We start from the raw sequence: 286,434 nt of genomic DNA, 5'->3' as shown, positions 1-286,434 counted from the left end.
CTGGTCACCTGCTCTCTGCTGACCACATGTGACCAATGGTCAACAGCCTCTGCCCAAGTGCTCTCATCTTTCCTGTGTTGACTCCCCCAGATAATATTAATTTTATGTTTTTAGATTTCAAAAGTTATCCATGGTCTTTGTATTTTACTCATGCCATTCTCAGCTTTCTGGGTATATTGGACCATTCTTTGCATTGCTGTGAATAAATACTTGAGGCTGGGTAATTTATAAAGGAAAGAGGTTAGAATGGCTCATGGTTCTGCAGGCTGCACAAGCGTGGCACCCACCTCTGCTCGGCTTCTAGGGAGGCCCTCAGGGAGCTTTTCCTCATGGTGGAAGGTGAAGCAGGGGCAAGCACGCCACACGGTGAGAGTGGGAGCAAGGGGTGAGGGGGGGCCGCACACTTGTGAGCAACCAGATCTGAGTGAATACACTCATCACCAAGGGGATGGCACTAAGCCAGTCATGAGGGATCCACCCCCATGATCCAAACACCTTCCTGCAGGCCCCTCCTTCAACACTGGGGATTGCATTACAGCAAGAGATTTGGAGGGGACATCCCAACTATATACCCCTGACCCCTCAATCTCATGTCCTTGCATTGCAAAATAGAATAATCTCTTCCCAATAGTCCTCCCAATGTCTTGACTCATTCCAACATCAAGTTCAACGTCCAAAGTCCAAGTTCCTTCCACCTATGAACCTGTGAAAATCAAAACACATTATTTACTTTCAAGATACAATGAGGGTAGAGGCATTGGGTAAACATTCCCATTCCAAAAGGGAGAAATCAGATGAAAGGAAGGGGCTACAGACCCCATGCATGTCTGCAATCCAGCAGGGCAGCCATTAAATCTTAAAGCTCCAAAATGATCTCCTTGGACTCCCTGTCCCACATCCGGGGTGCACTGGTGTGAGGGGTATACACAGCCTTGGTGTCCTAAAGCCTTGGGCCACTCCACCCTTGTGACTTTGCAGGGTTCGCCCCCCGCAGCTGCTCTCATGGGTTGGAGTTGGGTGCCGGCAGCTTCTCCATGCTCAAGATGCAAGCCGCCAGTGGCTCTACCATTCTGGGGACTGGAGGATGGTGTCCTCCTTCCCACAGCTCAATTAAGCAGTACCCCCATGGGGATCATTTACACAAGTAAATGATCCTTCCCCACCCCTCACCCCTGTGGTGATATCTGTGGCCTTGTTCTTCACAGGGCACCCCACTGGGGTCTGTCCCATGTATCCCGCCTCCAGCCATCCTCCTCTTTCTAGCTTACTTTCTCCAGTGCTTTGATTCCACCAGAACCCTCAGTCTATTGATACAACCACAGCTTCACCGATCCCCAACCTCTCTGATACCTCTTCTTGTTTTGTTAACAGCTTTATTGACGTACCATTCATATACCACACAATTCGCCCATTTCAGGTATACAATTCAATGCTTTTAGCATATTCACAGAGCTGTGCACCCATCACCATAATCAGTTATAGAACATTTCAGAAGCTCCCACCCTTTAGTACCCCCCTTCACTCCCGCACAGGACGGTTCTCCAGGCAGCTTCAGACCAATGCAGTTCTCCCTGTCTCTCACTTGTGGTTCTCAGGTGTGACTGCAGGGGGAGCTGAACAGACATTTTTGAAAGAAGACATACAAATGACCAACGAGAGCTTGAAGAAATTCTCAGCATCATTCATCATCAGGAACATGCAGGTCAAAACCACAACGAGGTGTCCTCTCATCCCACAGAATGGCCGTGATCAAAAAGGCAAAAATAAATCCTTCAGAGGAAGAGAAGAAAGGGAACTCGTATGCTGTTCGTGGGAAGTTGTACAACCAATAAAGAAAACAGTATGGAGTTTCCTCAAAAAGCTAAAAACAGAGCTAACCCAGCAATCCCACTACAGGTGTGTATCCAAAGGACAAGAAATCAGTGTGTTGAAGAGATATCTGCACCCCATGTTTATCGCAGCACTGCTCACAATAGCCACGATATGAAAGCACCCAAGTGTTTATCAACAGATGAATGGAAAACATGGAAAAGTAATGGAAAAGAACAGATGGTGTATACACACAATGGAATTATATTTAACCCTAGAGCAGAACAAAATTCTGCCATATGTGACAACACAGGTGAGCTTGGAAGACATTATGTTAAATGAAATAAACCAGGCACAGAAAGATAAACCGCATGATCTCACAAGTGCAAGCTAAAGAAGTTGATCTCAGGAGAAGAGGGTGGAATGGTGGTTACCACGGGCTGGGGAGGGGTGGGGAAGAGGGAAAGAGGAGAGGCTGGTTCACAGATACAAAACTACAGCCACACAGGGGGAGTAAGTCCTAGTATTCTGTAGCACTGTATGATGACGGGTTAACAATAATTTATTGCACATTTGCAGATAGCTAGAGGAGAAGATATTGAGTGTTCCCAAGACAAAGAAATGATAAATGTTTGAGGAGATGATATACTATTCACCCTGAATGATCTCTGCACATTGTACACATGTATCAAAATATCTCACTGGACCTATAAACGTGTACAATGATCATGCTTCAATTAAAATATTAATAAAAGAACAAAAAGAATAACTACAGAATATGCTGGGAATTCAACATCCTAAGATAGGGAGGGACTGGCCCGAAGAGCCTGGGCTTTGTCCTAGTTCCTAGAAACAGGACGTTCTTTGGTGCCTTAGTGCAGTGAATCCTGCAGCCCTGGGACATAAGACCCAGGGCAGGTAGCTTTCTGGGATCCCTCAGCTGCGGTGTGAGTGGGGCACACATGGATGAGACTCAGCTCACCTGGGAATCTTTGCTGAGGCTAGAGGTCTCCCAGTGAATCGAAGGTTCCTGTTCTCCCTTGCTGCCTGTCTGTAACTAATATACCCACTTCCTGTGACATGTGTGAGTGTCTCACCTGAGTCTGATAAATGGGTAACATTAGTAGTAGCCAGAGACTACTACTAATTTACTTTTTGTCTCTATTTTTCTATTCTTGAAATTTCATACCTGTGAAATTATATGATATGTGGTCTTTTATAATTTCCTTCTTTCACTTAGTGTAATGTTTTGAGGTTCATCCATGTTGCAGCCTGAAACAGTACGTCATTACTTTCTATGATAAATTATTTATAATAATCTTCCTTTGTATGAATACACCATTCATTCCTCAGTTGGCAGACACTGGACTGTTTCCACCTTTTGGCTGTTGTGAGTAATGCTGCTGTGAACATGGGTGTGCCAGTTTTTGCATGGAATGTGCTTTCATTTCCCTTGGGAACATCCCTAGGAGCAGAATTGCTGGGCCCTATGGTAACTCTCTGTTTAACTTTTTGAGGAACTGCAGACTGTTTTCCACAGTGGCTAAACAATTTACATTCCCACAGCAGTGCATGGAGGTTCCAATGTTTCTGCATCCTTGTCAATATTTGTTATTTTATTTTTATTTGTTTATTTATTTTTTAGAGACAGGATTTTACTGTGTTGCCCAAGCTGGAGTGCAGTGTCATGATCATAGCTCACTGCAGCCTCAACCTCCTGGACTCAAGCAATCCTTGTCTCAAACTCCCCAGTAGCTGGGACTACAGTTGTGCCTCATCACACCCAACTAAAGTTTTAATTTTTTGTAGAGACAAGGTCTCGCCGTGATATCTGTACTAGATTCTAACTCCTGGCCCCAAGGGATCTTCCCTTCCAGCCTCCTGAGTCACTGGGATTATAGGCATGAGCACACCCTGCCCCAACACTTGTTATTGTCTGATCCTTTAAATTATATTCATCCTAGTGTTTGTGAAATGATATCTCACTGTGATTTCAATTTGCATCTCCCTGCTGACTCATGATACTCAGAATCTTTTCATATGCTTGTTGTCATCTGGGTGTCTTCTTCAGAAAATGTCTAATTAAGATTCTTTGCCCACGTTGTCTTTTTATTATTGAGTTTCACATCCGGAAGAATAAAACCGGGACACTAACCAGATCACCATATACAAACATTAATTCAAGATGGATTAAAGACTGAAATGTAAGACCTCAAACTATAAAAATCCTAGAAGAAAACCTAGGAAATTCCCTTCTTGATATCAGCCTTGGTAAAAAAAAAAAAAAAAAAAAAAAAAAAATTATGGCTAAGTCCTCACAAGCAATTGCTGCAAAAACAAAAATTGACAAGTGGGACCTAATTAAACTGAAGAGCTTGTGCACAGCAAGAGAAACTATCAAGGAGTCAACACTCAGCCTACAAAATGGGTGAAAATATTCACACACTGTGCATCTGACAAAAGTCTAATATCTGCAGTCTACAAGGAACTTAAACAAATCTACAAGCCAAAAACAAATAACTTCATTAAGAAGTGAGTAAAGCATATGAACAGACAGTTCTCAAAAGAAGACGTGCACATGGCCAACAAATATATGAAAAAATGCTCCACATCACTAACCATTAGAGGAATGTAAATGAAAACCACCATGAGATACCATCTCATATCAGTCAGAGTGGCTTTTGATAAAAATTTTAAAAAATGAAACAAAACAAAACAAAACAAACCTAAACACAGATGCTGGCAAACTTGAGAGAAAAGGAACATTTGTACACTGTTGGTGGGAATGAAAATGATTTCAGCACCATGGAGAGCGATTTGGAGATCTCTCTAAGAGCTAAGAATTGAACTACTATTTGACCCAGCAATCTCATTATTGGGTATATACCAAAAGGAAAATAAATCATTCTACCAAAAAGACACATACATCCATATGTTCATTGCACTGCTATTCACAGAAGCACAGACGTGGAATCAATCCAGGTGCCCATCAATGGTGGATTGGATAATGAAAATGTGGTACATATACACCATGGAACACTACACAGCCATAAAAAAGAATGAAGTCATATCTTTTGCAGCAACCTGGATGCAACTGGAGGCCATTATCCTAAAAGAACTAACGCAGAAGCAGAAAACCAAATCCCACATATTTTCACTTATAAGTGAGAGCTAAACATTGAGTACCCATGGACATAAAGATGAAAACCATAGACACTGGGAAACAAGAGGAAGGAGGAAGGGAGGGGGCAAGGGCTGAAAAATGATTGGGTACTACAGTCACTATTTTGGTGATGGATTCATTCACACTCCAAACCTCAGCATCACACAATATACCCATGTGACAAACTTGCACATGTACCACCTGATTCTAAAATAAAAGTTGAAGAAAAAGTTATTTATATACTCTAGGTTCTAGACGCTTATCAGATATCTGATTTGTAAATCTTTTCTTCCTTTATGTAGATTGTTCTTTCACTTTGTTGATAGTGTCCTTTGATGCAAAAATATTTAACTTTTGATGACATCCAATATATTTGTATTTTTCTTTTGTGGCTGCCGCTTTTGGTGTCCTATCTATGAATCCATGCCGAATCCAGGTCATGTTTTCTTTAAATAGTTTTATAGATTTGACTCTTAAATGTAGGCCTTTGGATCGATTTTGAATCAATTGTTGTGGTGTGAGGTAGGGGTCCAACTCATTCCTGTGCATAAGGATGTCTGGTTTCCCAGCACCATATGTTGAAGTACTGCTCTTCCTCCATTGAACGATCTGGCACCCTGTCAAAAATCAGTTGGTCATCTACATGAGGGTTTGTTTCTGGCTCTCAATTCTATTCCACTGGTTTAATACATCTATTTAACACCAGTACTAAACTGCCTTGATGACTGCAGCTTTGTAGTAAGTTTTCAAATTGTCAAGTGTGAGCCCTCCAACATTGTTCTTCTGGTTTTTTTTTTTTTTTTTTTTTTGGTCGAAGTCTCACTCTGTAGCCCAGGCTGGGGTGCAGTGGTGCAACCTTGGCTCACTGCAAGCTCCTCCTCCCGGGTTCACACCGTTCTTCTGCCTCAGCCTCCTGAATAGCTGGGACTACAGGTACCTGCCACTATGCCTGGCTAATTTTGTTATTTTTAGTGGAGACAGGATTTCACTGTGTTAGCCAGGATGGTCTTCATTTCCTGACCTCGTGATTCGCCCGCCTTGGCCTCCCAAAGTGCTGGGATTACAGGCGTGAGGCACCACACTTGGCCTGTTCTTCTTTTTAACATTGTTTTAGCTATTCAGGGTCCCTTGAGATTCCACATGAACTTTATAATCAGTCTGTGAATTTCTACAAAGAAGCCAGCTGTTTTCCTGATAGAGATTGCATACACTCTGTAGATCAATTTTGGGGTTATTGCCATCTGAAAAATGTTAAGTCTTGGGATACATAAACATCAGTCTGCTTGGGCTGCTATAACAAAATACCACAGATTTGGTGGCTCAAACAACAGGCATTTATTTTCTCGCAATTCTGGAGATCAGAAGTCCAAGATCAGGTGCCAGCAACTTTAGTTTCTGGTGAGGGCTCTCTCCTTGGGTTGCAGATGGCTGCTTTCCCACTCTTTGCTCACGTGGCCTTTCCTTTGTGTATGGAGAGAGAACGAGATGGAGGGAGGAAGAGAGAGAGAGAGAGAGAGAGAGAGAGAGAGAGAGAAGCACATCCTCCCTGGTGTCTCTTCTTATGAAGATAGAAATCCTATGGAAGCCCTTATGACCTTATGTAACCTTAATTTCTTCCTTAGAGAATCCGTCTCCATATTCAGCCACAATGGAAGTGATGGTTTCAACATATGAATTTGAAAGAACATAAATATTCAGTTCACAACAAATCTTGGATGTTTTAGATCTTCTTTAGTTTCTTTCAACAGTGTTTTGTCACTTTCAGAGTTGCAAGTGAGTAGAAATACAATTGATTTCTATATATTGGTCCTGCATTCTGAAAACTTGCTGCATTCATTTATTAGTTCTATAATCTGTAAAACATTGGCTGAACACGATGGCTTATGCCTATAATCCCAGCACTTTGGGAGTTTGAACGAGGCAGATTACATGAGGCCAGGAGTTCGAAACCAGCCAGGCCAACATGGTGAAACCTCATCTCTACTAAAAATACAAAAACTAACTGGGCATGGTGGTGCATGCCTGTAATCACAGCTACTTGGGAAGCTGAGACTGGAGAATTTCTTGAACCCAGGAAGCAGATGTTGCAGTGAGCTGACATTGTGCTACTGCACTCCAGCAACAGAGTGAGAACCTGTCTCAAAATAAAAAATCTATAAAACATTAGTTGCTCTTACAAATTGACAAGTAGAAGACAGACAACCAAGTTTTTAAAAAGACAATTGAGTCTCTGATAAACAAATGGAAATATGCAATTAAAAGTATAAAAAGTAGATCAAACTCACTGGTAGTCAGATACATGGGATATTTTCTGTGGAGTCCTAATTATGGAAAACGAGCCTGGTTGGTTGGATCAAGGGAAAGCAAAAAGAGAAAGCAGATAAGCTGCAAGTCTGCCTTTCTTCATGGTGCAAGACTTAGCCCTCCTGTGTGAATAACTCACATAACTCACAATCTTCCTGCACTCAACTTATGACCTCAGTTGATAGAAAAATGCAAGTTAGCTCACTGAAACCTTGCATTATCAGCGCTGCATGTAACCCTCTCTAGCACAAGCACCATCCTATAAAATCCCCAGCAAGCCTTTGTCTCCTGGCAGCCAGCTCCTCCCTTGCTGACCCACCCTTTCCATTCTTGCAACGTGTTTTCCTACATTCTCTAATAAATCTGCCTTTCCTTACCTACAACTGTCTTGGTAAATTCCTTTACTGTCCATGACAGTGGCCCCAGTTAGTGGCTACCTGCAACATTTTATATCTACTAGACTGGCAAACATTAACAAGAATAATAACACCTATTGCTAGTGAAATTGCAGGGAAAACGTACTCTTATACATTGTTCTGGGGATATAATTTATTATAGTTTTTTTTTTTAAACCGTATCTAATAAAATTAGGTAATATCAATACTATTAGTCTTGAAATTACTGAAAATAAGAGTAAATGTAAACATATTTATGTATACGCATATGTGTATGATACATTGTTTGCAGTGTCAGAAAAAGAATCCTAGCAAATTGAAGATGAATACTAAAAGTAATGCCCACTAAAATATTAGATTGCAGCTGTACCGGTGGACTTGGAGAAATTTCCTCAAGATTCTGGCTAGTGTGAAATGTAGATGCAGGGAAATGAGCACAGTAGGATCTTATTTTAGTAGCAAACAATAAAAATATCTTTTACACATATGTTGAATATGTACCTGGGGGCACATAGGACAGTGGCTGGGTGGAGTGGGGAAGGTGTGTGGGAATCAACAAAAAGAAAATGACAATGAAAAGTGAGTCCAGTATGTGTGATCCTACTTATGGAAAAAATCCATATGTATGAATATGCACGAGCGTAAAGAAACATAGACTTATACCCAGATCTACTTCCTAGGAGAGGCAACCATGATACCGGTTTTAGTGAAAAAAATTAAGTTGCAAAGAAATGTGGATAATAAAATTCTAATTGGTAACAATACCCAATCATATATGTGCATCTATTCTTTTATACATTGTATGTGCAAGGAGGAGGATTGGGTGGGGGTACCTGTGGGGCCTGGCACTGGGGGTTGTTTTCATTATTTTTTATTGTGTATATTTAAGACGTAAAATTGGATTATCTCATATATGTCTACATTGTGAAATAATCACCACAGTCAAGACAATTAAGACATCCACCACTTCACATAGCTCTCTCTCTCTCTCTCTCTTTTCTTGGTGGTGAGAACATTTAGTATCTACCCTCCCAGTACATTTTAAGAACATAATAAACACCGTGTTGTTACCTGTGGTCACTTTGCTGTGCATTGGGTCTCCAAGTCTTATTCATCTTGCAGAAGTGACACTTTGGACCCCTGGACCAGCGCCGCCTCATTTCCCCTTTCCCTGCCTCTGGTTCCCATGCTTCCACTCTGTGCTTCTGTGAGTTTCACTCCTGTAGACTCCATGTGTGAGGGAGAGCGTGTGGTGTCTGTCCTTCTGTGTCTGCCTCCTTTCACCTTGTGTGATGTTCTCCAGATCCATCCATGTTGTTGCAAGTAACCAGATCTCCTTCTTTTGAAAGCTGAAGAATATTCCATATATACATATATAGATGTATGTATATATTTCACATTTTGAAAAAGTCAAATACATAGAAACATAGAATAGAACAGTGGTTATCAGGGTCTGGAGGAAGAAGGAAAGAGGGAGGAAGAGGCCAAGGGCTTGCAGTTATGTAGGAGAGGGAGCCTAGCAGTCCAGTGCACAGTGCAAGAACTACAGGTGACAGGTGCTGTGTGCTGCAGGTGTGCTGAGAGAAGACTCCGGGTGCTGTTACCACACACACATACACACACATACTCACATCATACACACATACTCACCCTCATACACACACATACAAACACCATACACACATACACTCAAATACACACATACAAACACACACTCAGTCCCACACACATATAATTAAAAACACACCTTACACTCATACACACATAATCATACACACACTCATACACATGCATACACACTCATACACACACTTATCCAACACACTCATGCACACACACTCATACACACACATACAAAAGGGAACCATGGAAGGTGTTGGAGATACTAATTTTTTGACGGTAGCCATCATTTCAGTTGTGTATGTGTTTATCACAACACCATGTTTGTCCACCATGAATATATACAATAAAAATAAATGTAAAAAAAGATGTGTCTTGGGAGAGTTCTTCATAATAACACCTGAGAGGCGTCACCTTTCTTGACTTTTTCTGACCACGAAATGCACCTGCCAAGGATGGCAGAAGTAGGCACCTGACCTCCTGGGCCCTCACGTGCCCAGTTATCTTTGGCCCTCTGGACTGGAGCAGTTTGTAGACCCTGGAAGCAGGGCCCCAGCACTGACTGCTTGGCCTCAGGCCTCTGCCCCATCGGTGGTCTGGTGGTGGCCACAAGGGTGCAGGAGCTCAGCCATCCCTGCCTCCTGGAGTGGGCAAGGTTGGCGGCTGGGCAGCCTGCTCCTGCCCCACCCTCGCCTCATGGAACCTGGTAGCGTCACTGGCTCGGCCTTGCTGGGCATGCACAGGCACAGCACCCACTCTGTCCCGGGGGGCTTGCCCTGCTTTTGGCCAAGTTCTGGGTCTGGCCACTGCCATAGAAGACTCGGTCCCTTGCATGATCATCCTGGCTGCTGCTGGGTGCCCACAGCGCCCCTGGTGCCCCTCCGTTTACAGGGCTTGGGTTAGCACCAGGCCAGGACCCTCTGGGACTGGGACGTGTGCCCTGTCTGGGGTCCCTGTCCCACAGGTTGAGACAGAGGCTACTGGCATGCTGCTGGCTGGCCATGACTGTGGGAACGTGACACTCACCCTTCCTTCTGGCAGCCTCCAAGTGACCAGTTTTCCCATGGATATTAATTTCCTGAGGCCAGGAGCCATCTGGGGCTGCAGGGCAGCCTGCCGGGTGCCATCCTGGCCCCTTCCACACCATACTGGCCACTGCCTGTCATGGGGTTGGATGCAGGCGATCCCGTGCAGGGGGTGTCTCTGGACCTGCCTTTTCTCTTGCTCATCACAAGGCCAGGCCAAGCCTGGTGTCAGGGCCCTGGTGGGGTTGCAGGGCCAGGCCTGTCCCATGGGCCTGGGGTGTCCAGGGCACACATAGAGGAAACAGGGGCCCTGCATCCCGGCTCCCCAATGTTCTGTGGAAATCATGGGCCCTCAACATCCAGGTCCGTGGGAGGCATCCACAGGGACTTCCAATGAAGGAACCACTGGACAACTCCTGGTCTCTCCTGAGTTGGGGACAGGCCAGCCACACCCTGAGCCCCTGGGGACCCCCAGAGAGCGGCCCACTGCCTCGGGCTCTGAGGAGGCTCTCTCATTGTAGAACACAGGGAATGTCGTGACCCACTCCTCTCAATTTTGCTGTGAACCTAAAACGGCTCTAAAAAAAAAGTCCATTAAAGGAACCAGCATGAGCTGATGAGGAGGGGATCATTCACCCCTCAGTTGGACACTGTGTGGCTACGAATCCACCCTCAGACCACAGAGTGGGTTTTGGCAGCAACACCACACTCTAGCCTCATCCTGAGCTCGAATTTAACTCAAATAAACAACGTCTTTTTCTATTGTTCTTAGCCACTGTTAAACCAGGTCATTTGATTCGTTCTGTGTTTTTACAATTGGCTTTTAAACAAAAGAGCTGGGTTTGGTGTATATTTCCTTGTCAAATATTTTTTCCGCAATTCTGTAAAAAAACAGACAAACAAATGAATTTTCATGAGGACTGGAATATAAGAACTTGGTGCTTTAGAGTAAAGGGATTATGGGCAACTTTCCCTTACTTTCAAAATTATTTTGTTTATGGCTGTCACGATGTTATTGTGCAAGAAATAAAAACTGGTAGAATGAAAAAATTTTTAAAAAACCCCATAACTACAATCAGAGCACCCTGGGGTGTCGGCATCTTTTATTATGAGCAGCCCTGGCTGGGGATCACACCCACACCTGACTATGGAGGCTGCAAAGCTGTAATGGCAATTAAAACGCACAGCCTTGCAATCAGGTGCTAATTATAAAGTAGGGACACGACTGGCGAGGAGCAGGCATTTGCTGAAACTCTTGGGATGAAATCATCTGGGTGGACACAGGTGAGCCAAAAACTTAGAATCCCCAAATTTCCCTGAACTCTAAGCAGCCTGTCCTGGCTCGCCCTAGTCACCCCCTCACACCCACCCACCCCCAGCTAAGGTGGTCCCATCTCCATTAGAAAGACCCCTTTCAGTGACTTCATCTGAAGCAGCAGCCACTCAAGGCCCCACCATCATCCCCAGGCCCACAAGAGAGGTGGCTCCCAGAACAGCACAAACAGAAACAGGTGAGCTTGTCCGAGAGGAGACAGCCTACACGCCAGCACAGGCACAGGATGCTGCCCATCTCATTGTCCAGAGTGTGGGAAATTGAAACAGGGAAGGATAAGAAATGAGAGAAAGTCAATCTAAGTGTATCTATTCAAGGGCACTCACCAGGGTTAGGGTTTTAGCCCAACGCAGGCTTTGTGTAAAGTGTTATTGCTGGGGCGTTAGTCATTTTGGGGCTGGTTCAGTGGGATACCTTTATGAATTCAGAGTCCTTTCCCGCTATATTCCAATAATTTCTTATCCTTTAGAGGATGAATGACTTCCAGGAATACTCCTACTGTGACAATTTGCCCCAGTATGGTGACACAAAGATGAATGACCAGAGATTGTAGATTGTGTCATGATACCAGGCATCCTCCAGTGGCTGCCTGTGGGCAGAGGAGGAGAAACAAGGTTTGAAACGTACAGAGGCAGAGCTGGTTTTCACAAATGTCTTCCAAATATTATAGCTCATATAGGAAAGCAATCTGATGACATCTCCCCAAATTTGATAACCCTAAAAATTACCATAGTTATTAATAGTGAGCTATGAAATTAAAAACAACCTTTCTAAACTATTGATAACACAAATGTTTAAGAGAGCAGTGCTAGAAGAAGTAATGAATTCTCCCCACCATGCCCCCAACCATTAGAAGTTGTAGGAACCTCTAGCTGATGCCAAGAAGGAAGAGCTTGGCTGCCCTAAAGCTTCTCTTGGCACAACCCATGGGAATGGCAGGAGGCAAGAAAGGGGCTGCAGACACACCCTGGGGGAGAAGCAGGGTGCGCTCCACCAAGGCATGGGGAACACACAAGGCCCTGGGGAGTCCCACGTAGACTCAGGTGGGAAATGCAACCCTCTGCCTACAACGGAGGTTCGGGTCATTGTTATGGGGCCAGTGAAGAGCTCGTGCCTTGGCAAGCAGAACACCATGATGGCCTTGGGTAATAGAGAGGTCATGAGATGCCCGAATACACAAATTACATGGGAGCAACCAAAATGTTAGCACTCTGGAGACTGGGGTTATGGGTAATTTGTTGTCTTCTATAATTGTCTATCATTTTTAACATTAAAACACTAAAATTTAAAGATGATATGGGGATAACATCCAGAACATGAATATATCCATGTACGAATATACCACATTTTGTTTACCCACTCATCAGTTCATGGACATTTAAATGGTTCCACTTGTTGGCAAATGAGAATAAGGCTGCTATGAATATCATCATACAAGTTTTTATGTGATATATGTTTTCAGTTCCCTTCAGTAGTTACCTAAGAGTGGAAGTGCTGAGTCATATGGTATCTCTACATGAAACATTTGAGGAACTATTTTTCAAAATAGTGGTATAATTTTTCATTTTCATCCATTGCACAAGGGCTCCCATTTCTCCACATTCTCATCAGTGCTTCTTATTGTTTTTTTGATAATAGCCATCCCAGAGGATGTGAACTGCTATCTTATTGTGGTTTTGATTTGCATTTCCCTGATTTTCCCTGATGTCTAACAATGTTGAGCTCCTTTTCATGTGCTTATTAACCATTTGTATATCTTCTTTGGAAAATGCCTATTTAAATCCTCTGCTGAGTCTTTAATTGGATTGTGTGTGTGAACAGCAAGAACTCTATATGTATAGATGCAAGTTCTTATCAAATATATGATTTCAAAGTAGTTTCCTCCACTCTGTTGGTGTCTCTTCATTTTCTTCATAGTGCTGTTAGAAGCACAAAAACTATTCGTTTTGATGTAGTTAGTTAATCTAGTTTTTCCTTGTGGTTTTGGTGTCATTATCTAAGAACCATTTCATACTCCAAGGTCATGAAAACTTAACCTGTTTTGCTTCTAGTAATCCTCTAGTTTTGGCTTTTACTATTAGGTCATTTATCTATTTTTTTCTATTTTTTTTTGTTTGTTTGGAATATGGTATGAGGTCAAGATTCAAATTCATTCTTTTGCATGTGGACATCCAGTTGTCTCACCAGCATTGTTTGTTGAAAAAATTCCTTCTTTCCCATGGAATTGTATGGTACCTGTGAAAATCCATTGACCACAATTGTGAGTCTTTATTTCAAAGGCCTCAAACCTACTCCATTGATCCATCTTTCTATCCTTATGCAAGAACCATGCTGTCCTGATTACTGTAGCTTTGCAGCCCATTTAGAAATTGGAAAACACGAGTCCTCAAACTTTGCTTTTATTTTTCAAGATTGTTTTAGCTATTCAGGGTCCCTTGAATGTCCACATGAATTTTAGGATCCACTTGTCAATTTGTGAAAAAATAAATCTGAGATGTTGATCGGAATTGCATTAAATTGGTAGAACAATGGTTTTTCGGAGAGTTTCAATCTTCACAATATTAGGTCTTCCAATACATGAACATGGGATTTTTCCCCCATTACTTTGGTCCTCTTTAACTTCTTCCAGTGGTGTTTTGTAGTGTTAAGTGTCCAAGTCTTGTACTTTTTTGGTTGCATTTGTTGCTAGGAATTTTATTGTTTCCTTACATCCTTTTTGCATTGCTTTTTGCTGTTGTATAGAAACACAGCTGACTACTGTGTGTAGTCTTTGTGTCCTGCACTCTGCTGAGCTCAGCTACTGGCCCTAATAGTTGTGTGTGTGTGTCCCTCAGCATCTTCTGTATACAAAATGAGGTTTTCTATGAATAGAGGTAGTTTTGCTTCCTTTTTTCTTACCTGGATGGCTTTTATTTTCTTTTCCTATCATATTACTCTGGCTATAGCTTCAGTGAAATGTTGCATAGAAGTGGTGGGTGTGGACATTCTTTTCTTGTTCCTGATCTTAGGGGAAAACATCCAGGTTTCCACGGTTAATCACGGTGTTCACTGTGGGTAGATGCCCTTTATCAGACTGAAAGAAGTCCCTTCTGTTCCTCCCTGTGCCAAACCAAAGCTGGGAAGCCTGTGGACACTTGGATTCCCTCCTCACTCTGAGCCCAGAGATGGAGGGTGCACCTCAGCCTGTGTTCAGCCACACCGTCTTGGATCCCTGAAGCAGCACAGTTTCCAGTGTTGTCCTACAGAGCATCTCAGGGACACAGCTGATTCTAGTCTCGCTTCCCCCTCTCCTGGCTTGACCCACAAACTGGGAACTGGTTGGACACAGAGACCACCCATTATACCCCTTCCTAGGCACTGAGGGCAAAGATCTCCTTCTCTCCCAAACATATCCTCCCACGGGGAAGAAGCAGGAGTCCACAATTCCAACCAAGATAGACTGAATCCCACGGAGACGCAGCTGGGGCTCCCTGTGTACTAATGAGAGATCCCCACTCACTCACTCATTCATTCACTCGTTCTTCATTCATTCATACACACTGCTAGTGACTCCTTCATCAATCAGTTCAACAACTGTTTCTGGAATGGGAGCTGGGCCTGGCACACAGTTACAGCAGTGGGAGCAATAAGCTATCAGGGAGGGAGGGGAAGCACATGTGGCCAGTTTGCCAATGAGAGAGAGGCTGGAAGAAAAGTCAGTGAGACCAAGGCTGAGGGTTGTAGAATTTATTTAGTGCTGCACCCAGATCCATTTTGGATTTCCACAGATACATGTGATCACTTGGGTTGCAGGACATCCATCTGCAAATGCCACGGAGCTCCTGGCAGGCACAGGAAAGAAGCGTTGGCAGTCTCCCATGGAATTATCAAGAAGGGGGATTTCAGGCTCTTGTTTGGCATGAGGGCTGCCCCCAGTGCTGTCTGGTTGAGACATATGGGGGCATGCAGGAAGGAGGAGCAAAAGTGCCTGGGTCTTGGGGTATCCTTACAGGGAATGGGCAGGGAGTGGTTCATTCCATTTCCTCAAGGGCTGGAAAAAGGCCCTGAGCCAAGGGAGTCATTTTTCAGATCCGGAAGGGGATGTGCTTCAGGGGTAGTCCCTTGTTGGAAAGCACAGATCTTCAGGAGCTACCTGAGGTTTCCCACTAGAGCCTCAGATCTTGCACTGGCAGCACACGGGGACACAGCAGCTGGACTGGGAGCAGCAGGGTTTGCAGCAGCTGGACTGGCAGCAGGTTGACCCACAGCCTGAGGAGCAGCAGGGCTTACAACAGCTGGACTGGCAGCAGGATGACCCACAGTCTGAGGAGCAGCAGCAGGGCTTACAGCAGCTGGACTGGGAGCAGCAGTAGCTTCTGGGTGCAGCTGGGACTGGCAGATGACCTCCCACAGCCTGAGGAGCAGCAGCAAGGCTACAGCAGCTGGGACTGGGAGCAGCAGGGCTTGGGTGCAGCTGGGACTGGCAGCAGGACACCCACAGCCTGAGTGAGCAGCAGCAGGGCTTACAGCAGCTGGACTGGGAGCAGCAGGGCTTGCAGCAGCTGGACTGGCAGCAGGATGACCCACAGCCTGAGGTGGAACAGCAGGGCTTACAGCAGCTGGACTGGCAGCAGGATGACCCACAGCCCGAAGAGCAACAGCAGGGCTTGCAGCAACTGCATTGGGAGCAGCCACAAGAGCCACAGCCTCCCTTGGAGCTCCTACAGGAGCCACAGCCTCCCTTGGAGCCTCCACAGGAACCACAGCCCCCTTTGGAGCCCCCACAAGAGCCACAACCCCCTTGAGCCCCCCACAGGAGCCACAGCTGGAGCAGGAACAGGCTGGCACACAGCAGCATATGGGCTTGCAGCAGCAGACAGGCACACAGCAGCCGGAACCACAGCCCCCACAGCCAGAGCCAGCCCATTAGCTGGAGCCACAGCCCCCACAACCAGAGCCACAGCCCCACAGCTGGGAACCACAGCCCCCACAGCCGGAGCCGGCCTCCCAGAGCAAATCCGCCACTGTAACAGCCCATAGTTCTGGTGGATTGAGAGTGGAGCAGGTAGAGGAGCAGGTGAGAGGGAGGTGCAGGTGTGGAGCCCCCTGAGCCTGGGCCATTTATATACCTGCCTGAGGGTCCTGCTACACACATGGTCACTTCCTTGTGTCTATTTGTGTTCTTTCTTTCCCCAGGGAAATTGTGTTTCCTTTAAAATAACTCATATGTTGCTTTGCCCATGTGACTCACTTCCTACTTCTACATTGTTTTCCTCTCCAAACCTTCAAGGCCAAACTCTGCTCCATTCTGGGGACGCCTTGCGATGAGTGTGCTTCACATATTCCTTCCCTGTTCAAATCTTCATGTCTTTCTTTGGGGGCTTCAGTGGACTGACCCATGTTTCTGAGCCAGAGTCTGAGAAATTCAGATACTGGTGTGGATGAGTGGGTGATGGTGTTGGGCTTCAGCCTCACTGCTCTCTGAATTTGCAGCTTCAGTGGGCGTGGGGGGCTCTGTGCAGGTGAGTTTCTCTCTCTTAACCCTCCTCCTGCTCTTTGCCTTTTTAGGTCGGAGTTGCCTGCAAAAGAAATTGCTCCAAATTGCTTCATAACACTTGCCTCAGTCTTGCAGTGATGCCACCATTCACAACCTCCTACTTGCTAAAGAGCTCGGGTCTCCAGGGCACTGGGGCCTTCTCTGACATGTAGATGACAACTGTCTATACCTCACGTTTATGTAAAAAATATTTTGTGTATTTCTTAGAGCGCAAAAATATTATGTTTAATGTTAAATAATCTCAGGACACTCACAAGCTCAGAAAGAGCCAGGACACCCGCTGTTTTGCCATTGCAGAGGTAAACACCTTCTTTTAGGATTTGACCCTCCAAACCTTGGGAACTTGATCGTTTTTGCTGTTGAAGAACCCCTGTGGTCCCCATGTCTGCCAGTTCCCCTGGTGCCTGGGAACCGAGGCTGTGTTTAGCCCATGATGAAGGGCTCTGCTCTTCTTTTTGCAGACGAGGGCCTTTCCTATCCTTGATGTGGCTGCACAGAACCTCCTTGACATTGGAGAATGAGCATGAGTCTTGGAACTGACTCCACTGAGTCTGACCAGTATCCCAGTGAAACCACCTTTGTGAAAATTACAACTGAGAAAATTATGATAGCGAAAGGGATCTGACCTAACCAACTCCATCTTGCTTCTAACCTCCAAGCTGCCCTTTTCTTCCTGGGTGTGGGCCAAACTGACTTTGGGAGGAACTTAATTTATACTTTAATTTTGAAACAAAGATGATGACAGCCCCTTCCTGAAATAAACCCTCTTCTTGCCTGGGGACCTATATTAGTCTGTCCTCACACTGTTATAAAGAACTACGTTAGACTGGGTAATTTATAAAGAAAAGAGTTTAATAGACTCAGACTGTACAACAAGCATTGCTGGGGAGGCCTCAGGAAACTTACAATCAAGGTGGAAGGTGAAGGGGAAGCAATGCACATGTTTATCATGACAGAGCAGGAGAGAGAGAGCAAAGGGGAAGTTCCTCACACTTTCAGACCATCAGATCTTGTGTGAACACACTCACGATCATGAGAACCGCAAGGGAGAAATCCGCCCCCATGATCCAATAACTTCCCACCAGGTCCCTCCCCAACACTGGGAATTACAATTCAATGTAAGATTTGGGTGGGAACACAGAGCCAAACCATATCAGGACCAGACTGCCTTTGTAAGACAAACAAATTAGCCACAAGATGAGAAATTATGGCTTAGTAGTGGTGCAGACAGAGTTCACAAAATTCCTGACCTCCCCAATTGCTCGTAGGGATAACATCACTGTTGTAAGACCTAAGATTGGGGCTCTAGTTATTTTTCAGGCCCTGCATTCTGATGCATAAACTGGTGTTATCTAGACCAGAAATCCGGCTCAACCAGTTCTGCAATTCCACCCAGGAACAGAAGACAGCGTGAATAAACCAGTTTGACCCCTTATTATTCCATCTCCAACCCAGCCAATCAGCACCTCCCATCCCTGGCCCCCAGTCAAGTTATTAAAACAAACAAACAAACAAACAAAAAAACACAGTCTCAGAATTTTGGGGGAGATTGTTTTGAGCGATAAAACTCTGGGCTCCTGTTCAACCAGCTCTGCATAAATTGAAACTTTTCTCCATTGCAATTCCCCCATCTTGATCAATCAACTCTGTCTGGGTAGAAGGCAAGGAAAACTCACTGGGCGACTACGCCAACACTTTAAAACCGTATGTCTTGCACAGGCCCTTTGACGCTCAGATTCTTCATGTGCACAGGGCATGCGTCAACTCCTTGCTTGCAGGACTGACCACAGGTTAGAAGTGTGAAGGGGAGTGCCTCCAAGTTGCTAGCTCCCCAACACGGCTGTCGTCTGTGGCGAGGGCTTCTCATCTGTCCGTGAACTCTGTCTCTTGATGTGCCTCTCTCCTCTGAACTCAGACTCCTCAGTGTGGTCCTCCAGGGACCCCTGACCTTGCTCTCTAATTCCTCTGAGCTTCTTTTCCGAGGCTCTCTTGACCTCTGAGAAAAGAGCTATGGTAGGAATATGAGGACTAAACTGTGACCTTTCTTCTCTTGCCCAAATTCCTATCTGGCCTGTGGAGTTGTACCCTACAAACCATAACATCTCATCAGATGGGTTTTTATTAACCCTATATAATGTGACTCACTTTTCAACCTGACTCTGGTGTAACATCACATGACAGGTAGCAGACTCTGGAGGGGAAATCAAAACATTGTATTCCAAAATACATTTCTGTGACATAGTTTGAAATGGCCTTACAAAGCTGTCTTTTGTGGCAAAAATTTGCATCTGTAGAGAATCTCCATTAACAGATCCAGGACTTCTCCCTTCTAGACCTTTCCTGGATCTAGGGGAGGTTAGCTGAGAGCCTGACACCTCTGAGGTCTGACAAGGGACGTTGGCCATCTACTCTGTGAGTGCTGCCTAAGAGGATTCATCTATTTAATAAGAACCACGGTCTCCATAAGCCTGGCCTCTCAGTCTAGGCATTCCTTTCTACTGAATTCAAGCCTTTCGATAACAGCTTAACACTCTCAGCCAACTGTCAACTAAAGAATGCCTAAAACCCATCTATGATTTATAAGCTCCCTTTTTGGGCTGAACCAATGTTTACCTTCCTTACATTGGTTTATGATTTCAGCTGCAATATCTGTCGTAACCTGACCATCTCAAGCACCTTTTCTCAGGACCTCTAGAGATTGTGTAACCCAGCCCAGCCCCTCATATTGGCTCTGAATAAACCTCTTTAAATATATTTTGGGAGAATTTGGATTTTTCTGTTATCAAATGTCGCGACAAAAACAAAACAAAACAAAACAAACACAGAATATCTGTTTGTACCCGAATGATCCACCCAGGTCTGGCAGTGTAGAATGAATGCCTGCTGTGGATAGGCAATGAGAAAACAGATTTCAGGCCAAGGGTTTTGACCCCCCGAGGACACTGGGTTTGGGGCTTCAGCTTCCTGCTGTTTTCTCCAAATGCCGAGGGCTTGTGGAATGTATTTGTATCTGTCCCAGGCTGGCAGGGAGTAGGGGCCACTGCCCTGAGCTCAGAGGAGCCCTCCTCCAAGATAAGTGTAATCTACCAGGACCCCAGCTTTCTTTCTCTCTCTGTGGTGGGTGGGGTAAAGTCTGGGTGCCCTCGACGTTTCAGGAGTCTGCTCCTTGTACAGACAGAGCCAGCAGACCCTTTAGTGTGGCACAGTTTTGGGAGTTGTGAGGGAGGTAGGAGGACACTGAAGCCCCTGCCGCACTCATAGAGCATGTTCTGTGCACTCATAGAGCATGGCCAGACAGGGCTGTGCTGTGGGGAAAGCTTAGCCCTGGGGGCTGGCACAGAGAGGGCAGGTGTGCCCTGGAGAAAGGAAGAAGGGGCATGGGCTGGAGCTGGAGCTGGGGTCTTGAGGGAGCTGCTATGTGTGGATGAGGCTGAGCATGAGAGAGCAATGGGTGGTGGGAGCTTGGCAGAGGTGGGTGGGTCTGATCTCCCATGCAGGAAGTGGGGAGCAGGAGTAGGGTGATAACTCATCATTGAAACCCAGAGACACTTGAAAAAAAAAAAAAAAACTTAAATTTTGAAATTGAGACTCACAGGAAGATGCAGGACAGAGCTTCTGTGTAGCATTCACCCAGTGCCCCCATGATAATGTCTTTTAATTCTGATAAAATATTGATATGGTTTGGCTGTGTCCCCATCCAAATCTCATCTTGAACTGTAGTTGGCATAATCTCCACATGTCATGGGAGGGACCTGGTGGGGGTAATTGAGTCATGGGCATGGTTACCTTCATACTGGTCTCCTGATAGTGAGTTCTCATGAGGTCTGATGGTTATATAATAGGCTTTCTTCCTCCTTCACTCTGCACTTCTCCTTGCTGCCGCCATGTGAAGAAGGACATGTTTGCTTCCTCATCCACCATGATGGTAAGTTTCCTGAGGTCTCCTCAGCCATGTTGAACTGTGAGTTAACTCTTTCCTTTATAAATTACCCAGTCTTGGGTATGCCCTTATAGCAGCATGAGAACAGACTGATATAAATATTCACAACGTAAAAGTTACCATTTTTACCACTTCTAATTGTATGTTCAGATCAGTGACTTCAGTTCCCTACCCATGGTTGTTCAACTGTCACCACCATCCTTCTCCAAAAACTCCTCATCTTCCCAGGCTGACTCGGCCCCAGTAAACACCCACTCTCCACCCTGCACTACAACTGTCATGCACTGTAAAAAATAAGAAACAGGCCTTGGCATGAGGCTGTCAACTCAGTCACAGAACTTACATGGATTTCTCCTGTTTTTATGTGGATCTCTTAATGTCTAGTTCTATGAAATTTTATCACATGAGGATTCAAAGAACCACCATCACAGTGCAGACACTGACTGTTCCATTGCCCTAAAGAAACACCTCACTTACATCCTTCCCTTCACCCCAAGCCCTGGCAGCCACTGATGTGGTCTTCCTGTAGTTTGATCACATCCAGAATGTTGTGGATCTGGGATAGTACATGAGACGCTGCGATCTGACGCTGACTTTTTTTTTTGAGAGAGAGAGAGTCTCGCTGTCACCCAGGCTGGAGTGCAGTGGCATGATCTCAGCTCACTGCAACCTCCGCCTCTTGGGTTCAAGCGATTCTTCTGCCTCAGCCTCCTGAGTAGCTGGGACTATCGGCACACACCACTACACCCAGCTATTTTTTGTTGTTGTTGTTGTATTTTTAGTAGAGATGGGGTTTCACCATATTGGCCAGGCTGGTCTCGAACTCCTGACCTCTTGATCTGCCTGCCTCATCCTCCCAAAGTGCTGTGATTACAGGCGTGAGCCACTGCACCTGATCTGACATTGGCTTTTTTCCCCACTTGGCATAACATCTTTGAGATCCATCCAAGTTGTAACATGGGCCAACAGATCACTTCCTTCTACTGCTGAGTTAAATTTCATTGTGTGGATAGAGGCAGGTTTTCTCCCCTAACACTGAAGACAGGGTGGACGACCTCCTAAAATTTAGTTTGGGAGTCAAGACAATGAAGCCTCCCACCAAGCGTGTGTGACAAGGTTCCTTCCTGACATGGTGCAGTTTTCTGGTGGCAGCAGGGTGGCTGCATGAAGACTTGAAAGTGGCTTCAGAGAGCAGGGAGAGCAGACGGGCTTGGGACCGGGTGGCAGTCAGTCTGGGGCTAGCTTGGGGGTGCCCAGGGATGGGGTGGAGTTCTTGCTGGCACCAAGAAACAAGCACCAGGCTTTCTTGTAAGCTTGTCCTGATGTGGGGCAGAGAGGGAAAGGGAGAAGTGCAGCCTAAAAGCTGTCAGCATCAAACATCAGAAATGAAGCGAATGGCTTTTATCAAAAAGACAAAAAGGAACAAATGCAGGAGAGGATGTGGAGAAGAAAATAACATCTTCCCTACATGTAGCATCCTGGAGCCCAGCTCTTCCCACAATCCAGGTCCCCACCCTGAAAATCTGTGACAGGTCTCAGTTAATTTAGCAAGTTTATTTTGCCAAGGTTGAGGATGCATCCCCATGGCACAGCCTCAGGAGGTCCTGATGACATCTGCCCAAGGTGGTCAGGGAACAGCTTGGTTTTATACATTCTAGGGAGACACGAGACATCAATCAACCTATGTAAGATGAACATTGGTTCGGTTCAGAAAAGATGGGACAACTCAAAGTGGGGAGGGGCTTCCAGGTCGTAGTAGATAAGAGACAAACGGTTGTATTATTTTCAGTGTCTGATGAGCCTCTCCAAAGGAGGCAATCAGATACGCATTTATCTCACTGAGCAGAGGGACAACTTTGAATAGAAAAGGAGGGAGGTTTGCCCTAAGCAGTTCCCAGCTTGACTTTTCTCTTTAGCTTAGTGATTTTGGGGCCCCAAGATTTCCAAGATTTATTTTCCTCTCACATTTCCCCCTGTTTTCTTTTTTAAAATATTTTGGAGAAAGCATTTTAGGAGATAATTAGTCCCTGGTCTCAGAGTTCATCTGATCTCTCAAGGCTAGGATGGTTTCTGCCTAGATAGGTAGGTCCTGGGTTATTAGGAAAGTTCATTTTTAGAAGGTTGTGAAGTCTCAAGTCCTAAGAGGAGAAAATAAGGAGAGGGAGAAAATAGGGAGAGGGAGAAAAACAACAACAAACAAAAGGCCAATCCTGGGACATCAATATAGGCCACGTTACTCTGAAGTCCATACATCAGTAGGCAGATATGAAAGTGGCTTATGTATGTAAATAGGTTGCTGTTATTTTCTTCTGAAGTTTAAGTTTTCCAGCTTCAGTCTGTAGGGCTTTAAGAAAGCACAGCTTAGGTTTCAGCAACACCACATTAAGAAAAGTCAGGGGGAGAAAAAGGAAAAATATTGACAACTTTACTTAGAAGTCTTGTGGCCTAGAAAAATTAGCATCCAGTCCAAACTGCAGAAAAAAATTGAAAAATTGAAAAACATTAGGCAGGACTAGAATCTAATGACGGGTGTACTATAGTTTTTGACACATAGTTTTTCTCTCTCCAGTTTCCTGTTTTTACTAAAGACACATCATGGTAGGATCGATTTGCTTTATTATAGTTAACCAGATTATTTGTGTAAAGTGAAGCAAGAATAATTATTTTCTACATAGGCTTTTAAAATGGGCTTTGATGGAACTTTGTTCCCTAGAAGGAATCTCAAATAATACTTTTTTAAAGCTGAGCCCAGCCATGGATTTGTACAAAGAGAGGGTGAATTCCTCTCTTTTTCAGGTCCCAGGATAACTTGGGACCCTGGGCCTGTCAGAAAGTGACATTCTTTACTTACCACAAGTCAGGAACTCTGTGTAGGGACTGTGTAGACACGTAATGAAGACAATTTCCCCAAGGGGCTTTTATTGGTTTTGTAAGTCAAGTTTGATTCCTTAAAGGAAAGCACACCATTCCTCTCAAAGTCTTGGTAAAATAACTGTTTCTCCAATTGTGTCTTGTTACAAATGAAAACAGATTCTTACTGCACTTATGCAAATAACTATATTGCTATAAGTTAAGAATACTCGCAAATAGGTTCCAAATTCTGGAGAAATCAGGTAGAGAGAAACAAATATGCTCCAAATTTTGTTCATAGATGTATACTCAATTGTTAAAAGCTGTCAGTAGCTCAAAAGGCTCTGAAAAACAAAACAAAGGCTCAGCAACATTTTAAGCAAAAAGTTAAAAACATTACCTAAGTGTTCTATTAGTTCAGTCCATACAGTTAACTCGTGTTCTGCTTGATATTCACGAACATTTCAGTTCTTCATGAGTTCTGAAAAGTTTTTCCTCTATTCTGATGTCACAATCTCCAAAGTTATCAGAAACCTGCATTCAGGAGCACCTGTTAGAGTTTTATAGCTGGTTATAAAATCACCTTCTAAAGAGGACCAAAACAAGAAAACAATTGTTCATGGATGACAGAAAGTTTTAACACAGCCAGAGTCAAAGACACAATTGACAAGGAAATTTGTTACCTCTGTGGCACACAATAACTTAACATAACAATTATAATTATTACTGATAATGTGTATTACATCATATCAGAATTATAGGAGTTTCTCATGATTGTGAAACACATACCAATAACATATTTACACAAATGCAGCCCCCCAAAAAAACCAAACACCATTTTGTATATGACAATGCTTCCTGTATAATTTTTATACCAAATAAGCCAAATTTGTTATTTTTGGACTTTAGGGAATCTAATATCTTAACAGATAAATTACGTCAGAAAAAGACATAACTTATAATTTAATTTTGGGAAGTTTGTCAAACCAAACAGAGGTTTAAAACACTTGATATCACAAAATAAGATCACAGGTCATTGTAAAATAAGTCATTCATTTGAACAAAGTCATAACTCAAGGATTTCAAAAAAAAAGGTAAAAACCTTCATTCTTTGAGAAAAGAGAATTAATTTTCCAAACAATAAGCCCTAATAAAAACAGCATGAAGCTAATTAAATTTGTTTTCCAAAATTTTATAAACAATCTACAAAATTTTAATCTTGACCATAAGATATAACTTTCATAAGACTTTATAACCTTTATTAAGGAGTCAGTTAATGCTTCAAGAAAACCTTGTGTTTTTTTTGTTTTTTTTTTTGTTTTTTTGAGATGGAGTCTCGCGCTGTTGCCCAGGCTGGAGTGCAGTGGCCGGATCTCAGCTCACTGAAAGCTCCACCTCCTGGGTTTACGCCATTCTCCTGCCTCAGCCTCCCGAGTAGCTGGGACTACAGGCGCCCGCCACCTTGCCCGGCTAGTTTTTTTGTATTTTTTAGTAGAGACAGGGTTTCACCGTGTTAGCCAGGATGGTCTCGATCTCCTGACCTCGTGATCCGCCCGTCTCAGCCTCCCAAAGTGCTGGGATTACAGGCTTGAGCTACCGCACCCGGCCAAGAAAACTTTGTTAATCTGACACAGGGCCCACATGCTGGTCTTGCATCAGTGTGCCTTTGACATTAGTGGTTAATTTATAGATAAACTGAACTTATTTTTTCTCTCAAAATCAACCTTTACAATCTCACATGCCCAGCTCTTCCATGATAGTCCCTGGGCCTTGAGGAGCTGAACAGCTTTAATTTCTTACCCTGTGTCTCAGGAGTGCAGTATATTTTGATTGGCATCTTCTGCAGGGCCTGAAAATGAGGCTTGAATTGCTGTCACTTTTTAAGATTTAGCAGAACTTGGTGTCCTTTTTAGACTCTGGAGTCAAAGCCCTGTAACTCAACGTTACTAGGATTTTAAAAGCACATACAGAAAGATATATGTACGTAATAACCTTAATTTTTTTTAAAAAAAATTTAATCTCAGTTTTTTTGTAAGCAAACCAAAATGTAGTAATAATGGCATAGAAATTATTTTGATAAAACGTAAAAATCTGTTAGACCAGTTACCAAAGACAAAAGGAAAGACCTTCTGTAGTACACAGAATAATACTTTGGAAGAAAATATTTCCTTTAGATCTTTTTTTTTTTTTTTTTGAGACTGAGCTTCACTCTTGTTGCCCAGACTGGAGTGCAATGGTGTGATCTCGGCTTACTGCAATCTCCGCCTCCCAGGGTCAAGAGATTCTCCTGTCTCAGCCTCCCAAGTAGCTGGGATTATAGACATGTGCCACCATGCCAGGCTAATTTTGTGTTTTTAGTAGAGACAGAGTTTCTCCATGTTGATCATTGGGAGGCCGAGGTGAGTGGATCATCTGAGGTCAGGAGTTTGAGACCAACCTGGCCAACGTGGTGAAACCCTGTCTCTCCTAAAAGTACAAAAATTATCTGGGCTTGGTGGTGGGTGCCTGTAATCCCAGCTACTTGGGAGGCTGAGACAGGAAAATCACTTGAAACTGGGAGGCAGAGGTTGCAGTCAGAACAGATTATGCTATTGTACTCCAGCTTGGGCAACAAGAGTGAAACTTCATCTCAGGAAAAAAAAAAAAGAAAAGAAAAGAAAAGAAAAAAAACTTTGTTAGCATCAGGCCACAACAAACAAAACTTGAGGGAAAAAACTTAAATGAGCTGAAAATGAGTTGAATGCAAGTATTACTATTTCGTGCCTTTTAAAAGGAAAGAGAAAACTGAAAACAGTGAGATGCAATAAAAGTTCAGCTTTCAGTTAAAAATTTAAAATCTCTTATAATTTATTAAGAATTAATAAATCCCTTAAGAAAATTTTATTGTTCTAACCAATTTTTTAGTGTGTAATTGTTTTTTTTAACATCAGACCCAATCTCTAGAAAGACCATTATGCTTTTCCTTTAATTGTAGACAACCTGATCATATAAAAAGTTTTTTTAAGTAAATCCTCTTATTGTAGCTTACACAGAATGTTCATGACATGCTTGGACTTTCTGGTTTGTTCTGAACATCCCTCTTTCTTGAACAACCAGACATTTTATTCTAGGACTACATTTGCCATACAAGATTATTTCTCATATAAAATTATTTCTCTTTAGGCTTTCTTACCAAAAACTACCTCTTTATTTCTATAACTTTACTTATATCTCTCTTATTTCCTGGTTCCTTTCATCTTGTTTTATACATAACCTTCAGAAAACTTTGAATTAGACAAAAATTGTTCACTTTTTTAAAAAGGACACTTTTTAAAAGAAAGGATGTTTTCCTACAATATATTTTTACTGGAAAATACCCAAATGAGCAATATCTATTATTGAATCTAATATAACTTTAGATTCTAAAGTATGACAACTTTGTCTACAAGTATTTATCACATTACATTTACCCAATTATTTCATTTTGTTTACCTAGGTTATTTCTGAAAACTATAATAGTCATCATTTAAAGTTATGAAACTTGTCTTTGCAAAATTCTAACTGAGATATCAAAAAAGATATGTCCTAATTGACTTCATCTTGCTTCTAACCTCCAAGCTGTCCTTGTTCATTCCTGCACTTTCGGAGGAATGTAGTTTATAGTTCATCTTTGAAACAAAGAAGATGGTCCTTTCCTCAAACAACCGCCTTACTGCCCATGGACTAGACTGTCTAAAGCCACAAGATTAGAAGTTATGGAAATTTTACTAAACAATTCAAGATGTAATTATGTTCATTAAACAAATATTAATGTCTTATTTTTTAAAATTACACAAGCAAAGATTATTCTGTTTGGGGCTGGGTTTATAGTTTTGTGATCCCTATGCCAAATTTTGACACCTTATAGTATTTGGCAGGGATAAGTTTGAAACTGCTTGACTAATAAATGCAAACAAAAATGTATGCTGGAAATTCTTAAAACATTTCTAATACTACTTTACCAATAATTTTAAAGACAACTTATTTATTAAAGATTTTACTTAAGTTACATAAAACTTGAAAAAGCTTTTGACTAGTCTTTTTTTCCTGATAAAATATTAGATTCAAGCCCTTTTATTTTCTTAAGCCAATTAGTTAGAGCTCTTATATATATATATATTTGAGATGGAGTCTTGCTCTGTCACCCAGGCTAGAGTGTAGTGGCGTGATCTCAGCTCACTCCAACCTCTGCCTCCTGGGTTCAAGTGATTCTCCTGCCTCAGCCTCCCGAGTAGCTGGGATTACAGGCATGCATCACTGTGCCTGGCTAATTTTTGTATTTTTAGTAGAGACGGGGTTTCACCATCTTGGGCAGGCTGGTCTTGAACTCCTGATCTCGTGATCCACCTGCCTCAGCCTCCCTAAGTGCTGGGATTACAGGTGTGAGCCACTGCGCCCGGCTTTTATATATCTCAGTAGTACAACATTGTGTACACAACGTATAAATACATATATGTATTAGTCATGCCAATAGGACTACATCTTATAGAGTCATAACTCCCCTTTTTGTTCCCATCTTAGATTTTCAAATTCTTGGTAACCTGCTTCAATAGGTTGTATCAATTCTTGATATCCCTAGGCAGTTGTCAGTTAAATAGTCTTAAATTGGGATATCTGAGGAGGGATGAGGGATTGCCAGGCAGCCAGGGCTAGTGGGGTCACCCTGCCGCATCCCCTGCTCCCCCAACCCTCCAGCACAGTTTATAACCTGTTCTCTGTGGTTTGGGAAGGCTAACAGTTGTGTTAACATGAGCTTACAGTATAACCCAAGAAACTTCTGCATGGCACAGAATGCACTGGGTGACTTTTTGCAAGGTAGACGTTGTGTGTTGTGGGATGAATATGTTGAAGTATCTACTTTAATATAAGTATATACGGAGTATACATTGAAGTCCTAATGCCCAGGACCTGTGAGTGTGATCTTACATGGAAACAGGAACTTCGTGCATGTCATGTTATAATAAGGTCATTAGTATGGGTCCTGGTTCCACATGACTGATGCTGTCACAGGACTTACAGGACAAGAAGCGAGACGCAGACACATGTGGAGAGGAGGCTATGATGGTGCCGGCACAGGTTGGAGCAATGCAGAATGTGGAAAACAAAAACAAAAACAAAAAACTCCCCCAAATCACAAAGCAAAGGGAAACATCAAGCTGGGAACCGCATAGGACAAACCCGCCTCCCATTCTACTCCTAAATAAGATCACTGCAAATATGAAAAAGCTACATCTCTCCCTCACTATTTGCCCACAAAGAAACTCCCTGTGGACAAAGGACAGGCAGAAGTCAAAGTCCTCCCTTGGCTCCCGTGAGACAAATGCATATCCGATGGCTTCTTTTGCCCTATTGTTTCACTAAGTCAGACTAAGGCATGAGTGACTATTCCTGTAAACTGTGTATTCAGGGAAAGGCTAATCAGAAACTCAAAAGAATGCAAGTTTGTCTCTTATCTACCTGTGGCCTGGAAGCCCCCTCCCCACCCGACTTGTCCCACCTTTCCAAGCCAAACCAGTGCACATCTTACATGTATTGATTGATGCCTCATGTCTCCCTAAAATGCATGAAAGCAAAGCTATGTCCCAACCACCTTGGGCATATATCATGAGGACCTCCTGAGGCTGTGTCATGGGTGCATCCTTAACCCTGGCAAAATAAGCTTTCTAAATTGACTGAGGCCTGTCCTAGATACTTTTTGGTTTCTAGGTCACATGCCCCAGGACACCTGGAGCCCCCAGAAGCTGGAAAAGACAGGAGGGCCCTGCCCTGGAGCCTCTGGAGAGAGTGCAGCCCTCCCGACACCTGCATGTCTGACTTCTGGCCTTCAGAACAGTGAAAGACTCTATCTGTATAGCTTTAAGCCCCTCACTTTGTGGCCGTGGGATCCTGTTCCATGGAACTCGTGCTGTTTTCTGTAGCTGCCTGGTTGTCAGATGCTTGGATGAGGCCCTGTACATCATGGAGAGCAAAGTGCTTTACTGAAAGTTGAATGTGAATCTCATTAACAAAATACCTTACCAGCAACACCTCAGTGAGTGTTGGGCAGAACAGCTGGGCACCGCAGCCTGGTCGGGGTGGCATGGGGTCACCATCACAGGGTGCACTCCAGCCCATTGCCAGACCCCGCCAGGTCACCCTGAGGCATGGGTCTGTTACTGGTGTCTCACAGCATTGCTGCCTGAGCAACCAGGCGGGACTGAGTTTGAGGCACCGTCCTGAACTGAGCCTTTGGTTCACACAAGCCCCGGTCTCCCCTGGGTCAGCTGGTTCAGGAGGACAAAGTGCTCCTGAGGGGACCACTCCAGCCCCACACTGATCATGCAGAACATCCCCTGCAGGAGGACCCCTTCTCAGGGTCCCAGGACCTCCCTGGAGAAAAGCAGACATTCCCCACGTTGGGCATTGCAGAGCCGACCTGCAGGAGGACCCCTGCTTAGGCTCCCGGGACCTTCCTGGAAAAGAGCAGACATCCCAGGTGGTCCCAGATCTTTCTCACAAGAAACCTCTCACTCCGGTGGGTACTGGGGTACACACAGACCCTTGGGGAACTGTGGCAATTCCAGATCCAAATTCTATCCAGGAGGACCCAGCACCCACTGCTGACACAAAAGGAGCCCATGCTCAGAAAGAAGCTGGGCTCTGTAGAAAGACATGGCACAGAAAGAACTCAAGGAGACGCAGACTGGTGGAGGGGGGTGGTGTTTATTTAGAGGACTAAGCATCCAGCTGGACTTTAGCAGATAATGAATAACAAAGAGCTTTTCAGTGGGAGGGTGAGGTCCACAGGAGAGGCCACAGATCTGGGCACGGCCGAGTGTCTGCTGCCTCCTGGGCCTCCCTGAGCTCCAGCACTGTCCAGGGTGGAGGGCAGGGGAGGGAAGCTCTCCAAGGAAGAAGGGAAGGGCAGGATGGTTTGGCCCCAGCGAGTGGGGTGAGCTTTGTGATGAGTAGCAGAGGAAACGGCTCACCCCAGGATTCCCAGTGGGGTGATGATGTGGAGCACAGGGTGAGTGGATTTTCAAGGCAAAGACGTGGCATGACCAGCGGAGCTCTGTTTCTGATTCCAGGGACTGTCATATTTCAGAGAGACACAGCTAAAAACTGTGTCACAGGTCTGGGATACAGGACGGCCTTCACCTGACACCTGGGGCCAAGCATCAAATCTTACACTGGCAGCACACGGGGACACAGCAGCTGGACTGGGAGCAGCAGGGCTTGCAGCAGCTGGACTGGCAGCAGGATGACCCACAGCCTGAGGAGCAGCAGGGCTTACAGCAACTGGACTGGCAGCAGCTACAGGAGCCACAGCCCCCCTTGGAGCCCCCACAAGAGCCACAGCTGGAGCAGGAACAGGCTGGCACACAGCAGCACACGGGCTTGCAGCAGCAGACCGGCACACAGCAGCTGGAGCCACAGCCCCCACAGCCAGAGCCACAGCCCCTACAGCCGGAGCCACAGCCCCCACAGCCGGAGCCACAGCCTCCAGAGCAGCCACAGCAGCCCATGGTTCTGGTGTGCTAAGAATGGAGCGGGAGGTAAAGGAGCAGGTGAGAGGCAGGTGCAGATGTGGAGGCCCCTGAGCCTGGGCCCTTTATATCCCTGCCCAGGGTGAGGTGTGAAGCTGGGCACATGGTCACTTCCTGGTTCCTGTTTATGCCGTTTCCCCAGGGAGATTTTGTTTGCTTTCTTGAAACTAGAAACAATCACGTTCTGTTTGCCATGTTTTGCAGTTTTAATTCCGGCTCTGCGTCTCTAATCTGACTGGCGCATGCCACACCCATGTATCATGGAAGGGACTGACTAGGGCCCCCAGGTGCCTGCTGGACCTGCCGCACATCCCCTTCCGCAGTGGTTGTCCTCACGTGACTCCTGGCCATCAGGGGAATGCCTCTGAACAGCCACCATGAGACCCGGAGAGCTTGGCCAGGAGGGGCATGCAGGACCTCGTAGCTTTCACAGCTCTTAGGGCAGGAGGCTGGGATCAACTCCTCCCTCCTGGGGGGCTCCCCAGCTGGGCAGCTGCCAGGAGCTGCTTGCAGGGCCTCACGCCTGAGGCTGCATCAAACCCGAGGCCACGCATGTGCAGGGTGATGGGGCGGAGAGAGGGGCCCGACACACTTGATCAGAAAGGCAGAGCTGGCTGGGTTACTCTTCCGACACTGTTGAGAGAGACCTTCGCAGGATGTCGGAAAAAGAGGGAGCCAGAGGCAGGGGTGAAGCCTGTGTCCTTGTCTAGGAGCTCCAGTGACAAATGACCACAAACTGGGGGCTCAGACAACAGGAATTTGTTCTCTCACAATTACAGAGGACCCACACCTGGGTGTCTGCAGGCTGTGCTCCCGCCAAAGGCTCTCGGGAGGCTCCTTCCTGCCTCTTCCAGCTTCCAGGCTCCGTGTGTCCTCTGGCTGTTCCTTAGCTGTGGACGCATGGCCCAGCCTCTGCCTCCCCAGCCACAGGGCCGTCCCCTGTGCTCCAGGCCTCTCTTCTCCTGCAGTCAGGTTCCTCTGGCTTCCCTCTTACCAGGACACTGAGGTCACACTCAGGGCCCGTCCTGGAGTCTAGGATATCCTTCCCATCCCAGGATCCTAGACACAATTGCGTGTGCCAAGGCCCCTCACATCCACAGGACCCAGGAGCCTGGATTTGGGGGCCAGGAGGGCATCAGTCAGCCAAACACAAGACGCCCTGGAGTCACCCTGGGTGCCCGTCCCTGTACGACAAGATGGGTCCCTTGTGAACAGAGCTTTGGGTCCCAACTGGCCTCCCTGCAGAAACCACTGCCCCTTGGGGGTATTGGGCGAGAGGGGGCAGGCACTTGCTAGGGGTTAGAAACTTTGGGGATTTTGTGGGTCTGCTGGTACCCCACGGTCTGTGAGAGTCAGGCGATGTTCTGTGCAAGCTCTGCGGGGAGAGGCTAGTTACAGTGCAGGCTCCACACTCCCTCGGCACCACAACCTCTCCTCCTGCCCGCAATCCTGCTCCGGTCCCACGAGAGCCCCTATTTCCAAAAGGGAGGCCTCAGGGGACAGGTCCCTCAGCTTCTCTCACATTGATGGTCCTGATGCCAGCGTAAGGGTCCATGCTGGGCCTCTGGGAGCCCAGAAACAAAAGGGAGTTTGTTTTCTAGATCATGGTCCAGCAGGAGGCCATAAACCCCCAGCGGGGAAGTGGGGCCGTAGCTGAGTGGAGATAAAGCAGTGAGTGGCGGTGCTTTCCCCACTGTTCAGGGCAGGGACTGACTAACTCTCGGTTTTTGTTTGTTTTTTGTTTTTGTTGTTTGTTTGTTTTTGTTTGAGACAGAGTCTCGCTCTGTCACCCAGGCTGGAGTGTAGTGGTGAGAACTCGGCTCACTGCAACCTCTGCCTCCTGGGTTCAAGCGATTCTCCTACCTCAGCCTTCTGAGTGACTGGGATTACAGGCGTGTGCCACCACGCCTGGCTGATTTTTGTATTTTTAGTAGAGATGGGGTTTCACCATGTTGCCCAGGCTGGTCTCAAACTCCTGACCTCATGGGATCTGCCCGCCTTGGCCTCCCACAGTGCTGCCATTACAGGCGTGAGGCGCCGCACCCACCCTGACTAACTCTTTCTGTTCAAGGCTGGGGGTTAATATTTTGGGCCATGCAGTCACTGTGACGACTGCTTGACTCTGCCCCAGTGACCAGGGCAGCCGCAGATACAGAACCTCCCACCACAGCTGCGCTCCAGGGAAATTTTAGGGACAAAAGCAGGTGGGGCTGGACCTGGCCCATGGGCTGTAGCTGCCCAGGTGGGTGATGCAGGTGTTCGTGTGTGAAGATGGCGCTGGGGCAGGTCCGCCTCAGCCACCCAGCGCTGTCTAAATTGCAAGACTCTTCCTGACCCGAGAACACGCCTGTAGAACTAAAACAAACAGGTTTCCTCAGAAGGACGTGAGAAGTAGGGGCTTTCCTGGGGTGTCCACAGAGGTCGACCCAGTGAGCTCACGTTGCCTGTGTGACGGGGCCTGCTCTCCCCTCCCATTCGCTTGGGTTCTGGGTGGACGAGCTCCAGGCAGAAATACCTCCATGGGGTTGATTTCGTGCACCACAAGTGCAGGAAGTCCCCAGCCGAGCTGTAGGTGGCGCCACAAGGCATCTGCCTCCTCCCCTCCTGTCCATCGTCCCCAATCCTGGCCTTTGAAGTTCATGTTCACACAGACACACACTTGCACTTAATTGCTCTGAAGCGTCAACTCGTGGCCTGGCAGGATCCCATCATTGGGAATTCCATCTCAGGGGCACGGCCAATGCCACGGCAATCTCCACCCCACAACGCTGCCCCCTGATGACCAACCCTGGACCCAGAATCCAAGAGGACCAGCCTGTTCGCTTTTCTCCACTGGAACCTTCTCAGAGGAGAGCTTTCAGCCCGACTTGGATAACTCGGGAAGTACAGGCTTAGCTGGCCTGGAGATGGCATCCCGGCTGCTGCACAGGCCACAGAGAGCGTTTGTGGAGATTGCCCGTGGTCTCTGCATCTGGTTCACGCTCTCAGCCAGGGTAGCTGCCTCCCCGTGAGGACCACCGTGACGTTCAGCGGCGACAGTTGCTGCAGACTGAGGCAGGCAGCATATGCCAGGATCCCTCACCCCTCACACTTCCACAGTCCTGAGAGGTGGGAACACCCACTTTTCAAGGGCAGGCAGCTCGACCCTACCCACACCCAGGGCAGCCACTCCGGTGTCTAGGCAGGAGCCGTGCAGGTGTCTGCACGAGTCAGCAGAGACCGGGAGGTTTGGGTCAGCAGCTGCCATCAGCACGGGGATGTTATCAGTTTCACATATGAAACAGTCACCCTAGATTCATCCAGAATCTTGAGCCACACTGAAGGTCTTCCTGCCAGCAGCTCCCAGAGTGCTCTGGTCTCTCTCACACAGTGAACATTCTGCAGCCAGTGTGTTAGCCCCTTTGCCCTGACAGCCAGGAAGCTCAAGATGTTGTAGTGAAGAAAACAATGCGCTTCTAACCATTCAACTGTGGTTTTCAATCCTGGCCTCTCCTGCGTGACAACCGCCTCCTAGCTGGGCAGGGTCAGACTCTGGTGCCATCAGACGGCGTGGCCTGGAGGTGGAGTCAGGGGACACTTGGGGCTGCCTCTTGCAGGGCTGTGGGCTGGACAGGAGCCTGGAAGTGGGTGCGAAGCCACGATCTATCCTTCCAGGGCCCCAGGTCCCCTCTTGTGGATCGGGGCTGAGATGAAGTCAGCCGGGCAGTGGGAGCCTGGCCCTCGAGGGTCCCAGGGCATTACTGGTTCTGCACAGGGCAGATCTCCAGGTGATGGTGATCAGACGTTGGCCAGACAGGGCCCGTGGGGTAGGGCTGCAGCAAGCACAGGCTTTTGGGAGAGGTGTTTGCTAGTGGGCCTCAGGCCCAGCGAGGTCTTGAGAGGACAGAGAATGGAAGTGCCTGAGTGAGGGGCCAGAGCGGCCTGGGGCAGGGAGGGCAGGACCTCTCCGAGTGGGGCCCTTGGGGCTGTCTCAGGGCCTCTGTGGCCTGGTTCCAGGTGCATCCTGGCTTGGAAGCACTGGGGGAGGAGGAGGTGTGGGAAGGGGGAGTCTGGCGAGAGGAAGCCAGCTCCTGCTCAGGAGGACCCAGCTCTGTCCAGCAGGGAGCCCTGAGGGCATGGTCTTGGGCCTCAGCAAGGTGTAGGGTGAGGGGAGCTCTGATGGGCTAGGGGGGCTCAGGCTGAAACTGGAGAGGGAACCCCAGGAGTGGGAACCCCAAGAGAGTGCGTAAGGAACAGCGCTTCTCCCTCCTTTCACTCTCGGAAGATGGAAAGTTCACTTCTGGGCCCCAGAACTCTGCTGCCTGCTTCCAGGATCGAACACGCCGCTCACTCCCTGGATAGGCGGCCACTGTGCTGGCACAGAGGAAAGGGCTGTGAGGGTCCCAGCGCCAGCCCCCGCTGCTTCTGGTTTCTGCGTGTTCCTTCCGGGCTCTGGACCTGCACCTCTTGTTCTTCCATCTTAGAGAACACCAGTTTGCTGATGATGACGCCTGTGTGCCTGGGAACACGTATGTGTCATTCACTGTGTTCCTTGTAGCATGATCAGTTCACAATGTGGAAATGAATGAAGGCTGCCCGAACAGGAACGCTTGGAGGCTGTTTACGCGGAGCTGGCTCTGGCAGGGGGTCAGTGGTGCCACCTGCATCGGGAACTGTCGGTTGATACATTCAGTCTCTCAACACTTTATTCGCATATCATTTAAACAAATTTCACCAAATGTTTTGTGTGTATATTTAAAAAGTCAAATAATGCCAAGAGGCTTTTAATAGCTTCGCCTTGCTCAGCCCAGCCTCATGTAGGGGATGGGCATGTGTGTAACAATGCACCTTCTGCTGTTACTGGCCAGGCTCTCCGTAGGTGCTGGTCCCAGCGGCTCTTGGCGTACCATTTTGAGAGCGTAGGTGTTTACTTTCTGTTGTGATGTACGAGGACTCACCTCTCCTGCACATGTCTTTCGTGTCCTCCAAATACGCTCCCTGTGTGTGTTTTGTGAAACCACTCTTTCCATTGTTGGAATGTTTATGTGAACATTGCTCTCTGTGGAGCCACGCTGCCCATGCGGGTGACAGTTCCTTCTGACTCAGCCGCCTTCTTTGGAAGCCTAGGTTGGCTTTGTTTTTTCACTTTTATCATTTGTTCTCCATGAGCCTTGATTCTCCCAGGGTTTCACTGTCTCATCTCTGCCAGGAGAGACACCAGGCACTAAGACTCCTGTCTGGCCCTATGCACAGTGATCACAGGGCTCAGGTGAGAGGTGGCGTGGAGGGGAGGTTTAGCCAATCTGCTTCTTCAGGAGCTCCTGGGTGATGAATCTGTCCCTGAACAGCCTGTTTTCTTGGGACCTCTTTTTTCCAGAGCCCCTGTCCTCCTGATCCAAACTGGGCGGATCTGATTGGACCACACAGAGCTGTCAACCCAGGTCTCGGTCCTCGCCTCTCCTGGGCTGAGCCCCATCCTTCTTAGAGGCTGGGCCTTCTTCCTTCTTGGTTTATGCCTTTAGTTGACAGAGAAACCCCCAACCTTGGACCCCACCCCACGTAGCTTCCTAAGTGAGCCTGGAAAGGTACAGCCAAGTTCTTGCATGCATTACTCTATCCTTTCCGTCTTTGCAGGGACTTAAACTGGGAGACTGAAAACCATGTCCCGTTCCAGCATCCAGCGCTGCTGTTGTGAAATCCAACAGAAATTCTTCCCAGCCTCCTGTCATGTGGGGCCTGTGTTCTCTGTCTGGAAGCTTGGGGCCCTCTCTTCGCTCCTGATGTGTAGACATCTCGCGACGGAGGCTCATTCCATTCACTTTCAGTGATTGCACTGCAGCCCCTCTCGTGTGGAGGCTCGCGACCTTTGCCACTGGGGCTGTTTTTCTTACATAATTTCTTTTTTTTTTTTTTTTTTTGAGACGGAGTCTCACTGTGTCTCCCAGGCTGGAGTGCAGTGGCGTGATCTCGGCTCACTGCAAGCTCCGCCTCCCTGGTTCACGCCATTCTCCCGCCTCAGCCTCCCAAGTAGCTGGGACTACAGGCGCCCGCCACCACGCCCGGCTAATTTTTTTTGTATTTTTAGTAGAGACGGGGTTTCACCATGTTAGCCAGGATAGTCTCGATCTCCTGACCTCGTGATCCACCCGCCTCGGCCTCCCAAAGTGCTGGGATTACAGGCTTGAGCCACCGCGCCCGGCCTTCTTACATAATTTCTTTGATACTCTCCTCTCTTTCATTTTCCAGTTTTTATCCTTCTGTAATCCCCATTAATCTGATGCTGAGCCTCCTTGATCAGGCCCAAGAACTCCCTTTCTTTTTTTTTTTTTTTTTTTTTTTTTTTTTTTTTGGGGGCTTCTTTTTTTTCCCCCGGTGGGGGTTGTGTGGGGGGGTCCTCAGCCCCCCGCCCGCTCTCCCTCCCGGGGTCCCCCCCCTTCTTCTTCTTCAGCCTCCCGAGTAGCTGGGACTACAGGCGCCCGCCACCTCGCCCGGCTAGTTTTTTGTATTTTTTTAGTAGAGACGGGGTTTCACTGTGTTAGCCAGGATGGTCTCGATCTCCTGACCTCGTGATCCGCCCGTCTCGGCCTCCCAAAGTGCTGGGATTACAGGCTTGAGCCACCGCGCCCGGCCCGCCCAAGAACTCCCTTTCATAAGTATGAGTATTTTGTAATTATTTTTTTTTTGAGATAGGGTCTGGCTGTGTTGCCCAGGCTAAAGTGGGCAACACTTTGTCCCACTTTGTCCCGGCTCCATGGGACAAAGCTCCCACACTCAGGATCGTCCTGGACCTCACCCTAGATGCCTCTTCACCTGGGGGTTCATCTGTGTCCTTGATCTCATCCTCTATAATAAACCAGTAAACATAAGCAAGTGTTTTCTGAGTTCTGGGTGCTGTTCTAGCAGATTATCAAACCCAAGGAGGGTGGTGTTGAGTCAAGGAAAATAAAAATCTCAGGACCCCCAAGCTCCTTAGGCCAAAGGGAAAGTTAAGCCCGGAGGCTGAGTGGCACCGCCCTCTCGCAAAAGCAGCCCTGTTCCTCCACAGCCTGTGTATTTCACTCTCCAGGCCAAGGAAACGGCAAAGGCCTCAGGTGTCTCGGGACACTGCCCCCGCAAATCACTCATAAATAAGTGCCAGTGTGCTGGTTGCAAAACTTCTCAAGACGTGTGTCCTGCCATCAACAAGATCGTGCCCGTTGTGACTTCAGGCCTGCAATCCACATCCATCTCCCAAAACGAAAGTCTTCCATTCCAGACCGATCATATAGATTATGAGTTTATCTTCCCAGGAGCAGAACAAAAACAAGATGACCCCAGTCCCTCCTCCACCTACCCGGAGAGGTCTGCACAACTGGCTCTTCCTTTAGTCCCCCTTTCTCCTCAAACGCCCGCCTTAGCTTATGTAAAATGCAGACTTATTGGGCACTAACTAAAGTCTCACAGGAATGCAACCATTGGCCTAACGCTTACCTGCCTCTTCCTACCTGCCTGCTTCCCTTTAAGGAAATGTATAAATACCAAACTTCCCGAAAACCTCTTGGGAAAACAGCCACAGATGTGCCTGGGTCTTGCATTTTTCCCAGATGCGCCTTAAAGCAGGCTTAGTAAACCCTGATGGATAGAGAGCTTTGCCTCAGCCACTCATTTCAGGTATCAGTGTGAACCCTGATTTATAGCCCGTTGGTTAGAGGCTCTGGAGACCTGGACTCGTGATTGGCATCTGTGTTAATCCGTTTTCACACTGCCGATAAAGACATACCTGAGACTGGGCAATTTACAAAATGAAGAGGTTTAATGGACTCACAGTTCTACTGAGGAGGCCTCACAATCATGGTGGAAGGTGAAAGGCACATCTCACATGGCGGCAGACAAGAGAATAGAACTTGTGCAGGGAAACTCCCCTTCATAAAACTATCAGTTCTCGTGAGACTTATTCACTATCACAAGAACAGCACAGGAAACACCCACCCCCATGATTCAATTACCTCCCACTGGGTCCCTCCCACAACACAGGGGAATTGTGGGAGCTACTGTTCAAGATGAGATTTGGGTGGGGACACAGCCAAACCATGTCAACATCTCAAATGAGGACAGTCTTGTGGGACTCAGCCCTTTGCCTGTGGGATCTGAAATGAACTCTGTTTCAGGATGGGAGTGAATCGCAGGACAGTGTCAGAGAATCAGTTGGTGTGGAAAGAAGCAGAAAATTGAGTGGTGTGGGGAAAACCTACACATCAGGAATAAGAGTGTTCTGTGTGAGAGTGTAGAGAAACTACGTTTTTCTCAGATTCATACTGACAACAGAAGCGATACCACAGGTGGAGGAAAACAGAGAGGGTCTCTTTCTGGTCCAGCCATGGGGTGGAGGCCGTTTTTGACTTTCACCTTCCTCTATGGGTTCAGCTCTCTCTTGCTTGTTGGTTCTGAGGATTATTTATTTTTTGAACAGCTCATTGACTTAAAAATATATATGTTTTAAATACAGCACTTTAAGCTTTATTTATTTATTTATTTATTTATTTATTTAGAGACAGAATCTCATTCTGTTGCCCAAGTTGGAGTGCAGTGGTGCAATCTGTGCTCACTGCAGCCTCTGCCTCCCAGGTTCAAGCAATTCTCTTTCCTCAGCCTCCTGAGTAGCTGGGATACAGGCGCCCACCACCATGCCTGGCTCATTTTTGTATTTTTAGCAGCGATGCGGTTTCACCATGTCCTTTTAGAAGTTCCAGGGTTGTGAATTAATGTTGACTTGTTAATTAAGTCAACATTACTTACTAAAACAGAAACTCAGAAGCAATTTCTAAAACTTCTGTGTTGTTGAGTTTTCACTTTCTTGTCACAGTTTCGTCAGGCACTCATTGTCTGCCATCCTATAAGACACTGGCTTCCCAAGCAGCCTCCAGTGCTCTGCTGTTACAGACGCCTGGGTCTGGGGGCTCCAGCCTTGCAGCCCACCTCCTTCTCCACCGGCTCCTGCCTTCCCTCCCCATGAGTCAAACCTGCTGGACTTTGGCCGGGGCCCTCCAGCCTCCAGAACTGGGAGAAATGGTGTCTGTTGTTCAGTCCTCCAGGCTTACTTTGTGGGTTTCATTCTGGCAGCCAGAGCTGACAGAGGCAGCAGGGAAGGGACAGGTGGGTGCCTGAAGCAGAGGTCTGCGTAGGGAAGTGTTACAAGGAGGCAGGAAGGAGATGTCTGTAGGATGTCTTCCAGGAGATGCTGTGGGATTTGGTGACTTGTGGGAGAAAGAAGCCCAAGGGGCCTCCCAATTCTGTGTCCTGGAAGATAGGAAAGATGGTGAGGCCCCCATCCAAGTGGATGCCATGGCTGAGTTATGCCCCCTGGTTCATACGTTGGAGTCCTCACTGCAGTATCTCAGAATGGGACCTTATTTGGAGATAGCTCTTTACAGGGTGATTAGTTAAAACGTGGACCTCATGGATTAGGGTGGGTCCTAATCTAATCTGTGTCCTTATACAAAGAGATGAGGATGCAGACACACACAGAGGGACGAGCACGTGAGGGTACAGGGATGGCAGCATCTGTAAGCCACGGAGAGAGGCCTCAGGAGGACCCGGCCCTGCGGCACCTCGATGGCAGATTCTGGCCTCCAGACTGTGAGACAATCCACTTCTGTTGCTCAAGCCACATGGTTTGTGGGGCAGCCCTAGCAAACTCACATAGCAGGGAACAGGGGGTTCCCAAATGCCTGGGAGTGCAACTCAGTGAAAATTGTATATTTCTCTAATCACACAGAGGCTGAAACGAAAGAATCACAACGCAAACTCGTGAGAGGTACGGATCGTATTTATTTAGAAGATCCAGCCCGGGTACTTACAAGGCGAAGCCTTGGGGCAAAGAAACCAGGCCAGGTCGGAGGTAGAAGAGAAGACTGGGCACCCCTCCTCCTCAGGAGAGGATCCTGGGATCTCTAATAATTCTGAGTCCTCCAGATCAACTCCAAAAGCAATCGGAGCTCTGGCAGCTCAGGCAGGATGAAGACGAAGGGTGGAGGAGACAGGAGGTTGCAGGGACCTGGGAGAGGTGGCAGCAGGTCAGAGGATTCCAGTTTCAGCGTGTTTCCAGCAGGCTCACAGGAGGGGCCCAGGGATGTGGGATCTTGAAGCCCTGAGAAGGCTGAAGTGGTGAGGTCAGGAAAGGAAAAGGGGATTCCGGGAGAATTGATGGGCAGGACCCAGCATGCCGGAAGCCCTCATGACCTCAGAGGCTGAGCGGCTGAGTACTGAGCCCTGAACACTAGGCTGCCTTAGTCCAGAGGAGGACAGGCTCAGAGACATGCTTCAGGAATTCAGGCCACAGCTGCAGTCATTCCTGGAGAGCCCAGATCTGTAGGACCAGCTGAGGTTTGTGGGCAGAGCCTCAGATCTTGCACTGGTAGCACACGGGGACACAGCAGCTGGACTGGGAACAGCAGGGTTTGCAGCAGCTGGACTGGCAGCAGGATGACCCACAGCCTGAAGAGCAGCAGGGCTTGCAGCAGCTGGACTGGGAGCAGCAGGGCTTACAGCAGCTGGACTGGCAGCAGGATGACCCACAGCCTGAGGAGCAGCAGGGCTTGCAGCAACTGTACTGGGAGCAGCCACAAGAATCACAGATCCCCTTAGAGCCACCACAAGAGCCACAGCTAGAGCAGCAGCAGAGGGGCACACAGCAGCTGGGGCCACAGCCCCCACAGCTGGAGCCACAGCTCCCCTTGGAGCCCCCACAGGAGGTACAGCCCCCCTTGGAGCCCCCACAGGAGCCACAGCCCCCCTTGGAGCCCCCACAGGAGCCACAGCCCCCTTTGCAGCTCCCACAAGAGCCACAGCCCCCCTTGGAGCCCCCACAGGAGCCACAACTGGAGCAGGAACAGGCTGGCACACAGCAGCACACGGGCTTGCAGCAGCAGACGGGCACACAGCAGCTGGAACCACAGCCCCCGCAGCTGGAGCCACAGCCTCCGGAGCAGCCACAGCAGCCCATGGTTCTGGTGGATTGAGGGTGGAGCAGGTAGAGGAGCAGGTGAGAGGCAGGTGGCAGGTGCAGGTGTGGAGCTCCCTGAGCCCCGGCTCTTTATATTCCTGCCCAGGTGTTTGTACTGATCACATGAATACTTCTGTTGTTGTTTCTGCTGTTTCACATGCACAAGTGTTATTTTTAATCTCTTCACCGTCCTATGAGCCGCCATCAGCTCAAGCCAAGCTCTACTTTCCTTGGTTTCTAAATTTGGCCTCTTCCTCATAGGCGTTTCCCTTTGTCAGAAGACACTGGGCTCCCTCTCCAGCGGGTGTCCTAGGAGTCTGGGAGGCAGTGGTGGCTTGGCTGGTGGGTGGACCATTGTCCTTGGCGCTCAGGGCTCTCCTCACTGATGCAGACCCTCCACCCCCTGACATTGGTGTTTATGTCAACGGTGGTCATTTTGTAAAAAATAAAATAAAATAAAATAAAATAAAAATTAAAAAAATAAGCTGAAAGAAAAGGCTGTCTATAGGTTCCATCACTTAAAAATTTCCAGTATAAATATTTTGTCAACTTTGTAAAACAAAGTGTCGAAGAGCGTGGATTTTAGTGTGGCCCTGGTTCTCCTTTGTCTTTCTTACCTCTTCCTCCTGTAATCAGCTCACTCCTAATGACACAGATTAGACCCACGTTCCCTTCAGGGAAGCTGGGCTCACAGAGGGAACAGAGGAACGAGACCCTTCCTAATGCTTTCGAGTTTTCCTCAATTAAGTCTTTGTAAAAATTCCACAAATCGACAGATATGCTTCAAATGTACTCTCCTTGAAGGCTACAAAAATTTTGACTAGCCACCCTCTCTAATGCACTTTTATTTTCCAAAAGATTACTTTTAATTTTGTATTGAGGTAAAATTTACATGCAGTGAAATGCTTTTTTTTTTTTTTTTTTCTGCCTGGACAACGAGACTGAGTTTCACTCTGTTGTCCAGGCTGGAGTGCAGCAGCATAATCTCAGCTCACTGCAACCTCTGCCTCCCAAGTTCAAGCGATTCTCCTGCCTCAGCCTCCTGAGTAGCTGGGATTACAGGTGTGTGCCACCATGTCTAACTAATTTTTGTATTTTTAGTAGAAATGGCATTTCACCATGTTGGCCAGGCTGGTCTCGAACACCTGACCTCAAGTGATCCACCTGCCCCGGCCTCCCAAAGTGTTGGGATTACAGGCCTGAGCCACCGCGCCTGCGCTGCATTTTTTTTTTTTTTTTGAGACAGTGTCTCATTCTGTCGCCCAGACTGGAGGGCAGTGGTGAGATCCTGGCTCACTGCAGCCTTGGCCTCCTGGGCTCTGCACGTATTTTGAGTGTGCAGTTCCATGAGTTCCGCTAAACACGTACTTGTGTGCCCATCACCCCAACCATGACCAACTGCTCCACCCCCAGAAGGTTCACTTTCACGGCCTTCCCTTCCCACCCATCACTACAGGCACAGCTCTGCTGACCGGTTCTGCCCGCTGTTGAATGTTGCAGAAATGAAATCATTAAAAATGTACTCTGGTTTCTTTCCCTCACGATGTTATTCTGTGTGTCAATGATTTGCTGCTGCTGCTCTTCTTCTTCTTCTTCTTCTTCTTCTTCTTCTTCTTCTTCTTCTTCTTCTTCTTCTTCTTCTTCTTCTTCTTCTTCTTTCTTCTTCTTTTCTTCTTCTTCTTCTTCCTTCTTCTTCTTCTTCTTCTTCTTCTTCTTCTTCTTCTTCTTCTTCTTCTTCTTCTTCTTCTTCTTCTTCTTCTTCTTCTTCTTCTTCTTCTTTTTTGAAACAAGGTCTTGCTCTGTCACCCAGGCTGGAGTGCAGAGTGGTGCCCTCATGGCTCACTGCAGCCTCGACCTCCTGGGCTCAGGCGATCCACCTGCCTCAGCCTCCCAATGTGCCGGGATTACAGGCATGAGCCACCACGACTAGTCTTATTCTTCTTTTTTATCACTGCGTAGTGTTTCGTGTAAAAATACTCTCCACTGCGTTCCCCCATTCTCACGTTCATAGATATTTGAATTGTTCGCAGTTTGGGGCTATGATGAATGACACATAAACATGCCTTCCAGTCCTTCCGTACTCATGTTTTTAGTTTTAATCTTTTGGTTAAATATTGAGCACTGGCTTTGCTAGACCATAGAGTAGTGTATGTTTAACTTGCTAAGAAACGGACAGCTGTCCAAACGCTCGTGTTGCTTTCCCCTCCCCAGCGATGCCTGGGACTGTCAGCTGCACCAGGCCTGACAGTACCGCCCGGCAGCGTTTCAAATGTGAGGCATCGCATGGGGGTACAATCGCATCTCGTGTGGATTTTGACCTGTGTTTCTCTGATGACTAATGTTCGCAAGGATCCTTTCTTGCACTGGCCATTTTCACATCTTTCTTGTTAAAAGGTCTTGTTAAAATTGTTTGCCCATTTTATCATAGGTTTTTTTTTTTTTTTGTCTTTTTGTTATTGACTTATTGGAACTCTTCATAAATTCGATATCAAGAATATATGAATGAAATGCTTTGCCATATGTATGTATATATACTTACATATGTGTTTTATATACATGTATATATGTGTGAAGGGGGCCAGCCCCTCCACACCTGTGGGTATCTCTCGTCAGGTGAGATGAGACACTGAGAAAAGAAATAAGACACAGAGACAAAGTATAGAGGAAGAACAGTGGGCCCACGGGACCGGCACTCAGCATATGGAGGACCTGCACCGGCACCAGTCTCTGAGTTCCCTCAGTATTTATTGATTACTATTCTCACTATCTCAGCAAGAAGAATGCGGCAGGAGAGCAGGGTGATAGTGGGGAGAAGGTCAGCAAGAAAACATGTGAGCAAAGGAATCTGTGCTGCAAGTAAGTTCAAGGGAAGGTACTGCGCCTGGATGTGCACATGGGCCAGATTTACGCTTCTCTCCACCCAAACATCTCAGTGGAGTAAAGAATAACAGAGCAGCGTTGCTGCCAACATGTCTCGCCTCCCACCACAGGGGGGGTTTTCTCCTATCTCAGAATAGAACAAATGGACAATCAGGTTTTATACCGAGACATTCAGTTCCCAGAGGTGGGCAGGAGACAGTGGCCTTCCTCTATCTCAACTGCAAGAGGCCTTCCTCTTTTACTCATCCTCCTCAGCACAGACCCTTCATGAGTGTCCGGCTGGGGGACGGTCAGGTCTTTCCCATCCCACGAGGCCATATTTCAGACTATCACATGGAGAGAAACCTCGGACAATACCTGGCTTTCCAGGGCAGAGGTCCCTGCAGCTTTCCGCAGTGCATTGCGCCCCTGCTTTATTGAGACTGGAGAATGGCGATGACTTTTCCCAAGCATACTGCCTGTAAACATTTTGTTAACACGGCACATCCTGCACAGCCCTAGATCTCTTAAACCTTGATTCCATACAACACATGTTTTTGTGAGCTCAAGGTTCGGGCAAAATTACAGATTAACAGCATCTCAGGGCAAAGCAATTGTTCAGGGTACAGGTCAAAATGCAGTTTCTTATGTCTTTCTTTTCTATACAGACAAAGTAACAGTCTGATCTCTTTCTTTTCCCTACATATGTGTGTATATAATATATATGTATGTGTAAAATATAATACATAATTTTCCAGTATTTGATTTGCCTTATTATCTGAACTTCTTTTTATAGGGAAACGTTTTTGATTTTGAAGTGCAATTTAACATTTTTTTCTTTGACAGTTAGTGCTTTCTTGTGACCTTTTTGAAAACTCTCTTTCCGCTGGGCATGGTGGCTCACGCCTGTAATCCCAGCACTTTGGGAGGCTGAGGCAGTCGGATCACGAGGTCAGGAGATCGAGACCATCCTGATTAACACAGTGAAACCCCATCTCTACTAAAAATACAAAAAATTACCCAGGCATGGTGGCCTCCAGTCCCAGCTACTCAGGAGGCTGAGGCAGGAGAATGGTGTGAACCCAGGAGGCGGAGCTTGCAGTGAACCGAGATCATGCCGCTGCACTCCAGCCTGGGCGACAGAGTAAGACTCCGTCTCAAAAAAAAAAAAAAAAAAAAAACTCTCTTTCCTAGCTTTTCCTCTAGAAGCATTAGCGTTTTGGTTTCTATATTTAGTTCTATGACGGATCTCAAGCTAATTTTTGTGTGTAATGTGAGGTAGGAGTTGAGATCCATTTTTTCACATTTTCATCCAATTGTTTCAGTAGCATTTGATAAAAAGACCATCGTGGCCAGGCGCAGTGGCTCATGCCTGTAATCTGGGCACTCTGGGAGGCCGAGGAGGGAAGATAATGTGAGGTAAAGAGTTCGAGATCAGCCTGGCCAACGTGGCGAAACCCCATCTCTACTAAAAATACAAAAATTAGCTGGGCATGGTGGTGAACACCTGTAATCCCAGCTACTCAGAAGGCTGAGGCAGGAGGATCGCTTGAACCCAGGAGGCAGAGGTTGCAGTGAGCCAAGATTGTGGCACTGCACTCCAGCTTGGGCGACAAAGCAAGACTCCGTCTCAAAACAAACAAACAAACAAAGATGGTTCTCTTGTAATAGCAGCACTTTGGGAAGCCACGTGAAGTCATGAGTTTGAGACCAGCCTGACCAACATGGAGAAGGCCCTGTCTCTTCTAAAAATACAAAATTAGCTGGGCGTGGTAGCACATGCCTGTAATCCCAGCTACTCAGGAAGCTGAGGCAGGAGAATCGCTTGGACCTGGGAAGTGGAGGTTTCAGCGAGCCGAGATCATGCCATTGCACTCCAGCCTGGGCAACAAGAGCAAAACTCCATCTCAAAAATAAATAAAATAAATAAATAAATAAACAAACAAACAAACCACCCATCCTTATCCCACTGGAATCATGGTGTTTTTAATGAGAATCAGCCGGCACTATGGCAAGTTTTTTCCTGTGTCCTGCTCTGCAGTCTGTATGCTGCTTCCTAATGCAAACACAGCGTCACTGTGACATTATGGGAGATTTTGAAGACAAGTATTGTGAGACTTGAACTTCATTCTTCCTTTTAAAGATTGCTTTCTTTTTTTTCAATTCCTTTGCTTTTCCAACGAAATTTTAGAACCAACTTGATCATCTCAACAACAAAAACGTAGATGGATACGGAGGTACACAGATGATAGATAGATAGATAGATAGATAGATACATACATACATACATAGATGATTCTGAAGAATTGGACTATATAATTACAGAGGCTGAGCAGCTCCACAGTCTGCTGTCCGTGAGCTGAAGGTGTCCCCTGCTTGCTTCAGGACTGAGTCTGGTTCCCCGATCACTCTGACCAGAGATTCCTGCTAAGATGCTCCCTTGGTGGCCACTCCACACACAGCCAGCATCTCTAGGCTCCATGTAGGGTCTCCCTACGCTCATTATCCAAGATTCCTGGGGGGGAAACCATCAGGTTTTGAAAATATTCACTAGCAGCAGTGGTGCATGCCTGTAGTACCAACTACTCGAGAGACTGAGGCAGGAGGATCCCTTGAGCCCAGGAGTTCAAGACCAGCCTGGACAACACAGTGAGACTCTACCTCTGTTGGAAAAAAAAAAAGAGGAAGAAGAAAGAAAAAAAGAAAATAATAATAAACAAGTAAACAAGCTGACTATGTCTTTTATTTATTTATTTGAGACAGGGTCTCACTCTGTCACCCAGGCTGGAGTGTGGTGGTACAATCATAGCTCACTGCAGCCTCAACCTCCCAGGCTCAAGAGATTCTTCCACCTCAGCCTCCCCATTAGCTGGGACTGTAGGTGTGCACCACCATGCTCAGCTAATTTTTTCTATTTTTCTGTAGAGATGGGGTATTGTATGTCACCCAGGCTGATCTTGAACTCCTGAGCTAAAGTGTTCCTACTTCCTTAACCTCCCAAAGAACTGGGATTACAGGAGTGAGCCACCATGCCCAGCCCAGGCTGACCACTTCTGAAAGTGTTCTCCACTCAAGCAGCTCATTTACTCAACAATATCACTTATTCCCATACACCCCCTCCCAGATCTCTTCCATGTCTTTGCAGAACCAGCTCTCCTAAATAAATTTTCCATAGTCGTATTTACAATGCAAATTGTAAGTAAAATTGCAATGCTGGCAAAAAAAAAGAAATGTAGGATTCTGTGATGTCGATGAAAGTGACGTTGGAGAACCTCTGGTGGGAGCCAGGCAAGGCCACCGCAGTGAAGATCAGGTAGTTCACCCTGAAAGAGAAGCTGGTCAAGGAGAAAAGATAGGGGCTTCCCAACGGGGTGGGTTGACCTCAAAGAGAGGCGTTCGTGAAGGATGAGAAGGAGCTCAGTTGTTTTTGCAATGTGACTCCCTTCAGCATCATTCTGTAATGGTCAACTGTGAAATGAAGGATGTTGCAGCAGGCAATCCTATGATTTTATCAAAAATTATGCATGAAATATCCAACGCTCGATTTTCTCTTTGTTGATTTCATGGAGAGTTACAACTGTGTCCTATATCTTGCTAACTATCACGTGTCATCTGTTCATTATTAAGGAAGGTTTCGGTTTTCTTTTGCTTTCTCTTCTACCCCCTACACCCCAAGCACAGACAGCATTGGTTCTGTTGGGCCCATTTCCAATGGACGGCTGGCAGCAGGCTTTTCTCTGGTGCCCATTACTGAGGTAGGGAGGCCGTCTTTGATCTGCAGGTCACTGGGTCCTTCCTGGGCCCAACACCTCCCCTTCTTCCCCAGAGAAATCTCTTCATCACATACCAAGACATGAATTTACCCACGGGAGCCACAGGCCAAGCAAAGAGAACGCCCAGTGAGTCATGGAGGGAGAAGTTTCCGGCATTTTCTTCTGGACCCACTGACCCCACAGCAGCCCCTCCTGCCCCACTGGCCAGGCTGGATGCAGCCACCAACTCCCTACCTGCAGTGTGGTCCGCCCTTATGGAATCTCATCAAAGTGTACCCTTAAAGAGGGTTCCTTTCATTTCAGCTTTAATTGTCCTTTGCTGCTCAAAGGCCTTCTAAGTGTTATCATTTACCAGGCAGAACTGAGAACTCTGTAGCTCCCCAGATTTCTCCAGGTTTTCTAGAACTCTCCTCCTGGCTGGCTAAACCAGCCGGTTCTTTCGAGCTCATCCTGTTCTTGTAATGCTTTGATAAATGCAGCCACAACAACCCACGCAGGAGGGGCCTTGTGTTTTCTGAACTCTTCCCTCAGGGATACACGATCTGGGACAGTCTTACCAAATACATAACAACTACCTTTCTCGCCTCTGATAACTTTCCTTTCCACCCACCTCCTGACCAATAAACCAAGGTCTCAATGCTATGTTTTTGTTCTGGTTGGTTTCTGGGTCAGCCAGGATGGACCAATTATGCTGCCCAAACAAGCCACCCCCACGTTTCAGTGACTTCACATGACACAGGCTTGCTTCTTGTTCACCTCGCAGGCCACTGCACGTCAGCTGGTGACTCTGCTCTGTGCTTCGTCACTCTGGAACTCAGTCGGAAGCAGCAGCCAGTGCTTGGAACATTAGTGGTCATGGTAGGAGAAGAAACAGAGAATTCAGAAAACTGCAGCAGGTGCTTCAAACTTCTTCCCACTGAGGCAAGCAAATCACGTGGTCACACCTGCCTTAGAAAGGGCTCATGGAAGGGCCACTCTACCACCTGCCATCTGACCTGTTCCCAGAAGGAGAGGAGAACCAGGATGCCTATAAAGAGCCCTAATTACCACCCCGTTCTGTGCTCTGTGTGGCAACACTGCCGGTCTTATAGATAGGTTTTTGGCTAAATGAGCTTAAACTTTTATTTTTTACTCTAACATATGCATTTAAGGCTATAAATTTTCCACTGATTTGGCTGCATGCAGTAAATCTGGTAGTCCCATTATTTCATTAGGGGTTACAAAATGCTAAGTTTCTAATTCTATGATTTCTTCTTTATTTATAAACTGGAATACTTCCTCTAATTTTGTTACCATAAGATAAAGTTTGTCTATCAGAGATAGAATAAGTGCCTGATTATTTTCCTTTACTTAGTCATCTTCAAAATAATGCATTGATTCCTAGAATCCTCTACAGGCAACTAAGTTTTATAGTTTGCATAGTATCTGTATTATTATTTTTTGTGTATGATTACTTACTCCTAGTTTAAACATACTTGATGTGTATCAGTCCAGTTAAGAAATTGGTGTTCAGATTGTCCTAAGTCTGTCTACAGAGAGTTTCTCCAGGTTTGCCTCTTATCTTTTTTTTTTTTTTTTTACACAGAGTTTGGCTCTTGCCACTCAGACTGGAGTGCAATGGCACCATCTCAGCTCACTGCAATCTTTGCCTCCCAGGTTCAAAGGATTCTCCTGCCTCAGCCTCCCAAGTAGCTGGGATTGCAGGCATGCACCACCACACCTGGCTAATTTCTTGTATTTAGTAGAGACAGGGTTTCACCATGTTGGTCAGGCTGGTCTCCAACTCCTGACCTCAAGTGATCCACTTGCCTCAGCCCCCCAATGTGCTAGGATTACAGGCGTGAGCCACCTTGCCCAGCTGACTCTTTAGTTCTTTTGATGTAACTGCATTAGTCTTAGTTATCATCTCTGCTTTCTGGGATGACAAGATGTTCTAGATTCATCTTGTTCACTTCCAGCCCATTCACCAGAGAAGCCAGGTTCCAGGGAGATACAATAAACAGCATTTGAAGACAACAGTCTTGGTGCTAGGCGTGTTCACTGCTACAGGATGGCTCATTGTTTCTGAGTCTTTCAGTGGAGGAGGAAACTGTTTTTATTTGGATAAAATACATCATGATTTCATATCGATATGTCTAATTCAAATTCAGGATGACAAGGTTTTTACTTAACCTCATCAGTTCCACACCAAAAATTCCAGTTCTGATACCAACCTAATTAATGCATTTGCTTTTTCCATACAACATTCACAGCAGGATATCAACCATACTACCACTGCCACCATGACTTCTAAAAACAGCTTAGGAATTTTATTTTTGTGTTCTTTCTATGCTTAGGACATATCCCACCAATAAATTGCTGTGTTTCCAAATAACTTGAAATAATTCAATTCTATTAATATTGTCTTTTTTTTTTTTTTTTTAACAGAGTCTTCCTCTGTTGCCCAGAATGGAGTGCAGTGGCGCAGTCTTGACTTACTGCAACCTCCACCTCCCAGGTTCAAGCCATTCTCCTGCCTCAGCCTCCCAAGTAGCTGGGATTACAGGCACATGCCACCACACTCAGCTAATTTTTATATTTTTAGTAGAGACAGTGTTTCACCATGTTGGCCAGGCAGACCTCGAACTCCTAACCTCAAATGATCCACCTGCCTCGGCCTCCCAAAATGCTGGGATTATAGGCGTGAGCTATCACACTCAGCCCTTTCATAATTCTTAAAAGGCAATATCGGCTTGGTGTTAGGACTGTTTATTTACAGAGGTAATGGGCTGTGTAACAACAAAGGCAATCAGAGTAAGTTGGGTACAAAAACTTCCCAAAGGAAGATGGTAGAGGTCTGGACCAGGGAAAGGAGGCAAGTCTGAACCCCCCAGAGGTTTCAGTAGCCTCTTCTGCTTCTGTGGCCCTGGTCTGAGGAACAGTCCTGTCTCCATCAGATCAATAGCTGGAAAGATCTAGGAAGAGAAGGGATCTGAGAAAAGAGGGGTCAGCCGGGAAGGGGATGAGAGGCAGGGGAGACAGCCAGCCCCATCCTAGCACCTTCCACCAACATCACCATCAGACCCACACAGTCCGAAATACAAGAAAAAGAAAACAATAGCTATAGCCATAGTAATGACGCCGAACAACAGAGAAGTCAGCAAGATATGTGTTTCAGTTTGTCGGCATGGTATTTTTATTAGTTCGCAACTTTTCGTTTAAGATAAAGCAGAGTGTTGGACATGCAAAGGGACTCCAAGGAAGCCTCTTAAACACCCACCTTGTTGCAGGTGGGACGCTCATGCCCAGCTGCTTCCAGCTGGAAAAGACAGGACTGCAAGTGGGTTCAGGAGCTCAGGCCTCTGAACAGACAAGCAAAGGCGAGGCTAGCAGGCGAGGGGGGTGATTCAACTGCAGTTGCAGTTGACTTGGGAAGAGAATTTGTTAGGAGAGACAATGGACATTGATTAGGGTGGACTCTCCTTAGGAAAAGGCAGCCAGTATGGCTTCATCTTGTAGTGAGGAATGGACTCTGGGCAGTGGTTTGGGGCTCAACGATGAAGGACAGATCACAGCTTCAGAATATGGGGTTAGCAGGACTCACATGAGGCCTAAGTCCAGAGCCTCAGATCTTGCACTGGCAGCACACGGGGACACAGCAGCTAGACTGGGAGCAGCAGGGTTTGCAGCAGCTGGACTGGCAGCAGGATGACCCACAGCCTGAGGAGCAGCAGGGTTTGCAGCAGCTGGACTGGCAGCAGGATGACCCACAGCCTGAGGAGCAGCAGGGCTTGCAGCAGCTGGACTGGCAGCAGGATGACCCACAGCCTGAGGAGCAGCAGGGCTTGCAGCAGCTGGACTGGCAGCAGGATGACCCACAGCCTGAGGAGCAGCAGCAGGGCTTGCAGCAACTGTGCTGGGAGCAACCACAAGAACCACAGATCCCCTTAGAACCCCCACAAGAGCCACAGCCCCCCTTGGAGCCCCCACAAGAGCCCCCGCACCCCCCAGAGCCACAGCCCCCACAGCCGGAGCCACAGCCCCCACAGCCGGAGCCACAGCCCCCACAGTTGGAGCCACAGCCCCCACAGCCGGAGCCACAGCCCCCACAGCCAGAGCCACAGCCTCCGGAACAGCCACAGCAGCCCATGGTTCTGGTGGATTGAGAGTAGAGAAGGTAGAGGAGCAGGTGAGAGGGAGGTGCAGGTGTGGCGCTCCCTGAGGCTGGGCTCTTTATATACCTGTCCAGAGGTCAGGCATGATACAGGATCCCTTCCTTGTGACTGTTTACACTATTTTTCCAGAGCTCTGTTTTTTCCCTCTTCGCTAGTGACTTCCTCCTGGCTCAGTTGAGCATCTACTTTCCTTGCTTTCTAAATTTGTCTTTTTCCCAATTTGTTTTGGCCCCTACAATGAATACCTCAGCTCCAGGCTATCTGGTGCTTCCCTCAAAGCCCCAGGGTGCTGGTCACCTGCTCTCTGCTGACCACATGTGACCAATGGTCAACAGCCTCTGCCCAAGTGCTCTCATCTTTCCTGTGTTGACTCCCCCAGATAATATTAATTTTACCTTTTTAGATTTCAAAAGTTATCCATGGTCTTTATATTTTAGTCATGCCATTCTCAGTTTTGCATTGTTCTAAAGAAATACTGGAGGCTGGGTAATTTATAAAGGAAAGAGGTTAGAATGGCTCATGGTTCTGCAGACTGCACAAGCGTGGCACCCACCTCTGCTCAGCTTCTGGGGAGGCCCTCAGGAATCTTTTCCTCATGGTGGAAGGCAAAGCAGGAGCAGGCACGCCACATGGTGGGAGTGGGAGCAAGGGGTGAGGAGGGGCCGCACACTTGTGAACAACCAGATCTGAGTGAACCCACTCATCGCCAAGGGGATGATGCTAAGCCCGTCATGAGGGATCCACCCCCATGATCCAAACACCTCCCCGCAGGCCCCTCCTTCAACACTGGGGATTACATTTCGACAAGAGATTTGGAGGGAACATCCCAACTATATCATTATACCCCGACCCCTAAATCTCATGTCCTCGCATTGCAAAATAGAATCATCTCTTCCCAACAGTCCTCCCAATGTCTTGACTGATTCCAACATCGAGTCCAAAGTCCAAGTTCCTTCCACCTATGAACCTGTGAAAACCAAAACACATTATTTACTTTCAAGATACAATGAGGGTAGAGGCACTGGGTAAACATTCCCTTTCCAAAAGGGAGAAATCAGCCAAAAGGAGGGGGCTACAGACCCCATGCATGTCTGCAATCCAGCAGGGCAGCCATTAAATCTTAAAGCTCCAGAGTAATGTCCTTGGACTCCCTGTCCCACATCCAGGGTACACCGGGGTGAGCGGTGGGCTCCTAAGGCCTTGAGGAACTCCACCCTCGTGACTTTGCAGGGTTCACCCCCCGCAGCTGCTCTCATGGGTTGGAGTTGGGTGCCTGCAGCTTCTCCATGCTCAAGATGTAAGCTGCCAGTGGCTGTACCATTCTGGGGCCTGGAGGATGGTGTCCTCCTTCCCACAGCTCAATTAAGCAGTGCCCCAGCGGGGACTCTATGTGGGCCTCCTGCCCCACGTTTCCCCTCTTCAATGCCCTAGTATATATCCTCTGTGTGGGCTCTGCCCCTGCATCAGGCTTTTGCCTGAGTGCCCAGGCTTTCTCATAAATCCTCGGCAATCTAGGTAGAGGATCGCAAGCCTCCTTCACTCTTGCACTCTACACATCTACAGGTTTAACACCACATGGGAGCTACCAAGGCTTATGGCTTGCATCCTCTGAAGCCAGAGTTATCTTTGGGGTCTTTTGAGCTGAGGCTGGAGCTGGAGCAGCCTATGTGTGGGGAGCAGTGCTCCAAGGCTGTGCAGGGCAGTGAGGGCCTGGGCTGAGCCTCTGAAACCATGCAGTCCTCCTAGGTCTCTAGGTCAGTGATGAGAGGGGCTGTCTCAAACACCTTTGAAATGCGTCTGAAGTCTTTTCCCATTGTGTTGGCTATTAGCACTTGGGTTGTGTTTTGTTTGTTTTGAGTCATGGTAATATCTCTAGCAGGTGGTTGCTCTGTAGGCTGCTTGGATTACTCTCCTGATAATGCTTTTTCATTCTCTGCCACATGGCCATGCTGCAGACTTTCCAAACTTTTACACTTTGATTCCCTTTTAAATATAAATTCCAACTTTAATTCATGTATGTGCTCTTGCATGTGAGAGTACGACGTTAGATTCAGTCAGGCCACAACTTGAATGTTGTGCTGCTTAGAAATTTCTTCCACCAGATATCCTAAGTCACCACTCCTAAGTAGAAAGTTTCAGAGCGCCCTAGGGCATGAAACACAATACAGTCAAGCTCGCTGTCAAGTCATAACACATGTGACCTTTGTTTTAGTTTTCTATAAATTCCTCATTTCCCTGAGACCTCATCAGGCTGGACTTCATGGCTCTTATCACTGTAATTATTTCGGACACAACCATTTAACCAGTCTCAAAGGAGTTCCAACCTTTTCCTCATCTTTCTTTCTTCTTCTGAGCCCTCCAAAAGCTTCCAGTCTCTGGCCATTATCCAGTTCCAAAGTCACCTCCACATTTTCAGGTGTCTTTGTAGCAACATCTCACTCCTGGTACAATTTTCTGTATTAGGCTCTTTTTTGTGTTGCTATAAAGAAATACCGGAGACTGGGTAATTTATAAAGAAAAAAGGTTTAATTGGCTCATGGTTCTGCAAGTTGTACAAGCACGGCACCAACATCTGCTCAGCTTCTGGTGAGGCCCTCAGGGGGCTTTTACTCATGGTGGAAGGCAAAGCGGGAGCAGGCATGGCACATGGTGACAGCTGAGAAAGACAGAGCCGGTGGAGGGACAGGTGCCACACATTTGTTTTTTTTTTTTTTTTTGAGATGGAGTCATGCTCTTGTCGTCCAGGCTGGAGTACAATGGCATGCTCTTGGCTCACCACAACCTCTGCTTCCCGGATTCAAGTGATTCTCCTGCCTCAGCCTCCCGAATAGCTGGGATTACAGGCATGTGCCACCACGCCTGGCTAATTTTGGATTTTTAGTAGAGACGGGGTTTCTCCCTATTGGTCAGGTTGGTCTCGAACTCCTGACCTCAGGTGATCTGCTGGCCTCAGCCTCACAAAGCGTTGAGATTACAGGCATAAGCCACCATGCCCGGTGAGTGCCACACATTTTTAAACAACCAGATCTTGCTTAAACTTCCTCATCACCAGGGAGATGGTGCTAAACCATTCATGAAAAATCTATACCCATGATCCAAACACCTCCCAGCAGGCCTCACCAACATAAGATTTGGAGGAAGCATCCAAACTATATTACTGGGGATCACTTTTTTTTTTTAGATAAGTCTTCCTCTGTCACCTGGGCTGGATTGCAGTGACGTGATCACAGCTTACTCCAGCTTCAAACTTCTGGGCTTAAGGAATCTTCCCACCTCGGCCTCCTAGGTAGCTGGGAATATAGGCGTGTGTCACCATACCCAGCTAACTTTTAAACTTTCTGTAGAGATGGGGGTCTTGCCATGTTGCTCTGGCTGGTCTTGAACTCCTGGCCTCTAGTGATCCTCCTGCCTTGGCCTCCCAAAGTGCTGGGATTGCAGGTGTGAGCCAGTGCACCCAGACAATATCCTTTCCTTTCCTATCCAGATAAGAATAATCTATCCTCATCTTGATGTTTGTGGGGAATCTTTTCCCCTACTCAATTATTTCTGAAAATCTCACAAGTCTCTCTGTTGTTGTCTTCTCTCTTCCCCAGACAGAGCGTTCACTCCTCTTAGGCTGCTTCTTCCAGCTTCTCAGTTGGGTTCCTTGCTCAGTTGTACTCCATGTGGGGAAAGAGGTTCCTTTATGCCATGGTCTGCATGTGTTCCCCAAAATTCATGTATTGGAAACTTCACCCCCAATGCAAGAGTGTTGGGAGGTGGGGCCTAACAAAAGGTACTTGGAATGAGTTAGTGCTGCATGCAAGAAGGACTTGAGGGAGGGCCTTCATCCTTTTCTGTGCCATGTGAGGACAGCATATTCATGCTCTCGTGCCCTTCTGCTTTCCAATATGTGAAGACACAGTAAGAAGGCCCATGCCAGACACCAGCACCTTGATCTTGGACTTCCTAGCCTTCGGGACTATGAGAAAGTACATTTCTGTTCTTTATCAATTACCCAGGTCAAGTATTTTCTTATAGCAGCAATAACGCACTGAGGCACTCTAGTCACCAAACCACTGCTCATATGTGGCTGCTTTCTTTGTTTAAGGGATGCATGCTAAACCCCGAGGAGAGCATAAGAGGGGCACATTACTGAAAAGAAACTGAAGTCTGCTTACCAGATGTGTCTGCTCCTCAAATCTCCTGGCCATGCTCTTGGGCATTGTTTCACCAGTGTACTCACCTAAGAACACAGCAGCATGTCCCCCAGCGTACTCGCTCAAGAATACAGCAACATGTCACCAGTGTACACACCCAATACAGCAACATGTCACCAGCATACTCACCCAAGAATACAGCAACATGTCACCAGTGTACTCACCCAAGAATACAGCATCACATCACCAGCGTACTCGCCCAAGAATACAGCAACATGTCACCAGTATACTCACCCAATAATACAGCATCATGTCACCAGCTTACTCACCCAAGCACACAGCAACCTGTCACCAGTGTACTCACCCAAGAATACAGCAACATGTCACCAGCATACTCGACCAAGAATACAGCATCATGTCACCAGTGTACTCACCCAAGAATACAGCATCATGTCACCAGTGTACTCACCCAAGCACACAGCAACTAGTCACCAGTGTACTCACCCAAGAACACAGCATCATGTCACCAACGCATCACCAAGAATACAGCAACTCATACCAGTGTACTTCCCCCAAGGAATACAACATGTCAAATTGTAGTAATTTCACCCAAGAATACAGCATCAGGTCACCAGCTGCACTAATTCTGCAGAAATCCTTGAGGAGATGGTCTACCGAGATAAGAATCAGAACAGCCCTCAAGAGGTGACTGAACTCTGTTGAAAACCGAGGCTGTGGTGTGCAGTTTCCAAGTAGTTCACCTAAGACAAAGTGATAGAGACATGTTGAACATAAAAAGGGTGATGGATAACAGCAAAAAATAAATAAAATAAAATAAAATAAAATAAAATAAAATAAATAGAAAGGAAAAGAAAAGAACAGACAGCAGCAAGTTGGCAGCTGGGATTTAGGGTCAAACACCAAACAGGCCCAGGGCAGTGGCTCATGCCTGCAATCTGAGAGTGCCTGTAATCCAGGGAGGCCAAGGCAGGAGGATCACTTGAGCCCAGGAGTTCAAGACCAGCTTTGGCAACATAGGAAGACATCGTCTCTAGAAAAAAAAAAAATTGTTTTAAATTAGCCAGGCATACTGGCACACACCTGTAGTTGCAGCTACTCAGGAGGCTTAGGTGGGAAACACGTTGAGCCTGGAAAATCGAGTCTGCAGTGAGCCATGAAATAAAAATTAAAACATATCATAAAAATAAAAGAATATGGAGGGAGAGTTAAAGATCTCACTTTCAGAATTGGGGACATCTTTACACACAAAAAATGTAAGGATAGAAAGGAATCGAGTAAGAAAACTGACAAGTCCAAGCGTTCAGTTTGGGAACTGGTCTCAGAAGTTGGATAATGTCTTCCCGTCACCACCAGCCTATCCCACTCCGTCTTCTCCAGAGCCTCCATCTCTGTTTCCGTTATGTGCAGGCTGGTATGCCTTGCCAATCTCTTCCCAATTTCTTCTTGATTTTAGCTTCTGGCTCGTGACTACTTTTTCCAACACAATTTCTAGGTTAATTCTCAGTGATTTCCGCACACAAGTAAATGAACCTTCCCCACTCCTCACCCCTGTGGTGATATCTGTGACCGTGTTCTCAGCAGGGCACCCCACCGGGCTCTGTCCCATGCACCCCGCTTCCAGCCACCATCCTCTTCCTAGCTCTCTTTCTCCAATGCTTCGATCTCACCAGAAGTCTCGGTCTATCAGCACAACATGGCTTCACCGCTCCCCAACCTCTCTGATACCTCTTCTTTTTCTGGTAACAGCTTTGTTGAGATACAATTTATATGCCACACAATTTGCCCACTTAAGGCATACAATTCAATGCTTTTAGTGTATTCACAGTGCTGTGCACCCATCACCAGTTACAGAACGTTTCATCGCCTCAGAAGGAAAGCTCACACCCTTGAGTACCCCCAACTCACTCCCCCCCAGGACGGTTCTCCAGGCGGGTTCAGACCTCGGCAGTTCTCCCGGTGTCTCACTTGTGGTTCTTAGGCCGAGGTCAAGACCCCTGACTTAGTTCCTTCTCCTTGGCTAGTCTGATCCCTGCACTGCCAGCTGTGCCATTCCGGGCAAGTGATTCATACTTAACCCCTCTGTGCCTGTGACACGAAAAACACGCAGCTGCCTTGAGGATGAAATGAGTTAAAGTCAATATCAAGAAGTGCCTTGATATTGTGCCAATATCAACAGGTACAATCCCCTTCTCTGTCACACCCAGTTCCAGCCCACCCCGGCTGCAGTGCTTAGGGGCCCAGGGAATCCTGTGTGACAGGCTAAAGCGTGTGCCCTACCCTGCGTGGAAGGCCTGGTCCCCAGTCCCTCAGGATGGGGCCTGATTTGAAGGTGGGGCCATTGAACAGGTCATTCAGTTTCAGTGAAGTCCTCGGGGTGGGCCTGATCCCCACGCACTGGGGTCCCCATGGGGAGAGGAGACACAGACCCACAGAGGGCGGCCCAGGGTGGGAAGGAGACACCCGCCCCCAGCCCTGGAGGGGCCTGGGAAGGAACCAAACCCTGAGACTCCCTGACCTCAGGCCTCCACCCCCAGAACAGAGGAAACCACCGTCTGTGGCTGAAGCCTTGGAACCGCCCCGTCTGTGCCGCCCTGAGACTGTGGCCCCGAAAGCTCCTCTCCCCGGCCACAGAGCTGAGGGTCCGACAGGGGCCCCAGGAGCCCCCAGAGCCGCGACCCCTCCGTGAGGGGAGGGGAGGGAGTCAGGTCCCGCGGTCTGCCGGGTGCCTGCCCCGCAGCTTCCCCGGGAGGAGGGAGACGAGGCCCCGAGGAGGCTGCAGGCCGGGGCTCCAGGGTGGTGCCCAGGGGTTCCCAGAACGGCCGGGGGGCGGGCGAACAGGCGGAGCCTTCGTGGGTTACCCCCTAAAAACCAGCCCACGCTCCGCTTCTCGGGGACCCTCCCCACGGAAGCAGCCCTGAGATGGGGGGTCCTGCCTTGTGCCAACCCCAAGGGAAGCCCCCAGGAGTGACTCTGATGAGCCGGGTCCATCAGGGGACGCCCCCCACCCCGCCCCCAGACAGATACTGAGACCCAGATGGCCACCCGGTTCCTCATTCATTCATTCACTCATTCATTCCCCGCCAGCGGACCCCAGGGACCGCGCAGTCCCTGGAGATCCAGAGGAAAAGGAGAAACCCAGGCTGCCCGGGGGCCTTCAGGCTGGCATGGGGAGGGGGAGGACGTGGGCCCTGCCCAGGTGGATGCTCCGAGGAACCAACTGCAAGAGGCACCGCCAAGCAGGTAAAGAGGGCAGGGGCGGTTCTGAGAGCCCGGGGGTCTTTCTCTTGCTGCCCCCAGGAGCATCTTCTGTCTCATTCTCTTAAACCTTCTACAGACTCTGCTTCCTGTTTAGTGATTTTCCTGTATAAGGGTCACAGTGAAAATCAGAGTCCTCCTCCTGGCGAGTAAGGGCCTGTGTGGTTCTCACTGCTTGCTGTGCCACTGCTTTTGGGAACGTGCTTGCACCTGCCTATGTTTGAGGAACTCTATGCGACATGTTTTCTAACTTCCCTTTTCGCATTGTGTCTGAGATATGCGAGAGAACTGGTGATGGTGTTTGGTTCAGAAATCCCAGAAGTCCCGTAAACAGATGTTGTGTGTTCCACTTTCTGATTTCAATTCCTACAGAGGTTTCAAATGGGAGTCTGCAGAAATGCATACTCAGTAATTTTCTCTGAACACTAAGCATCTGCCTAAATATAAGATAATCTAGTTATTTTACTTCAAAATGTTATTTTCTTTTAGTGTGAACTGAGGTTGGTCATTGAAACTCTATATTCCCCAATGCCCAACTGTAACACAGTTATAATATTATCATTTTATAATTTTATGTTTTTCAGATAATACATGTTTACATTTACATGTTTATAAAGAAAAGTAGGGCCTGTGGTATTTTTAATGCCGTTTTGCTAATGTACTCAGTATTATTTTATAGATTAGATTAATAAAGTGTATTCATCTGTGTCTAGTAAGTAGGTAAATTTATTTATTTTTTTCAGCTATGTCTTCTCATATCACCCAAGACTTTTTGCCAGAGCAGGGCATACAAGATGCATTCCCAAAATCAATATGGAGAGGATGTGGAAATTGTGGCCTTGACAATTTCCACTGGAGGAAAGACTGGGGTAATATAGATGAGTGTAAATTGCAGAAAGAAGATTACAATAGACTTAAGCAATGTTCATCAACTACCCATAGCAAAATCTTTCGATGTAATAAATGTGTTAAATATTTAACAATTCTTCAAATTTAAATAGATATAATATAATTCATGCTGGACAGAAGCCTTTCAAATGCAAAGAATGTGGTAAATCCTTTCAAATGTTCTCATTCTTAACTGAACATCAGAAATTCACACTGGAAAAAAATTCCACAAAATGTAAAGAATGTGACAAAACCTTTAACCAATGCTCACACTTTACTGAACGTGAGAACATTTGCACTATAGAGAAACCTTACAAATGTCAAGAATGTGACAAGGTTTTTAAAACTTGCTCAGTCCTTCCTAAAAACAGAATTTACACCGCAGGGGAACATTACAAATGTGAAGAATTTGGCAAAGCCTTTAAACAGCTGTCCCACCTTACTGGTCGTAAGGAACACGGTGCTGTGGAAAAATTCCACAAATGTGAAGAGTGCGACAATGTCTTTCTCTCTTGCTCAAGGCTTTCTAATCATCAGATGATTCTTGCTGGAGAGAAGCTCTCCAAATGTGAAAAACTGCACAAGTCCAAGTCTTTCCAAACATCAGAGATGTGAGATTGGAGGGAAACCTTTCAAATGTGAGGAATGTGACAGCATCTTCGAATGGTGCTCAGACCTTACTAAACATAAGAGGATTCACACTGGTGAGAAACCCTACAAATGTGAAGAATGTGGGAAAGCCTATATGCAGTCCTCACACCTCAGTGAACACAGGAGGATTCATACCGGAGAGAAACCCTACCAGTGTGAAGAATGTGGGAAAGTCTTCAGAACTTGCTCAAGCCTTTCTAATCACAAGAGAACTCATTCTGAAGAAAAACCCTACACGTGTGAAGAATGTGGCAACATCTTTAAGCAGTTATCAGACCTCACTAAGCATAAGAAAACCCATACTGGAGAGAAACCCTACAAATGTGACGAATGTGGAAAGAACTTTACCCAGTCCTCAAACCTTATTGTACATAAGAGAATTCATACCGGAGAGAAACCCTACAAATGCGAAGAATGTGGCCGAGTCTTTATGTGGTTCTCAGATATTACCAAACATAAGAAAATCCACACTGGAGAGAAACCCTACAAATGTGAAGAACGTAGAAAGAACTTTACCCAGTCCTCAAACCTTATTGTACATAAGAGAATTCACACTGGAGAGAAACTCTACAAGTGTGAAGAATGTGGCAAAGCCTTCACCCAGTTCTCACACCCGACTGTACATGAAAGCATTCATACTTGAGAAAAAAAGTAAATATAAAAATAGGCAAAGCTGTTAGTATCTGCTTGCATCTTACTTTACATCAGAGTTCAGACTTAATAAAGTTACTATAAATGTAATGACTGTTGAAAGACCTTTCATGAAATATAAGTTTCCAGAGGACTAAAGAGTATTTCTTCTGGAAAAAAAATTAGAAATATGTTTTATACTAGACGGAAGCCTTGCATCAGCTGCTTAAACTTTATTCAAATTCAGAGAATTTGTATTGTAGAGAAATCCTACAAATGTCATAAATGTGGAATAACATTTGTTCAGAAACTGTAGCTTAGAAAACACCAGAGTTCATACTAAAAGATATTTTACAAATGCAGTAAATGGAAAAAATAAGCAAAATCAAGTCTACGGAAACACTGGAGGATTCAAGAGAGAAAGGAATAGGGCACGGACACATTCAGAAAAGATGCTGAATCAGAGCGTTGAGTCTACAGACTCATTTAGACTTAAAACAGATCATTCATTAGCTGGGTGTGCGCACCTGTAATTCCAGCTACTCCAGAGGCTGAGGCGGGAGAACTGCTTGAGCCTGGGAGGTGGAAGGTGCAGTGAGCCAAGATCGTACCACTGCACTCCAGCCTGAGTGACAGAGCTAGACTCTGTCTCCAAAAAAAAAGGAGGATGAGATTGATTTTTAGTAGTTATAATTACATTCTAAATGTACTTTTTTGCATTGAAAGATGTTAAGTATTTTGAAAAGTGAATATTGATGTAATTCAACTCTCAATTGATGCTATGTCTTCATTTCTAGTTCTGATGTGAAAACACATGGTCAATTCTTATTGTTGCATCAGAAAAATGAGAAATTCCTTTACATCAGGTGTGCATCACTGATACACTTGTCCATGAAAGGCGAAAGGCTCTGAAATGTAAGATGCATGAATAACATCTTGATCAAGAGGCTCTTTGTGGTTGTCTTACATACTTGTAAGTGGTTCATGAGGTAGGAAGATTCTTCTGCATTATAGGAAGAGGGAACCATTTTGAATTTTATAAATCATTGGTTTTACCAGTATTTCATGAAGGTAATATACCATAAATTTTTTAATGTTTTATAAGGTTCTGTGTGAACTTGTTTTTAATTAAATACAATTGTGTTAAATGTGTTAAGTTCATGAAATAAAGTTTTATCCTACCAAAAACCAATTCCGTCTTACTCAAGGGTGTTGATAACAGATGGTAACAATATGCTATTGGGTGGCATAGTGGAATAGCATCTCTGGTGATCTCTATTCCCAGTGACTTTTGGACTGCAAGTAATTTGAAGAATATTGTTCCCATAGTTTTTTATACTTTTTTTGTAACTACAGAGTCATTATTCCTATAATAAAGATTATACAGGAGTTTAAATAAAATACATACATTTCTGAGTATTTTAATTTTTTTCCTATATTTTTTGTTGGATGTACAACTATTCTGCCCTGACAAAACACACACAGAGTTTTAGTTTTGATTCACATGGAGTTAAATATACAAATATATTACTGTAAAGATAAACTACGCTGAGCATGGGGATTCACATCTGTAATCCCAGCATTTTGTGAGGCCAAGGTAAGAGGATCACTTGAGCTGAAAAGTTTGGGAACAGTCTGGGCAACATAGTGAGACCTTGTCTCTACTATAGATTTTTAAAAAATTAGCTGGGAGTGGTGCTGCACACTTTCAGTCCCAGCTACTCAGAAGGCTGAGGTGGAAGGACCATGTGAGCCTGGGAGATCAAGGCCGCAGTGAGCTATGATCATGCCACTGCACTCCAGCCAGAGCAGCAAAGCATGCCCTTGTCTCAAAAAAAACAACAACAACAAAAAAAACAAAGCAAACACAATAAAGATGAACTTTAGGTTTAAGAGAATTATGGAGCAAGTAATTGTGTTTGTATGAGTGTTGGTGTCTACCTAGTTTGAAGGTACAGACAACAAAGAAAACAGCAGGATTGGATAAAACAGATGATTTTAATAAACATGATTATTTACTATAGAAAACTATAAACCTCAAAGATATTGAAAGAAATCTCTGTTCTTTCCTCTGTATTGAATTCATTTCTGTAAAATATTCTGGCTCCTGGTTCAGAATCTCCTCATGCAAACCCTCTGTTTTTACTTGCCTCTTGTTCATGCTGGACCTCACATCAAATGTTCCTATCCCATTGTTCATGCAGCATTATTTCCATGCCCTGCCCAGGGATGAGAAGAAGAATTTACATAAACCTTAGTGATGCTCCTCAAATCATTTTCAGATGTGAGCAATTTCACAATGAGTGTATTAAGTAATATTTTATATAACTCGTACATTTTATTTAGTTATTTCATTTAAAGAACTCAATTTAAGCCAATTTTTCTTTAGTTATTGTTCTTTTACTTTTTATAATTGATATCGTTGGGTTTATTTACATTATCGGGCAGTTTGTTCAGGTAAACACTGGGGATGCTTCGTAAGTTATTGGGTTATTTTGATATGTAAAAGAAGTAAACAAATATAGTGCTAGGGTGAATAACATTTTTTATAATTAGAAGTAAATAATTCTGTTGAAGCAAGTTTGTGTTTTCAAGTTAGAGACTGAAAACATCCATGGTGAAGAAATGGTATTAATTTTGCATGTGGAGAGAGGACATCTGCTCCCAGGCTACACAACTGGCCTTCTCTGAACTTATGAAGAGGAATTCGCTTGTTTTGTTTTCTAATAATCTCCAGCTCTCTGCCGTCTCTTTTTGTTCATCCCTAACTATGCATTGATCACAGCCCTTCTTTGCCTGTCTTACGGCTACACCTTTCTCACTGTTTTCCCCACCCCACATCGCTCCACATAGCACTTTGCAGGTTCTGATTTGAGGTTTGGAATTTTCTAATGTGGTGAGAAATGACTTTTCACTGGAGTGTTTGAGGTCATTTATAGCCATGAATACACTTGGATCACTTAATTGGGACAAGAGGCGTGCACTGTCTGCAGGTCAGAAGATTCAATCGGTCAGTTAGCACTGTCTGGATTTATTTGTAAAAGGTAGATGTTATTAAGTCCTAACACAGTGTGGTTACTATAACATTAGTTTGAATAGTAAAAGCATTAATACCAGTGGGTTGTATATGGTAAGCACTGTATTAAGAAATGTCAAATTTTGAAATGTCTTAAGAGAAAATGTATTTTGAAATAATTTTTTAGGAGAGTTTATGGTAACTAAAAAAATTTACATTTTCTGTAAAATACTTACAGCATAATGCATGCTGTCATCAAAATGTATTTGAGTGTAAGTGGAGCAATTAGAGAGTGACCTCTGTGGATTTAAGATTTTGAATGGGCGGGGCGTGGGGGCTCACGCCTGTAATCCCAGCACTTTGGGAAGCTGAGGTGGGCAGATCACCTGAGGTCAGGAGTTCGAGACCAGCCTGGCCAACATGGTGAAACCCTGTCTCTACTAAAAATACAAAAATTAGCTAGGCATGATGGTAAGCTAATTTTTGGAAGCCCAGCCGCTGTGAGATGGGACTCCACTGCACTGAATAACTTGTGTATACATAGCACTTTACACTGTTTTGGTGTTGTGATATTTTTTGTCCATGGTTCCTAGCTGATAACTTCCACAGACTTGGTGAGTCTTTTGTTACTAGTTTGGTGCAAAAATTATTGTAATTACTTTTGCAGCAACCTAATAGACTATTGAATGTTTTAAGCCTCAGGGGCAGCCTCTGGTGTCTTCCTGCTCTCCTTCTACTCTGATGGTCCCTTGCCTTGTTGACTGTGGGTCTTGAGACCCTCCCATGAGACAGTAATCCCTACCTACCCCATGCCCTGGGGGAAGGAATGGTGATGGCACGAAGCTTCCATGAGAACCCAAGAGGGGCCGGGGAATGGTGGCTCACGTTTGTAATCCCAGCACTTTGGAAGGCTGAGGTGGGCGGATCACGAGGTCAGGAGATCCAGACCATCCTGGCTAACACAGTGAAACCCCGTCTTTACCAAAAATACAAAAAATTGGCCAGGCGTGGTGGCACGTGCTTGTAGTCTCAGCTACTAGGGAGGCTGAGGCAGGAGAATTGCTTGAACCCAGGAGGCAGAGGTTGCAGTGAGCCGAGATCGTTCCATTGCACTCCAGCCTGGGCAACAGAGCGACACTCTGTCTCAAAAACAAAAAAAAAAAACAAAAAAGAAAACCCAAGAGGACTGGGTTCAGAGAGCTTTTCTGGGTAGCTGAATGCGGGGAGGGTCCCAGAGGGTGGCGCCTGGGGAGGGCATGGAAGCTCCGCACCCCTCCCCCTGTGCCTCACCGTATGTGGCTCTTCATCTATAGTCTTTGCAATATCCTTTATATACACTGCTAAACACAAGCATTTCCCTGAGTTCTGTGAGCTTAATGAGGGGGTCATGGGAACCCCAACTTGAAGCTGGTAGGTCAGAGGTTCTGGAGGCCCGGACTTGTGACTGTCTTGTGTGTGTGTGTGTGTGGCGGTGGCGGGGTGTGCAGTCTTGGGAACAGAGCTCTCAATGTGTGGGACGTGATGCTTTCTCTGGGTAGATGGTGTCAGAACTGAATTAGAGGATACCCAGCTGGCGTCCACTGCTTAGTGTGAGGGGGAAATAAAACCCATGTTTGGTCACAGAAATCTTGTGTCGATGACTGTTACGGTGGGAGAGTAAAGGAGAAAACACCGTGCCTGCCATACCTCTTCTTGGTTTCACCTCCTGTTACCGGTGGCGAATCCATAGGGGTCTGCGGCGGCCTCAATTCTCGTCTCCTCAGAAGACAGAATTGCACTGAGGGGCATGGGACTGAGGCGAGTTTTAGAGCGGGAGTGGACGTTTATTAAAAAGCTTTAGAGCAGGAACGAAAGGAAGGAAAGTAAATTTGGAAGAGGGCCCAGCAGGCTACTTGAGAGTCAGGTGCGTGGTTTGACCTTTTGACATGGGGTCGGCAAGCTTCCGGGGTCTGGCATTACGGTTCCCGGATTCCTCCCTTGGGGAGGGCTATCCATATGCACAGCGGCTGCGGGCGCTTGGGAGGGGAGCATGCGCAGTGTGTTTACTGGAGTTGTGCGCATGCTCACTTGAGGTGTTCTTCCCTTGCCTGTCTAGCATTCCTAGACAGCACCTGCCGAGTGCCCACCCCCGGCTATCCTCGCTATCCAGACAGCACGTGCCAAGTACTCCTCACTCTCTGCTATCCAGACAGCACCTGCCAAGTGCTCCCCACTCTCTACTATACAAACAGCACCTGCTGAGTGCCCCCCACTTTCTACTATCCCGACAGCACCCGCTGAATGCCCCCCACTTTCTGCTATCCTGACACCTGCCGAGTGCCCCCCACTCTACTATCCAGACAGCACCTACTGAGTGCCCCCCACTTTCTACTATCCCAACGGCACCTGCCGAGTGCCCCCACTCTCTATCCGAACAGCACCTGCTGAGTGCCCCCCACTCTCTACTATCCAGACAGCACCTGCCAAGTGCTCCCTTCTCTCTACTATACAAACAGCACTTGCTGAGTGCCCCCCACTTTCTGCTATCCCGACAGCACCTGCCGAGTGCCCCCCACTTTCTGCTACCACGCCACTTAGTACTGCTATGACCTAGAGACGGTGAGACGAGGATGGACCAAGGAGGCCTCGGGCAGCCACCCCCTGGGCGTCGTCCCCAGTGGCAGCACACTGGGAGGGACAGGGTCTGCTGGGGGCCACCTCGGTACCGGGCACATCACAGTTGGAAGGCTCCCTGGTGGCCCAGGGACAGAGGGAAATCTACAGCCCGGCTTAGGGAAAGCTGGACAGTGAGAGGAGACAGAGCGGGGACGGGGGAAGAAAGACCGCGCAGACCCGCCTCCGAGCGGGGACAGGGGAAGAAAGGCCGCGCAGACCCGCAGAGGCGGCATGGTGGGAGGATCACTTCCTGTACCCCAGCCCAGGGCCCCCAGTGGCTTCCTGGGAAATTCACCCTCGGCTGTGGTCTGTGTCCCAGCCTGGGCCCTGGGTTTGGTGTGGGGCTCTAGGTGAGGCTGGGAAGCAGGAGTGCTCCAGGCAGAGGGGCCGGGCATGGGGGAGAGAGAGGACGGACACCCGGTGGGCAGCACACACCCCAAACCCACTCCACCCTCCTGGAGGCTCTGGCCTGTGCACCCATCTTCATCTCACCTTCACCCTGCAAGGATGGGAGGCTGAGACTCCCTGGGGCTACCCTGGAGAGAGGGTTCCAGGACCAAGGGGAGCTCTGGAGAGGGTGGAAGCGCCGCTCCTCACCCCATGCCATAAAAAGACAAAGGTGCCCAGAATGGCAGGAAGACGAACAGGAAGGGGGACGCACAGGGCCCCGCCCCCTGCCCCGCCCCTGCCCCATGCCCAGATGGGGTGGTTCTCCCACAGGACAGGAGTAAGGCCGACTAGTCCCCAGACTCCCAAGAAGAGAGCTCTGCGGGGACCATCTCCCCAGAACCTTCTGGAACCCAGGACAGGAAGGTGTATATGGGTGGGAGAGGAAGTCTTCTCTCCTTCATTTTCTGCTCATGATACCCCTCCCTGCCCGGGAGCCACCATTCTTGTTCTTGCAGCAAAGATGCCACACAGGGCGGCGGTTGGACCTGTCCTACCCAGGCAGCTTCCGTCAGAGAGTGCCAGAGTTCGCCGGGAAGTGCGCGCTGGCGGGAGGTCAAAACCACATGCATTGGATTCCAGCCTCTTTTTAAGCCCAGGCTTTATTCCAGCCTCTTTTTGATGAATTTGACTGAAAAGTTCCCTCCTTCTCGGCTGATGTGCCGTGCCGTTCTGGGCTCGTACCCTTGGCTCCAGCAATGCTGGTGACGAGGCGCTGGGGTCCCCGAGGAGAGGAGGCCTCCAGGAAGGACCTGGCCTCAGTCCACGCCATCCAGGGACTGTGGCGCTGCCCTCTCGAGCTGTAGCACCTGGAAAGAGAGGCCTGTGACACCACAGCCCTGCGAGGACAGACTGTGGGGCTGTCGAAACACTGGCACACACCAAAAGCGGGTCACAAGTCCCAGAGGTGAAAAAGTAAATTACCAGAGTCTCCACCGGATGCTGGGAGTGTGCGCTGGAAAAGCCTGGAGGGGCGGGCCCAGCACACACACAGCTGTCACCGCAGACGACAGCAGGGCAGTGTCTCCACCTTTACCTGAATCTGTCTCTGATGTTCCTACGTGTGTCACTCTTGTGGCTGCACAGCGTCTGAACCCCCTTCCTGATCTGGGGGAGCTCACCCGAGTGCATCTTGGTGGGAGCCAAGTCCCCACTGCCCACTACAGAGGCCAGAGCTGGGGTAGCTCTCTCTCCTGTCCTGGGTGGCCGAATGGCAGGGCCCATCACCCGAGGCTTGGCCACTCCACTGCCCGGTGACCCAGGGACACTGGGATTCAAGGATGGCAGAGCAGGTTGGCATCCAGCCCAGACAGGGTGTGGCGCATGGGCTCGTCCAGCCACAGCAGGGGATATAGGGCAGCAGCCACCTGGCCTGAGTCCCAGCTTTCCAGACGCTGTGACCCCTGCCCTCCCTTCCACGCTCTAAGTCACTCTTTCAGCAAGTTCCATTCCACAGAAATCAGCCAGACACGGTATCTCTTCCTTACAACCATGCAGCCCCAAACACCTTCCGGCCCCAAACGTCAGCATTCTTCAACCCTGGCACCACCACCATGTGGAACAAAGAATTCTCTGCCAGGCGTGGGGTTGGGATGGGCCCGTCCTGCACGTGCAAGGACATTCAGCAGCATCCCTGGGCTTCACCCACAGGATGCTGGGAGCACAGACCCCAGCCCAGTCGTGATAACCAAAATCATCTCCGGTCATCACCTAACGTCCCTAATATGTGCACACACACAGTGGAGAACTATGCAGCCTTCGGAAAGAAGGAAATTCTGCCATTTGCAGCAATACGGATGAACCTAGACGAACATCTTAAGTGAAATAAGCCAGGCAGAGAAAGACAAATACTGCATGGTCTGAGTCATCTGTGGAATCTCAAAAAGGTGATCTCGTGGAAGCAGAGAGTGCGATGGCGGCTACCAGGGGCTGCTGGGTGGGGAGATGTTGGTCAAAGGCCACAAAAGAAGTAAGTTCAACAGATCCAGTGCACAACATGGTGACTGTAGTTAATATTGGAAAATTACTGAAAGAGTAGATTTTAAGTGCTCTCACCACACACAAATAATAGGCATGTGGGGTAACACATGTACAGTGAAAGAGCTTGACTTAGCCATTCCACCGTGACACACATATCGAAATGTCATGTTGTACACCATCAATATACAGAACTTTTATTTGTCAACATGAGAAAAGTAAATTTAAAAAACACTTTAAACATACTTGTCCCTTTGCAGAAAGGAGGACAGTAAAAAGTCACTGTGTATATAAGAAAGTTTTTCAATCCTTCATGGAAATAACCTCACGTTTCTTCTACAGACACGAAACATGGAGAGAGAAACATTTCTGCTGGATTTACCTGATTTTCTATGCACCGAAACTGCCAAGGCCAGCTCGTGTTGTACAGGAACGGTCGCAGATCAAACCTGTTGTCCTCAGGGCTGTAGTTTTCAGCGTGGTACGCGGGCGTGAGCGTGGTCATCTTGTGTCTGTTTATGGAGTGCTTGGTGAAAAACCACTTCACTTTGTCAGCGACCTGGTTGGCGTGCAACACACGAACTTCATGTTAGCAAAGCTGGAGAGACCCCAGGCTGGAATTCCCATGCTGGACCACACAAGCAAACGGCTAATGGGTTACTCCCTACACAGGACTTTCCCCAGTGGCAGGCATGGGGGATGCCCAGGCTCACACCGGGGGCACTGGCCGAGCTGTGAAACCAGCATCCCCCTAACTCTGATGCTATGAAAACAGGGTCCCCCGCCTCTGACGCTATGAAAACGGGGTCTCCCTGCCTCTGACGCTATGAAAACGGTGTCTCCTGCCTCTGACGCTATGAAAACGGGGTCCTCCTGCCTCTCACGCTATGAAAACGGGGTCCCCCGCCTCTGATGCTATGAAAACGGGGTCCCCTGCCTCTGACGCTATGAAAACAGGGTCCCCCTGCCTCTGACGCTATGAAAACGGGGTCCCCCTGCCTCTGATGCTATGAAAACGGGGTCCTCTGCCTCTGATGCTATGAAACCGGGGCCCTCCTGCCTCTGATGCTATGAAACTGGGGTCCCTCCTGCCTCTGATGCTATGAAAACAGGGTCCCCCTGCCTCTGATGCTATGAAAACAGGGTCTCCCTGCCTCTGATGCTACGAAAACGGGGTCCCCCATCTCTGATGCTATGAAACTGGGGTCCCCCTGTCTCTGATGCTATGAAAATGGGGTCTCCCTGCCTCTGATGCTATGAAAATGGGGTCCCCCGCCTCTGATGCTATGGCATGCTGACTCGGGAGATCTGAGATAAATCCTGCGAAGATTTATTTCACAAGGCTTCCAGAAGGTTCCATGGGACTACCACGCTTGTGGGCTTCAGCCCCGGCAAGACTCACAACTAGCAGAAAAGCAATACTATTCTGACCCTGAAGTTTACATTCTGCCCTCAAAGAAAGGGAGGGCTTGTTTCATGTCGTGTTTACCCGGCTGTGGGTGAGCCTCACACAGATTAACTTTGGGCCAGCAGAAGACCAGAGTTGGTAAAAACAACTGGAGAGTGTTACCGTGTGAGACAGTTTTATTATGTTAGGGTCACACCGTCGTCTACTTGTTCTTGCAGGTCAAACTGGCCTCTGCAAAGGGGACATTACCTAACTGGCCTCCCTCTGTGACACGTCCCACGGGCTTTACCTGTCTCGGGGTGCAGATGTGTCTCCACATGCCGAGGAGTTTGCAGAACATGCTGTAGGGCCCCATCTTGGCCACCTTCCTGAGTTTCCCATAGACCGAGAGCTCCGCGTACGTCATCCCCATATCTTCCTGTGCACGACAAAAATCCGTTCCACAGTGACAGCAAGTCACAGCAGGAGGACAGCCTAAAGTTTCTTTTGGAGTTGGGGACCAGAGACCCAAGGAGGTGAGACTCTCCCAGGGAGGCAGGAGCAGAGGTGGGCTTTACTCCCCATCACTGGTCAGCCAGTAAGGAGGTAGCATTTGGAAAACAGCAACAAAGAACCGGGCATTGGTTTGGAGGATTGCAGTGGGTGACCTGTGGCTCACCAAGAGCGCTCGTGTCTGAAGGCCCAGTTCCTGGGGATGTGACTTTATTTGAAAAAGAGTGTAGGCCGGGCGTGGTGGCTCACACTTGTAATCCCAGCGCTTTGGGAGGCCCAGGTGGGAGGACTGCTTGAGCCCAGGGGTTTAACATGGCAAGACCTTGTCTCTACAAAAGATAAAAAACTAGCTGGGTGTGGTGGTGTGTGCACCTGCAGTCCCAGCTACTTGGGGGGCTGAGGTGGGAGGATCACCTGAGCCCAGGACATCGAGGCTGCAGTGAGCCAAGATTGCGGCTCTGCACTCCAGCCTGAGTGACAGAGCCAGACCCTGTCTCTTAAAAAAAAAAAAAAAAAAAGAAGAAAAGAGAAAAAGATAAGTCTTTGCAGATGTAATTAAGTAAAGAATCTGAAGGTGAGATGACTCTGAATGTGGGGTGGGCCCTGCATCCAATGACATCCCTTATGAGGGCCAGGAGGACACGTGGAGAACGGGAGGAGGCCACAGGAAGAAGGAAGCAAAGGACGGAGTGATGCAACCACAAGCCACGGAACACCTGGAGTCCCCAGAAGACACCAGAGGCAAGAAAGGACCCCCTAGAGCAGTGGTTGCCAATCCCCAGGCCATGGATGGGTACTGGTCCCTGGCCTGTCAGGATCTGGATCGCAGAGCAGGAGATGAGCGGAGGAGTGGGTCTGTAGACCTAGCACTTTGGGAGGCCAAGGCAGGTGCATCACCTGAGGTCAGGAGTTCGAGACCAGCCTGACCAACATGGAGAAACCCCATCTCTACTAAAAATACAAAATTAGCCAGGCGTGGAGGCACATGCCTGTAAATCCCAGCTACTTGGGAGGCTGAGGCAGGAGAACTGCTTCCTTGAACCCGGGAGGCGGAGGTTGCAGTGAGCCGAGATTGTGCCACTGCACTCCAGCCAGCCTGGGCAACAAGAGCAAAACTCCATCTCAAAAACAAAACAAAACAAAAGAAATCAATGGATCATCAAGAAAGATAGGTGCGCATCACTTAATGACAGGGATACAGTCTGAGAAACACACGGCCAGGCCACTGCATCTTGTGAACATCCTCAAGGCACTTACACACATCCAGATAGTCTAGCCTCCTACGCCTATGCTCCATGGTACAGCCTGAGCTCCTTGGCTACACACGGGCACAGCATGTTGCTGTACTGAATACTCTGGGCCAGTCTAACACAAGGCTAAGTATTTATGTATCTAAATGTAGAAAAGGGACAGTAAAAATACAGTAGAAAGGATAAAAGATGGGACACCTGCGTAGGGCACTTCCCAGGACTGGAGCTTGCAGGACTAGAAGCCGCTCTGGGTGAGTCAGGGAGTGAGTGGTGGGCGAATGGGAAGGCCTGGGATGCTACTGTGCTACTGTGGGCTTTCTAAGCACTGTAAACTTAGGCTACAGTCAATTAATACAAATATATTTTTCTTCCCTCAATAATAAATTAACCTTAGCTTATTGTAACCTTTATACCTTATACACTTTTTTGTTTGTTTGTTTTGTTTTGTTTTGCTTGTATTTCTTTGGTATAGATGGGGTTTCACCATGTTGGCCAGGCTGGTCTTGAACACCTGACCTCAGTGATTTGCCCGCCTCAGCCTCCCAAAGTGCTGGGATTACAGGCATGGGCCACCGCGCTCAGCCTTACCTTATAAACTTTTTAATTAAAAAAAAAATGACTCTTATAATAACAGCTTAAAACACAAATACACTGTCAGCTGCCACACACAAAAATTAACTCAACTGGCTCACAGAGCTAAACACAAGGACTTAAACGATAAAACTGTTGGAAGAAATTACAGGAGCAAATCCTTGTGACCTAAGGAAGTTGGAGGGTCATGGATCTAATTGTAAAAATATTTTTTCTTATTCTATAAGCTTCTTTCTATTAAAAAAAGATTTTTTATTTTGCTTTTTAACATTTGTTGTTAAAAACTAGTAACACAAACACATCAATCAGCCTGGGCCTGCCCTGGGTTAGGATCATCAGGCTTGGCAGAAATTCTCTCTAGCTGCGACGGCATGACCCTGTAAGTCGGAATCTTAAGGAGGTTACTAAAAAGCTCTGAGCACTAATACATGAGCTCAACAAGGTGCAGGGTATATGGCCAATATGCAAAAATCAACAGTGTTTCTCTATAAAGTAACAATGAACAACCTACACATGAAATTATTAAAACAACTCCATTCACCAGAGTATCAAAAACGATGAAATATTTTGAAATACATTTGGCAAAAGAAGTGCAACCTTAAATTCTGAAAACTAGAAAAAAACATTGTTGAAAGACATTAGAGGCCGGGCGCAGTGGCTCACTCTTGTAATCCCAGCACTTTGGGAGGCCAAGGTGGGCAGATTACTTGAGGCCAGGAGTTTGAGGCCTCATGCTTCGGCCAACATGGTGTAACCCCATCTCTACTACAAATACAAAATATTAGCAAGGCGTGGTGATGCACATGCATAATCCCAGCTACTCAGGAGGCTGAAGCAGGAGAATTGCTTGGGCCAGGGAGGCGGAGGTTGCAATAAACTGAGATTGTGCCACTGCAACTCCAGCTTGGGCAACAGAGTGAGACACTGTCTAAAAAAAAAAAAAAAGTAGAGACAACTTAAATAAGTAAGACATTCCATGTCCCATGTTCATGGATCAGAAGAGTTCTTATGATTAAGACGGCAGAACTCCCCAAACAGATCAACAGTGTCAATGCAATCTCCACAAAATGCAAGCTTTTTTTTTTCTCCAGAGATTGACAAGCTGATCTCAAAATTCATATGGATATTCAAGAGGCTCAGAGTAGCCAAAATCCTTCCTACAAAGTTATAATAATCAGGACAGTGTGGGACCAGCATAAGGAAAAACAGAAAAAATCTGTGGAACAGAATTGAGTGTCCAGAAATAAATCCTACATTTACAACAAGGATGCCAAGCTAAATCAATGGGGGAAAAAATCATCCTTGCAGCAAATGGTGCTAGGACCACTGGATATTCACATGCAAAGGAATGAAACTGAACCCCTTCCTCACACCACACACAAAAGTAACTCAACTAGATCACAGACCTAAATGTAAGGATGAAAACTAGAAAACGCTTGGAAGAAATTATAGCAGCAAGTCCTTGTGACCTAAGGGGCTAGAGTGTCATGGATCTTATCACAAAAAGCCCACAGCCACTTCTCCCAGCATCCATGAAGCTACAAACCACAGCCTGGACCTCTTCATGAAGGGCCAGTGTGCAGTGGAGGAGTCAAGGGCGATTCTCCTCCTAGGTCACTCTAAAGCACAAGCAGAGACGCCCCTCCTGCCTGCGAGGGACTTGTGTTCCTCCGCCCGCCATATGCTCTCCCTCCCCTCCCACCATGTCATCCCCGTTCTGGGGCCCCAACCATGAGGAAGTAAATTGAAGTGTCAAAGGCCAGCGATGTGACTGACACTGAGCCCTGGGCACCCAGGCCAGGGACCCAGTGACAGTGATGGAGTACAGCTCCTGGGGTCAGGAGGGAGGTAGGAAGAGCCAGCACCACCATGCAGGAGGTGGGGAGGAGGGCAGGAAGCGCCGTGGCAAAGCCACTGCCATTACCTCGTCGGTCTGGGACACCTGTCCATCAGCCAAGGGCTCCAGCTCTGCGGTGGCCGGCGCCGACAGGATGCTGCAGCCAAAACACACAGAGGTGGGTCAGTGCAGTTGCGAGGGTGGTGTGAGCTCTGGGAGAGAATCCCCAAACTAAGTTTCCCGAGTGTGCTGGCCCTGGTCACTCCGTTCACCCTGGGCAGGACATCACCGAGGCTTGCGGTGCTGGGCTTCCCAGCGGGGGTGAGCACCCTGGCCTGAGGAGCGTGGGCACTGCTGTGGCCTCCCGACCCCAGGAGGAGAGGCAGAGGTGGAGGCACAGTGCAGGGCCAGTCCACCAGGCACCGTCCACACCCGGGTCGAGGGGACTCTGCTGTAGGGAATGTCAATGGCCTGTGCACGGCATGATGTTGAGGAGCACCCCTGGCCTCTACCTGCTAATGCCCAGCACACCCCGTGTGGCGAAGCTAACTAAGCATGTCTGCAGACATTGCCTGCTGTCCCCTGGGGGGCACAGTCACCCCAGTGAGAATAAGCAGAGAAGAAAACACATTCCCGTGGCAGGAAACCTTGGCAAAGGCCGAGGAAAGGTCTGGGCACTGATCTGTCTTCTGTCACTTCTTTTTTTTTTTTGAGACGGAGTGTCGCTCTGTCGCCCGGGCTGGAGTGCAGTGGCCGGATCTCAGCTCACTGCAAGCTCCGCCTCCCGGGTTCCCGCCATTCTCCTGCCTCAGCCTCCCGAGTAGCTGGGACTACAGGCTCCCGCCACCTCGCCTGGCTAGTTTTTTGTATTTTTTAGTAGAGATGGGGTTTCACCGTGTTAGCCAGGATGGTCTCGATCTCCTGACCTCGTGATCCACCCGTCTCGGCCTCCCAAAGTGCTGGGATTACAGGCTTGAGCCACCGCGCCCGGCCCCGTCTTCTGTCACTTCTAAAGCACAGGTGCTCTGCTCAGATGTGGCGAGCCTCGGTCCGCCAAGCCTCGGCCTGGGGAAGGGAGGCAGGGCAGGCGGGGAAGGCAGGAGGCCGCAGCTCCGTGATCTGGCTGGAGTCGGGGGGCTGTGGAGGCACCCACAGGAAGAAAGGGAGGCTTGGTCACAGGCCTCAAGTGCCAGCTCAAGGGCAGGACTATTCAGCAGGCAACAGGAGCTATGAAGGAGCCTGAGTGTGGGCCAGGGTGGCCAGGCCTGTGCTGGGAGAGGAGCCCCGTGGCTGTGGAGCCACAGCCCGTGAGCACGCTCACCTCTGCAGGGCAGTAAGCTGGAAGCGCTCGATGCAGAACTGGACGAAGGCTCTCAGGTCTGTCTTGCTGATTCCGCCTATGGGGTTGATGTCTGCACTGGAGCAGTCATACTTGGTCAGGTAGCCCAGAAGACTGCAGGGAGAGGGAGAGAGAGCGCGGGTTCCCGAGGGGCCGCAGACTCCATCAACCCCAGCCGTCCATGGAGTTGCTTCTTCCAGGGGCCCTGAAGCCAGAAGCGTGGCAAATTCAAGCGTCCTGGAGAAGTCCCAGAGCAACCCGCAAAGGTGGCAGAGGCTGCAGATGACCCAGGAGGGCCTTTGAGCATACCAGAGGAGACAACGGGGATGGCAGGCAGGTTTTGGGGGTCACCAGCACGGAGCTGGGAGCAGCCGTCTGAACAGAGCTGAGGGATGGAGGTCTTGGGGTGTCGGGAATGAGCAGGGACTCGACACACGTGGACGGACACTCTGCTGCCCATGCGGCCGGGCCCCTCCCCTGCCTGTCAACTCTGAGGCCTGCGGTCGGCAGAAGAATCCATCCCTCACTAAGATGCCCACGTCCTAATCCTCAGAACCTGTGACTCTGTCACCCCACAGGGCAAAAGGGACTTTGCAGATGGACTCAGGTGGGGACTTGAGATGTGGGGGTGATGCTGGATTGCAGGGTGGGCCCAAAAGGCAATCACAGGGGTCCTTAAAAGAAGGGGGTGAAAATGAGAGTTGAGGGAGCCCTGACTGCAGGGGAAAGGCAGAAATGCAGGGCCGCTGGTGGTGAAGACGGAGGAGGTCGTGAGCCAAAGAAGGCAGGACTCCAGAGCCTGGAAACGGCAGGAAACAGATTCTCTCTGGGGCGTCCAGAAGGAACCCACCCGGTCCACACCTTAACTTGAGCCAGGGGACCCATACTGGACGTGCGTCCCACAGAACTGATGGACCATAAATGTGTGTTGTTGAAGGCACTCACCTAGTGGTACTGGGTTCCAGCCGCCCTTCTCCACCCCACCCCACTGCCACCGCTGGCACAGGCCTCCAGGTTCTCCACGGGACTCCTGGCTGACCACCCATCTCCGCCACACCAAGCCAGGCCAGGCCCTTCCACCGTCTGAATCCTCTCAACGCTGCCCTTGACCTTGCAAGGCCTTCCAGGCTGGCCCCTGCCTACCCCACCAGAGGCTTTTCTCGACACTCTCAAACTCACACCCCCACGCCTTCTCACCCTTCCAGACCCTCACCGTGGAGCAATGTCGGGGGGTGTAAGACCCCCAGGGTCCCCACAGAGGGACAAGTGAGACCCTGCGCTGCCTTCAGTGGGGGCCGTCCCAGTCGCCCCATCACTCCCCGTCCTGTCCCGCCCAAGGGTCCTTTAGCAGGAGCTGGGATATGGGCCAGACGGGCCAGGGGAGATGACAGTCTCCATCTTACCACCTTTTCTCTTCCATCCCCAGTGACTGCCCAGGACTGGGGAAATCCGCCTGGGCTGACTCAGAGAGCACAGCCAGGCGAAATCCCGCAGTGCAGAGCTCAGCTCAACCTGCAGACCCACGGGGCCAGGACGCTGCCTCGCCTTGGCAGAAGGAAACTCCGGCTGGGAGGTCGGGGACCATGGGGATGGGGAGGCACGGTTATAGGGGGAAAATTGAGGCAGACTTTTTCTGGTGAAATCGAGACTGATTTGGTGGATTGGTGAGACTCTGAAGCCAGCAACAGGCGTGGCCATAAATTTCAACACAGGACCACCGAGTTCCAGCAGCTGTCCCCTCCTCCCGCGCTCTGCACGGAGCTTTCCCCCAGGCTGGTCACTTCCAGCAGCCGAAATCATGTTGTTAGATGCCCAGTTTCAACACAGTCTCTCAGCCCTGCATTCCCGTGCTGACCCCAACTTAACCCCGCAGGGCTGGCTTCACTCTCCCCTCCCCTCCTGCTCCCTCTGGAACCTTCTCCTGGGCCTGCCTCTGAACCCACCCCTCCTGCTGCTGGGGATGCGCTGGCCGGGCCCCCAGCAAAGCCACGCTCCTGCTTGGTCACCTGCTCTCATCTCGCCAGTAACATCCCCACTGCTCCGCACCAGCAAGTCCACCCCCTCTCTGTTGGTCTTTTCTTTACAGCATCTTAAGGCAAGAAAACAAATGGAGACCAGTCTGGGCAACAGAGCGGAAAGAAAAAAAAATTAGGTGTGGTGGTGCCTCTACAGTCCCAGCTACTTGGGAGGCTAAGGTGGGAGGATCGCTTGAGCCCAGGAGGTCGAGGCTGCAGTGAGCCGTGACGGTGCCATGGCATTCCAGCCTGGGTGACACAGCAAGACCCTGTCTCTAATAATAAAGCAAACTCCTTTTCCCGTCCCCACTGATCTCGGCAGTGCTTATCCTGCGCCTCCCCTCACCTTCGAAGTGAAATTCCTGGAAACAGCTGTCTCTGGCTTCTCACACCTCCCCCTGCCCCACACTGCACACTTTCCAAAACCAGCTCTGTGGGTCTTCCAGTCCCCGCTCAAGACCAGGCCTTTCAGGGAGACAATGACGGAACCTCAGTCCTGGGGCAGTCACGACTCAGGCCTTCACGGGTTCTTCTCCACCCACCCTCACCTCCCGCAGGCCTTTATGAAACCCACTTCTCAGTAGGGCCCTCCCTGGGTGAGCTGCTTACAAACTCCCAGCTCTCCCTTCCACTGCTTGAGCTCTCTCGGCAGATGTTTCCTACAACACACATGTTATCAGCCGGGTTATCGCTGTCTGCTCCTACTTGCAGAAAACAAGAATTGTTTCTGACTCATTCACACCACCGGGAAGAAAGCCTGATGGGGGACAGGTGTCCAACAGGCCCCTGACGAGCAGACAGGGACGCAACGGAACTAGAATCAGAAGCAATTCAACAACAGAATTACAGGGAAATTTAAAAGAAATCAACAATACACACTTCAGATTCTCGCCAGAACGCAGAGGAGGAGAAGGACTGGCTGTGTCCAGTGAGAAGAAGACAGCAGACGGGGATGCGGCATGTGAAACAGACAGAAGGGCTTTGCTACATCATGAGGGGCGTGTCCGCAGCCACAGAGCCTTCTGTCCCGCAATGAGAAAGGGGCAGCTGAGGGATTACGTTTGCTTATTTTCTCTTTTTTTTTTTTTGAGACAGAGTCTCGCTCTGTCGCCCAGGTTGGAGTGCAGTGGCGCCATCTCGGCTCACTGCCAGCTCCGCCTCCCAGGTTCACGCCATTCTTCTGCCTCCGCCTCCCCAGTAGCTGGGACTACAGGCGCCTGCCACCACGCCCGGCTAATTTTTTGTATTTTTAGTAGAGACGGGGTTTTACCGTGTTAGCCAGGATGGTCTCGATCTCCTGACCTCGTGATCCGCCCGCCTCGGCCTCCCAAAGTGCTGGGATTACAGGCGTGAGTCACCGCATCCGGCCCGTTTGTTTATTTTCTAAATGGCATCTAGAGACCTTCCAGCTCCCAGAACCCAATCCCGCCCTGGAAAAAATACTCGTTTCTTTGTTAACATTTTAAATACTAGAAAATGATGGACAAGAGTTGTGAGGGGAACTGTTATAACACAATTTTATAACAGATCAAATTCTTCCGCATCTACAAAAGCAATGAAAAACCAAACCAAACATCAATCTCCTCAACTACACCAGAGCTCAGAATACACACCAGCCACTCACCCCTCCTGAAAAATCAGTCCCTTACAAAGGCACCAGAGGCACCAGAAAAGCAATGATCAAAACATGCATGAGGAGGATGAGAATGTTTACACAGTATCAGGTGTTAATTTCAGATTTCTGTAATTAGAACAATAAAATAGGATTTAAAAGTAAAAAATCAGTTTTAAAAGAGAACACGTCTGTAGACAGATAAGGATGCAGAGTGATTAAGACACTTATACCCTTTGGGAGGCCGAGGCGGGCGGATCATGAGGTCAGGACATTAAGACTAACACGGTGAAACCCCGTCTCTCATAAAAATACAAAAAAATTAGCCGGGCATGGTGGTGGGCTCCTGTAGTCCCAGCTACTAGGGAGGCGGAGGCAGGAGAATGGTGTGAACCCGGGAGGTGGAGTTGCAGTGAGCCAAGATGGCGCCACTGCACTCCAGCCTGGGCGACAAAGCGAGACTGTCTCAAAAGAAAAAGGCACTCACACCATAGAAAAAAGGGAGGGATAGATGGATGGAAGGAAGGAAATGTGGACAGATGGGTGGATGGATGGACAAAGGGAGAGATGGGCGGATGGATGGGTAAGTGAACAGATGAAATGGTGAATGAATATATGGATAGATGAGTGGACAGATGGACAGATGGGTGGATGGACAGACACATGGGTGGATAAATGGATAGGTGGTTGGGTAGATGAATGTGTGGATGGACAGTTGGGTGGAGGGATGTATGGGTACACGGATGGATGGATGAGTGCACAGACAGATGGGTGAATGAATGGATAGGTGAGTGGGTGGGTGGATGGATGAATAGATAGGTCATAGGTGGGTGGGTGGACAGACAGATGGGTGGGTGGGTGAATGGATGGATGAATGGATGGACAGACAGATGGGTAGATGAATGGACAGGTGAGTGGGTATATGGATGGGTGGATGCATAGATGGATAGATGAATGGACAGATGGATGGATGGGTGGATAGATGGATGGCCCAACTGATGGATGGATAGATGGATGCAGAGACAAACAAATGAATACATGACAAATAGTTTTTGAAATTCCTCAGCTCCTAAGGAGCAACTAAGAATAGCATAGACAAGCTGAGAGGGGCAGAGGCTCACCTAAGGGAAGTGGGGAAACCAAGGCTGGAAAACAATTTCTAGGAGCCTCCACTGCTGGGCTCGAGGGGCAGCTTGAATTTTATCCGGGGAGTATTTTCAGTCCACATAAAAAATGAACTCTGGTTTGGAGGTAAAAACTAGCTGCAAAGGAATGACTGAAGAGGCAGTGGAACAGCCTAGAAGAAAGAGGGGAGCCCGACCATGGCAGAGGGCAGTGGGAAGATGAATTTGAGGCGCAGGAGAGACGAAGAACCACAAGGCTGATGAAAGTGGTGAGCACCCAGAGCCACTGGCAGGTACACAATGCTCATAGCTCTGCCACTCGGGGTGGGTGAAATTCTAGAGGAATGATGTTGTTCCAGGTACCAAACCCGCCATGAGAGGCACAGGAGTCACCCTCAGAGCGTGTCACCCTCAGAGTCCTGAGAGGTTCGGGGGCCCACCACCACGTGCCACTGGACCACACTCACCTCTCATCCACGTTGGCGGATCCCAGCACGAGGAGCCCACCACGGATGCCCCGAGACCAGAGGCTCAGCTGAGCAAACAGATAGGCGAGGACCATTCGTATTCGAGCCTGGACAACACAACAGAGGAAATAACAGGTTCCCTCGCAAAGGAACACACGGGAGATGCGCACCCACAAACTCTTGAAAACAAGAAAATTAAAACAGCTTAGGAGCTCTCTAGTGTTCTGGGAACATCAGAGTCTCAGAGTCCCACAGTGTCCCGAGGCCTTCCTCTCAGGGTTGTCCCAACTCCACAGGGCTCACGCAAGCTCGGTGGGGCTTGTCTTCAAAGATGGGAGCACCCGGAGCCCAGGAGGGCAGAGGGCAGAGGGAGCATCAGTGGCAGCACTGAGCTGTGGGGTCCCTGGGAGAAAGCTTGGCAACTGCATTTCCATCCCTTTACCACTGGCAGGAGGGGAGAGGTCACCAAGGCACAGCAGAAAGGGGACAGGGTGAGATAGGACAGATCCCAGCAGCGGGAGCCCTTGGCCTCTCTTCTCCTCCACCCATCATGGAGCACCCAGTCAAGTGCAGCAGCCCAGGAGGCAGACAGCGTCTGGGCTTTTCCCTGAGGATTAAAAAGACACACACTCACACACAGTCACGTGCACTCTCACATCATGCACACCCACCCACCCGCACGCTCACAGGCATGCTCATGCACTCACTCATGCACACAATTGTGCACTCATGTTTGTGCACACTCACTCGCACATCCACACACACTTGTGCACAAGCACTCACAAGCACACCCACACTTGTGCATACTCACATTCACACACTTGTACTCTCATACACTCATGTAACCTCTCACACTCATGCTCACACCCAGGCTCACACCCTCCTCTTGCACTCATGCTGGTGCACACACTCGTGCATGCACACCCTTACACCCCCGATCTTGCTCTTACACATCACAGGCTCACGCACCAACACACACACAGACCCCCTCCTTGTTAACAAGGCTGCATGACCGACGTCTTCAGTGAGGCACACAGGCTGTGACCCCAGCACTAGTTGTCCCTGAGCTCCCTGTGCCATGACCTTCATGGAGATGATGGCCCAGGCCGGGGCACCGACACATCCTGCAGTGATTGTCCCAGGGCTCCCTGCACCCCCACCCCCACCCCCAGGGGGCGCCGGCCCCGGCAGAGGCACCTGCACATTTTGCAGCGCCAGGTTTTCCCTGCTGCTTCCTCCATGAGCTGCGAACAGAGGGCTCTTCCCCGTCACCAGGCTGAAGATGCCCATGACGGCCTTCACGGCTGGATCAATGTTGAGACTGATGTGGTGGCTGGAGGGAGAAGGGGAGGTGTTGAAGGCAGCATGTGCACGTGTGTGCATGTGTGTGTGCATGTGCGGTGAAGCCCTGATGACCTAAAACTGACCATTGTAACCCGTTTAAAGCGTATGATTTGTAGTGTTTAGCAATCCACAGTGCTGTGCAGCCATCACCACCATCCAGCTCAGAACTTCCCATCACCAGAGAAGGAAACCCCATCCCACTGGCAGTCTGTCCCCACTCCCTCCTCCTCCAGCTCTGACAGCTGTGACACGGACAGATGCAGAGAGTGACAGACTCCCTCTCTCTCTGTGCCGTGGCCTGTTCTGGACATTGTGTGGAAATGGAATGAAACACCATGTGGCCTGGTGTGGCTGGCTCCACTCCTTTCATCCACACCATGTCTTCAAGGTTTCTCCTCACTGTGTCACGTGATTGTGCTCCACTCCTTTTCATGGGTGAATAATATTCCACTGTGTGAATGGACCACAGTTTCTTCCTCCGTTCATCTGAAATGGACCTTGGGTTGTCCCTACCTCTTGGCTTCTGCAAATGGTGCTGCTATGGACTTTCCTGAACAAGTATCTGTTTGGGTCCCTGCTTTTGATTCCTCTGAGTACATATCTAAGAGGAGAATTGTTGGGGGGCAGGGGGACAGCTTTTAGCTGAGCTCAACAAACAGGATGGGGAGCTGTTCATTTTCTCCTAGGAGCCATTACGGATGGAACATTCTAGATGGAAGCCAGTCTCTCTTCTCTGGAAAGGTGCCCTCCCTCCACTGTCCTCAGGTAGAGAACTGCCCGTGGAAGAGGCAGTGAGGGCAGGGTGAAGGGACAGGAGGAGGGGTAGGAGCCAGCCCGCAGCCAACTCCCAGGACCTGCTGTGCACCCTGGTGAGCACATACGACCTGCAGCCTTTACTGGGAATGCACGGAGTGAGGGGACGGAAGGGTGGAAATCGCAGGCACCATCGGAGACTCGGGTGGGTCAGATAGGGAGGACTCACACACAACTTCCCTGAAATCTGTCTCAAACCAAGAGAAAGTGGAGCCCTGTTAAACTCCTAGATGCACGTTTAAGCAATTGCTGATGACTGGAGAAACCAACTGGTCTATCTGTAGACAGTGGAATATTATTCACCCACAAAAAGGGACGGAACACTGACACGTTTGTCCACATCGTGGATGACACGATGTGGAGTGAATGAAGCCAGTCACCAATGTGCTCACAGGCAGAGCTTCCAGCGGCTCTGAGCCCTGTCAGCCGCCTGCCATGCCCAGCACCAGGGGCCAACTCCACCTTCCAATCTGCTGGGCCAACTCTCTGGCCCGGGTGCACGTGTCCTGGGAGGAGTTCTTGCTGGCCATGTAGCAGGTGGTCAGTATGCGTCCACAGAGGTCTCGGGGATCCTGAGGGGTGTAGCTGATCTGGTTCACGATGGTGCGGACATCAGCCAGCACTTCCTGATCTGAAAACCACCAGGACAGAATGGGTGGAAGTCACCTGAGTGTGTGGGGTGTCTACATAGTTCCACCCCAGTCTACAGTTCCCAGATGCCCGTGCAACTCCACCCCGGTCTACACCCCCAGGTGACTGTGCTGCTCCACCCTGGTCTACACCCCCAGGTGCCTGTGTAGCGCCAGCCCACGCTATGGCCCACAGCCCCATCCGACGGGCATCGTCACCCCTGTTCTGCTGCATATGCTAAGATGATGTTCGATACCATATCACACAGGGGAGGATGTGAACCTCCAACGCCTGTGTTCTCTCCACCAGGCCACACCGTGCACAGAGCAGGCAGGTGCAGCTCTGGAGACTCAGCCACATAGGCCCAAAGCTCCAGGAAGCTGCTGATGTCCTTGCTGCCTTGGCTGCAGGACCGGGATGTGACGTTGTGACATTTGTGCGTGGCCACAAAGCCCCTTTCACCCCGATGTCCACGGCATGGGTGTTTCCTCTGCCCCCTCCTGGGTCCCCGACTCAGGTAGCCCAAGGGCTGGACCCTGGAGCCTCCCTCAAGCCAACAGATGTCACCTACTTCCGCTCCTCACAGACTTGCAGACCTGGCAGCACATGGAGTAGACGAGGCAGGCGGTGGCTGCGCTGTCCACCCCGCCACTCAGGGGCAGCAAAAACCCCGCCTGGAATGGACCAACCAAACACAGTGTAAGCAGAGCCTCGGAGAAGCGGCATGCCCACAGACCAGCCAAGCTCCACCCACAGACCTCAAGGAGGCGTCCACAGAAATGCACGTGAGTGTCGGCACTTTCCACAGGGTCAGGACAAATACCCACATGTGGCAGGATTAATGGATTTTTCAGAGGGAAAAGAGACGCTTCGCTGTGGGGCGTGTCTGAGCTGATTCCACTGATGAACTGCAGATACGCGGGATTACAATGCTGGCGAGATGGCGAGCGTGACCCTGGATGCCGACAGGCTGGGTTCCGCCTCCAAAGGTGGAGCCGACCCACCAGCCACTGTGCCCACCTTGCCTCTGGCTAGTGCAGACTAAGTTCACCATGGAGGCAGAGTGATGAAACGATTTTTGTCATTTGCATTAAAAAAAAAAAAAAAAGAAAAAATCCCTCCCCTGCCCCAGAATAAAACCAGACCAACCAGTAGAACAAGCAAAGTGGGCTCACTAGAAACTGGAAGTCTTACCTGTTGGCTTCGTCTTAAAAAGTCCCAGAGCCAGCAGGCAGGTCCAAGGCTGCAGGGCAATCAGAACATGGAGCCCGGAGGCGGACGCCCCGGCCCACAGCCCCCAACAACCCACCCAAGCAGGCCCCAGGAGGCTGCAGTGCCGGAGTCAACGCTGGGCTCTCAGGACGCCCGTCTCTGCTTCACGCACCTCGTGAGAAGGGACGCATGTGATTCCAAAGACAGCCCCGGGACGTGGGTATTATCATCATCCTCATTTTAAAATGGGGACACTGAGCCACAGAAAGGACAGTGCCTTGGGGCCCAAGGTCACAGCCCGGGGAAGGAGTAGGACTGGGGGTCACACCCAGGAGGTCTGGCTCCAGCATCCATGCCCTCAACCCAGGGGAGGCACAGCTGCCTCCTGCCAAGTCTCCACCCAGGCAGGTTCTGAAAACCCACTGCGTGACCTCCAGGAGTCCCCACCCCAGAGGTGTGGCCACGCGGATGCCAGGTCCTTCCCAGGGGTCGGGGCCACACACCTTATCTCCTCCTCAGGGCTGTGGTATTTCCACTCGATGGGCTCAGAGACGGGTGCCAGGAGGTCCTCATGGCACGAGAGGGCAAAGTCCACCTTCACTCGGGGGTAAGGGCTCGCCCTGCTGGCCTGGCAATGGAGATTCAGACAGGATGACTCCCAGCTTCACCGAAACCCTCTGGGTCCCCCGGACCGACAGGCAAGCAGGACTCCATCAGCCATGTCAAAACCACAGCGAGGCCACCCTCACTGCCACAAGGATGGCGAGGAGCAAAACGACCAATGGCAACAGGTGTTGGTGAGGGGTGAGAAACCGGGGTTCTCATACCCGGCTGCCCGGAACCCACCACGGTGCAGCCGTGTGGCAAACGCTCTGGCAGCTCCTCAAAAGGCTCAACAGAGCCAGGGGTGGTGGCTCACACCTGTAATCCCAGCACTTTGGAAGGCCGAGGCAGGTGGATCACCTGAGGCCAGGAGTTCGAGACCAGACAGACCAGTATGATGAAACCCCGTCTCTACTAAAAATACAAAAATTAGCCAGGCATGGTGGTGGGCGCCTGTAATTCCAGCTACTCGGGAGGCTGAGGCAGGAGAATCGCTTGAACCTACGAGGCACAGGTTGTGGTGAGCCAGGATCGCACCGTTGTACTCCAGCCTGGGTGACAAGGGTGAAACTCCGTCTCAAAAAAAAAAAAAAGCAACGAGAAAAAAAAACACAAAAAATGGCTAACAGAGTTATCATAAGACCCAGCCAATTCCACTCCTGGATAGACACACCCAAGAGAAATGAAAACACGTGTTTCCTCCAACAAAAGTACATGTATGTTTGTAGCAGAATTATTCATGATAGAAAGTGGAAGCATTCCTGATGCCCATCAGTGGGTGAGTGAATAAACACAACGTGTCCATCTCCGCTGCAGAACACGCTCTGACCACACAAAGGGATGAACTACAGTCACTCCCTGTATCTGTGGGTTCTACACCCACAGATTCAACCGCACGCAGATAGAAGATACAGTAATCACGGGATCTGAAGCCCATGGATACAGAGGGCCGACTGTTCGTGTCAGTGAGCTCTGCAGGGGGCACTGTGGGACACAGGCATCCCTGCAGGGGATCGGTGGAGGCTGAGGCTCCCAGATCCAACCCCTGTGGATATCGAGGGGTGGCTGCACCCGACACATAGATAAACCTTGAAGACAGCACAGTAAAGTGTGGGAAGCCATACACTATGTGATTTCATCCCAATGAAATGTCGAGAATAGGCAAATTCATGAAGACAGAGAGTAGACTTGTGGTTGTCAGGGGCGGAGGAGGGGAACGGGGTGGAGTTTCTTTTTGGGGTAATGAAAATGCGCTAAGATTGTGGCTGCATAACTCCACGAGAACCCGAAAAAGCACTGAATCGGGTGCTTAAATGGATACATTGGGTGGTATGGCAAATACGACTTAATAAAACTGCTATGAAAACAAAGGCTGGGCATGGTAGTTCACGCCCGTAACTCCAACACTTTGGGAGGCCAAGGTGAGAGGATTGCTTGAGCCCAGGAGTTCAAGACCATCCTGGGCAACATAGTGAGACCCTGTCTCTACAAAAGAAAAAAATTAAAAACTAGTTGGGCATGGTGGCATGTGTCTGTTGTCTCAGCTGCTTGGGAGGCTGAGGTGGGAGGATCACTTGAGTCCCAGAGGTCCAGCCTGCGGTGAGCTGTGATGGTACCACCGCACTCAAGCCTGGGACACAGAATGAGACCCTGTGTCAATCAATCAACAGCAGAAGAGTCCGCTCTGTTACGAGCATCACACTTCTTCAATGTCTGCGAAAATCACTGTCTCAGGACAGCTGCACAGTTGGATATCCTATTTGTGATGACATCCCACAGAAATGCAGAGCTCCAGGCTACCAGCGGCAGGACCTTGGGCTGCAGGAGGGGTGTTACTTGCATCCCAGGGTCTCAGACACAGGCTCGCTTGTGCCTTGGACCTTGCCTCCGACTGCCGAGGTGGGGACCAGCCTTGGCTGCACACTGTGTGCCTGTTCCTACTGCGCTTGCCACCCCCCACCTTGAGGCCTTCCTGGGCTCCAAGGCTGCTTGGGTCTTCCTTGTGTGGCAGCCCCTAGCACACTGACCGTCTCGTCTCGTCAGCCTCTCCGCCTGCCTGTTCCCAGCTCACCCCAGCTCAGGGCCTGGCTCAAGCAGAGGACGATGGGGAAGAGATGGAAGCAGGTTCCGTCTACAGCACCAGCCCTTTCCACACTTGGGAAGTCCGGAACTTCCCGTTGGACTTTTCAGGCACTGCACCCTCATGGCCGCCACCAGGCCCGCACGAATGGGGCCACTTTCCACATCTTTGAGGAGCGTCCCACACAGTTGTCTACTGGAGCACTCACCGCCAGGTTTCGAGATGAAATCTCCGCCCTATAGCTCCGGACGTCCTCCAGATCCAGCGTGGCCGTCAGGACTTCCTGGGGAAGGAAATTTCAAAGAGAACCTGTGATTTCCTGTTTGTTCCACTCCCACGTGTAATGTGGCCGCTGTCAAAGGTGTTGTCACACCTTCTAAAGCAGGGACTGAGACCCCTGAATTCCTGGGGGCCCAGGGATGGGACAGATGACATTGAGGCCAGCCCACAGCTCTTCCCCTCACTGTTGCCACCAGAACCTCCACTGCATTCAGACACTGGCCAAGCTGACCCTAATCGTAGCTGGGGCCACCACCTATAAGACCCCTTGCCCCACTATCAATTACGAGACCCACCCCTGAGTCCAATTAAGACCCCCCGTCAGTAAAGACACCCCATCAATTAAGACCACCCCATCTAGTAAGACCACCCCTATCCATTAGACACCCTATCGATAAGACACCCCGTCAAGACAAGGCTCCCATCAATTAAAGACCCCTGTCAAGACACCCGTCAGTAAGACTTGCCTGTTGGTAAGACCTGCCTCCCTGTCAGTAAGACACCCCCATCAGTAAGACCAACTCCGGCTGTCCAGGGCAGACACCCTGTTATTCAGACTGCCCCCCTGTCAATTAAGACTGTATCAGTAGGGGCACTCCTATAAGACCCTGTCAGTGAGACTAACTCCCTGTCAGTGGGCCTTACGATCAGTAAGACCAGTACACATCAGTAAGACCCTGTCAGTCAGACCCCATATGCAGACACCCTTGTCAGTGGAGACCACTCCCGTCAGTAAGACACCTGTCAGTAAGACCCCGTCAGTGGGCCTAATAAGACCGCCATCCATTCAAGACCTCTACAAATCAGTAAAGACTGCCCTCTATCCAATGGAACCCCATCCATTAAAGACTGTGCCATGAGACACTTATACATCAGTGGAACCTCCTATCAGTAGACACCATCCAGTAGGAACTGCCCCTGTAAGACACCCCACTTACATCAGTAAGACACCCCTGTCAGTAAGACACCCCCGTCAGTAAGACACCCCCCTGTCAATGGAGCCCTGTCAGTAAGCCTCTGCAGGAGACTTCAAAATGTCCCTCTCATCAAAAAGACACACAGGGAGCCAGGCCTTTGCTGCCTCTGCATGTGGCTGTGTGAAGATGGGATGGCTGGAGCTGCTGCAAACATCCATTACCCAGAGGAGGCAGCACAGGACTGAGGCCAGCACAGAGGGAGAGGTGGAGCTGGAAGGGTTAACCTGGGGCTGAGACCAGCACAGGAGGAGCTGGGAGGAACAACCTGAGACAGAGAGCCAACACAGAGGAGAAATCGGGCTGGAGGGAGGACAACCCTGGGACTAGAGGCCCAGCACAGGAGGGAAATTGTGGAGCCACAAGGAGGGGACAACCTGAGACTAAGAGGCCAACACAGAAGGAGAGGCGGGCCCTGGAGGACAGCAGCAGCCCTGGGACTGAGGCCAACACAGAGGAGGGCGGAGCTGGAGGACAACCTGAGACTGAGGCCAACACAGAGGAGGGTGGAGCTGGGGGAGGGCAGAGGCAGAGCCACAGGCCCGGTATCCATGCCAGGGTCCTGGCCCGGATGTGCTGCCTGTGTCACAGGAGGTGACACTGCCTTGCCTTTGAACCTGGCTGTGGTAGGGGTTCTGCCAATTGCAGTATATGCAGAAATGAGATTTTAACTCAGGGGTTATTCCTTCATGAAAAAATACCTTTATCAAATTGTGTTCCTGAGTGTTGCCTTGCTAAACACAAGCGTGGGACAGCGGGAACAGCACCTGCACCACTGTGGTGGTTCACAGAATGGCCGTGGCCACCTTGCGCGCCCCTCACTCCTACTGCTGTAACAGGGGGCCAGACCTGGCTAGAGATGCCCATGAAGACAAGGAGACCGATTCACGCATCCTGTGGTTCTCTGGCTGCTTTCCAAAGTGATGGCACTGCGGCCACCAAGCTTCCATGCAGAAAGCCATGGTAAGTGTGAAGCCATAAAACAATGGAGATGGGGGAGGTGAGGATTGTTCCATGAGAAGGTGGCTCCATCCCACTCTCCCTAAGGCTAGGTTAACAGCCTTCCATATTGCAGCCTGACTCCAGGCACCCAACAAGCCGGAAAGCCCAGGGGATTAGGAAGACCCTAAGAAACATGGGCCCGACGAGGGGGACCGGCAGGTCTGTTGCTCGAGCGGGAGGCAGAAGGGGAGACTCTCAAATGATTCCACGTGTCACAAGACTTCTGTTGACGATTTCAGGTGCACCACGGAGGACCTGGCAGAGGGCGGTGTCCTGAGCCTGAGGACAGCACTGCCACTCTCAATGTAGCAGACCTGTGGCTGTAGCCTAGGACGGAGATCTCGGGCCACATCAGGAATTCTAGAGACAACGGCTCCTGGATTCTAGTGCATGAAACAACTGCCTGGCGCTCACTAAAAATGCAGACCCCCAAAGACTCCGGTTCAGGGGCTTGATGTGGGGCCAGGAACCTGCGGGGGTCCTGGGGCAGGTGATTCCCAACACACCTGCCAATCAACACGACCGCCAGCGTGCCTGTGGCTGTGACGTGGGGAATGGGGAGAGGACCACACTTCCCATCAGCAGGAACTTAATCCTTCTCTTCAAAGCCCTTCCAGCTCTGTCGTGGTTAACGACGAAGAGCAAGGAGGTCTGCAGGGACGCTGTCACGTGGAAAGCAGGGCCTGGAGTTGAGACGGCCACACCCTTGCCTGCCCCCTGTGCAAGAAACCCCTGAAAAGACCGTGGAATTCTTTTTCAGGGTAAAGTTCACTCGGTCCACTTTGAAACTGGTTTGGTTTCGTAACCGCCTCCGTGCTGACCGCACCTATGCTGTGCAGAAAGCACCAGACAGAATCGTGAGGATGGGAACGCAGGGGCAGCAAAGCAACGAAACCGCTCAGACAGCCTCTCAGAGTCGGTGACGCCAGGACACAGACTCACTCTGCTCCTGCAAAACCAGCTGCAGAACTCGTCTCCTGTGCTACTGCCTGCCTCGGTGAATCCGACGCTTTAATGCCCGTCCCCAACAAGAGTAGAATGGAATGCTGTCGGGTCCAAAGATGAGTCCGGCGACGCTGTGTGCGGGAGGGAGCGCTGGGGACCCGCGAGGGGTCTGAGCCCGAGAGTGGGGATGCTCCCACCCACGCCGGCTTGGGACAGAACTAAAAGTTACTTTTTGTTGTATTTGTGCACTTGGGATTGATTTCCATTTTTGGCAATAACAGCCCGTTTTTTCTCGTTTGCTTCAAAAACCGAAAGGGAGGCCAGGTGCGGTGGCTCACACCTGTAATCCCAGCACTTTGGGAGGCCGAGGTGGGTGCATTGCCTGAGCTCAGGAGTTTGCGACCAGCCTGGGCAACACGGTGAAACCCTGTCTCTACTAAGTAAAGTACAAAAAATTAGCCGGGTGTGGCAGCAGGCGCCTGTAGTCCCAGCTCCTCGGGAGGCTGAGGTAGAATTGCTTTAACCCGGGGGGCGGAGGTTGCAGTGAGACAAGATCGTGCCACTGCACTCCAGCCTGGGCAATAGAGCGAGACTCTGTCTCAAAGACAAACAAACAAACAAAAAACTGAAAGGAAGAGTGGCCCAAACCTCTCCCAGGACTTTCTACCTGTGGTCCCTTCTCTGAGGAGGAAGTTCGCGCCCATCGCGGTAACGATCACCTGGGAAGCCCTGCCCCGTGCTAATGCGCATCTTTAGACGCAGAACGTGCAGAGCTTTCATCAGCTTCCCAAAGGAATCTGGGGCTCCAACAAGGTCCTGAACCCCATTCCAAGCGGCAGCTCAGTTGCTGGTGAGGACTGTGCCAGCAGGGTTCTTAGCTTTGTTCTCTGTTATCTCCTTCCTCTGAGCACCCACATATCTGTGTCGCTTCAGGATAGCAATGGCGCTTCCAACCTGTAACTCACAGCTTCCCCAGGGCTGTCCCTCACGCAGCTGGCCACTGTGTGCTCAGAGAGCCCCATAGAACAAAGCCTCGCTGACCAGAGTGTCCTGGGGTCTCCACTCCTGCTTCCCCGGACTCAGGGACAGCGTGGTGTAAGGCCTTAGATGAGTATATGTGGCCTCAACACCCGGGGAAGAATGGCAGGGCCTTGAACGGCCTCACCATGAGCTCCCCTGACGGCTCTGCTCCTGAGGATAAGGCCCCCTCACCAAACGGGGGATCCCTAGACCTGTCTCGGGGGCCATGGAGTCTGCTCCTTTCAAAGGAGCGGCTCTGGTTCCCTGCCAGCCCTTGGAATTCCAACCAACCAACACCACCCTCCCACAGGCGCCAGGCGGCACCCGTCCTCTCGGCACCACAGAGCCTGCCTCCCACCGCGGGCTGTCCCCTTGGTTCCTGAGTGCACTCCCACCTGGCCCTGCGGGGCACGGAGCCCTCCTCCCGCACTGTGGGTACGCAGAACTCGTAAGCTGCCCACAACCTCAACCGTCCAGTACCATGTGCCGTGTGTCGGGGTTCGGCTATCCTCAGACTCGAGGGTGGGAGGTTCCCCCCTCACCAACCAGGTAAATCAGAGGCCATCAGAGCAGGCGGGACCCCCGGGGGCTTCTCCACAGGGGCCCTCACTAAGCACCCGGCTTACAGGAGAGGGCCAGGAGCTCGGCCTCTGCACAGGGAACCCTCCCCCAGTCACGTCCAGGCCCGTTCATTACCACGTCATCCAGAGAAAACTGGGATCCTTGAGCGAAGACGCTTCCGTTCATGGCGATCATGGCGCAGCCGTCGTAGTAGAGGCGGTCCCCGTCACAGCCCTTCTGGTTGGCCAGCAAGTAAATCCCACCGTTCTGGAAAAGGCAGAGCCCACAGCGGAGTGGTCAGCTGTGGTCCACCGCCCTCGCCTGCCACCTGCCCGCGTACAGGAACGTCCCCCCAGTCCCGCGAGGTCATCATGAGCGGCCCCACCACCGCCGAGATAACGCGCAGGTGTAGGGAAGCACAGACCCCTGAAGCTGCCGCGAGCCCGGCCTTGCTAGGCGCCAGGCTCTTCGTAAAACATGTGTTTTTGCTTCATAACAACCCTACAAGGCAGACCCCGTCACCTCTCTGAGGCATGATGAGGTTCAGACAAGCCAAAGAAAGCTCCGTGTGATGAAGCCAAGATTCAAACGCGGCTCAGCTAAACCCACACCTGCAACGTGAGGGACGAACCAGCACCGCCCGCTGCACCTCTCACTGCCCAAGAGCAGGAGCAGCAAACGTGCGGGTGTTCCCTACGCCCCGCCATCATGCCAACGAACAAGGAGCACGTCCTGGTTCCTGGTCACGGCAGGGAGGGTGACGGGGTCGGCTTCCTGGGGTAGCTGCGCAGGTGAGATGGGCTGTGCCAGCGAAGCCCCGGGGGGCGGCAGGGCACACTTGTTGAGTCCAGGCCGTAATTACAAGCCCAGAAGGTCCATCTTGTGTGGGCCCAGCCCTGCAATGATGCAGGAGTGCTTGAGATGCAGTGCCTACCCCGTGGTGCACACTCCCTGACCCAACCCCTACCTTGCTGGTGGCCATAGTCACGAGATCCACCCTGGTGTTGGCTTTGCGCAGCACGTGGTGACTACCCGAGGCATTGGTGATGATCTCCACTCCATCCAGGCCCATGTCGATGTGCGGGCTGCGGGCAGAGGCAGGTGAAGAGAAGAGGCCACCAGACTCCTCCAACCCAGCCTCCCAGGCGGCCCCTCACACTTTCCCATGGCAGCTCCCGGCCGACGGTCATGGCCCCAGGAGGTCTGCAGTCCCAGGTCCTCCCAGCTGGCCCATGTGAGGCGGGCGATCGGACAGCACGGGGCATGGGGCTGACCTGTGGGGTGTCCAGAGCTCCTCACAGATCTCACTTCCAATGCAGGTGTCCCACGTGGCCAGCACCGCATCTCCGAAGGGCGCAGTTTCCTGCCGTCGGAAGAGAAGAGTGCATAAGATTCATTGGTCACGCCCTGTCTGGGCCACAAACACTACCTAGGGCCACACACATCCTGCAGCCACAAGAGCTGGAGTGGGCTCTGGGCTCTCGCACATTCCGAAGAGGTGGGTGCCCTGTGGCTGCACATGGGACACTGGGTGGTGCCAGGAAGAGGAGCCTTTAGGAGCCTATATGTGGAATAAGGGGATGCCTGTACTCTGAGCAGCCAAGGGGCAGAATGTCACGGTCACCAATGGGGTTGCCAATAGGGGTCAGCGGCTTCTGAAGTGACCCTGTTCCGTGATCACACTGAAGCAGCTGCTGCCCTGTGTTGATGAAACTCGGCCCCCGCTCCCAGCCACAGAGCAGCGGCTGAGAGGGGACACCAGGGTGCCTTCCCTTAGAATTCAAAATTGAGAACAGGGCAGTTTGCTGTGGGTCTAGATAACACTTAAATGTAGGAACACAGCCCCTGGGGCGGAGAAGGCTGTCTTCTGCCACGAGGAGGACACCAAGAGGAGGAAGCCAGTGTGAGCAGGGAAAGGGAGAAAAGCAGCCCCAAGGCCAGGAGGAGCCGCCCTGGCTGCTGCCTGGCCCGCAGCCCCCCTCGCTATAGGAACCTGCCTCCTTTGTCTGTTTCAGACCTGTGCGCACTGTGGTGCCTTCCGTTACCTGGATCCCAAAGGGTTCCCGCCCCACCCGGTCCACTGTTGCCTGAGAACAGCGACAGCCGACTGGAAAATGGGCTCCACACCCAGGGACTCGCCTGCTTTGTCAGGTCCTGTATCATCCGAGGCAGAAGGTACTCCTCCGTGTGCCTGGAGAGGAAAACACCAAGGATCTGAGGATGAGCATCTCAGGACAAATGAGGAAGGGCAGCTACATTTAAACAAAACTCAAACTGAACCCTCCGAACTGATGAACTGGCAAAGGAACTGCCAAGTGTTCCCCCAGTGCAATAAACAATTGCATGAAGGTAAAGAGTATGAAGGTGGCTTGAGGAGACTACGTGACATCGTGGTGGGCTGGGCTCTCCGAGCATCAGGCTGTCTCAGTTTCCCCACACGCTCATGGTCATCTTTATGGAGAGATGTGTCACAGGGGATTCGCTGAGAACTGACCACGCTGTCCCATGGAGAAATCCGGGTGGAATTCCTGATTGCTGTTACTGAATCAGAAAAATCATGTGGCATTAACCCGAAACACAATGACAAACCCGTACATCCCTGGAATAAAATGATGCTCTCAATTCGAGAGATGGGGAGGAGGGTTTAATACCAACTTTAGTGCAAGGTGTCCCAAGACGCTCCACCAAGAGGTGGAATCTTCAAAATAGACGGTTCACGTATTTGACTTCCAACAGGCTGTTACAAGATGCGCCACTCAGACTTGCAAGGAACTCTGTTTCCTTTTTGCTTTCTTAGAATTCCCAGGAGCCTTCTGGGCATGGTTTTAGTAGCTCTCTTTACTTAAGAAATGTTAAAAGTTGAGAAACTGAGTCAATGATGTCTTTTCCCCTCATTCACATAGGGAACGGGGACATGAAGATACCCTACAGACCTCCAGGCTGCCTTGCCATCCCATATTGAGCACTCAGTTCACCCTCATAGCCTGTTGATGGCGATGCTGCTGCACCAACATGCATTTTAAACACAGGAACCATCCAAACATCTCTCCCTTCATCTGCACCTTTCCCTCGACTCATGCAAAGACCCCCCGGGCACCAGACAAAAGACCCAGCAGGACGGGCATGCACCCAGCCTTGCCCCTCACTGCAGCTGTGCTCCACGGCCAGCGCACACCTTGAGAATGGCTCTCTGCAGGCAAGGACCAGGCCTTAGTTATGTTTTCCTAAGAGGACCTGGAACCTGGAATGGCACCTTGAGCCTTCCAAGTACTCTTTACTAAAGCAGGGGCATGGTGAACATGACCATTTCTTGTCATCATCTGGCAAAGCTCCCAGAGGATTAGAAACCTCAGCTTTCTCTAAGCGAACCAAAATGTGCAGTTGCTTCTGGTGGGCTCCAGCCTCACCTTCCTGCCACCCCTTCCACAGGGATGAAAGGAATACCATCCCAGAGGGCCCATTGTGACACCTGACACCGAGGTATTCATGAGACAAAAGGGGGAAGGAGGAACAGGAGCCCCACACTTATGCTCTGAAATCCTAGAGACAACATCAACTGATAAAAGGTCTCAACACAAGCACAAATAAATGACAGGAGACAAGTTGACAACTAAGAAAAGATTTTGAAAAGTCTTAAAATGCTTGCAGATTCGAAAAACAAAGCACAGGATAGAGCCCCGTGAAAAGCACTGCAGAGAAGACAAATTCAGGGGAATAAAACTGCCAGAAAAAAATGCAAATACATGAAGACAGTGATGGTTAGAAAGAAGATGAAAGATAAGGCAGGCAGACACAGACATGTCACTTGCCAGTCATCAAGGTTCCTGAAGAACAGAACGGAAGCAAAAGAACAAAAGCCTTTGGAAGCAGAAAATAGGTCAACTTTCCCGAAATAAGAAGACCTGAATGTGAAGTCGAAAAACCTTACAGCCTTACAGGGTATAATAACAAATGATGAGAACCCCCAAGCCATTTGCTGGAGCTACTGAACCTCCAGAGTCGTAGAGACATCCCACAGGCACCTCGGCAGGAAAAGCTGGTTCCTGCAGAAGCAGCGCTAAAATCTGGTTGGCCACAGACTTCCTTTATGGATTCGTTTTATTGCAAAATATGTTACGCAAAAGAGTACAAAGGCACACATGTGTAATTAAAGGATATTAAAATAAGTCCAGTGCATGCAGTACCCAGGTGAAGGAGCAGAGCATCGCCTGGACCTCCGAGCCCCCAGCGTGTGATGCTCTCTTCTTGGAAGTGCTCCCTGCAACAAATCTCGCCTATCTTTGTACTTCAACCCAGGTGCGCTGATATGGTCTGGCTGTGTCCCCACCCAAATCTCACCTTGAATCATAGCTCCTGTAATTCCCACATGCTGTGGGAGGGACCTGGTGGGAGATAAATTAACCACAGGATGGTTTCCCCCATACTGTTCTCATGGTAGTGAGTCTCAGGAGAGCTGAGGCTTTTATAATGGGTTTTCCTTTTTGCTTGGGTCTCGTTCTCTCTTGTCTGCCGCTATGTAGGATGTGCCTTTCGCCTTCTGCTGTGATTGTGAGGCCTCCCCAGCCACATGGAACTGCGAGTGTATTAAAGCTCTTTTTCTTTATAAATTACCCAGTCTTGGGTATGTCTTTAGCAGCAGCATGCAAACGGATGAACAGGGTCTCATTCTGTCATCTGGGCTAGAGAGTAGTGGCACGATCAGGGTTTGCTGCAGGCTCAGTCTCATAGGCTCAAGTGATCCTCCCACTTCAGCATCTCAGGTAGCTGGTGTTGGGAACAGGCCCCCAGATCTGACCATAAACAAAATCTCTGCAGCACTGTGACATGCTCGTGATGGCTATGACGCCCAGGCTGAAGGCTGTGGGTTTACCAGAATGAGGGCAAGGAACACCTGGCCCACCCAGGGCGCAAAACCACTTAAGGCGGTCCGGAACCACAAACAGTAGCATGAGCGATCTGTGCCTTAAGGACATGTTCCTGCTGCAGATAAGTAACCAGAGCCCATTCCTTTGTTTCCTGTTTTAGTTAATCTATAATCTATAGACACAATGCTTATCACTGGCTTGCTGTCAATAAATATGTGGGTAACACTCATTCGTGGCTCTCCACTCTGAAGGCTGTCAGCCCCAACTCCCACTCCACACTCTATATTTCTGTGTGTGTGTGTCTTTAATTCCTCTAGTGCCACTGGGTTAGGGTCTCTACAACCCAGCTGATTGTGACAGCTGGGACCACAGGTGCACACCGCAACGCCCAGCTGATTTTTGTATTTTCTTTGGTAGAAAGGGGGTTTCACCATGTTGCCCAGACTGGTCTCGAACTTCTGAGCTGGTCTCGAATCCTGAACTTCTGACTGCCTTAGCCTCCCAAAGTGCTGGGATTATAGGCATGAGCCACCACGCCTGGCCTTTCTTTTGGTCTTCATGAGTATCTTAGCTATTCGTGGCCTTTTGCTCTTCCATGGAAATATTGGAGCTGGTTTATTGAATTTCCTGTTCAGATTCTTATGGAAACTACACTGAATCCATAGATCAACTTAGGGGAGATGAATGCTTTTCACACTGTGCCTTCCTTTTCACATATGCAGGCAATCTCCATTTAGCTCAGTAGTTGTTAATGCCCTCCCATAAAATTTTATCACTTTTTCCCATACGGGGCTTACACATCTCTGGTTATAGTTATCCATAAGCACTTTGGCTGCTGGAATAAACGGTATCTTCCTTAAAGTTCTGACTGAATGTTGCTGGTAAATGAAAGGAACCTGACTTTTGATTGGTTTTATCATCCAGCAAATTTGCCAAAATGTATTGTTAATTACAATACGGTTCCAGTCTATTCCTGGATTTTCATTTGATCCAGAATAATGACCTCTGTTCTTTAATCAAATTATTGTGTCCATTTTTATTTGTAGTGATTACTGACAGATTTATTCTGTCTTATGTGCTATCTCTGAGTCCCACTTTTTCTACTGGACTTTTAAAGAACTCACTTCCTTTTATGCTTCATTTGGAATTATTTCATTTTTTCCTTTTCATTCTTCTTTTCTTCTGCCTGCTACTTTGACAATCATATGTTCTGTATCTTTCCTTTTAGTGGTTACCCTAGAAACTTTATGTGTATTTCACCTAAAGTCAAAAATTGATCAGTATCTTTATCCTCCTACAGAGCATTGCCCTAATTAACATGCACGGTTATGCAGCGATTTAGGGCTGGCCTATTTTCTACTACATATTAGACATTATGTTTCGTACAGTCCCGTTTGTTTACACATATATACAAATTTATCAATATCCTTTTTCACCAATCCTTTTGAAATTTCGAGGCTTCTGCTAGAATAATTTTCCTTCTGCCTAATGTACACGTTCAGAATTTCCATTGAGTCTTTTAACGATAAACAGTTTTTGCCTGTGTAAAAATGTCTTGATTTTTGTCCTTGTTCTTAAAGGATGCATTTGCTGATTCTAACATTCCTGGCTGCCGGTGACTCCCTCCTTGGATTTTTTCCAGCCACCGTCTCCTGGCTCCAGGCTTCGCCACGACGAAGCAGGAGTTGCTCCAGCTGCTCAATCTTTGTGGGTGATTTCTTTTCCCCCTCTGGCTACTTTCGAGAATTTCTGTGTCTTTAGTGTTCTGTGGTTTCACAAGAATGTTTCTAGATGTGAATTTGTTTGTTTATCCTGTTGAGATCTGTTGCAGTTAGTGTATCTGAGAACAGCATCTTTTAAATATTGTGTGGATGTTTCCATCTTCTTTCAAATACCGCCTCTTCTCCGTAACCTCCGTTATCTCCTTCTGAGACAGGGATTCCACCCTTGTTATCCACTTTCACTCTTTGCTCATGTTTCTTAATGTCTCTTAGGTTTGCATCAGATTTTCTTTAAGGCTTAAATTCTGGATAACTGGGAGAGGTCTATCCTTCAGTTCCCTACCTCTCTATTCAACTATGTTTAACTTACGTGTTATTCATCCACATTATTATTTGGCTCTTTTTCTAACTCTGATTGTCTGTTTCTTACCTTTTGAGCTTCTCATTGATTTATTTCAGTGTATTAGGAACACTTATTTTCTATTCTGTGTCGAGCTTTCACATCTGCGTCTACTGTATTTTTTTGCTGGTTCTTACTCGTTGTGCCTTATTTCCTTGTACATTTTATGATTTTGGACTGTGAGTTTCTCATTTTCTATAAATGTCACGTCTAGAAATTCTGAGCAGCCTGGATTGAAGGTGAATTTCTCCAGAGAGACGTCTGTTTGCCTGTGCCTAGTGTCTGCGGGCGCTACAGTAACTTCTGGAAGGTCTATTGCCTGGAGACTGGACGCTGCCTGAACTCATCTTGGGTGCATATGGAATTAACTTCTTCTCCTGAGTCTTATTATACTACACAGGTAGGGAGGTTTCCAGCACAAAGGCTGTCAATTTCTAGGCAACATTTCTCCCCCTCCACCAAGCACCAGGTTGAGGAAGGCATGTGTTCAGCCTTCTCTCTCTGTGCAGTGGGCTTATGTCTCAGTCACGGTTTCAATGTGAGCCGACTATAGCGACAGCATACGGGGGTGTCTCCTACTGGATCTCCTGCCCATCCCCCCACCTCCACTTCCATGGAATTATCATCAATAAAGCTCAAGGTCTCCAGGCGTAGGAAAACCCTTGGGGCAAAAGCCAGCTTTGTGCCCAGGGTCTTACCCTTGTTTCCCAGGGTCTCTGGTTTCACTGTTTTTAGGCTTAATATATTCTGTACTTTCCTGCCAGCTCAGTGGTGCACATTTGAAAATGAGACATAAATGCAGACACACTGTATCCGGCATATTAATGGCTTCGGTCGTGAGGGTCATTCCGGTTCCGGAACTGCCCTGGAGTCAGAAACGGCAAAGCAGCAAAGGAGTGAGTGGCAGACAAGAGCAGTCAACGATTCCACCTGCAAGACAGAAAGTGAACTGCGAGGGGGCAGACATCTCTCCGCCTCTGCTGGCAGAGAGGATGAAATTACAGCCTTGGAGCCTGCAGAAGAGAGTGGCCATGAGAAGCAAAGCCGTCCGCCCACGGAGACCTTGCAGCCCGTGCCTGGCAGCACCAGGCTCTAGAGGGCGGGGTGAGACAGAGCCGGAAGCAGAGGATACCTGGACCATCTCCTGGGCCCAGCACATCATCCCACTGGGGACCAGACTGCGCCACATACTGGGCACCAGAACACTAGGCTCGGGAGACAGGGGACAGGGAAAGGGGTGGTCTTGAGGTCTAGAGGCTGAGGATGGGGGCGCGTGGTAAGTGAAAGTCCAGGTGGCTGAGTGTAGGTGCTCAGCCTAGGAGATCAAAAGACGGTTTTTTTTTTTTTTTCTGGAGAATTTAGAAAACAAAGATTTACTTTATCTTCACCTCAACATATGCTAGAAAGACATGGGATAAACTCAACATCCATTCTCAATTTTTAAAAATCTGAAGTAAAACTAGCTATAGATAGATATAAGCCCCAATCAAATGCAGAAACATTAAGAACTTTCCAAGGAAAGTCGGGAAAAAGATGAAACTGCCCCTTAGCAACGAATTCTGCTCCAGAAATGATCTAGTATACTGTTCTAGAAATGCTGGCCAACAAAAGTTAAGAAAATGAACCAAGAGGTGTAAATACTGGAAAGGAAAAGGAAAATTCGTTGCATATTATATAAGTGTAACTTAAAAGAAAAACTACAAAAATCAACAGACTAACCAACAGACACAACAGAATTTAATGAGGTGGTCAATTACAAAAGCAACATAAAAATCAAGTTTTCCTGTATAAAAATATTAACCACTTAAAAATATAATATTAAAGAGTTCATTTACAATAACAACAATAAAAAATAGAAATAACTGTAGTAAAAATAGAAAGTAGAATTTCTCAACTGTGGCAATTTTGCCCCCCGGGGGACATCTGGTAATGTCTGGGGACATTTTTGGTTGTCACAACTGGGAGTATCTGTGGGGAGACCAGCTATGGCAGTAAATGCCTGAGGATGCACGTGGCAGACGCCCCATGGCGAAGAATGACCCAAAGGTCAACTGGGTGAAGATGTGAAACCTGACATTCAGTATCATTCGAGATGGAAGTGACACTTCACGTAACATGACTGGCATCCCTGACTGATGTGAGTTCCACGTGATCTGCGCTGAACCTAGCTACAATTTAATCAGCAGCATCGAATCAGGCATATAAGGGACTGGCACCAGGGGGTGGAGACCCTAGTCCATGTTTCTGTGCATCCTCTGCTTGCAGAGACCTGATCAGATGAGGAAGCCATGAGTAGGGAGCCCCAGATGTGGAGAACAACAAACAATTGTTCTGAGGCCACGATGACCTCCACAGGCACAATGACCTCCTTCCGCAGTGGCTCCCACAGTTCTACCTCATCCCCAATGTAGCCCCCTCCAGCACAACCCTATAACACCTCCCTCCAGCCCCCGCCTCTCTGCAGACAGCCCCTTCTCTGCTGTGCTGCCTGTTGCAATCTTGCAAAATATTTTCCTACTTTCTCTAATCAATCTGCCTGTCTTCGCCTACAACCGTCTTGGTAAATCCCTTCACCGCCTGCACCATCGGCCCCAGCTAGTCCATATCCCTGGCACTGCTGAGGTGGAATAGGGTCTGGGGGCAGGGAACCTGAGCACTTCCTAGAACTAAATCAAAGGAAAAACCCCAGCTTTCTAAGACCAAGTAAATAACTTTGTAACTAATTCAGACAGGAAACACCTCTTTATTTGCATAGTGTGTACACCAAGTAAATAACCTTGTCACTTCACTTCAGCCTCTTTATTGACATGGGGCCCACACCAAGTAACCAATGGGAAGCCTCTAGAGGATATTTAAACCCCAGAACATTGCGTAACCGGCCCGTGAGCCGCTTGCTGGGGCCGCTCCCGCCCTGTGGAGTGGGCTTTTATTTTCATTCAGTCTCTGCTTTGGTTGCTTCATTCTTTGTTTGCTTTGTTTGTGCTTTTTGTCCAATCCTTTGTTCAAAATGTCAAGAACCTGGACACCCTCCACCAGTAACACCCCCATGATCCAGACCCAAGGCTACACACAGCGAAGGTGCTTAACACACATCCCAGGAGCGGTCCGGCACCCGACTCACCGACTCCTCGACCACGGGGTGAACCAGCGTAGCTCGCGGTAGTTGCCTTCGTTGGCCAAGGCCATCTTGGGTCTGATGAGCAGGATCTTCCTGCAGGCAGAGGAACAAAGCCGTGCACACCGGGCTCCTGAGACAAACATGTCACTGGTGGTGGCCACTGCCACCGGGGGACAAGGTGATGCCGTGTACAGTTGGCTCAAGAATGGGGCCCCGAGCAAATCTCTCTCCTTCTCTGGGCTTCCACTTTCTCTCTCTGACTCAGGTCTCCACGGCTGCATCCGTTCCTGACCCTCACAGTGAAGCAACTAAGCCCCAGCAGGTGTGCACCTCACCAGCAGCTGGTGACCAGGCGCTCCAGGGAACTCGCTCAGCAGGACTGGCTTCCAGGCCACAAGGACCTGTGTCCCCACACCCCCACCCTCTGTGTCTCTCTCTTTCTGATACCTGATGATGCCTGTCTCGGTGGTGGCTGAGACCCAGAGAAGCAAAGGCACCTGGGTCACCTGCCTGGTGCATCGGCCCTGACTAACCCGGGCACTTCCAGAAGCAGCCTACCAGTAATGGGTCCCCAGGGCAGCACCTTCGGCTGAGAGCCAGGGAGAGGCCCCAGTCACCCTCCCGGGGGCGGGAGCAGGGAGCCTACCTGTTGAGGAATATCACTCTGCAGTTGTAGCGGACGTTTCGGTGCATTACAGGCCTGCAGGAGAGAGGGGAGGTACACGCATGTCTGCCCAGTTATGAAAACACAGAGCATGCGGAGGCAGTGGCTGGCTGCAGCTCTGGAATCATGCATTTTACTTTAATATGAAGCTTCCTCCGATCCCTTCACAGAACTGCAAGGCTCTTCTGTTGGCACCCTCAAATCAAAGCTAAAATGAGCCGAGATGGTTCTGCCACCCAGGCAGCACCGACTCTAAGCCTAGAGGAGCTTCTTCTCAATGAACAGCAACTTCTTTCCACCACAGGGTTCTTCCCTCTCCTCCTGAAATGTTCCAGCCTCTGCTGCCTCCTCCCCTTCCCCCTCCAAATTGCCTTGTGCTAACCTGAGGTATCCACTTTCCAGCACTTGTCCGCCCTGAGCTCATTTCCACCCACCACCTGGGACATGTGGAACCCTTGCATTCGCCATTTGGGGCCGGCCCTTTCTCAGGACTGGGCCTTGGCTTCACACTCCTATCACCTCGCTGACACCCTGTCATCTCCCACTGCAGATGAGGGGACCACAGCAGGAGAGGGCGACCTGGCTGGGGATACTCGCACGGGTACCAGAGTGACCTGACAAGAGGCTCTGGCCAGAGCAGGGCAGCACAAGGGAAAAGATGACCCGGACAGGAGCGCTGAGAGGACGCAGTGTCGGAGAGAAGCACAGGCGCCTGCCGGGGGTGTGATCCGACCGCAAAAGTGTTTCGGGGGAAGAAAAAACCAAATGTGGATGGTGTGGAGTTCCGATTCCAGCCTTGCCACTGGCTAAGTGACCGGTGTGAACCCAAAAGTATCTGAGACAGGTCTCAGTCTACTTAGAACATTTATTTTGCCAAGGTGAAGGACGCACACCTGACACAGCCCGAGGAGGTCCTAACCACACGTGCCCGCGGTGGTCGGGGCACAGCCTGCTTGTACACATTTCAGGGAGAGAGAAGATGTCACTCAATACATGCTGGATGGGCACTGCTCGAACTGGAAAGGCAGGACCAACTCGAGGGGGCCGGGGATGGGCTTCCAGGGCATAGGTGGATTTAAATGGTTCTGATCGGCAATTGGTTGAGTTATTATCAATAGAAAGGAACGTCTGGGTTATGACAGTGGGTTGTGAAGACCAAAGTTTTATGATGTAGATGAAACCTCCGAGTAGCGGGCTTCAGAGGGAACAGACTGTAAATGTTTCCTATGAGACTTAAAGTCTGTGTTGATGTTCATGCTGGTCAGCTCTTCCAAAAGGAAGGAGGGGAAATGAGGCCTGTCTGATCCCCGATCACCACCGACTCCCCGTCATGGCCTGAACCAGGCTTTCAGGTTAACCCTGGAGGGTCCCTCTGAGAGAAGCAGTTCATTCAGAGGGTTGGGAGGACCTTAGGATTTTATTTCTGGTTGATGTGGGGAAAAGAAAGAGATCAGCCTGTTACTGTGTCTATATAGAAAGGAGTAGACATAAGAGACTCCCTTTTGTTCTGTATTTGAGATGCTGTTAATCTGTGACCCTACCCCCAACCTTGTCCTTGCAAGAGACATGTGCTGTGGTAACTCAAGGTTTAATGGATTTTGGGCGTGCAGGGTGTGTCTTTGTTCCTAGAAAAGCTAGGTATTGTCCAAGGTTTATCCCCATGTGATAGGATGAAACAATGTTGCTAAAAGGTTTATCTCAAGGCACAGGATTTTCCTTTAAACTTATTCATGTCACAGAGATCCTTGTTCTTATGTCTTACTGCTAATTTCCTCCCTAAAAACGATCCTATTGTCCTGCCACTCCCTTATCTTTAAGATGGTAAAGATAATTATCTATAAATACTAAGGGAACTCAGAGGCCGGTGCCGGCGTGGGTCCTCTGTAAGCTGAGCACCGGTCCCCTGGACCCCCGCTTTTCTTTCTCTATACTTTGTCTCTGTGTCTTATTTCTTTTCTCAAGTCTCTCGTTCCACCTAACGAGAAACACCCACAGGTGTGGAGGGGCAGGCCACCCCTTCAGGTTGACACCAGCCTCGACTCTTCCTCCCAAAAATGGGGATGAAAGGGTAAGATGCATGCAGGGGCACCACTGCCCGTCCCTGTCCTGGCTGCGGCCCCCGTCCTGGCTGTGGCCACCATCCTGGCTGTGGCCACCATGAGCGACTCACTCCATCATGGCTTCTGTTCCTCTCCGACGTGTTCTAGATCCAGGACCCCACCAGATCTCATGTCCATCTGTAATCCCCAGCATTGGAGGGGGGGCCTGGTGTGGGTGGAGTTCTCATGCATGGCTTGGCACCATCCCCTCCGTGCTGTTCTTCTGACAGGGAGTGAGTGGGTTCTCGTGAGATCTGGTCATTTTAAGAGTGTGTAGCAACTGGGTGCAGTAGCTCACGCCTGTAATCCCAGCACTTTGGGAGGCTGAGGCAGGCGGATTACAAGATCAGGAGTTCAAGACCAGCTTGACCAATCTGATGAAACCCTGTCTCTACTAAAAACACAAAAATTAGCCTGGTGTGGTGGCGTGCACCTGTAGTCCCAGCTACTTGGGAGGCTGGGGCAGGAGGATCGCTTGAACCCGGAAGGCAGAGGTTGCAGTGAGCCAAGATCGCACCACTGCACTCCAGCCTGCGTGACAGAGTGAGACTCTGTCTCAAAAAGAAATAAATAAATAAAAATTAAAAAGTGAGTAGCGCCTCGCCCCTCTCTCTCTTGCTCTTGTTCTTGCCACAGAAGATGCCTGACGAACACAAACTTGTTTTCACTTAGACAAAGTGTGCCCAGAGTGTGAGGGAAATAGATGTTTTCAATAAAATACGAGCCCTCCGTGAATATCTGATCTCTAAGTGGAGTAAGTCACCAGGACAAACTCAGAAACAAACTAAAGCAGATCAGGGCGGCGCTTTCACCACGTGAACGTTTTACCACCGGACACAAAGTTACACACCAAACGACGCACCGGGAGAAGGATTTTTACCTTACGTGGGAAGGGACTGACATGTTTCACATGTCAAGGACTCAAAATAAATGAGACACAAGCAGTTGTAGGCAAAAAAGCAGGTAACTCTCGAAGAGTGTTACAAACAGCCAACCAACAAACAAAAAAAGTTCAACTCCGTAAGTGAGCAAAGCAAATAAATAAGACAGTCGTTTTTAAAAAAGTATTCACCACTCTGTTTCTTTATTTTGTTTATAAAGGCGAACCCCTTGTAGGGCAGAACTAAGGATGGTGTAGCCGCAACCACAGAGGGCGGGAACCCAAATCAGCACCCTCTGCCTGGAGGACCATTTGAAGAAACAGTGCAAGATGGAAGTTATCAATAACATTATGATAAAACTCTTGTTTTGTTCATTGGAGCCTCCAATCCAGAAAAACGCTAGATTTCAAAAGAAAAAAATACCTTCAAATATGATGGTTACAATTTTTAAGTGTAAAAAGTAGAAAAATGAAAAGAGGATTATAAACTCAAAGTCAGCAGAGGAAAAGTTTGAGCAAAAATGAACCAACAAAAGACAAAACCCAAAAAGAACCAGCCTGGGCAACATAGCGAGACCCTGTCTCTAGGAAAAATTAAAAAAAAAACAAAAACAAAAACAAAACACCAGCCAGGTGTGCTAGCGTGCACCTGTAGTCCCAGGTACTCAGGAGGCTGAGGCGGACGGATCACTTGAGCCCAGGAGGTCGAGGCTGCAGTGAGCCAGGATTGCACCACAGCACTCCAGCCTGGACAACAGAGTGAGAAGCTGTCTCAAACAAACAAACAAAAACAAAAAAAAGAAAACCTAATGAGTAGAAAACTTGGTGAAGTGACGAGAGTAAGTCCCTGTGGTCGGCTGACTCTCAGTCCCTCAAAGATGTCCCCATCCTAACTGCTGGAGCCTGCGACTGTGTTTTGTTACTTGAGACGTTGCAGGGGTGATGAGGTGACAGGCCTTGAGATGGGAGATGATTCTGGACAATCTGGGCCAGCTAGCATAATGGCAAGGGTCCCCATAAGAGGGAGGGTCAGAGGAGGAGCTGTGACAACAGAAGCAGGGGTCGGGGCGACGTCACAGCTGGAAGAGGCCACAGGCCAGGGAAGCTAGAGAAGGCAGGGACACAGATCCTCCTGGAGAGTCTCCAGAAGGAACCAGGCTTGCTGCTGACCCACTGACCCCTTGGCTTCTGACCTTCAGAACCATTAGATAAAAGACTGGTGTTGCTTGTGTGTTTTGTGTCCATGGTAATTCACCAGAGCAGCAAAAGGAAACTAAGAGAGACCACAGGACCAATTAGCATCATCCATGTGAACAGAGCCTAAAATTCCCATCCGTGTGCTGCTTAGAAGAGGCCCCACTCCATAAATGTCATGGTGAGGGTTGGATGCGAGTGGCGGGAGAATATGCGCCAGATAGATGCCAAGAAAGAAGCGAGCCAAGGTGTCACCTCCATGCCAGATGAGGCGGGGCTGAAGGAGATGTAAAGGACTCGATGCAAGGCCCAGTGACGGGGGACAGCAATGCAGAGCACGGCAGACACCAACAGAGCATGTGCAGAGGCCTCCACAGGGGACAGCTATGCAGACTGCGGCACAGACCCCAGCACAGTGAGTGCAGAGGCCTCCATAGGGGACCAGCTGTACAGAGTGTGGCACAGACCCCAGCACAGCGCACACAGAGGCCTCCACAGGGGACAGCTATGCAGACTGCGGCACAGACACCAGCAAAGCGCGTGCAGAGGCCTCCATAGGGGACGGTTATGCAGGGCACAGTACAGACACCATACAGCATCCTCCATAGGGGACAGCTATGTAGAGTGCACCACAGACACCAGTACAGTGCACACAGAAGCCTTCACAGAAGCAGCTATGTAGAGCACAGCACAGACACCAGCATGGGGCATGCAGAGGCCTCCACAGGGTACCAGCTATGCAGAGTGCAGCACAGACACCAGTACAGTGAGTGCAGAGGCCTCCACAGGGGACCAGCTGTACAGAGTGTGGCACAGACACCAGTACAGTGAGTGCAGAGGCCTCCACAGGGGACCAGCTGTACAGAGTGTGGCACAGACACCAGCAGAGCACGTGCAGAGGCCTCCATAGGGACTGGCTATGCAGGGCACAGCACAGACACCAGCATGGGGCATGCAGAGGCCTCCATAGGGTACTAGCTATGCAGAGTGCAGCACAGACACCAGTACAGCACACTCCATAGGGAACCCGCTATGCAAAGCAGGGCTCAGACACTAGCACAGCATGTGCAGAGGCCTCCATAGGGACCAGCTATGCAGGGCACAGCACAGACACCAGCATGGGGCGTGCAGAGGCCTTCGTTGTGGAGCTACACATATGCAGCCTAGGCCATGGGAACCACGTGGCGACACGTGGACATGGAATGAGCCCCGGGGCTCCCCATGATGGGAGTCAAGCTCTCTGCATGCAATGGGGTGAACGCTGCATTCCCCTTTGTGTGGAGTCTGCTGATGTGTGCACAGGACTTTCCGGAAGAACTGACACATCCTACTTCCAGGAGCTACCTCCTTGCAGGGGAAATGAGGTGGCTTCCGGGGCTGAGATAGGAACAAAACCCACTTTTCAAGCATAAGGCCTTTGGTATCCCTGGACACGTGGACATTCCACACCCTGGATGGAGGCTGGTTGGGTGGGTCATGCCCTTGAGCTTGCCTTTGTCCCGGGCTTGCCCTTCCACACTCACACTGGCACTTACATCCCCACGTCGCAGATGATGTCCTGAGTGACGGGAGACTCCAGAAGGGCCGCCAGGACTTGAAACGAGTGCAAGAGGGTGTCCGACTCGTAATAATGATCCCAGCATCCGTAGCCGCTGCAGAGAGAGTGAGAAGGTGAGCTCCAGAAACAATTCAGGTGAGCGGGCTGGGGCAGGGCCTGTGGGCCCGTCCAGTCTGAACGTGTCTGGGGGCCGGGGCTCAGGTGTTTTCTCAAAGCCTTCCAGGTGATTCCAGTGAGCATCCAGCATAAGACCCACCGCCCCAGCACGACGTGCTTTACTGAAAGTGAAGAGCATGGCCCCTGCTTCTCTCTCTGAGTTTTAAGTTACTACAAAAAATCTCTCATATCAGGAAGCGCCTGTCCTTGGGTTTCCTTTTAACCATTAATGTGGCCCAAATGACACTGATCGACAAGAGAAGAACCCCAAAGAAACAAAGCTGGACCCACAGAAATCCATTCTTTGGCAAAGATCACTAATGACCATTCAGAAAAACCACCCCCAAAGCTACCCAAGTTTCTTGCTATAGATGCTTGTAGTCGGCTGAATGAAGGACCCCAAAAAGGTCTGCCCACATCCCAACCTTAGAAACCTGCAAATGTGACCTTATTTTAGAAAAAGAGTCTGCTGATGTAACGAAATTAAGTATCCCAAGATGAGATCACCCTGGCTTTTGCAGGTGGGCCTAAGTCCAATGACAAGTGTCCTTGTAAGAGAAAGGAAAGGAGAGACAGGGAGAACAGGAGGAGGCAACGTGAGGACGGAGGCAGAGATGGGAGCACGGAGGCCACAAGCCAAGGAGCACCTGGAACCACTAGGAGCTGGGAAAGGCAGGAGGGACCCTCCCCAAGAGCCTTTGGAGGGAGGCAGGCCCTGCTGCCATCCTGATTTTGGACTTCTGGCTTCCTGAACTATGAGAGAATACATTTCTGTTGCTTTAAGTCTCTAGTTTGTTTCTATTTCGGCATCTGCAGGAATTCAATAATCCGTGGTGTCATTAAATGTGAAGGCTGGGTTGCTTACTATTGGGGTTCCCATAATACAATATAGAGCATTTGTAGAACACTTATAACTCTTCAAGAAGTTCTCCTTTCTACTACGCCATCAGCCTGGAAGGCACACTTTAAATGCCCAGCAAACCTCACACACGCTCGCATAAACCCCAGAACCGGCAATTATGATTTTTAGTATCTGGGAAAGCACTGCTGTCTGCCCTGGCTCTGCTAAGAGGAAAAGCCCAGTTCTCAGATAGAAAAGGTATCCAGGAGATGCCCCAGTAGGGAACGGAGTCCTGAGATGTCCGTTCTCCTCCAACGGATCCCTGTTTCGTAGGTTTTCATGCCCTGTTGGTGTCCTGGCCCACATGTGAAACCACATAACATTATAACACCACACGTCCCTCTGCATGGCGTCCAGCAACCAGAGGCCTCTCACCCCTTCGACGGGCCAGCAGCTGGAGGAGCAGTTTATCGCAGGGGCTGGTCAATCTGTGCCCGGGGCTATTTGGGTGGCAGCCATCCCTTTCCAAAGCCTCCAGCACCGACTCGAAACAGCTGACCTTTCCAGGTGAGAGGGTCTCTGGTCCAGGAGTCAGCCTGCTCTAGGGCCACTGGGCCCTCCCTGTGTATCAGGTGCTGGACCCCTAACCAGTAAGAACAAGAGGCGGTGTGCTCAGTGAAGTGATGTCCCTCCTCTCCTGCCTCGGTTTCCTCTTTGTAAACTGTTGGAATATTTCATAGAAACCTGCTCAGCAGGTTGTGAGCTATGTAGAGCCCTGCTCAGCTGGGCCCCTGTCCCTGCTGGATGCAAATATTCCATCCCAGGGGCCTTTAGTTAGACATCCTCCCATTTTCAAAATGAAACAGGTCCATATTTGGAGGAAAGAGAGAGGTGGATGTAACTTTTATAGAAGAGAGAGACTAAAACGAAGAAAGAAAAGAAGACTTAAACTCTAAGCATCTGGGCCACATCAGGCCAGGGGGACTGGGCTGTCACCACTGCAGCTCTTCCAGGGCAAGCAACAGACAGGACATGAGGATCACGCTCCTGGACCAGCCCAGGAGAGGTCAGGCTCACGAGATGATCAGGCCTTGAGTCCGGCCCAGGAGAGGATCCGGCCACAGGGCCAGGAGAGGATCGAATTTTTGTGACCTCAGACTACCCAGAATCCTAGATCCCTTGGCACTTAGGTGAAGAATTTCTTAAAGAATCAATCAAATGAAGACAAATTAAAGAACAAAGTAAACATTCTTGGATATTATGGGAGAAACAGCCCTATTTGAAGGTGGGATTCTAAGGAGAGAAATCGACCTAATAAAGGAAAGGAACTTGGAAGGACTTAGAGAAAGATGCCTCTGGACTCACACAAAACCTCCTAAGAGAAGACAGTTCCTGCTTACTCTAAGTCCAGAAGCAAGAACACACACTAAGGCAGGAGACAAAGACTGAAGAGGGACTTCCAGATTCCACAACGGGTCAGGGGCCTAAAGACCAACGGGAAACTAGCTGAGCACAGATGGCAGCTGACATCCAAAATGAGCAAGGACTATCGCTTACAAGAGACCTACAATGTGGCTACTCATTGTTTTTTGTTTTTGTTTTTGTTTTTAAAGAAGGGACAAGAAGGGAAATAAGCAATCAGTTTTCCTGATTTTTACAAAAAGGCATATAAGAAATGATGACTTATGCTTGTTTTGAGATCATGGAATGATAAACCAAAGATATCTTGGTCCTCAGGCTGTTATAACAAAACACCTTGGACTGGGTAATTTATAAGCAACAGAAATGTATTGCCTACAGCTCTGGAGGCTGGGAAGCCCATGATCAAGGTGCTGGCAGATTTGGTACCTGGTGAGGGCTGGTTCTCTCCTTCTGTGTCCTCACGTGGTAGAAGCGGCCAACGAGCTCCTTTGGGCCTCTCTTATAAGGGCACTAATCCCATTCATGAAGGTTCCACCCTCATGACCCAATCACCTGCCAAAGGCTTCATCTCTTAATACCATCACCTGGGGGTTAGGTTTCAACATATGAGTTTTGGGGGGACACAAACATTCAGACCACAGCAAAAAGGCAGTGGTAACACAGAAGCAGCCCAACTTTGAAATTGGCCTTAATCCGGTAAAAGTCAGTTCCTTTAATTACTCAACATGGGAATCTAGACTTACTCAGCCTCCCTGGGCCTGCTCTTGCTCAGGTATTCAATGGCATTAACCAGGCCCAACAGCAGGTGTGGCATGTCCACAGCTCTCAGGACTGTCCCTGCTCCTTCCTTGCCTTCTCAGCTGGGGAGAGCTGATGCAGGCATCGCTAGCTGACCACCCCAGGGTGTCTGTGTCTGTTCTCACCATATTTCCAGCTCTGGTCCAAGCCTGTATCTTGCTCCTCTGTTTTTGGCAATTTCAATACCTGTAAGTACAGACAGAAAAAGAAAATGGGGCAATTTCAGCACCTATACATTCAAAGACAGATGAAATAACCTGCTGCAGTAGGTAGGATAAAAACAAAATACAAACAACAAACAAAAATGCTCTGTGCCTTCCCAGACCGGATGCAGTCAGGCTTCCTGTTGACAGCCTGGCAGCAGAGGGCAGCATACACCTGTATACACCTGCACCTGCCTATACTTGCATATGCCTGCTTATACCTGCAGAAAATGAGAAACAGGGTTTGCGGGCCTGACCCTTAGTACCACGGAGGAGGCAGAGGAAGAGGAAGAAGTCACACCCTGGTAGTTTATTAACAAGGAAATGCCCAACACCACCTAGAGGAAAAAGGACTTGAAGGATTACGATCCAGCAGTGGTGCCACTGTCAGGCACCATCAGCTTACTGGTCTGGGGCAGCAGCTTCCAACAAGCATCTAGGGAGGAGAGGCTGGCAGAGTATAGACTTAGCTCTAGTCACCCAGCCTCCTTCAGTCCAACTGGATTTGCTCTGAGCAAATGAGGTGAAAGCAGGTTGCTATTAAAAAAAAAAAAAAAAAAAAAAAAAAAAAACCACTGGCTGCGGTGGCTCATGCCTGGAATCCCAGCACTTTGGGAGGCCAAGGCAGGTGGATCACTTGAGGACAGGAGTTCGAGACCGGACTGGCCAACATGGTGAAACCTCGTCTCTACTAAAAATACAGAAATTGGCCATGCATGGTGGCGGACGCCTGTAATCCCAGCTACTCAGGAGGCTGAGGCAGGAGAATTGCTTGAGTCCAGGAGGCAGAGACTGCAGTGAGCCAAGATGGCACCACTGCACTCCAGCCTGGGCAACAGAGTGAGAGTCCATGTCCAAAATAATAATGATAATAACAATAATAATCCAGGGTACATGCTGATAAGATGCCAGCTCTTGACACATTCTGTTTCTATTGCTCCTGGCAAAGGCTCTTGCAGTCAGCAGACCAGTGCAAGATGACCTGCAACCTGACTACACCTGCAGGCTTGCCCATTTAGGTGCAGGTGTAATAGTTTAACTTTTCATCCTCCACGGTGAGTCCATATGAACGAAAACTAGATGGTGACCTTTCAACAACCACACCCTATCTTCGAGGCCACCATGCCCGGCTGATTTTTGTATTTTAGTAGAGGCGGGGTTTCACCGTGTTGGCCAGGCTGGTCTTGAACTCCTGACCTCAGGTGATTCCCTGCCCCCTCCCCGCCCAAAGTGCTGAGATGACAGGCGTCTTTTTCTACTTCCCTTTCTGGGACGCCTTCTCCCAGTGCCCACCCACCAGGAAGGTCCACGGGGACCCAGACCGTCAATCTCTGGTCCCTGCACACCATACCCGCCAGGGGGCAGCCATTCCGTCCAACTTACATATCTCCGAGGATGGGCAGCTCAGCCCCAGCCACTGGACCCCAGAGATATCAGAACACGGGTCCATCCCCAGGCCTCCCGCCTAAACCGCCAGACTTTTCTTAACCGTGCCTTGTATATCGCTTGTCCCCACGAACTATAAACACTCACTTCCCGAGGAGGACCTGAGCACGTACCACTGGCGGGGTCATTACCCATTATCTCACCTGATCCCATGCCCAGGGCCGCGAGTTGCCCAGGGCAAGGCTGTGAGCGCGCCACGGGCAAGCCTGGGCCTAGCCACAGTGCCCCCGCCGCCCCAGACTCACTCTTTAAAATCCTTTGCAAATTGCCCTCGAAGTCCAGGGCCCACTGGTTGAGTGCGCAGGTGGCCACGGTCACCTTCCGGCCCATCCTGGCTGCAGTCGCCCGGGCAAGAGGCCAGCGGGGAACAGCAAGACCCGAGTCCCAGCGAGACAGGGTGCTCGGGCGCCGGACCTTCCGGGTTCCCCGGCCCCGCCCCCTCCCCGCCCATCCGTTGAGGCTCCGGCCAAGCAGAACTGCGGCGTCAGGCCCTGCCTACGGATCGCTCCGCCCCGTCTGCGGCGCTCACGACCGCGCCTGCGCAGCGAGGTGGCCGCCGAGTTCGTTGCCCCGTGAAGGGCCCCGCCCCCGCCCCGGCTCCACCCCTGCCCCGGGCCCCGGCCCCGCCCCCGCCCTCGCGGGCAAACCTGTCCAGTCGCACAGGTGCGGGGGAGCTCACCGCCCAGCTGCAGCTCCCCTCCATTTTATCCCAGACCGCCACCCCACAACCAGCTTAGCCATGTTTTATTTTAATACGGCGTGAAACGTTCCAAATACACCAACACTAGAGAGTACGGTAGGAGCGCTCCATCGTGCCCGCGGGACGGCAGACCGCAGCAATCGTTTCTCCGTACTGGGAATCCCGCCTCCCTGGGCAGATGGCGTTGAATTCCTGGGAACCCTCTCCTGCCCCTTTCACTCCTGTACCACGTGTGTAAGCAGCGCAGGTAGCGCGCTGCTTGTCTTTTCTGAAACTACACGAACTGCACTTTAATGTGCTTCTGCAACTTGATTTTTTCCCCTGTAACATGAGATACGTTCTTTTAATTATTTTTCTGCAGTTTGGTATTCCACTGTAGGAATAAAGCAGGTTTATTCAATAGCGGATGGGCATTGAAGTTGTTAGCAGCGTTTTGCCAACAGACGCACGCACACCCGCACTGCTGCAATTTCCTTTCCCGCAAGGTTTCCTTAGTGGCCTCTTTCCGCCAGTTCCTGCAGCAGCGTTGCGGAGTAGTAGGGTTCGTGCTGTTGGACTTTCCTAAATATTGCCAAGGCTCTTCTCCAGGGCGCTTGCACCGATTCACTATCAGCAGTTTCTCACTTTTTATTTTTTCACATTTCCTCTTTAGTCCACCCAGGGTAGAATCCATTTTTCCCCCATATAAATAACTGCCTCACCATCCTTGTTCTAAGAGGCCATCCTTCCTTCTGTCATTCATGTTAGTTTAAAAACACACAATTTACAAATTTGGAAAAAGAGGAGGCTTTATTTGTTGTAAAGGGTTGTAGCCTGCAAGGTGGCGGCGCCAGGAATCTGTCTCCAGCCAAGGCCAGAGACAGGCACTTCCAAGGAGGAGGGTTTGGGGCAGGAGCTCTATGCTGAAGGGATTGACTAAACATACATATTTAACAGGTTAGAGGAGGAGCTATGAATATTCATGAAGGTGGTCCTGACACATGCCCTGTTTTTGAGCAAAGCATGTAATATATGACCCATGTTCACTTTGGGGTGGAGACTTAACATTTACATGTCTTACAATTAGGGCCTTTATGGCAAAAGATCTTTTCAGGACACAAAGGCATGCAGTGCATCATCTCTATAAACGGGTCAGCTGGTCGGCAGGGTCAGCTGGTCGGCGGTCTCTTATCAGGAGAAAGTCACTGAAATCAGTCTCTTGTCCAATCACAGCTGTTATGGCTGGTGAAACAGGGTGAGTTAGTCAGCACATGGAGCTGCAATTGTTTTAATATTGCCTATCCCAAGGCCAGTGTTTGGCTAATAGAGACACAGAAAGCCTTGTGGCCGTTAGAACATTGTTTATCCTCTAAGTGTGGGGTGCCTGACTTACCCTTGCCTAGCATGGCTTCAGGTCCTGTTTATAATTTGGTATCATATTGCCACAGAGTCCGTTCTATCAGTCTTACGATCTCTGTTTTAACATGAATGCTGGCCAGTTGTGCTGTCCAAACTCTAAAACCGGGGGCTATTACCAGGCACGTCTGACCTCCCATCCTGTCATGTCTGGGAACTCAGTGTTAAGGTTTTTCTAGTGTCCCCTTGGTCAAGAGAAGGTCCCTTTGGTCAATGGGGGGCTTAGGATTTTATTTTTAGCTTATGTACATATACCCGTTTTCACATTTTTAATCACTTTTTCACTGCCTATAGAGTAATGCTTGTTCATGACAATTTGGAAACTCCACAAAAGCACAAGAATGTTATAAACTCTAACTTATTTAATCCTCACAGTAGTTTTCATGCCTCTGAAATCCACACAATCTGCTCAAATGATCTCCTGCCAACAATGGCTGACACCAGGCCTGGGCAGAGAAGGGGAGGATCCTTGAATATCTGGTTGTCCCAGAAAATAAGTAAGTACTCAAAGGATGGTAGGGACATGTCATTTGAAAAAAGAAGCCAATTTGAAGGGGCTCCCATTAGCCAAAGACAGGACAATACAGTAAGGATCATAACTCAGCCAGTTAAATCCATTAGGGCATACTGAGAAAAAAAAAAAATTAAGGAGGAAATCTCTACAGAAGAATGCTTGCTAATAAATAATTTGTTAATCAATGTTGAGGGAATGATAAAATTAGAAAATTAACACTTTGTCCCAAGAAATAAGGGATTCAGGCAAGAGTCCTCATTAAATGCTAGGGTGAAAGGTAATTTGGGAATAGCATATTTACAGTCTCAAAGTATCACTGCTCCAATTACTCATAAATAACAAAAGGAAAAATGGAGACTTCTGGCAGTAACCACTGAACCCCACTATCAATCATGGAGCACAGTGATATGTTGTCTTAAAAAAGAAAAGTTTAGGACTCTCGAAATTTATTATGTCACCCTGGGCAACAGAGCAAGATCTTGTCTTTAAATAAATAAAAATAAATAAATTTATTATGTCAAGAGGGAAGTCCTAGAAACTGAGTCACGTAGCATGTCTGTAATTTTGTCTTTTAGATTAGAGACTAATGTTTTTCTTTATCATTTATGTTTTATAAATGACTAGGAGAGACCACAGACCAGGCCTCCTCCTCTTTTAATTACTGATCTTTATTATATTGTCTCTTATTATCCCATACTTAACTCAGACCAGACTCCTACATCTTCAGTGTAAAATGTTAAATATACCTTCTCTCCAAAAAATACCACCTCAATTTGTCAGATTATAACTTTATGCATAAAAAAGTTAAAATTCTGTTAAACTTCCCTAAAATTTGTCTACATAAATGATCCCAAACATCTACACTTTGAAACACTGATTTCCATTCTTTAAAATCTGTGCTTCCCAGGCAGCCTGTCCTCAAACTTTATACACTTAAATAAACTGTCTTTAAGCTAAATTCTGACCCGTTTGGTTATTTCAGGTTGACAGCCTTCTGACAAGATAAAACATGCTCTAGTATATTATCCTGCCAAAAAAAAGTGCATAGCCTGAATGCACAGTGTGGCTCCCTGATTAGATCCTAGGGTTTAAAAAAGGACTGTAGGGCAGGGCTTCACACCTGTTGTCCCAGGATTGTGGGAGGCCAAGATGGGCGGATCGCTTGAGCCCAGGAGTTCGAGACCAGCTTGGGTAACATAGCGAGACCCACGTCTTTACCAAAAAAAAAAAAAAAGTGTGCCCCTGTAGTCCCAGCTACTCAGGAGGGTGAGGGAAGAGAATCGCTTGAGCCCAGCAGTTCAAGGCTGCAGTGAGCTGCGATTGATCGTGCCACTACACTCCAGCCTGTGTGACAGAGACCCCGTCTCAAAAAAGCAAAACAAAACAACAATAACAAAAGGGCTGTAAAGGGCATTATTGGGACAACCGGGGGAAACTGGAGATGGAGAATAGATAATAGCATTGAACTGATGTGGTCACTGTATTTTGGTAATATAGGAGAAAGTTCTCATTCTTACAGAGTTGGATACCGAAGTATTTGGGAGGGGGGTATCATGGTATCTGCAGCGAACGGTGGGAACTGAGTGGGGAGAAAAAAGAAAAATACACATATATAAAGAGAGAAGGAGAGACATGAAACGTGGCCACCTGCTCACCCCTGGTGAATCCAGGAATCTGCGTGTTCACTTTACGTTCAACTTGTTTGTATGCTGAACATTTTTCAAAACAAAAAGGTGCAGGTTAAAAATAAAACATGATGTATCTCTGAGGGCCACAGAGACGTGGTAACCAGATCGCTTTGCCCGTAAGTAAGGTCTGTTACCCGAACTGTTGGGTGTGGGGTCAGCAGACACCTTCAGCTGCCCCCACCTCCAGGTCTGCCTCGCCCCAGGTCATGCCCTCGCAACGTGGCCCGTACGTCCGGCTCGCACCGTGGCTCAGCTTCTCCCTTTGCCCAGTTCTGCTGCTCCCTCCCCTCCCGTTCTAGCACGGGTGTGCCCCCTAATAAGCAGACCACCCAGACTCCATCTCGGGTCATTTTGGCGGTCTCCCAGCGGCGAGCCTTCCCTGACATCCATGTGTTTACCTGATTTACGGAGGATCCTCTTCGCCCCGGGACGTAAGCCCTAGGAGCAGGGGCTGTTCTATTTCGCTCCTTGCGGTGCACCGGCGCCTGGACATACGCTCCATCAATGTGCGTCGCGAGCCGCTGAAGCCCCATTTGCCGAGGAGGAAACTGAGGCACGATCATCCAGGTGATGAGCCTGGCACGTTCTCCGCGCGGCCCACGTGGCCTCCCCGCCCCGCCCCACACCCGGCTGGTCCTAGCGGTTCCAGACCAAGCGCGGGAAGCTGCGCTCACTCGCGGGGGCCGGGGAGGGGCGGCGGGGCGGCGGGGCGGGGCCTGGGCCGTCAATCTCGAGTCTGGCCGCTGCCGAGTGGCGGGCGCGGTGGGCCCGGAGTCAGCTCAGGCGTCTCGGCCAATCGCGGGGCGCGGGACCGACGGGCGTCCGGGGTTCGCCTCCGATTGGCGGGCAATCGCTGACGTCATCCGGGGGCGGGCACCCCTGCCCTGCCGGTGACTCCGGCCCCTGGCTAGAGGGTAGGCGGCGAGGAGCAGCGCGAGCCGGCTAAGGGGCGCGTGCGCAGGTGAGGCCAGGGGAAGGTGGTCGCAGGTGAGGGGCCGAGGTGTGCGCAGGTGAGGGGCCGAGGTGTGCGCAAGTGAGACCAGGGAAAGGTGTGCGCAGTGGGGGGCGCGTGCCCAGGTGAGCAGGTGCCCACTCACAGGGCGAGGGTGGGGTCAGGGGCAGGGGGCGTGCGCGCAGGTGGGGACGGGGACCTGCGCGCGCTAGTGGGGACAGGGTCCGGCTCACAGGCTAGGGGCAACTGGGACTCCGGGAAGGCGGGGCGGAGGCGTGGATAGTCTCCCCTCCCCCACGAGCCGACCCCTGAGGGATGCTCCGTCCCCGCGCGGTCTGGAGCTTCCCCAGGCGAAGGCTGCCTGGCTCCGGGGTCGGCTCCTGGCCCCGTGCCGCGCTCCGCAGCGGCGCTTTCTCCTGCCCCACCTGTTGTTCGCCTCCCTCTTTGTCAGTGCTGAGCCAGGCACAGCAGCTCTGCGATGGAACTGGCTTGTCCGCCGCCCTACCTGGCATGCGGCTGTTGAAGCCCTGAGCGCTGACCTTGTGCCTCTTGCTTGACTCCAACTGTGGACCTTGAGCGTCTGCCCTCTCCTGAAATGTCACCTCCCTGGGGTCTTATTCGTCTTTGTGTTCCCTGCAGGACTTTAGCCGGTTGAGAAGGATCAAGCAGGCATTTGGAGCACAGGTGTCTAGAAACTTTTAAGGGACCAGTTCAAGAAGGAAAACTTCCCTTCTGCTGTGAAACTATTTGGCAAGAGGCTGGAGGTAAGTGTGTCTCAGTGCCCTGGATCCTGGGCGCAGGCTATGGCTTCACAGCGTTGAAAGTACAGACAGACTGGTCCACCAGCTCTCGAGTGCCAATGACTGTCTGTGCCTCTTATGAGTAAAGTACAACGTATCAGGGCACCTCCCCTTTGTCTGTTCCCAGCCATCTATTGGGAAGGATATTACTTAGATATTTATTGCAAAACTCAATGCTTATGACTAAAGAGCTGACTCCTGGGTGACTGAACTCTGCAGTAAGCTAAAAGTACTTCTTAGGTCTTGTTTTAATTCCTTTTGACAACATTCTCCCAGTGGCTTTTTCACACTTTGGTTCTGAGGTTACACATCCTCTGACCCTTTGCAATTTTCTGGTATTTTACATAATTGATAATGTTGGTACCAGGCATTGTTCCCTCGTAGCTTATCCATGACTTGGGGCAGGAAGAATGCCACCCCATTCTACTTAGCCTTCCTGTAAGGCAAGTGTGCATGTGGTTGGTCTGGATTAACACTAGTCAATGTGGAAACTAGGGATCGGAGGGAGTGGGGGCACTGAGCTGGTAAGTTTTGGTTGGGAAGAAACTAAACTTGTATCTTACCTTGATGAGAGCCTGTGGGAGAGGAACTGTCTAAAACAAGCTGGCTTGTCCGGGTGGCTGTGATCTTGAGATCAGACTCACTAGCGTGTCAGTTTTTCTCAGAAGCAGTTTTCTTTCATCCACTTTGATTTTACAGATATAAGGAGAGTGACTGGCACTCACCAGGCTCTGTATTCAGTATTTGGGGCCGTAGAGAGACACGGTCTCTTCCCATCAAGAACTCTTCGTCCTGCTTTGTACATCATAGGAACTTCAGAAGCTAACTTGTGTAAATTGAATTAAGTGCTGCTACTGCAATTCTCACACTGCATAAGGAAAATATCTTTCATAATTGAAAATTTTTAAATGAGTGTAAATGTTTATTAAAATAGTTCATGCTCACATTTTTTTAAAAATCAGGGTTAAAAGGCTTCCAAAGAAATAGTCTCTACTGCATCCCACATCGACAGTCTTGCTTGCCAGCAGCAAACACTTTTCATTCTTTTAGCTACTTTTGTGTTGTTGTATGTACCTACTTATTTCTAAGTAGTTTGCTTTTAGCAACCCTAACTTTGCAAATTTCCTTCTGCACGTACAATAATCAATAGAGAATACATTGTTATGACAAAGTTACCATTATTCATTGTTGAGCCAAGTAAGATCCTATAATAATGGTTTGGTTTCTTCTTTTCCTCCCTTGTATGACTTTTTATTTTTCCTGGAGTTAACAGTTGCCTTGCTTTTTAAAAAATTTGGTAAGGTTTCTATGCATCTATCATTCATTTTTTTTTTCTGGATGCTGTAACTGAGCTGTCACACATATCAATAATTTTCCTACACATTTGGATGCAACAGAATTCATCATTTTCATTTCCTCTCTTTCTTAGCCATTCGTCTTATACCAATGTGGTCTGGTTTCTGGCTAGTCCTGCTGCATAGCTGTCCTCTTGGGACTTGCCCATGCCTTTTTGTGGACATCGCTTCATCAGCTCTCTTGGGTCTCCAGTTTCCTGGATCCTTTGTTGTTGTCCTTGAGTAATAGTTCTCATAGGAATAGAATTCTAGGTTGCAAAAAAGTTTTCCTCAGAATTTTGAAACTTTTCATCATTGTCTTCTAGAATCCAGCTTACTGTTGAGAAATCTAAGGCTACCATGATTTTTATTCCTGGTTTTTCTCCAAAAGCTTTCAAGAGCATCTTTTTAAAAAATCTCTGATATTTTAAAGTTTCACAGTTATGAACTTGTTCTGGAAGTGGGGATGTCACTGCTTCCTCCAAATTATAACCATGTAGAGCAGCTGTGGGTACCTAGAGACATTCTTTGTTCTCTCCGCCTTTTTTTGTAGGGTGATTATTGAGGGCCTCATATGGGCCGCTGTTCTAGGCCCTGGTAGTAGAACAATGAGGAGGACACACAATTCCGGCCCTTGGGAAACTTACACTCTAGTGAGGGGAGACAGACAATACACACACACAAATGAATACTTCTAGGCGATGGGGAGAGTTACTAAGAAAATTAAGTACCCAGTGGAGGGCCTTGGCAGGGAACCTGGGGAGCAGCTGCTTCAGATTGGCTGGGAGAGAAGATCTCCCAAGGAGGGGACATTTTACATGAGCCCTAAACAAGGACACCTGCAAATGTGCTCTAAGCAGAGGAAGTCAGTGCCACAGGCAACTTAAACTGTGTTAAAGGATGAGTGAAGACCCCTGTGTTCCTGGAGCCAAGGAGAATAGGAGAGAGTGGTATGTAGGAGGGAGGTGGGAGCCAATTTGTGCTGTAAGAGGGAGGGGCATTCTGCCATGTTTGGAGAGTGAACTGAGACTAGCAGGAGCAGCCGTAGGAAGGTCAGGTGGGAGGTGATTGCAGGGTCCAGAGGAGAGAGTCTAAGACAAGATGATCTCTTCCCTGCATGGAATCTGCTGTCAGGGACAAGGTACCGGGAAGGTGTGCACAGGAGGCCAGCCCTGCCAGGCCCAGGAGCAGTGGGGGATGCAACAGGGAAAGGTGGTGTCTGTTATTTGAGGGACAATGTTAGCAAGGTTCTCCTTCTTGCAGGGCCCAATGGCTGCAAAATCGCAACCCAACGTTCCCAAAGCCAAGAGTATAGACAGCGTCACCAATGACAGAACTGCATCTCAAGGGCAGTGGGGCCGTGCCTGGTAAGGATCTTGCCTGTTCTCCCAGCTAGAAAGTAAAGTGGGGTCTCAGAGCTTTCCAGCCTTTGGAATTGTATGGACCCAAAGGAATGAAACACCTATTTAAAAGAAAAAAAATTTTTTTTTTTTGTCAAGACTAATGAAAGGTAAGCAGTTTCCCACTTTATAAAGTAAGGAATTAGAAGAAGAAACTAGAAATCATGACCAGTCAACATTGTGGAAAAAAAGATATGGGCTTAAAGAGCAGCTGGGGCCTTCTCACCACCCTGGAGTATGACCTGTTGTCACAGCTCCCATTTTGCCATGGAGCCATGGGGACTTTGTGTGGGGCGAGTGTCCTCTCTGGCCTGGAACTGGGGAAACGACTGACCTTGGTGGTTGTGAAAAACCTACCTGCACTCATGTTCTGAGCTCCGGGCCTTCCATGGGGGCCAGTTAATCAACCGCAGTAAAGCAGGCATGTTGAGTGGCTTCCTTGCCCACAAGGAGGGCCTGTGCTAGGAGCTGATGCCTTCTCTCATGGGGTGCTGGTGGGTTTGAGCAACAGGTCCTCCACACAAGAGCCTCTTAGGGTCCTGGTGGGGCCCAGGGCGGATGGGCCCCCGTGTGACTGCCTGCATCCGTCCTCGCAGGGAGGTGGACTGGTTTTCACTGGGGAGCATCATCTTCCTACTGCTGTGTGCACCCTTCATCGTCTACTACTTCATCATGGCGTGTGACCAGTACAGCTGCGCCCTGACCGGCCCCGTGGTGGACATCGCCACCGGGCGTGCTCGGCTGTCAGACATCTGGGCCAAGACTCCACCTATAACGAGGAAAGCTGCCCAGCTCTATACCTTGTGGGTCACCTTCCAGGTCAGCAGCCCCTGCCCTGGGGTCGGGGCACAGCAGGTGGGGAGTGTGCCCTCCTGCTGGGGTAGTCCTTCCATTTGTCTGGGACATGGGATCCTGACTCAGGTTGACATCTGGGTTCCCGGGACCCAGTAGGGCGTTCCTTGGTGTGTTCAGATTCATCCTCAGATGTCAGGCAGAAGGCACCTGTCACATCAGTGTTCAATACACCTTCACGGCCTGCCTGCCTGCAGTTGCTGGGCACGCCCAGCTCTGGAGGGACAAGCTGAGGATAGGAGCAAAACCTGGTGGGAGGGCAGGGCTGGCCCGAGGAAGCCCCATAGTCGGCAGGAGTCATGCTTTGCACCAGGTCTGGAAAGGAGCATCTCAGTCCCCAAAGGGACGCCCTCAGTCATGAGATGCCACTCACGAGGCAGGGCTGTGTTTCCCCACAGGCAGTCGAGATCCAGGATGTTCTCGGCTCTGTGGTGTCCCCACCGGCTTCCCGGTCCAGAGGGAGTTCCGGGAAGGGGTTGTTGTAAACCTGGCACACACAGGGGTGGTGCTGATTGCCTGAACCCAGGAAAAGGTTTCCAGGGAAACGGTGCTAGAAAGAGACAGGCCTGGGTTTTCCTTCCTGCGAGGGAGGAAGGCTCAGATCCTGATTAGCTGTTTCTCCGCAGGGTCCAAGCTTTTGGGCTCCAGAATACTTCTCAGTTCCGATCTCTTGGTCCCTTTGAGTGAACAGGGGCAGTGTGAATCACAAATAGACACAAAGCAGGAACCCACCTGTCCATCAGTAGATGAATAGACACACAGAACAGAACACTGTGCCCACTGTGGGACACTATTTGGCAGTGGAAGGGAATGAAGCTCTGATGCCACTAGGCAGATGACCCTTGAAGACACCGCTGAGTGAGAGAAGCCAGTCACAGAGGCCACATACCGTGCGGTTCCATTTATACGCAATGCCCAGCACAGGCAAATCCACAGAGGCAGAAAGCTCAGTGGCAGCCAGGGGTGGCAGGGCCAGGGAATTCAGACTGACTGTGGATGGGAACAATATTTTTCTTTTATGGTGATGAAAAGTTCTGGAATTAGCAGTGATGGGTGTACAACCAGTGATGTAAATGTGCTAACTGCCACTGAATTGTGCACTTTAAAAGGGTGAATTTTAGCAGGGTGTGGTGGTGCACACCTATAATCCTGGCTACTTGGGAGGCTGAGGTGGAAGGATCACTTGAGCTCAGGAGGTCAGCACTGCAGTGAGCTATGACAGCACCACTGGTGCTGTCTGGGTGGTGGAGCAAGACGTCATCTCAAAAAATAGATTTATGTATCAAAAAAGGTGAATTTTGTGGGATTCTCCATTTTTAAAGGTGACTGGGAGGGACTTATGCCTTCTCCTGAGGGGCGAATGGAGCCCTGGGGGAGAACGCGTTGGCACCTTCCCTGGTTGATGAGTTTGTTGTCTCAGAACCCCCTTCAAAACCCACAGCCCAGCAGTTTGAGCTTCCAGGAGCCATAAGTGCTTTGGGAAGAAAAAGGCTATGATTGTGATTCTCATGTTCCTGCTATGCGTCCCCCTTTGCAGGTGCCCTCCAGGTGGGGGTGATCAAGCGGCTTGTGTGTTTCAGGTGCTTCTGTACACGTCTCTCCCTGACTTCTGCCATAAGTTTCTACCCGGCTACGTAGGAGGCATCCAGGAGGGGGCCGTGACCCCTGCAGGTAGCCCCCTCCCCTTCACCCTCCCCAGGCTTCCGTTCCTGGCCCTTCCTCTCAGGGGCCTGTCCTTCCCCACACTGCTTCATCCCTGAGACTTGTCACAGGACAGAAATCCATTTTGCTTGGATTTTTCACAGCACCAGTCCTCAAAACCATTGAGGGCAGCTGGGGCCATCCCACACCCAGGTTAGAAATCACTTTCCTGGGTAAGGAGGGAATGGATGGGTCCAGCTTCTTCCCAGCCCCATAGCAGGGGATGCACTGGGCCCATGGAGCTTCCTGCAGAGACCACCGTGCCTTCCTCTGGGCTGTCCATGGGAAACCTTGTCTGTTCATTCCTCGCCATCACTGAGAACCCACGAGGAGTCTGGCTTCATGCCTCGCACATGGGTGCAGACTGGAACCTCACCCCAACTCTGCCCTGAGAGACTCCCTGTTTTTGGGGTGGGGGGTGGGCTGAGGCACTCCCCAACAATTACAGATGGGACCAGGGACACCACAGGGGCATCCTCACTTGCTTCTGCCCCTCTGCCCTGACCTCCCTGTCAGACTGCGCACCTGTCACTCAGCCTATGGCCAGTGAGCACGATGCAGAACCGAAGGATGGACTCAGCCTCCTCTCCCTCTTCCCAGGAATTAGGAGGAGCAGGCAGTTCCTTGGCCAAGGGTGTAGGGGCCTCAGAGATGGTGCCTGGGGCCCCGGACGAGGGTCTGCAGCAGCAGAGGCCCAGAAAGTGACCAGAGCCCCCGCCAGGCACGCTTCAGCCCAGCCAAGCTCCTCACTACAGGCTGGGAAAGCACCTTGATTTCTGAATCCTTCATCTGCAGGGGTTGTGAACAAGTATCAGATCAACGGCCTGCAAGCCTGGCTCCTCACGCATCTGCTCTGGTTTGCAAATGCTCATCTCCTGTCCTGGTTCTCGCCCACCATCATCTTCGACAACTGGATTCCATTGCTGTGGTGCGCCAACATCCTTGGCTATGCCGTCTCCACCTTCGCCATGGTCAAGGGCTACTTCTTCCCCACCAGCGCCAGAGACTGGTACGTTCTTAGCAGCGGGTCCAGCCTGATGTGGAAAGTGGAAACTTCCACCCCTGGCCTTTCTTGCTGCCTGGGGCAGGTAGTTGTAAAGCCCTGAGCACTGAGAATCCATGGAAGAGGAGGAGGGGATGGACCTTGCTTCACCCTGGGGAACATCCTTTCTGAATGTTTGCTGGCTTCTCCAGCCTTGGCAAGAATGCAGCTGAAGAGGGCCAGGTCAGATGTGGTGGCCAAGTCATTGTCTTTAGGGCTGGTGTAGGGGTAGGGAAGTCAGGAAGAACTTCTGGCTTGGGGCACTGGCAGCCCATTGCCTCTTTGGATTAGCCAGTGAGGCCCAAAACAAGCTTCGTGAAGAGTCTTGTTGTCCCTGTGGCTTTAATGTAACAGCTTCCCAGGAGAGCCCTGCTGGCTTGTACCCATTCTCATGGAAGCCTTGGCTGGACAGCGGTCAGCCAGTCATCTGTCTGTCCACTCATCCATTCACCTGCCCATCTCCCCACCCACCCGTTCACCTACATCCTCACCCGTCATCCACCCACCCACTCACCCATCCATCTACCCATCACCCTATCCCATTCACCTGCCTACCAGTGCATCATCCAGCCACCCGTCATCCATCCACCTATCCATCACCCACAACCACCCACCCATCATCCATCCATCTACCCTCCCATCGTCCATTCATCCATCTGCCCATCCACCTACCCACCCACCTACATGTCTAGCCACCCACCCGTCCACCTGCCCATCTCCCCATCCATCCACCTACCCACCCAACCGTCCATCATCCATCTCATCCACCTGCCCATCCACCCTCCACCCCATCCGTCTACCCACCCGTCATCCATTTGTCCATCCACCTACCCACCCACCTACACATCTAGCCACCCACCCATCCACCTGCCCGTCATCCATCCACCTACCCGTCCATCCACTCTATCAGGGCCTGTAATGGCGTGTGCTGAGGGGAAGGGATGCATTCATCCCATCCAGGTCAACCTCCTGCCTGAGCAATGTCCGCAGCTCCTGACCGGCCTCCCTTACCATCTCAGGCCCTCCTAGCTGGCTCCCTCCGGTTCCCTGGGTGACGCTTCTGAACACACCTGATCCCTGCTACCATGCACCCCAGCTCAACCCTGCCTATCATTTATCCATCCACCTGCTCCTCTCCCCATCCCATTCATCCATCCTTCCACCCACTCACCCTCTTACCTATCCATCCATCCATCCATCCATCCATCCATCCATCCATCCATCCATCATAAACCAATGTTTGGTGGGATTCTCTTGTGGACACTTGTAGGCAGTGGGACTTACAGTTCAGTTTGGGGGATCCAAAAAACCCAGTGTGGTTTACACCTAGGCTTTTGGGAAGTGTTTCTGGAGGGTGACACTTTGTAGCTTGTGTGTTACCAGATAATGAGCCTGGCCTTCAATGTCTCCTTTAGATCATCCTTGCCACCTTATAGTCATGTCAGTGGCTGTGGACTTTGTGTGTTTTGCTTTTTGCTACTTACCCTACCTGAGGGAACTGGACATGAAAATAGGATTTTCTAGTTAACACAGAAATTGCTGTGTGTCCGCAGCCAGCTAGACCGAGCCAGGGTCTCCACAGGGGTTATCTCAGCTGATGCTCTGGCCCTCCAGGGATTGGGGGATTCAGGTAACTGGTCAAAGAACTTGTCCTGCACATGCTGGAAGCCGGGCCCAGGGTGCATTTGTCATTCTCTACGCTGGCGTGATTTATAATGTCACTCACCCATGAGGACCCACATGCCCCGAGTCTACTTCAAACCACGTGCTTGGGCCCCAGAACGTAATCTCAGTGCAGTTGAGCCAGTTCTTCGGCTTACCTGTGCCATGCATCAAGGGCATCTGGAGAAGGGCAGAGAGAAACCCAGGTACCAGCCCAGGGCCAGTCTCCCACCCTCCTGGGCACGGAGCAGGTGCCCAGGGGCTTCTGCCAAGGATGCCTCTGCTGAGCAGCAACTGAACACAAAGGAGAATGAATGAGGGTGCCAGGAACCAGCAACTGAAGCATTCCAGCCGTGGGGGTCCCGGCGGCTCATGGCCAGCCTCTGCCTGCGCCGTCTCACGTTACTCTTTAGGACCCTGGACCAGTGCTGGGCTCCCACTAAGCAAGGTGGCCCCATCTTCCACTAAATGTATCTTTTATTTATATTTTCAAGCAAATTCACAGGCAATTTCTTTTACAACTACATGATGGGCGTCGAGTTTAACCCTCGGATCGGGAAGTGGTTTGACTTCAAGCTGTTCTTCAACGGGCGCCCCGGGATCGTCGCCTGGACGCTCATCAACCTGTCCTTCGCAGCAAAGCAGCGGGAGCTCCACGGCCACGTGACCAACGCCATGGTCCTGGTCAATGTCCTGCAGGTGCCTGTCATGGCTGGAGAGGGTGGAACGCCGATACCGGTGGGCTCTAGGGAAACCCAAGAGCCAGAGCATGTTTCCATGACCTTAATCTACCGCTTGTAAAAGAGAGTCAGCCGCCCTCCCCAGGTGTCACCAGGAAGCGGCCGGAGAGCATGTGGTGAAGGAAGCCATTCTTGGGTGCCTGTCTCTGCCAGCCCTGGGAGGGGAGGAGGCAGGTTCTATGCAGCCAGACATGGTCCGGGAAGGTCTCCCTTGGGGATTACACCTGGGTAGAATCTGGGGATGCGTGGGAGTTAACCTGGTAGAGTGGAGGCAAGACGGCGTGCTCCAGACACCCCCTGTACGGCGAGAGGGTGGCAAGTCTGGGACACTCAGGAACGTCCCGCAGCCTGTGCAGAGAGCGTTCAGGAGCTCGGAGGCAGGTGAGGCTGGAGGCCTTATGGAAGTCGTCATCTTTATCTTAAAAGCAGCAAGACCGGGAAAGTGTGTGCTGAGCTGGGGTGCAGGGTGGCAGGGATCGGGTGTGTTCAGAAGCGTCACCCAGCGAGCCGGTGGGAGCTGGCTAGGAGGGCCCGAGAGGGTGAAGGAGGCCGGTCAGGAGCTGCTGACATTGCTCAGGCAGGAGGTTGACCTGGTTGGGATGAATGTATCCCTTCCCCTCGGCATGCGCCAGTGCAGGCCCTGAGAACCTGGGCTGGAAGAGACACCAGGGCCATGGGCTTGGGGTGGCTCTGAGGACAAGGACACCCTTACCCCTGCCCATGTGCCAGGCAGGAACAGCCCCAGCTGCACAGTGAGGAAGCTGCTGAGCCGCTCCCCAAGCGCCCCCTCCTGCGTCCACGCTGAGTGTGATTTCCCCGAGGCCCGTCTGGGCCCCAGGAGGGCCGGGGACAGTCAGCGACTGCTTCTGTCTTGCAGGCCATCTACGTGATTGACTTCTTCTGGAATGAAACCTGGTACCTGAAGACCATTGACATCTGCCATGACCACTTCGGGTGGTACCTGGGCTGGGGTGACTGTGTCTGGCTGCCTTACCTTTACACGCTGCAGGTGAGGAGGTGGGCAGGGCGGGGGCCGGCCCAGCGGGGCATTTGGCAGACACATGCTAAGCTTTCTCCTTGCAGAAGCATCTGTCCTTGGGGGCGCCAAAGCTGCTTTCTGTTTCTAGGAAGAAGGGAAGGCCTCGTGTATTACCCAGGTTGGCCGCCTTGGGCCACCAGCCAGGGAGGTGACCTTGAGCATGTCCCCAACATCTGCAAAGTAGGGCAGATGCCGGCTTAGGGCTAGATGGGGCAGTTGAGGTGGAGGTGGGTCAGTGCGGGTGCTGGCAGCAGGTGTCCTCTTTATTCCTGCCTCCTAGGATGTGCTGGGCACTGGGGCAGGGCTGTCCTGGGAGTTCCAAAACAGTGGGGGACAGCGAGTGGTCTTGTCATTGGCATCAAGCCCCCCACTTCGCTCCCAGCTCAACAAGAGCAGCCCTGCTCTGATTTGGGGGAAATGCTGGGCTCCCAGGTAAGGGATACCAGGTGGCATCTGGTCCCGCATCCTATGCAGGATGCCATCTGCCCATTTCAAGAGCAAGGAGCCCCTGGGGACAGAAATAACTCACCCCGGGGCACTTGCTTAGCAGCACGGTAGGGTGGCCTGCCCCAGGAGGCTGTGCACAAGTGGAGAGAACCAACGTGGAGAGGCTGTCACCTGTTCAGGATGTGACAGGCCCGGCCTCACCCGTGACAGCCAGTCCTGTGGGATGGAGGCGTGGGTGTCCTGGAGACGCTCACAGCAGAGAGGGCCAGTACCAGGTGGAGGGTGCAGAGCCCCAGCTGGCCCCACGCTCACACCAGGTCCTTGGAGCCTCCGCATGGCCCACCCGGCCCCATTTCTCCATATGGCTGGCTGCAGGCCTGCTGGTTCCCTGGTTTTATAAACTCTGTTTTCCAGGAATGTGAAAATGTAGCAATAGGTCCCACTATATAATAGTTCTTACTTGCTTTAGCCTCTGTATGTGTCTTGAGATGTATGTACATTTTTTATACGACATTTGTATTAGTCTTCTCCGGAGAAACAGAATTAATGGAAGGGTGGAGGGTATACGTGTAAGAAAGAGATGTATTTTTCAACTCATGTGATTGAAGGGTGGCTTCAGGGCAGCCTGGAGGCCCAGGGAAGAGTTGATGCTATACTTAAATAGAAGGCCACTTTTTTTTTTTTTGAAACGGAGTCTTGTTCTGTCACCCAGGCTAGAGTGCAGTGGTGTGATCTTGGCTCACTGCAACCTCCACCTCCTGGGTTCAAGCGATTCTCCTGCCTCAGCCTCCCAAGTAGCTGGGATTACAGGTGCACGCCACCACGCGCGGCTAATTTTTGTATTTTTAGTAGAGATGGGGTTTTACCACGTTAGTGAGGCTGGTCTCAAACTCCTGACCTTGTGATCCGCCTGCCTCAGCCTCCCAAAGTGCTGGGATTACAGGCATGAGCCACTGTGTGTGGCCACAGTGAGCCACTGTGTGAGGTCAGAAGGCCACTTTTTAGCAGATTCCCTCTTCTTTGGGGAAGGTGGGTCTTCTGTCTCTTAAGGCCTTCAACTGATTGGATGAGGCCCACCCCCATTGTGAAGGGTCATCCGCTCTGCCTGGTCGACTGATTCATGAATCTCATCTGAAAAATGCCTTTACAACCAGACTAGTGTTTGGTGAAATATCTGGGAACAGTGGCCTGGCCAAGTGGACACATTAAATTGACCATCACAATATTAAATTCAGATTATATTTTTAATACTGTTACGTATTTGATATTTATACTATATGTCATATATAGGGGGTGTATATACACACACACATACACACATAGACAGGTAGAATGCGGGTGGAGTTACTCATTTAATACCCACAATAGCCCTTGAGGTAAGTGCTTTTATTCACAGAAGAGAACACTGAGGCAAGGCGTGTCAGAGGCAGAGCTGCGGTTCGACCCCAGGCCACCGGGCCCCCGAGCCCACACTCCTGTCCTCTCCCTGGGCAAAGCACCGCTTGACCCCTTCCCCCTCGTCCCCCAGGGTCTGTACTTGGTGTACCACCCCGTACAGCTGTCCACCCCACATGCCGTGGGCGTCCTGCTGCTGGGCCTGGTGGGTTACTACATCTTCCGGGTGGCCAACCACCAGAAGGACCTCTTCCGCCGCACGGATGGGCGCTGCCTCATCTGGGGCAAGAAGCCAAAGGTCATCGAGTGCTCCTACACGTCCGCAGACGGGCAGAGGCACCACAGCAAGCTGCTGGTGTCAGGCTTCTGGGGCGTGGCCCGCCACTTCAACTACGTCGGCGACCTGATGGGCAGCCTGGCCTACTGCCTGGCCTGCGGCGGCGGCCACCTGCTGCCCTACTTCTACATCATCTACATGGCCATCCTGCTGACCCATCGCTGCCTCCGGGATGAGCACCGCTGCGCCAGCAAGTACGGCCGGGACTGGGAGCGTTACACCGCCGCGGTGCCTTACCGCCTGCTGCCTGGAATCTTCTAAGGGAGCGCCCTAGGGAGAAGCCCTGCAGGGCTGTCAAAAGCATGTTCTGCCAGGTCCATGGGGGCTGGCATCCCAGCTGCAACTGTAGGAGCCTCAGTTTCCTCATCTGTAAACTGGAGAGAGCCCGGCACTTGGCAGGTGTGCAGTACATAATAATGCTCTGTTCCTTGCTGTTGCCTTCAAGGGAATTCTGAGTGTCCACCACTGCCATATTGCCAGCACAGACGGATTTTCCCTCATCAGTGTCCCTGGGGCAGGAGGATTACCCGGTCACCTTTACTAGTCCTTTGGAGACAATTTACCTGTATTAGGAGCCCAGGCCACGCTACACTCTGCCCACACTGGTGTCTGCTGCTGAGCAGGTCTTCCCATGCCCTGTCATTAGGCTGCATTTATTCTTGCTAAATAAAAGTGGGAGTGGGGTGTGTGGGTTATCCATGTATTGCCTTTCAGCTGCAGATCCCCCCTCCCCTGCCTGCTCTGCAGTCGTGGGCGGGGCCTGTGCTGTGTTTCTCCTTGGTAGCTTGCATGGTGTTGAACTGGGGCGCTGGGGAGAAAGGGGCTTTCATGTCGTTTCCTTCTTGCTCCTGCTGCACAGCTGCCAGGGGTGCTCGGCAGACATCCAGGGGCACTCTGCCTGGAGTGTGCAGACCTCAGAGAGGTCCCAGCACCGACTGTGGCCTTTCAGGTGTAGGTGAGTGGGCTCTGCTCCCCGATTCCCTGTGAGCGCCCACCTTCTCGAGAGAATTTTCTGCTTGCCCGGTGACTGTGCACGGACTCTGGCTTGAGCAACCCGGGGAACTTCACCCTCGGGGGCCTCCCACGCCTTCTCCAGCGAGGAGGTCTCAGTCCCGGCCTCGGCAGGGCCCCTCTTTTTCTGTGCTTTGTTACCTGGGGCATTCTCCCTCATCCCTAGGGTGTTGTGTAAAGCTCTTTTTAAACTTTATGCTCTGAGTAGAGTTCATCTTTATATTAAACTTTCCCTGTTCGAATAAATGGCTGTGTGGTGTCTGACTCGTGAATGGGCCTGACCGCAGGTCTGACTGGTATATGCGGGCTCTGTTTCCGGTATGAGAAGGGGTGTCCGAGAGAGACGCTTGGGTGCAGCATCAAAGCGTTGGGTGCCCATGGGTGCATGGCGCCACCCTGCCCCTCTCCCTCCCGCGTCAGCCCTTTGCTGGGGCTGTTTTCAGGTTGGATGTGGAGAGTGTTCCGTTCCCCAAGGAGATGAAACCAGGCTTGGACCCCTGTCCCCAGCAAGTGAACGGAGAAGCCAGAAAGAAAGTGCCATGTTTGTCTTGCACCTGGAGAAACAAGGGAGTTTCACACAGGCAGCCCAGTGCCCACGCCAGGGCAGAGGGCCAGGCTCAGAGTGGTTTCATTGCTTCGCATGAGAACTGGTCCCACAGCCAGGCAGCCTCGCAGACAGCCTGGAGGGTATCGGAACTGTGACCCGGGCTGACTGCGGAGCCCCAGTGTTTGTGCACCAGGCCCACTGCTACCTGTTTGAGGATATGGGCCTCAGGGGTCCCGGGCATCTGTGCTGGACACACATCACGAGAGTGACTCAAATGCCAGGGAGATGGGAGCACACTGCCCTGTGTGGCTCTGAGCGGAGTAGACCCTGCCTTTTTTCCCCAGAGATTGAGTAAATTCATTTCACAGAGGCTGGGGTGTGGTTGCTGTGAGCTCAGATTTGGGCTTCCTTGCCCGCGTTGGAATCCTGGCCCCAGCATTTAAAAACTGCATGACCTTGAGTGGACCTACCCTCTCTGTGTCTCAGCTTCCTCTTTTGAAAGATGAGGGTCATTATTATCTTCCTGCCTTGATGTGAGAAGGGCTTCCCAGGCCAATTTGGCGGGAGAGCTCTTGGTTCAGATGTGGACCTGCCTGTCTCAATCGGCCGAGGGTTGCTTTTGGTTTGGTTTCTGTTGGAGCAGCTTTGCGCCGGGCTGCAGGTTCCTCTTCCATACGCCGTGTGTTTGCACAGTGGGTTCTGCAGATGCAAGGCTGTCGCCCGGGCTCTGTCCCACCAGACACGTCTGCCCTCACTCGTCCTCAGATGGAGCCCGCTTCTCTCTGGGCAAGAACAGGGTGACCCAAGAGCTCAGATTAGATAGTGCCAGCCTCTACCATTCTCCAGGTACAGAGTGCATTCTGTTCCCAGTGAAGCCACAGTGCCTGCTCCCTGGGAAGCTGGGCTGGCTTTTGCCCCCTTCCAGAGTGAAGGGCAGCTCAGATCAATTGCCAGGGCCATCTGACCTGTGCTGTACGGGGCATGGCACTGCCCTCTGATAAGGGGCAGGTATCCGGTACCCCAGGACAGGGTCAGTGCAGGAATCCAGTGGGCACATTCAGCGAGGCTGTTTTCCCTTGAGTAGATTCAGTCCTGACACACCCCACCCTCCCCCACCTCAGCCTTGGAAAGCGAGGCGAGGCTTTTGTCAGAAACCACCCTGCTTGCTGTTGGCTCCAGCAGATCTGCTTTCTGGTCCCTGTTTAACAATCTTAACAAACTCAGCACATATCTCTGTCCTGGGAGGAGCTGGGCAGACTGCGGGCACTGTCTTTGATGGCAGAGCTGACTTCTTGGGAAACTGAGGCCTGGGGTTTGAAGCAACTCACCCCAAATGACAGAAGTAGCAACTGGTAGAGGCCAAATTTAAACCTCAGGCGGAGACGTAAAGGGGCAGTGTAGGTCACAGGGTACAAAGTTTGGGTTAGACAGGAGGGTAAGTTTCTGTAATCTGTGGCACAGCATGGTGAGTGACCATAGTTAGGAATGTGTTATATATTTCAAAATTGCTAAGAATAAACTTTCAGGGTTCTCCCCACACCCACAAAAACACACAGGTGATGTTATAGATATGTTAATTAGCTTGATTGATTCATTCTACAATTCACACAGGTATCAAAACATCACATTGTACCTCATACATATAAACAATTATTGTCAATTGATAATACCATTAAAAAATAGAAATGACCAATGAAGATCTGAAAAGCTGTTCAATTTCCCTAGCAATTAGAGAGAGGAAAATTCACATCATGTGATCCTTTGGCAAACTTTATCACATTGGCAAACTTTATCGCAACAGTAGCTCCCGGCATCACCGAGGTCAACAAGAAGCCAGTGTTCTCCTAAACAGCACGTAGGAGTTCTGTGACCCATTCATTCAGGTCAAGAAATTTACCCTGAAGAAATCAAGGGAGGAGGAATATGTTTCGATAACAATGTTCGTGCAAGTATGGTTGATAATAAAGTTTTCTGCTGGGCGCAGTGGTTCACGCCTGTAATCCCAGCACTTTGGGAGGCCAACGTGGGCCGATCACTTGAGTTTCAGGAGTTTGAAACCATCCTGGGCAACATGGCAAAAACCTATCTCTGCAAAAACAATGAAAACATTAGTTGGGCATGGTGACACATGCTTGTAGTCCCAGCTATTCAGGAGGCCAAGGCGGGAGGATCATCTGAGCTTGGGGAGGTTGAGGCTGTAGCGGGCCGTGATTGTGCCATCACACTCCAGCCTGGGCAACAGAGCAACAGAGCAAGACCCTGTCTCAAAAAAAATTAATAAAGTTTTCATATGAAATATACACATAAAAGGATATAGACCAAAACATAAACATTAACGCTATTCATAATTGCACGGTGGAGGTGATCGTGTTTTTGTTTCTGTATTTTTGATAAATGTTATTTTTCAGTAACACTTCTGCAGGATTATAGTAGAGATGAGGAAGGCTGCTTGCACCTGGACAGATACGATGCGTTTGTTTTGAATAAACTAGAGCTTCCTGCCCTAAGCAGGCCGAGGAGGAGGAGGAGGAGGAGGACTTCTGACCAGGAGGGGTGTTTCCTCGCAGGCACTGGTGCCACTGAGAGCCGCGGACTGGGCTTGGCTTCACCGCGTTGCCTGCAGGGAGCGCTGTTTCCGGAGCAGGAGTCAGCTGTGTGCAATTCGCTTCTGCTCAGAGCTCTGTCTGGAGGACTGTCAGAGGCGGATGTCAGTGATAGCGACAGGAGGCAGCCAAATGCCCAGCAGACAGAGGCGGGTTCCCGGTGAAGCCCCACCTCCAAACCGAAGACAGTTTAAGGCCTGAAAGCCAAGTTATCCTTGGACCGGACTGAGAAGTTGTCTTGCTGTTTGGTGTACTTGCCTCTGATGGATCCCCACCCTTCACCTGTTTTACATATACCTACCCTTTCCTAATTGGTTTTCTACACTGTCGTGTCCACCTTGGAGTGGCATCTTTGCTTTAACCATTTTTGTTTGTTTGTTTGTTTGTTGTTGAGACAGTCTTGCTCTATCACCCAGACTGGAGTGCAGTGGTGCAATCTCAGCTCACTGCAACCTCCGCCTCCTGGGTTCAAATGATTCTCCTGCCTCAGCCTCCCGTGTAGCTGGGATTATAGGTGCCCGCCACCATGCCCAGCTAATTTTTGTATTTTTAGTAGAGACTGGGTTTCTCCATGTTGGTCAGGCTGGTCTTGAACTCCTAACCTCAGGTGATCTGCCCACCTTGGCCTCCCGAAGTGCTGGGATTATAGGCGTGAGCCACCACGCCCAGTCTAGTTTTAATCTTTTTTTTGCATACTCACAAACCAATCAGCATGCACTCCCCATCCTGTGCCTATAAAGACTCCAGACTCAGACAGTAGAGGGGAGAGGGCCTGACTTTGGGGAAGACGACCTGCCCTTCCCGGCCCCCCTCCAGCTCCCCTTTCCACTGAGAGCTGTTTTCGTTGCTCAATAAAATTCTCAGCCGTCACCATCCTTCAATTGTCCATGTGACTTCATTCTTCTTGGACGCTGGGCAAGAGTGGCACCCACCTAGTGTGAGTACCCAGAAAGGCTGTCACACTGGCCCTTTGCCCTTGCCAGTGGAGGGCAGCCACACCATGTGACAAGGCAGGGGGACAAGTGAGCTGCTAACACACCTCCATCCACAAACGGCAGAACTAAAGGGGCACTGTAACGCTGCCTCTGGGGCTTTGGGGTCACAGGCACCCTCACCTGGGTGCTGCAACACGCCTAGTCTGGCCGCAGGTCCTGCATGGAGCCTGCTCCTGTGTCTGCACCCAGAGTGGCCGGCCAGATCCCGCACTCACTCGCTCACGTGCTCCCTCCTGCAAGGGGTTGAGCACAAAGAGCTGAGTAGACGAGGCACCCCTTCTGTGAGTCCCATGAAAGGACCAAGAAAAACCTTGCATTATTAGGAGAGGGAACGCCAGGCCATGGCCTGGCCAGATTTTCTGGTCAAGAGGCCTCACGTCCATGCAGACTTGAGGTCTAAATCCCCTCTGTGTGTTTTTTTCATCAGGATGGGCAGATTATTCTCCCTGAGTGCCTCCTCAGTTCACCGATCCACTCTTGCCCCTTTACCAAACCTTGGTCTCCAAATCTCTTAGGAAATCTGGATGTTACCTGGGAAAACCAAGACCGCAGTGACTGGGAGCTGGGGACGGGATGGGTCTGGCTTTTGGAAACTCAATGCCCACATTCAGCAATGACCCACAGACGTGGGCCAGCTCTTTGTTGTCCCAGGAAGTGGGCAGGGGTGGGGGTTTGCACAGGGTCAGTGTTGTCACCTGGACACACAGGGAAGCTGCAAGATGGCTGTTAGCAAGAGGTAACAGGCGAGCCCACCTGGCTGATAGCTTTAAACACCTCCACAACTCGGTGACTCCAAGGTTCCATCTCCAGCCACATCTTTGTCCTGAACTCTGCTCATGAGTCCACACGCCCCTTCTGCACCTCACTCAGCATCTGAAAGGTGACTTGACTTCACATCTCAATCAGTCCTGACCTTTCCCCATAAATGTCAGTTGCTCTAACCCAAAACCTGGTATCATCCTTGACTCCCCTCTCTCACCCCACATTCCATCAGAGGGCAAGCCTGTGGCTGTGCCTGTAAAATGTCCAGGATCTGACCGCTTTCCATCTACCAGGTGCCCCCATCCCAGCCTCTCTCGGCCCCCAGCACATGTCTCCCCGCCTCCTGCCCCCTGCCCCCAGTCTGTTCTTGGCTCAACCGCCAGACTATCCCATCAAAACGTGAGTCAAGTCCTGTCACTCCACTACTCAGAACTTTCCAAGGTCTTCTAGTGTTGCTCAGAATAAAAGCCAGGGTCGTTCTGAGGGCCTCAGCAGCCCTGTGGACTCTCAGACCTCTCCTGCTGCTTCCTCCCACATTGACACAGCGACAGCCACGCCCGCCACCTCCCTGGGCCTCCGGCACTGCTCTGCCCCAGTCAAAGCCCAGTTAGAATTATGGATGCAAATCCCCATGGCCAAGACCATTAAGACATGGACCGCCAAGCTTTCTGGCCAGGGATTTCAGCTGCAGAACTGTTTGCAACACTTAGCTGCAATGGAAGTGCCAATTCTGGAACTGGTTTCTGTGTTGTTGGCTCACTTCTTCTTACCCCTGAGCACACTTGGAAGGCTACAGACTTAGATAAGTGAGGAGGAGGCGGGAGTCTTTTGAATTACATGGTTATTATTTTTTTCTTTAACTGGGAGTGAACTCCGCTCTGTCTTGAGAAAGAATTCATTCTTGACTTGCCTTGCAGATGAGAAATGCTGCTGTGGGGGCTGAGTAGAGGCAGGAACAGCTGCCTTCCCTTTAAGACTTGGAGATGACCCTGAGGAGGGCAGCAAAGGCGTCTGCAGAACCATCTTGGCTGTTCCTCCCTGGACAGGAATGCAGGGAGCTGCAGGGAGGGTCACCATGGACCTCTGTACCTCGGAATACACTAAGATCTCCAGGGTGTGGTGGATCCTGGTGTGATGGGTGCAGATGCCCACGTATCCCACTGTTAGGAGTGTCCTCACAGTTGTATCCTGCCATGTGCAAAATGGCTGCAAGTTCAGGGCTGTGCATTGCAGTGTCCTGTGCAAAAAACTGTGAAAAGATTGGGAACGAGTTATGCAAATCAATAGGTGATTGGTTTATTAAGTGCATCCACATGGCAGAATATTATGAAGCTCTCAAAAAGAACAGGGCAGTCAACTGATGATGAATCACATTAACTTAATAAGGAAGAAAAACCATTTTATTAAATCAAATAGATGGAGAAAAAAAGGACACTAATTCATGATAAAAACTCTCATAGATAGGGAATCAAACTTTCTTAATCTGATCAAAGACATCCATAGAAAACCTACAGCTCGCTTCATACTTAATGGTGAGATATTGGATTCTCTCCCCATAAGATCAAGAACATGGCAAGAATGTTCACTGTCAATTCTTCCAAATGATATTAGAGATCATAGAGATTGCAATAAGGCAAGAAAAAAATTTAAAAAGACATAGATTATGAATAAATAAGTAAATTAGTACAACTTACAAGATTGTTATGTAGGAAAGAGTTAACACAACAGGCCCTAACTACTCTGCTAGGAAAGGTCTGCCTTCAAGGTAGGCCCTTAGGTAGCATCTGGGAATTTAGATGTGGGTAGGGTTCTCACCACTGTGATTGACACGAGTAGCTCACTGTGCCTAGACTGTTGATACAAACAGTATGCCTTTTGGTTCACTTGCTTTCCTTCTGGAACTCTGGAATTTTGACCATGCCAAGCAGAGGCTGGATATGGTATAAGGCCAGCACTCCTGAAAAGTCCTGGCTGCTTAATCCCAAATGAGCTTCCCTCATTGATAACATGTCACACGTATTGTCACAACTTGTTGCTGGGAAAATTAAGCATGTCCTGCATGACCCCACTGGGAGAGACCCTTTGAAGCTTATGCCTGGTCTCCCCCAGACTCCACTCGCATGCACCCTTTCCCTCTGCTGATGTCGACTTTTGTTCTTTCCCTGGAAGCTGCAGTTTTCTGAGCCTTCTTAGGGAATCATCAGACCTGAGGGTGGTCTTGACAGTCCCCCACAATAGTTGTGCAGAAAATCCTAAGAAGTCTACAAAAAAGCTACTAGAACTAATAAGTGAATTTAGTGAGGTTGCAGGATACAAGGTCCATATCAAAAATCTAGTTTATTTCTATTCTTGCAAAAAAGGAATCATATCAATTTTTCGATAACATTTACTGTGTCGAAAACACAGCGGACTTAGAATGAAATTTTAATTAAAAATATGGAAGACTTACTGTATTTTGGAAACCACAAATTATTTCTGAGAGAAATTAAAGAAGAGCTAAATAAATAAATGGGTGTGCCACATTTACATATTGGTGATGTGTTTACATACTGGTTACATATCAGACTGGTGATACAGCACCATTTCATCCAAGTGAGAAATGAAGAATATTTTCAATGAAAAAATTAGCAGTTAAAAAACCAATAAAAATTTTTGAGTCATATAGATACCCAAATGGAGAAAAATGCATTTTGACTCCAACTCGTATCATTTACAAAACTGAAATGGATTATTAATCTAAATGGAAAAAGCAAACCCATAAAATCTTTAAAAATATATGTAAGAAAAGGATCTGGGTTAGGCAAAGATTTTTAAACAGGATGATAAAAAGCACTAACCACAAAAGAAAAGGAAAAAAAGTGGACATTGATGAAATTAGAACTTCTCTTCATCAAAAGAAAATGCTACGAGAATGAAAAGGCAATTCACCAAGAGGGGGAAGTTATTTGCAATGACACTTCCGTGCTCTGGAGGACTCACATCCACATTATATTATGATGGTGCAAAAGTAATTGCGGCTTTTGCTATTTCAGTGACAAAAACTGCAGCTACTTTGTCACCAACTTAATATAAGAGGTTCTGGCCGGGCGCGGTGGCTCAAGCCTGTAATCCCAGCACTTTGGGAGGCTGAGACGGGCGGATCACGAGGTCAGGAGATCGAGACCATCCTGGCGAACACGGTGAAACCCCGTCTCTACTAAAAAATACAAAAAACTAGCCGGGCGAGGTGGTGGGCGCCTGTAGTCCCAGCTATTTGGGAGGCTGAGGCAGGAGAATGGCGTGAACCTGGGAAGCGGAGCTTTCAGTGAGCTGAGATCCGGCCACTGCACTCCAGCCTGGGCGACAGAGCGAGACTCCATCTCAAAGAAAAAAAAAAAAAAAATATATATATATATATATATATATATATATGAGGTTCTTACAAATCATGGAGAAAATGACTGGCACGCTGATGCTTTTAAGATGAGAAAGAGGCTTTGACAAAACGACCAATGTAAGTGAAAACACGCTCAACATCATTAGTTATCGGGTAAATGCTAATTAAAACCACCAGGAGCTACTGCATCTTCACGAGAATGGCAAAGAAAAAGGCTGAGAAGCCTACCTGTTGTAGAGATGTGTTCTCCGGTTGCCGATGGGGTGCACATGGGAACAACCCCTTGGGGAGATTGTGTGGCAGCGTCTCTTACAGCCGAGTGTTCATGTACCCTGTGAGCCAACAACCCTACTCCTGGGAGTGTTCCCAGGGATGCAACCTTCGTGCTCGCCAGAAGACACATGCAAGAACGTTCACAGTGGCATTATTTGTAAATAGTTTAAAAAAGAAACAGTTGGCAACAGCCCGAATATCAATCAGCAGTAGAATGAATAATCTGAAGTACAGCCACACAATGGAAAAACGCATGGCAACTGAAAGAAACCAAGAAAGCAGCAATGGCTACGTCCAGCAGCATGGCTGAGTCTGCACACGGGACGTTGAGTGAAGGAAGCAGACCCGAGACTGTGCGCCATGTGAGTCCCTCTATATGGTGGCCAAGGGCAGGAAGGACTTACTATTATAATTAAAGACAGAGGCATGGTTACCTCCAGGGACCATGGAGCTGGGTGGGATAACCTAGCTGGAAGGGAACAGGGTGCTGCCTTGAGGACACACGAAATATTCCAGGCTTTGGTCCAGTTACTCAGGAGTAGGCAAATGTGAGTCATCCCTCTGCACCTGAAATGAATGCATTTCATGTCTGTAGATGATATCTTTTCACTAGGAAGGGAAGAAAGCCAGGCAGCTCATGCAAATGCACCTGCAGAGGATGAGGCTGGGCTGGGACCAGAAACACAGGTGTGGACAGGGGCCTGCAACAGGAAAGCTGGAAGGGGGTCTCCTGGAGGGAGGTGCTGTTGGGAGGGCAGTGGCTGCAGTGGCTTTTTATAGAGACCCTGCAGATGCAGAAGGAGCTGATGGGGGACAGAGCCCCTGAGCAAACGACAAAAGTGGGAGCTTGGAAACCCAGGCCCCTGCTGATGACCAGCATTTACTGCCCCCTGACCAAGGGCAAGGCCCTCATCTCAGTCCTTGCTGTACAGTGACTCAGACTCCCTGAGCTAGGTAGGCGTCACGCTTGACATTGCTCCCACTTAACAAGGGGGGAATAGCAGTGCCAGGTCTCAATTTTGTCCAGTTCACAGCAAGTGCAGAGCCAATATCCTTATTGCCCAGCACTAGGGTCCTCATGCTTAAGCACGAAGCTGTAAGTTCTGTCTCCCACCACACTCTTTCCTTTCTTTTTTTTATTTTTGAGACGGAGTCTTAGTCTGTCACCCAGGCTGGAGTGCAATGGCATGATCTTGGCTCACTGCAACCTCCACCTCCCTGGTTCAGGTGATTCTCCTGCCTCAGCCTCCCGAGTAGCTGGGACTACAGGTGCATGCCACCACACCAGGTTATTTTTTTTATTTTTATTTTTTAGTAGAGATGGAGTTTCTCCATGTTGGCCAGGCTGGTCTTGAACTCCTGACCTCAGGTAATCTGCCCGCCTCAGCCTTGGCCTCAAACTCCTGGGCTCAAGGGATCCTCCTGCCTCAGCCTCCTGAGTAGCTTGGACTATAGGTGTGTGCCACCACACTCAGATAACTTTTTAATTTTTTGTAGAATCAGGGTTTTGCTATATTGCCCAGGCTGGTTTTGAATTCCTGGCTTCAAGGGATTCTCCTGCCTTGGCCTCCCAAAGTGCTGGGATTACAGAAGTGAACCACAGCACCTGGCCCACACTCGTGCTTATAGCCTTCTGTCTCTTTTTTTTCTGATAGAATTCTAACAGTCCCAAAGCTCTGTCCTCCAGACCCTTAGAATCTAGAGCAGCAAATTTGGAGGAAAAAGAGGGTTTCCCAGTTAAGTCCGGGTGATAACAGTCAACATCTGGTTGGCCATTACGTGATGTTTATGGAGGTGGCATTAGGAACTGGCCCCTGACATATGGAAGTGAGGATGTTAAAGTCCACTACTCCAGCAGGGTGTGGTGGCAGGCACCCATCGGCCCAGCTACTGGGGAGGCTGAGGCAGGAGGATCGCTTGAGGCCAGGAGTTTGTGTACGGCCTGGGCAACGTAGCAAAATTTCATCTCAAATTTGTTTTCACGTGAGCGACTCCACGGAGGCCCCCTGCGTTCACCTCCCAACTGGCAGAGACAGTGCCATCATGCCTGTCAGTCGGGCTTCAGCAGTCCTGACTACCTTCTGTTTGCACAGCCTCAATCCTCTCGTTGAAATGCGCAGCATCTCCACGCTGAGCTGCCCCGTGTCCTTCCACAGCTGCCTGGTACTATCGTTTCAGCCCAGGTGAATGTCCCGCCCACATAGGTGAGCTGCACCTTCCTCTGCCCTTACCTTGTCCCAGCCAGAGGACCTGGACCCTCCTGCCTGCTCCACGTGTGCGGCTACGGCTCCTGTATCCCCAAGAGACCTCCCAGGCCTCCCCTGCTCAGAGCTGAGGGCAGGGATGCCCCATACTTTGAGCTCTCTCTTCAGCCTCCCAGTTTCTCAACCATCCCGGCAAAAGTCTTAGGGCCTCTGTTGTCCTTGGCAGGACAGATCCCTGGAAGGTCACACACTCCAAAACAACCAAAACGACGGATATAGATAAAGTAGAAACACGAGCATAAAAGCAAAAAGGTAATATTCTGGGGCCACCGCTGCCAGGGGCTGATGCCCGCACAGGGCGGGGCCCCTGAGGTCATGGCTGTGTTGCAGCACAGAGCCATTATTGTGCATGATGATGGCCTGAGCCACCCAGAAGAGGCCACCTGACACCCAGCATCCCTGCTCAGGAAGGCAGGAAGGTTTGTAACGCCCTTTAGAGATCTTGGTGCATTTACAAACATCCTGCTCGGCCAGGTGCGGTGGCTCAAGCCTGTAATCCCAGCACTTTGGGAGGCCGAGGCGGGCGGATCATGAGGTCAGGAGATCGAGACCATCCTGGCTGACATGGTCAAACCCTGGCTCTACTAAAAATACAAAAAAAAAAAAAAAAAAAAAAAAAGCTGGGTGTGGTAGCAGGCGCCTGTAGTCCGAGCTACTCGGTAGCCTGAGGCAGGAGAATGGCGTGAACCCGGGAGGCGGAGCTTGCAGCGAGCTGAGATCGCGCTACCGCACTCCAGCCTGGGCGACAAAGCAAGACTCCACCGTCTCAACAAACAAACAAGCAAACATCCTGCTCTACCTAGTTTTTTTGTTAACCGGATTATTCAGTTATATGGAACAATCCATTCTCTAATGAAAAGAGCAGAAGGGTTGTGGGTGGGTTGCATTATAGATGATTTTCAAACAGTTCTTTGTTTCAGTAGCTCTGGTTTGGCCTGGATGTTTTCACTGTTCAAGTCTTTCAGAATTTTTTTTTTTTTTTTAATTTTTAAATAGGAAGTGAGAACATCCCCGAGCAAGACCAACAATTGCTGAATAAACACAAACCCCCTTGAGAATCACTCCGACAGGTGCTGCCTCTTCACCTGGGGATTGCAAAGGTGAGAGGGGAGGTGAGTGCCTCCCGGTGTTTGGAGACTCATATGAGCGTGTGCTCTGGGAGCTTTAAGTTTCTCGTGAGTGAAAGTTCGCGGTTTTAGGTTTTCTCTTGATGCTACTTTTTACCTCTTCCTCCGTCTACTAAGAAGGGTTTCCTTGTAGGTGAAAATGGAACTAAATTAGTTCTGTGATCTTGTTCCATTCTAAAAGCACCTGGAATTCAGTAATTTCTGTGAGCTTGTGCTGAAAAGCAGGCTGCAAAGTCCTGGAGTCAGGGGTCCTGGCAGAACCCTCAGGAGAGAGCTGGGTTTCTGTAACGTGGCTAACACAGACCAGCAAGGCCACATTTAAACCAAGGTTGTTTTTTTTTTTAATTTTAATTTTTATTTTAAGCTCCTGGGCACGTGTGCAGGACGTGCAGGTTTGTTACCTAGGGAAACGTGTGCCGTGGCGGTTTGTTGCACCTATCAACCCATCACCTTGTTATTAAGCCCACGTGCATTAGCTATTTGTCCTGATGCTCTCCCTTCCCCCACCCCACCCCCTGATAGGCACCAATGTGTGATGTTCCCCTCCTTGTATCCCTGTGTTCTCGTTGTTCAGCTCCCACTGATAAGTGAGAACACATAGTGTTTGGTTTTCTGTTCCTGTGTTAGTTTGCTGAGGATAATGGCTTCCAGCTCCATCAAAGTCCCTGCAAAGGACGTGATCTCATTCCTTTTTGTGGCTGCGTAGTACTCCATGGTGTATATGTACCACATTTTCTTTATCTGGGTATGTTTATTAAGGGGAAGACCCAACCATGCACTGTGTGTGGCCACCCGGTAAATGAAAAGTAGGTTGGGATTTTCTTCCAAATATATATATGGGTATGTATATGTGTGTGTATATATATGTGTGTGTGTGTATATATTTGTGTGTATATATATGTACATGGGTAAATTGCATGTCGCAGGGGCTTGGGGTACAGATTTTTCCATCATCCGGGTAATAAGCGTAGTACTCAATCGGTAGTTTTTTGAGCCTCACCCTCCTCCCATCCTCCACCCTCAAGGGGGCCCCATCCTCTATTGTTCTCCTTTGTGTCCGTGTGTACTCAGTGCTTAGCTCCCACTTATGAGTGAGAACATGTGGTATTTGACTTTCTCTTCCTGCACACACACACACACACACACACACACACACACACGTTTCAGTAGCTCTGGTTTGGCCTGGATGTTTTCACTGTTTAAGTCTTTCAGAATCTTTTTTAAATTTTTAAATAGGAAGTGAGAACATCCCCGAGCAAGACCAACAATTGCTGAATAAACACAAACCCCCTTGAGAATCACTCCGACAGGTGCTGGCTCTTCACCTGGGGATTGCAAAGGTAAGAAGGGAGGCAAGTGCCTCCCCAGTGATTGGAGAATCATATGGGGGTGTGCTCCCTTTATAATTTATAATAATAAAAATATATATTTTTCCAAATATATGTATTTCGAATATATTTCAAAATATATTTCAAAAATGTTTGAAATATATATATTTGAAAAAATATATTTATATATTTTAATTATATATTATATATTTTAATAAAAATATATATAAATAAAAATATATATATATACTTGAAATTCACAAACATTTGCATTTCTCACCAGCTGGTTACCACTGCTGGAAGTGAGGTGGTCTCCAGTCAAGGTCTAGGGACTTGACCTGGCTTGATCTGGCTCCACTCCCACTGCTCGATTTAGACTCTGCCCAGACAAACAGCGAGAGTGTAGCCAGATCCAGATCTTACCAGAAGCTCCTTGCTCCCCCGTCCTACCAGGCTGGAATTCACTGTCAATATCCTCCATAGAAGACACAGTTGGCTTCCAACAGCATCAGGGGATGCAGGCAAAGGGGGTGATGGGGCCTGAGATAAGTTTCAGTTCAGCATAGAGGGGGCATCTGTGCCCAAATGACCAACTGGTCGTTGGTAACTGGTATGACTTACTGTTCTCACTGAAAATACTACAGCTCCCCAAGTTTGAAAATAACGTCAAGAATCTTTTCTGGCCAGAATGATGTCTGGCACATAGTAGGTATGCAACCGTTTTAGGATGGATGGAAAATCAAATCCTAAGAGGAAGCTTCCTTCCAGGCTGGTCGTACGTCCTTGTCATAGGTGTCTCCATTGAAACGCTCACCCAGGAGTGGGCAAACTGATTCTGGAAAGGGCCAGGGAGTAAATATTTGGGGCTTTGTAGGCCATGAGGTCTCTGCTGTGATTACTCACCTCTGCCATTGCGGCGAGAAAGCAGCCACAGACAATAAACACAGAATCAAATCAGCATGTTCCAACACAACTTTATTTACTAAAGCAGTCGGTGGGCAGATTTGGCCTGCGGGCCACGGTTTGCCAACCCCTGTGCTACACACGCTCACCGTTCCTACAGGACAGAGACTGCGTCCCCCATCCCCTTAGGATCCAGAACTAGATGTTTTAAGTACATATGTATTAAAACTGCCTCTCCCTTTTACGATTCTGTTTTAAGAACTTTAAAAAATGTTGCAGGATTGTTAGGTATTATGTGAGGAGTAGGTTGAAAGGCTGAAAGTACCAACCTTGCTTCAGAGGGAATAGTGTGTGAAGCCATTTCCTTCCTGAAACTTGGGTTTGGGACTGAGAGGCGTGAGAATTGTGCTCTAGGGAACAGCCACCAGGGGGAGCGCAATGCACACAGAAGTAACTTGCTTTGCACCAAGAAACCAGGGGTGAAATCTGGAGGCTCAAAGGTGCAGGCTATTCCTGGGATATGCTGCGTGCTCACTTGGGGTACGGGAGCTGGGATTCTGGGTGCAAACGAGGGAGCAAGACACTGTTTTCTCACACTCTACCCTTCCAAAGGTTTCGTGGTTTTGATTTGTGCACGTATTACTCCTGCAAATATATGCGTAAGTATTGTACGTGTGATGTCATCAGGACTAGACCAAGACACATGGCACCCAGGGGAACAAGCTTCAGCCCAAATTACTTACATAACTGACTGATCTGTGTTTAGGGAAGGGGCTGAGTGCTATGAGGGGGAGCAGAGGGAGTTCAACTTCACCTGGATCCCCCGAAATTCAGTTCAGGCTCCACCTGCAAGCCCTCCAGGCAAAGCATGGTATCATCCACACAGGACCGTTTTCCAGCTTTCTGTTGCTATTCAAACATATCCCTTGGCCCAAATGACCACATTTTCATCCAGTGGAACCAGGAATACTATACAGCAGGGAAAAACAAGCCACAGCTACACACATCAACATGGGGGCACCACCAGAGGACGAATACAATAAACAGGCCACAGGAAAAAACATACGAGGTGGTTACTTTATTTGCAGAAAGCCCCAAATCAGGCAAAACCAATATCTTCTCTGGGGATATATCCAGGTGTGGCGAAAGTGCTAAAAACAGCAAGAGAATCATTAAGCAAAACGTTAGGGTGCTGGATATCTTTGGGAGGAAGAACTAAACAAGAAGTGTGGAGAATACATGATGTCTTATGCTGGGTAGCAGGTTATTAACTTATTTGTTAAAACAAGGCCAGGTGAGGTGGCTCACACCTATAATCCCAGCATTTGGGAGGCTGAGGTGGGAGGTTAGCTTGAGGCCAGCAGTTCAGGACCAGCCTGGGTAACATAGCAAGTCCCTGTCTCTACAAAAAAAAAAAAAAAAAAAAAAAAAAAAACTGCACCTGTAGTCTCAGCTACTCGGGAGGTGAAATGGGAGGATCATGTGAGCCCCCAGGATGTGGAAGCTGCAGTGGGCTATGATCATGCCATTGCAGTCTAGTCCAGCCTAGTGACAGAGCAAGGCTCTATCTTGTTAGAAAAAAAAAAAAAGGCCAGGTACGATGGCTCAGACCTGTAATCCCAGCACTGTGGGAAGCTAAGGCTGAGGTTTGAGACCAGCTGGGGCAACATGGCAAAATCCTGTTTCTACTAAAAATACAAAATATTAGCCAGATGTGCAAGTGCATGCTTGTAGTTCCAGCTACTCAGGACGCTAAGGTGGGAGGATCACTGAGCCCAGAAGTTCGAGGCTACGGTGAGCTATGCTGGTTCCACTGCACTCCAGCCTGGGCAACAGAGCCAGACGCTGTCTCAAAAAAAAAACAACAAAAAAGTCATCCCTAACGTGTATTACATTACATATACCTTGTTTTACAATATATCATAATAACACAGTATAAAACAAAACTAGAAATAATCCCTTCTGCATGTGTATCTCAGGGTGCAGCCCTGGGGAGACCGAGAAGCTTAGATCTGGGGAAGCTTGCATTTGGCCGTTAGGGTTTGCAGTGGCTTTCTAGAAGCTGTAAGGTTGAATGAACTGCAGATGCTCAGCTCAACCCAGAGAACTGCAGCTGGTGTGGAAATCAGGCTTCGTAGTAGAGTGGGAGGCATGACAAGCTGTAGTGAGAGACGTCGGGTCTGGAACACAGTGACTCAAGGCAGAGGACTGTCCCAGGGCACGGGATCCAGGCTGATGCCCAGGTGCCACTGCACCGCTGGCTCAGATGCCCCCGTGACCCCTGCAGCTCCCGGGGCTCCTGGGAATGCCACTGGCGGTGCCCCACACTGGGTGGTAGCTGCCTTTGTATTTACCCAGCCATGCCTTGGCTCCCTGAGCACTGGGTTGCTTCCAGCTCTGCGTTCCAGCACCTGTAGGACGCATCTGTGGATGCTGGTGGGTGGGATCAGCCGCCATATTACCTGCTCTTTGCAGGAAAGCCTGGCCTTTTAAGTCCCGGGCCTAGGACCTGTCCCAGTTTGACCGGGACTGAGAAGTTTTGGGGGGACATGGTTTCTCTCAATGTTGAAACTGGAAAAAACCAAACCAGGATGAGTTGGTTATTTCACCCAGACTTTGGTACTCAAATATAAGGGCTTGGTTTGGCTAGGACTGCTTTTGTGTCGCAGGAGCTCTCCACGTATCCTGTACGCCTTCTGGAAACCCTCCATTTATTTTGGAAGGAATAGTCATCCCGCATCTCCCACTGGCAGCTCCTGGGGGCTGCCAGCGTTTTACTGAGTGACTCTCAGCTGCCTCCAATCTCGCTAAGGGCAGCTTAAACTAGTAAAATGAGGCTTGAGAGCAATTATTCCTCCCTGAAAGGCTGGAGTGAGGACACAAGAACATGCTTTTCAGACTGGGGAGTCAACAATCACAGCAGATTTCTGTAACTGAAGGTGGTGGTTTTCTTGTCTTATCTTCGACTGGCAGGCATCAGACTCACCTGGGGGTCTTCTTAGACTGAGATTGCGGGGCCCCCACCTAGCGTTTCTCATTCAGGGGATCTGGGATGAGGACTGAGGACTGCATTTCTCACAAATGAAGCTAATTCTGATGGTCTGGGGTCCACGCTTTGAGAACTGTTGTCACAGTGTTAAGGGATAAAGTCTGGATGAGGGGTTATCAGACTTTTATCTATAAGGGGGTCACGTAAGAAATATTTTAGGCTTTGTGGGTGATATGGTTTGGATCTGTGTCCCCACCCAAATCTCATGTGGAATTGTAATCCCCAATGTTGGAGGTGGGGCCTGCTGGGAGGTGATTGGATCCTGGGGGTGGAATTCTCCCCTTTGTTGCTATTCCTGATAGAGTTCTCAGGAGATCTGGTTGTTTAAAAGTGTGTGGCATCTCCTTCCTCTCTCTCCCTCCTGTTCTGGCCATGTAGGATGATCCTGCTTCCCCTTCGCCTTCTACCATGATTGTAACTTTCCTGTGGCCTACCTGGAAGCCAGCACCACACTTCCTGTACAGCCCACAGAACCGCAAACCAATTAAACCTCTTTTCTTTTCTTTTCTTTCTTTTTTTTTTTGAGACAGTCTCAGTCGCCCAGGCTGGAGTGTGATGGTGCAATCTCGGCTCACTGCAACCTCCATTTTCAGGCTTCAGGCAATTTTTTTGCCTCAGCCTCCTAAGTAGCTGGGACTACAGGCGCGTGCCATCATATCTGGCTAATTTTTGGTATTTTTAGTAGAGATGGAGTTTCACCATGTTAGTCAGGATGGTCTTGGTCTTCTGACTTCGTGATCCGCCCACCTCGGCCTCCCAAAGTGCTGGGATTACAGGCATGAGCCACTGCACCTGGCCCTAAACCTCTTTTCTTTATAAATTACCCAGCCTGAGGCATTTCTTTATTGCAGTGCAAGAACAGACTAGTCCAGTGGGCCACATGTTCTCAACTACTCAACTCTGTCGTGGTAACCCAAGAGCAGCTAGAGTGCAAATGAGCGTGACTGAGTTCCAATAAAACTTTATTTACAAAGACAGTCAGTGGGCCAGAATTAGCCTCTGGGCTTTGGTTTGCCAGCCTCTGGTTCAGACCATTACAGTGTGATTTTCAATGATCTCCTTAGCTTCTCTGTGTTTTCCATCTTTGTATTGGTGTGTGGATGACTTTGAGCCAGTTGAAAGCAGACCATGGAAGTCTGGGAAGGACCGTTTGTTTAGAGTATAGATGCAGGGCAGTGTAGCACAGCCATACCAAGGCTTTATAGCTTTCAACAACCATCATGTTATACTCACCGGTCTGTGGGTCAGCTGGGGGTTCTTCTGGTCTGAGCTGGTTTGGCTGGTCTCTCTGAGCTGTCTTGTGCACCTGGGGGTGGGGTCACCTCACAGGTCATCTGATGGTGGATTATCCAAGGTGGCCTCAGCCACATGTCTAGCAGGTGGTTGGCTGTTGGCTGGGCACCTTGGTTCTCTTCCACGTGGCTTCTCCTCCTCCAAGAGGCTAACTCCAGCTCCCACACCAGGGGTCTGAACATAGCAAGGGAGGAAGCTGCACCTCCTCTGATGACTATGTTTGGAGCTCACACAATGTCACTTTCATCACACCGTATCCATCAAAGGAGTCACAAGGCCAGTCCAGATTTAAGCATGGGAAAATAGGCTCCACCTTGTAACAAGAGCAGCTGCAAGGAATCTTTGGCTGTTTGTGATTTACCACTCAGATGGAATGAAAGGATAGGGAATGAAGCTGCTTGGCATTGAATTTTAACTCCAGCTCTCATAGCTGGAGGTCTCACTTCATCCCCCTGAGCCTGATCCGCTCCTGCCCCCAACAAAAAAAAATGAGACTGATGCTACCCAGCCTCAGAAGGTTGCTGATAGGCTAGCTGGATTAATCTAGAAGAGTGTCTGGCACAAGCAAGTCCTCTCCGTGTGGCTGCTGTTATTAATGTCTCAGTGAACCCCTACAGATGTGACAGCACTGGGGGCGTAAAGAATTGAGGACACCCAAGACCATTGGAATGTCCCTTCACATACGTACCCAAGGACTCCCTGCCCAGCTCTGGGCTTTTTCCTTATCTGTTTCCCTGCCTAGAATCTGTTCAAGCCTTCAAAGGTCAACTCACCTTGTAGCCTCTTTTTACAGCCCTTGTTGCATTGAATAATTTCTTTTTTACAAATATCTTTCTCCTATGAGCTGGGAGCTTCTTGAGAGCAGAAACAGGGTCTTGCCCAGAGCCCGTGGTTGTGCCTTAGGGAACATCCTATCCCAGCCCCTTTAAATCATCTGGGGTTTGCTTCACCCTATTTTCCATCAGAAACGTTGGAAGCCAGCCAGCACTTCTCAAGAGAGGAAGGATGTAAGCAGTACACATTCTGCTCCCTTGCAGGTCTATCTTCTGGGACATTGCCATATGGATCTTAGAATAATTTGCTTAAGAAAAACACAGTAGCCAAATTCTGTCAATCCTATCTGTTTCCCATGAGAAGAACAGATCTCATCCTCAGGGCATCAGGGATGTTCAGGCTTTTTGAGAAGAGAGGACAAAGGTGGGCCCCCCAAGGGCATCTCTGTGCACTTGGAGAGATCCAAGAACTTGCTAAAGTAATGTAATAAGTTAGTATTCAATGCACACTTGTAGGGTTGAACTATGCTTTGTTATAAAGGGATGCCAAGATAGTAGAAAGTTTGTGTAGGGAGTAGACAGATACATCATTTCTCCTTCTATAAGGCCTGTTTTGAAAGATTTCTTTCTAACAGATGGACTAGGTGAAGACACGGCTGTCTGAACTTAGAGAGGTATAAGAGATGCAAGGATCGAAATGACTACATTATGTATCCATCCATCCATCCATGGACTTACCACCCATCCTCTCATCCATCCATCCACCCACCCATCCCTCCATCTATCCACCCACCCATTCACCCATCCATCCACCCACCCACCCACCCATCCATCCATCCATTCATCCATTCATCTATCCATCCGTTCAACTCATTCATTCATTCATCTACCCACCCATCCATCCACTCATCTATCCATCCATCCTGGAGCTCACACAATGCTTTGCAAATACTTCAGTCTACCAACTTATTTTCCAATTCTAACCCTCTCCAACACTCCAACATCCCCTTCTCACAATCTCTCTTTCTCTCTCTCTATCTCTCTCTCTTTCTCTGTCCCTCCCCAACTACCCCCTTTTGGGAAATTCAAATTGCCCAAAATGTAATAATATAATAGAGATAACTCCTTGATGTTATTACTGTGATCACCCCTTAGGTACGTACAGCACTTTACAGTTTTACCAAACACAAGTCTTCACATCAGTCCTCTTCTCTGCAGCCACATAACTCAAGCAGTGACAGGACCCATCGGGAACACCAGAGTCATGAGCAGGAAGAATGTCTCCTGTTGCAGCCATGGGGTGCGTCAGGCATGACATGCCCGATGGTGCAGCAGGACACGATGATGTCAGGGCTGCCCCGGATATATTGAACTTTCTGATTTTTGTCTTCTTGTGATGGAAGAAATGATTTTGGATGAAGATGGAGAGAAACAATGATAGGATCAGATCTGTTGTGATGGTTTCTCTGGTGAGGAAATTATTTCATAAGCTTGGAAAATCTGATTCTAACTGGTTCACCCCTTGGAATTGTCTTCCCACTTGGCTTCCACAGGTCTGCATCATGAAGGCCCTTCCCTTTCAGCCAGGACTGTTTTGTCCACCTCCCACTCCCTCTGCAGGCACGCTTGGCAGAGCCTGGACATTTTGGGTTGTCATAACTTGAAAGGTGCTACGGGGATCTAGTGGGTGGAAGCTGGGGGATGGCTACACATCCTACAAGGCACAGGACAGCCCACAGCAGAAAACGATCAAGACCAACATCTCCAGAGGACCATGGGTGTGTGGCTTGGTGACGCGTGGCCTTCCAAACAGAGCTGGTGGGCCCTGACCCACTTTGGCCCAGAAGTTTCTGGCACCTCCCCCCGTCTATGTGACTGCTATTCTGTGACATTTGCACACTGCAGTTATAGCTCAGTGCTCCAGGCAGGACAAGTGACATCACAAGACATGCACAGGCAGCCTCGATGGCACTGATCACAATTGAAAAATTATTAATGACTTTTTAATTTAAAAATAAATTCTGGGCCAGGTGCAGTGGCTCATGCGTGTAATCCCAGCACTTTGGGAGGCCAAGGCAGGTGGATCACCTGAGGTCAGGAGTTCAAGACTAGGTTGGCCAACGTGGTGAAACCCTGTCTCTACTAAAAATACAAAAATTAGCTGGGCGTAGTGGTGCATGCCCATAATCCCAGCTACTCAGGAAGCTGAGGCAGGAGAATTGCTTGAACCCAGGAGGTGGAGGTTGCAGTGAGGTGAGATGGCACCATTGCACTCTGGACTGGGTGACAAGAGCGAAACTCAATCTCGGATAAATAAATAAATAAATTCCATATAATATCTGGCTTCCCAGGCTTCCCCAGGACCAGCATGCCCATGGGGAAAGAAATTTGTCTGAATCCTCCTCACTGTCTCCTCACTCTAGAACAGCACCGTGCCCCTGGGAGGCAGCTGGTAAATATTTGCCGAATTAATACTGATAACCCTCTGAGTGAATCTACCTTAAGCTAAATCTACAAGAGCATTTTCAGAGGATAATCGTGTAGCTCTAATTTTCAATGATTTTCTGGGCATTCCATCCAATGAAGCTCTAATGCCCAGGACCAAGGAAGCCCAATTGCTAAAAATTGGTCAGGACTGTCTTGGTTGCAAGTGACAGAAACCCAACTCAGACCCATTTGGCAGGAAAAAATTCTGTTGGCTCCCTGCGCTAAACAGTGCAGGATAGGCTGAGGTTTGTGCTCCAATGATATCGTAAAAATTCTGTTCCTCATGTCTCTCCTTTGCTTCCCGCGGACTGACTTCCTCCTCAGGGAAGCTCTGGTTGTGGGGCTGCAAGGGCAGCTGCAGGGCAACTCCAGGCTCACTTCAGGTTCTCCCAGATCCTGAATCCAAGGGAAGAGAGTATCCTTCCTGAGAGTTGACCAAGATCCCAGGAAGAAACCATGGCTGACATCACATGCCCACCCTGGTCAAGGGTAGCCGTCACAAATCAACGCAAACTTTGACCTAAGACAATTGAAATGTATTCTGACAGTTTGGAGGTCAGAAATCTGAAATGGGTTTCACTGGGCCAAAATCAAGGTGTCTGCAGGGCCATTTTACCTCGGGGGGGCTCTGGGAACTGGGAGAACCTATTTCTTTGCTCTTTCTAGCTCCTGGAGGTGCTTACATGCCTTGACTCGCTGCCACTTCTCCGTCTTCCAAGCCAGGAGTGTATAATCTTCCAATCTCTCTGACTCTGACCTCCCGCTTCCTCTTATAAGGACCCTCGTGATTATCTGGTGTGCAGCCAGATGATCCAGGGCAATCTCCTCATCTCAAGATCTATAACTTAACTATACCTGCAAAGTCCCTTTTGCCATGGAAGGTCACATATACACAGGTTCTGGACACTAGGATGTGGCAGGAGGACAGGGACCATTATTTAGCCAACTGAAGTAGCCAAGGAGTGGAATAATCTTAATGGTCAGCATGGGTCCTGTGAGCCCTCAGGGCCTACCTCATCCAAATCTTAAGACTGGAGCAGGATTAGAGTGGAAAGAGACGTAGAGACTCTAGGAGGCTGCTGGGCCAGCTTCCAGAAGCCCAACTAGGTCAAGAGGCCATGACATCTACTAGGCACCTCATAGTGGCATCATGCAGAACAGTGACACAGAGGGACCCTGCCTGGACTATGGGTGGGCTCCACCTCTTACCTCTCTGCACCTGTTTGTCACCAGTTCTCTCCCTGATATTAGTTATGTGCCCAGGACAGCACCTAAAACAGGGCAATGCCTTCTTTCCCTTCCTTTTGCATGTCAGTGATGTGAACCAACAGTTTCTGTTCTCAGTAGTTGAACAGTCTTTTCTGGTTTCTTTTTCTTTCTTTCTTTTTTTTTTTAGAGACAGGGTTTTGCTCTGTTGCCCAGGCTGGAGTGCAGTGGTGCGATGTTGGCTCACAGCAGCCTCGAACTGTGCTCGAGCAATCCTCCTGCCTCTGCCTCTCAAGTAGCTGGGACTACAGATGTGTGCCACCACCATGCCTGACTAATTTTTAAATTTTTTGTAGACATGGGGTCTTTCTATGTTGCCCAGGCTGGTTTCGAACTCCTGGGCTCAGGCAATCCTCCTGCCTTGGCCTCCTGAAGTGCTAGAATTATAGGTGTGAGCCACTGCAGCTGGCCTCTCCCAATTTCTGTTATGCTTTCTTCAGATTTTTACTTCTGTGCATTGATAGTCAATATGTGGATTCACAAGTAAGTTTCAGAGCAATGAGGATTTGGAGTAAAGTAGAAACATGCTGCTTGGTTGGCCACATCATTCTGGGGCAAGCTCAGGGATTCAGCCCGTTGGAGGCAAAAGCCTTCCCTGCGCTGAACCAGTTTTTATTCCACTCAACACACCCCAGATGAAAATATTTTGGCTCAGGAGAGCAGTGCAATTACTCATGGCCTCATTTCCCTCCTTCTGTGGGAGTGGAAGCCAACATCAGATGATTTAAAACAAAGCAAAGGGAAAACCACGTTTTTGACATCAGGGCTAATTTCCCTGAATGTAAATGCTATTGTACCAAAGAAAAAATGAAAACAGCTTGACCAGCCCTGGAATTAATTTATTTCTGTGTCCCAAATGCATAGCACTTGGTAGAAAGAGCAAGGTATTTGGATGTCTGCTCCCACAGTGGCTATTTGCTGATTTACGTGGGGGAAATGCCTTGCATATCAAGACAATCCATCATCATCGTCATCGTCACTGTCATTGTTATTATTATCATTATCAGTGTCATCATCATTGTCATCATTGTCATTATCATCAATGTCATCATTGTCATCATCATTGTCATTGTCATCATTCTCAATGTCATCATTGTCATCATTGTCATAGTCATCATCATAATTGTCATTGTTATTTTCATCATCATTGTCATTGTTGTCATTACTGTTATTGACATCATCATTGTTATTGTCATCATTGTCAATGTCATCATCACCATCATTGTCATAGTCATCATTGTCATTGTTATCATTTTTTCATCATCATCATTGTCATTGCTGTCATTACTGTTATCATCATTGACATCATCATCGTTGTCATCATTGTCAATGTCATCATCATCATTGTCATAGTCATCATCATCATTGTCATCATTGTCATTATGCCATCATCATCATCGCCATTGTTGTCATCATCATTGTCATAGCCATCGTCATCATTGTCATCATCATCACTATCTATCATCAATGTCATTGAGGCCATCACACCTGTCACCGCAGTGAGGGTCAGGCCAGAAAATGCACCCAAGGGTTTCCTGTGCTGTCAAGTGCCCCTCATGTCTCAGGCTCTGTTGCAAATTAGAAAGTAAAAAGTCAAATTATTCTTATTTGCAGACCATATGATCTTATATATAGAAAATCCTAAAGATGCTACCAAAAATCTTTTAGAATTGATGAATGAATTTAGTAAAGATAAAAAATTAACATATAAGATCAGTAGCGTTGCTATACATGAACAATGAAATAGCTAAAAGGGAAATCAAGAAGATAATGCCATTTATAATAGCTACAGAAAATGAAATACCTAGGAATAAATTTAAGAAGTGACTGACAAAAAACTGAAGAGGAGAAAAACAAATGGAATGACATCCCATACTCATGGATCCAAAAATATTGTTAAAATGATCATAGTACCTAAAGTAATCTACAGATTAAACACAACCCCTACCAAAATACCAAGGACATTCTTCACTGAATTACAAAAATGTTTAACTTTGTACAGAACCAGAAAAAACTCTGAATAGCCAAAACAATCCTGAGCAAAAGCACAAAGCTGGCATTATAACACTTCAAAATATACTACAAAACTGTAGTAACCAAAGCCTCTTCCATCCCTGCATGTCGAGGATGAACAGAAATGAATAGGCAGCCGATGCCTGGCCTTCCAGAAGTAACAGGCTGGCTGCAGATACGCAGTCAGCATGCAGACAGACGGGACACCAGCAGATATTCCAGAGAGGAAGGTTATGAAGCCCCCCACATGAGAGACCAGGTGGGTTCAAAAGCCATCCAGCCGTATCAGCTGAGCATGCGGTACTCAGAGGGGGAGTGTGGGCCTGATGTGGAGAAGTGGGACAGGGGCCTGCAGAGATGACAGCAGCTCCATGTGACGAGGGCCTGACGTGGCTGCGGCAAACTGACCGATGCTTCTGGACAGCAATTTGGCAAAATGTTTAAGGAGCCTTTAAAAATTCTTGCTCTTCCAACTAGTCATTCGAAGGAGGTGATGGAAAGGGGCTGATCCAAAATGCAGGAAAAAGAGGGATGATGAAGGAGATTATCCCAGGGTTGCTGATGGTGCCAAAAAAAAAAAATAGGACCTACAGGCTCCACAGAGGATTCATAGCAGGTGTGGCAGATGACATTAGAAGGAAAACATTTCCATCGAATACTCCATAACACGCAAATGGCTATAAGGTTCCACTGAAAAGTCTAACACAAAACCACATATACTGTAATATATGTAAGTGTGTATACCTTAGCAACTTAGTGAGAGGCGCCCTGGTGCCCCACTGAGTTGCGCCTCATACAGCTGTTCACAGAGGCACTAGATGAAGGGAGACCCCTCTGTTTTCTGTGCCGACTATCAGGGTAGATAGCTGATTATTGACAAAGGTTACCCCTGATTAGCAGGATTTGGAGAGGGTTTTTACTTCACGGTTTTCTCTTCACGGTTTTCTCTTATTTTCTACAATGAACCTGTATTCTTTCTTTATTGAAAAAAGATCCAAAAGTCACTTATAAAATGAAGAAAACATTTGTCATGACAAATAGTTAGTGACAATGCAATATTCAAAAAAGAAAATTGACTCATTCATTTTTGAGGGTAGTCGATTTTTTAAAAACCTATACACTGCATAAAAGTAGGTTGAAAACAGGCTGGGCACAGTGACTCACGCCTGTAATCCTGGAACTTTGGGAGGCCGAGGTGGGTGGATCACCTGAGGTCAGGAGTTTGAGACCAGGCTGGTCAACATGGTGAAACCCTGTCTCTACTAAAAATACAAAAAATTGTCCCAGTGTGGTGGCTCACACTTGTAATCCCAGCTACTCAGGAGGCTGAGGCAGGAGAATCCCTTAAACTTGAGAGGCAGAGGTTACAGTGAGCCAAGATCATGCCACTGCACTCCAGCCTGGGTGACAGAGTGAGACTTTGTCTAAGAAAAAGTAGGTTGAAAACAGAAATGCCAAAATATCAGAGGGGTGACCACGGGCGGGGACCTCAGGTGATTCTGATGTTCTGTATCTTTCTGCATGTTTTCTAAACTTGCAAAAACATGGAAAATGTTCTCTGGAAGCAAAGCAGAGGGAGAGAATGGTTTCAACCAGGGCCGGAGGCCAGTGAAGCCTCCCGGATGAGGTGGCGTTGAAGCTGGAAGTCAGGAATCTGGCTGGGACCACAGCTTGCAGACCACCCAGGGCCCAGCTCCTCTTGGGGTCTCCCCTCCCACGAAGGGGAGAAGGGCTGCTTCAGATAAGTGGCTGCGAAACAGGTGTCAGAATTTGCTAGAAACAGGTGGAGGCCAAAGCCTTAGTGCAGGGCCCCCCTAATCCTCCCTTCTCCAGGGCAGCCATGTGCAAATGGTCATCGGAAAGGATCCCCTTCCAGCAAACTGCACACAGCATCCTGGAAGTGGCTCTTGCCTGCCCAGGGCCCAGCTCTGAGTGTAGGGGGCCACCCACACTGCCCTGGGCTCCCAGGCGCTATGAACCCTGATCCTAACGCCCAGCACAGCGCCTGCCCCAGGGACCAGTGCCATGCAGTGGCGTGGGTAACCGTGTGTTCTCTCCCACAGCCTCACCGCCATGGACAGTGTGCCCCTCATCTGTGACTATGGCTCTGGCTTCAGCAAGGTGGGATTCGCAGGAATGGAAAGCCCAATGGGTGTGTTCCCCACTGTCCTCGGGAAACTTCGGCACGATGTGAGTGATGTCAGGGTCTCCTCCCTCTGGGGTGCTGCTCATCCAGAGGTGGCCTGCCGGCCCGGTCAGTCCCATCGCCTCTCCCACAGGGTGACCAAGGCAATCCCCTGAGCAGGGCGTGGTGGGCGCAAACGTGCCTCCACGAATCCAAGTCGGGAGCACCAGGCTTGGTACCACACAGATGGCCGGGCCACCTAGAGTCTCTGCCTCAGCCGGTCTGGGGTTGGGGATGGGGTGGGAAAGGCCTTGCCCCTCTCACGACTCCCAGCATGCGGCCCGCTCTGAGAACCACAGGCTTAGAGGGAGCAGTGATGTGTAAATCAGTAAAGTGGACACGTTGTGAAAAGTCAGTCTTACTGCCCGTCTCCCATCTCTGGCTCTTCCCACCTTCGGAGAGGTATGGACGCAGGGAAGGAGCAATTCGCCTTTAGGATAAATGGGAGTCCATTAGGGTAAGCGGCAGCGGACACTCAGCCTCTGTGACAGGAAGGCAGTAGGAGGGCGGGTGGGGACCGGGGCACAGGCCCTCCAAGAGGTCCGTCTCTGACATGCCAGCAAGTGGACCCCACATTGCCAGATCTTCCTGCGTTTCAAGGGAATTTAGAAACGCAGGCATTTCTATTGTGGTAAAGTATATACAATGTAAAGATGTGTTAACTGCACAGTTCAGTGGCATCAAGAACATTCACCACCATCTATCTCCAGAACGTTCTCATCCTCCCAAACAGAAGCTCTGGCCCCATTAAAAACCAGCTGCTCATCCCCTGCCCCGGACAACACAGTCGCATCGTAAACGAAACTCGGCGAGCGGGCCTGGGCCCGGCCACATTCCCGATAAACGAAACTCGGCGAGCGGGCCTGAGCCTGGCCACATTCCCGGTAGGGAGGGAGATGCCCCTTCTCCCCGAAGAGGAACCGCCTGCTCCGAGAGGTGACTTCACGAATCCACGTGGTGACAAAGTGGTGGTGACAAGACCCCCAGTGCACCTGCGTTCCCAGCCCATGCTCTGGATCGTGGAGCTCATCCTCTGGAAGTTCCAGTCATCTGTGGCAGGGAGCAGCGTCGTGACACGGAAGATCTCAGGTGTCACAGGACCTCATGGCGATCACTCTTGTGTTTTGCAGTGCTTGGAGCAAATTATTGGCAATGTTTTTAATTATCCAAGATACACTGGCTCCCAGAGCTGTGACAGAGGAGAAAATCCCGTCTCCCTCTCTAAGAGGATGAAATGCACATGGCTCCTGGGAACCAGTGGATTTCCTCCTCGCTGTCCAAGTGGCAGGCATCATAGCAGGGACCGCCCTGGCAAATCGCAGGCGCCTGCACTCGAGCTAGACAACCAGCTTACCGCTTGGAGATTGTGGTGCTCAGTGGTTAAGAGCTGGGGCTGCAGGGCTGGGGAGACTGAGGCTCCAATCTCAGTCCTGTCCTCAGCACATGCATGACTCAGGGCAAGGGTGCTGCTGTGGCAGAGGCATCTCCTTTACATAATATGATTGTCCTCATAGATGTAGCTCATAGATTCAGCCTGAAGGTTAAGTGAGATGAGTGAATGCATGTTTGGTGCAGTTTCTGGCCCATGGGGAAGATTTAGCAATGACAACGATGGCAGTGATGATAATAATGACTAGCATGTTCGTGTATTTGCTTAGAACAACAGAAATGTAGCCAGGCACAGTGGGTCACGCCTGTAATCCCAGCACTTTGGGAGGCTGAGGTGGGTGGATCACCTGAGGTCAGGAGTTTGAGACCAGCCTGGCCAACATGGCAAAACCCTGTCTCTACTAAAAATATAAAAATTAGCTGGGCGTGGTGGTGTGCACCTGTAATTCCAGCTACTCTGGAGGCTGAGGCAGGAGAATCGCTTGAACCCGGGAGGCAGAGGCTGCAGTGAGCTGAGATCACACCACTGCACTCCAGCCTGGGTGGCAGAGTGAGAATTCATCTAAAAAAAAAAAAAAGAAAGAAAAACAGAAATGTATTTTCTTATAGTTCTGGGACCTGGAGTCTGAAAGCAAGGTGTCAGTAGGGCTGGCTTCCTCCCAAGGCTGTAGTGGGGGGATCTTTCCTGCCTCTTCCAGCTCCTGGGGGCTCCAGGCATCCCTTGGCTGCCTCTGTCTTCACATGGCCTCCTTCTCTTTTTCCTTTTCTGTCTCAAATCTCCTCCTGCCTCTCTCTTGGAAGGACACTTGTCGTTGGATTTGGGGCCCATCCAGGTAATCCAAGGTGATGCTCATCTTGAGATTCTTAACTATCACTTCTGCAAAGACACTTTATCCAGATAAGGTCACCTGAGACTCCAGGTGGACATAATGGTGGCGGGGGCGGGGGGGCATCATTCAACCCACTGCAGTTACAATGTGGAATTTCATCTCAGCTCTCAGCCCCTGCTCCAGGGAAGGGGCCTTATCCTTGGAGTATGATTGACTTAGAGGGGGTGCATTAGGGAGCGTCTGCTGAGAGCGAGGCTCTCCCCTCTGAATCCACCCCAGCTAGGCTGTAGGCACAGTCATTGTCTCCCATCACCCCCAGATGAGACTGTCCTAGTTGCAGGAAAACAGGCTCAGGGATCCCACTGATTCTATGTTGTGGTGAGTTATATAATTATTTCATTATATGTTACAATGTAATAATAGTAGAAATAAAGCACACAATAAATGTAATACACTTGAATCATCCCAAAACCATCCCCTGCCCTGCTCAGTGCAAAAATTGTCTTCCATGAAACTGGTCCCTGGTGCCAAAAAGGTTGGGGAACGCTGACCTAGATGGCGAAACACAAGATCACAGCAAGAGGAAAATTCTTCGCCAAAACAGAATGAGTGACCAAGATGAATTATGGAGCAGCAGACTCTTCTGCGGAACCACAGCAGATTGGCTCTTGATCTGGATTTATTTTCACGGGCATATGGGAGTAAGTTTCTATCTCTGAGAGAGGTCACCTTTTGTCCTAGATGTAAGCTCCATGGCCCTTCCCACAAGCTCGACGCAGTGCCCTTAACTCCCAAGTCAAGAAGTCACAGCCACGGAGACCCAGGGTGTCCCTCGGGGCTCCCCCAACCCCACGCCCCTTCCAGGGCTTGAGTCTGGCAGCCAAGACGGCAGTGAGACCCCTCCTAGGAGGACTTGTGAGAACAGAGAGGCAGGATGAAGGCGTTGCCCAAAGTCATTGGGTCCCTTCTGAGTAGAGCAGCCGCTCTGACCACAGGCCTCCTGACGAAAGGACACCAGGCCCAGCACTGTCCATCTTTTTTATTTCAAACAGCAACTTCGAACCGGAAAAAACATTGTTCCTTCTGCACACCCATGACTTTGTCCACCACCCACCCACCGCACTTAGACGTGGTGGCTGAGAAACGTTCGAGGAGATGGCCGCAGTGACAGTCCCTCCTACCATGAAGCCAGCTTATGAAACGCATTCCTGCTGGTGGGCTTAATCGACTTGATCCTCCAGCAGCGCCATGGCGAGGTGTGAGGAAGAGAGGTCATTGTTCCCATTGGACAGAGAAGAAGTTGGAGGCTCAGAGAAGGAGATAGAGGCTCAGAGAAGGAGATGGAAGCTCAGAGAAGGAGATGGAGGCTCTGAGAAGGAGATGGAGGCTTAGAGAAGGAGATAGAGGCTCAGAGAAGGAGATGGAGGCTCCGAGAAGGAGATGGAGGCTCAGAGAAGGGACACAACTTTCCCCAGGTCTCATAGCTGGTGATTCTCATCCCAAGTCCAAACCTCTTCTGCGGAAGAGACAAACTCCTAAGATAGAAAAGCTCTGTGCAGGTGAGCTGTGGCAGCCTGGAGAGGGGGCCTCACTCTGAAATCACTGCTCCATTGCATCTCTGCACCATTGCACTCTTGCACCCGGCATCATGGCACCACTGACCCACTGCACCATGGCATGGTTCCACCGCATGCACCATTGCACCGTGGCACCATGAGGTCATTGCAGCATGGCACCATTATGTCACTGTGGCACAGCACCATTGCACTAAGGCCATCCTTCCTACTTGCTGCTCCCAGCCAACAACGGAGGATGGCAGTGACACCAAGGCAAGTCAAGCCCATTTCTGGGAAACCCAGCACTCCTGTGATAAATGAGCCTGGCTCAAGGACTCTCCAACAACCTTGCAAAGCCTTCCCTTAGACACCGTGGTGGCTAAGGTCACCGACCCAATCTGCTTCCCTGTTTCCTGCACCCAGGCTCAGACTTGGACAGCAGCCTGTTGTCTTGTCGATCTTCATCCTGCTCTCACCCCACTGTCCCCCTTGTGTGCGCATTCCCTAATCACATCCTTGCACCTTTCATTCCATCCTGGTGTCTGTTTCTCAGTGGACCCAGACGAACACATGGGCCATCAGGTAAAATCACCTCTGAATGATGGAATGGATAGCTTAATCTGCCATGAAAGTAGCCAGGTTTATCTTCCTAAAAAATAACAGCAGTTGAATTACATCACAGACCCTTTCCCGGTCAACCTTCCAAAGCAAATATGGAAGCAGTGACGATCCCTCCTACCACGATGTCAGCTTATGAAATGCATTCCTGCCAGTGGGCTTCATCGACTTGACCCTCCAGCAGTACCGTGGCATTCCTGGTGCATCTCCCCACACCTCTCCTTCCTCAGCAGCCTCTCTCCTTGCTGTCCCCAGTTTCCTCATCTACAAATTGGACAGGATGAAGTTCCTAGGAACGACTCCCCGGGTGCACTCTTACCTTGCAGGTACTTTGCTAAAACCTCTTAGCGGCCATTTCTGAAACAGCTGACAGGGCTTGGGGAGGTCGTGGATGCCGGTGCTATGACTTGGAGTCTCCCACGAAGGCCACTGTGGCCTCCCAGCCACGGCTCACTGGGTCTCCACAAACGAAAGCCAGCTGCAGGGGAGTCCAACCCCAGTCACCCCTAGAAGCTGACCTGTCCTTGCCTATGTCTTTCAGAACGTATTGGTGGGGATGGAAGAGGAAGACTGGTTCATTGGAGAGGAGGTTCAGAAAAATCGAGGGAAACTCATCCTGCAATATCCCATTTCTCGAGCAACGATGACCAACTGGGACAACATGGAGAAGGTGGGCACAGCTTCTGCCAGGCAGGACGTGTTCATAGGCCTCCCTTCCATGTCCAGCTATGAGACGGGGGTGCAGGCCTTCCTGACCCAGACTCTGCTCTGAGGGCTGAGGGGGATGATGGATAAAAAGTCCTCAGTCCTGGCTGGGCGCGATGGCTCGTGGCTGTAATCCCAGCACTTTAGGAGGCCGAGGCAGGTGGACCGCTTGAGTGCAGGAGTTTGAGTCCAACCTGGGAAACAGAGCGAGAACTCATGTCTGCAAAAAATTAAAAAAATAATCTGGCTGTGGTGGTGTGCCGCTGTGATCCCAGCTACTGGGGAGGCTGAGGTGGGAGGATTGCTCGAGCCTGGGAGGTGGAGGCTGCAGTGAGCTGTGACTGCACCCCTGTGCTCCAGCCTGGGCGATGGAAGAAGACCCTGTCTCAAAGCAGACAGACAAAAAGCAAAAGAGTCTTCAGTCCCAACAGGAAAGAGTGGTAAGTATGGTGAACTTGCAGCTCCCTCACTTAGTAACAGGTTCTGGCTAGGGCCTCCATGTGCATTTGGACAGGCCGTGCCCTGCCGTAGAGGATGTACCTGTTAGTTACTGTGTCCCTGTTCCAGCCACAGACAAGGCAGCTTCAACAGCAGGAATTCATTGCCCCACCATCCTGGAGGCTGGAAGTCTAAGGTCAAGGCGTGGGCCAAGCTGGTTCCTTGCAGGGCCGTGCATGTCCTGGCCTCCCCGCTGGTGACTGTCAGTCTTTGGCACCCCTTGGCTCACAGATGTGTCACCCCGATGTCTGCCTTCAGGTTCACGTGGCGTTCTCCGTGTCTGTGTCCACATTTCCTCCTTCCTCCACCCTCCTCTTAACTGATGGCATCTGCAACAACCCTGTTTCCAAATAAGGTCCCATTCAGACGTACGGGGGCTAAGACTTCAAACGATGAGTTTTGGTGCGACACAGTTCAACTCATCACAATGTTCTAATGCTGCCTTCACACATTTAGCCCCAAATGTGGAGTCTCAAAATGCCAGTGGTCATTTCTCTCAGTTTTGTGGGTCAGGAATCTGGGAGTGACTCCTCAGGCTGGTTCGGGCTCGGGGTCTCCAGTGGCTGCCACAGCTCAGGGGCTGTGTCGGCTGCAGGCTTGACTGGGGCTGGAGGAGCCCCTTCCAAGGCGGCAGTATCAGGTGGCCGCGGGGTGCTTCCTCTGCACGGGGGTCACCCTCCAGGGCTGCTCGATGGCCTGCCAGCCTGGCGGTTGGTTTCCCCCATGGGAAACTATGGAAAAGGCCAAGGTGGAGGCACCAGGTCACTGTTACTTCTGCCACATTCTGTTGGTCACAGAAGCCAGTCCTGATTCCATGTGGGAAAGGTGTGCACAGGGCATGACTTCCAGGGGCTGAGGGCCTTGGGGCCATCTTGGCGGGGGCAGTGGGAGCACTGTTCACAAGTGTTTTCTCCTGCACAGCTGTGGCTGTGGCCCAGTGTGACAGGGAATGCAGAAACACGGGCCGTGTAGACAGGTCTTAGAGAGCACAGCTTCAGCTATGGGCCCCAGTGGCCCCCCACCCTCTGCTGCCTTGGGTGGGGCTCACCTGCCTGAGGGAGCCCAAGGCACTGACTTCTGTGTGGCTTCAGGGGTCCTGGCTCCTGGCTTCACCATCTTCCCTGAATTGCCAGTGTCATGCAGTGACCCTCTGCTGTGCCCACGCCTCCCACCTCCTCCCTCTCATCACCTCGCCCCATCTTCAGGAGACTCTTCCAAGCTCATGTCTGGCTGTGTCCCTTTCCTGCCTCAGGCCGGTCATCTGCGGATGGGCCACACCTGCCGCTGACACCTGGCTCTTGCTCTTTCATAGGGATCGTAGCCTCATGCTTCCGGGTTCTGTGCCTGCCTGCAGGAGGCTGCCCCTCCACACTGTCCTCCCCCAGGGGCACGTCCCCGTACGGGGACAGGCAGCAGACTCACACCTGGTAACCAACCATGGTGTACTGAGCCCCTACTGTACCGGATATGAGGGGCTGGACCTACTGTACCGGATGTGAGGGGCTGGACCTACTGTACTGGATGTGAGGGGCTGAGCCTACTGTACCGGATGTGAGGGGCTGAACTGTGTCCCCAACGTTTACATGTGAAACGCTAGCCTCCAGTGCCTCGGAGTGTGACCGTGCTTGGAGATAGCAGCTTTAAAGCGGCAACTAGGTTAAGAAGAGATCATTAGGGTGGGCTCTAATCCAATGTAATTGAGGCCTCATCAGAAGAGGAGGTTAGATGCAGACACACAGCGGGGGACCCTGTGAGGACGCCGCCAGGAGAAGACAGTGCCTGCTGCAAGCCAAGGAGCGAGGCCTGGGGAGGAACCAGCCCTGCAGCGCCTTCATCTGGGACTCCAGCCTCCAGAATGGGAGACAGTGAGTGTCTGCAGTGCGAGGCACCCCGTCTCTGGAGCTTTGTGATGGCAACTGTGGGACATGAATGCTCCAGGCTTCTCGGCGAGGTCACGATTTCACTGTTACACTCGTCTGTGAGGCAGGGAACATTTCCTGTTTGGAGCATGAGGAATGAGGTTCACAGAGTCAGGTCACTTGTCCAGGGCTGGCCTGGTGCGTGGTGGAGCTTCCGTGCGTGCTGGGCTCACACCTGCACTCTCTCCCCGTGCGGCATCCACCCATCTGAGTCCCAGTCTGTGTCACACCCTTGAAGTCCTGGTGGTGGTATCTGTCCTCATCAGACCACATGATGCTCTAGCCAATCTCCGGGCCTCACTGGTCTCAGCCCCACGTCCTAGCCCCAGGCCCGGTGACTGAGCGGAGGTTCTGCGTCTTGCTGAAGCTGTCTCCCTGCTGCTCCCTCAGATCAGGTTGACCTCGCTGTCACTCAGCTGTCACGAGTGCTATTTAAAATGCTGCTTTGACGGCCGGGCGCAGTGGCTCACACCTGTAATCCCAGCACTTTGGGAGGCCGAGGTGGGTGGATCACCTGAGGTCAGGAGCTCAAGACCAGCCTGGCCAACATGGCAAAACTCTGTCTCTACCGTAAACACAACAATTAGCCGGGCGTGGTGGCGGGCGCCTGTAGTCCCAGCTACTCGGGAGGCTGAGGCAGGAGAATCACTGCAACCTGGGAGGTGGAGGTTGCAGTGAGCCGAGATTGCACCACTGCACTCCAGCCTGGACGACAGAGCAAGACACTGTCTCAAAAAATAGAAATAATGAAATAAAAATAAAACACTGCTTTGTCAAACAAATAACATAACATAAAATAACAAAACATGAAGCCCTGCCCGGTCCTGCAGCCGTGCCCTGCCCCGTTTGCAGAAGCCTGGCCTTGGCCCCAGGAAGCCGCTGACTGCATCCTGTCTCCTCCTAGATTTGGCATCACTCCTTCTACCAGGTGCTCCACGTCGCCCCAGAGCAGCACCCCGTGTTGGTGACAGAGCCACCTTTGAACCCAACACCCAGCAAACAGAAAGTCACACAGGTACCGGAGTCAGTGGCGGTGGGGGCCTCAGCGGGGTCGGTGGCGGTGAGGGCCTGGGCGGGGCCGGTGGCGGTGGGGGCCTCAGGGCGGGGTCAGCGTTTGGTCTCCCCCGAGCTGGGGGCAACCTCAGCCTCACCTGCCCCTTGCTTGGCAAGAGGGGGACACTGGGCAGGAGACGCCCCCTCAACACTCATGCCAAGCACGCTGGCCTTCGCCGGGGCGCTGGCTAGGGGCCAGGCACTGCATACACGTGACTTCATGCAGGCCTTCCAACCAGCCATGGGGCAGTTGACCATCCTCCCCTTTGTACATACGAAGAGCCTGCGGCAGCAGGGAGCTTAAGCAATTTGGCTAAGGTCATGCGGAGTGTCGCTGGTGGGCTTACTAGACCCCGGGGGTCTTGCCCTGCAACTCCACTCTCAGCCACAATTCAATTGTCCTATGTGCAGGTCTGACTCCGGCCTCTGATTCTGGTTTAAAACCTCCCAGGTCTCTTCTCTGAGCTTCCTCTTGGGCCTGCCCACCAGAGAGGAGGCGCTGGTGTGTGCTGACAGGGTGGCCCTGATGGGACTGGGCTGTGGGGCCCGGCAGGGGCCTGGGCTAGAGAAGAGAGGAAGGTGTGGCACTCTCCTTAAGGCTGGGGTGGGGGCTGCAGGGCCGCCACTGGCCACCATGCTCCCATCACGTCATTAGCTGCTCCTAATGAGGACATCGGTGAGCTCATTAAGCGAGCAGTATGGTTCCACCACCTGGCCCAGAGTCCCTGGAGCCCAGCGGTTTCTCCCGAGGTGAGCCGTGACCCACGGACAGGGCCGGGGCTCGCGGCACCACCTGCTCGCTGCAGAGGCGCACATGGCGGCCCAGAAACGGCAGCTCCATCTGTCACGGTGCAGGCATGAGCTGCTGCCTCATTTAAGCCAAAGCCCTGAGCAGACCCTTGAGTCCTCCTTAGCTTGTGGACAGGTGGATCACAGGAGTGGGCCACAGCTGGGCTGCATGGACGGGGTGCAGCAGGCTCCCGCTTTCAGACTGTCGAGTGCCCATGAAGCGGTGGGGAGCTGGAGGAGCGGGGACAGCCCCCTCCGCCGGGGGCATCTCGCTTCCTGGCGGGGGCGGCAGAATTCTCCGGAGACACAGAACAGTGGGATGAGCGTAGGCATGGAGAGGGGTTCAGGATGAGGGCCTGGTTCACACAGTGACAGAGGCCGGCGAGTTCCAGGCTCTGCCGTTGGGAAGCTGGAGCCCCAGGAGGGCCCATGCTGTGGCTCCAGTCCGGAGGCTGGCGGGCTCTAGTCCCAGGAAGAGCCAACGTTCACTCCCAGTCTGAAGGCAGGAAAGGGTTGGCGTGTGGGTGCAGGCAGTCAGGCCAGAGGGGCTACCTCTTACTCCGTCCTTTTGAGCGAATCAAGTCTGCAACTGATTGGATGAGACCCACCCACACCCAGGGAGGGCCGTCTGCTTTACGCAGCCCCTGATCCACGTGTTGGTCTCACTCAGAGACACCCCACAGACACACACTGAAGAACACTTGGCCAAAGCCCAGGTGCCCTGCGGCCCAGTTCAGTTGGCCCGTGAGATGAGCCAGGGCTCCAGCTGTGGGTTTGGACTCCAGCCTGCCTCCGCGGCTTCCTACCCGCTGGGTGCACTGCGTGCCTTTCTGCCCTGGTCCTCTCCAAATTCACCCTCTAACTGTATCAGGGACCCAGCAGGAAGTCAAAGGTACACTCACATGGGGCATATTTAGTGGGAGTGGCATAAAGGGATTATACACAAAGGTGAGCGTGAGTGTTAGAACAAAGTCCCATGAGGGGCTGCAGTATCCGGGGGTGTCCCAGGGCAGCTGCTACCACACCTTTGCCTGAAAGAGCAGTGGATGGTTATCAGTTCCCAGGGAGGGCTGTCGCCCAGGCACTGTGGCCTTCAGAGGAGGGACCCAGCAGGGAGGGAGCTGGGACGTCAGCAAGCCCTTCTCCTCCCCTCCCTGGGTCTCCTTCTGGAGCCCTATGGGCAGAACCTGATGGGCGACCCCAGAAAGAGGAGCCCAGGACAGACAAGGAAGGCGGGGGCTTCTGCAGGCCACAGGCAACCGCCAGCCCACCTGTGTGGGGTTTCTCCTCACTGTTGGCAAAGGGAATACTTCCACATCTGTGGGCTCTACTTTGACCTCTCCATCCCGCACCCAGCCCCAGCAGACCTCAAAAAATCCCCACAAAGACAAAAGTTGGCCTTGGCTCCCACTGGCCTGCTGTGGGGCCATAAGGTTACAGAGCTTGCATGGTCTTCAGGGTCCTTCCCTGTAGTCCACTTCCCATTTTGCAGATGAGAAAACTGAGGCCTGGGACCAGCAAGTGATGGCATTTGCGAAATGCCCAGTATACACTAAGCACTATGGCACGGGCGTTACGGGTGTTAACTCATGTTGTCCTCAGCACCATCCCCAGGGAGGTACCACTATTATCCTTCTGATGAAGAAACTGAGGCACAACGAGAAGCAGTCATCTCCCAAGGTCACACATGCTGGAAGAGCCGGGCCTAGAACCCAGGGTTCCTGATGCCAGACCAGGCCCTTCCCTGAACTCTGGGCTGCTCTCAGTGTCCACACCCCAGCACTTCACACCCTGGGGCCACTGTGCACCTGTCCTAATCCACCCTGAGCCAGATACCAGGCATCAACGGACAGCCCCTATGCCCAGGAGCCCATCCGTAGGGAGTCCACCATCTAATCCAAGTCTCCCCACAGTCCTAAGAGATGTCTGGGATGGATGTGAGCCCATTTTACAGACTGGGAAACTGAGTGTCCCGGAGCTCATTGGAGCAAAGCTGGGATAAGGAGGAACGTGTTTCTGTGCCCGTGGTCTGGCTCTCTCTTGGGTGGTGTGGGGAACCAAGTGCCTCTTGCAGGCGGGACTCATGTTGCCTGAGTAGTTAGGGAGAAGCCCACCTCCTCCTCATCTGTGGGCCTGGCTGCCAGCGGTGGTTGATGTTTCTCCCTAGGTGCTGTTTGAGACTTTCAACATACCTGCCCTGTATTTAGCTAACCAAGGAGTCCTTTCTCTGTACGCCTCTGGCCAGACCTCTGGTGAGTGGCCCTGTGGGAGCCCCCCACACCCTCCCCATCCCTCTGGCTGAGACGCTCACCACTGTGCACAGCCCACTCTCCCTGACCGGTAATGAAAAACAAAGACCCACACAGCTCGCGCTCTCCAGCCCCTTTCATCCCTCCTGGTTAAACGATTCACTCCCAGGTTTTAACAGTTTGCTCACTTTTTTTTCTTAATAGCTTTCTTGAGGTGTAATTGATATACAATAAACTGCACATGTTTAAAGTTTTTTTAATTTGCTAAGTTTTGACACATGGGTCCAGTCTTGAAGGCTTCAGAACCAGATAATGAACGTATCTGTCACTCCAATCCTTTCCCTGGCACCGCACACTCTGCCCCTCCAGTCTGTCCCCAGATAGCCACCAGCTGCCTTGGGGTTTGCATTTTTTAGAATTTTGTGTGAATGGACCGGGAGGGCGGCACTCTTTTTTGGGATTCTTTTTTTTTTTTTCCACGCAGCATAATTACTTGAAGATTTATCCTTGTGTGTGGGTTGAGAGTTCATGTCTTCCCATTGCTGGATAGTAGCCCATCATATGAATACATTGTACTTTATCCACTTGTGAATGAATGTTTGAGTAGTCAGTTTGGGGCTATTGTAAATAAAGCTGCTATGGGCTGGGCGCGGTGGCTCACGCCTATAATCCCAGCACTTCAGGAGGCCGAGGCAGATAGATCATGAGGTCAGGAGATCGAGACCATCCTGGCTAACACGGTGAAACCCCATCTCTACTAAAAATACAAAAAATTAGCCGGGCGTGGTGGCGGGCGCCTGTAGTCCCAGCTACTTGGGAGGCTGAGGCAGGAGAATGGCGTGAACCCAGGAGGCGGAGCTTGCAGTGAGCCGAGATCGCACCACTGCACTCCAGCCTGGGCAACAGAGCGAGACTCCGTCTCAGGAAAAAAAAAAAAAAAAAGCTGCTATTTGTGTACAGTACAAACACTGTACAAGTATTATTTGTCAATTAAAACAATAAAAGGAAAAAAATCCTGGTATAATTTTTCCTCTTTTACCTTTTGGAGCACTACTGTGAAACCTGCCTATGTGGTGTCATAAGAAAACTTGTGGGCTGCTGTCCAAAACAGCCAGTCCTTTTCTTCCTCCCTGGGCACTTCCCTTTGGGGGAAGAAAGCTGGCTCCTGAGAATCTTTGTCTTCTCCTCCATTAGCTCCCCTCTGCCTTCTCTCCCTGCAGATACAACAATTATAAGGGATGTCATTGGCCCTTCATTATGATGCCAGCATGTTCTCTTGTCTAGGCTTGACTGTTGAATCTGGAGAAGGAATGACACACTTTGTGCCCATCGCTGATGGCTGCCCTTTGCATCTGTCAACCTTCCAGCTGGACATAGCGGGCCAGGACCTAACCTTGCACCTCCTGCAACTGTTGAAAGACAATGGGCAATTATTGTTGGGCACAGGTAGGAAACTGCTATTCTTGGCTGGGTAAACTAGTCTCTGGGGGTGTAATAGCCTTCTTTGCTAGCTCATCCTATGGCCCTCAGTATGTAAAGCTAAGACTTCATGACCATCATTGAAGTTCTAAAAAACAACCTTATCTATATTTAGGGACATTTAGTGGATTGATGATGATGATAAGGGCAATGATAATGATGATAATGATTATGGTGGTGGTGATGATGGTGATAGTGATGGAGATGATGGTGATGCTGATGATGGTGATGGTGATGGTCATATGGTGATTGATGGTGATAATGGTGATGGTGGCGATGGTGATGATGGTGATGGTCATATAGTGATTGGTGGTGATGGCGATGATGATGGTGGTGATGATGGTGATGGTGACGATGACGGTGATGGTGATGATGACGGTGATAGTAATGGTACCAATGATTGTGATGATGGTGGTGGTAGTAATGATGGTGATGGTGATGATAGTTATGATTGACAGTTGTTATGATGATGGTGAGCTAAGCTTTATACAGAATTTATCCTGTGCAAAGCACTGGGCCAAGTAAACATTTTACATGCATTTTCTCATTGCTTCTCACTGTAACCCCATGAGAGGGAACAATTATTTCCATTACAAGAGGACAATGCAGCTGGGTACAATGTTTCATGTCCGTAATCCCAGCAATCTGGGAGGCTGGGGTGGGAGGACCACTTGAGTCTAGGAGTTTGCGATCAGCCTGGGCAACATGGCAAGACCCAGTCTCTACACAAAAATTAAAAAATTAGCAGGGTGTGGTGATAAGCAACCTGTAGTCCCAGCTACTTAGGAGGCTGAGGCAAGAGGACTACTTGAACCCGGAAGTTAGAGGTTATAGTGAGCTATGATGGCACTACTGCATGCCAGCCTGAGTAACAGAGTAAAGCAACACCTTGTCTCTTAAAAAAAAAAATAGGAAGAGGCTTAGGAAGGTTATTAGAAGATTTGCCCAACACTCCATAAATGATAAATGGCATAGCAGCTGGGATATGAACCCAAGGCTCCAGGCAAGGTGTCTGTCCCTCTCTGCACCAGTTCCTGGACTAGATTCCCAGCCTGTATAACCTGCATGACACCCACTCCCAGTGAGCCTACAATCCTGCATCTCAGGGTCTTCCTTGTGGACCAAGAGGTCTGTGTCAAAAGCGATACAAAGCATGGAACCCTAAAGAATAACAGCAGTTAGAGGGAAAGTGAGAAGGATTGCAGGGCAAAGTCATACCATGTTATTGACGCCTCACACTTGGTGAGCTCTTGGTGAGCATCGTTGCCTCTCGTCCTTCCAACAGTCCTGCGAGTGACCATTAATCCCATTCTTGCAGATAAGGAAAGGGAAGGTTTAAGAGGTTGATGAAGTTGCCTAAAGCCAGGCGTTGGGTCAATGGCAGAGATGGGATTCGAACCCAAATTTGCCTCACCAAAGCCCCAACTACATGAAGAAAGGAACAAATATTAGGAGAGTGCAGCATCCCAGGAGCTGAGGAAAGAGAAGGGAGTTATTAACAGCCTCAGCTGCTGAGGAAAAGAGGGCAGGAAAGAATCAAAGCGTGTCCTCAGGTTTTCAGACCTAGGAGTACAGAACAGACCCAGGCAAGAGCAGGTTAGGTGGAGTGAGTGAAGGTAGAAGGCAGATATCAGGGGGCTGAAGAGCAAGTGAGATTTCCAGGTGGGTGGTGCAGAGTTCCCCTGATCCAACTCAAAAGCAGTGATAGACAAAGCATAAAACCGTAACACAAGAAGACGCAGCTGTGTTTAAAACCTGTCGTCTGCCATCCAAAAAGAGAAGGAATGTATGTAAGCTTCCAGATATTTCTGGGTGCGGACTTTGTTCCACTGTGGGCAGTTCTCCAGAGAAGAGGGCAGCTGTGAGCAGGTGGCAACGGTGAGCAGGTGGCAGCTGGGGGATGGGGCACCAACAGCACCACTCATAGCAGTAGATAAGAAAGTTGGGTTTGGTTTTCCAGCTCCTCCCACCCTCTCCCAAACATACACCATATATAGAAGGATCTCAACTTCTCAAAAGCTGAAATTTCCTAACCCCTTTCATCTTAGTTCAAGACATACTTATTCTACACTTCCACAAACTCAGGCTCAATGCGCGGCACAAACAAGAGCACCTGAGGGGTGAGATGGAAATGGAAATGGCAGCTCCAGTGGTGCAGCCTCAACCTCACCAAAGGCGCTTCTGTGAACTCATCTCCTTTTCATGCCTTTTTCTGTTTGGCACTTTTCCTTTGTCCCACAGGGGATCGAGAGTACATCCGGGACGTGAAGGAGAAATGCTGCTATGTGGCTTTGGACTTTGACAAGGAAAAGAAAACCGATTCACCTTCCCACCATCGGAAATATCAGCTGCCTGACGGCCAAGAGATCACCGTTGGGCAGGAGAGCTTCTTCTGCCCCGAGGCGCTCTTCCAGACAAAACTCATAGGTGAATCCGCTAAATCCAGTGTCATTTAGAAATTAGCCTGGACATGAGCAAGTGAGCACCCTGTAAGAAAGAAGGGGCCAGGCGTGGTGGCTCACGCCTGTAATCCCAGCACTTTGGGAAGCTGATGTGGGTGGATCACCTGAGCTCAGGAGTTTGAAACAAGCCTGGCCAACATGGTGAAACCCCATCTCTACTGAAAATACAAAAATTAGCCAGGCAGGGTGGCCCATTGCCTGTAGTCCCAGCTACTCTGGAGGCTGAGGCAGGGGAATTGCTTGAACCTGGAGGTGGGGGTTGCAGTGGGCTGAGATCACACCGCTGCACTCCAGCCTGGGTGACAGAGTGAGACTCCATCTGAAAAAAGAAAGAAAGAAAAGAAAGAAGGGAGGGAGGAAGGGAGGGAGGGAGGGAGGGAGGGAGGGAGGAAGGAAGGAAGGAAGAAGGAAGGAAGGAAGGAAGGAAGGAAAGAAGGAAGGAACTAGGGCTGCCAGGAGGGAGTCTGGTTTGAGTAGCAAACAAGCACATTGTTTCAAAAGCTCCTCCAACTCCAGCTAACACTTAGTCTGCCTGTCGCTTCGCTGACCATCGCATGTGTTATATCCTTGAATCTACCCCCAAATCTGCCTCTGTAAAATTATCCCAATTTACAGAGAAGGAAACTCACCGAAGAGGCCTTCTCTTTAATAATGTACTGTTTGTATTCTGCCTACTTACAAAATAATCTGAAATATAAAAATCAAGACAATTTAAGACAGACATGTAATCACCCTGGATTTGGAGGGAGCTTTTTACAAATGTGGCTGATCTAGAGACTTTGAGTGAGCATGGAGCTGCCTAAATGCTCCGGCCAGTACATTTGTCCTGGTGGAACGGCAAAAACGATGGAGGGTGAAATCCCTACTGATGGGAAAGATGGAATCTCCAGGGTCGACATGGAAAAGCACGTGTTCCCCTGAGTCCAATTCTTCGTTACCTTCATAAAGGACAAAGGGGAATTAAAGGTGGGGAAGTAACCATTTCCCCGGGATGAGGACCCAGTGAGTACCTGGCACTTAGAATCCCCTGTAAGTTAGTTGGTTTGTCTCTGTGTTCCCCTGTTAGACTGTGCAGGGGATGGCGTGGTCACGTGCCCCACCAATGTGACGTGGAGAAGCAATTGAGATTCTTCACCCACCGTGGGGAGGTTCTCCCCGGGGTCTGGCTGGGTCCCTGTGAACGGGAGCACCACCCCAGAACGGTGAAGCTAGCAGGGCCTTCCTGCCGGGCCCCTCTTAAATGCCCCCTGAGATTAGTCTTTTTTCATGGGTCCAAGGTTATTCGGCAGCTTTTCCTCCCAGGCAAGGGACACGAGGCATGGACGGCACCACCTAGCCCTCCCAGGGGCTCACAATATTGAACAGAAAATATCAGGTTGGTGCACAAGTAATCGGTTACATTTGCACCAACCTAGTAATACAAGGCACACATCTCTTCAGGGCGGTTCCCATTATATTGGAGTTTATTCATGTGGCCAAATGATGAGCCAAGAAAGGAGGGATCCGTGTCATTTCTCAAAGGCTGCCAGAAGGAGGATGCTGCCTCGACAGGAATCTTTTTATACACTTGATACCAGAGCGTTACATATTAATAACTGTCAGTAACAGTTGAATATAAATTCTCCTGGAGGAGAGCGGAGAATTGCTATGTATTTCCTCAACCAGGAGCAGCTGAGTCCTGTCGTCTGGTCGGGTGGCTCCCTGCATTCCCTGGTGGGAGTCCAGCTAAGCTAAGGTTTGCCTGCCACACTGGGAGCTAACTAAGGCTCAGGGAGGTTTCCAGCACCCAAGGCCTTCCGCTGGGAGGCAGGGGCCCAGGTGCGCAGCTGCCGAGCCTCTGGCTTCCAACATTCTTTCCCCCTCTGCCTGTCCTGACAGGGAGAGACACCCCTGGCATCCACACGATGGCCATCCAGAGCATCACTTCCTGCAGCCCCGACCTCCAGAATGTCCTCTTCGGCCACATGCTGCTGTCGGGAGGGACGGGCTCCTGCCCCGGCTTGAGATTCCGGATGCAGAGAGAAATATCTGAGCTGGTGTCCCCTACAGTTCATGTGAAGGTGAGGCTTCCCCAACCCATCCCCTCTGGGAGCGCCTCCAATTCATTCCACAGATGTATCTGGAGTGCCTCAGATATGCTGGGCATGGCTCCTGGCACCTGGGAAGTCCTTGGAGCTTTCACTCTAGTTGGCGGAGGTGGGCGAGGCAGTAAACGTCGTGAATAAACATGAAGGGGACATGAGTGGCATGTCAGGAAAATGCAGCAAAGGACGGGGTGGGAGGGAGTGCGGGCAGGGCCGGGGGTGCTGAATACAGGGTGGGCCAGAGTGGGCCTCCTTAAGAAGGGGACACTGGGTAAGCACTTGAGGTAAGGGTGAGCCATGTGGGTATCTGGGGAACAGCGTTCAGCCAGGGGGGAACAGTCCATGCAGCAGCTCAGAGGCTTGCTTCCTGGAGGAAGGGCAAAGAAGGGTTGGCCGGGGCCGAGTGAGCAAAGGCAATGGGAAAGCGAGGTCAGAGATGCCACAGAAGGACATCCACTCCAAGAGGGGCTGCAAACCCCCTGGCGGGTTCAGCCGAGGAGAGACATTGTCCAAATAGGCTCTGGAGAACTGATCAGGCTCCTGTGCAGAGAGCAGACGTCACAGGGACACAAGGTGTGGACAATCAGGACATTAGGACTGTTGGGATGTCGGGACTATCAGGACATTGAGACTGTTGGAATGTTGGGACTGCCAGGATTTGGGGACTGCTGAGACGTCAGGACTGTCAGGATGTCGGGACTGTTGGGATGTTGGGACTATTGGAATGTTGGGACTGTTGGGATGTCGGGACTGTTGGGATGTCGGATGTCAGGACTGTTGTGATGTCGGGACTGTTGGGATGTTGGGACTGTTGGGATGTCGGGACTGTTGGGATGTTGGGACTATTGGAATGTTGGGACTGTTGGGATGTTGGGACTGTTGGGATGTCGGGACTGTTGGAATGTCGGGACTGTTGTGATGTCGGGACTGTTGGGATGTTGGGACTGTTGGGATGTTGGGACTATTGGAATGTTGGGACTATTGGAATGTTGGGACTGTTGGGATGTTGGGACTGTTGGAATGTTGGGACTATTGGAATGTTGGGACTGTTGGGATGTTGGGAATGTTGGGATGTTGGGACTGTCAGGATGTTGGGAATGTTGGGATGTGGGACTGTCAGGATGTCGGGACTGCAGGGATGTGGGACACACCTGGCCTGGCTGGGGCAGGAGGGGCAAGGTCACTCAGTCACTTCCAGCTGGGCTCAGCAGCTGCCCCATGAATGCAGCCTCCTTTGGTTAAATGAAAGCACTCTTCCCCCGTGGGTGCCCCACCCAGGGTTGTCCCCAGTGGACACTTTCTCTGGCTTCCTTTGTGTCTGCGTCTGGCCTCACAGCCTCTGCTGTGGGGTCTCTGGGAGCTGTCACTGCAAGGCGTCCCTATCGAGCTGGCCCTGAATCCTTCCCATATCACCAGCTGGCCCTGGAGCTGGCTGCAAATCCCACTGGCCAACCATAGGGAACTCTGTGATGGGGTCTCCTGCAGGTGCACAAGAGACTTTCACCAGAGCGATACCCCCACCCAACTCGCGCCTGCCATCAGGGTTCATGGCCACCCTTTGTATGCTCTGTGGGGGTGGGGCAGGGGCGGGATCTTTCAGACACCAGGGTGGGCAGGGGCGTGAGTGGCCATCTCAACACTTCTTGTCCTCCCTAGACCTATCTTTCTGCCTTTGTCCCCTCTGCTGCAGCCGCCAGCTTTGAAACAGGACACTGCAAGGTGACTTCCTCCAGAGTCTGCAGGCAGGAGGCATGGACTTACTCCCTTTTGCCCACAGTCCCCCAAACTTTTCTGGAGGATTCTATCACCCTATCACCCATTGCCCTCACCCCCAACCCTAGGGGCCTCAGGTCTGGTTGCAGGCAGATGCACTGAGAGGGAAGGGTCTGGCATGTGTCCTCAGCATCTTTGGCTGCCTCTGAGGTGTTCCCTGCACCCTTCCTGTCCTTGCTCTGTAGACCAAGGTGAGATTTGAAAGAGAATGCACAGCAGTGATGCCTGTCCCAGGTGGTCCCTATCCTTCCTCCGTAGCAACAGAGAAGCATCAGGAATTACAAATGCATCAGCCAGGATTACACAAAAATATCTTCCCACTGCCTTGTCACTTCCCAAGTCTTCAGCCCTCTTCCTATAGGCCATAAACATTCATGGGATGCTGTAAAACTGTTATTGGTTTCCTTCCTCCCTAAGTCTGCAGCTCTCGTTAGACCATCTTATGTTAGATCATAGGCATTTACATTCTGTTAAAACCATCACCCCTCCCACCTTCTCACTCCAAAGCCGTAGGCTCTCACTTCATAGCCTCTTTCTGGTCTCCCTCCTCTCAGCTTTCTGGACCACTCCAGGCTCGTGTGTAATTAACTTTGACTGAATCAGAACAGAAGGCTACTGCTTAGCCCAGCATGGAAAACACATTAAAATTGAATGTCATACTTTTGTAACTTTCTTTTTTTCTCTTTCCTTTTTTTTTTTTTTTTTTTTTTAAATAAGACAAGGTCTCACTGTCACCCAGGTTGGAGTACAGTGGTATGGTCACGGCTCACTGCAGGCTCAGGTGACCTCCCACTCAGCCTCCCAAGTTGCTGGGACTACAGGCATGTGCCTCCACGCCCGGCTCTTTTTTTTGGTTCAGGTCTTGGACTCCGGGCTCAAGTGATCCACTTACCTCATCCTCCCACAGTGCTGTTATTGTAAGTGTGAGCCACCACGCCTGGCATACATTTATAGGTTTCTTGACCACATTTGCAAAGGGGATCTTTGGGCCATCTCTGTCCTGCCAGCAGGTGGCTGGGCTGCATTTGGTCCAAGCCCTTTCATCTTTCTGAGTCCTCAAGGTGTCCTCCACAGCCTCCTCCCGCCCAAAACTCTCCATGAAGCTTGATGATGACATTGCCCATTTCCCATTACTTGGCTGTGATTTAGCTCTTCTCTGCCTAATTTCTCTCCTGTCTGAGCCATCTCTGAAAGAGGTACCGTGGTAGCTTCTCCTGTAATCATCCATAAAGCTCCTCACATTGTTGCCTAAAGAAAATGCTCTCCCTGAAATGAGCTCATCATCCTCCTTGAGAGAACAGCTAGTTTCCATGGGGCCAACTTTTCAAATAATTGTTTCTCCCAGCAACCTAAATCTGCTGTCATGAATGTTCTTAGGCTAAAACTCTGCCCAGTATTTCCCCTCATTTCTTCAGAATGTTGTCATACCCTTAGATCCATTTCTAGATGTGGATTTCGGAGTCAGAATCATGCACAACTCGAGGTTTTTTGAATGGATGACCCAATTGCCCACAGAAACACTGAGCCTCCCATCTGTCCCGGCGAGGGCTGAGCCAGCTCTGGACCACGTCCACGCCAGCACAGGGTCCTTTGTTCTCAAAACCCCTGGGCACCTGGGCAGATGGAGAAGAAATGTTTGTTGTTCTTTTCTCTGTTTTTTTTTTTTTTTTTTAATTTTTTAAAACATATTTCTCGTAATTGTTCAATCCAATCCTTTGGCCATCTTCTGTTAGTGATTTGCTATCTTCTTCTTTTCTTTTCTTTTTATTTATTTATTTTTTTGAGACAGAGTCTCACTCTGCCTCCCAGGCTGGAGTACAGTGGTGCAATCTCGGCTCACTGCAACACTTCCCAGTTCAAGCGATTCTCCCTGCTTCAGCCTCCCGAGTTGCAGGGATTATAGGCACCCACCACCACGCCCAGCTAATCTTTGTATTTTTGGTAGAGATGGAGTTTCGCCATGTGGGCCAGGCTGGTCTAGAACTCCTGACCTCAGGTGATCCACCTGCCTCAGCCTCCCAAAGTGTTGGGATTATAGGCATGAGCCACTGATCGATTTACTTTCTTCTTAACACACACACCATCCCAGTCTCCGTTTGGTTTTGTGTGTTTGTTTAGATAAGACACAGATGAGGTCACCAACTGATCAAGGTGACATCCCCTCCGTGGCATCCGTGGAAGAGGCTCCTGGGTACCTGGCGTCAGCCCTTTCTCTGCCTGATGCCCTGATCCTAACCATGCTTTTTTTTTTTTTTTTTTTTCCCCCTCCTGACTCTTCCTTTTTATTTTTATTTTTTTAGCTATGATAAATCTTTTCTTAACCAATGCCAGCAAGTGGTTTCCAAGCCAAGGGCCGTTCTGTGGTGCGACAGAGCCAGGAGACACTGGGCAGCTGAGTCGGGGAACCCCTCTTCCCTCCCTCTCACCGACGCCTTGGGTTTCCCAAATCTCCGTTCAGCGCTTCCTGACTGCAGATCCCCGCAGCGAGGCATTTGCTCCCTGTGTCTTAGAATCCTAAGCATGTCCTGTTATTATCTACCTAAGTGACTTAAGGAAAGTTACTGAATGTGTGAAAATGACAAGTGTCTGACCTGGAGCAAGTGACCTTAACCTTCCTAAGCCCCAGGGCCCTCTTTTTAGTTATTATTTATTTATTTATTTATTTATTTATTTATTTATTTATTTTGAGATGGAGTTTCACTCTTGTCACCCAGGCTGGAGTGCAATGGTGCCATCTCGGCTCACTGCAACCTCCACCTCCAGGCTCAAGGCATTCTCCTGCCTCAGCCTCCCAAGTAGCTGGGACTACAAGCACGCACCACCATGCCTGGCTAATTTTTTGTATTTTTAGTAGAGACGGGGTTTCACCATGTTGGCCAGGGTGGTCTCAAACTCCCGACCTCAGGTGATCTGCCCGCCTCAGCTTCCCAAAGTGCTGGGATTACAGGCGTGAGCCACCATGCCTGGCCTTTATTTTCATTTTTTGAGACAGGTTCTTACTCTGTTGCCCAGGCTGGAGTACAGTGGCACAATCACAGTTCACTGTAGCCTTGACCTCCCAGGATCAAGCAATCCTCCAGCCTCAGCCTCTCAAGAAGCTGGGTCCACGGGTGCACACCACCATGCCTAGCCCCCTGCATCAGGCAGAGAAAGGGCCAACACCAGGCACCCGGGAGCCTCTTCCACTGAAGGGCTGTCACCTGGATCAGTGACAAATGGCTGTAGAGACCTTCACTTCCTCCCAGCCCAGAGGTGACCTGACTGGGTATAAGAAACATTACTCTCTCTCCTAAAACAGAAATGGAAAGAAATATACGCTTTATAGGTGTTGCCATGAAAAGAGGAGCCTAGCAAGAGTGAGAGGAAGTCTTGAAAGCTCCCCATCGCAATCTAGAAGGAATTTCTCTAGGGGGTTCGATGACTGGTGATGGGTTGATTTTGCTTATCTGTATTTTCCAATTTTTTTCTACAAAATACCTATGCCTTAGGCACCGTCATTCTATATGGACAAAATGTGTTACATGTTTTAAAATGCCAAGGGCACGAGTCCTCTGTGCTCTTATTCATTTTATCTAATAGTTTAAAGCTACAGGCCGGGCATGGTGGCTCACACCTGTAATCTCAGCATTTTGGGAGGCCGAGGCAGGAGGATCACTTGAGGCCATGAATTTGAGGCCAGCATGGGCAACATAGCAAGACCTCATCTCTACAAAAAAAAAATTAAAATATTAGCCAGACATGTTACTGTGCACCTGTGGACCCAGCTACTTGGGAGGCTGAGGCTGGAAGATTGCTTGATCCTGGGAGGTCAAGGTTGCAGTGAACTGTGATTGTGCTACTGTACTCCAACCTGGGCAACAAGTGAGACCCTGTCTCAAATAAAAATAAAAAATAAAGCTACAGGAAGTAGGCATGGAGCGTTCGATATCCTTAATGGCAAATCATAGATTGTATTTGCCAGGAGAGAGAGACGACTGTCCATGAAGTTCTCTCAGGGGCGGACGTTTTGTGTCCCCACTTTAGAGTAACATTTTGATTTTGCTTTCTTCTCTTTTCTCCTGCCCTCTCCCTACCTCCCCTTCCCTCCTCTGCCCTCCACTCTCCTCTGCCTCCTTAACCCCATCCAGGTGGCCACCTGTCCATATTCCGTCTATGGAGCTTGGGTAGGTGGCTCCATCTTGTGCTCACTCTCCACGTTCAAGGACATGTGGGTCACCGGCAAGGAGTACAAGGAGATGGGCTCTTCCATCGTCAGTAGAAAAAGCTTCTGATATATGGCTTTCAGGTGCCTTCGACACCAACTGCAGGATGAGCCTTGTTGTGGCTGAATTGATCCGAGCTCAGAACCAGCTCAAGGGCAAAGGCACTTCCTCCCCCAGACTTCAATAAAGAATGTCAATAAAGGATGGACTCTGTCTTTTTGTCTAGGCTGGGCTGGCAGCAGCACAGGACACTCACTAGGCAGTGTCACAGGACACCAGCTGCATGAATGCAGAGTAGTTGAGGTGAGGGAAATCCTGGCTCTTCCTGTGTATCAGTCAGGATGGTGACACTGTGCTGCAGTAACAAGCATCCCCCAAATCTCAGTGCCATGAAACAAAAGTCAGTATCTCACTCATGCATGTCCACTGAAGGTCAACAGGGGCTGCCTCCTACATCATCCTCACTCAGAATCCAGTGACAGAGCAGAGCATCAGAGACATTGTCATTCATTGTGGATGAGCAGAAGAGTGTGCTGCTGGGTCTTACATTGGCAACTAAATCCATCAATTCAGAAAAATCACGGGGTACACAGTCATGATTAATTAACCACAACAAGTCACATGGCCCTACCCAACCACAAGAGGCAGGAAGTGTCATCCTACCAGACCTGATGTACCCACATGAGCAGAACAGCATGGATGCTCTTGCCTCGTGAAGGCACGATTGGGGCAGTACCCATAGCACTCACCATGCAAGGGACATTACATCCACTGATGAACTTAATCCTCATGGCGTTGCTGTGAGGTTGGTTTCATTAAAGTTGATTTCATGAAGCAGAAACTGGTGCTAAGAGGTGAATTAACTAGATCAAGATTATTTAGGTAGTAACAGGCAGTTTAAATCAGCAAATAGCATCTAGTAAGAGCATCAGGGGAGAACAGAGAGAACTAAGGAGAGGAAGAAACCAACCAAACAAATAGAAGACATATGTTTTCAGTGTAGAGGGGCCATGGAGGGCTGCACAGACCCAAGGAAGGGTCCTGAATGCAGACACTAGTGGAATTTCAGAATATCAAAAATAATGACATTTAGAGGCTTTGAGAAAAATAAACAAATGCAGGTTAACTTAAAGTAAGGTGACTGGAAAAAAACCCAGGTTACCCAGTTAAATTTTGAATTTCAGAAATGTAACAAATTTTTAGTATAAGCACGTCCCAAATGTTGTGTATTATCTCTACTTGCTAAATCTGGTACCACCATCACAAGGGAAAGTGACTCCAGTTATTATTATCAGAGTTCTTGACTGTAAATTGTTGTAGAAGATAAGAGAAGAAAACCATCAAGTGAAGAGGAAGGATTATTTTGAACCTAACGTCTCATACCTTTTCCAATAGGTGGAAATGATAAAAAGTAACGTGGGGACAGGCAAATACTCTGAAAATTTACCACCTATATGCTCTCTCTAAAAACAGAATCAAAGATTATCTACAAGATGGATAAACCAATAAACCAAGAAAAAGAAACAGTGGTGAGTTAAGAAAGCAGACCAAACTTAGAGTTAAATCTAAATAATTATTATTATAGATTTTAAAAAAATTAATAACAGTATGGAACAAAAATCTAAGATCTCAAAATGAGGGGTGAGGTGATAGAGGAGGGAATGAGGCAGAAAGTGAAATTGTGGAAAATATGTGTGTTACATGGGTGTTCATTAACTCTGGAGATTGATAGGAGAGATTAAATTTAGGCATGTATGTTTCTAATTTGAGAACAGCAGGAGACTGCACACACAGACCTAGTCCACATCTTCCAGGTTCATTTACTGTCCTCAGCATGTATTGTTGGCCTGTACAGTCCTCCCCCAACCCTCTACCTGGCCCAGGTGATTTGAGTAGGCGAAAGATACAATTCTGGCAGCTCTGGCTGTATTTAAAAGTAACATTTTAATCAATGGGTTGTCATTTCAGACGTCAAACATTGGGATTGTTTTCCTTCCGTTATCAGATAGTTCTAACTTTTTTCTGGCCTGAGAACAAGGATTTTTATTCCAATACATTTGGAAAAGTTGGTTGCTTGCCATTGTCTTTACATTGGCAACATGGTATGATGCAGCCAGCAAGCAGAGGCACCCATGGATCTGCAGGCTGAAACCCATGTAGACATGCAGCTTCTGGAGGTATAGTCTCACCCTGGGTGGGCATTGGTCCATTGGTCCATTCTCACACTGCTATTAAGAACTTCCCTGAGACTGGGTAATTTATAACAGAAAGAGGTTTAATTGAATCATAGTTCCACATGTCTGGGGAGGCCTCAGGAAACTTATAATCATGACAGAAGGACAACCAGGCACCTTCTTCACAAGGTGGCAGGAGAGAGAGCGTGTGAAGGCGGAATGGTCAAACACTTACAGAATCATCAGATCTCATGAGAACTCATTCACTATCATGAGAACAGCATGGGGGAAACCACCCCCATGATCCAATCACCTTTTTCCCTTGACACTTTGGGGATTACAGGTACCTCCTTCAACACATGGGAATTACAATTCAAGATGAGATTTGGGTGGGGACACAGAGCCAATCTGTATCAGGGTGGCAGTAGTCAAATATGTAAATCAGGATTATTTTAAGGTAGTAAACCTCTAATGCTTTCATTACTGTCTTAGTCTGTTTGTGTGGCTATAAAGGAATACCTGAGACTGGGTAATTTATAAGGAAAAGAGGTTTATTTGGCTTACAGTTCTGCAGGCTGTACAAGAAGCATGACACCAGCATCTGCTGCTGGGGAGGGCCTCGGGAAGCTCCTACTTATGGAAGAAGGTGAAGGAGAGCCAGTGTGTGCCGAGATCCCATGGAGAGAGGGGGCAATGTGCAGTGGAGGCGTCAGGCTCTTTTGAACAGCCAGCTCCAGCAGGAATTTAATAGAGTGAGAACTCACTCATTACCACAAGGATGGCATCAAACCATTCATAAGGGATCCATCCCCAGGATGCAAATACCTCCCATCAGACCACACCTCCAACATTGGGATCAGATTTCAACATGAGGTATGACAAACATCCAAACTATAGCAATTACTTATAAGCGGGCATTGAAATTTAAATTAGAGGAGCCTAATCTAAAGAGTTAATATTCTGAGTTTTGTCCTACATGCATTGAACTTTAAGTAATTTTTTAAGAATAACTTAAGGAGGCCAGGCATGGTGGCTCATGCCTGTAATCCCAGCACTATGGGAGGCTAAGGCAGGAGGATTGCTTGAGCCCAGGAATTTGAGACTAGCCTGGGAAACACAGTGAGGGCCCATCTGTACAAAAAAAATTAAAATTAGCTGAGTGTGGTGGTGCACACCTATAATCCCAGCTACTCTGAAGGTTGAGGTGGGAAGATCACTTGAGCCCAGGAATTTGAGGTGGCTGTGAGCTATGATTGTGCTACTGCACTCCAGCCTGGGTGACAAAGTGAGACCCCATCTCTAAAGAATTTTTTTTTTTTTTTAAATAACTTAAAGATAACTGCACTAGTCTGTTTTCACAGTGCTGTAAAGAACTACCTGAGACTTGGTAATTTATGAAGAAAAGCGGTTTAATTGACTCACAGTTCTGCAGGCTGTACAGGAAGCATGGCTGGGTGGGCCTCAGGAAACTTACAATCATGGCGGAAGGCAAAGGGGAAGCAAGTGCCTTCTTCACATGGCAGCAGGAAAGAGAATGAAAGGGGAGGTGCCATACACTTTTAAGCCATTAGATATCATGAGAACTCACTCAGTATCATGAGAACAGCAAGGGGGAAATCACCCCCCATGATCTGATCACCTCCCACCAGGCCCCTCCTCCAACACTGGGGATCACAATTCAACATGAGATCTGGGTGAGGACCCAGATCCAAACCATACCAGTAACCAATGGGAAAAAAGCAGTAAGTGGGACATATATAAAGTGAAATTAGAAAGCAAAGTTTGACACAAAGTAGCAGAAGAGGATATGCCAGAAAAACAAGAACAAAAATAAGTAGATGTGACATAAATAAGAATCAAAGCAAAAAAGTTAAAATGAGAGAGATTCATTTACCAAGGGGAGGTGACAACCATCAAGAATGTGTCAAATCTTTTTACCTCTTTAAGGTGCATCTCGCTTCCAAACATATCAGCAAAGGGTATAATATATAGAACATACCAGGAACTCCTTCAAGTCTGGGTGAACATGCCCAAATCAAACTCTTCCTGTGGGCCCCTCCCACAAGCACTCACCTACTTTCTCAGTACAGGGCAAGGCCACTCACTCCATTGCTCAGCCAAAATCCTGAAGGTGATTCTTGACCCTCTACTTCATGGCCCACATACAATTTTAGCAAATCTGATGGAATATACCTTCAAACTACATCCAGAATCCAGCTACCTGTCTCCAAGTGACTGCCATCCCCTGGGCAATGGCACCACTGCCTGCCTCTGGATTTTGCAGCAGCACTTCTCAGCTCAATTTCCAGTGGTGATACTAGAATCGTTTAGGGGTTGTAGTGGGGTAGCGGGAGGTATTTTCCCCAGCAGTGTCTAGACAATGACTCTATGTTTATAGTGGGCAGGAGTTGGGGGTCTCAGGGCCTGAACTGAGGTGATTGAGGGGGAAAGGAGCTAAGTTCCAGGCTGCTGGACTACCATGGGCAGGGGGCTCCAGGAAAGACTAAGACCTCCCCCACCCCACCCTCCCTGACTCCAGCTGGGCATGGGGTCACCCACTCAGGAGAGCGGTGTAGGAGAGGAGAGGCCAACCTCCCCTTTCACCCCCAGGGACAGGGAGCGCTTCCCCTCCCTGAAGCCAGGGACCCTTGCACCCTCAAACCATACATGATTTGGAGGTGTCATTTTGTTTCTCTAGTTGGATGTCACTTGGAACAAGGGGTGATGGAATGTGGAGTCTCATAAGGGACCTCTGGGTCCCAGGGGAGCTGCCTGGCAAGGAGCTCTTGAGGGTGGGGGCTCAGAGAAGTCACACCTGCCCACATGCAGGCCCCAGACCACAGCAGCAAGGACGACCAAGGAAAGGATGGCGTCCTCACTCTAGACAGTCAGGTGAGGAGCTGTCTTTTCTTCTCTTTCCTCCCTACCAACACTGGAGCACCCAGTGAAGGGAAGAGGGAGGGACCCAAGATGAACAGGCACTCCAGCACTCCTCACTCAGCTGCAGGAGTCAGGGCTGGGGCAGTAGGAGGGAAATAGAAAGAAAGAAAGACCTTTCATCAAATACAAAATTTATTCATCTATCCAACCACCCACCCATCTACTCATTCAACAATCCATTCATCCATCCATCTACTCATCCACCCATCACCCATCCACCCTCTCCTCCATCCATCCAAGCATCTCTCCACCCATCCATTCTTCCTTCCATCCACCCACCCACACACTCATCCATCCATCCGTTCCTCACTTTTCCAGAGCAGAAGTCAAGGCTGGAGCAGTGGTGGTCGGGGGAAGCGTAGAGGGAGAAAGTCCTTGAATAAAATATGACATTAACATTTTAAAACGAATAGGACCAAGCTGTAGAAAATGTTAATGAGACTGCCCCACCCCTAGTAAAAGCACAACTTGCCTTACACCAGCCCTGTTCTAAGTGGTGTGCATAGGTTACCTACCTCAGTCCTCACCACAAGGATGGTGGAAGTAGGGGCTATGGTTATCCCCATTCTAGAGAACACAAGTGGAAGCACCCATCATTACACAGTTAAGAAACTGGGGGGGCCGGGCGCGGTGGCTCACGCCTGTAATCCCAGCACTTTGGGAGGCCGAGGCGGGCGGATCACAAGGTCAGGAGATCGAGACCATGGTGAAACCCCGTCTCTACTAAAAATAGAAAAAATTAGCCGCGCGCAGTGGCGGGCGCCTGTAGTCCCAGCTACTCGGGAGGCTGAGGCAGGAGAATGGCGTGAACCTGGGAGGCGGAGCTTGCAGTGAGCCGAGATTGCGCCACTGCACTCCAACCTGGGCGACAGAGCGAGACTCCGTCTCAAAAAAAAAAAAAAAAAAAAAAAGAAACTGGGGGGCTGGGTCTCAACCCCAGGCAGGTATAGACCTTAGCCCGCTTCCCAGTAGAACCAGAAATCTGTAAACAGTGACAGAATCAGAGTGAACCATCAGCTATCGCTCAGGTTGCCTGCTGCCTGAGGAGAAGAGCAGGGGTGAGAGAAGGGGTCAGCACAGCTGAAAGCAATTGAGAAAAAAATCCATGTTTATATCCCAGTAAATCAAGAGTACTCAATAACTGGGGCCCACACACATGCATGCAGAAACCTGGCTTGCCTGGTTTCTCCAAAGGAGTGTAATTACCAGCATTCAGCAAGTGATTTATACTAACTACTCCAGAGTGAGTTTCTCCTATTAAAAACACAACAATTAGTGATCCTAATAGTCCACTACACTTAATCTGATGCTGAAAATTGCTTCATTAAAAGCCAGTTGAGAGACTGGGGTAAATAACTGTAAACCCAGCCCCCAGATGATCTCTCTGTTCCTGGAGAGTTGGTTCTTACCCTTGGCTGAGTTTCAATCCCAGTCCAAGGTATAGCAGCCTACGGGCAGCTCAGACCTCAGGGATAATCATTCCTCAAGAGGCCATTTTGTTCTCATGTCTCAAATTATGGGACTCATTATCCCCCAACCCTACACAACAGCAGTAGAGGGGGTGGTAAAAGGGTCAGCTGGGGCCATTCTGTCATCCCCAGGTCAATCCTGCAAGTGTTGGTTCAACTGCAGCAATCCTCTCCAACCTACACAGGATGCAGCTCTGGGTACAACCCCTTGTGCCATCCCAGCCTGTATCCATGCACTTCAGTGCTGGCTGCTGAGGAACATAGAGGCCAGGCTCGAGATGACTCAAGTGTACTGCTTTCTGTTCTTTATTTTTACCATTCATCCATGTCCATCCCTCCATTTGCCTAGCCCACCATCATTCATCCATCCATCGCCCTATCCATCCTTCCATCATCTCTCCAACTATTCATCCAACTATACATACAACTCTACAACTATACATCCATCCAACCATACATATAAACATCCATCCATTCAGCTATCCATCCATCCATCCATCCATCCATCCATCCATCCATCCATCCATCCATCCGTCCGTCCGTCCATCCACCAACCCACCCACCCATCCACCTATTCATGCATCCATCCATCCATCCAACCAACCAACAATTCACTCATTCATCCATTCCTCACTCATTCATTAAATACCGAGGTTATACTGCATAAGTGAACAGGTTCTTTTTAGTCAAATCATCTGTACTTGAAGTCTAGTTCTACTATTAATTAACTGTGTGTGACCTCCAGCAAGTTTCTTTTTAAAAAAATTTATTTTTAAAGACAAAAAGGTTTATTTGGCTCACAGTTCTACACATGTACAGAAAACATGGCAGGGGAGGCCTCAGGAAACTTAAACCATGGCAGAAGGTGAAGGGAAAGTAAGTACATCTTACATGGCTGAAGCAGTGGGGAGGGAGAGAGAGGGGAGGTGCTACACACTTTTAAACAACCATATCTCGTGAGAACTGCATCACGAGAGCAACACTAGAGGGATTGTGCTAAACCATTAGAAACCTCCCCCATGATCCAATCACTTCCTACCAAGCCCCATCTCCAACATAGGGGATTACAATTGAACATGAGATTTGGGTGGGAACACAGATCCAAAGCATATCAGGGTGTTTATTTGCAAATATGTTGTTCTCTAGTTCTGTAGTGCTCTGTTGTCTGCTATAAATGCCTGCTGTGAAGGTGACACTGGCATTGTTTTTCCTGGCAATTGTGTGGTACATGGAATAATGGAGTCCAGTGCTGACTAAATTGAGTTGGAAGGGTCAGTATGGAAGACACACAATTAAACTCTCATGCATGACATGTTTACGTAAACAATAATCCATTGTTCTTGTTGAAGCTCTACGAATGTGATTTCAACCCATTTGATTTCAAATGTATTGCCTTAAAACACTAAGGGCATTGAAAGTTTAAAAGGGATTGGCCCAGTGTTTGAGCAACTGAAGCAAGTTTCTTACATTTCTATATGGTGCAGTTTCCTCATCTATAAAATGAGGGGGAATAACAATAATCTGTAAAATGGGGGAGTCAAAGAGTTAATCCCTGTAAGGGGCTTAGAAAAATGGTTTGGGAATAATAAGTGCTTAACAAATGTTAACTGTTACCATTATAATTATTAAAATTCACCAAGATTTACTGTCAGCCAGGATGGTATAGTTTTAAAGAAATATGTAGAAAAAGTTCTGGAATTCAGAGAAGCTACTGGGGAAAGTGTCAAGGAGCTGGCAGCATGTTCAGGGATCATACAATACTAAATTATTTTTTCAGATTTCAGGAGAAGAGGAGCTTAACTTTGGAACCTGGTAATTAAACATTTCCAGAGGAACCTTTCTTAAAATACTACTTAAAAATAACGACAATACTGTGATCTTACCCATATATTTAATTTCTGTTCAAGTCATTGCTTAGACTTGGTAATTTTTTTAAACAAAGCATGGCACAATGTTAAACTAAAGAAGTCTTAAATAAGAAGACCGGTTGAACATACTGAAAGCTTCAATACGAAACCTATTGATTTCCTGAAAGTTAGTGAACAACCCAACTCTCAATTTTTATGTCTCCAAAAAGAATCAGTCCAGATAATCTTCAAGATGGCTTCCAACTCTGGCCAAAGTTATTCTGCATGCACATCTTTCCAGTATCAGAGCTTGCTTATGTATAGAAGATTATTGAATCCATGACTGAATCCACTGTGTGCGTTCTTTAGAAAGAGGGACATAGCTTAAGAGGAAAAATGATCATTTACAAATTAAAATGATCCAATGTATTGGGTGAACTGACTTAGTATTATTGAAGCCCTCAAGTTTGTTGTCTGCCAACCCACATGGTTGGCTCTGGCCATGGAACTCAGCAGGCAGAAGACAGGAGGAGAGGGAAGTGCTGGTCCACCCTGAGCAGGGAGCAGCCAGTCATCACAGTCATGGTGGAAGTTATGATCTCAGGCTCATGGCAGCCACTTTGCTGCACTCATTGTGGGATGGAAGCCTGTATTTTCATTTAAAATTCTGTATAACACAGAGAAGCCATTGGCTTAATCCTCCTTTCAAACAATCTCTATCTTCCTGAGGTTGAAATAATGGGGAAAGGGGAACTGCCAGTCCTGGCTCATTATGTGATGTGTGATTTCAGGCAGGTCGCACCACCACTCTGAGACCCCCTCTGCTTATCAGTCATGAGGTAACAATTTGCTCTCTATCCCTATCCCTATCCCTATCCCAGTCTCTATCTCTATATCCACTCCTATCTCTATATCTATCTCGAACCCTATTCCTATTTCTATCTTTATTCCTGTTGTGGTTTGAATGCCCTTGCTAAAATTCATGCTGAAATGTAATTTCCATTGTAATAGTAGCATTAAGAGGTGGAGCCTTTAAGAAGTGATTAGGTCATCAGGGCTCTGTCCTCATGAATGGATTAATGCTGTTATCTTGGAAGTGGGTTAGTTATTGTGGGAGTAGGCTCCTGATACAGGATAAGTTCATCCCCCATTTGCTCTCTCTGTTTTGTGTGCTTGTTTCCTCCCTTCACTCTTACACCATGGGATGACACGAGATGCAAGTGTCATGCTCTCGGACTGCTCAGCCTCCAGAACCATGAGCCAAATAAACCTTTGTTCTTCATATAATAAATTACCAAGTCTGCAGTATTCTGTTATAGCAGCAGAAAATGGACGAAGATAATCCCTATCCCTATTTCTATCTTATCCCTAACTCTATCCTCATTTCATTCCTCTACCCATCACTAACCCTATCCCTCTCCCTGTCTCTGTCCATATCCTTACCTCTATCTCTATCTCTATCTCTATCTCTACCTCTCTCTATCTCTATCTCTCTCTATCTCTATCCTTATCTCAATTTCTATCAGCAGGGCTGTTATACATATGAGCATAAAACAGCAAACACAAGACACTTTGTAAGCAGTAAAGTTCTCAGCAAACTCAGGGAGGGGGGTGTTGGCATAAACCAATGGTTCCCAAACTTAATATGCATCAGAATCACCTGGAGGGTGATTGAAAGCAGTTGGCTGGGCCCCACCCCAGCATTTCTCAATCAGCAAGAATTTCATTTCTAACAAGCTCTCAGGTGTTGGTGCCACTGCTGATCAGGGGACCAGCATTTCTTGTGGATCTCTAAGGTGTTCTTTATAGGTTATACTGGGACAGGCAAATACTTTCTGGTAGTCTCCACCACAAAAGTAGGATATATTTTGTTAAGACTTACAGATTTTAAAAAAATATGTTTATTAATCATCATGATTATGCTATGAAAAAGGTACTGTATTTATTTAACCGATGGACCTAACCTGAGTAAAAATATTTTTAAGGTGCTCAGAGATAGGGTAGAAAGTTCTAGAACTGCCTTCCTCCAACCTGGTCTTTCCCAAGAACTGACCCAAACCAGGGGCTCCCTTGGGAGCATGTCCTATCTCTGTTTGAACCCTAGCACAGCGATCCTTGGCCAACGGCAAGCCTTGGCAAGTCCCTGTTTGCAAAAGCCCTGTGGCTGCACCCTGATTAGTATCCCTGGCACTTGTCTGAAAGTGGGCCCTCATTCCGTCTCTTCCTCCTGCCTCCCTCCTCCTGGGTAAATTTGGACAAATACTGGCATCTGCTATAATTCACATTGTATGCCATGTTCTCCACCAAGGCTGTGAACAGGAGCCCAGGCATCTGCAGGAGGGGACTCTATGGAAAGATAAGTAACTGGAACTTGTTTCTCAAAACAAACAAACAACAAAAATCATAATCCTGACTCCATTCTCTTTAATGTACTATCAAGTTCTGTAATTCAGAATAAATGATCATATTCTCACTATACTGCCTGTTTTTCTCTAAGAAAATATTTCAAATTGATTTTTAACCCATAAGAACTAATGAAGTTGTCGACTTGGCAAAAGAAGTCTGCACTCCCACACTCATTGCTCCACTGTTCACAGTAGCCAAATTATGAAGTAAACATCAGTGTCAATCAACAGATGAATGTGGTATAGACATAAATAATGGAGTACTATTCAGCCCTAAGAAAGAAGTCTTGTCATTTGCAACAACATGACCAAACCTGAATGACACTATATTCAGTGAAATAAACCAGGCACAGAAAGCCAAATACTGGATGTGATATCGAAAATTGTCAAACTCATCGAAATAGAGACGAAAATGGTAGTTACCAGCGGCGAGGGTAGGGGAGGAGGATTCGGGAGACGTTGGTCAAAGGACGCGTTTCAGTTGGGAGGAATGAGTTCAAGAGATCTACTGTACAACACAATGACTATAGTTAATAACAATGTCTTATACACTTGAATATTGCTAACAGAGTAGATTTTAAATGTTCTCACTAGGAATACATAAGTATTTGAAAAAATTATTTTTCTGCCACATATCTAAAACTAAAAGTTGTTAACTTGGGGTTCATGAAGGGAATACCACGTACTGTAGTGGATAGTGGGGGGCCGAGATTGGGAAATTGTGGGTGAGCGAGGGTGGAGATCAGGGGACTCACCCTCTATCCTAATCTTCCCAGTGTCTCCCTGTTCTGCATTTCCCAGAATCCCTTGCAGCAAGCTCCTAACGGAAGCACCTGCATCGAATTGAACGCTCCTGCAAGACAGAGGCTCCACCAGCACTGCCTGGCATTCCTGCAGGCAAGCCCCTGCACAGAGGTGTTGACCCTTCCTCCAGCAGCTTCCCTATCTGGGTGGCGTCTGCAGTGGCTGTCTCCTGACTCTCATGGCGGCCTGACTCTGGAGCTGAAGGAGGAGCTACAGCTTCCCAGTTGAGCAGGTGGCTTCCCGTTGTCAAAGGAAGCAGCTCCTTTGCTGGCTCAGTTTTGTTTTCAAAGTCGTTCCTGAATATTCAGCTCCACATCCATTTCTTCAGCCTCTCCAATGATTCTATTTGCCCTGCTGTATCCTGGAACTAATTCCTTCCTGGCTAAACTAGCTGCAGTGCATCCTGTTCTCTGAGATTGAGCCCCAGTGATATAGGGCAGGTAAGCATTTTCTAGGGAGATGCTCCATCATTCCCACCAGCTTCCTGAAAGGGTGAATATCCAAGAGAGGCTAAGAACCTCACCCACTTGTGATCCACAGGAAGTTCTGGTGGGCTCGCGCAGGTGTCCTAGAATACTTGAGGGGAATCACATCACGCTGAACTTGTGGTACCGATAGTGCTTCTAAAAAGCTCTGCTAATTTGCATTCTGCCCATCTGGAGTTTCAGATCCTGGGTCTAATTAACACATTGCTCACCTGAAGCCATTTTCACTTTATATTCAATTCAACAAATTCAATGACTTGTTCAATAAACTTTCACTGAGTAAGCATTCACCAGATCCTAGGCTAGGAGATTGGGAAAGAGATACACCTGCTGTAATTCCTGCCTGGGGCAGCTCAGTCGCTGCATAAGGAGGAGAAAGCCTAGAAATAAAACCTCTGCATTTTAAGCCTGTTATGGCCACAGCAGCAGTTATGTATTAGGTGGTGAGAGGGGAGAGAGAATGAGGCAACAATGTCCTAGGAAACATCCGTGAGCACCAACTGTGGCGACTGCAAAAAGGGCCACAGATTCTTCCCCTTCCATCAGGAACTGGAGACTGCTTCTTCATCCCTAGAATATGGGTTGGTCATGTGACTAGCTTTAGTCAATGGGACATTAGCAAGCATGATGCAATGTTCCATGGACGAAGGGGTAAAAAGTAACTGTGCATTGGGATTCCTCTCTTGCTGTTCTTGGAAATTCTGCAGCCACCACCATGCAAACTGGTGGATGTACTTGGGGTCATGAAAGACACATGCCCCAGTAACCCCCATTAACTCTATCTGACCCCTCAACCAATCAGCAGCCAACTGCCAAATGCAGGTGTGAAACTACCTGACCACCAGCTGCCCACAGATGAATGAATGAACCCAGCCAAAATGAGCAGAGGGACCAGCGAGGTCCAGCCCAAGTCACTGGGCCACAGAATCATTACCTGATAAATAATTGTTCTTTAAGCCACCAACTGGTGGGATTGATACACCTACTCTGTGGCTAGATTTCTACTAGGCCTCCAGGCAGAGTTTCAGGAGAAATAGAAGAAATATTCCCTGTTTTCAAGGAACTAAGGCATCACATCTGACATGTGCCTTTGGCATAGGGGACTGACTACGACATGGTATCAGTCTTCAGGGTCTGCCTTCTCAGTCCAGAAGAGGTCAGTAGTTGCTAATGCTCCAAGTGCTTTTGGTTTAAAAATCCATTCTCCAAAGGAGGTTGAGAATCGACTTTTCCATCATGGTCAAGGAATGAGGATGGTGGTCAGAGAATATGGCAATGAGGCAGGTATGCTGGTAGCAACGATCCCCATTGTCCTTGCCAGTGTGGCCCAGAGGCTGGGGATTGAAAGGACGCTGGCTATTTGTTAGGTAGCCCGGGTGTGAATTTCAACTCCACTCAGTGTGGACAAGTTCTTAGGCAAATCACTTCACCCTCCACGGCCTGTTTCCTCTTCAGCCACATGGGCTGACAACACCAAATCTCAGGGTGCTGGAGGAGCAGATGCGTAGACATGAGTGGAGGGTTCAGCACGTGCACACCCACTTCCTCTGCTCTCTCACTGACCCTGCAAAAGGGCAGGGAAGTGGCCCAGACTCCTCATAACCCCAGCGGTCATCTATGCCACAGACAGCCCTGGTAACTGGAAGGTTCAGTCAGAATGGATCGTTTGGTGCCTGCGAGGCCTGGCTCTCTCCCCATCAGGCTCCAACCTCCCTCCTCTTGATTCCCCAGGTCTCCTCGTAGACTCCTCTCATCCTCCTTCATTTGTGCCTGTCTTCATTGCTTCTGGGGAGAATGTCCTGCTCGCCTGGGGCCCTGGGCCTCCTTGCAATGCCACACTCTCGTCCCAGCCCCCACCGAATCTAGCGGGGCCCCTCTAGTAGGGTTGGGACAGAACTGGCCAAATGAGGCCAGTGAAGGCCAGAGCTCTGGGGCAAGCAGCTTCCCTCTCTTACAAGCTGATGGTTGCAGGATGGGGCTCAGCCTACTGGAAACAGCTGGATCTCCCTCGGGTGAAGCAGCAAACTCAGGGGGGATGGGAAGCTCTGCAAAGCCACCCCTAATGAGGCCAGCAGGGTAGTGCAAGGTATAGGACAGAGAACCAGGAACCAAGAGGCCCGAATTCTGTACCCAGCTTGCTGGTGCTGGGCCATTCTAGGACCCACACTCACACTGGGGACGCAGCTCCTGCTGTTCCATGAGCTGCCCTATGGGGTCAGGACACAAATGGCAGAGCGGGAGGCCTTGCTCCCCTCCATGGGATCTGAGAGCAGAGAGCACAAAGCAGCTGCTACAGCTTAGACGTGTCTTTTAGATCTCTGGTCCTCTCTTTAAAATGTGTGCAGGTTGATACTCCTCTCCACAGCAGAGCTGTTGGTTTTATGGTTAAATGTTTTAAGTTACTTACCGATTAAATTATCTAACTCTTCCTCTAAAAGAAAAGTTGGAGGAAATTGACATATGGGCAGCTGTGCCCCAGTGTCCTGCAAGTTCAGGCCCCTGCCCAGTGTCCCCAGGTCAGAGGTCTTCCATCTCAGAGCAGCAGGAGAGCAGCGTCCCCGAATGGCCCATCCAACTCGGACACACAATGGCTGCGTCTAAGTTGTGTTGAGTGTATGTTTTTCAAAACCGATGTCAGGCAGAGAGTTTTGTGCTGGTGCAGGTATCGGAGAGAGACTGGGTGACGTCTCTGGAATTGTAGGAATTTTTTGTTTGTTTGGGCAGAGGATTGGAAACGTGAATGGTCTGGAGTGTGGGGAGGGTGTTTTTCATGGTCGCTGTGTTTCTTCTCACTTCTCTTCTCGTCTGAGAATGTGGCTGGGCTCGGGAAGCAGGCTCGCCCCTACTGCATGGTTGGAGAAAGTGAGGAAAACACACGTTGTCAAGGTCATGTTTTTGGAGGCCTGCGATTGATTTGAATGCAGCAGGTGGCTCTCCTTGGAAGGACAAAGTGGCCACTCAGAGGCCTTGTGTGCAGGTTCTGTCTCACCAGCTGGCACCCGTGCCAGGGCTGAGTGCGAGCTGACTGCTGGCCGACAGACCCAGCTGGAGATATTTTCCTTTTCCCTTTTGCAAGAGGCTGATTCGACCCTGAAGGAGGGTGCAGCGGCCTCCCAGAGAAGCTGATGCAAAATTCAGGTGCATCATATCAAGGGGATTGGTTGCAGACCACCAGCTTGTTTTCCCCCTCCGTGCTTTTCCTTGATTTTTCTGTGAGATGGAAACTTCTTCCTCCTCCAGCCAGGGCTGGGGGCTGCCGAGTGAGTGGGGAGACTGGGCAGTGAGACCTGCAAAACACATAAGTGAACCTGGAGGACACTGGCAAGATGGGGAACCCCTCTGGGGAGCAGCAGACCAGGAAGCACCAGGCAGGAAGCACTGTGCAAAGAGCACCAGACAGGGAGCACTGGGCTAAGGAATATCAGGCCAGGGCCATCAATACAGGGAGCACCACGCTAGAGGCACTTACTGTTCCCGGGAGCACCAGGTGAAGAGTGCCGGGCCAGGAGCACTCTGCCAAGGAGTACTGAGCCAAGGAGTACTGAGCCAAAAAGTACTGTGCCAAAGAGTACTGTGCCAAGGAGTACTGAACCAAGGAGTACTGAGCCAAGGAGTACTGTGCCAAGGAGTACTGAGCCAAGAAGTACTGCACTAAGGAGTACTGAGCCAAGGAGCACTGTGCTGGAGTACACCTAGGGTTGTCTGCGAGGTCGGGGCTCTGCCCAGCAGACCCTCTTGCAGCCAGGCCTGCTGCTTCACCTTGCAGTGCTTGGTCTGGGTCTCCTCAGCCATTTTTGGGCCTGAGCCCACCATCAGAGAGGCTAGTAAGCAGCCTAGGAAGCTCTGGTCCTGCTGGAAGCTGCAGCTCCAGCTGAGGCAGATGCCCCGGTCCAGGCTGGCTAGCGATGAGAGGCTGATAGTGTTTCCCACCCTGCTCTGCACCGCTGTGGCTCCTGCAAAGGCACAGCTCCACAGGCCCCTCCGTCTGTGCTGCTGCCACTGTCTTTTGTTTTCAGAGTGCAGGGTTAAGAGCAGATACAGTGGAGAGACTGCTGGTATCCCATACCGGTCCGTCCTGGCTATGGGCGGTATTGCTACATAACAAATTGCCCCAAATCTTAGCAGCTTAAGACAACAAACATATATTAGTCCCAGTTCTGGCCCAGGGTCTCTCCTGAACAGATTCCCAGCCCTGAAGGCTAGAGGCACCGGTGGACAGAACTCAAATCGTCACTCGGAAGACAGTCAGCTGGCATCAGATTGGACATGACAGAGAAATGCATCTGAGAATCGAGACTTGGGGATTGTGTGTTCCAGCAGTGGACCTGCCTAGATCGCAGACATGCTCATGCTCCCCTCCCCCAGGAAGCCTCCTGGGAGTACCCCACACCAGGGCAGTTCAGGGGAGTCCTCTGTCTTCACCCTCAGTGCCTGCAACAGGCACCACGTGGTCGCTGCCTGGCTGTGGCCTCACTGTAGCCCTTCAGGAGCCAGCTCTGGTGTAGACCACAAACAACCCAGCACCTGGTCCAGGCTCTGAAGGGCTGGTTTCCACTCCTGGCTCTGCCTCATGCTTGTCCTCTGAACCTCACCTTCCCCATCTGTAAAGTGGGCAGGAGGGTCCCTTTGGTAAGGGCCCGTGCAGCAGCGGATGTGAGAGGCTAGTTGTTGCCTGTACACCACGGTGGATGCAGGGGTAGATGAGCAGAGTGCATGTCAACTCCCGCCTCTGGCTGCTGTGGCATCACCCAGGTGTGCTCTCTGGCACCTGTGCCCTTGCAGGGATCTGATCCCACAGCAGGAGCCTCCCCTGGGGGCCACTTTTACAGTTGGGCCCTCCTGCTCAAGCAAGAACGCTGAGGAATGTGGTTGTGAATTCTTTCACACCACAGAGGGCGCCGGGCACCCACCCTGCTCCCTGGCCTCTGTGGGGACACTTTTCGGTCAGTGCATCCATGGCGCTTGGCTGTGGAAGACCCCCTGCCTCGGACATCAGGAAAGGCTGTGTTACAGCTCCTGCTGAAACACCTGCTTGCCAGACGCCCCGCTTAACCTTAAGGATGAGCCCTGGAGCAGCAGCCTGCCGCCAGGGCTTCCCCCGCCAAGCCGCATCAGCCAAAGCTCTTGGCTGCCCTGCCACTCTTCATTCACAAGAATTCAAAGAGTGGCCGCCACATGCTGCCCCGGGAGTTTGCACTCCATGGTGGTCTCACTGCGGTCCCCAGCTCTGGGGGTGGTTAGGTGAGGTCTACAGAGCACAGGCTTTGGTGCCCACAGATCTGAATTCGGAGCTCCCACTGCGTACCTATCGGGACTGGAATGGCGGGTGTATTCCATGCCTCCCACTCTTCACTTTCAGACAATGAAACAGGGCTCTGAGGCCTGCTGCTTGGGATGCTGTGAAGGTTGAACCAGCTGGGGCTGCACCTGGGACCACTCTCCTTCCCGGCGGCACTCCCACCCAACCCGCAGCTCCCGTGCTGTCCACAGCCCTGCAGACACTGTGTGGCCTCCTGTTGTGGTCCCTGTCCCTAGACCTGTGCCTGGCTCTGAGTGGTCTCCAAGCAAATCTTCATGCTTGGTGAATGTCCATTGAGGTCAGCAGGGAGTTCCAGGCCAGCAGTATCAACGTCCCCTGGGATTGTCAGAAAGGTAGATTCTTGGCCCCATGCTCACCCTGCCACTGGGGACTCCTTGGGAGGGGCTGGGATGCGTCATGATCAGCCTCAGGGACCCTGCTCACCCTTGGCACCATTGGGGAGAGTTCCTGTTTTCTGGTGCTGACCAGTAGATGTTGCCCTGGTGCAGGTGGCGGACCAGGCTCCTCATCCTGGCTGCACAGCTGGAGAAGGGTGGCAGGTGTGCTTGGCTGCCTGCCTGGGGGTCAGCCGGTCCTGAGTGGGAAGAGGGTGGGTCTCTGTGTGTTTGAGCATTTAGGGCAAATGGAGCTACTCAAGGCCATCCCCGACGAACGTCCTGAGGTCAGAGAGGGCAGGAGAGGGCCACTGAGAGGAGCGAGTGCTGAGCTAGGATTTCTAAGACAGACTCAGCACACGTTGTGACCTGGGCTGCTAGCCACGTGCTTGGATGGGAGGCACCGCCCTGTTAATGCCTGGTTTCCTCACCTCACCCGGACAGGGGCTGTGGCCCCATCACAGCGCCATGCGGACCAGCTGGGAAGGATGCATTGGAGCGTTGGCATCGCCCTGGGGAGCCTGGGTGGTGCTCACGAATTCTGGTGGTTCTGCTGCTGCTGGCATCTGACATTCAGCAAACTTCAGTGAGCACCTCTGAAGCTCCAGGCTCTCTGTGGGGTCCAGAGTTGGAGACTGACGCTGGCCCTGGTGTGGAGCGTGGGTGGAGCAGGGAAGAGGCTCAGTGCAGCAGCAGGGAAGCAAGAGGCTGGGGCGGCAACTTGGGGGCTCTGGGAAGGCACTCCAGACTCCAGGGGCTCAGACTTTACCCGATACCCGCTGGCGTGGTGACAGCAAGCCCCGTCAGCAGTCCTGGCTGTTTCTCCAGCCTCGTGCCCTGCTCAGAGTCTTCCTGCTGCGAGTGTGGGTGTGAATTATTTTACCCCACAGAGGGTGTAAGAATTCACACCCACACTCCTTACAGGAGGGTGAACCATTTCAGGGTCAATTCTGTTCCCTTTGAGGGCCCTGAGAGAGGTGGCAGGTGCAATTGTCTAATTTGCACTTTAGAACAATTTCCCCAGCAGCAACAGTTTGGAGGATGTGTTGCGGGCACGACGGAGGTCAGAAAACAAGGGTCTAGAGACGGGTACAGCAAGCTGGGCAGCCGCCCTGAGCAGTACAGGGCCTGGGCAGAAGCCCTGGTGTGTTTGTCCCACTTTGTGGGTCTGGTCAACATTTTTTTTTTTTTTTTTTTGAGATGGAGTTTTGCTCTTGTTGCTCAAGCTGGAGTGCAACGGTGTGATCTCAGCTCACTGCAACCTCTGCCTTCTGCCTCAGCCTCCTGAGTAGCTGGGATTACAGGCATGCACCACCATGCCTGGCTATTTTTTTGTATTTTTAGTAGAAACGGGGTTTCACCATGTTGACCAGCCTGGTCTCCCTCTGTTGCCCAGGCTGGAGTGCAGTGGCATGATCTTGGCTCACTGTAACCTCTGCCTCTCAAGTTCAAGGGATTCTCCTGCCTCAGCCTCCCGAGTAGCTGGGATTACAAGTGTGAGCCACCACACCCGGTCAATTTTTTGTATTTTTAGTAGAGATGAGGTTTTGCCATGTTGACCAGCCTGGTCTCGAACTCCTGACCTCAGGTGATCCGACCGCCTCGGCCTCCCAAAGTGCTGGGATGACAGGTGTGAGCCACCGCGCCTGGTCTGGTCAACATTTTTAGAACCCAGGAAGGAAACACACCAGCAAGCTCAGCATCTTTTGCTGCCTAGAATGTTCCTGCAGCTCAGAGTCTCTCCCTAAAGCAAGCAGAGGTCAGTTGCTTGTTCACCAATTGCTTGACATAATTCATTTTCTAATAGGAAATCCCAAGACAGCCAGGGACCTCAGGAACAGGTGTGCCCCTACACCACACACCCTTCTGCCGGCCCTGGCCCTGCTGCGGGCCTCTCACCTCTACCTCACAGAAGCTGCCCTGGACTCAGCAGCTGGTTGCTCTCTTGGGAGCCCTGGCCATCGTGGTGCAAGGAGCCAGGCACTACAGCCAGGAGGGCTCACCCTTGCCCAGCAAGAAAGGCTGAGCTCTGAAGCATCTGGGAGCCAGGTCTGGCCATCCAGTGACAAAGCCTGGGTCACTCTGCAGCCTGGAGCACAGACACTTCCAGTCCGATGCAACAATCCAAAGTCAAGAGCCCTTTCCAAATAGAGGAAGCATGTTTTCTGTCATGGGCAGGAGAAGCAGAGGCCTTGAACCCAGCTCCCTGCATTTGATTCATGGCCTGCTGTGCTGAGGGCCAGGTACTCAGGCACCTGAGCCTTGAAAGGGCTCAGTGTCCTCATCTGCAAGTTGGGGACAGTGTCTAGAAATCAAGGCTCTCAAATGACCAGCAGGGCATCTGGTCCTGAGGACAGGTCAAGCCCTTGCCATTAAGAACACTAGCCCCGCTGGGCACGGTGGCATGTGCCTATAGTCCCAGCACTCTGGGAGGCTGAGGCAGGAGGGTCGCTTGAGCCTGGGAGGCCGAGGCTGCAGTGAGCTGTGATTGCACCACTGCACTCCAGCCTGGGTGACAGAGTGAGACCCTGTCTCTTCTATTTTATTTTATTTTATTTTATTTTATTTTGTTTTATTTTATTTTTATTTTTTGCCTTTTTCCACATGTTCTAAGAGACCCTGTCTAGAAAACTTTTTAAATTAAAAAATAAAATGTAAAAAAGGACACAAGCCCTATTCAGTGAGGGCTGGCGAAGAGCATAGGAACGCAGGGCAGATGAGACCTATGGAGGCGAAACCATGGTTATCTTAAATATTTAGCAGATGGATGGATGAATGAATGAATGAGACAATGTGACTAAAGCAGCTCTTGGCAGGGAAACAGAATCTGCAGTGAGATGAAGGCAGGATAAGGTGACACCACTCACATTAGAAAGTGGTACCCTTGAAGATGCTGGACTCCTGCCTACTGGGACACGCTCCTCATCAAAGCCAGGTGACAGTAGTGCCCATGTGCATTGCACAGACTGCATGTCTATCTTTAAGCAGCCTCCTCCTCCCTGAGCCGTACTCAAGTTCTGCTTTTTCCAGGGAGAAAAACCAGGAAGGCTGGAGTAAACCAGGAAGGCTGGAGTGAGGAAGGGACAGGGCCCCTGGGGAAGGACCGGGGCCGGGCCACATCCCCTTGGCTGGTTCGGCCGAGGCCTGCGAGATGCCAGGCAACTGCCCTCAGCTTACAGCTGGGCCTCACTCAGGACATCAGAGGCCAAGGCTCCTTCCTATTCCCTGGGCTGACAGCCAGAGCAGCCCCTCTGGGCTGAGATGGACAGACCCAGGGCCTACAAGAGCCCCTTCCTGGACCACTGAGCCTGGCTGGAAGGTGAAGAGCTTTGGGTCTCCCAGGACTGGAGGACTTGAGCCAGTGAGGAACCCAGATTGGGGAGGAGGCTGAGGCTCAAGAAAGGCAGGTGGGTGGGCATCAGGTCAAGCATCACAGAGTGACGTTGGCTCCAAAGCAGCACTCAGCCCTGCCACCTCCACACTGAGCTTCTCCACCTGTGTCCTAACTCATTAGTGAGGGACATTGGGGACAAAAGGATACTCTGCTGGGCTGCTGGGAATGAGGGACACAGGCAGAGTACATGCCATGGTGGCCTCAGCTGCAGTAGCTACCATTGTTATGGGACATGGGGGCGGGTCACAGGCCCAGCAACATGATGACAGCTGGGCCTTCCTCCCAACCTTGTGCACCTCTGCTCTGCTCAACCAGGCCTGAAGCCCATTGATCCTCCCTGCCCACTCTCGCTGCCCCTGCCAGGGCTGGGCCAGAGCAGGAAGTGACACCTCCCAAGGGCTCACTCTGCTGGGATCTGCCACAAGGATCTGGGTATCAGAGGTCCCAAGACCACTCAGCTACTAAGAACGTGGGGGCACAAGGGGCCTCCTGAGTCTGGTCCAAGCCTCTCCTCCTGGCCAGTGGCTGGCTGTGGCTGAGAGCAGAGGGTGCTCTGTGCTCCTAAACAAATAAATGAGGTCAGGGTACCCAGCGAGAGGGTTGGCAGTGAGCACCATCTGTCCCTCTCCATCTGTGGGGAAGCTTCAGAGCAGCCAGCAAGGCAGGGCTGTCTGGTTGTTTCTCCCTCTCAGGGGATTCCCTCAACATCAGCCTGAGAAAGCCAGCACCCTGGAGAATTTTCCAAATGGCTCCAACAGCTGCCATGGGGCCTCTGGGAGACCTCAGGCCTGGGACTGATCTTTGTTTTAAAAGACAAATATTCTGTTTATTGAAAAAGGGCTCACACACCTCCACCTCCCCAGCCTGCCTCCTCCCCCAAGCCACTGAACTGGTTTCAGGTCAAGCCTCAGCTGAGTGGCATCTCAGGTTGGGCTCTGCAGTCTCTGAGGCCTTGGTGACCTTAGAACGGCCCCCTACAGTGACTGGCTCAGGCAGTTCCTCTCCTTGGCAGGTGATGCAGGCACAAGAGTGGAAAGAGAGGCAGAGGGACAATCTCCTGTAAAGCCCACTCAGTGGGTTCGTCATCAAGGGTCAGCGTCCAAACCTGCCCACAGAAGCAGGTTCCTTTTCATTCTCTGGGTTTGACTTAGATAACCCATGAGAACCACACTTCTAAGGCTCCCTGAGCACACTTTTCTGGGAACAGCAGCTTAGGGTGTGTTTATATCCCCTTCATTAAGGTCACTATTCTTTACAGGTCCAGACATCAGGGTCTCCACCTGCCTGGGCAAGTGGCCTCACTTTTTACTCTATGACCCTCTTCCAAGTAAATGTAGAGACACCTGGGCCACATAGGGTATGATTCCATGAAATATACAGAGAAGGGTGATCCACAGAGACAGGAAGTAGTTTAGTGGTTGGTTAGGTCTGGGGAGTGAAAGGGTGATAGCTAAAGGGTAGGGGGATTCCTTCTGAGGTGATGAAGTGGTTCTAAAATTAATTGTGCTGTGTCAGCCTCCCGAGTAGCTGGGACTACAGGTGCCCACCACCATGCCCGGCTAATTTTTTTGTATTTTTAGTAGAGACGGGGTTTCACCACGTTAGCCAGGATGGTTTCGATCTCCTGCCCTCGTGATCCTCCCGCCTTGGCCTCCCAAAGTGCTGGGATTACAGGCCTGAGGCAGGAAAATGGTGTGAACCCGGGAGGTGGAGCTTGCAGTGAGCCAAGATCGCGCCACTGCACTTGAGCCTGGGCGACAGAGCGAGACTCTGTCTCAAAAAAAAAAAAAAAAAAAAAAAAAAAAAAAAAAAAAAAAATTAATTGTGGAGATGGTCACTCATATCTGTGAATTATACAGTGTTTGAATTATATACTAATAAAGCTGTTTTTAAAATGCTGTGGACTCATCTGAAAAATGTGGTCTATTCATTCATTCCCTCTTCCTCTTTCCCCTGGCCTGGAGTACAGACCTGATGGCTGGAGCTCCAGCAGCTCTGAGGGCCAGTGAGAGTAGAAGCCAATGCTAGAGAAGACAGAAATATTCTGGATCCCAGATGACCATGGAACCACCAGTCTAGTTCTGCCTGTCTGTTTGCTGAATTATTTTTCATGAGAGAGAAATAAAATCTCATGCAGTTCAAACCATTGGTATTTTAGTTTTTCTATTGACAAAGTCAAAGCTTATCCTACATTAAGCAATAGCATTCATTGATGGCCTATTTTGTGCCAGGCACTGTTCTAAGAAATTGACGTGTAGTGACTCTTGTAGTCTTTGTCAATATTATTTTTTAACATCTAACTTATTTTAATATATTTATACCCATTTTAAAGATGAAAAAGTTGAGGCCCAGGGAGATTAAGAAACTTGCCCAAGATCACACAGTGGCAGAGCCTAGGCTCCCAACCACGACATTAAAACAAGCTGCTCAGAAGCTAGAGACTTCTCTTTTTTAAATCTTCTTATCGCTGTTCTCTTTTGATTACAAACACATTACTATGAGGCCTTGCAATAAAACTTATATGGGGAACTTATATAAAAATCATAACGTCTGGCTGATACTTCTGAAAGCACTATTTTTTCTTTGTTCTTAACCCACTTAAATTTTCTCTTTAAAGACCCTGGATTGGCCGGGTGCGGTGGCTCAAGCCTGTAATCCCAGCACTTTGGGAGGCCGAGACAGGCAGATCACAAGATCAGGAGATCGAGACCATCCTGGCTAACACGGTGAAACCCTGTCTCTACTAAAAAATACAAAAAACCAGCCGGGCGAGGTGGTGGGCACCTGTAGTCCCAGCTACTCAGGAGGCTGAGGCAGGGGAATGGCGTAAACCCGGGAGGCGGAGCTTGCAGTGAGCTGAGATCTGGCCATTGCACCGGGGCAGAGCAAGACTCCGTCTCATTGCACTGGGGCCAGCCTGGGGCAGAGCAAGACTCCGTCTCAAAAAACAAACAAACAAACAAACAAACAAACAAACAAAAAAAACCCTGGATTGATCTCCTTTTATCCTGGAGTTTGCAATGCATGGAGCAGGCCCCAGGCTCTTACCTCAAGAGAACCTCCAAACCTCAAGGTCAGGAAACACCTTAAGGTCAGGAAGCACCCACTCTCCCAAAGCCCACTCAGGGCCTGAGCGCTCTTGATGGTGTATCCAAATGTCCCAGCCCAGTTTCACCTGAGCTGCACTGGCACCCCACCAGCCTTTCTCCTGCATGGAGAAGCTGACTGCTAGGAAATTCCTCCACCAGGAACACCAGGAAGGGGCAATTTGAAATGCATGCACAACAGTGTCGGTGGCCAAGCATGAGTGTTGCACAACCTTTATTTAAAGCAACTGAGCCCTTCTTGTTCTCACACCACCACCTTGCTGGTAACTAAGGAGAGCTCCATCCTATCAACTAATCTGTTGCCTACAGATTAGTGGTCCTGAGAGTTGGCACTACTGTTCAGGGTCAGAAAATGGGAGGGGCCTCCTCAAAGTCACATGGGCTTGGGGGACACAAGTGATGAGGATCTAGTTTCAGCACTTAGGACTTGCAACCCTACTACATGCTCATGTGCACAGGCAGGTGTGCTCAAACGGTGGTCAGCAACTTCACCCAAGGAGGAAGAGTGAGGCCAACCCTGGCTACAGAGGTCAGTGGCCATGTATACCCTCCCTGGGCCTCACTGGAACAAGGCAGAGTTGAGGTCGGGTAGAAAGGGGACATATGATTCATACATGAGAAATTTGGTAGTGTTAGAGAGTTGGTAATTAGTAGAGAGACAGATAGGTAGATAGATAGATGATGGATAGAGAGATGGATAGATAACTGGATAGACGGATGGATGGATAGATCATTGAATGGTAGATGATGGATAGATGAATGGATGAATAAATAGAAAGATAGATAATGGATGGACAGGTGGATGGATAGTTAAACAGATGATAGGTAGATGATGGGTAGATGAATGGATAGACAGAGGATAGATGGATGGATGAGCGATGGATCGATGGATGGATAGAAGGATAGAGAGAAGGTAGATGACAGATAATAGATGGATGAGAGAAGATAGATAACAGATAGATAGATGGATGGGTGAATAGAGAGATGATGGATGGATGGATGGATATATAGATAGACAGATATTGAGATATTGGATGGACAGATGGATGGGTGGGTAAATAGGTAATAGATCAATGATAGGTAGATAGATGATAGATAGATAGACAGATAGATAGATTAGATAGATAGATGATGGATAGATGGATGGATGGATGGATGAATAGATAGTAGATGGACAGATGGGTAGGTGGATAAATAGATTAATAGATAGACAGATAGATATAGATAGACAGACAGATGGGCAGATGAATGCTGTGGAGGGGACCGTCCTAGACCCAGACACCCTGCTCACCACAGCCTTTACTGCAGACTCAGGACATTCTTGCCGTTTCCCCAGTGCAGAGCTTCTCGAGGCCCCCTTGGTGGGCATTAACAGCAGGGAAACTGTGCTCACGAATGATCCACTCCTTCATGCCCATGCTGGGAGCTCACAATACCAGCAGCTAAGCACACAAGTTCCACTGCCAGGAGGTCCCCTGCACCTGCTGCCCTGCCCAGAGTCCAGGCTGACCAGGGCGGGATTGGAGACAGAGCACACAAGGATGGCAGCTGCCGGCTGCGTTCATCCCGGCTCTGCTGCTGACCAGCTGTGTGGCCTGGGGCTGATGTCAACCTCTCTGAGCCTTGGCCCTCCTTCCCATCCCAGTGCTGGACATCACTGTGTGCTGCGTCAGTATACTGTCGGGAGCAGAGGGAGCCAAGTGCTCTGTAATTGTACAGCGTTTGATGAGTTAAGGGATATTTGTGATTACCCTGGTCCTGTATTGGTGATTGTCCTGCCTCCCCAGACCAGTTATAAGAACCATGACGATGATGATGATGATGATGGTGATAATGAAGGCGATGACAATATCAGTGGCATCAGTAGTACCTCTCCCGCTTATAGATGGTGCCAAACTGGTGAGGTGCTGAGCCGAGTGCCTGCTGTGCATTATTTTATTTCATCTGCACAGTATCCCCATGGGTAGCTACCAAAACTCTCCCATAATGCAGATGGGAAGTCAGGCCTCTGGCGGGTGTTCCTTGATGCAGAGTGTACATATCAGAGCTGGAATTTAACCTCAGGGTCTGCTGGTCTCCAGAACCTGGGTCTTTTTTCATCACTGCCCCTATCTTTCTACTGGTCCCAAAAGCCCCAGGTCCTTGCAGCAACCTGCAGTCCACTGCAGGATTCCCACCATCACCTTCCAGCCAAGCCTGGTGGGCCCTGAAATCCCATCCCACCTTTGGGATCCACTGCCTCTCCCTGGAGAACCAGCACAGGCTGCAGGGTGTGGCCCACTGTCCTGGGTGTGACCCTGGAGCATTTCTCTCCAGCATCTTGGGGCTGTGGGTGATGGTCCTGGCTCTGTCCTCCTCTTCCAGCCCAGGACTCCTTGTTCAGGAGGGATGAGTCCATCTCTCAGGTTTGAACTCCCCCTCCCAGACGCGGGAGTCCAGACCTCTGCACGGGCCAGGGTTGGGTAGCCACACCTGGAGTGGGAGCGGTTCCACCTGGGTGGGACTCGGAAGCAGAGAGCAGATGAGGCTGGGTCCGTGGGTGGGGACAGAGCTGGTGGAGAGGCCCCCAGGGAGGGCGTGAAGGAAGGGAGCCATTCACCGAGCCCTGTGGGGGTGAGCAGGGAAGGAGGATCACTGAGACCACATGTTCATGTCCCTCCCTCACAGGGAGCTTAGTTCCCATCCATGACAGGGCATCCTCCTGTCCTCTGACTTTTCCAGCACCTGAGGAAAGCCTTCCCCTTCACCACCGACTGCCCTACATCAGCCCTTGCTTGGCGCCTCATGCAGAAAGCTCCCTGCCTGCCATTCATTTCCTTCTCCCTGAGGGCCTGGCATCACCACTGCCCAGGCCAGCTGGCCACTCTGGCCTTGGGACAGCCCTGGCCTCTGGGCTGCTGCTGCGCATGCTCACTAGGAGCCAGACCAGCGAAGGCCATTCTGAGATGGAGAGGCAGGTGTGACGGGGAAGAATACAGCGTGGTGGCCTGAGGGCAGGTGGCCGTCCTAGTGTGCTGATCCTGGTGGTCCTCAAGTTAGCATCCCACCAAGTACAGCCTCAGCTCCATGACCCTGGCCATGCCTCCCCAACATTGGCCTCTCGATGGGGACCAGCCCCAGCCTTGAGCCTCAGGACGATTTCTGTGCCTGACTCCCTGCCTCCTCCAGCTCCAGAAGGGGTAGCCCTCCACAGTTATTCAGGCTCTCCTGGGGGCGTCCTGTTTCGATTCCCAAAGACCAGAGGGTGCAGTAGACAGAAGCCCTGTCCTTCCTGCCCAGGTCCAGAATGCTGCCTTTGAGAGGGAAGCAGAAGGGGCCAGACTCAGCTCTCAAGGCCCAGTTCCAGCTACCTGGCCTCAGCCTGTAGGACCGACCCCATGCCCACCCCCACCCTGCTGGGCGAGGCCTGTGCATCGTGAGCCTGGATGGCACCTGGCTTTGTGGGTTGCCTCCCTCTATTTGAAGACAGAGGAAGGGGAGTCACTAAGCGAGATCACCATGATTAATTGATGAACACAGCTCGTCCCAGATTTGGAGAGGAAATGGGTCACTGTCAGAGGCCCTGGCCAAGAGCATGCACGTCACCTCTGAGTCTGCACATGTCACCAGTCAATGGGGAGAGGCTTCTGGAAGGTGTCGGGAAGCAGGTGGCTGAGTGAGAGTCAGCCCAAGACCAGAGAATGGGGATGGATGGCAGACAAAACCTCCAGGCATCACTAGAAGTAGCCTTAGGGACAAAGTTAAAATATTCACTTTTGTTTGCTGTGCACAAGCACCCAAGTGTTGAATAAGATTTGGGTTAGTCTAAACATACAGTTGACTTTTGATGACACAGGGGTTAGGGGAAACCACACCCCACTCCCCTGCACAGTTGAAAATCTTCATATAACTTCTGACTCCCCCAAAACTTCACTACTAATAGCTCACTGTTGACCAGAAGCCTTACATACATTAACAGTTGATTAACACATACTTTGTATGTTGTATGTGTTCTATACTGTATTCTTCCCATAGATAAGCTAGAGAAAAGAACATGTTACTAAGAAAATGGTGAGGAAGAGGGAAGACAGTCATTAGGTGGAAGTGGATCCTCATAAAGGTCTTCATCCTTGTCATCTTCATGCTGAGTGGTGTGATGGTTAATACTGAGTGTCAACTTGATTGGATTGAAGGATGCAACGTATTGATCCCAGGTATGTCTGTGAGGGTGTGGCCAAAGGAGATCAACATTTGAGTCAGTGGGCTGGGCAAGGTAGACCCACCCTTAATGTGATGGGCACAATCTGATCAACTTCCAGTGAATATAAAGCAGGCAGAAAACCGTGAAAAGGCGAGACTGGTCTAGCCTTCCAGCCTACATCTTTCTGTGTGCTGGATGCTTCCTGCCCTCAAACATCCGACTCCAAGATCTTCAGTTTTGAGACTCAGACTGGCTCTCCTTCGCTCCTTCCCTCTTTCTCTTTCTCTCTTTCTTTCTTTCTTTCTTTCTTTCTTTCTTTCTTTCTTTCTTTCTTTCTTTCTTTTTCTTTCTTTTTCTTTTTCTTTTTTCTTTCTCTATTCCTTCTTTCCTTGCTCTTTCTTTCTTTTCTTCTTTCTTTCTTCTTTCTTTCTCTCTTTCTCCTTTCTTTCTCTTTCTTTCTTTCTTTCTTTCTTTCTTTCTTTCTTTCTTTCTTTCTTTCTTTCTTTCTTTCTTTCGCTCTCTCTCCTTCGCTTTCCTTCCTTCCTTCCTTCCTTCCTTTCTTCTCTTTCTTTCTTTCTTTCTTTCTTTCTTTCTTTCTTTCTTTCTTTCTTTCTTTCTTTCTTTCTTTCTTTCTTCTTTCTTTCTTTCTCATGATACATTCAACACCAGGGAAGAAGGCACTTTATATTTTTCTGAGCATACCTATAAATTTATAAGGAAATTCTGCACTTCTATTTTATTCATTGACTCAAGGAGAGAAGCCAACCAGTCTCCTTTGAAGATTCTGGGAGGAGGCCTTTAAACTTGAGTCTGGCCCTATGAAACCTGGTGAACGCTGAAGGCACCCTGGGCCCCTTGCAAGCCTTTGAACAAAGTGTTAGTCAAGTTGAGAGTTGTGGCAGGTGCAGTCACATATCCAAGGGCCCCGGCGGGTGATCTGAGCCAGTGAGTTGGCTCACACATGGCCTATTTTGGGAAATGGGGACGTCAGAAATGGAAAGGCCCCAGTTCCACAGCCCAAAGCCTCATCTAGAGAGCGGGTGAGGCACTAAGACATTTACATAATGGACTCTTTCTTTTTTTCAAGTCAAAATCTTTGAGAAAAAAATAAACTTGGCTAAATTGTCTTTTAACAACACAACAGAAGCTACCAGCAGCCTTGGGGCAGAATGGACTGACAAAGCTGTAAAGGACGGCCCTGTTTACCTGCCTTGCAAGGCAGGCCTGTATTAGTCTGAGGGAGAGGGAGTCCTGTGCCCTCACCTGACGGGGCAGCCCATACAATCGCCAGCAGGAAAAAAAGAGGCAGTTTAGGAAAATTCTGGTAGGAATGATGAAAGCTAGCTATGTCTCTACCAATGCTCGATCAATAACGCCCTAAACCCTGGCAGACTCCCTTGCTTATGAGAAGCAGTAAATAAAATAATAACAATAATAAAAAACCAGATGGTTTACCAGTTCTATAACTCAAGATGTTTTTGTGATTGCTTTCCTTCATTGAGGACTTTTCCTGGCAGACGTGGTTTTGACCAAGTCTAAATGGACACAGAGTGAATAATGGCCCAAGTGAAAGATGTTTGCCAAAATCTACACATGTGAGGGAGTTCTTTTTCCTTTTCTTGATATCTAAGAACACTAAGGGTGTGGTTGGTTCTGAAGATCACACACATGGCACACTGGAAGGATGTCAATCTTTTTTCATGAAAGTGTGTATCAAGTATGGGCTCTGGGCAAAGAATTGTGATGCATGCTGCCTGGGCCTGGGCAGTTCACATTCCAGGAGGGGAAATGGTTGTAAAACTCTATCAAGCCTTATGCAGTGGTGGTAAAAACAACCAAGAAGGCAGCAGCTCAAAAGAAAGATCCTGGACCAGGCATGGTGGTTCACGCCTGTAATCCCAGCACTTTGGTGGGGGAATTGCTGGAGGCCAGGAGTTTGAGACCAGCCTGGGTAACATGGTGAAACCAAAAAATTAGCTAGGCATGGTGGTGTGTGCCTGTGGTCCCAGTTACTTGGGAGGCTGAGGTGTGAGGATCCCTTGAGCCCAGGAGGTCAAGGCTGCAGTGAGCCATGATTGCACCACTGCACTCCAGCCCAGGCGACACTGAGAGATTCTGTCTCAAAAAACAAATAATCAAAACAAAGTTCCTATCTCCAAATACAGTCACATGCTGAGGTGCTGGGGGTTAGGATATCAACATAGGAATATTAGGGAGACACATCTCAGCCCATGGGGATCAGTCGCAGCTTGAACTTGAGCTCTGACGTGGCTGTGGTTGGAGGACTCTGCATTCCTCCAGCTCTGAGATGTGACGTAATCACATTACCCAACCCACTTCTCACGTTCTCCACTGGGAAGCCTCATGAGCACCCTGAGACCTGAGGAGTCACCCTTGACTCTCCCGGGACTTATTGGCGCTCCCTTCAATGCAGACCTCCTGCCCAAGCCCCTGGTTTCTTGCTTGGACGACTGTGAGCCCCTCACTGGTTTCCTGGGCACCCCCAGCTCTACTCCCTTCCGTTTTCCTCCTTGCAACATTTTTGAAATGCAGACTGGACCATGTCACTCCCTTCCTCAAAGCCTTCAGTGCTGCCCTGTTGCTCTTTGGACAATGTTTCACAGCCTGGCCTGCAGGGTGCTGCCAGCATAGACCTCTCAGCCACATTTTGAGTGGCCAGCCATGTAACCCATGCCATGTCCATATTGGTCATCTTTCCATTTTTTGAACGTCCCAAGCTATTTCCCTCACCTGAGATTTGGCCAGAGCTGTTGCCGCCTCCCAAGATGTCATCCCTGACTCGTCACCTCGCTAGCTCCTCCCACCTGTGGGAGTCCACCTAGGAGCCACCCCATCCCAGCGCGTCTGTGCTCCCACCTCGGCTTGCCCATGTACATCTGCCCACTGTCCACCTGCTCCTTGCTAGACAGTGCTGTAGGAGTTGGGATGGAGCATGCATGAGACAAACAGGCTCTAGCAGGGCAAGGCGGAGAGCAGGCAGATGGGTAAGGAAAATAAACGAATGGCAGGCCAATGGCAGGTGAAGAGTGAGGTCTCCTTTTGGAGGTCGTGGTCTTTAGTGGAGACCCACATGACAGGAAGGGACCAGGGAAGAGCACCCCAGGTGGAAGGAACAATTGGCGCCCAGGCCCTGAGGTAGGGATGGGCGTGGGGTGTCTGTGGAAGAGAAGAAAGGACCATCGCTGGAACCCGTGGAAAGAGGCAGCACGAATGCCTGGGGAGGCTGTGAACTGAAGCCTGCAGGGTTTGCAAGTCCAGGTGAGGGGTCTGGATCTTATGCTGCTAGAGAGTTTTCAGTAAAGATGGGACATGATCTGGTTTATGTAGTCAAAGGATCACGCTGGGCCGGGCGCGGTAGCCCACGCCTGTAATTCCAGCACTTTGGGAGGCCAAGGTGGGTGGATCACCTGAGGTCAGGAGTTCAAGACCAGCCTGTCTAACATGGTGAACCCAACTCTACTAAAAATACAAAAATTAGCCGGGTGTATTGGCTTGTGCCTGTAGTCCCAGCTGCTCGTGAGGCTGAGGTGGGAGAAACCCTTGAACCCAGGAGGCAGAAGTTGCAGTGAACCGAGATTGTGCCACTGCACTCCAGCCTGGGCCACAGAGTGAGACCCTATCTCAAAAAACCCCACAAAAAACACAACATCACTCTGGCCATTCCAAGAAGACAGTATCAACAGGGAAGGGACACGCAAGGAGACCCCTTAGGAGGTTACTACAGAAGCCCAGGAGAGAGTTACCAGTGACCAGGGCGAGGGCAATGGAGTAAAGCTAGAGAAATGTGCACAGACTAGTCTACGCTTTCGAAGTAGATTTAAGAGAACTTGCTTAGGGTCAATAAAGGTGGCAAGAGAAGAGGAAGCAAGGCAGATGCTGGAATTTTGACCTAAGCATAGACAGACCACCCCCTGAGAGTGTAAATCCCAGGGCACAGCAGACTGTGATGGTGGCCTTTCCGATACCACCCTTTCCTTCTTCCTATGACAGTGGCCCGGTGAGGCTGAGGCAGGTATTCAGCCTGGCTAAAGAACTGCATTCTCAGCCTGCGCCACTGCTAGGTGTCATCATGCAGGGGTGGGGGACACAGGGAGGAGGACCAGGATTGGGGCAGAAGCTGGGAAAGACAGAGTGTGAGTCTGTGGCCAGGTGGAGTTGGAGCTGCCCCCCCTGCACCCCCCACTTCCGCCGCCTGCTGTGCAGCCCCCTGAGGCTTGCTCACCGTGGAGTTGACCATTTCCACGGCATGCAGGTTGAACTCTGTCTCAGGAGCACTCCTCACCGCACCGTGACCTGCAGGACGTGGGCCTCCCTATCTCACCCTCCATCACTGCAGAGGCCCCGCACCCTGCCCAGAAGCCTCGGTGCACGGTGAATGTACCGTTAGTGTCGCTGGAATGAATCGGTGACGGAGGGAGGAACGCAGACACGAAAGGACCGTTGTGCTCTGTCCAGAAAGGACATCAGCAGCCCTTTGGCAGCTTGGTTCCCCAGCTTCCCCTGAAGCGCCTTTAAAATCAACTACAGTAAGAACTCATCTTTGGAATGGCCATCCACGTATTTTATGACTAATCCTGAGAAATCAGCAGCACGGAGCCCACTAGGCAATAACAGTGACTATGGTAATTAACCCAAATCGCCCTCCTCTTTAAAGACCAGCACCAGCGAAGCACAGGAGATGCATCCCCAGGGAGTGCAAGGGATCAAGATGATTTCTTTAAGCTCCTGATATCTGTTCCACGGACGTGTAAAATCACAGCTTTGAATTCCTAGTTGAGTTGCCAGCTCTCTGGGCTCCAGAGAGAGCACACACAGGTAGCCGCTGACTCACCTAGACCTCAGCCCTGGGTATCCTCCTGGTTACAGGCAGCCATACGGCAACCACCAGGCTCTGTCCTCTGCCTGCTGTGTTTGGGAGGTACGGCTTGTGCTGGGAAGCACAGTTCCCGAAATGGTCTCCTTTGGCCTCCCAGGGCGATGCATTAGAAGTAAGGAGAAGCTTCCATGTCTGTCTGGGTCGGGAGACCAGCAGGCCTAGACTTGCGAAGCAAATGTGTTTCCTCTTTGGAAAATGACTGTCCCTGGCAGCTCCCTGCCTGGACAGCGTCGGGTGCATAATGGACCTTGACTGTGCATGGGTGTGAGGAGCGAGAGGGCCAGAGGCGGGCGTGGGGGCCAGACGACCCAGAAGCATGTGCTTTTGAAAGTGAAAATGAACCATAATGACCCAGAAGGGTGTTGATGCCTCATATTGGACTCCCAGTGGTGGAATACGTGAGAATGCTTTCAATTTTGTCGTTGAGACACTGTTGATTCTGGGGCATGGCTGTGCGTGCGTGCTCTTCGTCGTGGTGGAAATGGCTTGTCTTAATAAGCTCTGGAGCAAATGCAGGAGGCTTTCAGAGCCATGCTGCAAAAAGGGCATTGGGCGGTCTGCAGAGTTCCCCCAAAGCAAAGCAAATGCAGGACGTGGCAGTCAAGAGAAAAAAATCCTGGGGGAGGCGACCAGGGTATGAGGGGGCAAGATTTAGCAAACAAAAGTAACAGTGTGCATAGTTACATAGGAATCCCAGACACACAATATTTTTCTTTTTTTTACATATAAGTATGCCCAAATATTGCATGAGACATACTTACACTAAAATAAATAAGAACCCATTGCTTATCTCACATGTTATCTGGCAGCCCTGTGCAGCCAGGGAAGCTCTGCCTGCAGCACCTTAAATGGGTTTGACTTGTCGTCATTTCTGAAGGTTGAGTTTTTGTTTCTGAACATTTTAACCCCTTGACAGAAAAGAGGAGATTAGCTTGGCAAGTACTTTAATGGGTAGTTCACACGCTGCTGTTTGCCACAGTAGGCTTCTCTGTCAGGCCATTCTTGCATTGCTGTAAAGAAATACCCGAGGCTGGGTAATGTATAAAGAAAAGAGGTTTCATTTTGTCTCATGAACAGGAAGCATGGTGCCAGCATCTGCTTCTGGTGAAGACTCGGGAAGCTTCTGATCGTGGTGAAAGGTGACAGGGAACCAGCGTGTCACAGGGTGAGAGATGGAGCAAGAGAGTGACGGAGAAGGGGCCACACACATTTAAACAATTAGATCTCGCACAAACTACCCGAGCAAGAACTCACTCATTGAAGGAAGTAATGTATACAGTGGCCCATTTCCAAGACAAAGTGCCTTAAATTGGCTTAGGTCAGCAAACTACAGAAGAAACAGGATATACTAGGCCCCTGCTTGGATAGCCAAGGCCTGCTTGTCAAGCCCCCAACCCCCTTGGTTGCCCTCACCCGAAGTGAAGAAGTTTAGTCTAAGATGAACGTTTACAGGCCGGGTGCTGTGGCTCATGCCTGTAATCCCAGCACTTTGGGAGGCCAAGGCGGGTGGATTACTTGAGGTCAGGAGTTTGAGACCAGCCTGGCCAATATGGTGTAACCCCATCTCTACTAAAAATACAAAAATTAGCCAGGCGTGGTGATGCGCGCCTGTAGTCCCAGATACTCGGGAGGCTGAGGCAGAAGAATCACTTGAACCCGGGAGGTGGAGGTTGCAGTGAGCCGAGACTGTGGCACTGCACTCCAGCCTGGGAGACACAGCGAGACTCAGTCTCAAAAAAAAAAAAAAAAAAAAAAAAAAAAAAAAAAAAAAAAAAAAAAAGAAAGAAAAAGAAAAAGGAAAAAAAAAGATGAAAGTTTACTAGCCTGCAAAATAGCTCACTTTTTCTGTTCTTATCAGCCTGCCCAGCTACTTAGGTCATAAGTCAAATACTTGAAGAGCCCCTGAGCTGACTAGGATTGCAATGCATTATGGGCTGCAACAAAATGCGGCAAAACAACCCCCAAAAATAAAACACCTAAAGTCGCTGCCTAACAATCAATGGGCAAAGTCTGGGAAGATTGTGACCCCACAGTACTCAGCCTGTGGGGAACCGGGGGAGGGACCTGTGCACTGGGGGATAAACTGCTTATTGAAACCGTGCTGGGTGTGCCTGCCCATCAGACACCTGATCTTACAAGACCATCATTAAAAGTCTCATGTTCGCCATTCTGCAGGTGTCTGAGTCTGTTCTTCGGGTTTGGATGGGTGAGTTTGTTTCTCACATCATCACCAAGGGGAGAGTGCTAAGCCACTCACGAAGGAGCCACCCCCATGATCCAATCATCTCCCACCAGGCCCACACCTCCAACACTGGAGATTGCAGTTCAGCATGAGTTTTGGAGGAGACAAACATCAAAACCATCACAGCTCCTTTTACCCTCCGTTCAGGCTGCACCCACAGCTGCTCCAGAGCTATGTGGCTGGATGCAGTGCTCTGCAGAAAGCATGCTCCTTCATCTTTAACAAACCCTGCAGGGTAGGGATCTTTGTTCCATTTTAAAGATAACTGTGTAAGGCTCAGAGAATGGCAAGAACTGCCCGAGCTCATACAGCACACTAGCCGGGGCTCTTTAGTTGTAAGCAAGAGAAAAACAGGTTCTGTCTAGCGTAAGCAGAACAGAAATGTATTAGAAAAATAAAGGGCAGCACAAACATGGCCAGAAGAAGGGGAAAATGCTGCGGAACTGATGACAGGAGGTATCTGTGGACACACGCCCTGCCGGCCTCGGACACGGGCTACTGGACCACACTGGCCTCTCCCAGTCTCTGTCTCCTTTTCCCATGGTTCCTATGCACAGTTCAGGGCAGACATCTGATTGGACACAATTTACAGTGGCTGCATCTGACTGTCCCTGTTTAGATCAGGTGCATCTGATTGGGCAAGACGTTCAGGGAAAGCGCACCTGATTGGACAGATGACCCAGGGCAGGCTCATCTGATTGGCTGAGTCAGTCCACATTCCCGTGCCCAGCTTCCAGGCAGGCTGGAAAGCAGAAGGGACCCTTGCTTTTAGAGTGTGTCCTAGAAGGGCAGGTTATCCTTACCAAGACCTGAGGAGGCAGGTCCTGGAGAAACACAGCACCAACAACCAATTATCTGTTGCTCAGCTACAAAGCCATGGGGAGGGAAACTAAAGGGAACCTGGGCGGGTCCAGTCCCAAAGCCCTTGTTCTTTCCATTTTCCATGCTGCCTCTGGGCAAGCCTGGCCCATAGGTGGGCTCACAAGCCATGGGATACCCCTCTCTGTAAGCCTGTCCAGCACCAACTTTCAGAGCTTAAAAAACAGAGCACATCTCCAGAGGACACTGCCTATGGGACAAATAAGTGAGCTACAAAAATGGCTTGGCACTGATTCTGGTGCTGCTCTAAGCCACAAAACCTTTCTCATCAAATATCTCATTATCCCTGCAAATCAGCTGATTGCACAGATAAGGGAGGCAGCCATATGGTCCGGCTTGCCAGGACAATCCCTGTTGTACACCTGTTGCCCTGGTGGAATTACTGATGGCACTAGCACTCGTTCTCAGAACTGTGCAATGTGGATGACGGATGTAGTCCCCTACAGGTGAGGAGGAATGCTGAACTAAAGATGGGCTTGGCACGTCCTGGTGCGATTTCACCACCGTGCACCTGGATGTGGTCTTCCTTGTAATTTTTTTCTGCTCATTTGCACCTCTAGCATTTCCTTTGTTATTCTTGCCAGAAACATAAATTGAGATGAAATAAAAAACACATTGTAGCCTCTGGCTCCCAGGATCACATCTTCTCAGCTGCACTCTTGGAACACAGTAAAGGTCAGGGTGATTTCTCTGCAGGGCTCCACAGAGCAACACCTTCCAGTCAACTGCACTTGGCCGAAGCACAGGAGGCAGCTCCATCATTCTAATGGCTAATGAGGAAGTTTTTCTGCAGGTGAGCACAGAGCCACCTCCAGAGCCCAGAAGTTTCCAGGGCTGTCTTCCAACTTCTGGATTCTCTCTCAGGTCTGCAACATCGAGGCTTTGCAGTGTCTACTCTGTTAACATCAGCCCTCCCTCCCAGAGGCTTTGGGCTTGCAGCTTCCCTGATGAACAGCCACTCTGCTCACCGTGCCCAGTCCCAGGGCAGCCACAATGCCAAATGCATCTCCCTGGCCTCATCTGTCTCCTGTCCTCTCCGACCCAGGCCAGGAGTCCCTGCTCAGACTAAGCTCTGCCCAAACCAAGCGGGAGAGCTGGCTGACCAAGGTGGAGGTCTTGGGCCAAGCAAAGGCCCTGGGTTCAGAAGGACCGAAGGGTGAGAAAAGTAGCCACACAGCCCAGAGGCCAGCTGGCAGAAGCCAGTGCCCAGCAGTCACCCTAGATCCACACCTCTGTGGAGGGCGAGTTGTCCTCCTCCTTGTGCAAGCGTGGTGGACTGCAAACTCTGGGCCATCCATCACCGCACCAGGCTGCCCCAGACCTGGGCTGCATTAACAGGAGTATTATGTCCAGGACAAGGAGGTGAGAACCCAGCTGGGCTCTGGGATCACAACCCCAAACACTGTGGAGTACAGCGTTTGCTTCCTAGCAGTAGACTCTGGAAGGGGATGGATCCCCTTCAGAATGAATCCAGAAGAAATGGTCCCAGGAGCAACCAAAGGCAGGAAGCCCTGCAGCCTGGAGGGGTCGATGTCTGGGAGAGAGCAAGCTGCTTTCTCCTGTGGAAATCGTTCCCCATGAAGAGTGGAGACCTGGCCTGCACACCCCAAAAGTTGAGCTATAGGCTGGAGGTCAGTTCAGCATGACAACAACTCCTGTGCCCTGAGCACTTACCCTGTGCCTGGATCTGAGAGGATGTTGTGCATACACTCTCTTTTGAAGGCTGGAGACCTCCCTGCACTGGCAGTCCCGCAATGCTCCCACCAACCCTAGAAACTCAGGGAGCTTCTGTAACTTGCCCACATCATACAGCCAGAGCCTGAAGTCCCATCGGGCTCAGGTCTCGTCTGTGCTCTGAACCACAAATGCTTCTCCACATACAGAACCTTCTAGTACAGTCATGTATTCACACTGTTATGGTCCCTGGGGTGACAGAGGAGGTGACCGGCCCTGTCCCTGCTTCCTGAAGCTTCCAGGTTGTCCACAGAGTAAGGGTCTTGGGAAGTAGCGAGTCCCTGGATGAGGATCATTCCCACAGACACAGACGGCAGGGACTGGAGATGTGGATTCATGCACCCTGCAGGGCTTTGATGCAGGCAGCTTCTCAGAGCCACTTTCATGTGGAAACCCTCTGAGAAGCTTCTGGAGAACTGCAACGAGCTCCCATCCTCCAGCCAAGGACAGGCCCCTAGGGGTGCACTGCAGCATGACCCTGTTAGACCTCTCTGTGGTTTTCCTCTAACCAGCAAAGCCTGGGGAGGCTGGAGGACTGCAGCTGGGGAGGACTTGCTAATGGGCACGGCAGGTGCAGAGAGGGGGCCAGTGGGAAGGAGCCAGGCAACGGGCTCTCCATGTGCACAGCCCAGCGGGGGCCTGGAAATGGCTGTCCTCCCAACTCAGCCCAGCTGGGCAGAGACCTGTGGGGTGCTGGGGAAATGCAGGAGCCAGTCCTCCTCCCTCCATCTCCTGGGCCCAGCCTGAGCTCTGCCCCTCCCCTAGTGCACGTCTGCCCTGCTGGGAGGGCTTTTAGTGCTCAGGGTCCAAGTACCGCTTCACAAATGAGGAGACCACAAGGAAGATGCTTTCTCAAGACACAGCACTGCCAGGTAACTCTGAAAGACCTAACCCCCGGGGTGTGATTCCAGGACCAGTCTGTCCAGTACCACGGTGACCACTCCCCAAACCCCCATCCTTGTTTTCCTCCATAACCACCATGGCCTGTGTCTACTGAGCACTTACTGCCTGCTAGGAACTGAGTGAGATGCTGTACACATCATATTTTTGGGTTTTCCCAATAGCCCTCTGTATTTCCCAATAGCCCTCTGTCTTAATCCCACCCCCATCATAGCAGAAGGAACTAAAGTTTGGGAAAATTCTGTAACATGCCTCAGGCAGCAGAGCTAGGAAGGGGTGGAGCCCAGGAGAGAGCCCAAGTCTGAGTGCAGAACCCAGCTCTCCATCACTCTGAACTGGGTTGCTCCTGTATCTGAGAGCAATCATTATGCAAGGAAACACCAGTCACTGAAGTGCAATGAGCTGGGAAGAGGAACTGAGTCAGCCCCTTCATCGGCCAGCAGTGCCCATCTGGTCAGGTGTAATTGGCCTGGTGAGTGGGCCCTCGGCCATCCAACCCCTTCTGGGGGGGCTTTCCGTATTGCAGATGCCAGAAATCTAAAAACTACATTTCCCAGGTGCCCTTGCAACTTGGGCCCTGTATGCAAATTAGGCATCATATGCAAATGAGTTTCCTCCAATTATACACTGTGTGAGTCACAGCTGCTCTCAGCTTCTGTGATGGGCACCACCACAGGGATGTTGAGCTTTTAGCCTGTGGCCACTTTCTTTATTGGTGCCAAGAGGCAGCTGTGCAGGTGGCAGCAGCTGACCCCTGCATCATAGCCCTATGGAACATTCTGGAAGTCAGTATTTCCAAGGGCAGCCTTCTTCTCCCCATTTTCTTGCCTAAGACTTTCCTGGATATCCACTCTGGCCAGTCCACTCTTCTTGTCTTAAACTCTCAATCTAGACTGTGTTTGTTTCCTGCAGCTGAAGCTTGACTGATGACTCTGGTGATTTTCATTAAAGGCAGAAGGGAGAAAAATGTTTAAAAATTGTGCCTATTTTACAGATTAGGGTGCTGAGACACAGAGGGGATAATCAACCGAGAGTCTTGCCAGAGTCGTTCCTGGTGCTAAGACTACTCCCTGGACTCTTAGCTCTGGGCAAGAAAGGGATGGGGTGCAGACACAGTGAAGCCTACTGTGCTAGTCTTTGGATCCCTGCCCACCTTGAATCCCAAAGTATTTCCTTCCCAAAGGAGCTTTGGCATCAACTCTTCATCCAGTCATCAGCACAAATCCACTGTAGAACTATGAGTAATAGGATCCATGCCATTTGTGCAAAACAAATTTTAAAATGCAGGAAACAAAAACCGATTGTTTTGAGTTGGTTATGCAACATATGATCCATTGTAATAGATGCATATGATATGCAGATTTATGCACACGCTTTGGAATGTGAAATTGCATAATCTTCTACCTTGCCCTTCTAAATCTCTGGCAAAAGGCGGGGTTTGCATCGGGGTGCGTTTGAACACCAAATTGAGCTTGAATAAAGGGATTAGAGAAAAGGGAAAGGCTGGCCCATCACTTTCCATCTCATTTCAGCTACAGTTTTATGGATCTATCTTCATGATCAAGCTGCAATGCTTTTAATGTCCCTCATGCAGGCCAAGCATCTGGGGAAGTGCTGGATGGTCCCACCTGCCTCTGTGGCTGTGGCTACAGCTGTGGCCTCTATGGCCAGTGCCCAGGGTGCCCATCAGGCCTGACTCCTGCCCAAACACCCTCAAGGCAATGAGCCCTGAAAAGGTGGGAGGCCCTTTGTCCTGTGGCTTGGGCAGGTTTGCAATGTGTGGGGAGAGGAGTAGGGTGGAGATGCTTAGCCTGAGGCTGGAGGTGGCCCCAGGATTTGCACTGAATCAAGTGTCTGCCTGGTCCTCCCAGGATATGGGCTGGGAAGAGAAGAGGCTGTTTTCTCTGCTCTGGTGTCTCCAGGCTGAGCCGAAATTCAGAAGCAGGAGGGAAGCTGGACTGGCCATCTGCTGACAGCCCAGCCCCAACCTCATACCCCCAGGTCTATGAGGGCAGCCCTGGAGACCCACCTGTAGTCCCTTGTCATGAAAGGGCTCCCAGCAAGGCTATTATAGGAAAGAGGAGGAGTCTACTCCCATTCTCCTTCTACAGGAGGGGAACCCCATCAGAGAGGGGCAGCGGCCGAGGCATGCAAGGTCACCCTAGAAGCTGGCCCCTGATTCTGAACTCATGCTCCATTGCTGCTGCCACCCTGCCTGTTCCTTCACAGAGATTTGAGTTCTCTGCCCTACCCCCACCTCAGGTGCCCTAAGCATTGGTGGCCAACCTTCTCTGCAGTGCTGGGTGGCTGGTCCTGGCACCCTTGCTGTTTGCTCTTCCCATTCTGGCCAAACCCCAGCTCTTTCCTGAATGCCCCTATCCAGGGAACACCAGCAGGAATGCCCCTTGGTCCTAAGAGACCTGCCCTAGCCTCAGATCTAGAAGGCTTTTTTGTTTTCCCAGTCTGCCGGCCCTGGGTGAGTCTGTAGGCACCCCCAGGCCTCAGTGTTTTCCCCTTTAATGCTGAGAGATTCATTCCCACATACAAGAGATGACATTAGAGAAATGTCATAGCTCCTGCCCAGCACATAGCTGGTGTTCATGAAATAAATGGTGGGAGCAGCTTTTCTCTCCAGTTAGATCAGTGGTGTGAACATTTCAAGGGTTATGAAAATGTTAAGAATCTGATGAAGGGAACTGACCTTCCTCCCAGGAAAACACACATGTGCATTTGTAGAAAAATTGGATGGAACGTCATGGGTTCCTCAGTCATCTCCATCAATCTTTGTTTAAGGAGTGAGGACCCCGTCACAGCCCGGTCCATCGGAGCCTCCAGGCCACTGCGCGTACTCCCCAGAGACTCTGACCCACGTGGGAAGGAGGGGCTGGATCCAGGAGTGAGCGGCACAGGGAAGGAAGAAGCCTTCAGAGAGCAGAGCACCTGGTCCACCCACCTCACCTGCCCCAGCTCCCTCTCCAGGGAGATGCCACAGGTGCTTCTTAGGAGCAGGGAGGGGTAATCCTTCTATTCTCTCCATCTGAGGGGCCTTGTGTGGCTAGATCGAGGTAACGGGAGCTACTCTGCAAAACTTGCCTCTTTGTGGGACCTCTCCCAGCACAGTTTAAATATCCAGAACTGGACATCATCAGACTTCCCAAGAAACACACAAGAAAGCCCACCCTTGCCTACTCACTTATTTTTAATGCTGTGATGCTCTGCCTCACAATCAGATATTCCATTTTGTTTACCAATGCATTATTTCCTTGGCCATTGGTGGCTGTGTTGAGAATTAGATTTCTCATGAGTGTTTCTCAGATTGAAAAATGCTTCGTGATGAAGTAAAGCATGCCTGGAACCTAGAGGTATGTGCCTGGTCATGAGACGTCCTTGTCAGCTCTTTGTCCTCTGCTGACTGTGGAGGCCTCTGACTCCACGTTCGCGTGGGCACCTGGCTCTGTCCTCTCCAACCTTCTGCGTGGAGGTGGGGAAGGGGCACCAAGTGGGAGCTGAGCCAAGGCGGCAGCAGGTTGGCCTCACAAAAGAGGTCGGGGGAGGAGGACAGGCCCCCGGACCTCACTGTGACGCTGCAGAATGGAGTGGCTGGCCCACCTCTGGCCGTCATTTTAGAATTCTGTTTCTTCAGTGTGTACAGAGGCCGGCAGAAATGCACAGGCCTGGTCACACAGGAAGTCACCTCTCCCACATGTGCTTTACCCAACAAACATCCAGTTAGCCCCAGTCCATGTCAGGCATTTTTCTAGGCGTTTGGAGCCTGGCTGAGTTCAAGGGGACCAATTCCTGCCCTAACAATACGTCTGATGGAGAACAGCCCCTGGAGAACAGGTCAGTTACCTAATGAATAGGTCACTGTCAAAGGGTGGTAACGTGGAGAAGGAAGGAAAGTGGCAATCGGGGACCTAGGATGAGTGTTGGGTGCAGACGGCATGCTCACATAGAGTGGTCTGGGACGGCCACCTTGAGAAGGTGATGTATGAGCCAAGGCCAGGAGATGGCGTGGGGAAGAACATTTCAGACACAGGAATGGCCCGTGCAAGGACTGCAGGGCGGATGGGTGCACAGGTGGGGAGTTTGGGGAAGGGCAAGGAAGACTGTGGGGCTGGAGCTGAGCAAGTGGTGGGGAGAGAAGGAGACAAGATCAGGCAGGGAATACAAGGAGCAGGGTTTCTGCAGTTGGTGCAGGCCTAGTGGGCCTTTGCAAGGGCTTTGGCTTTTATTCAAGGAGAAACGGAGAGCCCTCCAGGGTTTTGAACAGAGTCACATGCTGTGACCCACCCTCTAAAGCAGGGGTAATGGTCTGTGGCCTGTTAGGAACCTGGCTGCACAGCAGGAGGTGAGCAGCAGGCAAATGAGCATTCCGGCCTGAGCTCCGCCTCTGGTCAGATCAGCTGCAGCATTAGATTCTCATAGGAGCACAAACCCTATTGTGAACTGTGCCTACGGGGGATCTGGGTGCTCCTTATGAGAATCTAATGCCTGACGATCTGTCACCATCTCCCATCACCCCCCAGAGGAGGTCATCTAGTTGCAGGAAAACAAGCTCACGGCACCCACTGATTCTACATGATGGTGAGTTTTATAATTTCATTATAGCACAATAATAATAACAAAAATAAAGTGCACAATAAACGTAATGTGCTCGAATCATCCCAAAACCTTACCCCCTACACCCCCGCCCTCCAAGTCTGTGGAAAAATTGTCTTCCATGAAACCAGTCCCTGGTGTCACAAAGGTTGGGGGGCCACTGCTCTAGAGGATCACACCAGGATCTGTGCCGCACAGAGCCTCTAAGCACTCAAGGGTGGAAGCAGGCGGACTGGAGAAGATGCCACTGCACCAATCCAAGCACAATGCCACAGTCACTCAGCCCGGGAGGTGGCAGTGCAGAGGCTGTGAAGTGTTCATGCTGGGATTTAGCTTCAAAGCAGAATTAACAGAATCGACTTTTATTTAATTAATTAATTTATTTATTTATTTATTTTGACAAGGTCTTGCTCTGTCACCCAGGCTGGAGTGCAGTGGTGCAATCATAGCTCACTGCAGCCTTGACCTCCCAGGCTCAAAGGGTCCTCCCACCTCAGCCTCCCCAGTAACGAGGACCATAGGCCTGTGCCCACATGCCCGGCTTGTTGACGCGTTTGATCTGGGTGTGAGACAGTGAGGGAGGCTGGTTTTAAACTGAACAACCAACCCAAAGGTTGGAGGTGCTACCACCCAGGATGTAGCAGGTTCCAGTGTGGCACCTTTGGCAGGGACAGTTAGGAACTGGGCTGAAGACACTGGCAGACATACATGCAGCGATGAGCTTTCGGGCCTACACAGCTGGAGTGCAGGAAGGTCTGGGCTGGGAGCTGTGGGCACCTGGGTGGAATGAGAGACACGCCTGGAGCAGAGCAGCAAGGAAGGGACTGCAGGCAGAGAAAGGACACATCCAGCTGGGCTGTTCCAGCCTTAAGAGGAAGAGAGGAACGAGGCGCAGTGGCTCACGCCTGTAATCCCAGCACTTTGAGAGGCCAAGGCAGGTGGATCATGAGGTCAGGAGATCGAGATCATCCTGGCTAACACAGTAAAACCTTGTTTCTACTAAAAATACTACTACTACTACTACTACTAATAATAATAGCCGGGCATGGTGGCACATGCCTGTAATCCCAGCTACTCAGGAGGCAGGGGCAGGAGAATCGCTTGAACCAGGGAGGCAGAGGTTGCAGTGAGCCAAGATAGTGCCAGTGCATTCCGGCCTGGGCGACAGAGCAAGATTCCATCTCAAAGAAAATAAATAAATAAAAATAAAATTAAAAAAAAAAATTGAGCTGGGCATCGTGGTACACACCTGAGGTTCCAGTTACTCAGGAGGCTGAGTTTGGAGGATCAGTCGAATCCAGGAATTCAAGGCTGCTGTAAGCCGTGATTGCACCACTGCACTCCAACCTGGGTAACAAAGAAAGACCCCATTGTTTACAAAAAAAAATAAAAACTAGCTGGGTATGGTGGTACACACCTGAGGTTCCAGTTACTCAGGAGGCTGAGACGGAAGAATCGCCTGAGCCCAGGGGTTTGAGGCTGCTGTGACCACGCCACTGCACGCTAGCCTGGGCAACAGAGCCCTGGAAGCCAACACCGCCGAGGGAGGAGGCAGCGCTGTCCACACATTCCTGAGGCCAACACGATGGGCACTGAGGACTGACCGTGCTTGGGCAACGCAGTGGCCACTCATGAGTGACCCTAACGAAAGCACTTTGGATGGGTTCCTCGGGTCCTCAAAGCCACCATGTGAGCAGGGGCCATCGCTACCAACATCTTACAGATGAGGAAACAGAAAGGCTCAGAAACGCAGCCCAGGTCCCACAGCCAGGAGTATAGGCAGGCGGGGTCTGCAGTGGATGCCTGCTCATGAGATGGGGTTCAGGGCCCGCGTCCTGGGCAGTTCCTCATACACCGTGGTCAAGATGTACAGCCAAGTCCCGGGCAGTCCTCAGCATCTTGGTGCAGAGACTAAGTCCACCAGGCAGACTCAAAAGCAAAGTCAGGCTAATGACAGGGGCTGGGCCCAGGGTAAGGTGCTGGGAGCCTGGGCTGGACCAGAAGTCAGGCAGCTCGGCATGAACAGGGATGCAAAGCTCGTCTGTTCGCTGGGGTGCAGACGTGCAGCCTGGGAGTGGGGACGGGGGGACATCGGTGCAGTGCTATGAGGTGTCACCTGCACCAGGTGGAAGGGAGTGTTCATGCCAAGCCTCCTGAAGGACAGGGAGGAGGCCTTAGAGGCCACTGCCGGCTTCCTGTCTGCAATTGCTCTTGTCTGGGGACGGGAGAAACTGAACCATCCAGGGAAACGGGGCTCAGGGCCTGGACTGAGGCCTGCTACGTTTGGAAGCCAGAGGCTGGAAAAACAGACCCAGACAATTGTGCAGATGGGTCCTCAGATGTTTTCTGTGTTTCTCTGCATCACACAGACCACAGCAGAAACGAGGGGCTTGGATGACAGGAGACCCTGTGCCCATCTGCACTTGGCCCCTGTCCTTGAGGCGGACCCCATGCCTCCGCCCGGTGCGGTAGTTTGAGTGAGGAAAGTAGCCTGCCAGCGTCGTGTGGCCCGAGCACCCAAACATGCACATCTGCATTGACCCCATGAACACCGGAGCTGCACAGGCCCCGAGAGGGCGTCACGCCTGCAGCCCACGCTTCCCCAAGCCTCAGGACGTTATTGAAGTCACCGGCCTACAAGTAGGATGGCTGCCTGATTCACCTCCTGGCCTCCCCGGGGTTGCTCCTTGGATGCCACACATACATAGTCCACCGACTGGCCAGAGGAGGGCCGGGCAAAAGTGCAGCCACCTGTCCGCTGGACATCCCAGGAAGAGGACAGTCATGGCCTTTAATACCCCAGACCAGCGAATCGGCAGTAAGTGACAGCTCTTTCTCCGTGGGGTTGGTGTTGGAGATGCCGAGAGGCGTGGAATTTGGCTGTGGCTGGCTCCTCCGTGGCTCTGGGTTGACCAAGGAGAACCCGCCTCTGGAGTGGCAGTGAATCCAGGAGTGGGCTGTGCTGTGGACACGCTGGAAGGGTCCCCTGGGGCCTGACCAACCGTCGCTGATTTGTAATTGAATGGCGCTGAAACTGAAGATCCTTGCACTCATCAGGGAAACACCTCCTTCCTGGCCCTTCAAGCACCATGAACTCAATTTGCCAAGCTTTGTCCTGAAGCAGCAGTGATGCTTCCTACCGAGTTGGACCTGGTGCAAACCTGTGGCCACCCGCAGGGTCTGTGGAGGCTCTGAAGGAAGAGGTCACCAGGACCAGGCTTGTTCCGGGGACAGATGAGGATGTGCCTAGCCCTGAAAGACTGAACATTGCTTCCCACGGTACATGACCTCAGGGCACTCTACCTAGTCCAGTAGGATCCAGGCCCAGGCTGGCTTCCCTCCGTCCCTGGGGAAATGGAATTTGTGCAATACCGCCTGCATTCCTTTGCTGGGGCTGCCTTAACAAAGCCCCACAGACATATGGCTTAAGCAACAGACACTTACTGTCTCACAGTCCTGGTGGCTGGAAGGCCGAGATCAACGTGCGGCAGGCCCGGCTCCTCCTGAGGCCTCTCTTCCTGGCTTGCAGACACCACCTTCCCCTGAGTCCTCACACGGTCATCCCTCTGTGTATGCCTGTGTCCTCACCCCGTCTTCTGATAAGCACCAGGGTCAGATGGGATCGGGGCCCACCCTCGTGAGCAGAGCGGGCCCATGTGGTTCTGCAGTCCTACCTTGGCTGTGTCGTCTCCACCCGGCCTTCATTTCCCCACCTCCCTGGAGGGCCATGTTCATGTCTGTGGCTGCTGTATACAACAAATGACCACAATCAGGATGGCTGAAAACAGCACGGATTTATTCTTTCACAATTCTGCAGACTAGAAGTCTGAGACCAGGGCGTCAGCTCGGCTGTGCCCCCACTGAAGGCTCTAGAGGGACCCTTCCAGCTTCCAGGGCCCAGGGGTCTCGTTGCTGGTGACCCCTCCACTCCAGTCCCTGCCTTGCCTTCACAGGGCCTCCTCCACTTCTCTCTGTGTCTCGACCCCCTCTCTGTTCTCTTCTAAGGTCACTTGTCACTGGGTTTAGGGCCCATCTAGAAATCCAAGATGCACGTGGTTCAAAGCTTTAACTTAATCACATCTTGCAAAGACCCTTTTTCCAAAGAAGGTCACATTCCCAGGTGGTGCGAGTTGGGACAGGGACACGTCTCTCTGGCAGACTCTTTTCAGCCCCTGCAGGTGCCGTGCTGGCATCCCAGGCACAGGCCTCCTCCCTTGGTTGTCTTCTCCATGTCACTGGCCATCCATCTCCAACCCAAACCCCTGTGCTGCGTGTCCAGGTGTGTGTCTCCACCATTCTGCTCGATATCTCCACGTGTGGGTCTTGCAGGCGTCTCTACCTATTGTTCCCAAAATGGAACCTGATGTTCCCTCCCCACTGCTGCGTGCTTTTTCCTCTCCCAGTGGGCTCAGGCCGTGGCCTCACCACCCTCCCATCGCTCCTGCTGGCCACCTTCCTCAACCCTCCTCTCTTCCTTCCTCCTTGCTCCCATGAAGCCCCAAAGCCACAGATGGGTCCAATTCTCTCCCTTTCCTCGGCCACCACCGTCTGCCTCCTGGACTTTGGACAGAGCCTCCTGGGGGGCTCCTGCTTCACTCTTACTCCCCACAGTGCACTCTCTACAGAATGGATGCTGTAATCTTTTTTTTTTTTTTTTTTTTTTTTTTGAGACGGAATCTTGCTCCCTCTGTCACTCAGGCTGGAGTACAGTGGTGTGCTCTTGGCTCACTGCAACCTCCACTTCCCAGATTCAAGTTATTGTCCTGCCAACGCCTCCCGAGTAGCTGGGATTACAGGCACACGCCACCATGCCTAGCTAAATTTTATATTTTTGGTAGAGATGGGGTTTCACCATGTTGGCCAGGCTGGCCTGGAACTCCTGACCTCAAGTAATCTGCCAGCCTTGGCCTCAGTGCTGGGATTACAGGCGTGAGCCACTGTGTCTAGTGCCATAATCTTTTAAAATACAAATTATATTGTTAGTTCCCATCTTAAAATCTTCCAGAAAAATCTCACCACTCTTAGAATATGGTCCAATTCCCTACTAGGCCCACAGGGCCCTGCAGGGCCAGAGGCTTCCTGCCTCCTCATCTGGAACTCCCCTCCGGTGGTGCCTCATGCTGACCAGCCTCAGGGCCTTTGCACAGACCTCCTGCCTGGAATGCCACCGCCACTCTCTATACCGGCTCCTCATCACTCAGGCCCCCACTTAGAGGCCATCTCACCAGAGTCCCTGTCCCTGCACCTGTGCCTGTCCTGCACAGCAATCATGGCAGGTTGTAGCAACATGTTTCTTGGTATCTTCACAGTGTCACCTGTCAACTTCCAGTTCCATGGAGGCAATAGAATAGGCGCCGGTGTGCATGGCGAGTGATGGGAATAATGAACAGCCCAGGGAAGGGACACAGGGACGGGATGCCCTGTGCAGATCCAGGGTGCGGACCAGTGTGGGTGAGACTGAGACAGCTCCCTAGAGACACGACGGTACCTCCTGGGTGCCAGGACCTCGAATGGGAAGGGGCTAAGGCAGCCTCCCGCATAGTCAAGGGGCTGCCCTGTGACATCGTCTCTGAGTTATTATAGAAAGCCATTGCTTCTGAAAACCAAACTCAGTATGGGATCTACATGTTCAAGTATTTACGGAGCCCCCATTAAGCACTGGGCACTGCCCTGGGGGCTGGAGACACAGCCCTGGACAGGTGTGGCCCCTGCCCTCCTGGACACTGTCCTCCTGAGCAGTGCCCCGTCAACAAGCAGACACACAGGGCGTCCTTGTAGATTCTGATGGGGCTTAGAAAGTCTCTCCCTGCACGGTCAATGTGGGCTCGGGAATATGGATTTACCACTGTGGCTGAGCATCCCTCCATCCCCCAGGCTTCTCCGACCCCTCCTTCCTCAGGGCTCCATCTGCCCTCAGGCTTCCTATGGCAGCCGGTGGCCCTGACTCTGACCCTGGCCCTTTGGATGGAGCCTTCTGGCACAGGTTTCCTCGCCAGGTTCTCCCAGAACCAGCTTCTCTCCAGCTCTCCCACCTCTGTCCTTGGCTCTGGCGTCCCCAGCATTTACCTTCCTGGGCCTGGGCGCTGGCTGTGTGCCTCAGTCTCTGGGAACAGCAGCCTCCTCTTTGACCACCTACACAGACACTTAAGGCACAGAGTCCAAGAGTGGGTTGGGGTGACCACCTCCGCCGAATACCACGGTACTGTCACCAGCAGAAGGCCAGGGAGACATTGGACTAGCAGAAAACAACAACTGTTCATGCAGGTATGTTGGGGGAAGCCCTTGAGGGTCGCAAGACGGGAGACAGGCACAGCTCTGCAGCCTAGGAAGAAGTTAGGGGTCAGGGGACCCAGAATGGTTCAATCCTCCATTTGGGACCTCCCAAAGCAGGGAAGATCCCCAGGACCTGCTGGGAGCATCTTAAAAACACAGCGGGGACCAGAGCACCCCAGACCTGGTGGGACCAGGGAGAGGCGGTGGCTGGGAAAAAACTGTCTTGACAGTGACTGAGATTGCATCGTCCCTCAGCACCTCGGATAGGAGATGAGGCTTGAGTTTGGGTTGATTTAAAGTGAATTAAGGAGTGCAATCTTCTTCATGCTTGGGGGTTAAGATTCAGGTTTGTTGTAAGTGGATGGAGGGATAGAGGCCAAAACAAAGAACATCTCCGCTTCTCAGCCTGCCCTGACAGTGTCTGACAAAGGCTAACCCAGGCGTGGAAGCGAGCAGTCCTGATTTAAAATACTCAACAGAAGAATCCAAGCTTATGCTCCACTCTGGAGCTTTGAGGAGTCTTTCCTGGGAGGTGGCTTTGGGTGGTCCTGCCACAGAGGCCTTGCCTTAGGGAACTGGGAATGGGCATCTTCTCCCTGAATGGGTACCCAGGCCTCAGGGCATGGGGGCATCTGGGTGGGGCCCAGCTATGTTTGGATCCAGAGGGTTGGGGCAGAGACAGAACTCTGAGAGCGGCCCCAGCAGCCGGTCTTCCCAACCAAGGAATACTCCTGTCCAGCAGGAGGGAGTTGGGTGAGCCAAGCCAAGGAGCTAATTAAGCTCAGAAGCAAACGTATACTCCCAGATTGATCAGCCAATTCCACAGCAGTCACCCACATCGGACGTGTCCAATCTGTGTGGCTTGGCTCACATGAAAACCAATTAGAAGCCTGGCAACCTTGGGGTCACTGCCTTGCTTCTAGCCCTGTCGCCATGACGAGTTTGCATATTAGACTTGTAATTTCTGCCAGAGCTGTTGTAATTTTTTACAGCCAACAGCACGCAGGAAGGAAGGGGGAGAAATGACGTTCTGCAGGGTACTGGGGCCAAAGACTCACCAGAAGTTGTCAACACAAAAGGTGGAAGGATGGCCCCGGTCACCCCCTGGTGGTCACTGGGATGACCACACGAGAGTCACCATGTCCTGGGCTCCCTGCACATGTGATCTGCCCTTGCCTGATGCTACCTCTGGCTCTCAGGATGCCCCATGAGCTCAGTATCAGTACATGTCCAAAGAATAGTTTATGAAAGGCACATCCTGGTTCACAGCATGTCCTGTAATTTCTCCTTTGAAGATAGGGAAACTGAGGCAGAGAGGATAAGTGACTTTCCCCAGGTCAGGTGGAGAGCAGTGGCATGTGAACTTCAAACACTGCAGCTAGGACAAAGCATGAGGCAGGTGGGAGGTGATGGTCAGAGGGACCTGGACTGTGGACCTCCTTCCCGCCTCAGGGCTATTAGAGAAGGAAGCCTCAGCCCTAATCCTCCTTTCCTAGTGGGTAAAAGTGCAGGGCTCTGGATCAAAGCCCAACTCACCACTTACTGTGTGACCTTGAATAAGTCAGTGGGTGGGACCACCGGGGGATGACCTGTGCCATCCTTCTGCCCTTTGTGTTGACAAGTTCTGGTGAGTCTTTGACCCCAGCACCTTGCAGAATGTCATTTCTCCCCCTTCTTACCTGTGTGTCGATGGCTGTAGCAAATTACCACCACTCTGGCAGAAATTACAAGTCTTAATATGCAAACTGATCACGGTGACAGGGCTAGAAGCAAGGCAGTGACCCCAAGGTTACCAGGCTTTTAATTGGTTTTTCATGTGAGCCAAGCCACACAGATTGGACAGGTCTGATGTGGGCGGCTGCTGTGGAATTAGGTGATTGATTCAGGATGATACGTTTGCTTCTCAGTGTAATACAAGTTACACTGAGACACCCAGCTAGTACCATCTGCACATTTGCCAAGCCAGCAACCATTCCCTTTGAGTTTACTGGAGACAGCAGCAATGACATAAAACTCATTCTCCTGGAAGCAGAAGGGAACTGGCGTTTTTCAAATTTGTTGGCTTATTTTCAGATTTACTAGAAAGCAAAACAGAATAAAGCATGTCAGTGGTCTGTCTGGTCAGGAGTCTTGTCCCTCCCTCCTAGAATACAAGCCTAAGGTCTCAAGCAGGTGTGGGCTGGTAAACCAATTCTCTAAATGAGAGCGGCAGAGAGCATTGGCTCAGAGGCAAGGAAAAAATGTGGTCTGCAGAGACAAAGCAATCATCGGAGCAAAACTGAAATGTGACACAGGTGTTAGAATGATCAGACAGGGAACTTAAAATTACTATGATTATTATGTTAAAGGATCTAATAGAAAAAGTAGACAACATGCAAAAACAGATGGGTAATGTAAGCAGAGAGATAGGAACTCTAAGAGCCAGTAAAAAAAAAATGCTAGATGAAAAACTCAGTAAGAAGAATGCCCCCGAAGGGCTCATCAGTGCCTCAACACAACCTGGAAAGGGTCTGAGCATCTGGACAGTGGAATGAAAACCTCTTAGAATGAAATCCGAAGAGAAAGAATTGAGCAGAGAATATAACACACAGGAACTATGGGGTCATCCCAAGGATTCAACAGAGGCCAGGTGTGGTGGCTCATGCCTGTTATCCAAGCATTTTGGGAGGCCAAGGCAGGAGGATTACTTGAAGGCAGGAGTTCAAAACCAGCCTGGGCAACATAGTGAGATGTCATTTCTACAAAAAGTGAAAAAAATTAGCTAGGCACAGTGGTGTGTGCCTCTCATTCCAGCCACTGGAGAGGCTGAGGAGGGAAGATTACTTGAGCCCAAGAGTTCAAGGCAGCAGTGAGCTATGATCATGTCCCTGTACTTCAGCCTGGATCACAGGGTGAGACCCTGTCTCAAACAGAAACAAAAACAAAGATGCAACATACATGTAATTGGAATACTGGAAGAAGAAGAAAAGATAGAGGAGAGAAATATTTAAAGTAATAATGGGAAAGGTCTTTCCAGAATTAATGAGAGACAATAAGTACACATGCAGAAAGCTTGGAGAACACTGAACATGATAAACATCAAACACACCCCCCCAGGCATATTGTATTAAAACTGCCGAAACCAGAGACAAAGAAAAATTCTTGAAAGAAGGCAAAGGAATACAACATCTGATACATAGGGGAACAATGGTGAACATTACAGTGGGTTTCTCATTGGAAACCATGCCAGCAAGAAGAGAGTGGCATAAAATACTTCATGTTGAAATTTAAAACAAAACAAAACAAAATAAAAAAACAAGGCAGAGCATGGTAGCTCCTTGGGAGGCCAAGATGGGAGGGTGGCTTGAGGCCAGGAATTTTAGAACAGCATAGGAAAAATAGTGAGACTATGTCTCTACAAAAAATAAAAATAAAAAATTAGCCAAGCATGTTGGCACACACCTGTAGTCCCAGCTACTTGGGTGGCTGAGGCAGGACAATCACTTAAGTCCAGGAGTTCAAGGTTATAGTGAGCTATGATTGTGCCACTGCACTCCAGCCTGGGTAAGAGAGTGAGACTCTGTCTCTACAAATAAAAAATATATGAAAAAGTTAAAACCAACAAGAATTCTATATCTAGAAAAATTATCCATCAAAAGTGAAAAATAAAGAAATACTTTCTCAGAGGAAACAAATGAAAATCCTGAAGGAATTCATCATCTAAAGACCAGCCCTGTTAGAAATGTTTCAAAGAAGCTCTTCATGCAGAAAGAAAATAGTATAGGTCTAGATACCTATCTACACAAAGAAAGGAAGAGTATCAAAGAAGAAATAAGTGAAAGTAAAATAAAATCATTTATTTTTCTTAGTGAACCTAAAAGATAACTTTTTTCATAAGCAATAATAGTAACAATGTATTGGGTTACACATATTGGATTATAGCATATGGATGAGTGATATTAATAACAGCAATGTCACAAGGAACAGGAAAGAGGAGTGGAGAGTACTCTTGTAAGTTATTTCTACCACACACATAAAGTAGTATAGTGTATTTGTGGGTGAATTTAGATTAGTTAAAATATATATTGTAAACTCTAGGACAATGACAAGAAAATGCATACAAGACATATAATTTCAAAACCAGAAAAGGCAGAAAAGGGAGGGAGAAATGAAAAACTAATGCAACAAATAGAAAACAAATATATCAATCACCATGTTACATGTGGATGGTCTAACTACACCAATTAAAAAAATAAAGATTGCCAATGTAGACTGAAAACAAGATTCAACTATATACCGTCTACAGAAACCCGCTTTAAATATAAAGACCCAGCTAGGATAGAAGTTAAAAGATAGAGAAAAATAGACCACGCTGACAGCAATCAAAAGAAAGCTGGAGTAGCTCTCTTTGACTTCAGAGCATGAATATTAGTCAGGAACAAAGAGAGGCATTAGATAATGATAAAGGGATCAACTTTCAAAAAAAAAGATAACAATCTTAAATATTTATACGTAACCAAAGAGCTTAAAAGTAAAGCAAAAACAGACTGGGCGCAGTGGCTCACACCTGTAATCCCAGCACTTTGGGAGGCCAAGGCGGGTGGATCACCTGAGGTCAGGTGATCGAGACCAGCCTGCCCAACATGGCGAAAACCTGTCTCTACTACAAATATGAAAAATTAGCCGGGCATGGTGGCAGGCACCTGTAATCCCACTTACTCAGGAGGCTGAGACGGGAGGATCCCTTGAACCCAGGAGGTAGAGGTTGCAGTGACCCAAGATTGTGCCATTGCACTCCAGCCTGGGCAACAAGAGTGAAACTCCATCTCAAAAATAAAAATAATAAGGCAAAAACTGGCAACACTGAAGTGGGAAATAGCCAAATGTACTATTAGAGTTGGAGTTTTTAATATTCCTCTATCAGTAATTGATAGATCAAGCAAGCAGAAAATCAGTAGAGATATCCATGACCTGAATAGCACTAGCAACCAACTTGATCTAATTGACATTTACAGAGTACTCCATCAACAGAACACACATTCTTCTCAAGCTCACATGGAACACTCACCAAAACAAACCACATTCTGAGTCATAAAACATGCCTTAAAATATTTAAAATAATAGAAGCCATACAAAGTATGATCTCAGATTTCAGTGCAATTAATCTAGCAACCAAAGCAGAAAGATAACTAGAAAATTCTGTAATATTTGAAAAATAAGCAACACTTCTAAGTAACTTGTGTGTCAAAAAAGAAGTTTCAATGGAAGTTTTAAATATTTTGAACTAGCAAAAATGAAAATACAACTTATCAAAATGTGTGGGATGCACTAAAGTAGTGCTTAATGGTAAATATACAGCCTTAAATGAATATATTTAAAAGAAAAAAGCTCTAAAATCAATAATCTTGATTTCCACCTTAGGAAAGTAAAGGAAAAAGGGCAAAATAAGTCCAAAGCAAATGAAAGAATAAAAATTAGAAATCAATGAAATTGAAAATAGGAAAATAATAGAGCAAACCAATGAGACCAAAAAAAAAAAAAATCCAGTTCTTAAAAAATATCAATCAATTTAATAAACCTCTAGCAAGGTTAACCAAGAAAAAAGAGAAGACACAAATTACTAGTGTCAGAAATGAAAAAGTTTCATCATTATTGATCCCTTGGACATTAAAAGGACAATAACAGAATACTACAAATAACTATGCCCCAAAATTTGATGGCTTAGATGAAAGGAACCAATTTCTTGAAAGACACATATCATCAAAACTCACACAAGGAGAAATAAATAACTCGAACAGACCTATATATTTGAATAGCAAACATGATACTGAAGAACAAAGTTGAAGAACTTATACTATTCCATTTTAAGATTGATTAAAAGCTACATTAATTAAGCCACTGTGGTATTGGTGACAGAATAAATTCATAGGTCAATGGAATGGAAGAGAGAGCCCTGAAATAGACTTGCAGAAATACCGTCAACTGATTTTTGACAACGGCCAAAGACAATTCTGCAGAAAGAATCTAGACAAAAATTATTACAGAAAAATTAACTCAAATGGATTATAGACCCAAATGGATTACATTTAATACTATAAAATGTACTATAAAACTTCTAGAAGAATACATAAACAAAATCTACATGCCCTGGGTTTGGAGATGAGTTTTTAGACACAGCACCAAAAGCATCATCCAAGAAAACAATAGATAAGTTGAATTTTATTAAGAACAAAAATCTTTGCTCTGTGAAAGAATGAAAAGACAAGGCCAAGCTAGGAAAAAACAATTTGCAAAACACATTATATCTGATAATGGACCTGTATCCTAAATATACAAAGAATTTAAAAAATACAACTATAAGAAAAAAGGACAACTCTATTTTAAAATGGGCACAGGATCTGAAAATATATCTCATCGAAAAAGATATATAGTCCAGGCACAGTGGCTCACACCTGTAATCCCAGCACTTTGAGAGGCAGAGGCTTGAGTGAAGCATCTACAAGCCAAGAAATGCCAAGGATCGCCAGCCACCACCAGAATGAGGGAGGGACGAGGGAGGGAGGCATGAGACGGATTCTCTCTCTGAGCTCCCAAGAAGGAACCAACTCTCGACTGTGGACTGCTGGCCTCCAGAATGGTGAAAGGGTCCACTTCCATTGTTTTAAGTCACTCCGTCTGTGTCAGAAAGCCCCAGAAAACTCATACTGCGGTCTTGGCCTTTTGGTTTCAGATCCTCAAAAGGAAACTGTCCAGGTTACCATGAATTCCAACACATTAACAAGAATTTTTGACCCGGGATTCCAGGTCCCAAATCACAGAGCCTTTCTGGCTGCTTTCTAGGGGTATGAGTGCAGCAGCTGGAAGAAATTAGGGGTCTGCAGGTGCACCAAGAAGGGTGATCGATGTTCGACATCCGTTGGTATCAGCGTGCAGAAGAAGGCCTTCCTGGGGAGCTGAAACAGGTTGTTTACAGTGTGAAAAAAAAGGGCTGTTTTATGAAGTGCCTTTTTCTGCTCATTTGGACAATCACAGCAGTGATCTGATGATGAAGATATGTTTATATATATATATATTTTTTGAGACAGAGTCTCACTCTGTCGCCCAGGCTGGAGTGCAATGGCATGATCTTGGCTCACTGCAACCTCCGCCTCGCGGGTTCAAGCGATTCTCCTGCCTCAGCCTCCTGAGTAGCTGGGACTACAGGCACGGGCCACCACGCCCAGTTAATTTTTGTATTTTTAGTAGAGACAGGGTTTTACTACGTTTGCCATGGCTCCCCTTCTGGACACGAGGTTTCTTAGACCCAGGACAATGCTTACCGTCACACGGGGCCCGTGCTTAGAACAGTGCCAGCTTTGGTTTAATGTTCTGCTGCCACTGTCTTATCACTTTTAGTAGTCTATCCTTGAACATGTGTCTTGTAACTGAAGTCTAATGGGACAGTGGAGCGTGTCTGTGGCAGGAGGCCTGAGCTGGGTGTGGGTTCACCAGCCTCACACAGTTCTCCCATCGTGTCACTAAGCAGGACTCCAAGAGAGTGGAAGTCCACGGTGTGAGGTCCGCAAATGCCTCAATGCGGTACAGCCCCAGAGGATGCCATTTCCATGTAAGTCAGAGTCTGCTTCAGATGCAGAAAGATGGCCCTCGAAGAAAAGGAACAGGCCAGGCATGGCAGTTCACTCCTATAATCCGAGCACTCTGGGAGGCTGGGGGAGGATCGCTTGAGCCCAGGAATTCCAGACCAGTCTGGGTAACATAGCAAGACCCCATCTCTATTTTTTATTTTTATTAAGAAAAAAAGATGAAAAATAAATAAATAAGAACAAGAACAACTGAGGAGTCCGTGTTAGTCAGTGTGTGCTGCTGTAACAAAATACCGCTGGCTGGGGGGCTCGAACAACAGATACTTTTTCTCTCACGGTTGTAGAGAGTGGAAGTTGAGATCAAAGTGTCTCCGGGCTAGTTCCTCCTGAGGCCTCTCTCCTTGGCTTGTAGATGCCACCTTCTCCCTACGTCTTCACAGGGTCAACCTTCTGTGTGTGTCTGAGTCCTCCTCTTCTCTTCTTATAAGGACACAGTCATCTGGGAATAGGACCCACTCTGAAGACCCCTCAATTTAACTTATTTGCCTCTTTAAAGACTCAAATGTGGTCACATCCTCAGGCACTGGGTAATAGGGCTTCAACAGATGAATTGGTGGTGGAGGGGAACAACCCATCATATTCTTTTGTTTTTTTGAGACAGGGTCTCACTCTGTTACCCAGGCTGGAATGCAGTGGCACCATCACATCTCACTGCAGCCTCGACCTCCCAGGTTCAAGTGATCCTCCCACCTCAGCCTCCCACATAGCTAGGACCGCAGGCACACACCACCATACCCAGCTAATTTTTTATTATTTGTAGAGACAAGGTCTCACTCTGTTGCCCAGGCTGGTCTCAAACTCCTGGACTCAAGCAATCCTCCTGCATCAGACTCCCAAAGTGCAGGGATTAGAGGCATGAGGCACCATGCCAGACCTCGTTATATTCTTTCTTACTCATGTGACTTCCGTGTTATAGCCAACCATTTATGCTGAGAATTATGACACAGAAGGAGAGAAAAAGTTCCCTCACCTTTCACTTCTTCCTTACCCACCAGTAAGTGGTAAGTGGAGAGTGCAGAATGTGTGCATCTGGAAGAGTAAAACAAAAGCTGCTGTTTTGTCTTACAAGAACACAATACATGTGTAGGTGTGAGCCACAAATGACAAATGGTACAATTTCTACAATTCCACACACAAGTTCAGTGATCTTATACATGAGCTAAAAACCAATTTATATGAATAATTTAAATTTTAAATTTTTCTTTATTTAGAATGATATTCATTGCAAATCTAAAAATAGGACATCAAGAGAGAAATGGAGGAAATCAGTGACAAGTTTATCTTACAATAGCTTTAATAACACGTTATTCCTGAGTTTTGAACAAAGGCTCTTCATTTTCATTTGAACTGGGGAAAATGATGCACCAAATTTTTGCAGCCAACCTTGCAGGAGCACAAAGGTCCCCCATCCCCAAACATTGTACCAAATTCTTAGGTCCACCCTGATTATCTACCAATGGATTGCTGCACCGGAGAGGACAGGTCTGTGTGCTGATTGGCTTAGGTCTGAGTCACATGCCCTGCACTGACCAATCACAGTGGTGATCCCCATCAGCACCCACCCTGAGTTGGGGGCAGGGTCCGTCCCTCCCAATCCCAGGTCTACCCTGAGTTCTCACTGTGCGTGGATCAGCTGTGGAGAAGTCACTGGCACCCAGTTAGCACCCCTTCTGTATTCTCTATTAAATTCTGGCTGCCGAAGTACCCATGTTGTTTCTGTCTCCTGACGGCCTCTTAGCAGCATGCCAAGTGCTGTGATGGGGCCATAAGCCGTGTGTTCTGGAAGAACTGTGGAAGAAGCAGTTCACTCTAACGGGGTCCCCAGAGGAGGGGCTTTCACGACACACCAGGGAAAGAGGGGCTGTTCGAGGTAGGCGGTTCATCCTGCCGTCCCTCCTTAACACATAGGTCAGACCAGCACTGCCCTTCTGTAGCCAGGTTGCCCTGGAAGTTTCCTAGTTGGGCCCCTGCAAGGGTGGTGCTGTGTCCTGAGCTGCCAAAGCAACCCAGCCTGGCTAACAGGGTGAGGAGACTGGCCCGGCCCAGGTCTCCAGGGACAGGGGACCTCCAGTCACCCTCCAACTCCACTCTGGCCCTACGATTTCAGACTCCCATCATCCCCTTTCCTATGCACCCTGCTAAACAGCGGAGTCCTGAGGACACCATCTGAAGCTGCCTGCGGAGATGGGACAAGCGCTTGCTGTGACAAATGCAGTCATTCTCAGAAGCTGAGAGCAGAGGACTGGCAAGCTTTCTATCAGACCAGGCAAAATTGTGAAATATAGAACATTGTTAAGTATTTTTATCTGTGCTGTGTGGCCACTTCTCCCTTTCGTTCTTTGGTTTTCCAGTTGTGATAAACAGAACGCACATTTTTATTCTTTGGTCTGTTCTCTAGAAATGGCTCTTGGCTTGTAGCAATCAGGGCTAATTCGTAGTGAGGGCCTCCTGTGCGTAGGAACTTTTCATGCTTGTTTTCTTTTTCCTCTCCGAAGCTTGTTTTAGTTTCTTAGAGTTGCCAGAACAAATGGGACCACAAACTGGGGGGCTTGAAACAACAGAAATTTATTAGTGTCACAGTTCTGGAGGCCAGTTTTTTGTTTGTTTGTTTGTCTGAAATGGAGTCTCACTCTGTCACCCAGGCTGGAGTGCAGTGACACGATCTTGGCTCACTGCAACCTCTGCCTCCCAGGTTCAATCAATTCTGCTTCAGCCTCCTGAGTAGCTGGGATTACAGGCGTGTGCCACCATATCCGGTTAATTTTTGTATTTTTAGTAGAGATGAGGTTTCATCACGTTGGCCAGGCTGGTCTCGAACTCCTGACCACAAGTGATCCGCCTGCCTCGGCCTCCCGAACTGCTGGGATTGCAGGTGTGAGTCACCACACCTGGCTGGAGGCCAGAAGTTGAAAGTCAAGGTGTGACAGGGTTGGTTCCTCTGGAGGCTCTAGGGGAGGGTCCTTCCTGGTCTCTTCCAGGCTCTCGTAGCTGCTGGTGATCCGCAATGCTCCTGGGAGGGTAGACGTGTCACCCAGTGTTTGCTCTGCGTTCCCGTCACATCCCCTCCGTATCCTCTGCCCTTCCCTTCTCTTCTCTCATGAGGACGCTGGAGGTACAGCCGCTCCCATGCAGAATAACCTCAGCATTTCCTTAATCACATCTGCAAAGATCCTTTTTCCAAACAAGGCTGTACGCACAGGTCCTGGGTGGCTGTACCTTCTGCGGGAAGTCACCACGCAAACCACCACACGGCCCTTTGAAGCAGATTCTATGGCCACCTCACTGAACTGATAACAAACAGAATAAGCACGTTTAGGGAGGTCGAGTGACGGGCTGGTGAGCGGCCATGCTGGCATTTGAGGCTGGGCACCTCCAGGCTGACGTGACTCATTCCTGGTGCTCCCTCTGGCTGGAGTTCCCGCTGGAGCTTCATACTTCCTCCGTGTCACGTCCCCCAGTGTTGGTCTGGGCTCTGAGCTCTGGACCAGCCTGGCTGCTGTGGCGGAACAAGCCACACTTTACCCACATCGGCTTAAACGTCACCTTGTCAGGCAGGACTTTCCTGTCCCCTGTCCCTGCACTAACATTAGAATTTACTTCCTGACCTCATGTAGGAGTCCCCGGGGATGCTGTAACAAAGGATCACAAACTTAGTAGCTTCACACAAGACATTTATTCTGTAGCAATTCTGAAAGTCTGGAGTCTCACTGGGCTAAAATCAAGGGGTCATCAGGGTTGGGTTCTGCTGGAGGCTCTGGGGAGAACTTGTGTCCTTGCCTTGTCTGGCTTCTAGCGACCGCCTGTGGTCCTTGGCTCAGCTCATGGCCCCTTCCTCTTAGGCCAAGCTAGGCAGCGTAGTGTCTTCCAGTCTCTGTCCGATGCTGAATAGACTTCCGCTTGTGTTGCCGCATCTCCTACCAGCAGGGATCCCCGTCTCCCTATCCTAAGGACCCTGCGATGACACCGTGCCCATCTGAATAATCCAGGATCATCTCCCTGCCTCAAGGCCCTGGTCACATCTACACGGTCCCTTTTTCCACATCAAGTAAGATATTCGCAGGCTCCTGGGATTGGACGCGTCACTGGGAGGCCGTACCCTGCCTACCGCACCCCGCTTTCTTTACATCCCTGGTGGTGCCTGGCATGTTGATTATTTACTTCTATGGCTGATCTCTCCCCACTGGAAGGTCAGCTCCCTGAGGGCAGGGGTGTGGTTAGTTTCCTGCTGCATCTTCAGACTGTGTCTGGCACACAGCAGGCACTCAGTAAATACTTGCTTAATTAATGAAATGGCATAAGACTCCTACTAAAATGTGAGTCTCACTGAGTGACTTAGAAGATGCTCTGTTCTGAATTGGAGCCACTGTAGGCTCAAAGAAACTTTTTTAAAGGCTGAATCTGAAAGCAATTATATCATGGGATTCTAAAAATGCCTACTTTAAATTGTTGACATAATGCCCACGGCCAAAACCTCAGTGCCCCTGAGAACATTAGCAGGTGCCAAAAGGGCATCTGAAATGCTGTAATTTGGGACAGCTGGTCCATAAAGCCTGGCCTGTGGGCTGCCCCTACAGCCATGCCTGTGGTGCCCACACCAGACCAGGGGATGCTGTCACAGGACCAGGGAATGCCGTCCATTTCTAAGCAAGGTGTGACTGGGTCCTTGGATGGGGAAACACAGCAGACCTGCCTATTTCTGAGACTGTTTTAAGCAAAGCCCAAGGCTCCGGCCTCCTCCTTGTATACAACAGAGACCTGCACCTTGCATCTGGGAGAGGAAGCAGAGGCAGTCAAGTGGCCACATCCTTCCTCAGAGCCAGAAACCACTGGTCCAACCCCTCTGGCCCCTGGTTCACTAAGAAACAACACCCACTTCTCTGAGTTTTCTGACTCTTCTTACATCTCTCTCTATAGTAAGCTTGCCAGAAAAAAAAATTTTTAAGATAAGTATATCCCAAATATAGCATGGGATATACTTATACTAAAACATTTATCCATTGCTTACTTGAAATTCATATTGCCTGTGAATCCTGCATTAAAAAAAATCATCTACAGCTCATCCTTGTTTTAAGAGCAGTTTTATGTGCACAGCCAAATTGAGCAGAAAGGAAAGAGACTTCCCATATACCCCCTGCCTCCACACATGTACAGCCTCCCCCATTGCCAACATTCCTACCAGAGTGGTGCATTGGTTACAACTGATGAACCTACATGAACACATCGTCACTTAAAGTCCATAGTTTATGTTAGGGATAACTCTCAGGGTTGTATGTTTTGTGGGTTTGGACAAACATTACAATGACATGTCTCTACCATTACAGTATTAAACAGAATTATTTCCTGACCTACAGATCTCCTGAAGCCAAGCTCAGTGGCTCATGCATGTAATTCCAGCACTTTGAGAGACTGAGGAGGGAGGATCACTTGAGCCCAGGAGTTCAAGAACAACCTGGGCAACATAGTGAGACCCCATCTCTACCCCCAAAAAAGCAGATTCTATGGCCACTCTGGGGAGGTATAATGCAGTGACTGTGGGACTTTGCATTGGAAGTCCATGCTGTGCTGTCACAGCAGAAAGCAACACATGGCAGAACTCAGCTGGTGCCCATGGAGGGAGCATTTAGACCAATCTTAGCTGGGGGGAACCACCCATCTCAGTGGTCAAAATCTGAGTTCCAGCAAGCCCTGACACCATGAACTAAAGTGCTCTGGGGTTCTAAATACACTCGAAGGAAGTCTAGGCCACCATGACTGTAATTCCTGGGCAAGTCCTGGTGCTGTGCTCAGAGCCAGTGGACTTGGGCTGCACATGACCTAGTGAGACACCAGTCGGGGCAGCTGTGGGAGTGCTTGCCACACCCACCCTCCAATCCCAGGCAGTGCAGCTCACAGCTCCAGGAGAGACTCTTTCCGTCTGCTTGGCATAGTCCTGAGGCCGCTATTCCCGGCCCTATCTCCTGGCTGACATTTCTAGACACACCCTGGACCAGGAGGAAACCTGCTCCCTTGAAGAGAAGGACCCAGTCCTAGCAGGATGCATCACCACCTGACTAAAGAGCCCCTGAATCCTGAATAATCAGCAGCAGTATCCAGGCAGTACTTGTTGCAGGCCTTGGGTGAGGCTCAGAGACGTGCTGGCTTCAGACATGACCCAGGACATTCCCAGATGTGGTGGCTACGGGGAGAGAGACTCCTTCTCCTTCAGGAAAGTAGAGAGAGGAGAAAGGAGGACTTCGTCTTGCAGCTTGGGTACCAGGTCAGCCACAGTGGAGTATGGCACCAAGTGGGCCGTTGATGGCCCCACTTGCAGGCCTTGGCTCTTGGCCAGCATTTCTGTATCTGTCCTGGGCCAGAGGGGGAGCCCACTGCCTTGAAGGGAGAGACACAGGCCTGGAAGCGTTGACCACGGCTGATTGAAGAGCTCATGAGCATTGAGTGAACACTAGCACTAGCCAGGCAGTACTCACCACAGGGCTGGGGCAGTGGTGGCCGTGGAAAGAGACTCCTCTGCTTGAGCAAAGGAGAGGGAAGAGTGGGCAGTGAGAAGGACTTTGTTTTTCAGCTTGAGTGCCAGCTGAGCCACGGTAGAACAGAGCACCAGGTATCTTCCTAAGGTTGTTGACTCCAGATTCTGGTTCCCAGATGCCATCTTTGGAACCCCCCGCAGCCAGTGGGAACCTGTTACCCTGAAGGGAAGGACACAAGCCTGCCTGGATTCACCACCTGCTGACTGTAGAGCCCTTGGGCCTTGAGTAAACATAAGCAGTAGCCAGGCAGTGGTCACCGTGGGCCTTGGGTAAGACTCAGTGCTGTGCTGGCTTAGGGTCTGAACCAGCATAGTCCCAGTGTTGGTGGCCACAGGGGTGCTTGTATCACTCCTCCCCCAGCTCCAGGCAGCTCAGCACAGAGAGAGAGACTCTGTTTGTTTGGCGGACAGTAAGGGAAGGCAACAAGTCTGTACCTAGTAATCCAGGAAATTCTCCCCAATCTTACTGAAGACTACCAAGGCATTACCTCTACAAGTCTGTAAGAGCCACAGTGTTAGGCTTGGGGTGCCGCCAATGCAGATATGGCTGCAGTGACCAAAGACTTGGATCACTCAAGTCCCTTCAAATACTTGGAAGGCCTTCCTAAGAAGGATGAGTACAAACAAGCCCAGTGATATGATTTGGATTTGTGTCCCCACCCCAAATCTCATGTTGAATTATAATCCCCAGTGTCAGAGGTGGAGGTCTGGTGAAAGGTGATTAGATCATGGTGGCAGATTTACCCATTGGTGATATTTTTGTGATAGCGAGTGAGTTCTGATGAGATCTGGTCATTTTAAAATGTATGGCACCTCCTCCCCTCTCTCTTTCTCCTGCTCCAATCATGTGAAGTACCTTGTTCCCGCTTTCCCTTCTTCTGTGATAGGAAGCTTCCAGAGGCTCCCCAAGAAGGAGAAACCACTATGCTTCCTATAAAGCCTGCAGAAACATGAGCCAATTAAACCTCTTTTCTTTATAAGTTATCCAATCTCAGGTATATTTTTATAGCAATGCAAGAACTGACTAATACACCCAGACTATAAGGTACAATAAATATCTAACTCTTCAATGCTCAGACACAAATAAACATTCACAAGTATCAGGATCATCCAGGAAAACATGACCTCACCAAATGAATTAAGGTCACCAGTGAACAATCTTGGTGTATGGTATGTAACCATATACCAGGATGTAAAGGTATGTATGTAAAGGTATGCAACCTTTCGCACAGAAAATTCAAAATAGCTATTTACAGGATGCTCGTTGAAATTCAAGATAACACAGAGAAGGAATTCAGAATCTTATCAGATAAATTTAACAAAGAGATTGAAATAATTTAAAAGAATCATGCAGAAGCCAAGAAATGCAATTCACATATTGAATTCATCAGAGGCTCAATAGCAGAACTGATCAAATAGAAGAAATAATTAGTGAGCTTGAAGAAAGGCTATTTTAAAATACACAGTCAGAGGAGACAAAATAAAAAAATAAAAAAGAATAAAGCATGCCTACAAGATCTAGAAAATAGTCTCAAAACAGCAAATCTAAGCAATATTGGCCTTAAAGAGGAGGTAGAGAGAGAGAGATCAGGGTAAAAAGTTTATTCAAAGGGATAATAACAGGGAACTTTACAAACTTAGAGACAGATATCAACATTCAAGTGTAAGATGGTTGTAGGATACCACGCAGATTTAACCCCAATAAGACTACCTCAAAACATTTAATAATCAAACTCCAAAGGTCAACGGTAGAGAAAGGACCCTAAAAGCAGCAAGAAAAAAGAAACAAATAACACACAATGGAACTCCAATATATCTGGCAGTAGACTTCTCAGTGGAAACCTTACAAGCCAGGAGGGAGTGGCATGACATATTTAATATGTGGGAAAAAACCCTTTTATCCTAGAATAGTATATCCAGCAAAAATATCCTTCAGACATGAAGGCGAGATAAAGACTTTCCCAGACAAACAAAAACTGAGATTTCATCAACATCAGACCTGTCCTACAAGAAATACTAAAGGCAGTTCTTCAATCTGAAAGAAAAGGACATTAATAAGCAGTAAGAAATCATGTGAATGTACAAAACTCATTGGTAATAGTAAGTACACAGAAAAGCACGGAATATTATAACACTGTAATTATTGTATGTAAACTATTCATATTGTGGGTAGAAAGACTACAAGATTAACATATCAAAATAATAACTACAACAACTTTTCAAGATATAGTAAAACATAGAGACAACACAAAGTTCAAAAACAGGGAGATAAAGTGTAGAGTTTTTGTTAGTTTTCTCTTTGCTTGTTTGTAGTTTACTTATGTAATCTGTGTTAAGTTCTCACAAGTTTAGAATAATGAGTTATAAGAAGATATTATTTGTAAGCCTCATAGTAACCTCAAATCAAAAAACATACAACAGAGATATACAAAAATAAAAAGCTAAACATTAAAACATACTACCAGAAAAAAAAATCACCTTCACTGAAAAGAAGATGGAAGGAAAGAAAGAAGGAAGAAAAGATCACAAAACAATCAGAAAACAACAAATTGGCAGGAGTAAGTCCTTATTTTTCAATGATAACATTGAATGTAAATACACTAAACTCTTCTATCAAAAGGCATAAGCATGGCTGAATGGATAGAAAAACAAGACCTAACAACCTGTTGCCTACAAGAAACACACTTCACCTATAAAGACACACAGTGACTGAAAATCAAGGGATAAAAAAGATGTTCTATGCCAATGAAAACCAAAAAAGAGCAGGTGTAGCTACGCTTAGATCAGACCTAATAGATTTCAAGATAAAAACTATAAGAGACAAAGAAAGTTGTTGTATAATGATAAACAGGTCAATTCAGCCAGAAGATATAACAATTATATATGTGCCCAACACTGGAGCACCCAGATATATAAAGAAAATATTATTAGAGCTAAAAGAGAGATAGACCCCAATACAATAATAGCTGGAGACTTCAACACCCCACCTTCAGCATTGGACAGATCATCCAGGCAGAAAATCAACAAAGAAACATCAGTCTTAATCTACACTATAGACCAAATGGAATGAATAGATATTTACAGAACTTTTCACCCAACAGTTGCAGAATACACATTCTTCTCTTTAGCACATGGATTGTTCTCAAGGATAGAGCATATGTTAGGCCACAAACCAAATCTTTGAAAATTCAAAAACATGAAATTAAACCAAGTATCTTCTCTGACCACACTGTATTAAACTAGAAATCAATAATGAGAGGAATTTTGGAAACTATACAAACACATGGAAATTAAACAGTATGTTCTTGAATGACCAGTGGGTCAATGAAGGAATTAAGAAAAAGTTAAAAAATTTCTCAAAACAAATTACAGGGAAACCACAACATACCAAAACCTATTGGATACAATGAAAGCAGTACTAAGAAGAAAGTTTATAGCAATAAATGCCTATATCAAAAAAGTAGAAAAATTTGACAAAACTTGACAAGAAAGTTAAAAGAATTTTGACAAAAGAATTAAAAAATTCAACAAACCTTTAGCCAGACTGACTAAGAGAGAAGACCCAATAAATAAGAATGGAGATGAAAAAGGAGACATTACAACAGATACCACAGAAATGCAAAGGATCATTAGCAGCACCTATGAGCAGCTATATGCCAATAAATTTGAAAGCCTAAAAGAAATGGATAAATTTCTAGACACATACAATCTACAAAGATTAAACCATGAAGAAATCCAAAACCTTAACAGACCAATAACAAGTAATAAAATCGAGGCCATAATAAAAAGCCTCCCAGCAAAGAAAAGCCCAAGACCCAAATGTCTTCACTGCTAAATTTTACCACAATATTTAAAGAAGAACTAATACCAATGTTACTCAAACCATTCAGAAAAATAGAGGAGGAAATACTTCTGTATTCATTCTACAAAGACAGTGTTACCCTGATACCAAAACCAGACAAAGACACATCAAAAAGAAAAAGAAAACTACAGGCCAATGTCCCTGATGAACATTGAGGCAAAAGTCCTCAAAAATTACTTGAAAACCAAATTCAACAACATTTAAAAAGATAATTCATCATGACCAAGTAGGATTTATCCCAGGGACGCAAGGATGGTCCAATATATGCAAATCGATCAATGTGATACATCATATCAACAGAATTAAAACCATATAAGCATTTCAATTGGACTGAAAAAGCATTTGATAAAATTCAACATCACTTCATGATAAAAACTCTCAAAGAACTGGGTATGGGAGGAACATACCTCAACACAACAAATGTTATATATGATGGACCCACAGCCGGTGTCACACTGAACAAGAAAATCTAAAAACCTTACTTCTAAGATCTGGAACAAGACAGGGATGCCTCCTTTCACCACTGTTATTCAACACGGTACTGTAAATCCTAGCTAGAGTAATGAGACAAAAGATAAAAATAAACAGCATCCAAATTGGAAAGGAAGAAGTCAAATTAACCATGTTTACAGATAATATGATCCAATATTTGGAGAAACCTGAAGACTCCACCAGAAATCTCTTTGAACCAATAAAAAATTTCAATAGTTACAGAATACAAAATCAATACACAAAAATCAGGAGCATTTCTCTATGCCAACAACAAATAATCTTTCTGAAAAAATTCCAGAAAGTAATCTCATTTACAATAGCTGCAAATATAATAAAATACCTAGGAATAAACTTAACCAAGGAAGTAAAATATCTTTACAATGAAAACTATAACATATTGATGCAAGCAATCAAAATTGAAGAGAACAGAAAAAATGGAAAGATATTCTGTGTTCATGGATTGGAAGAATCGATACTGTTAAAATGTCTGTACTACCCAAAGCAATCTACAAATTCAATGCAATTCCTATCAAAATACCAAGGACATTCTTCACAGAAATAGAAAAAATAATTCCAAAATTTATTTGGAACCACAAAAGACCCAAAACAGCCAAAGCTATCCTGAGCAAAAGGAACAAAACTGGAGGAATCACATTAGCTGAGTTCAAATTATACTACCGAGCTATAGTAACAAAAACAGTATGGTACTGGCATAAACACAGATACATAGATCAATGGAAAAGAATAAAGAACCCAGAAATATATCCCTACATCTGCAGTGAAATCATTTTTGACAAAGGTGCCAAGAACATATATACTGGGAAAAGGACAGTCACTTCAATAAATGGTGCTGGGAGAACTGGATATCCATATGCAGAAGAAGAAAACTAGACCCCTCTCTCTCACCATATAAAAAAATCAAATCAAACTGGATTAAAGACTTAAATCTAAGACCTCACACTAAGAAATTACTAAAAGAAAACACTGGGGAAGCTCTCCAGGACATTGGACTGGGCAAAGATTTCCTGAGTAATACCCTACAAGCACAGGCAACCAAAGCAAAAATGGACAAATGGGACCACATCAAGTTAAAAACCTTCTGCACAGCAAAGGAAACAATCAACAAAGTAAAGAGCCACCCCACAGAGTGGGAGAAAATATTTGTAAACTACCCATCTGACAAGGGATTAATAACCAGAATACATAAGGTGCTCAAACAACTTAACAGGAAAAAATTCAATAGTCTGATTAAAAAATGGACAAAACATTGGAATAGACATTTCTCAAAAAAAAAAAGACATACAAATGGCAAACAGGCATATGAAAAGATGTTCAACGTCACTGATTATCAGAGAAATGCAAATCAAAACCACAATAAGACACCATCTCACCCCAATTAAAATGTTTTTTTTTATCCAAAAGACAGGCAATAACGAACGCTGGTGAGGATGTGAAGAATAGGCAACCCTCGTACACTATTGGTGGAAATGTAAATCAGTACAGTCACCATGAAGAACAGTTTGGTGGGTTCTCAAAAAAACAAAAATTAGAGCTGCTATATGATCCAGCAGTCCCATTGCTAGGTATAAGCCCCAAAGAATGGATATTAGTATATTAAAAAGATATCTGTACTGCCATGTTTATTGCAACATTGTTCACAAAAGCCAAGATTTGGGAGCAACCTAAGAGGATGGATAGAGGAATGGATAAAGAAAATGCAGTGCGTATACACAGTGGAGTACCAGTCAGTCACAAAAATAATGAGATCCTGCCATCTGCAACAGCATGGATGGAACTGGAGGTCATTATGTTAAGCAAAATAGGTCAGGCACAGAAAGACAAACTTCACATGTTCTCACTTATTTATGGGAGCTAAAAATTAAAACAATTGAACTCATGGAGATAGAGAGTAGAATGATGGTTACCAGATGCCGCAAAGGGTAGTTGCAGGGTGGGAAGGAGAGAAAGGGGATGGCTAATGGGTACAAAAATGTAATTAGAATGAATAAGATCTAGCATTTGATAGCACAACAGGGTGACTAGAGTCAACAAAAATTTATTGTACATATAAAAATAGCTAAAAGAGTATAATTGGATTGTGTGTAACACACACAAAAAAGACAAATGCTTGAGGCGATGGATAGCAAAACAAACAACTCAATCTTGAATCCACTTGTGGCATCATCTGTCATGGACAACAGCCCTTCCTGCCAGTCCCCAAATGCCTGAACAGCAGCCAACATCCTTCTCTCTGGCACCCTCTTGCTTGTCAACGATTAAAAGCACACTGGGCTGGCCACCGAGGGAGTGTTGAAAGAACATGTGGAGTCTCAGGCTTGCAGCTCTACCAGAGCAATGAAGCAGAGAGTCCAGTAATTGGATGCAGGGGCCGGAGACAGCTGTGTCCCTTAGCAGAATGCCCAGCCCGTGAACTCCTTTCTGTGGCTGCGTTCTCAAGGCAGGGTGCCAAGCTCACCGTGTCGCACAACAGTGACCAAAGAGAGAGTATGCACGAAGACGGGCAGGGCTGGACCTGACCTTCCTGTGCATGTAAAACTCCCCTGCTGCCATGAGCCTGATTTTAATTAAAAGTAACCAAGTTTGCTCCTGTTTAAGTTGACAGAAAGCCAACCCCAACAGACAACTCCCAGAAGGGAAAGTGCAAATGACACACACGTCAATGAAGAGCTGCTCAAACCCACAGGAATCAGAGAAATGCAAAGTAAAATGCAGGAATTCCCTTTACGCCCATCAGATTGGTGAAAGCTAGAGGGTTGACTAACGCCAAGTGCTGGCAAATTGGTGCAAAGCAGAGCCTTCCAGGACTGCCGTGGGAGGGAGACCTGGCACATGGCAGCCTGGGAAGCACTCAGGCTGGGCTGTGTAGTGGGCTGCGACCTTGCAGTCAGGCTGAGGAATGCTTGTCTGAGAGAGGCTCTCACTGCGTCTTCCCCAGAAGGGCTTGCATGGATATCCATCAACACTGTTTGTGGAAGTGAGGGATGGAGCAGCCCAGAGTCCAGTGGTCAGCGACTGAGTTAGCAACACGTCGTGGAGCAGCAGATGGAACTGTGCCGGCGTCACCCCGCCTGCATTAGGCGTGCACCGACATGCCCTCAGCTGCATGGAGACAAGTGAAAATAACACACAGCACCACCTCACACTCCTCAGGATGGCTCCTGTCAACGAGGTGGAGAATAACAAGTGTCGGCGAGGCCATGGAGAAACTGGAACCCTTGCACACTGTGGGTGGGGATGTAAAACGGTGCAGCCCCTGTGGAAAATGGGATGGCGGCCAGGCGTGGTGGCTCAAGCCTCTAATCCCAGCACTTTTGGAGCCCGAGACGGGCGGATCACGAGGTCAGGAGATCAAGACCATCCTGGCTAACATGGTGAAACCCCGTCTCTACTAAAAAATACAAAAAACTAGCCGGGCGAGGTGGCGGGTGCCTGTAGTCCCAGCTACTTGGGAGGCTGAGGCAGGAGAATGGCGTGAACCCGGGAGGCGGAGCTTGCAGTGAGCTGAGATCCGGCCACTGCACTCCAGCCTGGGCGACAGAGCGAGACTCCGTCTCAAAAAAAAAAAAAAAAAAATGGGATGGCTGTTTCTCCAAAAATTAAACATGGAATTAGCACGTGATCCAGCAATGCCACTTCTGGGTCTGTCTCCAAAAGAACCAAATGCAGAGTTTCAAAGAGGTATTTGTACACCCGTGTTCTGAGCAGCTTTTTTCACACTAGCCGAAAAGTAGAAATGGACCAAACGTCCATTGACAGGTGAATGGATAAACAGAGTGTGGTCCATCCACACAATGGAATATCACTCAGCCTTGGAAATAAGGAGATTCTGACACAGGCGACAACATGGATGAAGTTTAAGGATGTCATGCTGAGTGAAATAAATCAGTCACAGAAAGGTGAAGGCTGTAGGGCTCAACTTAAATGACGTCCCTAGAATGGTCAAACCCATAGAGACAGAAAGTAGAACGGTGGTTGCCAGGGGCTGGGGGAGGAGGAAACACAGAACGGGGGTTTAATGCGAACAGAGTTTCAATTTGGGAAAATGAAAAGTTCTGGAGATGGATAGTGGTGACAGCTGCACAACAGTGTGAATGAATGTAATGAATGCCACTGAACGACACAGTCAGAAATGGTTAAAATGGGCTGGGTGCAGTAGCTCATGCCTGTAATCCCAGCACTCTGGGAGGCTGAGGCAGGCAAATCACCTGAGGTCAGGAGTTCGAGACCAGCCTGGCCAACATGGTGAAACTTCGTCTCTACTAAAAATACAAAAATTAGCCTGGCGTGGTAGCGTGTGCCTGTAATCCCAGCTACTCAGGAGGCTGAGGCAGGAGGATCGTTTGAACCTGGGAGGCGGAGGCTGCAGTGAGCCGAGATTCTGCCACTGCACTCCAGCCTGGGAGACAGAGCAAGACTCCATCTCAAAAAAAAAAAAAAAAACCCAGCAGGTTAAAATGGTCAGTTTTAGGTTATATGTATTTTACCAAATTTTTTTTAACTTGATGACAACAAACAAGAACAGCGTTGAGTGAAACTGAGTAGGATCCAGGGCACAGTGGCATTTACAATGTGAAGCGCTCACCAGAAGCCCCACGCCGTGTTCTGCAGGGAGGCACGTGCATTGTGTGCGTGCATTGAACCTGCTGAATGGGAAAGCGATCAGCGTGAGATGGGGAATGAGTGCGGGGGCCGTAAGCGGAACATAGGAGAGGAAAATGAACACGTCATCCCCTGCACCCTCGTCCCCGACGATGAAGAACAAAGAGTCAGGCACCTGTCAGATGACGGGAGGACGGGGAACGACTCAAGGACGGGGTGGGCCCACTCCAGGCTGAGCCCTCCCTGCCCCGAGCAGCCCCTGCTGTCACTTTTTAAGGATCACGCGTTCACTGTCTTGTCTTGGTTCTCATAAATTTTAGCCCTGCACTTCCTAGCCTGGGCTCAGAACACACAAGTGCATGGCAGGCCTCTGTTAGCTTGGGCTGCCTGAAATCCTTTCTCCTTTTTCTAGAAAGAGTGCAGCAGTTCCTCCTAGAGAATCAGGCTGCCCCAATCCCTGCACTTATGGTTCCCATAAGGGAGGCTGACCCCTCCCTTGCAGCAGAAGTAGGCAAGTGGCCCTAGCTTGGCCCCACAGAACATCCCAGCATCCTAGGAGAGATGGTCACAGATGGGCTGGAACCAAGCCAGCCGTGGTCCAGGGCTCCAGGAGTGCACATTCTGGAATCCTGCCAAAAGCATTGGCCAGGGGAGGTGCTCTTTCTGCTGAGTCTAAGTCCAAAGGCAGGAGAAGACCTATGGTTCCACCTTGAAGACAGGCAGAAGCAAATAATTATCTCCTCGTCTTTTTATTCTATTCAGGCCCCTGATGGATGGGGTGAGGCCCACCTTCTGCGGGGAGGACACTCTGCTTGCCTCGGCCTACAGATTCGAATGCTAGTCCCATCCAGAAACATCCTCGCAAACACAGAGGCTTGGCCAAATGTCTGGGCACCCCCATGGTCCCATCAAGGCGACACATAAAATTCACCATCACGCACGGCGAGACCATCAGCCACGGGGCTGGAAAGAAATGCCCCCGGTCGGCTTGCTCTCTGCCAGAGCTAGCACCCAGTGCCACCCAGTCCTTAACCTGTCCTGCGTCCTCACCCGCAGGCCCCATTCCTCTCTGTGTTTCCCAGGCTCCGTGCATTCCTGCACAGACCTCTCAGACCAGTGGGGTCTTTCTCATGGCTGCCATCCGGCATCTCCGAACAATCCCGCCTTCTGTTTTATTGTTTGTTGGGTAAACGAGCTGGATTATGAACAAGCTCCCTCTTCCTGATTCTCCCACACACAACCAACCCAACCAGCCTGGCCTGTTCTGAACCCAGGCAGCTGGCACTCAACAGCGTCAGCAGGGCCCTCCTCCCAATACGAGCCTCAGAGGCTGAAGGGCAAGGAGGCGCTGAGAAGCTGACCTCTCCCCGCTCTGAAAGCAGCTGAGCCTTCCATTCTGCTCCCCTTGTTTCTGCTTGGTGTTTGATATAGAAAAATCATGTATTGGGAGGCCGAGGCGGGCAGATCATGAAGTCAGGAGATCGAGACCATCCTGGCTAACACAGTGAAACCTTGTCTCTACTAAAAATACAAAACATTAGCCGGGCTCAGTAGCGGGCACCTGTAGTCCCAGCTACTCAGGAGGCTGAGGCAGGAGAATGGCGTGAACCTGGGAGGCGGAGCTTGCAGTGAGCCGAGATCGCGCCACTGCACTCCAGCCTGGGCGACAGAGCGAGACTCCGCCTCAAAAAAAAAAAAAAAAAAATCACTTAGGGGCCAGGCGCGGTGGCTCATGCCTGTAATCCCAGCACTTTGGGAGGCCAAGGTGGGCGGATCACCTGAGGTTAGAAGTTTGAGACCAGCCTGGCCAACGTGATGAAACCCCATCTCTACTAAAAATGCGAAAATTAGCTGGGTGTGTAATCCCAGCTACTCGGGAGGCTGAGGTAGGAGAATTGCTTGAACCCAGAAGGTGGAGGTTGCGGTGAGCCAAGATCATGCCACTGTACTAGTCTGGGTGACAAAAGCAAAACTCCATCTCAAAAAAACAAAAAAACAAAAAAAAAAAAAAAGGGAAAAAGAAAAATCACTTAGGAAAGCCACATTGTTCACCCTCTATGGAGCACGTTTATTCAACACACATCGGTTATATTAGGCACTGAGCCTGGTGCCGGGGATTCAAAAATGATGAAGGCAGGGCTCCTCTCATAATCTAATTGCAGGGAGACCCCTGCCAGACAAGGCCAGCACCCAAAGTCAACGCCGTGGTGGGGGAAACGGGAGCTATGTGGAGCCCGGGGGATGAGTTTGTCATCCAGCCTTAGGAATGAGGAGGTATCACTTGGTGGAACACCGTCCTGGAAGAGCCCTGAGGACTCTGCAGGGTTGGACTTGCCCGGAGACTGGGAACAGCACCCTCAGCAGAGGGAACGCCATCGGTAAAGACAGGATGCCCCAGGGCGCATGTGGTTCCCCGGGAGCATAGAGCACAAACCATGGGGTGTCCCAAGCTTGAGGAGGGCCAAGCTGACAGCCTTCCCTGCCAACCCGAGGCCCATGGGGTTCACTCTGCAGCAGAGAAGTGTCCTCGCGGGGTGGGTACAAGGCATGGTCAGAAGTGAGGCCCCACACAGCCCTTCATTCCTGGGCACCACAGTCCGGGGCATCCTAGACTTCCCTGGAATCCACCCCCACCCCTGCTGTCTTCTCCACCTGCTCTCTGGCGCTGCTGCCATCATTTGGGAAAAAGCCATTAAATGAACGAGACCAGAAGCTGCATGTACGTTTCCCGCTGTGCCCCGGCAATGCTCTGACTGTGCCCCAGCTATGCCCCAGCTGTGCCCCAGCAATGCCCCGGCTGTCTCTTAGCTAACCCTGGGACCCAAGGGTGCCTGGAGATGCTCCAGGCTGCTCCAGTGGGGAAGAATCCACCTTCCTCAGCCACTGGATTCCAAAAGGCCCTGGAGCCATGCGTGAGACAAAGGTGGTGTGTTCCTGCTGCCAGTTACTCTCTCTGTCTCGCCCAGTGGTCAGAGCGAACAAAGAGGTGATTGAGGACTCTCATTCCTGTTTCCTAAGCTGCTCTCCTATTTATCTTCCTCAAGGTGCAATTGAATGAAGAGGGGGACGGGGACGGGCCCCAGCGAGGATAATGCCATGATTACTGGGTCTCCAGCTAAATTGCAAAAATGTGCACCATTCATAATCCTCCAAATGGCCTCACCAGGCACCAAGCCCAAACTTGAGGGTGGCCTGGAAGAGGTGGGCTCTGATTTAAGAACTTCGAGTCTCTTCAATTTTCCTGAGTGTTTTTGTGGCTGAAACCCAGTGAATGATAACCTTGGCAAAATAATAATAATGATGATGTATGAATATTTTGTATTTTTAAATAAATCATATGAGAGTCATATTTCCTGTTGGGGTCAGGCTGAAAGCCAGGCCTCAAGGTCACTCCAAGGTCCCTGTTCCCCACAGGCAAAGTGAGTTCCAGCCTCTGTCCAATGTTTCCTTTCCTGCCCCACGGGCCTGGCACTGTTACCTAAAATCCAGGGGCCATTCTACTCAGTCTTCTGCTGTCTCTAAGGACTTGCATTCTGCATTCGGTCTAAATGTATTTTCCATGGATGGTGTTACCAAGTGGCTCACCTGACAGCTGAAGTCAGTTCCAACGGCCGCAGAGGGAACCAGAAGTGCATCTAGACATCAATGCATATTCTTATTTACCTAGTATTTGGCTCACATCTCAGGATCTCACTGAATGTTCAGAAGCTCTGGGAAAGAAACGTTATTACCCACTCCTTCATATTTTCAGAGTGGAAACAGGCCAAGAGAGGGGACGTGAGTTACCCAATGTCACGCATCCAGCAAATGGCAAGGCTGAGATTTCACTGATTTTACAATTTTATTGATGTATAATTGACGTACAGTAATCTGCCCATGTTTTAAGCATGCAATTCTGGGCCAGTCGCAGTGGCTCACGCCTGTAAACCCAACACTTTGGGAGGCCGAGGTGGGTGGATCCCCTGAGGTCAGGAGTTCGAGACCAGCCTGGCCAACATAGCGAAACCCTGTCTCTACTGAAAATACAAAATTAGGCGGGACATGGTGGCACATGCCTGTGGTCCCAGCTACTTGCGAGGCTGAGGCAGAAGGATCACTTGAACCCAGAGGCCGCAGGTTTCAGTGAGCCAAGATTGCACCACTACACTCCAGCCTTGGTGACAGACCAAGACTCTGTCTCAAAATAAATAAATAAATAAATAAATAAATAAATAAATAAATAAATAAATAGTGTACAACTATGTAAGTTGTGAAACATGTATACACCCAGGTTTTTCAGCCTCAGCCCCACTGGCATTTGGGGTTAATTATTTTTGGGGGATGGGGGATGTCTTGTCGACTGTAGGATATTTAGCCTCATCCCTGGCCTCTATCCACTAGATGCCAGGGGTCTAATTAGTCTGTGAGGGGCAAAATCATCCCTGATTGAGGACCCATCGTGTCCCCCAATGAAGCCACCACCACCATCAAGTGATGAAGGACCCCTCACCCCCAATTCCTTCACGCTCCTTTGTGTTCCCACCTTCCCCAGGCAACAGCCCATCTGTTTCCTGTCACTGAGGATTCGGCTTACATTTTCTTTTCTTTTCTTTCTTTCTTTTTCTTTTTTTTTTTTTTTTTTTGAGACAGAGTTTCACTCTTGTTGCCCAAGCTAGAGTGCAGTGGTGCGATCTCGGCTCACTGCAACCTCTACCTCCCTGGTTCAAGCGATTCTCCTGCCTCAGCCTCCGGAGTAGCTGGGATGACAGGCGTGCATCACCACGCCTGGCTAATTTTGTATATTTAGTAGAGCCAGGATTTCTCCATGTTGGTCAGGCTGGTCTCAAACTCCTGACCTCAGATGATCCACCCGCCTCGGCCTCCCAAAGTGCTGGGATTACAGGTGTGAGCCACCGCGCCCGGCCTCGGCTTACATTTTCTAGGCTTTTGTATATCTATCTGGAATCGCACAGCAGGTACCTTGGAGCGGTCTGGGCTTCACTAAGCCGTGTTATTTTGAGGCTGCCCCGGATAGTGCGTGTGTCCGCAGTGATTCCTGTGGGGCCCTGAGTTGCCTCCTGTGGTGTGGACATTCTGTGCCTGGCTTCACCATCCGCCTATTGACGGATTTTCAGGTTGTTTCCAGTTTGGGACTGTGACAAGCAAAGCTCTTACAGACATTCATGCCTGACACCTTTTGTGGACACGAGCTTTCATTCCTCCAGGGTAAGAACCTAGCAGTGGAGGGGCTGGATCGGAGGGCAGGGGTGTGTTTACCTTTTCAGGAAATGGCCACGCTGTTTTCCAAAGTGGCCCACAGCTTCTGACTCCTGGGTCAGTTCTCTAGGTTCTCGCTCACTGGCTTCTCAGATCCAGATACAGCGGGGAGGAGCAAAGGCAGATGAGGGTGGGTGGAATTCCCTGGTTAAATGGAGGCCAGAGAGAGATTTTGAATCATTTAGAAAACACCAGGAAAAGGAGGCACGATAGGAGGGTTCAGAGACTCCACTCACTCCACAGGGGCCCTCGCAGACCCCAGCCAGGACGTGGCTACCCGAGCCAGACCCCCACACCTCACTCCACACTTCTCACCTTTCACATCCCGGATGCTAAAATCTCATTCCTGGGAACCCAGGGCTTCCCTTGGCCCCAGGATGGGTCACATTCCACAGAAATAGTAATCAGTTTTGATTACCTTAATTCTTTTAAACCAGGAGAGAACCTTCACTAGAAAAAAAGTACGTCTTTTGGGGGAAACTTTCTCTTTGTCATCGGTTTTCACAGGACTGCTTCCTATGTGGATTGCTGCAGAGTCAAATTCTGTGTAACTTTTTCCCCTTGACTGTACCCACAAATAACATATTTGCATCATAGAAATGAACCCACCGTAAACTTCCAGAAAAGCTACTATGCTAATTTATTTGCTGTCCATTCACATGGCTTCAGATCTTCACTGCCAATTCTGCTGACATGGAAGAATTCTGAATCTACAGGGTAGGTCTGGAGAACTGACCCAGAATCTTGATGAAATTTTTTCCTTTCTTTGAAATCCTTTCATAAAGACTTAAAGAGTGATCTCATGACATTGTATATAATCCCAAATTCTTGCATTAAGTAAGATTTCTCTTTCAAAGCTAAATATACACCTTTCAACTAGGTAAACAAATAAGAGTACAAAGAATGTATTTTCCTGTTTCTAAAAGTGTGAGGATTAAATTTTAATCCATAATTTTAATGAGAAACAGATTAGCCCTGTATAACACAGGAAGAATCTGTGCTGGGTAGAATATTATTTTAGATCATTATTTTTTTTTTTTTACTCAGAGATTTGATAAACCTTAGTTCCATAGTTAGTTGGTGAACTGGAATTACTTGAAAAGACAGGCCAGACACGGTGGCTCATGCCTGTAATCCCAGCACTTTGGGAGGCCAAGATGGGCGGATCGCTTGAGGTCAGGAGTTCAAGACCAGCCTGGCCGACATGTTAAAACCCCATCTGTACTAAAAATACAAAAATTAGCCAGGCGTGGTGGTGGGCACCTATAATCCCAGCTACTCAGGAGGCTGAGGCAGGAGAATCACTTGAACCTGGGAGGCAGAAGTTGTAGTGAGACAAGATCATGCCACTGCTCTCTAGCCTGGGCAACACAGTGAGACTCTGTCTCAGGAAAAAAAAAAAAAAAAAGAAAGAAAAGGAAAGAAAAGAAAATATGGCTACAGAGAGAACATTTCTAGAACTATACCAAGAAAATATTGTCCCCAAAGAGTGAGAATGGGGGTTAGAACGGGAGAATGACTTTTTTTCATTGGGCATTTGACTTTTGATATTTGGGGTTCTTTTATCATCTGTGGAATAATGTCATAGTTTTAAAAGAATTCAAAACAGTATTTGTGGATAATCACCCATAATGCCCAGTACTAAGAGGCAAATAGTGTTAACTTCTTTTTTTTTTTTTTTTGAGACAGAGTCTCGCTCAGTGGCCCAGGCTGGGGTGCAGTGGCCGGATCTCAGCTCACTGCAAGCTCCGCCTCCCGGGTTCACGCCATTCTCCTGCCTCAGCCCCCCGTGTAGCTGGGACTACAGGCGCCCGCCACCGCGCCCAGCTAAGTTTTGTATTTTTAGTAGAGACAGGGTTTCACCGTGTTAGTCAGGATGGTCTCGATCTCCTGACCTCGTGATCCGCCCATCTCGGCCTCCCAAAGTGCTGGGATTACAGGCGTGAGCCACAGCGCCCGGCCAACTTCTTAAAGTATATATTCACAGGTGAGTTTTTTTTTTGTGTGTGTACACATGTATGTATGCATGCACGTCATTATGAATAAATATACATTAGCAAAAATATTTTCCAACTAACCACTTTTCAATCTACAACCTATTGGAGATATCTCTGCGTTAGCAACACACGGGCGTACCACGGAGATGTTGTGGGTCTGCTTCCGGCCCACCACAATAAAGCAAGTATTGCAATAATGTAAATCACACAAATTTTTTGGTGCCCCGTTGCATATAAAAGTTATATTTACAGCTGGGCATGGTGGCTCATGCCTGCGATCCCAGCACTTTGAGAGGCAGAGGTGGGAGGATCACTTGAGGTCAAGAGTTTGAGACTGGCCTGGCCAACTTGGTAAAACCCCGTCTATACTAAAAATACAAAAATTAGCCAGGCGTGGTGATGGTGTCCAGCTACTTGGGAGGCTGAGGCAGGAGAATCACGCGAACCCAGGAGATGGAGGTTGCAGCGAGCCGAGATCACGCCCCTGCACTCCAGCGTTGGTGACAGAGTGAGACTGTCTCAAAAAAAAAAAAAAAGTTTTCTTTACACCATAATATAGTCTATTAAGTATGCAATAGCAGTATGTCTGAAAAAAATGTACATACCTTAACTAAAAATACTTTATTGCTTAAAAAAAAAAAAAAAAGCTAACGATCATCTGAGCCTTCACTCAGTTGGAATTTTTGGCTGGTAGAGGGTCTTGCCTCGATGTTGATGGCTGCTGACTGATTAGGGTGGTGGTTGCTGAAGGCTGGAGTGGCAGTGGCAATTTCTTGAAACAAGACAACAATGATTTTTTTTTTTTTTTTTTTTTTTTTTTTGAGATGGAGTCTCGCTCTGTAGCCAGGCTGGAGGGCAGTGTCATGATCTTGGCTCACTGCAATCTCCACCTCCCGGGTTCAGGCAATTCTCCTGCCTTAGCCTCCCCAGTAGCTGGTACTAGTGCGCCACCACGCCTGGCTAATTTTTGTATTTATAGTAGAGATGGGGTCTCACCATGTTGGCCAGGATGGTCTCAGTCTCTTGACCTCGTGATCCGCCCGCCTTGGCGTCCCAAAGTGCTGGGATTACAGGCATGAGCCACCGTGACCAGCCAACAATGAATTTTACTGCATCAATTTATTCTTCTTTTCATGAATAATTTTTCTGTAGCTTATGATGCTGTTGAAAGCATTTTACCCACAGTAGAACTTTCAAAATTGGAGTCAATCCTCTCCAACCCTGTCACTGCTTAAGCAACTATGTTTATGGAATATTCTCAATCCTTTGTTGTCATTTCAACAATGTTCACAGCATCTTCACCAGGAGTAGATTCCATCTCAAGAAACCGCTTTCTTTGTCCATCCAAAAGAAGCAGCTCCTCATCTGTTTAAGTTTTCTCATGGGATTGCAGCAATTCAGTCCCATCTTCAGGCTCCACTTCTATTTATAGTTCCCTTGCTATTTCCACCACATCTGCAGTTGCTTCCTCCCTGGAAGGCTTGAACCCCTCTAAGTCATCCATGAGGGTTGGAATCAACTTCTTCCCAACTCCTATTGTTGATATTTTGTTGATATTTTGACTTCCTCCCATGAATCACAAATTTTTTACTGGCATTTAGAATGATGAATTCTTTCCAGAGGGTATTCAATTGACTTTGCTCAGATCCATCATAGAAATCACTATCTCTGGCAGCAATAGCCTTGCAAGGTGTATTTCTTAAAAAAACAAGACTTGAGGCCAGGCACAGTGGCTCATGCCTGTAATCCCAGCACTTTGGGAGGTTGAGGCAGGCAGATCACGAGTTCAGGAGATCAAGACCATCCTGGCTAACATGGTGAAACCCCATCTCTACTAAAATACAAAAATTAGCCAGGTGTGGTGGCGCCTACCTGCAGTCCCAGCTACTCGGGAGGCTGAGGCAGGGGAATAGCTTGAACCCAGGAAGTGGAGGTTGCAGTGAGCAGAGATTGTGCCACTGCACTCCAGCTTGGAGACAGAGCAAGACTCTGTCTCAAAAAAAAAAAAAAAAAAAAAAGACTTGAAAATACAAATGACTCTTTGATCCATAGGCTGCAAGTGGATGTCGTGTTAGCAAGCATGTAAACAACATTAATCTCCTGTACATCTCCATCGGAGCTCTTGGATGACCAGGTGCATTGTCAATGAGCAGTAATATTTTGAAAAGCATCTTTTTTTTCTGAACAGCAGCTCTCAATAGTGAACTTAAAATGTTCAGTAGGTTGGGCATGGTGGCTCATGCCTGTGATCCCAGCACTTTGGGAGGCTGAGGTGGGCAGATCACTTGGGCTCAAAAGTTCAAGACCAGCTGGGCAACATGGCAAAACTCTCCTCTACAAAAATTACAAAAATTAGCTGGGCGTGTTGGTACATGCCTGTATTCCCAGCTACTGGGGAGGCCGAGGTGGGGGGATCACCTGAGCTTGGGAAGTTGAGGCTACAGTGAGCTATGATTGCACCACTGCACTCTAGTCTGGGGGACAGAGTGGAGCTCTGTTCCTCCCGTCCCCTCAAAGAAAAACCAAAAAGCTCAGTAAACCATGCTGTAAACAGTAAACAGATATGCTGTCATCCCGGTTTTGCTGTTCCATTTGTAGAGCACAGGCAGAGTAGATTCAGCACCATTTTTAAGGGCCCTGGGATTTTCAGAATGGCAAACAAGCACTGGCTTCAACTTAAAGTCACCAGCTGCAGTAGCCCCTCACAAGAGAATCAGCCTGTTCTTCGAAGCTTTGAAGCAGGCATTGGCTTCTCTTCTAGCTGTGAAAGTCCTAGATGGCACGTTTTTCCAAGAGAAAGCTGTTTTGTCTACATTGAAAATCTGTTTAGTGTAGCCACCTTCATTGATGGTCTCAGCAAGATCATCTGGAGAACTTGCTGCAGCTTCTCCATCAGCACCTGCTGCTTCTCCTTGCACTTTTATGTTATGGAGATGACGTCTTTCCTTAAATCTCATCAACCAACCTCTTCTAGTTTCCAACTTTTTTTCCTGCAGTTTCCTCACCTCTCTCAATTTTCATAGAGTTAGGGCTTTGCTCTGGGTCAGGCTTTGGCTTAAGGGGCTGCTGTGGTTGGTTTGATCTTCTATGCAGACCCTTCAGACTTTCTTCATACCAGCAAGAAGGCTCTTTTGACTTCTTCTCCTTTGGTGTTTTTACTGGAGTAGCACTCTAATTTCCTTCAAGATCTTTTCCTTTGTATTCACAGCTTGGCTCACTGTTTAGCATAAGAGGCCTAGCTTTCAGCCCCTCTCAACCTGCCTTCCTCGCTAAGCTTAATTGTTTCTAGTTTTTGATTTAAAGCAGGAGGCATGTGACTCTTCCTTTCACTTGACACCTAGAGGCCATTGTAGGGTCATTAACTGAGCTAATTTCAATATTGTTGTGTCTCAGGGAATGGGGAGGCCCGAGGAGAGGGAGAGAGGGGAATGGCTGGTGAGTGGATTGGTCAGTACACACTGAGCATTTATCAATTGGTTGACGGGGTCCTAAAACAACTACAACAGTAACAGCAAAGATTGCCGATCACAGATCACCATCACAGAGCTATTCAGAACAGAAAGGTTTGAAATATGGCAAGATGTACCCAAATGTGACATAGAAACATGAATCAACCTCATATTGTTGGAAAAATGCCACTGATTCACTTGCTTGATACACGGTTGCCACAAACCTTCAATCTGCAAAAAATGCAATAAAGTGAAGCTAAACAAAATGGCATGTGCCTGCCTCTTCTTTTTTTTTTTTTTTTTTTTTGAGACGGAGTCTGGCTCTGTCACCCGGGCTGGAGTGCAGTGGCCAGATCTCAGCTCACTGCAAGCTCCGCCTCCCGGGTTCCCGCCATTCTCCTGCCTCAGCCTCCCGAGTAGCTGGGACTACAGGCGCCCGCCGCCTCGCCCGGCTAGTTTTTTGTATTTTTTTAGTAGAGACGGGGTTTCACCGTGTTCGCCAGGATGGTCTCGATCTCCTGACCTCGTGATCCGCCCGTCTCGGCCTCCCAAAGTGCTGGGATTACAGGCTTGAGCCACCGCGCCCGGCCCTGCCTCTTCTTTAATGCTGAAGCTGAATGTAGTTGGCAGAAAATCTGTGATCAGGGAAAGTCCTTTTCCTGGTCTAAGGGTATTAGTCAGCTTTTGCTGTGGTACCAAACAACCCCAAAAGCTTAACGTCTTCTGATTACAAGCATGTGTTTCTTACGAGACTCAGTGGGCTTTGCTGGGCTGGGATTTAGGATGTGGTCGGAAGCGCTGCTCAGAAGACCCCTCCATGGGTCTCTGTAGAAAATAAAAGTTCCTCTTCAAAGTTGCCCTTTTTTTTTTTTTTTTTTTTTTTTGAGATGGAGTCTCTGTCACTCAGGCTGGAGTGCAGTAGCGCGATTTCTGCTCACTGCAAGCTCTGCCTCCTGGGTTCACGCCATTCTCCTGCTTCAGCCTCCTAAGCAGCTGGGACTACAGGTGCCCACCACCACGCCTGGCTAATTTTGGGGGTTTTTTTTTGTATTTTTAGTAGAGGGGTTTCACCGTGTCAGCCAGGATGGTCTTGATCTCCTGACCTCGTGATCCACCCGCCTCGGCCTCCCAAAGTGCTGGAATTACAGGCATGAGCCACCGTGCCTGGCCAAAGTTGCCCTTCTTATTAAAGAATAAATCATAAGTGTTGAAAATAATAGTTTCTTTAAAGACTAACTTCCTTCAAGCCTCCTTACTTTATGCTAATAACTCTTTGTTAAGCCCTATCCTACGTAGCTGTTAGACATGCTCACAGGCACATAGTACATTCTATGTCCTTGTACTTTACCCAAAATATTTGTGCTGGTCATGCTCACAGGCATGTCCCAGCTCACAGCCTATGCCCCTTCCTTATTTGGGAATGTTATTATTTTATAAGTCCTTTCATAAGCAACTTCCTCTTTTCCTGGTTTCCATTGCTTTTACCTATTTATAAAAGTTTTAAAATTATTAGCCAGTCAGGTTTTAGTTTAGATTGTGCAGTCTGGCTCCAGCCAATGGAGAGAGGTCACAGTAGCAGGGACAAACTGCATAAGGGTAAAACATGCTTCTCTCCTTTGTTCAGGTGTGCTCTTGTCATTGTTCCATCTGCAATGAGCACTCTTTATGCAGAAAGGAAAAATTGCCTTGCTGAGAGAATTAAATGTATGTTCAAGTGCCATTTATTTGTGGCACTGGGGAACAAGCATTTCTAACAGTCTCTCATTCTGAGACTGAGGATGAAGGAGCAGCTGTCTCTGGGGTCTGTTATGCTCAGGGTGGAGATCAGGAGTAAGTGAGAGCTGTTGGGCACCTGCACTGTGTTCCTCACCACCAGGTCAGGTTGGTCAGTCTCATCCAAATTCTATTGGCCAAAGCGAGTCATATCATTGGCCAAGTCAACATCAGTGGGGCGAAGGAGTAAACTTCACCCATGGTGGAATGGCACAGTGGGTGTGGGGGAGTAGAGTCGATATTTGCTGAACAATAATGCAGTCCAGACCGGGCGCGGTGGCTCAAGCCTGTAATCCCAGCACTTTGGGAGGCCGAGACGGGCGGATCACGAGGTCAGGAGATCGAGACCATCCTGGCTAACACGGTGAAACCCCGTCTCTACTAAAAAATACAAAAAACTAGCCGGGCGAAGTGGCGGGCGCCTGTGGTCCCAGCTACTCGGGAGGCTGAGGCAGGAGAATGGCGTGAACCCGGGAGGCGGAGCTTGCAGTGAGCTGAGATCCGGCCACCGCACTCCAGCCTGGGCGACAGAGCCAGACTCAGTCTCAAAAAAAAGAAAAAAAAAGAATAATAATAATAATAATGCAGTCCAGTGCACTGCATGAAAAGAAATAAAAAGAGAAGTTGGGATTCTGCTGAATAAGTAACAAGGGCTTTAGAAACCAAGCTGGAACTCGTATTTTGTGGCTGCTGTAGTAATTCTTCAGCTCTTACTCCATTTTGTTTTTTGGGCTTGAATTGCTGTGAATGTTAGTGAATAGAATGTAATTTATACCATGAATAATGACAATGATGATAGCTGTGAATAGCTCACCATTCAGAGCACTTTTTATGAGCATTTCATTGAAATTATCTTATTCAATTCTAACTATAATCTGATGAGATGTTTATCATTATGATCCCCATTTCAAAGATGAGAAAACAGAGGCTCAGAAGATTAAGTTACTTGTCCACCCACACCCTAGTGGGTGACAGTCAGGACTCAAATTCAGTTCTGTTTAACTTGAAGCCCAAGCATTTCAACACTATAGAGTCCAACAGTAGTATTTGAGGGGTGTGTGTGTGTGTGTGTGTGTGTGTGTGTGTGGCTTTAATATCCTCCTTCTTCTTGATATAGGAGGGAGGCTGGCTGTGTGCTCTTAGGGGGGGGGCATTATCTGCATGGGTATAATCCCTCCAATGACAGGTGCCATTGGTGAAGGCCCCGACCCCAGGAACACTGACCCTGCATTTCTACATAAAACATGGCCTTGTGGTAAGCACTGCTGAGGCTGATCAATCCTAGCTCTGCTTCTCCTTGCCTTCCTGAACACAGAAGGACTATGACCTTTTCCTGCCTCCTTGAGTTAGGCCTGGCTGGTTGCTTTCCTTGGCTGATGGGGTGTGAATGGCAGGGGGTTGTGCCACTTCCAGGAGGGAGCATTTAAGAGCTGGTGGGTGATTCCCATCGCCCACTCTTCCTTTGTGGTGACAGTTTTGGAGGTGCGTGGAGGACAATTGCTCTGGAGGGTCAGCGGCCCACAGTGAAAAATAAATGACATGATAAATCACGTTGTTGTGCTATGCCACCTGGAGTTGGGGGATGTTTGTTACCACAGCATAACTCGGCCCATACTGGCAGAGACAGGTCTCCCTGGCTGCCTGTAGCACTGCTCCCCTCTCCTCTTCTGAGGGTTTGCTCTCTAGTTAGCCTACAACATTCTTCACTCTGATCTATAATGGACCTAGCTCCCCTTTGAGAGCCCAGGCAGGCTCCTTTGCTGGTGCGGGATGGGGATGGGGTCTCTATTGTAAAAATCACAGCAGAATCCCTGAGGACCCTGCTATCCCCAACTGGGCCAACAGCAGCCCCACAGGCCATCTGACCCTGCAGACAGGTCCCTTTGCGCAGTTAACAGGTTTTGAACTCACATCTTCAGATGAGCATTAGAGTTTGGGTAACAGTGCCCAGGGGTTTAACAGGCACCCAGGCCCTATCTATCAAGCCACTGTGGTTTAATGAGCTCCCAGCCTTTCTTGCCTAATTATCATCAGCACTTTACCACAATTGGCTTTGCAGACTGTTTTACAGAAATTTTGGTAGTTATTAATCCCAAGACACAGAGAATAAGGCCACCAGAGTGCTGGAACGAAGCCTTCAAAAGCAAGGCAGAGTTGTGAGTGGAAATTTATTCAGTCCCGACCTCATGTTGCCACAGTGAGATGCACACATGGCCTCTTCTGCATCACACAACAGGACCCAACTCAAGAGAGGGTGTACCCGTTCTCCCTAACACTTGGTAAGAAGATTCTGAAGCCCCACAAAAGGCCAGATCCACCTAGTTGCTTTCATTTTCTACCCCTGCCTTCAGGTTAATTTGCTATTTTTAAGAACACATGTGGCTGGGAATGGTGGCTCACACCTGTAATCCCAGCACTTTGGGAGGCCAAGGTGGGCAGACTGCTTGAGGTCAGGAGTTTGTGACCAGCCTGGCCAACATAGCAAAATCCCATCTCTACTGAAAATACAAAAATTAGTCAGGTGTGGTGGCGTGTGCCTGTAATCCCAGCTACTCAGGAGGCTGAGGCAGGAGAGTTGCTTGAACCCGGGAGGCGGAAGTTGCAGATCACACCGCTGCACTCCAGCCTGGGCAACAGAGTGAAACTCCCTCTCAAAAAATAAATAAATAAATAAATAAAAGAAAAGAGAAAGAGAAAGAAGAAGAACACATGTGACAACAGAAACTCCTACCCACAGAAGTCTATGAAGCAATCCAAGCTCTCATTATAGAATTAAAAATAAAACCAGGCCAGGCACAGTGGCTCACGCCTGTAATCCCAGCACTTTGGGAGGCCGAGGAGGGAGGATCACCTGAGTAGGGAGTTGGAGACCAGCCTGACCAAGATGGTGAAATCCCATCTCTACTAAAAATACAAAATTACCCGGGCATGGTGGCGTGTGCCTGTAATCCCCGTTACTCAGGAGGCTGAGGCAGGAGAATCGCTTGAACCCAGGAGGCAGAAGTTGCAGTGAGCCGAGATTGCACCATTGCACTCCAGCCTGGGCAACAAAAGTGAAACTCCGTCTCAAAAATAAAATAAAATAAAACAAACAATAAAAGAGTTCAGATATGCAATAATCTATATTTAACTGTTATTAGAATTATCAATCGCCTATTTCAAATTGTCTCTGCATCTTTATCCCACTTTCATGGAGGCCCCATTCTTGTTCCCTTTGTGCTCTTTGCAACAGCAAGGGACGGGCATCTCTTGGTCTGCCAGTCTGTACATCCCTTGCATTAAAAGGCTCTCAGGAAATACATGGAGAGGAGCCGGGGACAAACCACTCCGTCAAAGGCCCTGGTTATAATTCTCTGTAATGTGCGTTCCTAATTAAGTTGTTATTGGGCCAATTAACTGTTAATGCCAGGGCCTAGAACACAAAGGCTTCTTTAATGAGAGTGTTAATCACTGCTAACTAAGGAGGGTTAGGAGGCTGTCTGTATTTTCCAAGAATTCAGCCGAAACCTCTCTTGTTCTTTCATTCAGCCCTGCAGCCAACACAGGGATCCCCACTGCAGCCTCCACGCAGTCACTGGTCATGTTTCACTTCAGCCTGAACCCTTCCCACCAGCCACATGGGCTCTCTGTGAGACAACCCAGGGTGTTCCTGCAGGAGCCTGACTGGGGGCACCTAAGGGGTGTGCCCAGGCGTCCCACAGGGTGGGAAACCCCTCCATAGAGACACCACCTCCAACTTTTGATCTTTTGTCCAGATGAACTACTGCTACAACAGTGGGCATAGTAAAGGCGCTGTCTTCAAGAAAGAATTTTGGTTGAAATAGGCCTTGCTGTGTGCGGGAGAGCAGGTGCAGCTTGCTGTGTGTACAAAGGGTGTGGACAGAGGAGCCATCCAGCAGGTACCCGAGAGTGACCACAGCAACTGGGAGAGGATGTACGGCAGGGCAGACAGCAGTTTCATGCTGTAAAGACATTGTAGGAAACGCAGCAGTTTTTACTCTTGTTCTCGGATTTCTGAATTCTTTTAAAATGAGTCTTAAATGCCTTAACCCCTCCTTACAAGCCACCCAAAATTCTTGAAAGTGCACCCCGAATGTAATGCAGCTCGAGTCACTGACCTCGTGGCATGGCCGGTTCTTTGTATTGAACCCGATTCATCACTTTAAAGTTCCACTGATGTTACTTTTGTCCCAACAGGAGCTGTGCAAAGTCTAATCCAACGTTCATGGGCCATTGTTCTCAGTGATTTTGATGGCAGCCCTAATGCCACCTCCAGCCTTCTATTTCCAGTTGTGATAACAATTCTCTCAACCAGAGGTGATAACAGCAATAGCTGACATTTGCTGAGGATCTACTCTGTGGCAGCAGGCTCTGTGCCAAGCCTCGTGCCATGCGAGATTTCATTTACCCTCATTAAATAAAACACAATGAAGACATTGTTGTCCCCCCTCCCTCCTTTTTTTTTTTTTGAGATAGAGTTTCGTTCTGCCACCCAGGCTGGAGTGCAGTGGTGCAATCTTGGCTCACTGCAACCTCTGCCTCCCGGGCTCAAGTGATTCTCCTGCCTCAGCCTCCTGAGTAGCTGGGATTACAGTCGTGCACCATCACACCCGGCTAATTTTTGTATTTTTAGCAGAGACGGGGTTTCACCATGTTGGCCAGACTGGTCTTCAACTCCTGACCTCAACCGATCTGCCCCTCTCAGCCTCCCAAAGTACTGGAATTACAGGCGTGAGCCACTGCACCTAGCCAGTTGTCCCTATTTAACAAGGAATCTGGGACTCAGCATACCCAGGTCAGCCCCTCAGCATCATAGAGCTGGTACAACTGGCAGAGAGGGGACCAGGGCTCCATGTGCCATATCCTCAGGCAGTCAGGGCCAGCTCCAAGCTCTCCTCCACCCCAACCCCCTCCCCCTCCATGAGGCCGTTCCCATTCTCAGTGTTCCAAACGTGTGAAATGAATTCTTCCGCTGGCCTGTCTTGTCACAAACACAAGGACAGCACGATATTCTGTTTGTTCTGTGGAGAATGTGAGGGTGGGGTGGTTTTAAAGTCCGAAAAGTCACAGGGGCACGACTCGCATCCACCGATATTGTGCAGAACACAAATCAGAGAGATTCTGGAATCTAGAAAACCTGGCTCAGCCTCCTCCTCCTCCTCCCAAAGCCCAGGCTTGGACCCACTCCCACCTTGCAGAGGCAGCGGGGGTAGAACTGGGCGTGGAGAGAGGGGCATGGACTGTCAATGGGGAGGTAGATCTTTTTAATTTTAGAGTATGTCTTGACAAACATTAGTTAAACTATTATGCTGTTATTTTCATAATAACAACGAAGAATGTAAGTATTAGTTAACAATAAATCGATAGCAATGGAAGTATAATAATAGTGCAGTGAGAATGAACATGGGAAAGCCTAACTCTCCGGCATCCTAGTTGCAGCCCTGGGATTGTTTCCAACATCTGCGCTCTCTCCAGGGACGTCTGGTGGAACTCAGGACGTTGTGGTGGGACAATGAAGGAGACGGCTGGTGATGCAGCTGTGCCCTCTCATGTAGCCTCCGCCAGCCTCTGAACTTCCACTGCCATAGAAACAGGGAGGCTGGTTCCCACCTCACTTTATTAGAGGAAATTGACAGAGGAAGAGCCAGGGGCTGAGGGAGCTGGGCAGCGGACCTTTCCCAGGGCACAGCTCCCCGAGGTGCATGAGCTCATTCTGAGGGGAGCCCAGACCACACAGGGAACAACAGGGCAGTAGACGGACCACCAGGTGACAGCAGGGACCAGGCAGACGGGGAAGAATGGACGGTGGTTTGCAAACGACTCAAGCCTGGGAGATGGTGGGAGTGAGGACTGCACAGCTGCCAAGCTGGGGGTTCCCACTCTGCTCGACTGCCCCATCCTGCAAGCTGCACTGGCCCTGGCTTATCTACTGGGTCTCTAGGGCAGGGGCCTGCCCTGGGTGGTGGGGTGGGTGGTTATGGGACCCCAAGGGAGACAGTTTCTGGGGGGAAGAGTGGAGGCTGTGGCCAAGTTTAGAGGAGGAGGGAGTGGGACCTGGGTTCTGGGGGTCCCTGCTGGCTCCAGCCCACATAGCCTGGAAATGGCCTCCTGCCTTAGATACCCCAAACCCAGCCAGAGGGGGGAGAGGTGGACTGAGTAGAGGCAGCACCCTGTTTTGTTAAAATAGAGCAAATCCTATCTAAACCCTATAGTTATGTACTCTGCATCCTGCACTCCAAAGAAATGAAGTAATTGTCTCCAACAAAATGATCTCCTTGGTACACTTTGCATTTGGCCTCAGGGTACATTCCTGTAAGGAAGGAGATGCTTAGGGGAGGCTGTCCAGGGGAGAAGGCCTTGGGTCTCTTGTCAAAAAAAAGTCAAATAATTTACCATTGGCCATTTTATTTTGACTTTTATATCAACTATTCCATTTAGAATTAATTTCCTTAACTGTGACCCGGGGAAGGGCATAGGAGGCCTTTTTAAAAGTGGGAAACTTACCAAGTGGCTCCATATCCTTCCCAGATAGCAGCAGTGGACCTGATTCATTGCTTCATCGATCATTTACTTAAAAAAAAGTCCCACATTTCCTTCAGAGAAGTGAACGCATGGAAGTTGGTTTTTCTTTTTCTTTTTTTTTTTTTTTTGAGACAGTCTTGTTCTGTCGCCCATCTGCCTCCTGGGTTCAAGCCATTCTCGTGCGTCAGTCTCCTGAGTAGCTGGGATTACAGGCGCACACCACTATGCCCGGCTAATTTTTGTATTTTTAGTAGAGATGAGGTTTCACCATGTTGGCCAGGCTGGCCTCTGACTCTTGACCTCAAGTGATCCGCCTGCCTCGGCCTCCCAAAGTGCTGGGATTACAGGCATGAGCCACCGTGCCTGAGCAAAGTTGATTCTTCTAACGAAAATAAACTTTGGACCTTGGGATAAATTCAGTCACTGTGCCCCTTAAGAGGTTTTTCACAGAGCGCATCGTAGCAGTGTGCACTTGGCCAGATGAACACGGTGCAGCCTCTGGTGGGCCCGGTTTGTCCAGAAAGCAGACAGCCTGCACCTCCTTCTTGTGCCGGATTCTGAGCCCAGAGGCCCACGGGCGTGTAACCCGCCCCAGGAGCAGCTCTGCCACATTTCTTACATGGAACTGGTTTGGAAACCGGGCCTGAGTCCCAACCTTTACTGGCTCCACTCTGCAAATGTGGAGGGTTGCTGGGCTCAGGAAACAAGGCAGGTAAAACACAGCCCCTCTCCACGAGGAGGAGCAAGTGCAGCTGAGGGCAGGATCTCGGGGAACTGGCCCTACCCGGACAGGGCAACAGTGGAGCCAGGAGAACTGGGAAGTTCTCTGAAGGGAGTGAATGTGCGAGCCAGTCTTAAGAGGTGATGAGGAAGCAGCCAGGTGAGAAGGTCGGCACCTCCAAGGGGCCGTTTACCCAGCGGAGGGGTTTGGATCTGACGCGGGAGGGATGGAAGCCAGACAGGAGTGAAAGCAGGGTGCAGTTTGAGGCCAGGCCAAGAGCTCCAGGGCTGGTGAATGAGGCAGGTGAAGGGGCTGAAGGTGATTCAAAATCAACAACAGATGGATGATGGCAGGCCCCTGCAGGATAGACAGAGACACGCAGGACCCAAGGCAGGTGGAGGAGGCCGATTCTGCAGGGCTTGGAGATGTGAGAGCTGGCGGGGGAGAAACAGGGGTCCGGGACACCTCGGGGTCCTAGCTTAGGGCACTAAGGTGACAGTACTGCCACCCCTGCCCCCAGCAGGGAGCCTGGAGGGGAACAAACACTGTGGAATGTTGAGCTCCCTTTCAGATCTGTTGAGACTGAAGTCCCAGTGAGGTGACCAGACGTGGCCGTCCAAGTGGGGCACTCAGCAGAGGTTGCAGAGGAGACGTGGCTGTGGACAAGGCCATCTACGAAAACTGGGGAGTGTGAGAAGGGAGGTGGTCAAGGACAGAGCTGGGGTGACCCCAGTGTTTCGGGGGGCCCACAGAAGAGTGCTCAAAGTAGGCGTGAGACACATGGAGACCCAGGATGTGTCTGAAGGTGCTGTAAGGGGAAGCTGTGTGCAGGCCGGGCGATGGGGAGTCAGCCACTCAGAGGCTACTGACGGAAATACCACCGTTTCGGAAATGGTCCTTGGTTGATCAAACAAATGTTTACTGTGCCAGGCACATCCAACTGTGTTTGGCAATAGCATCCCTGCAACAGCAAAAATATTTCTAAACTCCAATGCATTGTGCTCGTCTCTGGCAGCTTTAAGACTGTGCATGTCATGGTAATATTTAGGTGGACAATGTCCCGCAGCACAGCTCCCCACCCGCACGCACATGCATGGAAAGTACAACCGTGCGTGCTTTTTCATAAACAGGACTGTGTGCGATGTTCTATACTGTACTTCTGCCACTCAGTTAGGGATCGGGGTCCTCTTTTTCGTGTCTGTCTGTAAATTTAGATCTACGTCCCCATTTGCATCGGCTGCATGGTATTCTATTGTCTTCCTGTGTTACATTTTATTTGTGCTGAGCACTTATATTTGTGAGATTAATCAATTTTTTTTTTTTTTTTTTTTGAGACTGAGTCTGGCTCTGTCGCCCAGGCTGGAGTGCGGTGGCTGGATCTCAGCTCACTGCAAGCTCCGCCTCCCGGGTTCACGCCATTCTCCTGCCTCAGCCTCCCGAGTAGCTGGGACCACAGGCGCCCGCCACTTCGCCCGGCTAGTTTTTTGTATTTTTTTAGTAGAGACGGGGTTTCACCGTGTTCGCCAGGATGGTCTCGATCTCCTGACCTCGTGATCCTCCCGTCTCGGCCTCCCAAAGTGCTGGGATTACAGGCTTGAGCCACCGCGCCCGGCCGAGATTAATCCATTTTTGAGATCCATCCACATGTTGTGTAGTAATAGCGCATTCACTCTGTGGCCATGAAGATGGCATGATTTGTTCATTCATAGCACTGTTGACAGGCTTTTGGGTGCTGAATGAGTCAGCAGGGTTCTCCTGAGAGACAGCACCAACTGTGTACACGTACACGTACACACACACACACAGGGAGAAAGAGAGAGAACAAGAGAGTGAGCAAGCGTGAGAGCCAGAGAGGGGCTTCATTATGGGAATTGGCTTAGGCAATGATGAAGGCTGAGAAGTCTCAGGACCTTCTGTGCAAGCAGGAGAACCAGGGAAGCCGACACAGCATGGCTCACCCCAAGCCAAAGGCCTCAGAATCAGGGGGGAAATAGTGTTGCTCTCAGTCTGAGGCCAAAGGCCTGAGAAACTGGAGCTCTGATACCCAAGGCCAGGAGAAGACAGGTGTCCCAGGCCCAGAAGAGACAGCAAATGTGCCCTTCCTTTGCCTTTCTGTTCTATCCGGGCCCCCAGCTGATTGGATGGTGCCCGCTCACATTGGGTGAGGGCGGATCTTCTCACTCAGTCCACCAATTCAAATGCCAGTCTCTTCTGGAAACACCCTCACAGGCCACACCCAGAGAGAATGCTTTACCGGCCATATGGTCATCCCTTCACCCAGTCAAGTGGACAGCCAAAATCAACCATCACAGCTATTAACACTTTCCAGACTGGGGAGGTGATCAACCTACGTACAGGTGATCTTCAGGCACAAATCCCTTGGCGATGATGTGATCGTGTCCTTAGAATAACCTAGAATTTGGTTTCCTGGATTCCTACACTTTTCCCTTTGACATGGGTGGCCATGCTGCAATCACCTTGCTTGCAACTTTTGTGTGTGTGTGTGAGTGTGAGATAGAGTTTCACTCGTCGCCCAGGCTGGAGTGCAATGGCGCGATCTCAGCTCACTGCAACCTCCACCTCCCAGGTTCAGACTATTCTCCTGACTCAGCCTCCCAAGTAGCTGGGATTACAGGCACCTGCCACCATGCCCAGGTAATTTCTGTATTTTTAGTAGAGATGGGGTTTCACCATGTTGGTCAAGTTATTCTCAAACTCCTGGCTTCAAGGGATCTGCTTGCCTCAGCCTCCCAAAGTGCTGGGATTACAAGCATGAGCCACTGCACCTGACCACTTGCAACTTCTTACACCATCACCCAGTCCTGCGGGCTCCCCTATTCTCACGTCCTGGAAGACACTGGGGTGCATCTGTCTTTGATCCTCTGTTTGCAGAAAAGGAAATAAGTAGTTTTGATTTTATTTCATCATCTTGAATTATCAATGAATAAAGATATTTTTGAGATATTTGTCAATTGTCTTGATTGCTTAGAATAGATTCACTGATATTTTAAGAGTTGAATAAGTTTCATTTTCCTAATTTGTTTTCCAGCTTACATGGAGTGAGAGTCCTTCTTTTCATTTCACAAGTTTTGATAGATGCACAGTCACCACCACACTATCCAGATAAAAAGCAGTTCCATCGCCCCCAAAATTCCCTCCTGCTGCTTCTCTGCAGCTTCTCTCCAACCCAAACTCTCGCAACCACGGATCCCTTCTCCGTGCCGAGGGCTTCGCGTTTTCCAGAATATTTAAGTGAGATCACTCAGTAAGTAATCTTCTTCCTGATGCTGCCTTCTTTCTCATAGCACGAAGTATTTGAAATTCAGCCACTCGTCGCATGTGTCCGGAGATGATCCTTTTTATTGCTGAGCAGTGTTCACTGAAGGACATTCATTTGGGTTACTTCTACATTTTAGCAATTACGAATAAATCTGCTATAAACATTCAGACAAGTTTGAGTGTGGACATAGGCTTTTCATTTCTTTTGGGTAAATATCTAGGTTGAATATATTAAGGATATGCTTAATTTTCTAAGGAACTGTCAAACTTTTTTTTCCCCCCCACCAGAAATAGTCTCACTCTGTGGCCCACGCTGGAGTGCAGTGTCACCATCACAGCTCACTGCAGCCTCGAACTCCTGGGCTCAAGTGATCCTCCCGCCTCAACCTGCTGAGTAGCTGGGACACACAGGCACGTGCCACCGTGCCTGGCTAATTTTGTTTTTAATTTTGTGTTTTAGAGACGGGGTCTTACTATGTTGACCAGACTGGTCTCAAATTTCTGGTCTCAAGCCGTCCTCCGGTCTCAGCCTCCCAATTAGCTGAGACTACAGGAAGAAGCCACCATAGCTGGCTGGCTAAATCTTCAATTCATCTGAAATTTACTTTGCTATGAGAAGTTGGCTAGAGATTTAACTATGTTTTTCAAAAATTGCTAGGCTTGTACTTCAACACCATATATTGAATAGTCTTTTTTTCTATACGTTTTTAAAAGCATATTTATGATCGCTAAATTTCCTCCCAGGTTCCCTCCCTCCTTCCCACCCTGCCTTCCTTTGCTAAAAGCATACTGAGCACGTACCAAGAGCCAGGTTCCATATAAGTGCTGCAAATCCAGGTGAGCAGGAGCGAGTTAATGGGTTTTGCTGTTGTCATTGTTTTGAGACAGGGTCTCACTCCCGTTGCCCAAGCTGGACTTCAGTGGCACAACCATGACTCACTGCAACCTCTACTTCTGGGCTCAGGTGATTCTGTCATCTCAGCCTCCCAGTAGCTGGGTCTACAGGTGTGTGCCACCATGTCTGGCTAATTGTGGTTGTATTATTATTTTTATTATTATTATTACTATTATCATTTGTAGAGAGGGGGTCTCTCCATGTTGCCCAGCTTTCTAGGCTGGAGCAATCCTCCAGCCTTTGCCTCCCAAAGTGCTGGGATTACAGGTGTGAGCCACCACACCTGGCCTGAGAGAGTTAAGATGTACCGGTTGACAAGATGCTCTGAAGCACATGGCCCTGGCACACAGTATTTCAGCTTTGCTGTAAAAGTTGAGTGATGGATAGACAGTCAAGGAGGTATGGTGGGAATGGGAAAACAGAGGAAAGAGAGAGCCCGGCGTCATGAAAACTTGAAAGGAGATCATTGTGGTTGGAGCACAGAATGCAGGTAGTGAGTAACCTGGTTTTATTTCTGATGGGTCGGTTGCTCTATCACTCTATTTCTGTGCCTGTTACACACTTGGTCATTATCATAGCTTCTTGGTATATGTAAGCTTGAGTAGGGCAGGTCTCCTTTGCTGGTCTCTTTGAAGGTTTTCCTTGCTATTCTAAAGTCAACTTTTATCGAAGTCTAGCATATCTATAAAAAATGCATAAATCATAAGTGCATGACTTGATGGATTTTCACAAAGTGAGCACACCCATGTGAGCAGACCAATTAGGAAACAGAGCACTCAGCACTGAGAGCTTTTCCTCATGTTCTCCCCAAGTCCCAGCTGCCGACATTATAGAGTACGCTTGCCTATGACTCAATCTTCTATAAATGTGATTTTACAGGACCTTCCTGTACAACATGTAAAGCTTCTTCCACTTAAAATGGTAGCAGTGAGATTAATTCCCGCTTTTGCATGTAGCAACAGTTCCTTCATCTTTATTGCTGATCAGTATTTCATTCATGTATCATTTCATTTCACTGCTGATGGAGCTTTGGGTGATGTTTTAGTCCATCCAGGATATGATGGACTAAATACCATAGACTGGGTGGCTTTAACAACAGAAGTTTTCTTTTTATAGTTCTAGAGGCTGAGAAGTCCAAGCTCAAGGTGCTGGCGGATTCTGTGTCTGGTGAGGGCCCACTTCCTGTTTCACAGACGTCGTCTTCTCTCTGTGTCCCCTACACATGGCAGAGAGCAGAAGTGAAGCTCTCTCATGACTCTTATAAGGGCAGGAATCCCATTCTCGGGGGCTCCACTCTTAAGACCTCAATGAATCCTAATAACCTAACAAAGACCCCACCTCCTAATGCCACCAAATTAGGGGGTAGGATTTCAACATACAAATTTTGGGGAGACACCAATAATCAGTCCCTAACAGATGGTTTCTGTTTTTGCCACATAATGAATGCTATGCCTCTTTATCTTTTTTTTTTTTTGAGACAGGGTTTTGCTGTGTCCCAGGCTGGAGTGCAGTGGCACGATTGTGGTTCACCGCAGTCTCTAACCACCCAGGTTGAAGTGATCCTCCTGTCTCAGGCCCCTCTGAGTAGCAGGGACTACAAGCACATGCCACCATACCTGGCTAATTTTTGTATATTTGTAAGAGGCGGGGTCTTGCTATGTTGCCCAGGCTGGTCTCAAATTCCTGACCTCAAATGACCCTCCCATCTTAGTCTCGAAAAGTGCTGGGATTACAGGCGTGACCACCATGCCTGGCTGCTATGCATCCTTTTTTTTTCTTCTTTTTTTTGAGATGGATTTTCGCTCTTATTGCCTAGGCTGGAGTGCAGTGGCGCAATCTCGGCTCACCGCAACCTCTGCCTCCCGGGTTCAAGTGATTCTCCTGCTTCATCCTCCTAAGTAGCTGGGATTACAGGCATGCACCAACATGCCCGGCTAATTTTGTATTTTTAGTAGAGACAGGGTTTCTCCATGTTGGTCAAGCTGGTCTCAAACTCCCAACCTCAGGTGATCCGCGTGCCCCAGCCTCCCAAACTGCTGGGATTACAGGCGTGAGCCACTGTGCCTGGCCTGCTATGCATCTTTTGATGCACATATACACTCATTCCTCTGGAGTGTCTCCCTCTGAGCAGACCTGCTGGGTCATAGTAGACAGTGCCAAAGCGTTTTCAGGCAGCCGTGCCAATTCACACTCCCAACCGCAGTACACACACGTGTCCATGGCCCCATGGCATAGTCTCTCATTGTCATTTTAGCCAATCAGGTGACAGAGGTGTTTCGCTGTCGGTTTATTTTGCATGTTTCTCTGATGACAAATAAAACTGGGGACCTTTTCATACCCTCACAAGCCATCTTGACGGCCTCTTTTTTGAGGTCCTTGTTCAAATCTTTCACCCACTTTATATATGGACTTGTTTTTATCTTGCTAATGTATTCTTTTATATATTCTAGACATAAATATTTTACCAGATAAACTGCATGTCAAGTTAAAAAAAAAAAATCCTGCCATGATTGTGTTTAGGATTATGTTGGATTTTATGATCTGTTGAGGAAGAGTTGCAGCCTTGCAGTAGTGTCTCCCTATTCAAGAACAGCCAGGTCAGCAGCACTTACATTAGTAAGAATTACTTCTTGGCCAGTGGTGGCTCATGCCTGTAATCCCAGCACTTTGGGAGGCTGAGGTGGGCGGATCACTTGAGGTCAGGAGTTGGAGGCCAGCCTGGCCAGCATGGTGAAACCCTGTCTCTCCCAAAAACACAAAAATTAGCTGGATGTGGTGGTGGGTGCCCATAATTCCAGCTACTTGGCAGGCTGAGGCAGGAGAATCACTTGAACCTGGGAGGCGAAGGTTGCAGTGAGCTGAGATCACGCCACTGCACTCTAGCCTAGGGTGCAGTGTTCTAGTGCTGTATCTAGGGTGATACAGCTAGACTGTCTCAAAAAAAAAAAAAAAAAAGTACTTCTTGCAAGGTGTGGTTCTGAGTAGATTACATAGGTTTGTCCATTTAACCTTCTCAGCAAAATGGTGCTGCTTCAACTTCCATTTTAGGTATGAAAATGGAGAAAAAGGCCAGGCATGGTGGCTCATGCCTGTAATCCCAGCACTTTAGGAAGCCAAGGTGGGCAGATCATGAGGTCAGGAGTTCGAGACCAGCCTGGCCAACATGGAGAAACCCTGTCTCTGCTAAAAATACAAAATTAGCTGGGTGTGGTGGCAGGTGCCTGTAATCCCAGCTACTTGGGAGGCTGAGGCAGAAGAATTGCTTGAACCTGGGAGGCAGAGTTTGCAGTGAGCCGAGATCATGCCACTGCACTCCAACCTGCGAGACAGAGTAAGACTCTGTTTAAAAAAAAAGAAAGAAAGAAAAAGAAAATGGAGAAAAAGAGGGGCTAGGGAACTTGCCTACATCCAACGAATTCATGGGTGGTAGAGCTGGGATTTGAAACCAGGCAGTTTGGCTTAACAGTCCCACTTCTTAACCACAATCTTATGCTTGCTTTTTGTTCATTCTACTTTTTTTTTCTTTTCCTCAAGAAGGTTTTTAGTTTGTTTTTTTCTTACAGGCCTAGAAATATTCCCATTATATTTGTCTTGGCATATTTTTCTTTTTGTCTTGTTGATACCAGGA

At 49.1% G+C, this 286,434-nt stretch overlaps 6 protein-coding genes, 2 long non-coding RNA genes and 1 pseudogene across 11 annotated transcripts in view; 6 read left to right on the top strand and 3 right to left on the bottom strand.

The window, feature by feature from the left end:
• Positions 1 to 3,501, top strand: part of LOC101014341 (putative uncharacterized protein DDB_G0291608) — a 4,548-nt gene extending 1,047 nt beyond the window's left edge. Inside the window, 1 exon segment of the mRNA XM_031653974.1 lies at positions 1 to 3,501. This exon segment is cut by the window's left edge and continues 639 nt beyond it. The gene's annotated coding sequence lies outside the window, so the exon portion shown is untranslated.
• A 9,148-nt stretch (positions 3,502 to 12,649) lies between these two features.
• On the top strand, positions 12,650 to 33,337 carry LOC110741309 (nuclear transcription factor Y subunit beta-like). The gene is given in 5 exon segments (XM_031653973.1): positions 12,650 to 12,794; positions 15,799 to 15,997; positions 16,103 to 16,431; positions 31,280 to 31,626; positions 31,628 to 33,337. Coding segments are annotated over 5 exon segments (1,077 nt in total). The 3' UTR covers positions 31,685 to 33,337.
• An 18,888-nt stretch (positions 33,338 to 52,225) lies between these two features.
• Positions 52,226 to 53,443, top strand: LOC110741311 (annotated as a pseudogene).
• An 8,667-nt stretch (positions 53,444 to 62,110) lies between these two features.
• LOC101015770 (zinc finger protein 195-like) lies at positions 62,111 to 62,870 on the top strand. Its single transcript, XM_017948159.3, has one exon. The coding sequence runs from the start codon at positions 62,314 to 62,316 to the stop codon at positions 62,860 to 62,862; it is 549 nt and encodes a 182-aa protein (XP_017803648.2). The 5' UTR covers positions 62,111 to 62,313; the 3' UTR covers positions 62,863 to 62,870.
• A 6,673-nt stretch (positions 62,871 to 69,543) lies between these two features.
• On the bottom strand, positions 69,544 to 116,425 carry NADSYN1 (NAD synthetase 1). 2 transcript variants are annotated; one of them, XM_003909407.2, is made up of 21 exons: positions 116,153 to 116,425; positions 114,384 to 114,444; positions 111,019 to 111,135; positions 105,293 to 105,346; positions 104,650 to 104,739; positions 96,682 to 96,733; positions 95,817 to 95,905; positions 95,510 to 95,627; positions 94,678 to 94,809; positions 89,970 to 90,044; positions 87,582 to 87,706; positions 87,061 to 87,109; positions 86,438 to 86,540; positions 85,699 to 85,867; positions 84,277 to 84,412; positions 83,080 to 83,186; positions 77,844 to 77,975; positions 76,610 to 76,679; positions 72,642 to 72,770; positions 71,327 to 71,503; positions 69,544 to 69,776 (listed from the first exon to the last, which is right to left on the bottom strand). In XM_003909407.2, the coding sequence occupies exons 1-21, from the start codon at positions 116,235 to 116,237 to the stop codon at positions 69,726 to 69,728; spliced, it is 2,121 nt and encodes a 706-aa protein (XP_003909456.1). In that variant the 5' UTR covers positions 116,238 to 116,425; the 3' UTR covers positions 69,544 to 69,725. The 2 variants fall into 2 exon arrangements, with proteins under 2 accessions (XP_003909456.1, XP_009183669.2); XM_009185405.4 differs by having other exon boundaries at positions 116,051 to 116,354.
• An 829-nt stretch (positions 116,426 to 117,254) lies between these two features.
• On the bottom strand, positions 117,255 to 120,885 carry LOC110741164. Its single transcript, XR_002516919.2, has 2 exons — positions 120,603 to 120,885; positions 117,255 to 117,828 (listed from the first exon to the last, which is right to left on the bottom strand). It is a non-coding gene; the product is annotated as an uncharacterized LOC110741164 (long non-coding RNA).
• A 174-nt stretch (positions 120,886 to 121,059) lies between these two features.
• DHCR7 (7-dehydrocholesterol reductase) lies at positions 121,060 to 135,162 on the top strand. The gene is made up of 9 exons (XM_009185406.4): positions 121,060 to 121,165; positions 121,796 to 121,920; positions 124,554 to 124,657; positions 125,287 to 125,509; positions 127,123 to 127,213; positions 128,039 to 128,252; positions 130,442 to 130,646; positions 131,565 to 131,696; positions 133,702 to 135,162. Exons 3-9 carry the CDS (start codon positions 124,560 to 124,562, stop codon positions 134,164 to 134,166), a joined length of 1,428 nt encoding a protein of 475 aa, XP_009183670.1. The 5' UTR covers positions 121,060 to 121,165; positions 121,796 to 121,920; positions 124,554 to 124,559; the 3' UTR covers positions 134,167 to 135,162.
• Positions 135,163 to 140,646: 5,484 nt separating this feature from the next.
• Positions 140,647 to 146,076, bottom strand: LOC103877385. The gene is made up of 3 exons (XR_001894678.3): positions 145,704 to 146,076; positions 143,428 to 143,732; positions 140,647 to 141,072 (listed from the first exon to the last, which is right to left on the bottom strand). It is a non-coding gene; the product is annotated as an uncharacterized LOC103877385 (long non-coding RNA).
• An 18-nt stretch (positions 146,077 to 146,094) lies between these two features.
• LOC103877386 (actin-85C-like) lies at positions 146,095 to 185,968 on the top strand. Of its 3 annotated transcripts, none has more exons than XM_021925426.2 (11): positions 146,095 to 146,155; positions 146,733 to 146,836; positions 148,100 to 148,203; positions 162,039 to 162,165; positions 167,095 to 167,223; positions 170,580 to 170,690; positions 173,685 to 173,769; positions 175,051 to 175,212; positions 177,487 to 177,672; positions 179,586 to 179,767; positions 185,692 to 185,968. In XM_021925426.2, the coding sequence occupies exons 4-11, from the start codon at positions 162,049 to 162,051 to the stop codon at positions 185,833 to 185,835; spliced, it is 1,116 nt and encodes a 371-aa protein (XP_021781118.2). In that variant the 5' UTR covers positions 146,095 to 146,155; positions 146,733 to 146,836; positions 148,100 to 148,203; positions 162,039 to 162,048; the 3' UTR covers positions 185,836 to 185,968. The 3 variants fall into 3 exon arrangements, with proteins under 3 accessions (XP_021781118.2, XP_021781119.2, XP_021781120.2); XM_021925427.2 differs by having other exon boundaries at positions 146,733 to 146,848; XM_021925428.2 differs by lacking the exon at positions 148,100 to 148,203 and having other exon boundaries at positions 146,100 to 146,155.
• The last annotated feature ends 100,466 nt before the right edge of the window (positions 185,969 to 286,434 follow it).

The sequence above is a fragment of the Papio anubis genome, chromosome 12 (assembly GCF_008728515.1).
Source record: "Papio anubis isolate 15944 chromosome 12, Panubis1.0, whole genome shotgun sequence".
NCBI classification, from domain to species: domain Eukaryota; kingdom Metazoa; phylum Chordata; class Mammalia; order Primates; family Cercopithecidae; genus Papio; species Papio anubis.
This window is presented reverse-complemented; position numbering and strand designations above follow the sequence as displayed.

Coding starts and splice junctions, on each gene's coding strand:
- LOC103877386 (XM_021925426.2), top strand. CDS start 162,049: ATGGACAGTGTGCCCCTCATCTGTGACTATGGCTCTGGCTTCAGCAAG. Junction 175,213..177,486: donor GCAATTATTGTTGGGCACAG/GTAGGAAACTGC, acceptor TTTGTCCCACAG/GGGATCGAGAGTACATCCGG. Junction 179,768..185,691: donor CCCCTACAGTTCATGTGAAG/GTGAGGCTTCCC, acceptor AACCCCATCCAG/GTGGCCACCTGTCCATATTC.
- DHCR7 (XM_009185406.4), top strand. CDS start 124,560: ATGGCTGCAAAATCGCAACCCAACGTTCCCAAAGCCAAGAGTATAGAC. Junction 125,510..127,122: donor CCTTGTGGGTCACCTTCCAG/GTCAGCAGCCCC, acceptor TGTGTGTTTCAG/GTGCTTCTGTACACGTCTCT. Junction 128,253..130,441: donor CCCACCAGCGCCAGAGACTG/GTACGTTCTTAG, acceptor TATATTTTCAAG/CAAATTCACAGGCAATTTCT.
- LOC101015770 (XM_017948159.3), top strand. CDS start 62,314: ATGCAGTCCTCACACCTCAGTGAACACAGGAGGATTCATACCGGAGAG.
- NADSYN1 (XM_009185405.4), bottom strand. CDS start 116,237: ATGGGCCGGAAGGTGACCGTGGCCACCTGCGCACTCAACCAGTGGGCC. Junction 87,707..89,969: donor TTTCATCTCGAAACCTGGCG/GTGAGTGCTCCA, acceptor CTCCATTGCCAG/GCCAGCAGGGCGAGCCCTTA. Junction 86,541..87,060: donor TTTTAAGACGAAGCCAACAG/GTAAGACTTCCA, acceptor GGTCCATTCCAG/GCGGGGTTTTTGCTGCCCCT.